General features: G+C 39.8%; 3 protein-coding genes across 11 annotated transcripts; 2 read left to right on the plus strand and 1 right to left on the minus strand.

Moving 5' to 3' along the window:
• Window positions 1–69,500: 69,500 nt before the first annotated feature.
• Window positions 69,501–106,014, plus strand: JAG1 (jagged canonical Notch ligand 1). The gene is made up of 26 exons (XM_032184633.1): window positions 69,501–69,592; window positions 70,424–70,729; window positions 81,453–81,504; window positions 86,937–87,191; window positions 88,181–88,241; window positions 92,052–92,182; window positions 92,499–92,618; window positions 93,069–93,182; window positions 93,750–93,863; window positions 94,686–94,799; window positions 95,200–95,246; window positions 95,792–95,965; window positions 96,484–96,634; window positions 97,082–97,246; window positions 97,773–97,886; window positions 98,504–98,617; window positions 98,728–98,841; window positions 98,966–99,082; window positions 99,594–99,621; window positions 99,735–99,820; window positions 100,603–100,716; window positions 100,960–101,069; window positions 101,152–101,388; window positions 101,804–101,935; window positions 102,419–102,569; window positions 103,306–106,014. Exons 1-26 carry the CDS (start codon window positions 69,527–69,529, stop codon window positions 103,761–103,763), a joined length of 3,645 nt encoding a protein of 1,214 aa, XP_032040524.1. The 5' UTR covers window positions 69,501–69,526; the 3' UTR covers window positions 103,764–106,014.
• A 7,532-nt stretch (window positions 106,015–113,546) lies between these two features.
• On the minus strand, window positions 113,547–191,712 carry SLX4IP (SLX4 interacting protein). Of its 3 annotated transcripts, XM_032184603.1 has the most exons (10): window positions 191,666–191,712; window positions 190,552–190,730; window positions 185,018–185,075; window positions 152,519–152,608; window positions 148,884–149,007; window positions 132,590–132,643; window positions 131,928–132,005; window positions 129,213–129,301; window positions 116,010–116,119; window positions 113,547–114,491 (listed from the first exon to the last, which is right to left on the minus strand). In XM_032184603.1, exons 3-10 carry the CDS (start codon window positions 185,042–185,044, stop codon window positions 113,672–113,674), a joined length of 1,392 nt encoding a protein of 463 aa, XP_032040494.1. In that variant the 5' UTR covers window positions 185,045–185,075; window positions 190,552–190,730; window positions 191,666–191,712; the 3' UTR covers window positions 113,547–113,671. The 3 variants fall into 3 exon arrangements, with proteins under 3 accessions (XP_032040494.1, XP_032040496.1, XP_032040495.1); XM_032184605.1 differs by lacking the exon at window positions 152,519–152,608; XM_032184604.1 differs by lacking the exon at window positions 132,590–132,643.
• Window positions 191,350–199,206, plus strand: MKKS (McKusick-Kaufman syndrome). 7 transcript variants are annotated; one of them, XM_032184597.1, is made up of 6 exons: window positions 191,350–191,685; window positions 192,635–192,864; window positions 193,786–195,216; window positions 195,714–195,889; window positions 196,596–196,706; window positions 197,149–199,206. In XM_032184597.1, the coding sequence occupies exons 3-6, from the start codon at window positions 194,226–194,228 to the stop codon at window positions 197,584–197,586; spliced, it is 1,716 nt and encodes a 571-aa protein (XP_032040488.1). In that variant the 5' UTR covers window positions 191,350–191,685; window positions 192,635–192,864; window positions 193,786–194,225; the 3' UTR covers window positions 197,587–199,206. The 7 variants fall into 7 exon arrangements, with proteins under 7 accessions (XP_032040488.1, XP_032040490.1, XP_032040486.1 ...); XM_032184599.1 differs by having other exon boundaries at window positions 192,639–192,864; XM_032184595.1 differs by lacking the exon at window positions 191,350–191,685 and adding an exon at window positions 192,128–192,187.
• Window positions 199,207–226,552: the final 27,346 nt, after the last annotated feature.

A 226,552-nucleotide genomic window follows, 5' to 3' on the forward strand; every position in this document is an offset into this window, starting at 1 on the left:
CACTTCTCGTAGCTACTCTCAAAGCCAGCCACCTATAACACACTGTGCCAGCTGTAACTGGTGGGTGGTCTGAACTGGAAGACTTACATGGGGCTCACTGCTGTGATCAGACTGCTGGTCACAAAGGCAGAGCCTGTAACCCAAGCAGTACCAGCCCTTGGCAGCAGGAGCAAAGATGCAGATGAACCTCATAACTGCTAAGATCACTAGCCTAATGCAAGCAAAACCCATCAATTGCCAAGACCCATTTAATTTGTCTTAACAGCTATTATGTTTATGATCTATAAAAGATCTGCTCCTTCTTTACATTCAAATGCAAGTCAAGGTGTTGATGTTGCTCTTTGAAAGCCATGGGTGGAATCCTGGTCCCATGGAAGTATGTGGGAACACTGCCATGAAAGACTTCACCCCACATGTGGGTCTGGAGATATACACCTTCCTAAAACAAACTTTCCTAGAGGGCAAAGCGATTTTGAACTTTCTAAAAGGCTTGCAGCAATGTTTCAACTTGTCCCAGGCTCTACTCCTTTTGCATATTTTCTCAGTTTTGAAGAGAGCTTGGGAAAGACTTCCTGGAACCGATGTTTAAAAACAGGCTCTGACTCCTGCATTTCGGCATCTCCAGCAGCTCCCGCTGAGTTATCTGAGCACAGTTCTGGGCTCTGCCTCAAATCCGCTCTGTGACCTGGGGTAAAGTTGCTTACTCTCTCTTCCTCAGTTTTCCAATCTTAAAACACAGCTGATAATGCTTCCTTTCTTCTGTGTCATGTCCTGCCTACGGAGACCATCAGCTCCAGGAGAGGGTCTCTGCTACAAGGCCCTGTTTGTTCCGTGCCTACAACACAGGGCTGAGATCCCACTGAAGGCTCTAGGGGTCCCGGGCTCCAGGCCAAGACTCGGATAATCTTGGCTTTTGGTTCAAACAAAGGTTCTCTCTCCTCACAGGCCATCCCAGCCATTTATTTTGCCCTGTGGTGAAGTTAATGCTACATGTGTGATGTCACAGCTGTCTCCATGGCTACAGGTTTATGACTTCAATGTAAAGTCAAATGGAAGGAGAAGCTCAGGGACGTGAACGAGAGCTCTTATTCAAATCAGAAACATCTGACAGAATAACAGAGATGAGGAATGGCCAAGAAGGTACACTTCTTTTATTGTTATACATGTTTGTGGTTTCTTCTTAAGTTTTCAACAACGTGTACTTCTTCCATCACACGTTTTAATAGCTACTCTTCCACTTACGTTCCTTTAGTTAAAGTTGTTTTCTTTCTTCTTTTAAATAAAAAATACATTTAATACCATTTGTTTAACTAGTTAATGAATGCCTTTGCCTTTTTTCAATTAGGTTTAATTTAATAGGAGTAAATTTGGACTTCAGTATAGTCTTCCTTCTGATGCCAAATATGAATGATACTATTTCTGAACAAACAGGGGAACTGTTAAAACTGTGGCTTTCCATACTTAGCAGAATAGTCTTTCAAAAAAGAAAATAAAAAACCCACATCAAAGTTTTTTGAAACAGATTTAAAAAAAAAAAAAAAAAAAAGATGCAAGAAGGCAAAGCTATTATAGAATAGAAATAAGTATTGGGCAGGGTAATGTAAAGACTCAGAAGCTTTTCATTCCTTTTTTTTTTTTTTTTTCTTGGCTTGTTTGCTGAAAAACAAGTGAAACACAAATGCCTCCTCAAACACAGATGTCTCTCTGTGGATTAAGGTGCCACCAAGGTAAAGTGACAAATCATATGGCTCAGTGTTTGGTGGGAACCTTCATAGGAGCTATCCCTAATGCAGTCTCTACAAGGAACTCCCAGGAGCATATAAAGGTGGAGATGAAGCCTAAGGGAGGTCTGTGAAGTTCACCATCCATCTTCGTTAGCAAGTCTAAACACAAAAATTAGTCAACTCAAAGACCCTGAGAGCCACACTAAAGTTGGGATGGATGGTAATGCTTATGGTCCATGTTGCATTTTGATCCACTGATAGTGGATGCCAATAATAAAGCCATTACTCTCAGCTGGAAAATTCTGAGGTAGCTACTGTGCAACCAAAACTGACTAGGTTTAACGTGTCGTGTCTCCACTACCCTGCCTGTTTCACAGATAGTTGATTGAGTTAGTTAATTAAGATAAATAGTTAATTAAGGCTGCAATTTTCAAAGAAGCCACAGGAATTAGGTAACCAAATTCAATGAGATTTGGGTACTTAACTCACTTGGACTCCTTTGAAAATCCCAGCTATAAATGCTCACCTCTTTAGTTGCAATTATTTGTACTCACAGAATTCGGGGTGCAGCTGTTTATAAATGCAGAACGATGGCTACAAGAGCAGACATGGCATGAGAACAGAGATTTGTTCATGAATAACATAGTACATAAATGCATATAAGCAGTGGTCATACATTTAAAGTATCCTCAGAGGAAAAATACCAGTAGAGTTAGTAATATCTCTGGAGCTGGTAAGAGCTTCTTAAGCCTACCTAATTAAAATCAATTAGATATATGTACTCATACATGTGCACAAACTAATAATATATATATAAACATATATACATATGTGTATGTAAAAGCATATGCATGTATATAAAGAGCCAGATGTGAGCATGGGTACAGATAGTTTGTTTTTGTATGCATTCTTTCTTTGCAAAATAGCAAATTGCAATAGTATTTACTACTGGGAAAAGGGGCAGCAAAACTGCCATGGCAATGTCCGTGATCTTACCAAAGCACATGAGGAAATACCTTTTTTAACAAGTATATAATATAGGCAAGATGGAGGTAACCTTTATTTAAACAATATAGAAGTAAGAACTGTAGCAAAAGTATTATCAAAACCAGTAACCACGTGATGGATTGAGAAGTGGAAATAACAACCTACAAATACTCTCAACAAAACCTGACACCACGTCTTGTACCTGACTGCCAGGCAAAGGGATGAAAGGAACAGGTTTATTTGATAAAGGTTCCAGGTGTTTATGACAAAAATATGGCACAGACATTCAATTAATCCTTGGTGCTGGCTCCCACTAAAGCCATTGGAGTTTTGGAGGGGCACTCTGAGATGAGCAGTTAAACCTTGACCCTGCTGAACTGAGTGACAAAATACAGAACCTGTGACTGCCTTCCCCGAACATAAGGCAGCTGCATAATTGCACCTTCTGATCCAGCAAAACTCGTACACATGCATAACCTTAGGCCTACAAATGTCATTGAGACTATGCATGTGCTCAGAGATACGCATGGGCTTAGGCACTTTGTTGTGTAGGGAATCTCAAGAGGCAGGATATATCCCAAGGCCAAAGAAGTGGGAGTGAAGAGCACCCAGCCAAATTCTGCTCATTAGTGGGCAACATGTTTTGTTTTGTTTTTCTATTGAAAACTGCCAGGACTTTAATTCCATGTGTTCACAGCAAGACTGCTGGCCCATAAACAAATCCAAAATATACAAAAAGATCAATTTCTTCTAATAAGAAGGGTCAGTGACTTTCCATTAGAGTGAGTCACTGAGTTCTCCAAACCCTTAAGGTGTAGTAGAGCAAATGAAAATGAGGTTAGCTGTGGAATGCAAACAGATATATGGCATATATAGAGTTTTAGCTTCACTCCAACATCCATATGTGGCTGTAAAATATAGCTTCTTAAATGTAAAATGTATAGATTTCCCTCTGCAACAAAGGCATAAAATATCTCACTCCCAAACAAGTATTTGAGCATATGAACATGATCTTTCACTTCATCTAGGACTACCCACCCAGTAAACCAAGCTGTATTCTTTCTGGGTGGCTCAGAGAATAGCATATTACAGTGGAAACACCCATTTATTTCATTTACTGCCATTTATAATATTTTCCACTATTTGCAGATAATGAATTCATCCACTTTTTGCCAAGATTATGCAGCCTGTTTTATAGCCAAAATTATCCAGAATCCTTTCTAAAAATGTGTTACCCTTCATTTTCCATGATTTCTTAGTGGTTCTCTTGGAGCAGGACCAAAATCAACCATATTAACAATGCACAGCAATAACTGAACTGTCATGCTCGTACTCTCCTAGCAGCAGGAAGAGTGCCATCAAGCTGGTCCCTAAAGTATGCACAATTCAAGAACATAACTGCTCAGGTTAATTAAAGCCATTAGATGAGAAGTGAGGAATTGCTTTTGGGGATCTTTCCTCTGTGCATTCTACAATGATCTTCTCATAAAGGTAGACACATTTCAGATTCTCTGATGTTTTCTTGGCAGCACTGACTCTTCAGTTCTCCAGGATGAATTGCATTTGTAGAATATAACACAACAGAGACCTGCAATGTGGAACATGCCTGAACAGCTCAGCCCCTGACCCTGTAAGACTGACACACATCTTTAACTGCACACCACGAGTAGCCTTCGAGATTGGACAGAGTCGCAGACAGTGGGTCATGCAGGCACACCACAACCCAGCCCGTGCAGAGACACACTGAAACATGAGCGAGACAAGCGGGGGACAGTGGAGAGGGACAAGTCTCTCTTCCTTCTGGGATGCTGGGATGATGTGCATTGGATTAATGCTCGTTTCTTCATAGACAACTTCTCTCTCCCTTCACTGGCTCGGCTCTGCTGGCGTGCTGGGGAGGGTGGAGCTGCAGCACCATTTCACTCCCTGCTCCATGCGAGAGCAGAGGAGAAACAGGCCAGTCACATCTGCTCTTCCCTTGTGCAGGGTCTGGCAGCCTGCAAATCCCATGCAGGGGAGAAAGAGGGCTCCTTGCCATCGCCAGGCTCACAGCTGGGCCCAGCATGTAAAATGAAGCACATGCAAATCTTTGCAGGAATTCCTTAGTGCTCAGCCTGAGGGTTTGATCTTGGAGTCAAGAAAATCAAGCTCAGGACCCTAAATGCCAGAAGCAATCCCTGCCCAGAGGTTCCAGTGGTCAATGTGAGCAGCGATAGCAGACATAATCACAGCAATAATTACAAACAAAAGCTAAACAAAACAAATTCACTTTTTTTTTTTTTTTTTTCTTTTTTAACAATTTTATCCAAAAAGAAAATGAGTGCAATAAATATACTAACAGCCAAGTCTTTGTTTCTTAACATTATCACTATTTTCTTTGGCACCACTGGGGATCTCTTAGCGGGAGCTAAGAGGAAGGAGAAACTCTGGCCCAGCAAGAGGCCCTGTAGCAGCCAAAATGAGTTCTTCACCCAAATCGCCACTGATGTGCAAGGCTGGGGCTGGGCAGCTGGCACTGAACAAGTTAACCAGCCACCGTGCGGGATCTGAGCTGGGGGGGAGGCAGGGAAGCCACACAGCAGGTTGAGTTATGGCCACTGCAGCAAAGACAGGTTGTCGTGATATAATGAAGGGTTCTTAGTGCTGACAACCGACAGCACCGCAATAAATAGTGATGCTCCAAACTCGTACTTGGATTCCCATAAATGCTCTGGACTTTGCCAAGAGCTCCTTTCCCTTTGGCAACCCCATTATTCAGATTTACCATACGTAGCTGGTTGGGGACTTCATAATTTCTCCCTTCCTCTCCATGCAGCCACCCCCGCCACACTTTACCCCTTCCTATCCAGATGGATCGTCCTTCACCACCCAATCGGGCCCGGCTTTGACTTCCCCAGCTGACCCAAAGCACAGAGATTTTCTCTTTCTTTGGCTCCCTCCCAGTAGTATCTCGAGGCCCCAGTGCACCCAGCTGATCTCAGCGGAGCAGGTTCTCAGTTGATCAGCTTTATTCTGATGGGCTTGTTTAATCTTAATCTCTCTTGCACGAGTTTTCTTTCTTTTTTCCTTTTTTTTTTTTCTTCTTTTTTTTTTTTTTTCTTTTTGCCAGGCCCTTTAATTCCCTTTCTGGTTCTTCTCAGGGTCTCCAAGTTTCAGGCACTTCTCTAAACACCCGCTAATGTTTTGACTTTTGATGGTTAAATTTAAACAAAACTTAAAAGCTTTTCCAACTATTTTTACTCATTCTCAGAGTCATTTATCAATCTCATGGAGAGCCTGGATTGCCCCTGTATAAATGGATCTCCCTGTTCATGCATAGCTAATGTGTAACCTCCTTCATCCCACATACAAAGATGAGAGTGTGGCCCCTTCTGGGTGAAGCAACTAGAAGCCACTGAACCTTTCCTGCGCAAATCCTAACCACTTCTAGGATATCTCCTGCCAGACCCACCACTAAGGTCACAACCAGTCCAACTCCATGTCTTCGAAGCACCTAAGGTGTACCTCGGAGCAGCTGCCGGGATGCTATAACATATTGTGGCTGCAAAAGTCATCATCTCGCCCTGGCCCAAAAGGCACCATGTGGTTGACACTGCAGCCTGGCCAGCTGCATGCCAGCTCTGCCCATGTCAAAGGTGCATTTCCTTTCCCAGCCTTGCTGCAGGCTGCATGAGCTACATGCCTGCTACTCCTCTTGTCTGCCCAGTTCCCCCAGTAAAAATTTTGACTTGCACTTCTTGCACTTACGGGAATCGCAGTGAGGCATATGAGAAAGAAATGTGCGGCCTCTCGAATCCTCTAAACATTGTCCAGCTGCCACTAAAAAGGTGTCCTGACTTGAATTCATTTTTTATTTTATTTTTTAACACACAACTACTCAGTGCTTTTGTACAAAGCCATAGGAATTTTATTCTTGGACCAGCAGATAACCACAGCACATCTCTCCCAAGTTTCCAACCCCACAACCATTTTTCTTAATTTTGAAACTTTAAAGGAAGAATGCTGCTTTGGCTTCACAATTTTACACAACTTGCTAGAACCACGGGAGAACGTTACAATACCAAGCCACATGAAATGGAAACATTCAAAAAGACCTTTGGGCTGGATCCCCTGCTTCCACTCAAGCTACATTCAGCCCATGACTGAAGAGTGTCTGGCTTGGGTAAAAGACAGTTTTTTTGTGACCTCAAGTCCTGATGGCCAGGAAGAGCGGTTTGACCTCCCAGTGCAATTAAGAACTGCATCAAATCTACTGAGGCTTGTGTCCCTGACTCAGGGCCCCCCAGGGACCTCCTGACAGCTAGAGATAACTGAAGCCCTACATACTGGGCTGCACTCAGGGACCTGGAAGCTACCCCAGCTCACTACCCACCAGCATTTCCCTAACACCTTTGGCAGGAGGCTCCCAAAGCTGGCTCTGTGGGTTTTGCTGCCAACATAGCAGTGTGCGGAGACCAGAGCCATTCCAGCAAACTGCTTCCCCTAAGAGGAAATGAAAAGAGAGACTGAAGCCACTGGCAAGCCGTACATTAGACATTTTGGTTAAAGGCAGCTAGACTGCACTTTGGAAGGACTCCTTTTTGCAGAACGCTTTGTTCTCCTGTGTGCATTGTACCCCTGCAATTCACTGCTCCAGTTATAGATAGTTCTTTTAGTTTTAGTCTTCCAAAACTGTAGTTTGCTGTGAGAAAATTCCACATCACAACGGGGCTCACACTGCAGCGGAGATGTCATACCGAAGTGAGGTGCTCCTGCAGGCTAGCTGGCTCAGGCAGCGCACTTCAGGACGCAGAGCAGCCATAAGAGCAGCACAGCAATGTGTATGGAGAAAAGCTTGGTTAGCAGGCGTCAAGAACAGAGATTCAAGAGAGATAGACTTCCATATGACAGGCCTGTATGAGAGTCTACACAGTCAGGTACTCTGACAGCTGAGCTGCTTTGGTGAGCCCAGTGTTTAGCCTCAACCACCTTGGTCTGAGCTCCTCTGCTTCCCGGTCCCCTTGCCTTCAGAGGAGCAGACAGCCACAGCCCCACACTAGTCAGGTCAGGAGTCCACGCCTTCATGCTTGGCACTAGGAAAACACATCACAGTATCTGCCCCAACAACCAGAAAAACACTGCATGTGTAGACTGTATGTGGACAAGTGAAACACGCAGCAATTCCGTGACCTGCGCAGGGTTACAGGACCATCCTGAAGCACAGCACTGCACCCAAGCCTATTAACTCCCAGCCCACTGCCTCCTGCAGAAGGTCATTCTGCCTCCTGTTCAGAACACAGTTCAACACGAGTTGAGCTCATCTTACAACATTCCTTCAAACAAAACAAAGTCCCCCAACCCTGGACTTGAAAATGCTTTACAACACAAATGCTATAAATACAGAGAGAAGCAAGAGCAGGAGCAGAATGAACGTATGAAACAGAGGCAAGATGATTTCAACCGAGACAGAGAACTGATGAAGAGATAAAGGAAAGTCTTTCCAGATGGCTGGAGCTCTAAGAAGCCTCTTATGCTAAAGCTGGCCATACTGAATAAAGACAGAGAAGGTTTGGGATGATAACTGAGCTCCACCAAGGTCCCAGAAAAAATGTTCCTTGCAGTAGGTCAAAGGTTCTTCTTATAGGCAGACTGCTGGCAAGCCCTCAGGTGATGATGAAAGTGAGAAAGACCCTACCTGTAAACTCAGGTCACACAAAGACAGCCAATGCAATCTGGCAGAATCACTGCAACTCTTCTGGGAGTAGCCACATGAAGTGCCCATAGCCACTTAGAGGCAGCAGCAGCACAAACCTTACCACAGGATAAATGCCTGAGCCCTCACTCAGCCACCCCAGGTGGGTTTTGCAGCCATGGCTGAGTCTGCATGGGTCTGAGTGTTGTGACCAATACCACACTCAGACCGGTCTGAAGTGACTTCTGAAGTGCCCATACAGCGGCACTCACGTCTAAGTCAGCACAGATGGATCTAGGGATGTTGCAGAATCCTTTCCCCACAACAGTTACTTTGTCTTCCTCAGGTTTACATACTTGGAAATGGCTGAGAGAAACCTACAGGCTTATATATTTAGAAATGGCTTTTAAGGGCTCTTTTTTGTCAGATTCCTCACCTGCTCTGTCAGGGTGTGCTTTCAATGCCTTTCATATTTCCCATGAAAGACTGTAAGCTCCCAAAGCCCCAGCATATCTGCCATCTCAGCGCCATCAGGAAAGAGCTGATGAGAATATGATTGCCAGTGATGACTGTAAGTACTTTGCAAACACAGGAAAGCATGTTCTGCATTAATTGCTCAGCTATTTCAGCCAATTTGGCACCATGACAAATGCAACTGGTTGCATCTAACAAGCCAGGGGATTGGGAATGATTTTGTTTTAGTACAGTATGTCCAGGGAGAAATATCAACCATTAATCCCAGGTGACTAGTTTCTTTATAAATATATTAGCAACATAATGGAGGGGTTTTTAATGGGATTATAACCACACAAGCAGACCCCAAGCAGCTGCTCTGCTAGTCAAAGGGAACATGGCTGACAATAAGACTTAAGAAAGTGAATGAGGAGAAAATGACAAACCTCTGGCGTGGCACACTTAAATGACCTTGCTGCTTAAAAGGAATTGGATCGTGCTGCATACATGAAAAGCAAAGCAAAGATGCTTAAAGCAATCTCTTTGGGCATGCTCATCACCACTTTCTACCACTGATCCTCTGTCAAAAGCAGAGAAAATGGCCAAATCAAGAACTCATCTTTTCATATACTGAGAATAGGTTTTAAAGCCAAAAAGATTTTGCAGATTCTCTGAGTAACTGAGGAGTCATTGTCAAGGATGGCAGGGGCCATATATTCTCACACAGCCTTTGTGCTCCCCTCTGCAGAACTGAAATAATTCACTCTGGATACAAATGAACAGCTCAGTGCTGTAAATATGAGTGCAAGCACATGCTTGAGTATGCATGTGTATATGTATACATGTAAATATACATACAGAAAAGGAGGGACAACCATGAGCCTGTTACTGGGAAAGACAGCACAACAGCATAAGAAGGAGAAAAAGCAAATCTTATTCAGGAATCTCTCTTGAGACATTTTACAGGAGTGTTAAAATCACATCCCTGATTCTGTCCACAGTAATACCTGCATTCCCTTTCACACCATTACTTTAACTGGGAGGTATAAGGATGGTATTGTAATATACTCATATATATATATATATTTGAAGCTATCAGAAGTAATGATAGACAACTTTCTGTATAAATGGCATGTCCACCTCAAAATATAATGTATATATATTTTTTCAAGTCATCACTTTTTTTGTAGCTTGGTGGCCTGATGCTGAGGGTAAGATGCGGCTCTCTGGCTTTGAAAGGAATACAGTATGGTATAATGCACAGAACTGTTCTGGAATACAAGCACAAGCACAAGGATGTAGTTGGCTTAGCAAGGACTGTTTAGGCAGCTTAATCTTAGCATAATGAAAATCGTTACTGAAGTCCAGATATAATTTGCACAGCTCTGGAATTCTGTTACCAGAGGCCCTTGGTTCAGGGTGACAGAATAACTCACAAGAGTGTTTAAGGACAAATAAAATGCTAAACTTGCACCTCTGCAATACCTGTGTTAGAATATGAATAAAATATGAAGGATGCTGACTCACCTAGCCTGAGTGACCCACACCACCCACCTGCAATCCACTGATAGTGATGCAGTATCCCTAGGGATTTCAGTGGCTTGCAATCAGACCCACATGTTATTCCTGAGCACCTTTTAAACTTCCAGGGCTTGATCTCAGAGGCCCTGGCACCAGTCCTGGTGACACCATGCTTCATTTCAGACAACTGCATGGAGAACTGAGCTTGATCTCCTATGCACCAAACTCTGTTATGCCCATCAGGATGGCACAGGAAGAATTTCAGGTACGTGTTTATACAAACATGAGCAGGGACACCATGGCATGTAAAAGTTTAACTGGCCTCAATTTTCATGGCTGTGAGGGCTAGTTAACAAGATTCAATAAATGCCTTCTTTCACTCTGTGACGGATTCTGAACACATCACTGTATGTTATCAAGGACCTATAGCATCCTCCAAAACAATTTCCAAACACATAACTGCGTTATTCTCCAGCCAAGTAACTTTCTGAGTTTCTTCCTGTCTTGTCTGTATGCTATTAAGCGCTGTTACAAAAGTTCCCCATCTTAAGTCTCGTTGGTGATGATACATTTGCAGTGCATATAATATCAGATGCAATATGATCCCCTGACACATTTACATTTTACCAACAATAAGCACTGGCTGGGGTGTGCTAAAAATACTGTGACTGTGGGGAGAATTAAGTGGATCTCTAGTGCCTGAATCAGGAGAGCAGTTAATGCTGTGATTAAGTCCATGACTAGTCCGGACAAGACATAAGCTTATGTTTAAAGAGAGCTAAGTATGTCCGGAAGTGCCATCCTGAATAACACCAACCTCCAGACCTGGTCCCGTCCCGAGACTGTGGAAGGATATCCCTGAAGAACTAAAAGCCACTGCAACCTATGCTGCTGGGTACTCACAGGATAGGATGTGCTGTGTTGAAGTGGCATTAACACATAAATGTAGCAACCTGTGTAATTTTAATTTTAAAAAATCTAAAACAGAAGACTACACATTTCTCCTCATAAAGAAAGAACAAAAAACTGTTTACAGGACAGCCTTTATGCATATTGAATAACACACCATTGGCAGGGCACTCAGAGTGTAGTTATAGATGCCTATCAGAATCCATAGAAAACCAACTAACAAATGCTGGAATTAAAAATGAAGACTTGCAGGGAGACAGGGGCTTTGAGCAGCACAGTATTTCAGCTCAGCTTACTGAAAGCTTCAAAATATCACCGGCTCTCAGTCTGAAATGCGTCAGCAATCATTTCATTTTTATCAAAACACAATTAGGCTGTGGTGAATGACAGCATAAAACTGAAATAGGAAAGATACAGGATGAAAGACCACCAGGGTGGAACATAACTGTAAACCTCTCTATAAAACTGCATTTGAGTTCTGATCATATACACAGGAACTCCTTTAAATGATCCAGCAAGAATCTTAACTCACTGACTTCCAAAGAAAGTGTTACCAATTAAGTGGGAGAAACTTTAACAGTCAATTTTAATTACGGTAAGAGATTCACCAATCAATTCCCAGCTCAAGCTGAAGTTTTTACTAGAGACAACTGGAACCAATTTACATGCTTTTATGTTGCGTCTAGACTTTAATAAATGGTCTAAGCATGGAGCAATTCTATGCCAGCATCGAACTAGTTTTCATGTACACCGAGAAATTCACCAGCCTCTCTCAAATTCTTCAGTCTTTGTGCCTTGAAACACTCCTCTGAGAAATGACTGCAAAGGTTACAGAGTATATTACATAAGCACCACTGCGGGGACTGCTTACAATATGTACCTGGATAGTGATGCCACAAATTGTCCTCCAGCTCGTTGCTTTAATCTCACAGACACCGAGCATGCAGAGCCAGCTCTTCCCTTCAGTGTGAAACAGAAAAGCTCTTCTGATTGCAAGACATCATTCCTACTGAGCATTATGTCCATCAGACCAAAAAAACAGCCAAACAATATGGAACCACACAGGATAACTAAAAATATTTATCCTGTGTCCGAGAAAGGGAAATCCGGGCGATCTTCCAAACACCTGAGGACTTTATCTTTCTGTCCTGTCACCCCTTCTCTGTACCTCTCATGGCCCTGATTAAGCTGCGGGCTACTGGGTAAAGGACCTGAGCATCCAGTCAATCCAGCAGCATAGATACAGGGGAGAACAAAGCACCTGGTTTCTAGATTGTTTAAACACTGCAGAGCCTGCCATGGCACACTCAGTAGTACTCTGGCTGTATGAGACTCACCACTACGGCATCACTTTGATCATTGCTGTAGGTCATGGAATCACTCCGAAACCAAAACAGTCTTGTTAAAAAATTAAGTTGAATTACCATTTAGGGAGCTCTGTTACATTTTTTTTTCTTCCCTCCCTACCTTCTTTTTAAACATGCCTGTCAGGAGTGTGAAACTGTGTGCATTTATCACTGCCTGCTGAGCAAAGCTTGTTAAATTAAGAAAGACGTATTTAATTAAATGGATTGATAAACATTCACATACTTATATTCAGAGGGCAGTGCATATAATTTTAATTTTTAAAAACTAAGAGGTTGCTTCAGTGATTCAGAGCCTCTTAAGATGTTTCCCACAGCATGATGTCAGACTAATAAACCTACAGGGAGCTCTGCATGCCAGAGGTCTGAAAAAGTTGGCCCTCTTGTCTTCTGCAAGCAAGACAGGGATTTACCTGCTACTATATTTTAGGAAAAGGTGGCAAACAACGTTGGAGGTGCTGCAGCAGGCTGGCTGCCAGCAGACGTAACAGTGTTGAAACCCAGAAAGGGTTGTTTTCCATTATGCCCTAGCATGTAGCCCTTTGGTGAAGCGGCGAGCACAGGGTGCCCCATCTCATCCCTCCCTCCTGCACTGCACTCTGTGCAGAGAGCTCCAGGCCGTGGGGCCTGGCAGGACCAACAGGCACCCATCTATGTACCATGCACAGGCTTACAGCATCCTGCATGCTCTGCAGGGACATGGTTTGGGCAGCACATCACGAGGATTGTCTTTGGAGCTACTCTAAAAGTGCAAGAGAGGAGGACTCTTCTCTTACGTACAGTACAAATATAAAGAAAATAAGTCTGCCCTGGGGACAGGACAGTGTGGGCAAACAGCACAAAGGATAGGAAGGAAAAGGAAGCAACTAACAAATGAGGTTGCGTGTCTAAAATCAGCTGGCAAGTCAGTAACAGAGCTCAGGCCAGCACCTGCCAGCCCAGTTCCCCACTCTGTTCACAGGAGTGGTTTATCCAAGGCGTTACTCCTGACTGCTGCCAGAATGAGCAAAGCAGGCTCGTACTCATGCAGCTGGAGCCCTGACTTGACAGAGTATCCCTTGCTCTCAAGGATTAATTTTGCTGAATGGTAATAATGGCTTGCAAATATCAAATGAAAACCAAATGCAGCACATGCTGCAGGGTGCTGGGATCGCACTGGAAGAGATGCTTTTTGTGAAAAACAGGGAATGTTATTCATCACAGTTTTCTGCAATGGGCAATCTGGTTGCTTTTCAGGGGACTCACTCTAACATAGGATCCCTACCAACATAAAGAAGAATTGATCAAAGCAATCTGCTTTGCAAAGTTTAAGGATCATTTTTCCTTCTTTCTCCGTCAGAAAATGTACGCAACTTTGGGTTACAATGGTTAACTATTATGTTACATAGGTCTCCTTTGCTGAAAAGCAATTACTAGCAATTAAAAATCTTCTGTTTCTCACACACTTTAGAAACAGGGAATAATGTACAATGTGAAAAGTCACAGACATTTGGGGAAGCATTACGATCTTCAGACCTGACCTTCTGAATAACACAGGCCAAAGCACTTCACTGAGTGGTCGCTGCCACAAGCCCAGATCTTGTGGCTGAGCTGTAGCAAGTCATTCAGAAAGACATTTGTCTTGATTTATGGGTACCAGTCCTGATGTGAGAATGTCACACAAAACAGTTCCTGTCTTCAGCCTCACGCCATGAATTGAGAAGTTAAGCTGGTTCATGGCTTTGAAATGCCTGCAATCCAGTAAAATTCTCTCCCCAATTTCAGGCGGAAATAGTGTGTAGGTGGCTTATAAAACTTCCTTTCTACAAGGACCCCAATATAAGCAAAAGGTCAGAATCATTTGTGTTGCTTCAAGGGCTCAATTGTTACTCAGGCCAACAAGTTAGCCATGAAAAAAACTATTCTCAATCCTTCAATCTATGAAATAGCTAAGATAAACATGGTGAAAGATTGTTATTGTTTACTCTTTTTTTTTTTTTTTTTTCTGTACTGAGAGAAACCATAGCACCATTTTTCAGCGCATTAATTGCCTATGGTTCTCATGCTGTGGTTTGTAAATCCTAGGCGCTAATAACTACATTTTGCTCCCAAATATATATATACATATAGTCAATAGCCCTTCTTTATAGAACTTGCAAAAGAGGTGGATGAAATCCTGGTCGCAGTAAAGTTAAAAGGAGTTTTGCCAGTCTGTAAGCAGCAGGACAGTGAAGTCCCTGTGGGAACAGCACCCATTCCAGGACCAATTTAGCTACCAATTCCAGCACCAACTCAGGTGATGAAGTGACTCCTTTTACTTATTTAAGGAAGCTTTCTGTCCTGTAACTGTAACTCCTGGCAAATACAGCCTTTGAGCTGCACCTAGTTTTAGGAAGGGGAGGCTACACAAGCCTGCATCTCAGTACAGCCCAAGGACAAGGCATCCTACATCTGCTGTCACTGTATATGTGCATGTGCCCGTGTCCAATAACACAACTACTCACGCTTCTATGTTTTATTCTTACAACACAATACAAGACATAAAATACATAAGTTACGCTGCATAAAACAGAATAATACTACAATTACATTAATTGCTCACATTTTAATGCCACTGACTGAGATGGAGGCCCCACAATACACATATTTGACTGACGTCCCTAGTGGACAGTGCCTCGTAAGGCTTAAAGACAAAGTAGACAAGGCAGAGAAACAAACAGCAGAAGACTGGAGAAAGAGCCACTAATTTATCAATGGCCACACAGCAGATAGTTACAAAAATCAGGAACTGGACAAGACAGATCAGAGAATTAACGTAACCATCTATTATTTCTCAACAAATATCAACTGTTTAAGTGCCAGAAAGTCATTTATTAAGTTACAGGGCCATTCAACTACAGTCAATAGCCAGTCCATTTCCACGTGGAGTGCACCTACCAAACAAGCACACATAAGCCCCGTGGATGTGTTCTTTAAAATGCAAAGTGTTGGCTGAAGCTTCGTGTTTGCCCTTTTAAGTCATGTAAACCTGAGAATAAATCCACCTCATCTTCAATGAGGTCACTAAAAAAAACCACTTCTATTTGCAAACAGCTTAGTAGCTAGCTACCAAAGAGTAGTTGCCAATACACTGATTCCAAACAAAGATAAATTCCTGATTAATCATTGAGAAGGGTTAAATCAGAATTAAGGAAAATGACGGCCACTGAACAGTGAGATTTTCCTGGAGTAATATATTGCAACTTTCCATGCTGAGACTAGCTAGAATTGCACAGAAGATACAAAAATTATGAAAAGTAAACTGAAGAGCCATAAAAGCTGAGAAAGTAAACAGTACAGAACAACAGGAAAGACAGAGAGAATCAAGGAAGAAAGATAACAATAATGACAGGACAAAAGAAATTATATAATTAGTTAATAATCTGCAAATAGGAGTCTGACCATTACAGTCATTGAGAGGAAAGGTAAACTATTATGTAATCCAGTTTTGTTTGTTTGTTTTTACAGTAAGCTTTCCTAAACGAGACTTGCTAACACTGCATAGACATTTATGGGATGTTGTTTGCCGGAGCAGTTGCAGTGACATGCTTGTATTCTTTGCTATGAATTGACTGCAATGATAAACACATCTGTCTTAGGCAATGAAAGATATTGGAGAATAATGCCCTTTGCTTGAAGCATTTTCTCAAATTATTTGTTCTTCTCTTTTTTCTTTCTATTTTTGATAATGCAAGGCAAGCCCAGACAGGAGAGGAAGAGAGAGAGAAATAAAGAGATGGAAGAGAGGAGCAGACGGAGAAAGGGAGTATAAGAGACAGAAAGGGAGAGAAAGAACATGGGAAAGAGAGAGACAGAATGAATGAAAGGGATAAACAGAGAGAAATAAGAGGAAGGTAATGATGAAGAAGAGAGAGAGAAAGAGAGGAAGAGAAGAAGAGAGAGAGAGAGAGAGAGAGAGAGAGAGAGAGAGAGAGAGAGAAAGAAAGAAAGAAAGAAAGAAAGAAAGAAAGAAAGAAAGAAAGAAAGAAAGAAAGAAAGAAAGAAAGAAAGAAAGAAAGAAAGAAATGAAAGAAGGCAAGCAAAGCAAGCAGCTGTTGCTGGAAGTGAGCAAGATTCTTTCTCATTTTCTTGTCTTTTAATAAATCATTGTAGCAGCTTTGTGACAGGTCTCTGTTATCCATAATGCCCAAGCAAACAGCTTTTCTTTCAGGCTCTATTCAGTTGGCTGCCAGGGAAGCAGGACTGCAGGCAGGAAACTTCAGTGGCTCAGCCTGCTCCCCTGTAATTCAATTAGAAAAGCAAGCATGAAGTCAATATTCATTGAGCCAGGCCAGAACTGCACAGCACAATGAAATGATAATGAGAAAGTTCACAAAGGAGACAGGCTTAATGATAAGTTTTTAAAGAGGTGCTGCAGCGGGTGACCCTCTATACGACTGGCAAACACACACGGGCATATGGGTCTTCGCCCTCAGGGATTTACTCTCATCCCATGCCATCTGTATCCAGGGCAGACGGCTGATTGTGAATCCAAGGGAATCTCATGATATACTGTCTTAGGTCACCCTATTCAGCTATTTTGCATCTCTGAAGGGAAAGAAGACATGTTTCTTAAACACCCAGGCCCCAGGGGAGCACACACAATTTGCTGGATCACAGGCAACGCTGTTTCAAGTGGCATGGAGCTGTGACTCCCAAGCACAGTGGGGAGGTTGGGCCTGCGGGGCATGGACCGGAGAAATCATGAGAGAGAACTTCCAGCACTTTGTGGAAGCTTGGGAGAAGAAGAACTACACCCTCGCACTTTCAGAGGAAAGCAGCACTTGGTCCCTACCAGTGTGAGAACTAGGAGGAAACATTTGTGCTTTAAACTGATCAGTGCTGGGTAAATGCTGGACCCAATTCTGCCGCTCCCTCTCGGAGCGATCTCCCACTGAAGAAGGGCTCTACATGATTTCCTTTATTCTCCTTTTAGCACTTTGCTGGTGACAAGGAAATATGTAGTTATTTATTTTGTAAACATCATTGTGTTTAGTTTTAAAAATAATGAATGATTGAAGTAGTAATTAAAAAAACAGCATTGTGTGTTCAAGCCCAGAGCTGCCTTGTTCTAATTTTGCTTTGGGATTCAACATTCCAGATATACAGAATTTGTTCTTTCTGTAATGACTTCTATGGCAAAGCCCTGGGCCCCTCACAAAGAGACTTGGGCCTCACTCTTTTCGGTGCAGTACAGAAAGAATGAGTGCCCCTGAATCTAAACAGGCAAACATGAGAAACAGAAAGGTTTTTTTTCTGCTTTAACAAAAGGGAAACAGGGCACACAGAGCTTATATAAGTTCCCCGAGGTCACACAGGGTGTCAGTGACAGAGTCACAAATTGAATTCAGATTCTCAGGCTCTCAGCCCCACTGTGTGTCCTATTGCAGTGCAGGGCAGTCCAATGGTATAATACAATTTTCAGGGAAAAAAAAAAAAAAAAAAAGTTATTTCCCTAAATTAATTTCTCAGCCTAACATATATTGACATTCCATTTATTCCCATCACCATTAATGGCTGCTTAATATCCTGGTAAATAATTAATACGAGACAACAGCTGTGTGTTTTCTCAAAATCAGGAGGTATTTTTCAACACTGCTCATGACAACAGCCCATTTTTCACTTCAGAGCCCAACAAAAAGGAAGTCAATTTTGCCATTCTTCCTGATTCAAAAACCCTTCAACTGCTAATAATAGAAGTGGGTGGCGAATTGCTTCATCTGCAGTAGGAAGCTCTTCATGTCCTATTGGGGCTGTTCTTCAGCTGCTAGAAACCCACACGGCTACACTGAAGGCAATTCAGCTTTGTCAAGTCACGCAAGCCAAGGGCAGACGCATTTGTGTTTCGCTGCCCACTGAATCACCTAAGGCTGACCCAATCTCTGCATCTCAAAGGGAGAATGCAGGACTGCCCACAAGTGGAGCTGCGTTCGGTTGGATGTAACAGGTAGAACAGGCTGGCTGGGACCCTCTTACAGCCATCACTCTTCTCCAGAGATCCTCCACAAGGAAAAACAGAGGCAACCACCAAAAACTGTAAGCCTGCCCCAACAAGCCTTGCAGGGTTCTGGATTTGACACAGGATAACAGCGAAGCATCTCAGAATGATTTCCTTGCTTTGGATGCTGACCAAGACTTTATGCGAAAAAAAGGGAGGAGTTTAATCTCTAAAGTTGCACACACTCGTGGCTGTTGCTGTAATTCACAGGTTTTCAATGATTTTTTCTTGCCCTAACTGCAATTTCTTGGCTTTTGCCAGAATTGTGAAGGTTTTGAAGGGCCCTGTGGTGGTCATAAGGCCCCTCTTCTGGCAGCAGGAATCAGATGCTGATGTACATTTGTATCTATATTGAATTATGCCAGCAAAGGGCTAGACATCAACTTTTTCTTTTTGGTTAATTAATCTCCAGCACAGCTCTCTTAGAGACTAGATAAAAAGGGGTAGGGTAGCCCACATCTTCCATGTGTATTTGTATTCATTCTTACTTTATATAAATAGCCAGGAAAGGTAGGAAGTACTAGTCACTTTAGATGTCTATACTGGATGTATTTATACTCTATCTTTCACAAGTATGTAAACCCCAATTTTCACAACCAAATGCATGCTGTGGGTACACTCCAAAGATTCAATATGTAAAACAGACTCCACACTGCTCAAAAAATCCAGAGGTCAAATGTCCCTGTGCAACTCCTGCGTGTAGCTGTCAGAAATGATCACGATAACTTCCCCTTTCTTATTTTAGAGGCAGCACTCTCACTCTTATGTAACGAAGGAAAATCTGTTGAGGTCAGGGATTCAGAGACACTGGTTTCATCCACTAAACAGCCCTTGCCTCTCAGCGACAGGCCTGAGAAGTTCACAAGACACTGCAGGTATCTCTCCCCCTGTAGTTATCACTCACTCACGTCAGACCCTGTTATCCCATTTTGTGCTCTGTGCTTTGATGGGAGATATTCTCTGCGCAGTATCCTCAGCTGAGAATTGGCTTTTGCAGGAGACATTAATGCATGCAAATGGCGCATGCTTTTCTGGAGTATTTCTATCACCTTTCAAAGATAGAGACAATCAAATCTCTCCTCCACTCATCGAGGAAATGCTTAAAGACTAAGTGGGGAATTCCAGGCCAGCTTATGGCTGGTACTTACATTATGTTTTCTCAAGCAGCAAGGTAACATGGGACAAGGATTGTCACAGTGTTTATTTTGAGTTCCCTGGTGAGAAAAACATTTGACACTTATCCTGAATGGTTGAAACCTTCCTCCCCTCCTGGGGAAGTCAGGCTATCTCTGCTGTTCGTACACAGCTGCTGTTACTTGACTTCAGCCATTCCCTCTGAACACATGCTGCGGAGAGGCAGAGGTCAGTTATCCCAGGTCAGGCACTAACCTTCAAAAGAGTAAGGTAGAATAGAGCTCTCTAGCAAGGTCATAGCGTACATTAGAGGTGAGCTCAAACTCAAAAATCATCTAAAAGAGGACCAATGTACAAGGAAAAGAACAAAACAATTCTCAAAGGTCTGCATCTCTCTAGTTCCTGGTGTGTGCTGGTTTCAGTCCACATAAGACTATTTGAAAATGGAAGAGTCAAGAAAAATGCACTCAAAAGGGAAAAACTAGTCCCATAATTAAGCAGTTAGCCCAACCAGAGTTTAATTTCAAACACTGACATAAAATTGCTTTGTATCAACAGGTGGTTGGAGCAATGGGCTCTCTTCACCATGTTATCTTGTGAATAAATAAGAGACAATAACATTTCTCTCCTGTTCTTTGTCTCTTTTCATTGTCAGGGTTTAGAGACAAGGTATTTTGTTGTTGTTGTTGGTTGGTTGGTTGGTTGATTGGTTGTTTTTGTTTGTCTTTTTTGTTTTGTTTTTGTTTTAATTTGATCAGAAAGTAACTTTCACAACAGCCCTCTCATCTTCTCAGAGATTGCTAAACTGTGCTGTGATACATCTTTTAGTGGTGAGCTACAGAACACACCCAGGCAACAAGGAATGTAACGCATATCTATGTTCACTCCACATTCACTGTTTTTTCTTTTTTTTTTTTTTTTTTTTTTTTTTTTTCAGCAAAAAGCAGTGGTTTTGGAGTAGGAGACATGGACAATCTAGGTACAGGTTATAGACAGAAGACCTACAAAACTGCATGCTGAATTCAATCCTGTGGATAAATTACAGAAACAGAGATTGAAGAGTCTATTTATGTTATTAATAATAAAGGTACTGTGACCAGTGAGTCCAGAGCTATGCAATTACAAGGAGACATGCAGTGTACACAATCAGGAATCCTTATCAGATTGTTTGGTCTATCTTTTCCATTTAAAAGTGATGTTTAAACTATGTTTATAGACAAAAGAATTGATCAATGAACCTGTCATTTGGTCCTGAATAACACCCAAAAAATGAATCAAGTGATGAAAATATTGCTATTCATTTGGATAAATTCTGAAAAGATTTTGTCAAAACTTTGGGGTCACATGCATCAGCAAAGTCAAACGTTATGTCTTTGAAAATTGCCTACAAGCAAACATTTCTAAAGGTATTCGGAAATGAGATTTTCCAAAGGTAGAATATTTGGAAAAAACAAAAACAGAGATTTACTATTATTTAAGCATTTCAGCTGCTTCCTGAGAAAATAAACTTGGAGATAAACAAAAACTTCACTGTTTTCCTACAAAATAAATAACAGTAACATTATACCCACTAAACAGGAATCAGCTGTATAAACAGTTTACCTGCCTCTGACAGCATCAACTATAGCGAGAATTTCTGGGTAACTATATTCAAAGAAGGAAAAACCCAAGCTATGGTAACCTTTGTAACCCAGTACATGATCAATATGAGGTAAAAGGTAGGAGGGGAAAATATCTAAAATCTTCATTATCTTGACTAAGAAAAAGGGTGACTACTAGAAAAAGGGTGGCAATCGCCACTCTTGTCCTCTTTGTCACTTTAAGCTTGCCCAGTAGTTGCCATTATAAGCCCTTAATTCAAGATTTGACTGTCTTTAACCAGCTAGTATCAGTTCAGTCACTTCTGAAACTTGAGTGTCTGATTTTCTACATATATTTCTACATTCATTCATACTTTGATTAATTTCATTAATCTAAATCTGAAGAACTCACAGATCTCAGATGAGCCAAGCATGGGAAGGAGAAAAAAAAAATAATCTTTTTCTCTGTATCATTCTCTGCAAACTTGAACTGTAACAACGCAGTGATCAAACGATCTGCAGTTGTGAACACTAAGAAATGGGAGCCTTTGAAATAAGTCAGCATGTCAGAAACCTATCTCCCTCCCCTACTCTCATCCTTCCCACCAGCTCAGCATATGTAAACTTTTTGGTACAGCATGTTCAAGTTGTTCCCACAATATATAACAGAAAAATGAATGCTGTTGTGGAGCACAGGCATGTGTAATAAATATTTTGTGTGTTTGAGAGCCTAGAAATAGATTGTGGGCTGCATGTGTATTACAGACTTGTGTCAACATAGCTAGATCCATCAGGTGCATGAAGAGAAATGATCTTGATGGACACAGCTGGATTTCAAAAACTGCCTCTACAGACTTATTTATAGCAGTAAAACTGTCGTGTTCTAGTTCATCTCTTGACAAAAGGATATAGAACAGAGCTTTGTTGATGGGGTTGCATCCACAGTAGGAGTGCATCAGCTGTAGATCATACACTATTTGCTACTGATACAAATCACGCAGTGCAAATCTGGCATGAGATTTGGGACATCCAACACTTTCTAAGGCAGTGTTTTCTGAAGAATTGCAAAGGGTTTAACTCGACCTTGCCTGAGATTTTGTACAGTCATCCTCAACAAAGAAACCAGGATGAAAACCCTCCCTCCTCTCTTCAACAGTGGGTACCGCTACTTTTCACAGTACTTTCTGAACTACTTCATCTAGTAACCAGGTGTCTTGACATAACAGACCAAAACTGAATACTCTGAATCCATTCATGCAATTTCAATTTTGTCACACCTGTAGTCACTTGACTTTTAGAGGGTTTGCAATAGAACAGAATCTTGAATTCCCCTTTGTGCTTCTTTGGACCAGACCCTCAGCTAGTACAAACTAACTTAACACTCACAATATCACAAAACCTTTCTGTATTTACACCAGCTGAAGATCCAGCCTCTGTTTGCCAATGAGGATGTTGCTCTGCATTAATACTTCATCTTGTCCAAATTATTCCTGACATTATTGCAATTTACAACAATACCAGGCACAATAGGGAAAGAGTAACCACCAGGAATAAATCTTCTCTGCTTCTCTAGAGCACGTGCATGTGGCTAATATATGATCAACAGAAAAAATATAGGGATGTGCCTGTAAGAATAATTTATAGTTAATCCAACCTCCTGCTTTGGGACAGACTTCATTGTTCTCTTCCCTCAGATGCTCTCTAGCCTCCTTCCTCACACCCTAAGCACTGTCAGTTTGCTGTCAGCTTTACAGTATCGAGCATGTGATCTCTCCATTGGTACCCTGTTCAGTGTCATTTAAGCTGCCCGGTCTGCAAGGCCACCAAGGTCAAAGAACTATCAGGAGTAAGGTTTCTTAAGTGCAATGTGTGAGACACCATCTGACACTGTTTATAGATAGAGTTAGCCTCTTATTGACCACAGGATAGAAGTTAAAAGCATTGCTTTGGGAGTTCAAATGTGTTAACCTCTGAAGTGATGTTTGAATTAGGGTTATAAAGGGCCTAAAGTTTTGATCAGAGGCTTGGAGAATAAAAAGGATTTGGAAAAATTTTACAGAAGGATCAGAGTAGCTACACTGAGTGTGCCAACTGCTATATTATTGTTGATTTAATTGAGTCCATCTATCAGGTCTGTACATTATGTGATCCAGTTCCAATGATGTTTCCCTGCTGCAGCTGACAAAATACAGACTATACACTTCAAATGCAGTTGTCGGTCTTTAAAACAGGCAGTTACAAAACATGTTGGCTGCTCTAGCGATCAATAATGGGAAGGGCAGTGTACGTTGGACTAATTCCCAAACAATTAAATACTTGCCAGTGTAAAGTAAAAAACGACGTGAGACTACGCCAAAAGCTTGTTCACTGTTTGGCAACCCGATGGTATTACAAACACCAATGGTTTGATAATCAGGCAAAATTAACAAAGCTGGAATAGCAGAAATATTTTCTGAGACGTTTTCTGATGAATACACTGAAGAGATAACAAATACACCTTCCCTTGAATTGTGCCCACATGCCATCTGGAATTCCCAATGGACTGTTTTCCTGGAAGCTGACTCACAGAGGAGTAGGTTAGATACCTGTGATGAATTGTATACACAAACTATGAAGATGCCTCTTACCCAGACAGAAGGCAAGAAACAGCTTAAACACTTCACAGCAGTGGAACTGCACTTTACAGACTGAAAGTGAAGAATTCAGCCAAGCCCTGAGAATGAGGGAAGGAAAGTGTCATGTCATGGTTCAGCAAGGGCCAGCTACTCCCTAAGGGACAAGAAGACAGGTGTGATGGCACTGCCGGGGGACAGGCCAGTGAGGCAAGCAGGGCAGGCCTGGGGCAGCAGCTGGAGGCAGCCCCAAGCCCAGAGACCCAGCCAAGTTCATGGTGACAGAGCAAGGCTGAGGCCAGGCCAGGACATCAGATTGCAGGCCAGGCCTGGCTCAGCAGGACCTAGGCCCCGTGGCAGAGCTGGAAAGTGACATCCTACAGTGCTGCTGGGGCTGGGAGTGACAGGCCCAGGCTGGGCAGGGCCATGGCAGAGCTGGAGAGTGACATCCTACAGCACTGCTGGGGCTGGGAGTGACAGGCCAGAGCCAGGCTGAAATGGTGTCGCAGGCCATGGGCAAGAATGTGCATAGAGTCCCCAGGGACACAGGCAGGGCCAATGAGGGCCGTTTTTAAGGAAAAAATGCCATTTTTTCCTTAGGAATTCCACTGGTTTTCACTGTTAAATAAGCTCTCTTCCCATGCCTTGGTTTTGCCACGATACATAGTTAAATATGTTGACATTTTAAGCACTGTGTGAAAGAATGGTAAAAAGATTCCTGCTTTATCCCATTCCAATGGCTATGCTAAAAAAGTATGGATTTCCTTTTACTGCTCCACAGTCTTGCAATAGGTATGCTACCTCTCTTCACTCTTGAGAACTATACGGCCTAGGTGCCAGTGCTTTGGTTTATGGGTGGAAGAAGAGAGTCACTCAAGTGCTTCCAGCCAACATCCCCCTTGATATTAATGCCAGATAATGAGGGACATTTCTTTGTTATCATGTAACATGCAGCCACAGGGCTGTTTCACTCAACCTCTCCATTCAGATGAGGTCTACTTTATTCCACCAAGAACAGGGGTCTGCGCCCAAACTGGACAGACAGTGCTTTGGAGATGTCATAGTGTCAGTCAGCGGTTATTGTTCATGTGGCCAAATGCAGCTGAGATCCTAACTAACATTACAGAAAAGTAACAGGCCTGGAGCCTTAGAAAGTCCATACTTCCAGCACCAGGTCGGATGGAAATGGTACTCCAAAAGTCAATAGTGAACTTCAAGGCTACAGACAGCTGAAGACAGTTGAAGCTTGTAAAGAGTGCCAGAGAGACAGCAGCACTTTCCCAAACCAAAAGTGTGACAAGTGTCCAGCAGTGTGAGAAACATCAGCACTGTGGCATAAATACTTGTTAGACCTCTACCTCTCAAGTGCCTGAGCAAATCACAGCTTTTAAGAAAGTGTTTCTAAGGGCAAAGTAAGGAAACATTTTTTGGGCAGGTGAGGAATGGAGAGATTGAAACACTAGGCAGCCTGTGGTGGGATAACAAACTGAAGCCTGATTCTCAAAAAAAGCATCATAACACTAAATGATTCCTTCTATCTTGCAGTTGCCCCATCCCTCATCCCTTGACTTTCCATCAAAGACCTTTAAAGACAGCTACATCCCTCAAGGCCATGAATTCCTAGATGTGATAGAAGACGCTAGTTTCTACTTGCTGCAAGTTGGGTGGGTCTCCTGTGGAAAAGGGAGGCCTAAGAGATTTCCAGCACTAAACATGGCCAGTGGGCCTGAGTGGAGGTGAAAAGTGAGGTTGTACAACCACAGGGGGGGAAGGATTGGGGGAGGAGGATCCCAAGCAAAGATGATGATCTTCTAACGAGGGATGAATTTAAATCTCATTAGCAATTTTCTACCCAGTGTACTGGCTTATCTGAATCTCTTTCCAGAGGCCTGATATGGAGAGTCCATGCTATGGATTCCCAAATCTTGGAATTTCATCAGCCTACTTCCTTCACTGATTTACTCAAGAGTTTCAGAATCAGTGAAACATTTTGTTTGCCATGAAGTGAAACATTTTTTACTTTTAACTATGTTTAAGTATAATTAATGATGCTTTTTAAATGCAGCATCACAGTACCTGAGACTACTGGATGTTTTCATAATTCTCTTCCATTTTTTATTTTAAAAAGCTGTTCAAAATGTAGTAAGATTTTTTGTCAGAAATATGCATTTTAGAAAGATGGTCCAGCTATAAGTAATGTACTTTTGTCTGCTGAAGACAAGGCCTTATAGGGTTCTGCTTTTATTTCTAAGAATAAAATATCTTTATTTCTAAGAATAAAATGTCTTACACTTGCTAAGTGAAAGCCCGTTGCTCTTCCCTCAAATCCACAAATATGGAGACTTTAGATTGGGCATATTTCCCCATCTACGGTGATGTTGCAGGATATAAGACCCATATTCACATCTCCTTCTCCATTTATTCATATCTAGACTCCATCTACATCATTTATCTGGGATAATAGTCTCGCCATACTTTATAACCTTCCCATTGCATAGCTGAGGAAATGACACAGTAGAAGCAGCTATTAACCTTGCTTTTAAAGGTCATTTAGAATGCTCCTGTTACACACACACAAACCTCTGAGTTAGACTGGCCTTCAAAGACATTTCTGTTTCAAAGGATGGTGCGTGTGCCTGGGACAATGAACATTACTATAAACCAAATACTGTGGTGTGTAAATCAATACAAAACAGAGTAGTCTCTCTACTTCATTTCCTCATCCCCCAACCCTTTCTCACTTTCTCTTTTTTCCTTTTCTCTCCTGTCTTCTTTTCTTTCTTTCTTAACTGTAGTACATGAAACTAATGTGGAGTAACTGGATACAGAAATTTTAGCTTTTATGCTTCTGAGCCTTACAGAAGATGGCCCTGTGCAATTTATCGGCATGTACCAAGAAAGACGAACAAAGCAAAATCACCTAGCAAATGTCATTCTTAATTCCCCAAACTAACATTTATTTCAGTGTGCTGCAGAACATAGTTGTCCTTCTCTAACCTTACAATAAAATGTGTGTCAAGTCCCTGTAGACAAGACTCCATAAATTGCAAATCCAAGGCCATGCGATGATCTGCCATGCAGTTATCAGTGAAATAACTGTCCCGGGCAGGATATGTAAATAAATTGTCAATACAGAGTAACTTGGAGAACCAAAGTCCTGATGTAGACTAGTGAAAGAAAATCCTGATGTCAGTTGAATCAAGAAGTCTTAGACCTCTAGATGACACCACATCTATACTACCAAAAAATCCCAGGCAACCATGAAGAAGAAAAGTAGTAACAGGGTGGTAAATAGTATTTCCTTCAAGAGATGCATTCTTAAGCATAGATAGCCCCAGAGCTGTTCAGCTGAGGCATGCTAGGAGCGTGGGATTCCTAAGAAACTTTGACAATCTCACTGGAATATGGACCCAGTGTTGCTTATGCATCTTTCTTCATTCAGCCTTAATTTTTACTCTGAGGAAAAGGAAATGCTGTTAGAAAATGAATTCTGTTAGGACATATTAGTTTGTGGCAGAAGATACAAAATTTTACTCAGTACTTTATAAGGAAATGTACTGATTTGAGATGCAGTTCAATTTAAATAGCTTGCTGGCAAGCAGATGAACAAAAACCCTGGGAAAACCAGACCGGTTCTATGTGCCCTGTAATAGAAAACCAAAGTATAGTTCTAGAGGCTAATTTTGACCCCAAAAGTTTTATGAGCTCTCTCATAATGCTAATACCTTTTTTCTAATTCAGGGTCATTTTAGATGAACGTACAATCTGAACTACAATTTGCAGTTATTCGGAGGGTATCCAAGACCTTACTGACTTTAAAATTGATGCTTTGGCAGATTATTCCATCCTAGCAGGAATCATCAGACATTTAGAAGAGAAACCTCAGGTTCTGATCACTATCCACTTGCAGATTTTATTTAAAAAATCAGAAAGAAAAGTTTGGTCTTGAAAATTCATAAAAATGCAAGCTTGACTTTCCATCTTTTAAGAGCAGACTAAAACATAAGTTGGTTGACTTAAGGTAATATTTTAACCAGAAAGCACAAGAAGAGAAACATCTTAATTGACTGAAAATCCAGCTGTGGACTTAAAATAGAATTTAAAAAAGTCACATTTTTCATGTTACTAAGTTCAGCACTGTCTAGTCTTTGAAGAAATGGATTGGCTCGACAGAGCTAGACGGAGCACTCAGCATTCACACGGGAACTCTCTTCTGCTGTCAACTGGCCCAAAAGCACGGCTGTGAGACTTACCATATCCTGACTGCTAGCTATTAAACATATCTGCTAGGGCCACCTTCATGCTTGAAGACAGATTTAGAGATGGAACTTTTTAGGTTTTTTGTGGATGCTTTGTTCTGTTTAAAAACATCTTGGCGTTTACCGGAGAAATTTTCAAAGCTGAGGAAAGAATCTGTGGGTTGGATCCATTCCATTAGTAGTAATTAAACTCTCTATTCCTAAAGGCCCAATCTAATTCTTAATGAAATAAACAGCACAGCTCCCACTGAGTTCTAGAGAGGAAGGATCCAGTTCCATCTACTCAAGGTTCTTTGTATGAACACTTTCTAACTGTGATCTGGACAGCAGTAGTTAGAAACAAAGTGAAGTGTTTGACATGAGTATCTCTAGCACGATAACTAATATGAGACACATTTTCCACTATCGGTCCCTTAGTGGAAACTCCAAAAAACATATCCACAGTCTGTTATACAAGCATTCTGAACTTAAACCAACCACTTCGTTTGTTGATTTCCATGTAACGCCCACCTCATAACCATATACATTAAAATCCTGCAGTGCCAAGTGTTTCAGGGATCTTAAAATGAATCCCTGTTAGCACTAACTTTTCCATCTTCAAGGCCTTTACCCTACCCACTGAACTCTCCCCCTATTTCCTTGTTGCCTCATGACTCACCACAGAACCATGCTGTCTGTGCAATGCAACCAGGCAATCTCTAGCCGCTGCGCCCCTAAACCGTCCTCACTCAAAAGCAGTACAGTAACAGTGTTCCAAAATTCAGCTGAACTCACGGGCTTCTGGCTTCTCTTAGAACTGATCCTGGTTGGAGAAAATGCTGATTTGGTGAAATCAAGACATTCCACAGAACCATTTTTACTTTTTTTTTTTTTTTTTTTTTTTTAATATATATATATAATGGAGGGAAAAAAAAAAAAAAAAAAAATCAAGAAAGGTTTCAACCTGAAACCTCTTTAGTTTCCTGACAGCTCATCTACCCAGAACACTGACAGCTCATCAGGTGGAGAGGCATCCAGCATCTGCAGTTTATTACCCAGATGGAGCCAGGGGACCTCAGGCTTCCAACTGATTATTGGAAAGCTCAGTAGCAAGACCAAGTATTTATCTCAATTTATAAGCTTCAGGGACAAGGTTCTACAGACAGTGAAAAATCAATGCAGCTGAACAGAAATTAGCAAATGCCAGGGTATCTACAGAAGCTGTAGATCTGGCCCTTCTTTTATAAAACTTGATTAGAAACGACTTCCACATCCCAAATGCTACACCGCCAAAGTTGAACATAAACTGCATGAGCAGGTATGCGGCAGGATGTGGAAAACTACACTGTGTTAATGATTCCATGCTCTGATCAATATTCTACAGTCTCCCCATGAACGGGTTAGTGTTTGACAGAAGATAACAGAGAGGAAGCAGCAAGTGTCAAATCATTAGGGCATTGCTAGATTTCATACTGCTATAATCCCATGCAGCAAACATTTGAAAGGCCGCCTGAAGCAAAACAGTAATAATTGTACAAAACACATGCAATGTAATCACAATGATCTATGAAATGTAACGTTTAATCACATGGGTCCTTGCTGTTGGGGGGATAAGAGAGGTAAAGAACTCCAATGAATACTCTTCAATAGGAAGATAATCAACCTATGGCTGTTTGTATCACATAAGGACTTCATCATATAGCTGACTCTCATTTGGTATTTTTTAAAAGTATTAATGGTGTATAAATCACATGATTAAGGCCATTGCAGGGTGTTTTATAACTGTAGGTTCTCTTTATAAACTATAAACTTACTATGTGACCTAAACCTGGCTCTGTTTTATATATTTTTTATTCAGTTGCCAAGAAAATCAACGGGCAATGCTTTCTTAATTGCCTGCATAGACAACTAGAAAGTTTTCAAGGGTTTTTATTCAAACCTTTCTACCTGCCTTCACTGAAATTCTGTGAAGCTCTGCTCTTTAGCCAGAACAGCCTCCACCTTAAACCATCTGTCACCACAAACCTGTGTTGCTCTCTCTGCTAGGACTTCACAGCAGGAACTCATTCGCAGCATAAAAGTTCCAAACCTGAGTCCATAGTAACCATATTTCTATAGAAACACCCTTCATTTGCCCACCAGTTACACATGATTTTTCCCATTCATGATATTTTTCCAAATCCCAGAAGCCTGTTCTGAGCGTCTAACTGGTCACTCTTTACCCTCTTACTTTAAAGGGTCTGGAGGAGAATGAAGAATGTTGTAGCATGAGATATAGTTTGCTAACATGAGTGTGGAAGAGATCTTTGGCACTGTCAAAACCACCTGTTAAAATGAATATACTTAACAAAATCTTATCTTTCTCAGTGCCATGAAAAGTTAAACACTTTATCCCAAAGGTTTCCTTTACTCTTTTGTATTGTTTTCTGATCAATTTCTAATTCTGGTATTTAAAGATGGCCTCAAACTATTTCTGCCTGTAAAGTGCTACGTAACTTAGTAGCCTAAACACAGGAAAAATCCCAGTCTAGAAATCCCTTCTATTTGTTTTCTGTCAGAGATTGGAAACAGATAAATATCTGAGCTGAGATGGTTCAACATAGGCCTAACTAGTCAGCTCAGTATTTTCTTAAAAAAATAAAATTAAATTAAAAAAAAAAAAAAAAAAAAAAACACCAATACAGGAAGAGACTGATAATTGGAAGAATAACAATGAAGTTACTCTCACAACCTAGGAATAGAGAAGTCTATGAAGGCAACCATGAATAAAAAGTTCAGAGAACAGTTTCTTCATTCTTGAACTAGAAGACCATTGGGAGAGAAGGGACATCTGTCACCAAAAAAGAAAAAGCCAAGAAGGACAGGACAGAGGAATCTCAGCTTGTTGCAACCCACCAGCACTGCTATGTATGTTTGTTTTACCCTGATAAGATTTTTAGCTCTCTTTGGAAGACACATGCATTTGACGCTGTGTTTGTTCTCCTTACTGTCACTACTAAACCCTTTTTATTTCCCTGCAGGGAAAGCTTAGTCACTGAATCTCTGTATCCCTTCTCCCATCTCCACTGCTCCTCTCCTCTCTGACCCTCAAAGTACAGGCATGAAGTTACAGTTCTCTATTTCTTCCATCAGCTATTGTGGTATGAGAGTTCCACTAAGACATGGGCAGGTTCCAAAAATAACATGCGAATAAGGACTTCTGTGTTTTTAAGACCTGACCCAAAATATTTATTTACCCAGAAGTTGAAATTCTCACGAGCAATGGGTGAAATTCTGAGGAGAGGAGATCTGCAGCAGGCCTGGATGTAACACTGAATCTGAGGCAACAAGTGCTATGATACAGGGAACGAAGGATAAGCCATAAACCAAGCGTCAGGTGAAATGTATATATTAACATTTTATAACTCGCATCAGTCACTTTTATATTAGAAAGGAGTGATAATGAAAGCGTAGATACACTTAAATAATAATAGGGATTCCTACAAATTCAGCAGTGATTAATTATGCACAGTGCAGTAATTAATTGCTTATGGCAAACAGGAGATTCACAGTTTCCCAGGAGGCTTATTCCCCCACTGCAGGATACAAATAATTCCCATTGACTTCAGTGCCTCTCCTGCCGTGAAGGACTACAAATTTATTGGCTTCTGTGGGAGTTACAAATAACTTGCATCAGAAAAATGAAAGCCTAAAGAAACAAATTAAGAATGCCTCTGTCTACTTCTTAAATCTATTTCAAATATTCCTCCCTCTGTTAGCTGGGAAAAAAAAAAAAAAAAAAAAAAAAAAAAAAAAAAAAAAAAAAACTCAAAAACTCAGTTCAAACTTACCCATCTACAGAAACTCCAAATTCTATCAACATCTATAAACAAACATACACTGTCACTGTAGAGCAGAAGCAGCAATGAAAACCCCAAGGAGCTGAAAGATTTCCCATGGAAGAAATTCTTTGTAAAGTATTTGTCTCCCGGGCAGATTTCACCAGCTAACAGCCAAGAGGCCTTCACCCTGCAGATGCCTTCAGGACTCCCTCACTAACTTGTGTAGTCATCTTGCTGTAATTGTGCACTTTGTTTCATTTACCAGTGGGGAGCAAGCAAATTAAAAAATCAACCCAAATAACAGGTTCTATTTTCTGCCAGTCATGTGTTTAAACTCCCATCCTGCCTATCTGTGTCATTTGTCTGACAGTTTATCTGGTGCAAAAGAAGAAATGTTCTTTGAGAACCGTATTTGGAGAAAATTCATTGCTTTCAAGAAGACATAAATGCTAATATTTAATCTGTTAGGCCAGCAGACAGATGATCAGAGAGCTGTTGGCTGTTGGCCTACCTAGCCAGTTGTATCACATTTCTACTGCGGGGAAGTGTTTTCACAAAAACAGTGAAATGTGCAGGTTTGGCAGCTAGGTGAGTGAAGAGGACTGTTGCAGATTTCTTACCGCTTCCTTGCAGACATCTAGCTGGGGTGACACCTGATGACAGGAAACACAGCCAGAGGATCTGCTCCGCTGGAGTGACTTGTATGGAAGGAGATCCAACTGTAATCTCCACTGGTGTGGCAGCACTGAAGGAATCACTCCTGGAAAAAAGGAATTAATACATTACTGTCAGACATTCTAGGAAGACTCCCACTGATGTCGGTGAAATATGGGGCATAGGTGAGGGAAGAAGCATGAACGGCAGGGCTTTTCAACAAGAAAATGCATATAGTACTCTCAGTATTTAAATCAGTAATTTTATGTGATACTGGATTTAGGTTCAGCTGAGCTTTTCTAAATTAACGGAGACATGCACATCTGAGTAAAATGTGGAAATATGTCCTTGTAAGTGTCTCATTTATGAAGCAGATCAGGATTATGCAACAAGTTTGTTATTTTCAAATTTTCATATAAAAACAAGAATTCTTTTGCTTTGAAAAGCTATACTGCCTTTGGACATCCCTAAAAGACACCATCATAGGGTGTCTCAGACTGTACCAGAATTGTCAGATAAGTTTCAGTCACGTAGTCCTCAGAAAATTGAGGGTAGGATTATATTACAGTAAAGTGGTTCAATACTACCACAGAAAGCCTACGTCCAGCTGGAAAGGCAATAGCATCTCACAGAGTATTCAGTACTTTATATGCTGGCAGGATAGTTCAGGGACATAGCACTTCTTCCATAGACTTATTTTCCTTTTAAGCAGAAACTAGACCCCAATAGATCTAACAATCAGTGTGTACACGAGATTACAAGCAATGCATTTGCTGCAATTGCTTTGCATTTGTTGTTGAAAAAAGCATGGACAGCTTATATGACAGAGTAATGTGGTTCTGCTGGAAGAGGATGAAGTAAAGACTCAGTTTTGTAAAGAAGAGGGAAGGGAAGAAAGTGAGGCTTCATCCTCCATTTATTATTTTTCAAAGCACCTGACGTTCAGTCAGCTCCTAAAGCTCAAAAAGAAAGTTATCCCTCCAAAGTATTTTCATGGGCCCTGGGGCCAGGCAATTGCTGATGTGGATGAGTCAAGAGCATCCAGTACAGAGGAAACAACTGCAGGAAGCAGGGAAATCGTCTCAGATTTCCCCTGGCTTTACAGGCTGACTGTTAATAGGGAAACCCCACCTACACATTTTATAGGGTCAGAACCATAACCAGAGGCTATGGGGTATACAGATTCTTGATCGTTCCATTTCAGTAAGGATGTATATTTCTAGTTAAGCTCACAAACAATGCTCAATAGTTACTCAGAAGAAGATTAACGGGACCTCCCACTTCATGGAAACAGTGACTGTTTACATAATATGCAATGACAGTAAATCATAACAAATCCTAGGAGAAAACTCCAGCGAGAGATAAAAAAAACATGACCTTCTGATTTTTCTTCTTTTCTCAGTCTTACAATCCATGTCTTTATTTCCTCAATCTGTGAGGATTTCTGCATATGCTTAGCTTTCAGCACAGCCATAATGCCACAAACTTCAATTAACTAATTTTCCCCCTTTTTAAATGAGATTCTTAAACAAGGATCCCTCTTGATAGCTTGAGTTCCTGACCACTAGGATGTAACTAACACAATGCATTACACTTCGCAAGGTTAAACAATCAGCATCCTAAAACCAGGGCTGCTATAAAATAGCACCACTATTGATCTCCATTACCGTGCTGAGCTCGACCAGCTGAGGATCAGACCCTGCCTACAGTGGTGAGTAATCGCAAGTGTGCAGAGGAGCTAAACAAATATACGTCTGTGGGAAAAAGATTTGCAACTGGACAACTAGTTTCTGAAGCTCATCTGTCATTGGAAATTAATTACTGAATAATGTCCTGCATCAGAAATCCCCATTCTATCATTTGCTATATTATAATACAACCTCATTTTCGCAAGACAAACAGACTTCATTGCTTTTCCCCAGGGAACTGCTGCACTCCCTTCTTGTGCGAATCTGCAGGCACGTGAGCAGATCTGTAATTACACAACCAGAACTCACATTTGCTTAAATTAAACAATTCTAGTGCTAATTCTCTCAAAGGACACTCCTGCGAAAAATTATTTATTCCCTGCTAAAACAAAGGAGTCAAGGCAAGATAAGAAGAATTGCTTCTTTTCTTAGCCAGCATTTACTTGAGCTGCAGTTGCACAAGCAGCCAACATGCCTGTTTTGAAACCCAGAGTGTTAGGTGCACTACCAGCATGTGGAAGAGAGTCTATTCCTGAAGCTCTTCAGTAAAAGTATGTCTGCATGACGTGATGATGTGTGACTTCTAAGGGAAGGGATTGCCTGGAGCAGATGTGCAAGGCTTGGTGCAAAAGTTGTGCATGCCTGCCAGGGGCTGCAAGAACGCGAATTCTTCCCATCGGCACTGGAAGGAAGCAATGCATGTCCTGAGAGCACTGCCTGCAGCCTCCTGCCAGCCCTCGTGATATGACCAAGCCGTCCGACGTGCACAGCATGGAGAGTCCTCCCCCAGGATCTCCCTACTTACTCAGGGGTCAGGGAGGGTCCCATCTGCTCTATTAATATTATTAGTGATTTAATCATCAAACAAAGAAACAAAACTCCAAGCAAGGACTCTCACGTGAACTCCCTGCACTTCAGCACTTGCCCAGCTCCCGTTCATCCGGCAGCTAAAAGATCCAGTGGCAAAGACCACGTTAGTGACCACGCGTCCTTGTGCTCTGGAGTGTGGGCTACAGCAACTAATAATAGATGAAGGTTTACATGTTTTTCTTGTGTTTCTGCTGGGGCTGCTGTGTCATTAATTCAGCTTGTGCCTGGCTACTTATGTTAAACATTCCCTTTGTGGCTTTCTCTAAATCTTAAATTTTGCATGTGACCACATGTAAATGTAAATGTGTATTTTTATGGTCCTGTAATCTCAGTGCTTTTAAATCCCCATTGCCTGAAGGCATACAGGGAGCTGAAGCAGAAAAGCTCGGTCAGGTTGTGATCATTTAGAACTAGTTTATTTGCTCTTTCTGAGTGGATTCAGTTCCTGTAGAGGTTTTTGCCTTTTGTGTAATAGAGTAAAGATAAGATCTAGGTACCTAATTAACCCTGCAGGGCCTGTGAACAAGGCTCATTAGAAAACAGTCAAACACATTTATATTTAAATACCTTATTTACAGGAATTCATGTAATATTTCTGAACAGCAGATATACATGCTACACAGTCATACCTTTAACCACTCTAAAGCATTTCCTTAAATAAACCTGGAAAAAAAAAAGCACCGAATTGGAGCTCGAAGTCATCTGGTTATGCATGTAAATACCCTGTAGTTTTAAGGACTATCCAGTAATAAATGAAAGTCTTATCTGCAGGACACTGTAAGCTGTAGTGTCCCTTCAGCTTCAACCCTCAAAAAAAAAGTACGTATTCCACAAAACCAGCATGGCTGCAGCCTGTGTTGTGACCGGTAAACACTAATCTGAAGCAATTCCTCTGGGGACTTTCCCATCTGTCCAGGGCAGTGGCAACAATATACATGTGACCACAGATATCTGTGGGGACTTCTAGAAAGACTTCGTAAGGAGTAAGGCTATTAAAAACCTCCTTCTGAAGTTATTTCATATGTCTCTACATTTTCTGTGTCAGACAGTAGCAAAGCAGGGTTCTGGTATTCAGTGCCCATGAAAATACAGGTTCTTGTCACATAGGCTGTAGTTATTTGTGAATAAAAGCATCCCCAGCAATGCTGAATTCGGCTTTCCCATCCCTTTGTTCCTTCCACTCCCACTCCTCATCCCAAAGAGACCAGAAAAGCTAAGTGAAAAGAGATCTTTAGAAATGCCTGACCCAGTTTTCTCCTCTAAGAAAGGTGTGAGGATAAAAATGGTTATCCATGGGTACAGTTGGTAGTTCAAACCCTCACAGTGCCAGCTGATTTGGACCAAGCACTTGTTATATCTCATTGATTCAGGACTTCAGGAGCCGATAGCAAGATGCTGATGATTAATCCCTCACTCATACATTGATGCATTACCGGGTGAAGCTCTACATATGTGTGCTGTGCATGGAGGCTTAAAAGCCAGGAGAATTACTGCTGCTCCTCATGACATCTTGAAGGGCAGCCCAGATTCAGAATGAGGCCTGGTCAGTACTTAACTTTGTTGTAAGTGACTGCCTGGCCAGTGAGTAGGATAAATGATGCCACTGGGACTGAAATGTATCTTAAAATTAATCATTTCCTTAATGGCTTTCCTGGAGAAGGATGGGTTTAAATACACATTTAAGGGTATTTTCTGATGCAAGGCTTGTGGGAGTGAAGATCCTGTCACAGGGAAATTCTAAGCAAGACAAAGCTACGTCATGTAATGGATATCTTAAAACAAAAGACACTGTACCTTTAATTTATTTTAAATTCTATATCCTGATACAATTGGTAAAAGCAACCAATTATTTACCTATTAGCTATTCAGGAGAGGGAATGAGTTTTTGATGGGATTTACATGACATTTAATAAAGCAGGAAACTTGACTGGGGCAACTGCACTGTACTATTATAAAAATAAATATAATCATGTATTTTTAAAACTCTTTAGCTTAAGATTCTGCTTGAAGGCCTAAAATTAATACTTCACTACCCAAGACTGCTGCTTAAATAGACAAATCCTTGACTGCTTCTATAAGTAGATCCATGATTTATATTGTGAATCACTTTGGCAAGAGCAGGAAAATCCCAAATCAAGTTACTCTTCAACCTGCACTAATAAATCCTGTGTTGACATGAATTCTTTTTTCAGTGCTTCATTTTAAAGGAGTCATGTGGTTTTTAATAACCAGTCTTGTTTCCTCTTCATCCTATTCAACAAAGCAGTGATAACTGCAAAAGCATCTTAGGTAACACACTGCAATTCAAATGCCGCACTGAGAAATATCTCTGTGAAATCAAGTTTAATGAGATATCAAAATATTACATGTGCAAGTCTTGGCTGCTGGACAGTGCTTTGGAACACAAAGCCAGTTTCCCTAGTCCAGATTAGTCAACATCAGGTTCATTGGTCTAACATTTCACAAAATATTTTCCCACATTTGTCCGACTGCAGTTTGAAGGGTGTAGCTGACAACATAAATGTGCCCTAAGGTGAAAATCCCTAAACATTTCCCTCAGCGATCTTTGAGTCTGGACATTACCAATGCAGATGTCTGTAATCAAGAGATCTCTACGGACCCGCTAATTATTCCCTAGACTTTTCCACTGGCAATAAAAATCCCATTTGTCGCAGCTTGTTTGCAGAACTGCTTCCACTTCCACAGTGGTGGCATTAATTAGCAAAAAACTGTGAAAATTGTTGGAGTTTATTGCTTCAGAAAAACTCGCTAAGCATTGCTTCTAAATATTCATATAAATTCAGCCATGGCAACAAGTCCTGAAAGTCCAGCTTTCTCAGTTGGAGCAATTTTTCATGCTTGTAGCAATAAGTGGGAAATAATGGGGGTCTCAGATTCACATTAGGGAAGTTGCTTCTGTGACCTCTTCATGCAGATGGATGGTGAATTTCTCAGATAATAAATCAAAGTTTCCTGATGGTACAGTGGCATCTCTTGCTGAGGCCCGGAGAGCTGCTGGCTGCCCTCTATTCAAAGGCAGCAGGCCTCTACCCTGCAGGATGCTTTCTCTACAAATCCTTCACTCAAGATCAGGAGATACTAGGGCCTCTATAAACTGCCCAGGCATTTGGGGGAACAGCCGGCACCCTGCTGGGAAATGGACACTTTTCAACTTCATTGACATCTGTCACACATGCAAAGAATAGAAAGCGATCAGGAAAAAAGCCACATTATGACTTTCCCATCAGCAGGGCCAGTTAGGTCTTTGTTCTGAACAGATGTTTAAAAGGTTCATCAGAGCTACCTTGCTTACTAGTAGCTTTACTAAGAGAATCTTACCTTCGGGTTTTAGTGATCATAGAACATTTCTCTTTTTTCTCTTGATATTTTTTGCATTCAGTTAACTTTCCTGTAGGAATTTCAAACAAAAAATAAAATAAAATAAAATAAAATAAAAATGATGCTAGTTTTTCCATGCAGTTTTTATTAACTTTCTTCTGAATAAGTCCCTGCAAGGAAAACTACACCAATTTTTATTATCAGAAATATATTTATTAAGTGACAGTCTAACTCCCAGAATAGCTATGCATTCATTTTTTTGGAGTTAAAGCTTTTTCCCCAATGACCCTAAAATAAGCATGGGAAAGCAGCATTGTAAATATAGTAATGAACTTCAAATGAATATACTTTTTTTGCTCAACCTATATTAAAGACCAGTTTAGAGCTAGGGATGTCAATTCTTGTTCTTATATAACATAAGGATAAAACTTAACATGATGATCCCTTGTTAATGAAAAACATTTGTGCTTTAAACACAGATGGCAAATCTTGCATAATAATTTTGCCCTCTCTAAGTGTGATGCATATGCACAACTGCTTTATCAGTTCTTTTTATGCAAGTATTTCCCTTAAAAAAAAAAAAAAAAAAAAAAATCCTGTAAAGAAAGGCATTTGGTACAGAAATAAGAATTTACAGCTGAGGTCTGACAATCTGTGGGACCACAGGCATACTTCTGGGACTCAGTTTCTTCAAAGGCTGATGATGATATTGTAGGTGCTTTTTATGGCATTGTGATACATACTGATAAAAAGGATTTTAATTGCTTTTATGTTTATCACAGAAATGAATATAAACTGTTCATTCTGAGCTTTCTCCACTAGCGTCAGCAGAGTCAGTGTAGATGATATAATGGTAACTGAGAACAGGACTTGGCCAACTGTATTCACTCTTTCTATTAGTTCCAGCCAAGTCAAGTAAATTCAACGGTGAGGTGAATGAGGCAATAGAACTGGGCCAGAGGTACTTTGTATAGAGATTTTGTACAAAGACCATGTTGAACTTGATCTGGCAGAAGTATGGAGATAATGTACTTAGAAAAAAACGGGGGCAGAAATCTCAACATGCCTGAGACTGACAAAGCCCTAGTTCTGCAGAGGCACCTTGGGGAAGGGATTTAGCTGCTGGTGGCTGGACAAAGAAGATCAGTGACAGGCTGGAATCATCAGTCACTGAATGCTGGCAATGTTATAATATCTGCAATTTAAGATTAGGTGCACGATTAGATGAGTAAAGGATAAGGTGGGCTTAGAAATGGGACCTCATGAGGCTTACAGAAGACCACTAAGCTCAAAGCCAGCTGGTGCACTGGGTTCCCAAAGCTGCATAAGAGCCAGAGTCATACAAATGAGTCACACCTGCCTAAAGCCATCACGACGGAGAGTGATGAAGGGCTACCTGGCAATGGAAAGCAGTCTGGAACCTTCCACCGGGTGACAGATTTTTAATAACCTTCCACCCCTCCCCAGCCTCTAGTTAGAAGACTTGTTTCTGAAAGCTGAGCCTGACTGAACAAACTTAGCAGCACTGTCAAATATAGCAGTCTTCAGAGTTTTAATGGAAAACATTATCAAAATCTGTTGGGCAGAAAATGTGCTTTTAATGAAGAGAACCTCTTTGTTAAATATTAACATACTGAAAGCATTAACATAGTGTTTAAAAGAGTAGGCTCATTCCAAACACCTTAAAACAAAAGTAACTACAACTTTCCAGAAATGGGTTTTCATTCACTCAGGAGTTTAACAGTTAAATATCTTCAAAGGTCCAAAGTTTAATGATTCAGACCCTGGAATGACTTTTTGAAACTGCCTAATTCTACTAAAATATGTAATTTATTTTTTTTAATAATAAATGGGCTCTTCTAAAATACAACTGCAACTTCCTTATAACTGTCTCCCAGGCTGCCCACAGAAGGTAGCCTGCTGCACATTCAGTCCTGGGTGTCTGTACCCAGCACAAGGCTGATGGGACTCAGTTCACCACTGCCAGCCCGACTCATGCTCAGGGCTCAGGTCAGGAGCACTCTACAACCTGGTGAAGTATTTAAGAATGCCCTACAGATTGTAGGATATAAACGGTGCAACCTAAGTCAAAGAGTGTTCAAATCCTTAAAGCTACTCACACCTCAAGTGCTCTACCTAGAGCACTCTCTGTCTTGCCGAACCAAACTCCGGTGGAGGGGAAAATTGTGTGCAACTGCAGCACAGTCAAGTCAAGCCAAAGACTCTGCCGAGGTAGGTCAGTGGTTTTCCCAGCTCATGCTAAAAGTAGCCTATACAAAACATTCAAAATGTCAACTCTTTATGTACATATTGACTCTGATTTCAAAAAGGGAAATGATCTGAAATCATTTTTTTGACCACAGCCAGTTTAAACATTGCAAAACTGAGATTTTCAAAGAGTTGTTTTATTTTCTGTTTGTGTTCCAGAAACTGCCAAGCACACTATTGTTCCATTCCCTCTATCAGACTGGACCTTTTCTGAACAGCTGCATCTGTTATAACTATGCAGAGGGCATTTCATCACTGATTTGAAATAGTCTAGATATTCTGGAATATAAATAGTCTAGGTGTGCCCTTAACTACCTGCAAGTACATTTAATACTAAGAACATAAAGTAAAAATATAAATAGTAAGGAAGTACCTTTTATACTAAGGATCAGTGCACAGCAAAGATCTTAAGACAAACAGCACCGATGCTGAAACACAGGCAGTTATGGTTTTTAGCTTTATATCATCAGGTTCTCTTTCTAGCATTACAATACATGTATAACTTCAGAAATAACCTTATGCTATTGCTCCCATGCACCCAATATGTAATCAGAAACTGCCATCATTTCTCACCTATTGTCTTATTTCATGGAAGGTTTTCTGGGTTCTTGTTTTGTTTAGGAAACTCCTAAAGAACGCTGAACACGTCTGACACGTTTTAACGTGTTATTCAAGTACATTTAAAAGCTAAGAGATGTGTCTCCTTTCCCTGGACCAAATAATTTCCTCTGTGTAAACATGCTTAACATTTTAAACTTTTTATACATGAAAAATAAAAATCTGGCAATCTTTTCCCCAGGATTCTCTACAGAAAATGTGAATATTTCATACTCCTTCACTGTAAAGATGAGAATTCATTCATCCTCAGAAATCTCTACCTTACTTGCAGTTGCTGCAGAAGATAAGGTAATGACCCAAAATCTGTGAGGGGACTGCCCCATGCTGCGACTTCCAGCCTTGTAAAGGCCACACGGAAGGCTTCATCTGTCTCATTAACTTTCCCACTGTACCAACCAGAAGTTTATTGTACAGTACTTTTCTCTTTCAACTTTTACAGTTCATGTACCTCAGCAGGAGCCTGCACACAATGACCCAGGACGCCCCTTCCAGTCCCAGGTTCCTATGAGATACATGAAAGCAGATCACAAAGGCTCGAATGCAGTATTTTTAGAAACTTTGGATTAGATGAAGCACAACAATGGAACATATAAGCTCAACAACAACCTTCAATGTAATAGACAGACACAAACCATATTGTGTTGTATATAAACTATACAAACATTTCCACTTGATTTCCTAAGGAAATGAGGCTTATGCAGCCATGCCGTCTGTCTGTTCATCTGTCTCCCCCTAATAACTTTCAAACCCACTGGCACATTTGAATGCAAGTTCTCAGGGGAGAAGCAAAAGACTTGGAGATAATTATGTTCCTACAGGTCTTGTGAAAATCAGTCATTGCACAGAGGTAAGAGACCTAAACCAGTGTCCCAAGCGGAGGAAAATCTCCCTGAAGGCATGGAATCACTGGTTACGTGTCCAATCAGTACAAATCACCGTACTTCTAGCCTTTAATCAGTATTTGTGTAGATCCACAGCAGATGCAGCAGAAGCTGCCTTGTACCTTCCTTGTAATTAAGGGAGTTGGGAAGGATGCAGGGGTCTCATGAAAGTCCCCTCAAATGTGCATGGGAGACACAGGATATGGTTCCCTAGGAAACCGGGCTTCTGATGCTCCTGGAACAGCTCCTTATATTTTTTTCACCAAATGAACCAGATAGTTTCCGATTTTAATCCCTTGGCTGTATTGAGTTCTTCCATTGGCCTCCAAGGGCTAGAAATCCAGTACCCAGTCACTCACGAACGCTTAGTCACCCTAGTGCCTGCATTTTTAATTTGAGATTGAGGAATTTATTACTGAGCTAAGGATTCCTTCAGATCTTTCAGAGATGCTTCTGGAGAGGGCATGTTCCATTCTCCTAACCTTCCAGTAATTCATTAAACCACATGAGTCCCAGCTGACACGCAAGGGTTGTTCTTTCTCACACTAAAATGAAATCTACCTAATTCTATTCTGCCAACCTTTGCTGGAGGGTGTCCTTTGGAACCAGTTCATCTTCCAGCTATCAGTTACCTTCCTTTCCCCACATTCTGCCTTCTCTTTTTATTCCCAGATCACATACACTAATCCTGCCATGTTCAGAGGTGTTCTGAGACAGCCATTAAATTCATGCTAAGTGGGAAGCAAAATGAGAAGACTCTTCTTGAAGCTATGCTGCTGACATGCATCACATGGAAAAGTTTTGTGAAGGTGGCTGACTTCATCATCCCATGGAGCTTTCTAAATCCTGTCACTGGGCTTGAAAAAGTGAAATAAAAAATAAAATAAAATAAAATAAAATAAAATAAAATAAAATAAAATAAAATAAAATAAAATAAAATAAAATAAAATAAAATAAAATAAAATAAAATAAAATAAAATAAAATAAAATAAAATAAAACCTCTGGGTGCAAGAAAAATCACCCCAAACAAACTAACCTGCTGAAAATCATCTGACAAGGTTTCCAAGCCGCTAGGAAAGTCAAATTGAGCAAGTAGTGCAGCAACCTGAGAACAAAGCAGAAGGAAAGGAAAGCATTAATCCAAATGTACCTTAAAGTACAACTCTCACAGATCCAGCAAGGCCTGTCCTCATCATTTAACAGCTATTAAGTACTTGTACACAGGGAAGAAGGACAGATTCATTGCATGTGAGATAAAGAGAATACTGATGCCAAGTTGGGGAGTCTTTTAAAAGTCAGGTCAATACAGTCAATAAATTAAAGACCGCAATGCTTTGCACACTTGGGATGGAAAGCTTCCTCCCCTTCCAAGTTATCTGATCCTTCTTTTGAGGAATTACAGTACATATGAAGGATTTCTAGACTGTGATTTTGAAAAAGGTTGACACTTGCATTTTTTGCTGAAAGTGAGTTACTTACTGGGGATGCAGTTATATTTTTAAAGGATTCACCAGTAGACTATTTTAGTAACTGTTTAACCATTCTGCCAATACAGCATTCCTTTCAAGAATTAATGAATGAATAATGATTATAAAATAGTGGTTTTTAGGAAGAAACAAACAAAAATGAAACTGCTATCACGGCATCTGAACATACAACACGTTATTCTCTAAACCCAGTATTGTAACTCAGGTGGGCACTGTTGCTGAATTCAGTCTGTTATTTACATGAGTGTAAATTGTGAGAACCGGACTTTTTTTTCTTCCTAATGAGTTATTGATTTTAGCAAAATCACTCCAGGCAGAAAATCCATACATTAACAGGCTGGCTTTATTCACCAAGATGTGTTATTTTATAGCACTACTGAGAAAATCCAATGCATAAAGTCCTTTCGGCTACTCTAGCCAAGACAGATTGATGTGCCTCTCAGACAGAGATCAATGCTTTACAGGTACTGATCAATAAGAAAATACCTAAGAGACTCCTCCCTCAGAGAGGTTAAGAAATTCACAAGTCTTCAGTATGACAGAGACCTGAGATTTGGAACTGGGGAGTGAAGGAGAGATTCCATTTATAGTACACAGAACTTCAAGAGATTTCCAGCTGATTTCCTTGTTTAAGAAATTCCAGTTCTTGAAAACCAAAAGCATGTGAGAATGTAAAGAAATATACTTTTAAACTCAACAGGATGTTAAAGCGGATGTGTTTTTGAAGAGAGAAACAAAAAAAAAAAAAAAAAAAAAAAAAAAAGCAGCAAGATGCCAGAAAATAGAAATCCCTTAAAATAGTTCAAGAACAAAAGCTTTCTATCCAGTTCAGGAAAGCATCCTTGTTAAGAAAAGGTGTTTATGCACACAATTACATGTTGCCCAACAGTAGGATGTATTTTAGTATGCATTTGAGTGTTCTCAGGGCCTGGATTGTCAGTCTTCTACAGAATAAAAGTGTTCAAATACATTTAGATCATCTCCCTCAACTGAAGAAACACACTGGTAACAAAGCTCAAAAGGTTTTTTTAGGAAGATTTTTTTTAAATACCCTCCTCCCCCCAAAAAGTATCAAATTCCTACTTCAACCATTTCAGGTGTTAAAGGTACTCACTTCCTTGTGGCTTGCTAACTGACAAATATTTCCGAGTTAAACATTGATTTTCCTTTGCCTCCTTTCATTCCTGTCTCGAGCAATCTCTTGGATTATAGGATTACAAATGGAGCACATACATATAGCACCTATTTCAGGTTTCAAGAACATCAGAATCATTAGGTCTTTATGTGGTAAACCACCTATGGCCAAATCAGACTGTATCTTTAGAGTGTACTATAGCTTTGAAACCGAAGTAGTTAAAGTTAGCAGAGGTATGATCTGGCCCACTATCTGGCAGGAAATAGTTTTGCAGAGATAACTGAGTGGAATTCTATGGCATGCAAAATACATATGGCCATATTAGATAGTCTTGAGTTTCCTCCTGACCTAAAATCCATTAATTTAGTGATGTTTCCTTGGTAAATGAAAGAGTAACTTTTGACGAGATGCAGATATATTTGCATCTTCACTACATTTCTTCTGTACCTCTTGAACTCAACATTGTCCCAACTTTGGACTAACTTCACTGTGATTTTACTGCCTTCTGTTTATGAAAGTACTCACAAAAATGAATAAAATAAGCACAGCATCCTATGAAAAACATTAAAAAAGTAAAATGTCAGCAGATTAGACAAAGCCCAGAACAAAAACCTTCTGAATTTTGGGTCTGCTTTGCAACTTGCTCCCAAGAGACAAGTTATTTGCTTCATTTTTCTGCCTCATTCTTTTTCTTAAAACTAAGAGAAAAGCTGCCTGCTTGCTTTTCTCTCAAGCATATTGTAAAAATTAATTGATTTTTGTTTTTGCTTGGTTTATTCAGTTTACTCAAATTTAACAAGGCCCTCAACCAGCAAAGCTGGATGTCTCCACAGACAATTGTACAGACTTCTGTAGAAGCAGAACATCTTGAAAGTGACTTTCAAAACTGTGATTTTTCCTCTTGCTTTCTGTGCACTCACTGAAGTTTACTCGTACATTTGGGAACTCCTGTTAAAATGGATTTCCCTTTCTACACATGCAGCAAGACGATCTCTAAGAGGAAGCCTGCCACCCAGCTTGGCTTCTCTGCACCCAGTGGAAACTGGACCAATGAAAGCAGGGAAGATGAAAAGGTTGTTGGAGAGAGGTGTAAGGGAGATGAATGGAGCTTTTGTGTTATGAAAAGAGAAATGATATAGAAGGACAAAATAAAAGGTTTAGATTCTACTCCATTTTTTTTTTTTTTCAGGTTTAGGCAGCAGTCACATATCCTGGTTTCTAAGGATCAAAGCAAAAAAGAGCACAGTGGTTCTACACCATCAGGGGCATGTATATCCCAGAGTAAAAGTGCCTAAATGGCAGATTTAAAGCTTAGGGAAACTGTACCTTGAAGAGGCTCTGATACACATCAGTCACACTCTCACTGGCAAACCAGGCTCCAGCATTAAGTGATGTTGCCATTAAGAGTGAAGAACGCTGTTGGTAAGGCAGACTACTGTCAGGCCCATTTATGTGGACCAACTTCTAAGTACCATAAAATACTAGACATAAAGTGAATAAAGGCAATATACTGTGCAGGAGACAGAAGAATTTAAATATTTCTACCAAAATCAAAGCCCTTCCAAATGACAGAGTAGAGATAAAGAAAGTTTAAGCAGTAGATTTTCTTTCTAGCCAACAAGAAAATGGTCTCCTTTCAGGTAACAGCTGACTCTGAAGCCACAGGTGATTTATATAGCTTAGTTAACTCAGGCAGTAGAGGCACGCTATTAAATGTAAAGGAGTACTATAATGTCAAACAGTACAGAAAAATAAAATGATGAAAATATTCTATTACTAATTGATAGCTGAAAATACATGGTGATATGAGAGGGTCAAGAAGATATTAAGATAATATTAAGATATGATAGTGTCACTGGAGAGAAACAGAGAGAGATTGTTAACAGATGAAAGAATAACCCAACTACAACTTGTGAAGAAAAGGAAGCAACTCTACCCAAGCTGAAACTCAGGGAGCTGGGATAGTTCTGGCAGATATGAGAGACTGCGTACAGAAAATGAGACCTGTGGCAACAGTATCAGAGTCCACAAAAACAAGACATAGTTTGTGAATAAGTGAAGCCAAGACATCATCTAGTATTTGGAAAAAGATACCGGAACTGCAATGGCTCACATCATTTTGGCATCTGCAAACTCTTGAACAGAGGTACTGGAGAAAGAACAGTACAAAGTCAATGGCCACTGCATGACAAGGTCAGAAATAGTTGTAGGACATTAGATAAGGCTGCAGAGGATCAACTGACTGCTGAGAACATGGATTGTTTAGCTCATGCTGAACACAAATGGGTAAGACAGTTAGATCCCAGAAACAGCAAAAAAATTAGTGCTACCTTGTCAGTATTAGTGAAAATTACTGAAAACAAACAACAAACAAGAAAAACTCATTTTATTAATATCGAAGTGTAAACTAAACATTGAGGTAGGTAAACTAACGAAATGTATTGTGTAGCAGTACCAAGAGAAAGCATCTGCTATGGTAAAAACATGTTCCTGGGTCATCCTCAGAGTGGACATTGGCAGCAAGTTTATGGGACAGAAACAAATAAAGATGTTGATGTAAATTCTCAGGGGCAAGCAACATCTCAATGTACACAAAACTCAGACAGCCCAAGTATGTGGTAGTGAACACTCCTGGGAAAGTGTCCCTGGAAGCTTCTAGGACATTAGAATAAGATTATTGTTTGAGAATAAGCAGAAGAGCCAAGAGGCAGTTCAATCACTAATTCAGACTAAGGGAAAGTTCAGAAAATTATGCTGAGGAGAAAGAAAATATTTGGTCCAACATTTACAAAATCCTCTTCAGATGGACCCAGTGTCCCCCATCCTGAAGACCATTACAGAAAAGAGCTACCAACATGCTTGAAGAGCAAGGCTGGGCATCAGAAGCAACACAGCCATAACAGCAAAGGTCCCAAATGTAGTTCCCATACTTCTCTGCCAGCACATGTAGGTGTATCACTGGCTACCCTTCATGTCTCTAAGCTGGTGTTTAAAACATGGCTTACCCAAAAAAACACAGGAGATTGGATGGTGTTTTAGGCTGAGCAAAGAGGCAGCTCGGCCATGCAGATATGAGGGGAATATCCTCATACCATTGCTTTTTACATCGCTCTCAGGGAAGACAGTCCTCTGCCAAAACTTGCACAGTTGTACCTGTATCAAGTTTGTGATGAATGAGGTAAGGCTCTGTTCACTCTGATGTAGTCTGAAATAAATGGGATGGACAAGTGATCAGATTAAAGAAGTGGGTCAGATCTGCTGCTGGCGCCGCTCCACTGACGTCAGTAGAACTAAGCTGATTTACACCAGCTGAGTATCTGGCCTGGAGGTCTCAGTGTATTTAGACAAAATAAATGAAAATGCACCAAAAAAGCTCCCCTTGGAAAATTCCAAGCCCAAATGTTTCATTCATAAACAGAGTAAATAAATGACAAGAAAGTAGTTACTGTAGACATCACTTGTCACAAGTCAGCAATGAAAAGAATAAAGGTCGGGCCACCTGAAATCTTTAATTGCCCCTTTCACTCCTGAGTGAGAAAGAAAATGATACTTCAGCACAAAATCACCTTAACTCTGACCTAAAATAAATATCTTAGCAGTAGCTGTTGGCAAAATGAGCAGTTACTATCCTTTGCTTCATGAAACATTAACTGCGATCCACATCAAGCAATTAAGGCTACAAATAAAGTTTAGCTTCTGCCCAGAACCATGGCAAACCCTCACTGCTGAAGCAAAGCAGTATTGGTGGCCTATAAACGGAAACACGAATTCTTTCAGAAACAAACCTACATGCATAGATCAACTTTCAGGTATGCCTCAGACTTATGTTCACACACCCACATCCTTATCCTAATTCTAATACAATTTCCTTTGGAAAATGTCTTCATAATTGCTATTCTTCTAAACAATACTTTGAAAATATTACGGCCAGTCAGAATGTATGCATTGTAATACCTGGTAACTGTGTGCTTGATGAGGAAATATTTAGCTGTTGATAGTGTAAAACAACCATAAGAAATGGAAAATCAGGCTTATCATAATAAGAACATAAATCACACACATTTTTTTTGCATCTAGGAAAAATATGCCATATCCTTAAATTGTTGGAAATCAACATTGTCCTGCAGCAATTACAGAGCTTTTGCCACACACACCAAATAAGGATTTGCCTTGGGGCATTTATCAAACCAATACGTGTATGTATGTATATATATATATATATTCTCAAATATTTAAGGGTAGCAAGGTGGAATTTCAGGCAAGTTTAGATAGGTTTATTTTCATTTCAAAAGTCCATCAGAAATTGCACGTTCAAGAAAAAGCCAAATTGTCTTGCCAGACATGGAGACTTAGCGTGGGATCTCCCAAATCTCTACTGCTTGTATTTGCCACAATAAACACTGGTGTGAGTGTTTTATACATACACAAAAACTGTGAAGTAATTACGTTTGTTTATATTTACATTATTGACTTTTTTTCCCCACAGAAAAATAACTATTTTCCACCTCCTTGTTTCAGCCACAGGTTTGAGGTCTTACAGATTCCAGATTTCTGCTGTCTTTGGGACCCAGTCTACACCTGTTTTTCCTAAAGAGAGAGTTACCAAGGCTGCAACCATGTGAAGGCTGACTTGCTCATCTAAGCTTTCGCCTTTGTGTGCAATTATCAGAGGCTTCTTTTCTGGTGTGTGTTTGTGTGCTAGAAACATGCCTCTCCGAGTATCTACCCTGGGTAGCTGTATACACAGTAAGTATTCAACTTTTGCTGCCAGCATTCCTAAAAATACTACAGCTAAGCACAAAATTTGACCTATAGCACAGCGGAGGAAAAGTTCAAACACAAAATGAGATATCCATCCCGCAATCTGAATTCCAATAAGCAATTTCCTTTTCCCCGTGTACCACAGATTCTCATCAGATAGGCAATAACAGTGAGAAACCTTGCCAGTTTTTATTTTATTTTTTTTTTTTTTTATAACCCATAAAAGTTCTTCAAGCAGTTGTACAGATTTCAGGCTTTCCTTTGATCGGTCTTTGCAACAATGACTCCGGCCCTTTGCCTAGGTATGATTCCTCAATCCCAATACATACAATGGAAATGCGCTCGCCCACAGAAAGCCTTCTCATTAAAGCTCTAATCTGTTCCACTACATTCTTGCAAGACAGAATTATCCAGCTTTAAAGCATGCCTCAATAGTGAGCCGTAATAAGACTGATAGAAACAGCTTAAGTAATTGGATTGCTATATGGTATTGAATGTCTGACAACAAAAGATATCAATCTCTATTCTACTACTGAATCTTTGTTCCAGCAATGAATTCATTTAGTAATGCACTTGGAGGCTTGCAGTCCCTTCAAGAGAAATAACAGACTGCGGACACAAAAGCAGGGCCATCTGATGAGCACAGAGAAAGCAACTGTGCCATTCCAAGAAGTTAATTACAGTGAACAAAGGCACAAGACTATGACTTGTTGACCATTACCATAATCACATTACTATAGTCTTCTTTTATTCCCAGCAGCAGAGGGTCTATTCTTTCTTTCCATTTGGCATCATATTTGTGTTTTGTCACCTGAAATGTGTTGTAGAACAGACCTCCCTCTACAGAGAGCTGGAAATGTCACACTTCTGCTTCCGTGCTCTTCCTCTTACAATTCATTCTCTCAGGGCTGATTTACAAACACTCTAAGTAGACTTTTTTTAACTTTGAACAAAGACAACAGTTCCCAACATTTTCTGCAAAGATTTGTAAGAATGGTTGCCTGTGAAGCTTGTGCTTATGACATATGATACTTCTGTGATTTATGTACATTATTGTAACTCAGACACGATAGAAGGGCTTGTGACACACTGTTTATACCCACAACCACTTTTGGAGCTAAACAGGTCTCATACTTGCATATATTTAACTGTGTTTTAAATCCTTATGGTTACTTCTGATTTATTACACAGTAAAGTGGCTTCTGGCCCCTTCCAATAACATGCGACAAATATTTTGCTTCAGACAAAAGCAAGTTCTAAGATCTCTAAAATGGATGAGTCACTGGAAATAGCACTGGGACCCTGTGTTTTTGTATCTATTAGACATGGTAATGTACCAGGGAGCAGGATACCAAGAATTGAGGGAGCTGGGTGGCATCTGTGTCTGAGAAAACCCTCGGTTTTGATTCCATATGCCAGGCGACACATTTATAACTGGTGCACACCAGCCTAGTGCAAAGTCAATATATCTGGTTCCAATAACCCCACACATTTCATACAAAATATAACCAAAATAAAATGTAGCTAGATCTCTTCTTCAAAGCAACTTGGCACAGTGAATTAATTCCCAGCCACTTAGAATTATTCAAATGGTGCTGAGCCAAAAGCTGTATGAATTTATTTTTTTTAACACTACAATCAGTTCGAGTAGGGTAGCGAGTGCTTCCCAGTTTGGAGATAAATGGGGTTGGTTGCAGGGGAAAAGGCAAAAGCAGTGTCTGTTCCTCCAGGAAAGCTCCAGAAACAAGTACTCCATGTGCTCTCCAAGAAAAGGGAGAAATGATCAAAAACATGGGAGAATATCGAGATCACCAGGTCTCTCCGGGGGTTCAACCAGGGGCCAGGAAGAATACAGGTAAGCAGCAGCGACAATCCTATCTCCTGCCTACAATCCATCCAGGATTCATCATTTTTATATAAATGGCCCAATATCTTTGCCATTTAATTTAACAAAAAGATTACAAATTAGCTGAACAAGGATCTGCCTTTTAACCAGCCAGTATCCAGAGAACTGCCATAGAAGCAACCAAATTGCCCAGTCCTAACTCAGCCATGAAGCCTCAAAAAGTTCTAGTCTGTTAAGTCCTACCTTGCCCATGGATGGTGACAGATTGCCTCAGTGGCTATCACAGCCCACATCCTGCCTCCATAGGGAGCCTTCTCTGTCACAGTGCAGCTCCCACATCAAGGCTGGGGAGTTTTGGAGAAGCGTGACTCTCCAGCCACAGCTGACCAGTGTAATTTCTACTTTGCTAGAACCCATCTCACCCAAACTGATCCTTTTCACACCCCAAAAAATCCCTTGTTGACCGGCCAAGCCCTAAAAAACCCCTAGCAAAGCGGGGCATGCTATTGAATGAGAAAATCACTGGAGCCAACCAACGGAGCCCTGGGGAGCTGACTGGATGACCACAGGGCAGCCCAATAAAAATCACCGGCCATTGCCTGGAATCGCTCTCTGCGGGACAGCCTGACACACCACAGCACATTTCCTGTCATACCCAGCCCATCTTCCAGCAACAGCCCATCAATGCCAAGAAGTAAAAATATCCATCTGCCATGGAGTGGTTCTCCTCTCCAGAAGGGCAACACACACGGGAATGCTGGTCACAATATCCCAGTGTTCAGATGTGGAAACTGAAGCAGCAAAGAGAAGTGTGGGGTGCTAGTCAGCTACACCTGGTGTGGACTGTGGGGTCGGGGCTCGCCAGGCCTCTCCTCTTTCAGCTGTGAATTCAGTAATCCCCCCAACCCTTTAATTTGAATTGTGACAGCTTCTCAATCCACTCTTGATTTTTTAATAGTATCGCTGCTGGTTTGGAAACGCTAAGCAGTATAGGCACTTCCCCACGTAGAGTAATGATTAAAATCAGCAGTGCTTTAGGCTCTCTTGATACTTGCTGCAGATTTATTCCTTAAACAAGAGACTGATTTATTTCAACAATTATCTTCAGACGGACTAAATTATGTGCTTTCAGGGCTCTTATTCACCACAAAATTAAGAACACTGGGTGCCAGCCATGGAAGCCCCATGATCCTTTGAGACTCGGCACTGACAGAGACTCATCCTGACCCAGGAGAAAGAACTGTCTCTTTCCCATGGCCACAAAATGCCATCCCTGACCTTCTGCTTGGCTCCACCATTTGCACAAATCCTTTGGCTTCCCCCTGCTTGACCTCCGGCAAGTTGCAGTGGACATATAAGGCACATGGCTCCCCGGGACATCACTGGGCATGCTCTGGGCTGATGTCAGGACGGAAGAGTTAGGCTCTGAAAGGACTGACTGATTGCAAGCCAGATGCCCCACAGCAATCACATTTCCTAAGAGGATCTGTATTAAAATGTTCTATAAGACCAAAGATTTTTCAAGGAAAATTCTCTCTTTCAGTGAGAGCAGGAAGACTTGATCAGGAACACTGAAAGCTTTTTTTTTTTATTTATTTATTTTAAGTATAAAATCTAAAAAAGTGATTCCCGCATCTTAGGAGGGAGGACCTTAGCTTCAGCTGGCAATCCAGGAGCACATTTACTATCATGTAAGGCTACTTTTAGGCTTTGATGAATCAGGCTTTAAGTACAGAGGTTGGCAAGCTGTCGGTGAATTCTTGCTGATAAAAAATCTCTTCACCTCCAGGAGCCTCAAATCCAAACTAAAATAAAGAGGCTGTTGCATCAAGCAAAGTTTAGGAAGAGTGACTCATGCCTTTCCCCCATCACCAAAAACCAGATCTCTGTTTCATACAGAAGAACCCTCAAATGTTGATTCTCCTTTTCCCTTCCCACTCCATTATTTCTATTTCCCTTGATTTCAGCTTTTGCTGCCTTTATGGTTTTACAGCTTTGACGCAGTAAACAAAAGCCGGTTGTTCTGTGTGTACTGGACTTGTTCCTGTTCTTTTCACCACAGACCAAGATCACTTGAAATGAACCATTCACACTGCCTAATGCTCAGTGTCAGCAGCAAGATACTCTGAAACCTGGAGTGTGCAAGCCTTCCTAAAACACACACTCCAGAATTAAAGATGCCCCGATGTACAAGAAGTATTCAAATTGTAATGTGATCATCCTGTAGAAGACCACAGGCCCTGAACCAACAGATTTTCGGTACCGCCATACTATGAGTCACTATCAATATACCTCCAGCAGCAATAGGAATGCTTATGCGCAGGCTGAAAAGTCGAGTTCAGTGCTGCAGCTCTGCTGTAATTTAAATACCTTTATTTTCACTCAGCTCTAATTATTAAGTAGTAGCAGTATCGTATGCCATCTGGCTCTGCCAAGCCATGCCTTTCTTAGCAAGAGAATTCATTGTACTTCTACATTGATAGTACAAAATCTAAAAAATGAGAGCCTTGGGATGAGATAAGTGTTGTAAAATCTCATCTAGACATTTGTTTATAATATATGGGCATTTAGTATAATTTTTATTACTGTCCTATTACAATAGTGTCACTATAGAGAGCAGAAACAAGAGGGGTCCAGGGATGGCTAAGTGAAATGCTTAGAAGCTTAAAGAAGTATCTGGAAAAAATAGGTTGAAAACACCAGGATTATCTATGGTAAATGTAAATGAGTTGAGAGTTACATAACAGATCAAACATACAGAAAGTGAGTCATGTCCTTTTCAGCCTCTCTCATAACAAAAGACAAAAGTCCTGCCAATGAAGTAGACAGATAACAGTTGAAACTGATTTACGAAAAGCCTCAATATGAACAACTGATCTGTGGAACTCTCTGCCAGAAGAATAACAGGGAAACAAAAACTGCTGCATTTAAAAATGAAGCAGTGTTTTTGATTGAGAATATTGTAAGTTATTTTTGACAAGATGTAACTAAATGGCCCCGTGACTTTGATCCAAACTACTAAACAAAGACTCAGGATATTTTGTTTCCTTTAGGCAAACAATAATTGCTTTCTAATTTCTTTGCTCCTTGTAGTGACCAGTACTGACAAATGGTATCACACTGGCTATCTTATCGAGTCTGACAGTGTTTGTGCTTCTCTATTGCTTTCCTTCTTATGTAACTGACTTCTCTATAATACAGTGATATTAATAGCATTTTCCTTTTTTAAAAACAGACCCTTTCCAGCTCAGAGTTGTTAGAAATCTCTTACATGCAAGACCTTCATTGTGAAAGAGCTACTTATATGAAAATTATTCTGATTATAGCTTTTTGTTGACAAAAAGCCAATGACTATTTTGAGTGAGAATACGATTCCTTTGCTAACATACGTAACAGCTATTGTGAAGAAACTACACTGTACTAGAAGGAATGGACGTATTAATAGTTATGCAAAAGCATCTGTTTCTAATGTTTAAGAACCTTTTTTGCAGGCTTTTGATCTTCTGGAAGTTTGGGGGCATTTTTGTTATTTATTTAAAAAAAAAAAAAATTACAGACTAATCAGTTTTAACAGTGGTCAAAGTTATCAAGTATTTAATCATGTTTTAGAAAGCTGTGCCTTAATGAAAAATGTGTAAAATAAAAATCCCACAGGTCCTTTTAGGTCCGTTTTCAAACTATGTTTATCGACACTGGTGGAGTCATCAGAATGAAAGACTGGCCTTGTAGTCAGTCCATGGGGGACATGGCAAGGTATTTCAGCAAAAGAACCACAAACAATTGATGTCTTCAGTTTCATGTTAAAGGATATATTTCATTTCCTGACTGGGTTGTTTTTTTGAAAGATTTGAGCTAAGTGCTTCTTCCTAAGCTGGCTTTCTTATGCATTTTAAGTCACTGTATTCATCTATGCCCTTGTTCCATCCCAACTACTTAAACTCAGTAATATGGACTAGAGATTATCTCTTGGTTAATATAGTTAATCTCTGATACCAATTACCAACCCCCACACTGGAAATTGTCTGACAGGAGTTAGTTTTTCACTCTTCATCTCTGCACAAGGCCTTCACCAAGCAATTTGTTGTCCTTAAAAAAAAATCCACCTGTGTGACTTGCCATATATCTCAGGTTAGCAAAATATGTGGGACAGTATAAGAACTGCTGGACTCAATGAGGGATGTTCTAGTGGCTTTGAAATGCTCTGTATCAAATTGCTCAGACAACCAGTTTGATTTAGGGCTGGTCTACTCTGTGTCTTCCATCAAGGTCTCTTCAGCCTGGAGTGGCTGAAGTAACCTATCCATGTGGTGAAGTTACAGAAGAGTCACCTCCCCTTCCAAAGTGCAGGAGTCCAATATAAACAGAAAGAGATGCATTTTCCACACAAATTTTGAGACAGACACAGCCCTTCCTTCCCCAGGGTAAGCTGTGTGCAGCATATCACTTCACTGGAGTATTGCCCCCTGTCAGGTTCAGCTGCCCCAAAAGCTCATGCAAGGTTTTCAGCTGAGCCAGGTAGTCAAAAATTGCCTTCTTTCTGTCCAGGACCTGCCTCCGCTAAGTGACGATGTCTCTTATTTCTGTGTCCCTCCTAGTATTGTTCCCCTAAGCCCTGGCGGTATCTTTCTTGGCCCTAGCCAACTGCTCTTTCTGCACACTCACCTTATTATTATTTCGCTTACTGCTCTGCAATGTGAAGGCTCAGGCATGCCTTGTCTCTAGGAAGCTTTCATTTCCTGCAGCCCTAATCCACTCTGCATCTTCCCACATCATCCTTCCACGATTCCCATCTCTCCTGATTGCCCTAATACGTAACATGAGTCCAAGTACAGTGCTCTTGGAAGCTCTACCCCACACTAGGCTGCTCTTAACTCTCCCTTTCAGTACAATGCAATAAAAATACACACTAATAATATTACACTAATATGGATAGCGGGGTTTCTTTGCAAACTAGGGCAATCACTACTAGCAAATAGCAATTTGTTGGGGGTATTTTTGAGCACTTTCACACTAACAGTCTCTTCCCATTCTGTTTCTTCTATCAATAAATTTTTCATCTTCCCTTCTGGTGACTAGGATCACGCTAGTGAATCTGAGTTAGCCACTGGCTGCAGAGTGATGACTGAAAATCTAATGGTGCCTCACAGAAATTAATATGAAAGAGTATTTTGAGAAGGCTGGGATATTCAGTCCCGTTTTAAAGAATTATGTTGCCCAGTGCTAAAGTAGGAGTCATTTTAAAGCTCTGCTTTTGAAAAGATTCTTCCTCCTTAGAGCTGAAGATATTCTGCTGCTCACGTATCTACCAAGAAGAAAGGAGATCACAAACGTAATTTTCTTCTTTACTTCCAGTACTTCTGTACTACCTAGTTTGGGTCGCACCGCTTTGCATTTTGTCTGCACAAGTCATTGCTCCCCTTGTAGATAGGCTGAAAAAAAAATAAAGCTAAGCCATGCACAAACTTCCGTACAGCACCAAATCTTCCCAATCGCTTGCCAGCAGTGACTGCAGTGCACTCACCCTGCCTCCACAACCCCATAAGCACTCTTTCTAAAGAGGCAACATCATGCTTAGAATCACAGTATAGTGAACTGTCAAGTCTTATTTCCCTTCTTAATGGGTTAGCAAACGGGCTGACATTTTTTTACAAGCATCTAACTTGTTAATTGATAGTGTTTACTCTTGGCTATTATTTTTAAGAGAGCCTGCTCTGGCCACAGTACAAACATCCCTTTTGCTGCAGGCTGCCCCTTTGTCTAATGATCTGATACACAGAGCCTATTGACTGGTCCACTGCTCATAAAGAGATGAGCTTCCCCGGACACAGGGCTCAAACTTTCACTAGTCTCCAGTCAGGCTAAAAATGGTCATGTTAAAAATGTTTAAAGAACTGACAAACAATTCCAGTGTCCCGCAGCAATCAAACATTGCAGGAGGAAATCTTCTGGCACAAAAAAGCCTGTATTGGTACAGTGGGAAAACATTTCTTTCAGCCTACCCCTTAGCTTTCCCAGTGAGAGTCTTCAGAAGAGTAGCATTGACTTAAATTAACTAAGAACATGGTTGCAAGTTTCCCTCTTCCCTTTAAAACTTTAACAAAATTGTACAGCGATGCCATCAATGCCATTCGTCTTCTTTTTTTTTTTTTTTTTATTTTCAGTGGGCTAGTTAGCTTCCTATTAACACTCTGGATGCAAAAAAAAAAAAAAAAAAAAGAAAAAAAAAAAAGAGTTTTTCTACATAAGGGAAATCTGAAAAGGTTTTGCTCGCTGCTCGGAGGTGCCAGCCAAAGAAGTACTGTTGGCCCTCAGTTTCTGCCTGCTGTTAACAGCGTATAGCTTCCTGCAGGAAAAGAAACGAAAGAGCAGTTTGTGGAACTGAGCACTTCGTTCCTCTGCAAATTAAGCCAAATCCCCAAGTGGTATAAAGGGATAAGGCACCGTTGAAATAAATGTGTTGAACAGGTCACACTTCCTTGATGACAGTGAACCATGCTGCTTTCTACTCACCCAAGGGTCAGGTAACATTACTGTTCAATTGTATGGCATTTCTACAATAAACTGCCCTTTGCTCAATGAGCAGGCATCTCTTTGTGCACAGCCAAGGGGAAGATGGGAAGGTGCTCAAGTGAGCCCAATGTATATCCTATGACCTGTACAGGATGGGTGCAGTGGGGCCTGCCCTTCCTGATGGGAGGCTGCTGTGGAAAGCAGAGAGAGAAGGGGCTGCTCTGCAGTTCGGAAAAAAAAAAAAAAAAAAAAAAAAAAACTTTCCAACTCCTTTCCAAGTATGCAAGATAGAGTCAATCTCGTTTGTGTCCTGTCCTCACCTACACAGTGCCTCAGGGAACCTGCTGCTCTTCCCCATCATTAGGCAATGTGAACCTGGGTGTTTTCAAGAGGTGTGTGGCTGCAGAAGTGAGAGAAAGAGGTGAGAGGTAAGAGGCATGTTCAATTTTCTATAAAGAAATGTAGTTCATACAGAAGGGTTCCCTTCTCACTCTTTGGCCTAGCTGAAATAAATCACCTACTGCACAAGAGTAGTTTCTTACCAAATGTGAGGTGGGTGGCACACATACAGCTTCTTCAGCTGAAGAGGCACGTGCAATGAGCCAGCAGGACATAAGAGATGGGGATAGGTCTGCAGGACCCACAGAAAAGAACATGGCTATCCCAGGAATCCCAACTTTGTCATGGCTGTTGGACAAAGGACCCTTCCCCTTTTGCAAGGTACTTCCTTTTGTATCAAGAATTCTGTGAATCAAAACCCTGAGAAGTTCAGGATTTATATGTCCATCACTTCATAAAGCTGCATCCAAGAAAAGGACAAGTCATCAAGCTAAAGAGCAACTTCACTGCAACAATTACCAAGTCTCTATCAGTTCAGTTTTTTACAAGCATAAATTATTGCAGCAATGTGTTTATTTAAACATAAGTGAAATGAGTTTAAAGTATTTAGCAATAAGTTTATGTTTTCTATTTAAAAGAGTTCTCTGGTAGATTTTTACTCCCATATATAACACATTAAACAAATACATTCCAATTTAACCAGCTAATACTTATGTAAATTGGGTATCATTTGTTTAAGTATGAGAGTTAAACTACCTAAATATTGAAAGTTTAGTTATGGAAGATGACTTGATGATGTGTTTTAACAGCATCAAGGACAAGCGGTAACACAAACAGATGTTTTTCCACAGACTTATGGAGGTGCGGGCTCAGGGAAGGTAGCAGAAGAAAGAAAGTAAGAGATAAGATAGAGTGGCGAAAGGCAAACGCTGGTATCAGTGAGATCTCAGTGCTGAGAATGCCCCTTATATGTCACTTTGCAAATACAATAGGCATGCAAAAACAGGCTGAAAAAAATCCTCTGAGGAAAAAACCTATAGCCTTATATGCTCCTCTCAAGTATCTTCTTTAGCAATCTTGGATTTGGTTTCAGTGTAATATGAATAGACCTATCTGCTTACAAAAGCTCCCCTCTTCCCACCAGCCTTGTTTGTTATTTTATGTGTTTCTGCATCATTTGCAGGGTTTGCTTTGATCTACATTCCTCCTGGATGTGCGGTTTCCTTTTCGGCTACCGAAAGGAAAACTGTTTGGTTTGAGAATTTGCTTATTTTGAAGCTCCGCTGGCCCAAAATACCTATTTTTAATGCAAACGAGCACAGCTCAGTGCTTTCAGTTCTTCAGCACTGGTTGCCTTCCTTTCAGGAAAAAACTCTTTGAAACAATAAGTGACCTCTTCATACTCTAATAAAGTGCCAAATTGTAACCCTAGCTGGCATAAATGTGAGCGTGCTGTTTGCTACAGCTAAGTTTGAGTGTTTACACTCAGGCATAACTCGATCCATGATTTGCTTTTATTTTAGCACCATCCTGAAACAGTCACTCTTTTGTTCCACACCTGACACCCAACAGCATACACCATACTGCTCCAAAACGGCCACAGAACAGGTCACCGTGAATTCTCTCAGTATTTCTCTATTGCAGACCTAAACTGTTTTCTGCTGGCGGCACAACTCCTGCTGCCTCTATGGGTTGGCTGGGCTTTGGTGCATTTTTAGGGTGACTGTAAATCCTCCTGCACATAATATGTGAAGTTGAATGTAAAGCCTGAGCCATTTTAATCCTTCCTCCTTCCCTAATAAGCATCACAATGCCTACACACTAGGAGTAGTCCATAGACAAAACACAGTTCATAAATAACAGGTAAACAATCTTCAAATGAGAAGAGAAGACAGGACACAGCCTTGGAAAGACTCTTTGACTGGGAAACAGGATATATTCTTCAAGGACCTTGCAGGAATACAGTCCCAGAGGACAATCAAAGATTAGATCTTCTCTTCTATGGGGTTAGGCCACAGGAGTCAACCTGGGAAGTGATTCAGATAAACAAAGTGCTAGCAAGAGGAAGGACACTGGTAGATTTTGCCTCTGTACTTAGGCCTTCATGTTGAGCTCCACATTTAGGCTAAGTTTCAAAGGGTAACAGAGCATTAAGTGGCATCACCAGTACTGGAGAGTGGGAACAACCCCTGTGATTCTGGAGACCAATTAACTATTGTGAGAGTATTCTTCATGAATTGTCCTGGAATTAGAGTGTCCTGATCTGTTAGGTGTCAGTAGTCACAAACGTGGTAGGGTCCCTCAGCAAGCACACGACTCCTCCTAGCAGACCAAGTGCAGAAGCTGGCAGATCTGTTTTCATCACCTGCAGCCCAGGGTATCATATGCAGGCAAAGGCAGAAATGCATTCCATGAATAATTTTTGTTGTAAGAAAAAAAAAAAAAAGACAATAAAGGAAATTTGTATTCAAGGGCATGCAAGCACACAGATACTGCCACATGTATTGCTTCCTAAGTAGTGGCAGAAACAGGGTTCTCGCTTTGCAAGAAAATCTGTCCTCACAAAAACACAGCTACGTCCACCTCACAAGAGTAACTGCAAAGAGAAGAATTATCAAGGAGAAGCAACTGGAATGTCTAAGAATAGCTCCCCTTTTTTCATACAGATATATCTGAGGGGGAGAAAAAAGAAAGAAAAAGTATGGAGCAATGTATAAGCCTACCCTGGTAAGGTTACATGTATTATGAAAAAGCTTTGCTGGAATGGGAGGCAAATAATGTAGAAGACCTGCTCAGTACCTGGTATCTAAAATTAAAGCAATGCTTTATGCTAAAGGTACGTGGACAAGGCTACTGCCGATTCTAACGTCAAACTGCTTTTCTGGGCTCATTCTTTTGAAGCACATTTCTCTGTATGTTAAAACATAAGACTTTAATACTGAGGACACATTAGAGAACACAGTGATGACAGTCTATCGTTCTGTGAAGCCGTATTCATCATCTCACAAAGTAAGAATCTTAAATCTTAAACTGTCACAGAGGAGAATTGGTACGTGAGGCACCCAAATAATGATGCCAGTGGGTGATCAAAAGAAACACCTGGTTCCTTTTTGCCAGATTTAACTTTTCTAGAACCACACCTAAATTGTAAATCTCTAATAAATAAGCTAAAAGGGGGCAATACCACACATCCCAGCTGGCAATGCATTACAAAAGCAGCACAATGGCCACCCCAAAGCAGACCCCCAAGAGCAGTGTCTGCCCCGCTGCCTGCACACAGAGCCTCAGCTGCAGCGCCTGCCATCTTCTGCATTGTCAGTCCCAAAGCTTGCATCATTAAGACCTGAAACTGATCCACTTCAGCGATTAGGCTGATCCAAGGACACGGACAGAAGAGCAGGGATTTAATGGGCAGGCGGGCAGGAAAAGTCTTTTAACACTTTAGAAAACGTTGACTTGGTGGAAGGAATTGGCTAGCTCAAGGGATTAGTAATGAGATACTGAGCCCCTTAGCTCTAGGTCACCACACTGAATCTGGTCCAGGTCAGTAGAAATCAAAAGCTGTTACTGTTCGGTGGCCTTCAGGAAGTCAGTTGGTGGTCCTGCACCAGCTACGACTGGCAAAATATCTGCTATCATTACAGATGACAGTTGGCAGCAGTTACAGGAGAGGTTTAGGACTGGCACAATACAGTAAAAGAGTAAGCAGAGAAAAGATGTCCCAGCGAACACACTGGCTGGATTTTGGAAAACTGAGAAAACCACCTCCCCGAGCATCCACAGCTTCACAGTTTGACTTGGGGCACAAAATTAAGGATCTTGTTCAAGAAAAGTTTGTTTCCTTGCTGCTATGCTTTTCACAAGGCATTTGTGGCCTAAATATCTCCGAAGGGCATTACAACCACTGAATTTCAGATCCAATCTTTTAAATGGGAATAACGAGCTCACTGGGTTGCTGTGGGACATCCACACAAAAGGGGTGATCAGACACAAGAGCTAACCAAGAAACCAAGCTGGGTGAACAAGCAGTTCTAAGCTAAAATCAGCTCCTCTAGCTCAAGGGCAAGGCACTTGCTGAGCACACATATGGCTGCCATTCACAAAAGTCTATATTTTATGTTCTTAAAATGTACAAATTCCCCTAATAGAAAAAGGTATCCCTCCAAATAAAACCCACACATTTCCACTGTTGCCCAGCAGAGCAGCATCAAAGGAGCCAGCAGCCCCCAGCTTTTATCCCACCTAGGATGAAATTGTAATGTCTGTGTTGCGCAGGAGGTCAAATAGATTATCATAATAGTCCTTCTGGCCTTAAAAGCTATGAAATTGGAGTGAATCGCAAGATATCGGTCACTATTGAAGGCAGGAGAGAGGCGGCAGAGCTCAGTGATGGGGTGTGATATGGCAGAGTAAATCCGATGTTCTTAGGCTGTGTGAAGCTGGGAAACTGACATTCTGCCTTCTTTGTTGCCCCTTTGGGACATGGAGAGAGATGCAGGTTGTTATAATAATAAGCCCAGTCCCCTCACTCTCAATGCGGCCTGAGAATATTGCCCCTTCCAGGAGCAAGTGCATGAAGGATTGAGGAACACTAGTTATTTTCAAACTGGATTAAGTCTTTCAAAAGCTAATAGGTTTCCAATGAGCTGTGGTGCTGCTGCTGCAGCTGCTCTAATTTGAGAATAAAAGAATGCAGGCTTTGTGCCTAGGGACCTGTTATTGATCTGAGCAAGGAGGATGGGAAGGGAGGGGGCAGAGGAGGGTTATCCTCCTTTCAGCTAGGGTGGGGGCATTCTTTTCAAAGTCACATTATCTGCTAGTAACAACAAAGCCTAACCCCATGACATGCTGCTCTATACAGGATTGCACTTGTTGAGAACTAAAAGCATTAGAGAAAAAAAACCCTCCTTTGGCTACCTTGCGCAGCTAACTTCATTGAGAGCCCACGAGACTCAACAGATGGGTCTCGGGACACCCTCATTAGGAATCACGCCCATCCCTTTGCATCTGGTGCCCTGCTCTGCTCTCATTAGCATCGCAGGCTCACAGATTCCTTAGCACGTGCTTCCAATAAATATCGGAAAGAAAGGAGGTGAGGAAAGCCACCACTTCGAGCAGCAAGGAGAGGGGTTGCCCGCCAGGCTGGGAAATCCTTCTACGTGCACACACGGGCACACTCGCACCCCCCTGCAGCCCCCAGGAGGGGGGACAATAAAAGGCAGCCAACCACAAATGTGCACTTAAAGGGACAGGTGGGGAGTTGCTTCTATACAAATTGTGGCAGAGCCCCATTCGTTCCCCTCTGCCACAGTAAATAAAAATCATCATTATATATATTTAAAACTAAATAAAATCAGGCCAACACACAAATTGTGGATCTGCAAGAGTCCAAGGCCCTTTTGAGACATGAAGTGGATGCACACCGTGTTATGCCATTACCTTCCAAGAAATTAATTGGCTTTAAGGGTCCGATTCAACAGCCAGGCTCTTTTCCTTTCAGGCCTTCGCCAAGCCCATCTTCCTGTCACGGTGCTGCAAACCAGCAATGTCCTTCATCCTGCTTGGAGTGGTCCTTGATTTGGGGACAAGATGAAGGTGAAAGGAAGTCATCTCCCATGTGTGGTGTGTGTTATGCAAGTCCTGTGTAAAGGATGGAGACAAGGAAAGCTTGCCCTTCGTGGCCTCTTTGCCCAGGGCCTCGTCTTTGTACACCCAAGCATGCTATCCACCCTCTGGGGCCTGTGCTGTGTGTAAAAATATTTAGCTGATAGAAAAAGGTTCCTTCTGCCAGGCGGCAGGCAGAGCCAAGGGACTAGCTAAATGCATGCCACAGTGCCACCCTAGCTCTATGTACCCCTAACTCCCTGCAGGGATGTTTCCCCTATAGATTAGCAGGGTCACTCCTGCCCACCTGACTTCAAGATTTAACTCACTGACCATTCCAGCACACCCATAACTTCAGGTTTGCTGTTCCTTGACAGAGGCACATTTAGAATTTGGGCTGAATCCAGATTTTAGCAATCCTGACTCCCTTAAAAGCTTCTTCATGCCAAATGAAGCAATTCCATTTACGTCCCCCATGCGGGACTAAGTAAACCCGAGGCCCAGAATATCAGATCAGCCATGGAATGATGGAGGGCTAGGGCAAGAAATCCTATCCTGTTCACCCAATTTAAATTTGCTAATTGTGTCCCCTTATTCTCAGTTGTTTCCTGAGCTGAAATGACACCCCTGCCTTCTTCAGTCTCGCACCCTTTAGGATCATTTGTGATTGAGAACATGTTGAAGACATGCTATGCATTTAACATAGGAAACAATGTATACGAAAAGGAAACTTCCAACATCTTGATGCTTTCATAACAAGAAAATGAAACTCGATCTGAGTGCTTACGCAATGCAATTGGCTAAAAGAGCACCCTTGCAGAAAGCTGTGAGGAAAACCCTACCAGAAACTTGGAGCTCTCTTCAAAGCATCGGCTGTTTCTTGGAGACGGGGCTCGGCCTCGGTTTCAGCACAGTCATTTCTACAACTGACGGGAATAGCTGAGGTTCCAGCTTATCAAATGGAAGTGTCATCTCGTCTGTGACAGACACGCCAGCACTGCTCAGTGTCACAGTCTTTGCACCTACTGTAAGCTACTCTAGGTTGATAAGCTGTACCCCTACCCAGACCTAAAACTGTAGCCACAGCTCTCCCCCGTTTTTAGAAAGTGGGGCTTCCAGACTGAATGACTGGTGTGGAGGAATCCCACCACTGGGGCGGATAAGAGAATGACAAAGAAATTGGGATCACAGGCTAACATGGAGGCATCTGATCCTAAAGAGTTAACAAGTAAACAAGGAGAAAGCAGGTTTTATATGTGTATAAATAAAGGAAACTGAAGGAGGAACGGTACTCTTCTCTGGAACAGAGTAAGATCTCAATTTTAAGCTGTGACAGAAAGCAATAATGTTATGGATTCACTTAATTACAGCTGGATAAAACTTTAAAGCTCTACAAGAGACGTATTTTTTGGCTCTGCAACTTTTAACTCTTTTAACGCCTTTACTGGTTCTCGCTACAGTCATTTCTGAGCTCCTCACAGTCTTTATTTTTTCTTATTCTCTGAGTGTCCTCCAAATTGGATTCAGAGCCTCGTTTTAGTTTCAGGGAGCTAAGGTACTGAAGAACTAAGGAGGAAATTTCGAAGTCCCAAAAGTCTCATGCACAATGTACAAAACAGGGCTTTGAAAATGCAATTCTCTTAAGCCAACATACCCCGGGGAACCAAGAAAGTGAGCGCCTGCAGCAGCAAGCTGGATTTGGGTCTCTGGTCACTAGAGCATCTTCTTCTCCAAGATCTTTGGTCTCATTTGAAAAGCTTGCCTAGAGATGTGGCTTCAAGAATTTGCCTGACCCTGAAGATGTGAAGCTTTGCGGCAGTAGGCATGCGCTGCTCAGTGTTGGCAAACTGTAGCTGTTCTCCCAACCTTTGCCACTTGCTCAACTTTCCCAACACAGGTAGTTTTCTCTCCCGATCCATTTGTGAAACAGTCTTAACACGGGGTGTGGCCTCCCCACTAAACGCTTTCTAATTAGTTTCTAAACATTAAATGATTATGGAAGTGCAATTCCCATTCCACTCAGGTGATGAAAACCTTTACAGGAGTTCAGTCTCACTTTGTAATTAGAGAAATTAGCTTTCTAAGTTTAGATCACTCAACTGTGCAAATGGGTTCATCTGGTGGAATGTGTTGCTCTGAAATGTGTGTCAGCCAAGCAGCAGAGCACAGCCCCTATCTCTGCCTCCACGACACTCGCCCAAGTGAGGAGGTCAGTTCCCGTACAGCAAGAGGAAAATCAAGTGTTATGGGTGTATTATAGGAAAGGCCTTATCTAAAAGCTCACTCATCCGTGATTAACTCCAGAGATATGGCTTTCTCCTTGCAAAAGGGATGCTTAACTCCTAGATAAAGGATTAGCCAAGAGTATGGCATTGTCCCTCTTGCACTCGGTCTTCCCAGAATTATATCTCAAACTGTGAGGAACGATTTTTGACAGAGGCTAACATAGAGAAGCAAAAAGTAGTTTAAGAAAGTACTGTGCATAAAAAAACTCTGAGGAGAAACAGAGGGCTCCTCCAGTCTCATCTACTGTGAAATGAGGTCGTCAAGCTTTATGAATTCTTTATGACTACAGATTCCACGTTTCAATGGATCCTTTTGTGGTAACCATTTCTCCTGGCTTATTGGTGCAGGAGCAGACCCTCACGATTATGCAACCGTCTTGATCTGCATTACGGTAGTAAACAGTTTAGTCGCTGAATTGAAAATGAGATGGATTCAGGTCCCTGAACGGAGCATTTCCAGGGGCGTCATTCCAAGCTTACCTTCGGGTATCACAAATCTAAGGAAATCCTGTGGGATTGTTCACAGCCATGATTCAATGACTCACAGAGCTTTAAAAGGAAATTACAACTTTCCTAACACAAAGCACTGACTTCAGGACACCTGACCCTCGTAGGCCAGGCGCTCCCTCTAAAGGCTGTGATCCTCATCCCGTTGAAGTCCAGGGCATTCTCCCAGTGGCTTCAGTGAAGCAGGATCTAACCCCACGTTAGGAAACTGATCCAGGCCTGAGGCAAAGCACTGTCTGTAACGCTGGACCTTGGCACACGGGATGTTTATAACAGCTTCTAATGTGGATGTAATGTAATTATGTCAGAATCGGAAGATTAGCAGGAAGTAACTTTACGCAATGCAAAACGCTGAGTGCCAGACGTTGAAAAGTTCTTCACCGGCCTCAAAGGAAAGCATGTCGGCTCCGCACCCCGTGCGACATGGGCACGTGTAAGCAGAGTTACAAAAGGAATTTTAAATGCATCACTCTTGGGCTACTCAAAGCACCCACAATTCAGGGCCCTCCTGCACTCACAGCAATTTGTAAATCACTGTGCACACAGTGAGATGGGCATCTTAAAAAAGATCCTCATGTAGCATAGCGCTGCATGCTTGATTGGTTATCAGCGCAGCTTTTCAGTCGCTGAAGATCTGGCTGGGAGAGCTCAGTGGAAAAAAAAAAAAAAAAAGCAGGAGATAGGACTTCAAGGGTGAAATTCTGCCCTTAATAAGTTAAGGGGATTTTGCTGCTGACTTCCACGAGGTCACAGTTGCTTCTGGGGCTGCAAGGGAGAGCATTTGCAATACACTTCTACCCATGACTCACTCTCTGCCTCGGTTTACCTATCAGTAATACTTTGCATCTCAAGACACTGGGAGGCTTAATTCATTAGTGCTTGCAAAGCATTTTAGGTTGTCGGACAAGTAATTCTGTTTAAGGACAGCTACAGTGCTGAGTCACAGGCACTGTGGGAACCAGCACTTTAGATTTCCTAAGTGCGGGAGTCAAACAGGTGGAGTAACCTTTTGCAGAAAGGCCAACTCCAGACCTGCCCTAGAGGTATGCAGCCTCCTGGCAGGCAGCAGGGTATTTAAGGGCCCAGAGGAGCACATGTGTGGCACTCGTGAATGAGCAACATTTAAATCGGCTGTGGAAGGCAACCAGCACCAGAGGAGAGATGCTGGTTCTCGTCTCGCCCAAGAGCAGCCACTTTGTGGGGAAAAAAACAACGAAGGTTTACCAAGCCTGAGAAAAGGGAGTGACCCTGAGGAGGGAGCGGATGACACCCTTAGAGCTTCTGGGCTGAGGGGCGTTCAGCCGCGTGTCTCCCAGGCGTGACAGAGCCGCTGGCACCTCAGCTCGAAGTCGTGGATGGGCAGGGACCTGCAGGAGCGTGGCCGAGGCACCAGCGTGGTCCTGCTCTCGGGGTGCCGGCGGCCCGCAGGGACGGAGCTCACCTCCGCCAGGAGCGGGCATGCCCCGCGCCTTATGCCATAGGAAACGAAAACAAAGGAGATAAAACCCGGTCAGAAATCTCGTTTTCCTCTATGCCACCGACTCCGGCGTATTAAAAAAAAAACAGCCGCTCACACGTCCACCGCCTTAGCTCGGGGTGGGATCAGAGCCGGGGAGGTGAGAACAGCCGCCGGGGCCAGCCCAGGCGTCCCGCGGCCAGGTTCCCCCCTCAGGGGGCCCCCAACGGTCCCCCAACGGTCCCCTAACGGTCCCCTAACGACCCCCAACGGCCGCGCCGCCTCAGGTAGCGCAGCGGGCTGGGGCGAGCACCGCTCCTCCGAGGGCATTTTTTTTTTTAATTTAATTCGTATTTACTTAATTTTAATATTATTATTATTATTATTATTATTATTATTATTATTATTATTATTATTTTATTATTTATTATCCCCCTACCTGCGGGGGGATATTTTATTATTTATTACCCCCCCCATCCCATCCCATCCCATCCCATCCCCACACACACACCCCCTCCCCGTCCCCTCGCATCCCCGTCCAGCTTCTCCGCCTCCCGGTGCCGGTACCTGCCTCTGCCTCTCCCCCCTCCTCCTCCTCCTCCTCCTCCTCCTCATGCATATGGATGGGAGCATGCGCGGCCGGGCGGGCTCCCCGCCTGCCGCCGTGGGCTAGATGAAGGCGAGCGGCGGCGGGGCTGCCAGACGGGCGGCCGGCTCGGGAGGTGTTGTGTGTGCTGCGAGTGAGGGGGGGGCTGAGAGGAGCGGAGCGGAGCTGAGCTGAGAAAAGTGGGGGGGGGGGAAGCGAGCGTGGCCGCGGGGCCAGGAGGGGGGGGCGGCGGGGGGCTCGCTGCCACCACCACCGCCACCGCCACCACCGCCACCACCTGAAGGCGAGGAGAGGGGCGACAATAAAAAGAGGGACAGCAGAAGGAAAAAAAAAAAAAAAGAGGGAGAGGCGAGGGAATAAGGAGAATAAAAGGAGGCCGGGCTGCCCCGCATTGAAGAGCGGGGCGCTATTGAAAGCGCGTGAAAAGCGGCGTTGTTCGGCGCGGGTGCGCGCCGCGGCCGGCGCGGTATATTAGAGCGGGGCGGCGGCGGCGGCGGGCAGCAGCGGCGGCGCCTCCTCCTCCTCCTCCTCTTCTACCACCACCACCACCTCCTGCTTCTTCTTCTTCACCACCACCACCACCTCCTCCTTCCTCCCGGAGCGAGAGCGGCGGCCTGCAGGCGGGCAGCGCGGCGGCGGCATGCGGGCGGCGGGCTGCCTCGGCTCCCTGGGCGTGCTGCTGGCCCTGCTGGCGCTGCGGGCACAGGTAGGTGCTGCGGCGGGGGGCTCGCCGCTTGCCTCGGGTTTTTGTGGGTTTTTTTAAGGGGGAAAGCCTCCCGGCCCCGAGCCTCCGGGAGCGGAGGTGCTTGCTGCGAAGTTTGCTGCGGGGGCTGCCAGGCTCGGGTCCCCGGGAGGGGAAGCTGCACTTGGTGCATCGCTTCGGCTGCGAGTTCTCCTCCTGCCTTTGCTTTTTCTGCAATTTTTTTGTTTTTTTTTTTTTTTTTGTCTTTTCAAATCAGTGCTCATGGCAATGCTCTGGGTGACTAATGGGCAAGGGCTGAATTTCAGCTGGGCAGCCCTGGGGGTGGAAATTAGCTTTTTTTTTTTTTTTTTTTTTTTTTTTTTAACTTGTCCCAGCTGCACCCCAGAGAAAGCAGGGGGTTGTGTTTGCAGGGTGCCTTCACTGCCTCGCCTTGTGCCCTCCTCTGCATGCACTGGTTTGCTGTAGTTTTATTTCCAAAGGATTTAAAGGCTTTCCATAGCACACTTTTTTCTAGAGTTGTTACTTCATTATTTTTTTTTTTTTTCCAGTTTTAACAGTGTTATTTAGTTAGAATGATTTATGAGCCTTTCCCATGGATGTCTGCTAGGGAGAAGCTTGAGGCAATTGCATTTTTTTCCTTTTTTCTGATGTTATGTGTGTGCTGCTCAAAAGTAAGCTGATTTTAGAATGACTTTTTCCTGTCTGCAGAGTTGTTGTAGTTTGCGTTTGGGGTGAAAGTGAGGTAACCATGTTCTTGTTTCTCGTTTTTTCTTTTTGTTTGTTTGTTTTTTTTCTTTTTTGTTTTCTCCTCCGCTTCTTTCTTGGGATTAACAGGTGACTTTAGCATCGGGACAGTTTGAGTTGGAGATCTTATCCATGCAAAATGTGAACGGTGAACTGCAGAATGGAAACTGCTGCGATGGCACCCGAAACCCAGGAGACAGAAAATGCACCAGAGACGAGTGTGACACCTATTTTAAAGTTTGCCTGAAGGAGTATCAATCGCGGGTCACGGCTGGCGGCCCTTGCAGCTTCGGATCCAAATCCACTCCTGTCATCGGAGGAAATACCTTCAATTTAAAGTACAGCCGGAATAATGAGAAGAACCGGATTGTTATCCCTTTCAGCTTCGCCTGGCCGGTGAGTATGTGGCCTGCTCGGGCTCTGCCTCTGTTGGATGGTGCTGTTGGAGATGGTCATAGCAAGCTGAGCCCTGATTTCGTGTACAGGGGAGAGGGACCAGCATCGGGGAGGGAGCAGGCATCTTGGCAAGGGAGTCGGGAATCCACAGCACAGAAATGAGTAAAATGTGGTGGTGTTTTTGTTTTTGTTCCCTGGGGCTCACAATGCACAGCCTGTTAAATTTGAAAGTCAGATGTGCAGCGAGGGGGATCTAAATGGGTCAGGGAAGCAAACCCAGTATCCCTGCACTTTACAGCATGAATAAGTCTCTTGAGAATTAGAAGGTCAGAAGTTCATTTTTTTTTTCAAACCAGTGAAGTCTTGGGCTTAAGCCAAAAGAGCAGTGGGTTAGGGGCTGTGGAGGGATCCCGTGTGAAAAGTGTGTGTCATAGCTGGCCTCCTTCCCTGGAGCGTGTTTGGGAAGGCTTCCTGCTTCCCCCAGGGGGAAATCTCACTGCACTGCTTGGTGTTGATGGGAGCTGCTGTTGCTGCTCTTGGTGAGCTGGTTGCCAGCTTCCCTGGGAAGCTTGCTGTGTTTTAAGGTACGTACAGATGCTAGCAGCTAAAGACAGAAAACCCTAGCCTTTGCTTTTGGTCCATTTCATCCTCTCTGACCCACAGCACACCTTTTCTGGCTACTTGGCTCTGTGGCCTGTGGATTCTGGCTTCCCTCTAGCTGTTTGCAAAACTTAGTGGCTCGAGGAGGTGGGACCTCTTGCCAGGCACTTTCCCCAGTGGTGTTAGTTTCAGCAAATGCTGGTCAGCCTTGTGGGGAGATAGAGGACAGGTGACCCCTTCATTAGCTGAAGCTGCCTCGTTGTTGGTCACATAAGGAGCACTGGCTTGGACTTCAGTGCATGTTGTTTCTTCTGGAGAGCTCAAAGGGGGTGTGTGAAACTTTGATGTGGTCAGCCTGGCAGAGGAGTCCTGTGCTTGCTGCACAGATCCCAAGGATCGTTTTTCCAAAACAGCTGTTGTTTGGGATGGTGATCCACTCATGCAGGCTTCAGGGCCGTAGGGTTTGGGGGCTTGTGAGGCTGCCCCAGCCTTGGATGCCAGGAGGTGTGTCGCCTTGTGCCCAGCAGCGTGGCCTCCAGGCAAGCAAAAAGGGAGGATGACTGACATGGGGGGCTCTTCTGCAGCCGTGACAGTCTGTCTTTTGGGCTGGCTCTCTGGGATGCTATGGTGTAAGAGCTAGCTCTCTGGGATGCTGTGGTATAAAAACCTTCCAGATTTATGCTTTTGAAACTTTTATTTCAAGATCACCTAGGAAACAAAACTGTTTCCCACCACCTCCCCTTCTCCAGAGGTGCTGAGCACACACTTTCCCAGTGACTGCCTTGGGGTATGTTGATGCTCAGCAGTTTTGAAAATCCAGTCATCCTAACCTGGATGCCTAAGGTCATTTGTGCGAGGGGAGGAGGGCTCTTGCACGCATACAGGGGAGGGGTGAACCTCGTTTCCTATCCTCCCTCGCTGCTGGTGAGGTAGACTTTCGGCACCCTCTAAAACTTGGCCCTTCCTAGTCTGATAAGGACTGGTTGCTCTGAGGGCGTGGGCTCTTTTTTTTCTTTTTTGGGGGGGGGGGGAAGCCCGCCCCAAAAGCATTCCTCCTCCAGTTGCAGCGTAGACACCCACTTTGTTAGTCCTACGGCCAAGTGCTGTAGGCAGCCATGTGTTCTTGAGGCGTCCTGTGCTGCCTCCTACCTGCCTCCTCTGTCAGTGGTGACTTCTGGAGTAGTGACGGCCGGAGAGGCAGAAGGGTGAAATGAAGTCTGCGTTTTTAAGGAGATAATATTACGCGGTACAATAGCGGAATTAACAGAAGTATTCTCTGTTGGAAGTACAAGTCCTTTCTTTCTTCTTCTTTTCTTCCCCTAAAATGAATGAGATAAAACTTGTTATCAAATATGCCATCAAAAGGATAAAGGGTTTTGTAAAAATCTGAGGTATTTGAAGCTCTGCCAATGGCTGTAATGCTTGTGCTGCAGGTTTTGACTTTTTTTTTTTTTTTTTTTTTTTTTTCAGAAAAGTCAGGCTTATCAAGGACTTTTTTTTTTTTTTTTTTTTTTTAAAGTAGCCCCCTCCCCTGCTCCCAGTCATTCAAATGCCTGGAAACTGAAGCTATGTGTATATAAAAATTACATGAAAACTGAACACACCCCTACGAACACCCCCTTTCAGGGGTAGGATCACAGGGAAGGGAAATCTCCTGGGTAAAAGGAGGGCCTGGGGGTGCAGGGACCTTGGCAGAAGTTTCTTAAGCTTGTCTGCATTTTAGTGAAAGAAATGCTTCTATTGTCCTGCTGAATCTAATTGAGCACTGGAATCCTAGAGCAGCAGCAGAACTCCAGTGCAGCCCCTGAAATGTGTAAAACTTGACAACTGCTGACACTCTGGTTCCTGCAACTGGAGTTTTTTGGAATAAACTCTTGCATTCCCATGCAGAAGGGACTTTTTGAGACTGCGATAATTGTTCTCAATTATCAAGCCTGCCTTCCAGCTTTAACTTCGTAGGACACGGCTTTCGGCTGGCCATTGTGACTTTCAAAAAGCAGCGGAACAAAAGAATATCTAATGTGGCAAAGCTCTTATTTGTACTAAAACTGTGTCCACAAATCATTTTAGGAGTTTTGAAAGCTCTAAAGATAACCTAGTAAACTTAATTAGTTAAATCTGATACTGAAATTTCAGCACTTAAAACAATTTCTTTAGATGGGTTAATGCTGTTGACTTTAGTAAAAGCTCGAGACCAGCTTTGCATTTACAAATGTGTCTAATCATTAAGGTTTTCTTTGAATACACCCAAATGAAAATTAATAGTAATAGGAGCTAGACCAAAATGTTAATCATATTGCACTTGAAAACGTGTACTCGTCTCTGAATGTGCACGATTTGTGTTCCTCCATCCGAGGGAGGCTTTTCTTGGATGTTCCAGCTTGAGTCAGCAACATTAAGGAGCCTTGTTGCTTTAAAAATCAAACAAAACCAAGGCAAAAACAACAACAACAAAACCACCCCCAAAACGCCACCTCTTCCCATGTCAAGCTGCCCCTCGTACTTTTCATCAGAAATAGTTATATCGCATTAGAGGTCTTTATTTGTCGCACAAGAAAGGAATAAAAGAAAATGGTGTGGTTTAAATGGGTTGTTAGGTTTGGCTTGTAATGCTGACTTGAAGCAGCAAAGCCTTATTAATAACTCATGCAGTTTGCTGTTGTCAGTTTTGATATGTGCCCCTGTGAGTAATGGGTGTGGAGATGGTGGGCCGTAAATTCATTTAAGTGATTGGAGGCTTGACGAAGTTGCTAGGAAACAGGGCAGCAGACCAGCATAAAAGAACTGAAGTGCATCCAGGAAGCTACCCCTGCACTAGCTGGCAATTCTAGAGTAAATTGCAATAATAATAAGATTTTGAAAAAGTACACCTAATGCATTCATACTTTCATTTTGAGACTTTAGTGACTTTCGTGACAGGCAAGCTTGGCTTATGAAGCCATACAGAAGAGTATGGAACAAAAGAATTTCCATGTTCCACTTGTCAAAGTCAGTCTCAACAAGTTTTGTTTCGTGGTAGACACATGCTACTCCCTGACATAAATCAAATCTCTTGGCTTTCTAAAAGAATCAAACGACATTCAAAGTGTGGTGTGCCCTGTACCTTGAGGGAGCACTGCATAAATTAACTAAGCAAAGCTTAGCAATAAACTTTGCTTTTATGTAAAGAGAGATCTTTTGCAGATTTGATGAGGCTGTGAGTAAGAAGCAGGTCGAAGTTGGCAATTCCTTTGGTATGCATGGCTCCAGTTTCAAACGTCTTGTTTATCCTGAAATTATGATCCTTGTAATTATTTAATATTGGGGCCAATTGCACCAACCCACCAGCAAACTACTGAGGTGGAAAAAAACCCTCCAGCATCTAAATAGCTTCAGTGTAAAATATGATGAAAAAGTGTTTTGAACATCTTATTTCCATCTTTAAAACAGTAAAATATTCAGCCTTTCTCTCCTTTAATGATAAATCTTGCTGCTGGTTCCTGAAGGTGTAAAAGACGTCCTCTGAGTAGGCGTTGCTTTTTGTGGCTGGAATGGAAGAGTTTTAATGTTGTCTGTTTCAAGACTCGTGAACTTTTTCCCCCTGTCTTGACACAATAGACTTCCAAAATACTGATCTGTAGCTGATTAAACTAGCAGCATTTTGAATGTGATAGAAAAAATATCACTTAATTGAACTGTGTATTTTCTTTTTTTTAAACCAGTAGGTCACAATCATAAAACTAAAGCTTTATTATTATTTGTTCCCCCCCCCCAGTTAACTTCTGAAAATTTGTAGTAACACATGCTAGGTATTGTTCCAGTCCTTCTTAAAGAATGCCTGATAAAATCATCTTGGAGCATGGGCAGATGAGAACAAATTTTTATAATAAAATGCATATTAATCGAGTAATACCCACACCCTGTCATTTATTGTTGACTAATAATTTAAGAATAAATCTTCAGTGCTTAAAGTGCCATGTTTTGCCTAGGATTACTATCCAAAATGGAGCTGAGAGTATTAAATGACATCTGGAGCATAATTACTATCCATGAGGCTGTTTTTTCCCAGGACTGAAGAGAAGCGATGCGTCCATTCAGAGGTTTTGGACTTCTTACATGTTCTTAAGAGTTATTTATGTTCCAGTCAGTTCAGAACTTCATCTTCCTGGTAAATCCATTTGACTATATTACCATAATATGTCTAAAAATAAATCCTCATCCTGCCTGCTTCCAGAATTTTTGTTCTTGTTATAATAAAGGCCTGCTCCAATTTAGCTTCAGTGGCAGCTGGATTGGGCCTCGTGTTGAAGCTTATTCCTAAACTTTCTCAGCCTACATACATCCAGCACTGTCAGCTTGTTTATGCAGCTGGAAGTCTGCATGTCTAAAACGAATTGCATAAAATTGATGCTTTATGCTTAAAATTCTAGTTAGGGAAACTTACTGCTTCGCTGTGGAATGAAGGCTGGAACAGAAGTAAGCTAGTTCTGAAGCTGCTCGAGTTGGGCCTTAGCTAACTCTGTGAGATGATGTGCAGCTTGTGAGGCTTGTGCTCTCGTACATGACATTTATTCCAGTGTCAGGTCCTAAGTCTGATGCTCTGCAATGCGAAAGCACACGCTACAGTTCTTAAAAGCATTAAAACTAAAGACAGGAGTGACTTTGAGAAATCAGGCTAAACTTAGCATTTCTGAAGATGGATAGAAATTTTATATGTTAATGGTCACAGTGCTACTAATAATTTTAACTGGTAAACCATGTCTGTCCTATATAGGGAAAGATGTGAAAATTAGAAGTTGCTGCATTTGTTTCTTGTTTCTCTGGAGCTCTTGGTTCTGTGGTTGCCCTTCTACAGCATAAATTACACTCGTTATTGCTGTATTCAGAAGAAACTGTAAAATGTGGATAGAAGTGGTTAAAGTGGTTTGTAAATAGTCAAACATCCAGAGTCCTTTACCAGCTCAACCCAGTTCTTCTGCACTTAGGTAAATAAGTAGAAAGACTTCTTGTTCAGGCTTGCTCTATGTGAACCTGACTGTTTTGCTTGGCTGGCTACTAGGTATTCTCTCTATTAACCTTGCCACCCTTTTGTAACTGGTGCATTTAATTATCAGTGGGATGCTTTAAACAGGTAGGGGGACTGATAAGAGCAAGTAATCTGCTTGTTTGGGAAGGTTGAAAGCTACCATTGACATCTTGGCCTACCTGCTTGTCTTTGACAAGTGGGGCTCCGTGAGAAAATAACTCTGTAACTAGATAAGGTGCTGATAAAAGGCTGTTGTCCTGTGATGTGCCCCTGTAGCTGCGATCACTTAAAATCGTTTTTAAATTAATGATTTTTTTAAAGAAAGGGAGTGGGGGGACCCCAAGTCACCCCCCTCTCTCCGAGTACATTGTTTCATTAATGCATGCTAGTTTTATGATCGGAATACATTGTAGCCTGGCCACCCAGACAGGGGCATTGACTGCTAATATTAACCAAGAACAATAGTGTGGCCATACTGACTGCAGCGAGGATTACAGAACATAATGGGCCCTATCCAAAAATAATGCTAATACAGGACAAGCAACAGGAAGCAGCAGTAGACTCAGCATTGCTCGGCTCCCAGACAAACCATGGACTTACTTCACACAATGGCAACTTCAGCACATTATGTATTCACAGGACACTCATTATTCCAGCAGGTTGGCCAGATCAGAGATCAGGCTGGTTTATTGGATGCTTAAGCGTATGCATAGTTTGGATAGCGGTACTTTTGCGTCTGTCATTCGGCAGGAGGGCGGCGGTTGTGTGTTGCAGAGAAGCTCTTGTCTTCACTTACTGAATGCCAGGGAAAGTCATTCCTGAAGGTGCTCCTGTGTTCCTTTCTATGGCCGTGAAGCATTTACCAGCACTGACAGCGATGCAGGAGCTGCCCAAAGGGACGGCACAGTGTGCTGCGTGTTCATGTGGGCATGTCCCAATGGGACTCCTGGCTGGGCTGCCTGTCGGAGGTTCGGTCTAGCTCTTGGCCAGGGACTCTGAGGCATGAATTGCTGCGACTCCAGCTTTGTTTATGTGCACAGGGCTAGGACAGTAACAGCTGTATGGGGTGTTGCCTTAGTCTTATGTAGGCTGGCCCACAGAAGAGCGTCCTGATTATGCTGTGTTCAAGAAAGGGTCAAGAGGGTTCGGTTGTTTCCCATTTCCCAAACATGTCATCTCTGCATGAGGAGCCACTTGTGCTCAGCTCCTCCGAGGGACCGTTACGTTGTCAGGGTTTACTGGCTGACCACGGCACAGTGCCATGGCACATCTGCACAGGGGTGTTAGGACTTGCTGTGTGGAAGGAGGGGCGCCCAAGTGCCAGCCCTGCTGACTTGTTGGAAGTGGCTTTGTGACGAGTTGTACATCTGCTCAGAGATGCCTTCCTCCCTGGCCCTTGTGCACTTTGAGATACTCCTTAGTTTCTCCCTTCCCTTCTTGTCCTCTTACAGCTGAAGGGCGCAGGGCTTGCAGCAGCTCCTGGTGGTTTGCTGTGCCCCCTGTGACAGCCTCCTGGCCTTCTTCCCACAGGCGCAGGCAGCGCACGAGGACTGCTCTGAGCTGGGTCTGCACGGCTGCGTGGCTGGCAGAGCGTGAGGAGAGCACTGCTGAGCTTAACCTGCTCGCCTTGTTTGGCGGAGGAGGAGCAGGCGCAGCATCCAGAATGCAGACTTCCCACCGTATTTGTCTAGTCATGGTTTCACATGCTCAGCAAAGCTCTTGCATGGTTTAACCACAAGGATAGGAGGGAAAGAAGTTCGACTAGTTGCAGCCTCTTTCAGAAAGGAGGCTGTCCTTTCGCTAATAAGCCTGATGTTTCATTCTTGCTCTGTCCCACTGAATCGCAGAGTGCCTTTAGAAGCCAAAGTACAAAAACATCTCTTTTGGGTGGATGTCTGGATGAAGGGAGGGAAGAAGGTAATAAAGCAGGGAGCTTTAAACACCTGCTTACATGGAGCTGCTAATATTCCAGTTAAATAACCAGAAAAGAGATTGTGTTGCCCTTTCAGACCCCTAAAAGGGAATTTCTCTGACGGATTTTAGTCCTCAAAGCTTTCTTTGAGTTGTGTTATCAATGGACCAAGACTAAATCACGGTGGTTTGACACTGAGGAAAACAACTCTAGCACATGGGTGCCTTCTTTATTTTTTATTTTTATCCTTTTGGATTGTGAATGCAAACGTTTCCATCCTCTCGTAGCTCAACTCCTAGGAGTTTTGCTTACATTTGACCACGCTGTCTTCCAGTCCTCTGGACAGATCAGGCTGTGGATGTTCTGCAGACTGTGCCAGTTTGCCATTCCTTTCAAGCTGCCTTTCCTCTCAAGCCAGAATCCCTGCCTTCTGGTCAAGCTCAGGTTTACAGTGGCTAATTGGGTGTGACTCCGGAAAGTTCACTGCTGCCTTTTTGCCTAGGACATTGCTTTGATGGAGTAAGGTGCATGATGTGGAATTCTTGTGTCTGGATATATATTTATTCAAAGATGGGCAGAGGTCATCTGTGGGCATGGGAAAACTTAAACCTCCTCGCTGTAAGTAGTCATTCCTGAGATATCTTAATTGTTGATCTATAGAGTGGGGATGATATGCACTTTTTAAAAATCTCGACGATGCAGTCTTTGCACAGAAGTGCCTTTTATTTCGCGGGGGGGGGGGGGCAGGGATTGGCTAGAGGTATGTGGTGGCTGCACTGCTTGCTGCTCTCGTGGGGCCATGGGTTTCCGTGCCTTTTGTTTAGGAGTGTCCCACATTGAACACAAAGTCTTGTCCTTTCTCTGCCCCGTGCTGAGAGGGATAGAGCCAAGAGATTAAACTGCCATTCTTTGTATCTTCCCTTTTCAGGATGGGGATTCCTCATTTAAAATATTCAGATGAGGTGAGAGGGGGCACACAGAAACGAGAGAATTGCTCGGGTGGGTCTCTCCCCCTGGTGTTTTCTTTCCATCCAGCTAAGTAGAAGCATCTTCTCCCTTTACACAAACTGCTGTTGGAAAGTGGTCACACAAGTATCTAGCAACAGTAGCACTTAAAGCCAGGATTCAGCCTTTCCTTTCCTTAAGGGCTAGGTGTGTTGGTAAACAGTCCTGAGAACCAACCGGGAACTGTTGCTATGAGTTTAGACAAAATATCTTCCAAAACAATTATGCAAGGCCGAAAGGAAAACATCCTTAACTTTATTGGAAGTAGTGCAAGTTGCCATAATTCATTCTCTATATCATAATATTTTTTTCAAGCTTGCAGTAACATGTTGCGCTTCTCGGTGTTTGTAATTAAACCACTGAGGAAGCACCCAAGATAGGGTAATGGATGTCTTAATATGGCTCAGGAGTTAGAGTTGGGTTTTGTTTGTTTGCTTTTTGCCTCTGACTTGTGTAAGGACTACTTAAATCGGCTTTAAACAGCATTAAATGATCACATAGTGCTTTTTCTGTTTTAGGAGTCTCTTCTGAGTTGAGATACTTGTTATAGACGAGTCACAAGTAATGTCACTTCTATGAAATATTAACCAAAAACGGTGTGGCCATGGAGCCTTCCTGTAAAGGTTTGGGTGCATGTTGCAGCTTGCCCAGCTTTGCTTACTTTTTGAAGCATTTTCCCACAGTTATCAGTGAACGAAATGGAATCCTAGTCTGCTTTGAATATGAAACATATTTAGGCTATATTCCAAGCTGGTGTCCATCACAAACTAGGTTTTCATTCAGAGGCTGCATGCTGTGTCCAGTCGTGAGAAAGCAGTCTGCCTCAGCGCTTTTTTTTTTCTTCCCTCCCCTTTCTCCCCCCCAAGGAATTTGAGCTCTGCTTTACGCTTGCACCTTGTAGCAGCAGCTTACTCTCACGACTGTATTTTGGTTTCTGCTACAGAAAGGTGTTAAGCACTGCAGACTGCTACTGAGCACAGATACAATTAAGAAATAAACCTTACCGTGCACAGCTTCTATGGCAAAGGATCAAAGTCCTTCGTGGAGAGAGTTTATAGATGGTCTATTTTTGTTCTCACCAGAAAGATGTTACTTTTATTACCTCATTTGTAGTTCTTATTATATTTATCAAGTCATGGTGGGGGGGGGGTCTTATTTTTCTTTCATATTTTTCCTCAGTTTTTTTTTCTCTTGAGGGCTTTTTGGAGATTCTTTGTTTTGTGTCTTGAATCACTCTAAGTTTGGATATGGCTGGCTAAATAGCAATTTTTGGAAGATACAGCCTCGATACTATTATCTCGGGGCAGAGAGGGGGAGGGGGATACGTTTAATGCCTCTTGTTCTCAAGTTGGGATTGAAGATAAAGGTGGCTTAGATGTAATAGCTGGCATCCTTCCAACCCGTGGAGTCACTCTGGTTAGTTTATGCTGATGATTATTATTACTGGAGTGCTGGAGAGCTCATTGGCAGGTTAGGCTGTCTGTAAATGTGACACGGGGTGGATAGCCTGGCTTCCCTTTCCCTGCTCTTCCAAATAGTCTGATTTTAGCCTTTGTTTTACAATGCTGCTCTCTTCCCCCACCCCCTTTCCACATCCATCAGTTCTTCCCTCAGTTACCTGATACTTGTGGGAGCTGCGATGGCCCTCATGCAGACAAAGCTTTCAAAGGGGGTGCTGAAAAGCAAAGTCCCTAGAGATTGCGCTGTCAAGGCAGAGCACAGTAATCTTAGCAACACTTCTTGCTTTCAGGGTGGCTGGGGGCAGGGAAATCAAGACTACTTTTCTCTAACTAAAATTCTTTTGAAGCAGCTCTTGAGAGCAGGGTTTTTGTTTGGGGTTTTTGGATGCTGCTATGCCAGTTCAGTGTTTTCTCTCTTCCACGTGCAGTTCTTCAACACATGCTCAATTGTGGCTACAGCATGGTGTCAAAGGCTGGGCTTCCTGGCTAAGTACATAAGACGCATTAATGATGACAAAGATGAGCTATCCAAGGTGAAAGGTCTTCTAAGTCAGACTGGATAAGGTAGCTTATGGGGTTTCAAGAAGATCACGTTTGTCTCAAGTATAACCTATTACCTATTTATGTTTTCAAGTATTCTGTTTTAGGGCACAGACCAGAATTTTTTTGGAATTAAAGTTGGATTACTTTTTCTTTGTGTTGTATGTGGCTTTGAAACTGACTCTTATTCTTCTTTTGCAGAGATCCTACACGTTGCTTGTTGAGGCTTGGGATTACAATGATAACTCAACTAGTAAGTACCTGTTCCTCTGCTTTACTTTGCTCAGAGTCCTTGGTTTCCTGACTATTGAAAGGCCTTTAGTAGGCTACCCAGCCTACTGTGAATAGGGCACAAGGGGAGTGAAAAGCTCTCCTGCAGTCTGAATTATTCAGAACAACTACTCAGGGTTCTGCAGTAGCCTGTCCCCTTCTCATTGCCTCTAGAGGTTGAGTAACTTGCTCACTTAAGCACCAACAGTTTGATGCCTGAAAATAGATGCTGTTAATTCTCCCTTCCTCCTGAGGGAGAATAAAAGCCCAGGAGTTTTTTTGTGGGGTTTTGTCGTTTTACTTTTTTAAGGAGTGATATTTAGAAGCATAAATGTTGTTGACTAGGGACCTCTTTATAAACTGTGTACTTGTCAAAACTGAATGTTCTACGTTTAAAAAAAATAATCTTTGTAGAACTTGATACAGATATTGATCTAATGAGTGTAGAAGAGGAAGGGAAACAGAAACGATAATCATTTCTTCCTTGGGGGTTGCATGTCTAGGGATTTATATTCAGGGACTGAAAAAATATTTACCAGACACCACCTGGTAGAGCTGGCTGGAAATCAAGGGTGGGAATCTTTTGCCTGGAATGTCTTTAGTTGGTTTCGGAAACTTTGTGCTGAGCTTTTACTGTTGGCTAAGGGAAGCTGTGTTGAGTCTCTTGGCATAATGAACTGTTCTGTATATTGCCTACTGCTGCTGAAGTAGGTGGGCAAAGTAGCTCTGTTCTCAATGTAAGGCTTTAATAGCGTGTGGTAAAAGCCACAGGAGAAAGTATGAATAAGAACTCGTAAACTTGTGACGTTACAAGCCTTTTCCTTCAAGAAGGAATCAACAGCACTGTGGCCCATCTAACCCAAACAGCTTGTAGACCGCTTTGGACTGAAACAGACTTCACAGAAGAAGGCCCTTGTAGAAATGTGCATGGTGCTGTGGCTTTCTGTTTACATTTTAAGTGGCGGAGAGCAGACTGTTCAGGAATGGCTTCTCTTGTCCAGGAACCTTTCTGCAGATCTGCTTTGAAGATTTTAATAATATATGTGTGTGCATATATACATGGGATGTCCTATTTAGTCATTCGTTCAAGAAGAGAAGTCCTTTGCAGATGATTAATATGATCTGGCAGTGGCATCTGTGGTTTGCCTTACAACCTGCCATGTTCAACGCTTTTGCAGCACCTGTGCTTTCAAGCCCAACCCCAGCACAGTAATGGAGATGTCCGGGAAACTTCTTGGTCTTGATTAAATGCATTTTATGGAGGAGCAGAAAAGATTGCTTCAGCAGCAGAATTGTATTAAAAATGGAAGATGCCTGAATTCAAAATGAAGGTTTTGTTTACAGTAGGATCTGAGGATTTTTTTTCAGACTGGGTCTCTGCCACTACTTTTACTATTATTAGAGCTCATCTTTTTTCATGAAACAACAGCATTTCCAAAGCTACACAATGAACCCTTTCTTTGCTTTCATGTTCTGGAAGTACAATTGTCTTCAGACAAAATTGCCTCATTTCTCAGCAGTGCATTTGACCAAGTGCAGACATGTTCTTATGTACGTTCCTGATTTGCATTCCTGCACTAGCTTTGTTGTCGCACATCCATCTGTAGGTCAGGCACTTCAGTCACTGTAATGCACAAAGCCTTTTCTTTGTAGTGCATCACTCCTGCTATGGGAAAGCTGACTGTAAGTAAAGAATGTCTTGAAGAACTAGTTAAGGAAATAGAACTACACGATTGTCATCATATAAAGTGATGAGTATTTTTTTGATGCCCAGGATTTTCTTTCAACCTAATTACTGTTGAATTGTAAGAATTCCATGTGGTAGCTCTTTAAAAAGCGAGTTTAGTAGGCTTTGTGTATTTTGCAATAGTTCTAGCATCCTCCAGATTGTTAGGAGATCCTAGAGTGGCTGCTTCCTTCCCCCCCTACATTCCACTCCTCCTACGTTCCCTTTACCACATACTCTCTTGTCTCACTTCCAAGAGTGGCTTGCAGTTAAATTCTGGCCCTGTTGAAGTTGATGAGAATCATGCTTTGTTGGAGCCAATACTCAACGTAAATGGTTTTCTTACTCTGGTTCTTGTCTAGATTCCATCTTGCTACTGTTGTTTCATACATAAAGCTAATGGGGCTGACACTGCATCTCAAACGATGTCAAAGAGCTATTGTAAATTACTGGTATCAGTTGCATGTGAATTCCAGTCGGGCATAAGAGACTTCAGCACAATGTAAACCAAGCCATAGCTGGAAGTTGTCTGAAACAAAGACTTTCAAAAATAACTGTAGTGTTCTTGGCCACCCAAACTGCTCTTCTGAGTCTGGATTTTTTTTTGTGGTGTTTTTTGTTCTGTTTTGGGTTGGCGTGTTTTGTTGCTGATTGGTGTCTTGGTTTTTTTTTGCTTCCTGACACTGAGTAGTTACAATTTCCAGAAACTAGACCGCTGAAAGGGAAAGGTGGGCAGTTGAAATAGCTGTTCATTGTATAAAAAGACAGATTAATAGCTTTGAAGTTTAGCCACAGTTAAGGCAAACAACCCTCTGACAGCGAAGTGCAGAGTGGAAGCTAAAGATGTACAGAAGGCCTCTCTCTTCCACTTCATCAATTTCTAATTGGTTAATGTTTCCGCTAACCTTTCTATCAAAGCCTGGGATTCTGAGTCGGGTGATGTCAAGGGAATTATGAAGATCACTTTCTCTCAAGCCTGGCTGAGTTCTTGTTTTATTTACTTAACCAGCCTGCTGCTTTGGGATTGCTCATATAAAACTTAAAACGCTGTTGGTGCAGGCTAAGAATGGAAGAGTTGTTGCAATGCCTTCCCTGAAGTCTGGGTCAGCACACTTGTGTAAGTGCGCACTGACAGGTGGGAATAAGGAAGGGTGGAGAAATTGTTATGCAAGAAGGAACATGCCAATACTTCATTGTGAAAACTGTGGGTGATGGCTAATGGAAAGGGATCTGAAGTCTGTCAGACCTTGACTTGAAATGTATGGTAGTAGCTTTATAGCATGTATCAAACGCAAGACATTTTAGCTGTGATTCAAAGTGAAACTACAGCTGGCTTTCCTCTGGGCCCTCAGCAACAAGAAGTTCAGTGGACTAATAAGGATGTTTCCATTTGTGTTCAGCCAGTGATTAAGGGCTCAACAGAACTGGTGGCTGGAGTGAGATGTAATAGACATACAACAAGGACATGCTTCCTAATGAGCTGACAGATAGGGGAAGAATGATAGAGCAGAGGCAAGATCTCTTTTCCAAGGTGATTGTTTTTCTGGTGCCAAGGACTGAAATAGTTGTCAATGTTACATTCCCCCCAGAGAACAGGAAAAGACTGGAAAAACAAGCATGTGTGTGGTGGTGGGGGGGTGTTGCAAAACTAAGTGGAGTGTCATTCCCCTTCTGCCACTTAAAGGAGAAAATGAGAGAGCTGATTTACTCACAAGAAACAGAGGATGTCTTTATGCACAGACCTGGTATTTGGGGAAATGCATTCACTTTCCAACTATGCTGTAGATCGGGGTGTAATCTTGGCAAGTGCAGCAAAGCCATCTCCAGCACGCATGAGTGGAACTCTAATCGCTTGACTAGCCCCATTCAAGGCGGATAGATATGCATCTGCTTAAGTACCTCTTAGAATTAGTTAGTAATCTTGTTGATGAGATCTAAGAGCCTTACACCTGCACAGTGCAGGGCATGATATTGCTCTGGATATACCAGTATGGAAAAGTCCTTAGGCACCTACATTACCTGTGAATGGGATTTAAATTAATAAAAGCCTGCGTGCGTTTGAAAGTCTTAGACGTAGATGTGGGGTTGGGGGCTTAGTGCCAATGAATAATAAAGACTGATTTAAATGGAAAATATTATAAAACCAGAAATACCTGAAAGTGCATAAGAAGTTGATGCCCTTAATTTCACACTGTAAACACTTGATGAACGCTGCAGGCTTGAGCCAAGAATACTCATAAAAAATCAGTAAATGCTTACTGTGTGTATACACGTATTGATGCTCTTCTGTGGTTGTGCAGCTAATGCTTTGACTTAACTACCCTCGAAACTGTAGGCAAGCAGGCAGGATTGATAATAGGTATCTGAGGCTTGCAAAGCGTGTTTGGATGTTCTCTTTGAAAGCAACAAATCAAAGGTCCTTAGCAATACGTTTAGAAGTATTCTACATGAAACACTGCCTGTGTGTTGTGTTCAGCTTTATGTAGCAACTTCATTAGTCTTCAACTCTGCCTTCCATAAAATCTCCAATCTTTCTTTTGTAATTGTCAGAAGAACAGCTGAACGTCAGTATGCTTTAATTCTTCACACTTGAATGTGCTTGTACTTCATACGCTGCTTTGTAACACGTCGTTGGCAAAGTGCCCTTCTACCTAAATTTTTTCTGTCGCTGGATTGTGCTCCTGTATACAGAACAGTGTAGCCTGGTACTTATTTTTGTTTTTGTACGATGTCTGCAAGGATATTTTGGCTGTTTTATGATAAACTTTCACTTGGCAGTCAAGTGCTTGCTAGCAGCAGGTCGTAAGGCAGTGTCAGATCATTTAAGTCACAAGACCTGGACTATGAAGTGAAATACCACAGATATATACAATGTTCCGAGCTAATGTGAAATATTATTATTTCAAGCCATAATTTAGACAGTTGTATGGCTCTGAAAGCCAAAAACCTTTTGCTGGAACTAAATGTCAAGTACAAAGTCTAAACTTTGAAATGCTCTATAGAAAGAAGGGGAATGTATAGCAAATATATGCACTAATTTGAGTTCCCTGCCTGGAGCTCCAGCGATCTTGACTTTTTAGTGTCAGCTAACATCTGAAAGAAGAACTTTCAAGGTATTTCTCAGCTGAAGCCCAGTGAGATCGCTGATGTCAACAATGCCAAAGTTGCTCGTTTTCAAACTAGTGTTTACATCGGAGTCCCAGAAGGCTGCAAACTTTTTGTAGTGCTTGTGTTCAGCTTGTAGACATTGCTTTATTAGGCTATTGTAATATGATTTTCTTGTAAATATTCCAGTTAAGAACAAAAGCAGTACCAGCAATGGAGAAGTAGAGGAAAGCAAGTTATGTGCTAGCCTACTGGAGCTAGAAGTAAAAGCAGCTGAATCTTCTCTAATCACTAACTGTAGGATTCTTAATGGGTGCCCTCACACTGAGAAGGGGTTAAGTGATTGGCAGGGACCTAACAGTCCCTTTGGACTTCAAGCTTTGTTTGCTTTGATAGGTATGTGTATTTCAGTTAATGGTCTGCAGCTCCAGGGCAGTCTTATTGCGCTTTCTAAAAGAGAAAATTAATAAAATCAACTGGCCGCCTCAAAGAGTCTTGTATGTGAAGGTAGAGACAGACCTGTGATGTGGGAGGTGACAATACCTAAACGTAGGTGTAACTCTGCTGTCTCTTCCAACATCTAGATCCTGATCGCATAATCGAGAAGGCATCTCACTCTGGCATGATCAATCCAAGCCGCCAGTGGCAGACACTGAAGCATAACGCAGGAGTTGCCCACTTTGAGTATCAAATCCGTGTGACTTGCACAGAACATTACTATGGTTTTGGCTGCAACAAGTTTTGTCGACCAAGAGATGACTTCTTCACTCACCATACCTGTGACCAGAACGGCAACAAAACCTGCTTGGAAGGCTGGATGGGACCAGAATGCAACAAAGGTTTGTGATGGGTGCCCTAACCCTAGATTATCAGCAGTTGTGGATAGGACTTGAATGCTTCATATTCAGGCTGAGATTCGGTGATCAGTTTGCCCTGATAACAGGGCTGAGCACTGATGGGACAGTGAGTAACTTACTGCACACAGAACTAGGGGCAGGAGAAGACTAGTTTCTGCCTTGTTTTAAAATCTTGGAGAGATCTGACTAGTACTGGGTACTTAACAGATGTGTTTCTCTGAGTATCCACATCTTTGCCCTTGGGAAGAAAACCCAGCCCATTAACTTCAATCGGAGTTCTGCTGCTGACTTCAATGGCAGGATTTCCCCTTTGGTGCAGAACTTCAAGACAAGCAGGAAGGAGAGACTTGTTTTAGAGCTGACCTGGCAAGTGCAAAGCTTTGGTGTTTGAAAAGTCCCAGGGTGTTTGTTCTACCTGAGCTGATGTTTAACATGTTTATTAGGGAATGGCAACTTCCGAAGTAATTTCAGAATGAGAAAGCATAACTCTGAATAGGAACAGACTATCAGCATGTCTTGCTGACTGAGTTTACCTGCAATTTGAATAGACGCTCGTCTTAACATCCTGTCTGTTCAGAGAGAGGTCTCAAAAGTAAACCCAGAGTTGTTAAAAGTTGCTCTGAATTAGATGGAAAGATGGGGAGAGTGGGCCAGTTGACCTGCAGAGAAAGGAAACTTGTAAACTGAGAGTGATTTGCAGCTCTCTAAGGTGAAATGCTTTCTTTTACATAGCACTGCTCAGAGTTGTTTCTATGTATGGTTCCTCTGTAAAGCTAGCTGAGAGATTTTGTATCACAGGGAGTCACCTACCTTAGCTTTCTTTTCTAGTAGACTTGTTATGAGGGACTTGTTAAAACCTTGGATTTAGTAGGATTACAATGCTGGTTAGAGATTAAAACCTTCCCACGAGTGTGAAGATGCAAGAAGCAGGCAGCATGCTGATACTTTTTTTGTGTGTCTTTTTTTAACAGCTATTTGTCGTCAGGGATGTAGCCCCAAGCATGGTTCTTGCACAATTCCAGGAGAGTGCAGGTAAATGCTCCCCTCTCCCTCCTTGTCCCCTCAAGTAATTAAATGAGCGATGCTAAACACAATAGGATTGTGGAGGGAGGGTATTTTTGGAGTCATGTTTTTTACCAAGGCAAATTATTTATGCTGACTAGCTCAGAATAAGGGAGGGGGGGGAGTAGGCTTTTAATGCACTGATAATTTTAAGAAGCTTTTGGTTTGTGAACTGGTGGCATTTTGGGGGGAGCGGGGAGGGATAAATCATGTGAATGCTGCCTAATGAGCACTAACTAATTGCTTCTGCATAAATAGCACAAATGTTTTGTGGGTTGTTTTTTCTCTTTTTTTCCCAATATCCCGACTAATAAGCTCTTTTCAACAACAAGCTTGAAGTACAGTGTGGCTTTTCTCTCTTCTCCCTTTCACTCCTGTTTCCCCCCTTCCTCCCTCCCACCCCTGGTTTCTTCCATCAGTAGGCAAAAGTCAAGTATTCTTTAGAATAGGATTAGTTAAATCTCTCGGTTCCTTTACCATTGTGAGCCAGGCTCCGAGTGCTGAGAGGTTAATAGCTGGGATGAAATCTTGTCAGTAGGCTCTGATGAATGCAGAATTTTGCTGCTGTGCTTTGAAGTCCATTCTGTCCTGGCAAGGAGACAATGAATAAGCAGAGTTTATCCATAACCCAGCAAGTAAATATTTGGAACACTTCAAAATACACAGTATATATTTATGGCTCAGGGAGGTTTTCTCCCTTACTAATACAGGGTTAATGAATATTAAATATGGATATTCTTGATCAACAAATGGGTTGCAAGTTGTTTCATGTAACCCATTATCATGTCTGTTCGTATGTGATAGGGAACTGAGCACTTTCGAAGGATATCCATCCTGTGTAGGAAGGGTTAAAAGTGAAGCTTGGGTATTCATGGGTAAAAAAAAAAAAAATAGTCTGAAGGAACAGAAAGTCGCTTTTCTTCCTAACAAACATACTGGTGCATTCCCCATTGCTGGAGACCTCTGCATGAAGTGAGCTGCTTTTCTTTCTAGTTAAGCTGTAGTTCAAACATGAATTAAATCTGAATTGTTTGACAGACGATGTTATATAAAAGGTCAGCCTTAATAATCACAGTGTTTCGTTCTTTGTCTCTGTAATCTGTTTTAAAACAAGACAAAATTTTGTCCAAGAACACGCTTGAAAGAAGGTAGGAAGTAACTTCTCATCTTCCCCAAGTAATGTGACAAAATGAAAATTAAGCCACAGGATGGGCTGTTGTGGGTTAAGTGCCTTAAATGTTTAGCAGTACTGATATATGGTGGTTAACCCCCAAAACACTGTATCTATACCTTTTTAAATTTAAAAAAAAAAAAAAAAAAGCCTTCCAAGTAGTAAGTATTGGGGGGCCAGATGGTAAGAGGAGTATATCAGTCAAGGCTACCAGTGATTTGTGCTTCTGTCATCAGAATAAACATGCCTTGTAGGGGTTGCTGTCTCCTAGTCAGAACAACAGGCTTTGTTTCCAAATTTCTTTCTTTCCTTTCTCTTTCTAAGTCTCTTACCTCCCACTCACTGCCCAGACATGCACTAGTGCTCTTATTTACTTAAGGTGCAACTTTCCCACACTTGATTTGCATAGTCTTGAAACAATGCTGTCCTTCTGGTGCTTTCAGATAACTTCTGCTTGCCAAGTTAGACCAATATCTTTAAAGTGAACACAGAAACAAGATTTTATTCTCTTTTAAGTTTTGATGAGTCATATAGCCTGCATGTTATAAATGCAACAGAGTTTAAAAATAACATCCCAGCAGAAACTGCTCTGGGTTCTGGTACAATAGACAACTAGCAAACATTCTTAAAATATCCTTTTCCCTTTTGGTGCAAGTCACTTTCTTTAATACAGGCCTGCCAACAAAACCAAATTTGCTCATGAATCATGATACAAAGAAAGTTAAATTTAAATTTCTCATGAGAAACTACTGCATACATATTATTAAACAAGAATTATTACCATGGATCTTGTTCTGGAATTGATACCTAGCTTCATAATAAGTGCCCGTAGACTTTATCCAATTTTTTCTTATACTTAGATGCTGATCTGGGAGAAGAAAGTCGTATTTCTGGCTCTGAAGCTTATGGTGTTTTTTTTCCCTGTATCTGTTTTTTTTTTTTTTTTTTTTTTAACTGTTTTTCTTTACACTTTCTTTAAAGAAAGCAATAAAAAAAAAAAACTTTGTCAGAAAGGAGTAAAAATCTAGATTTTGATGCTTGTTTTTGCAGGTGAGGTCAATTAGTTTTGCTTGTGTGCAAGCTCACAGGCAAATTGCTTTCAGTGCAATACAAATTAAAAGGGCATGTTCTTAATTTTTTATCCTTGTACAGGAAATACAGTAAGAATGCACAGAAGGATTTTCCAGGAGCTACTTGAAAGAAAGTCAGATCAGGCAAAACAACCTCTTTCATGTTCTTTGCACACAAAGAAACATAAGCTAGGACTAGCTTTTTCTATACATAAGCTATTAAGAGTTTCCCATTGACCTTGAATAGGTTGCAGTTGAAATAGCTATTTAAAAAAAAAAAAGATTCATTAGGATGTAGTTTATCACCTGAGATTTTTAGAAAGGAAGTCAAACTTGCCACTAGCTGTCTGTGATCACCCATTGGATAGATTCCTCTTGCTTTTTCCCATGAGAAGAAATTGCCTGTAAAAGAATGATGGGGGGTATTATAAATAGAAAGCTTAGCTGACTTCTGTACAGTAGAGGTTTATTTTCATAATTTAGTGACAGCTTATTGCATAATTGCTGCTGATCAATTACTCCCAGGCCTGCTAATGCAATACAGTACCTCCGCAGACCTTTGCTTTTAATTCCCAGTTTGTTTTCCTTCTGTTATAGATCAACTTTAATTTGAAGGCTCCTTTGTCTACTTTGCTAGCGAGAGCTAAGTAAAAGCCCAAATGAAGTTTCTTTTAGGGGAGCTTTACTATAAAAGAGCATATTCCTTTTAAGTGTAGAATTCAGGTAGCACGTTGATAGTGGCAATAAATGCTTGATAGTAAATTCTTCTCCAGGTATGAAATTAAAGTCTCTTAGAATTTGATGTGTTTCAGTTATTACCTGAAAAGAGGTTACTATAAATCAAGTTCTGAAATGCACTGACATATGATCTTCTTTGAACGCATGCAGAGTGCTGGTGTGTGCGTTTTCTTTAATCTCTCTCTGAGTGTTCCAGGCTGTTTTCTGGGTATGACTTCTGGTTCAGAGTGAGGTTAGGCTCTAATAGAGCAGAGAACTCCTAATGCTCTGCTGCTGCCTTGCCAAGGGCTCAGAGTTGGTGGTTATGGCTTAGCCGATCATCCCGCAAACCCAGCGTGGCTGAAATGCCTGGAACCTTGTATTTATGAGGATCTCTGGAAAACTATTGTTTCCATGGACTGCTCCCCCCTCTCTCCTCCCCCCAAATTTATAATGCACCCTGTCAAAGCCCAGAGATTGATTTGTAGTGCACACCCACCCTCTCTGCCACATTTGTATGAGGCTCCAAAAGAGTATTATTGTGCTGAATGGCCTCATGCTGATTCTCTCAGAACAGTTATTCTTTTGTCAGGAGGCCAGCTACAGAGACCTTGGCAAAACTACTAAAATGTTTGTTTACAAGAAACCATCAAACAAACCTTGAATAGCTTCTCCCCAACCTCCCCAGCCTTTCTCCAAGCTTTGGAGTTCGACAGTCCTATCTATGCAGAGCAATTCTAAGGGGTTTGTTGTATGATTTTTTTTTCCCAGTTGTTTTCCTCTTCTGAATTTATTTATTTTTTTTTCCTATGTTAAACGAAGGTGTCAGTATGGATGGCAAGGCCAGTACTGTGATAAGTGCATTCCACACCCAGGATGTGTCCATGGCACTTGCATTGAACCATGGCAATGCCTCTGTGAAACCAACTGGGGTGGTCAACTCTGTGACAAAGGTATGCTAATCTCATGGATAGCCAAGTGTAACACTTCAGTTTCAACACTGGCAGACTTAATGTGGAGAGAGCACATGCAGGAGCAAGGGAGGAAGCCTCCTGAAACGTGGTGGGAGGTTTTTGTCCTTTGGCTACTTAGCTGTGTGTCCTCTGCTGTTCTGGTGGTGTTAGCATATGTGCTTTGCTCTGTCATGTCCTGCTTGTGTGTGCAGACATGTTCTGTAAGGCTGCGGAGCAATAGAGCAAAGCACACAATTGCTAATGTTTCTGTTGGTTTTCAGCCATGGCTTTTTTAATGCTCCTCACCTTTTTGCAGATCTGAACTACTGTGGAACCCACCCACCCTGTTTGAACGGTGGTACCTGCAGCAACACTGGCCCCGATAAATACCAATGTTCCTGCCCTGAGGGTTACTCGGGACAGAACTGTGAAATTGGTAAGTGTTTGATGCAGCCCTTGAACTGCCACTGATAGTTTGGTCTTCCCAGCTTTTAATGGCTATGCTTGGATGTATTTTAGGAGTTTAGGGGTAAAGTCTACTTCTAATGTTAACTATGATGTCTGGGCTTGCTAAAAAGATCCAGACTTGCTTGTTCATGCTTCCTCATGAACAGTCTGTATCTCTGCACATCAGCCTTCTGCTCACCAGGGAGATCATTACAAGTTCCCTAGTTTGGCTCTGATTCAGACAGGTGCAAGTCAGGGGGTTGGTGAGTTAGCACAGAGGATGACTTCCTGCTAATTGTAGTTTTTTGATTCACTGCTCACTCAGGAGGGCAGTACATCAAGGGTGGTGATGGTATATCCAGAGCAGAGGCATGTAGTGGGAGCAAGGTTGGCTTCAGGTGCTATAGTCTCTCCCATGACATACTTTATCCCGCCACAGCGGAGCATGCCTGCCTCTCTGATCCTTGCCACAACGGGGGAAGCTGCTTGGAAACGTCTACAGGATTTGAGTGTGTGTGTGCGCCTGGCTGGGCTGGACCTACTTGCACTGATAGTAAGACCTTTGAAAATTAATTTAAAAATGTGCTAGCTTGTCTGTTGAGATCTGTCTCTCTAATTCCCAGTAAACATACAGGGCAGCCTACTGAACCGTTCCTAGCTTTAGCATCAGTTCTTAGCAGCCATTTCATATTATGGTAGACCCTCTTCTGCATGTACTGAGGTTTTTGTTAAATGTGGGGGGAAAGAATGGTCAATGGCTTCAGGAGAGAAGCAGAACATAAAATTTGGGTAGTGTTCTGGCAAGTTGTTAAAATACTATTTTGGAAAGACTGCTTTGTATCAAAATCTGACTTCCACTTCCAAAAGGCCAGGGGTGTTAAGTTTCTTCCATTGTACTTTGAACTCCCCTGTCATACTATTACTTTTATTTCTTTTTCTTTTTTTTTTTTTTTTTTAAGGAGTTTTTTGCCAAAATTGGAGTAGACCTAGAAATTCTGTGCAGAAGTCCTGTTGTCTGTCTTGTCCTCAGGACAAATCCTAGTAGCAGCAACCATTTATCATTTACTGACATTTGCCTGTTTGGTAACAGAGCTAAGCTTCTCCTTGTTCTGCATTACAGATATTGATGATTGTTCTCCAAACCCCTGTGGTCATGGAGGAACTTGTCAAGATCTAGTCGATGGATTTAAGTGTATTTGCCCACCTCAGTGGACTGGCAAAACATGCCAGCTAGGTAAGAACTCCTTTTTTCTTCATCCTGTGTTGCTCCAGGTGCTGGCGGGAGTGGTGGGGAAATGCAGGAAGGTTCATTGTCCAGCAGGCAAGGGTACTCATGCACTTTATTTCAGGCGTGTTTATAGTTCCGAAGCCTAAGAAATGTAGAAAAACTAAACTTCAATGTTTGCAGGACCAGGGCCTAGAACAGTCTCAAAGCACAGAGTGGCTTCTTCCTGTTAAAGTTCTTTTTGATGCATGCTGAAAGAAATAGTTAACTAAGCCTAACAGAAATACTTGAAATCATAAATGTATTGAAGTGGGGAGGGTGTATGCGTGTGCCTTCCAGTCCCACCCCCACATGTATTTGTTTCTTCAGCCTGTGAGAAAGTTGCTGTATCTCTTCAGCCATGTCAACTCCTCCAGGCCAAGGAGTTCACAGCTGGGTTCCAAAATGTGGATGATCTCACGAAGAATGAGCTGTCCGCATTCTTTACACAACACGCTAATCCCAATGACCAGGCTGCAGCACTCCTCCTTCAAAATGCTGGACTGAGATGTGTGTGTGTGGGGGGAAGTTGCTCTTAATGAGTGGCTGGGTAATTATCAAATAATTAGCGTAGCCTGTATGTTCTAATTGCAGAGAAATTGAAAGAGACTTCAGAGGCTGATGTATGATTGACTTTTGTTCGTTCAAGTCACGCTAATCCGAGCTGTATATTGCAAGTTCTTTTTAGATCTGAATGAACTGCTGATTATTGCTGTGAAAACAGACTGTAGACTTTTTTCTTCTCCTCCTACGCTACAAGCCCTGCATTTGGCCATTCACATTGTTTTTCAGATGCGAATGAATGTGAGGGCAAACCCTGTGTCAATGCCAACTCCTGCAGGAACCTGATTGGCAGCTACTATTGTGACTGCATTACTGGCTGGTCTGGCCACAACTGTGATATAAGTAAGTGTCTATATCCTCGGGTTTCTTACAGGTTAATTGTGTGTATACGTATATACCCCACTGAATTCTAAGCTCACATTTAAACATCAGGCAGAGTCCCAGCAGTTGATGTTTTTAGAAAGGGAGTAGTTGGTGTGGAATGAAAATACACAATTTTATCAAACTCATTAGTCCATAACATAGCTATATTCCGATAAAGCAAGTAAAACAATGATGTGAAGTTTCACTACTTCTAGTAAAAGAATTGGGAAAGGTTCCCACCCATTATAATAACCTTATCTCAAGGAAGGCATGCAGGAAACTTGACAAAAGGTTTATCTAGCTGCAGTTTTAAAGAAACTTGAACTCTATCTACTGTAAATAATTTTTTTGCTTTCTAACTACGCTAATTTTATTGCAGATATTAATGATTGTCGTGGACAATGTCAGAATGGAGGATCCTGTCGGGTAAGCCATTCTTGTTTTATTTTGGCTTGCTGGAGACTTGCAGCAGTAACTAAAATATTTGAGTCTCAACACAAGCAGTGTGGAAAATAGCAATTAGCTGGTATAAATTGTAATTTCTTTGCTTTAAGGGGAGAGGTTATGGCACGTTGGGGCATGTAGGGCTATGTGTAGAATAGCAAAGGCAGAAAATATAACTGCAATAAAGTACTCATTTTCACTCCCAGTGTCACCAGTGAATGGGCTTCTTGTACAAACTATCTGTTGTAAATATAGATATTCTGCTTTAAGAAGTAGATTAACATGTCCTACTCAGAATTCTGACAGTAAGCCATTACTGGCTGGTGTACGTGTATAGATGTATATTTTTTTCTGCAACACACTCCCCCTAAATATTCCTTCTTTGTTTTAATTTGAGCTAGTTTCTTATGTTGGCATCAGACATTGTAGGAGCATGTTTTTGGACATTTTTTTTTCTCCTCTCTAATGAGAATATGTAAGGAAAGAGGAAAAAAAAATTAACTTTAAACTTTCTTGTTTCTTCCCAGGACTTGGTTAATGGTTATCGGTGCATCTGTTCACCTGGGTATGCAGGAGATCACTGTGAGAAAGACATCAATGAATGTGCGAGTAACCCTTGCATGAATGGGGGTCACTGCCAGGATGAAATCAATGGATTCCAGTGTCTGTGTCCTGCTGGTTTCTCAGGAAACCTCTGTCAGGTAAGAAGCATGGGTGAAAAGCAGGCCCTCAGCCAGTGGTGTTTCTACCAGCACTTTGGATCTGTAGACTGAATACCTTGCATCCAGTGAACCATAATATAAGTTGTGCTTGATATCATTGTCAGTCTGCCAAGAAAGTGACTGATTAGTATATATTGGGGGGTGGGGGAGAAACCAACAGAAAATTCTCATGGGCTGCTGAAGATTCTTTTTCTGTTGAACAGACTGCAAGTGTTTGCATGTCGGGTTTTGTTGCATGCTAACTATTAACTTTCAGGGGCTGTTTAATATCAAGACTGCTGTCTGTTGAAATAGTTGCAAGTCTAACTAAACTCTGTGCGTTATGAACAAGTCATTGAGGCAGTAGATAAAAAGGTCAGATTCCACAATGTCTGCTTGTCGTAGTGAGGGAAAGCTATGATAAAACTTCTGTCTCACTCAGCCTTTCCCCTTTCTTACCCCCCTCTTTTTTTTTTTTCCATTTTTATTTCCCTTTCCTATTTCTGCACTGCTTACAGCTGGACATAGATTATTGTGAGCCAAATCCTTGCCAGAACGGCGCCCAGTGCTTCAATCTTGCTATGGACTATTTCTGTAACTGCCCTGAAGACTATGAAGGCAAAAACTGCTCCCACCTGAAAGATCACTGCCGCACAACTCCTTGTGAAGGTTTGTGTTACCTTGCAGGTGAATGGGAATGACAGACAACAGTTTCTGCCTGTCCCCTGGCCAAAGCTGTAGCGCAGCTGCAGTAGGGGAATGAGTGGAGCAGATTTTGTATAGAGAGTCTGAATTTTGCCCTGTGTTTTATGCCTCTATTTGTGTGAAAAGATGAGTACTATTTGTAAATAGCAGCTCTTTAAAATATATGTAAAGCGTAGGCTTTAAATAGGCCACTTTACTGTATATATTCTTGGCTGTGGAAGTGGTCCAGCTAACTTTGGATAAGACGCTGATTATTTTATGAACAAATACTTGGTGTTGTGTTTTTACCGTAAAGCTGTAGGCATATGCCTGTCTTTTAAACTTCCATCACTGGAAATAAAGATGTTGCTATTAATTTAAGCAATCGGATAGAATGGGCAATCCTCGCTCAGGTCTCTGTTTTTTCTACAGTAATTGACAGCTGTACAGTGGCAGTAGCTTCTAACAGCACACCGGAAGGAGTTCGTTATATTTCTTCAAATGTCTGTGGTCCTCATGGAAAATGCAAGAGCCAAGCAGGTGGAAAATTTACATGTGAATGCAACAAAGGATTCACTGGCACCTACTGTCATGAGAGTAAGAGCTAAAAAGACGTTTTATTTTCCCGTACTGTTCTTGGAAAACTATTCCATCCTTTCCTCCCAGATTGCTTAAAGGTTTTCTTCTTCTAACACACTGAACCTTGGAACTGTGTTAAGTTTTCATATCCTGGTTGGGCGAGGCAGATCGGAATTTGCTAGGCCTTGGGGAAAGTTCACGCTAATGAACCTTCTGGCCTTGAATTGTATATTTTTAAAAACCTTATGTATACAAGGTCTGAGGTATCTAATAGTGGGGTTTAACAAGGATCTTAAGGACTCCTGCTTTCTTACTTTTACTTTTTAATAGCAAATTGCTGAGTGGTGGGCTCACTGTTTCATCCCTGAATTGTTTTTGAGGTTTTTTTCTTATTAACTTTTATCTTGCTTACCCCTCCTCTCAAAAGGAGAAGTGGGAGTAGCAGCAAATAGTCTTCAATGAGAAGATAATTTCCAGTAGCTATACTCCCAGTTTGATGTGTGTTGTTTTTTTCTCTTTTCTCGTTTCCTCCAAACTGTTGCAGATATTAATGACTGTGAGAGCAACCCCTGTAAAAATGGTGGCACTTGTATTGATGGCATCAACTCCTACAAATGTATTTGTAGTGATGGATGGGAAGGAACGTATTGTGAAACAAGTAAGTTAACCATTCTTTGCAATAAGAACTCTTAGAGATGTATCAGCAAAGAATGGCCCATACTGTCTTTTAGACAATAGCAAACAATGAACTTTCCTACAAAGGCTGCAGAGGACAGTGTCATCTTTTTTCCACTGAGTCACATGTTTTTGAATGAGAACTAAACCCAAACTACCACAACACCCTCAGAGCAGAACCTGGCTCTCCTACCATTCAATTTTTTTGCTGTACCCTTAACTTCCTGTAAGAAACCCTTAGTGTAGAATATACTGTTCTAGGAAGGGCATATCTATATGTCACGTTTGTGTTTCCTAGTCTTGAGGATGGAAGGGGAGTAAGCACTCAACTCCTATCCTCTGACTGATAGGATAGTTTACATAATAGACCTTTTCACTTCTTGTTTACTAAAACAAAATGAAAAAAAAATGGAGGAACAAGGTGAAATGTTCCTCACGTCTATGACAGTGCTTAAAGCTTTAATGTACTGACCTAAGTGTTTAATCCACGACTGAAACTCAAGCCAAAGTTAGGGATAGAACAGGCACCTTTCAGGCATTAAGAGTTTGTCAATTCTGTAAACACTGCTTAGCTTGTTTTTCTCTCCTTAATATATCTAGATATTAATGACTGCAGTAAAAACCCTTGCCACAATGGAGGAACTTGCCGAGACTTGGTCAATGATTTCTTCTGTGAATGTAAAAATGGGTGGAAAGGAAAAACGTGCCACTCCCGTAAGTTCAGCACTTCCACAACATAACAGGCGTGCTCAGTTACAATGCAGCAAGTTTAAGCATTGTATTAAGAAAGCACAGGTATTAAGGATAGTTTGGGTTTTTCATAGGTGACAGCCAGTGCGATGAAGCAACGTGCAATAATGGAGGAACATGTTATGATGAGGGGGACACTTTCAAGTGCATGTGTCCTGCAGGATGGGAAGGAGCCACTTGTAATATAGGTAAATAGCCTGCATAATCACCAGGAAGCAGATGCAGCACTGAATCTGTGACCTCAGTTTTTCCTCTTGGCTCAGATTTGAGGGCTTTCTAACAACTTAATGGCAAATCTCACTTCTGTTACAGCGAGGAACAGCAGCTGCCTGCCAAACCCCTGCCATAATGGAGGTACCTGTGTAGTCAGTGGAGATTCTTTCACTTGTGTCTGCAAGGAGGGCTGGGAAGGACCCACGTGTACTCAGAGTAAGTCATCTCTGCTTGAACTTTTCCAGAGTGTTGCATGATGAGAACATTAGCTCATCCTGTCGCTCTTGGAGCCGAGATTGAAAACAGAAGGGCAAGCTTGTTTGATGTAGGCTTTAGCATCACCTGAATCTTTGTTTTTAATGACTTTATGTGATAGAGCCTTGACCTGGGCATGAGAAAGTTGCAAATGAGTTAAGTGGAGACAGATGTTGTCTTGTTTTCTCCCTGCATTCTTTTTCTACCAGCAGCTCAGTCTGCTTCCACTTTTTTTTCCACTGTTAGATTCTTTTACAACGATCTCTTCCTGTGTACATGTGTTCCACAATGTAGTTAACAAATTTTGTGGTGGAAGTCTGGAATCAATTTAGTGGAGAATTTCAGCATATTTTTGTTAAAGTTGAGCTACATGTAACTTGGGCATTAGGGGAAGTTCAGTCATTCTTTACCGACAGTAGAGCTGTATTAGCCAAAGTCTGCATGTTTAACGTTGTTTATCTTCACTTTGCAGACACAAATGACTGCAGTCCTCATCCTTGGTAAGTTTAATATGTTTGTCTTTCATCTTTTGCTTTTTTTTGTTGTCTGAAAGTTCTAGATTCTATTTGCTTGTAGTGTTTTTTTTAATGCACATAATTACTTTTCTTTATAGTTACAATAGTGGCACTTGTGTGGATGGAGACAACTGGTACCGCTGTGAGTGCGCCCCAGGCTTTGCAGGTCCCGACTGCAGGATCAGTAAGTCTTTCAGTGACTCTCTACTTTGATTTTTCTGTTGCTTAAATCTTGTTGCAAGACAATCAACTTAATTGAGTTAAGTGGTAGATCAGATTTATGATAGATGTCCTTTGTCTTCTCTACTTATATCCAGATCAGTAGAGGACGTAGGGAAGGGCAGGAATTACACTGAAAATGAAAGAAATGTTGAATTCCATTCAGCTGAAGCCTTCTGGTGGGCAAAATGCCCTTCAAGATGGTTGTCCCAGTTAGAATATGTTTGTGTTTGACATGAAAGTGTGCTAGCCAAAAACCTTGTCAATTAATAATCTACCTACAAGCCCTGAGGTGATGTATGTACTTCCCTGTAATTTAATAATAATTACAGGTAGGAGGACACTAATACTATTCTTTTTTTAAGTAACAGCCATGGAAATAGAAGTTCAGTAGTAGCAATACAACTGGTAGGGGTTTACCACTGCTGTCAGTTGAAGAATTGCGTAGGTGGACAAAACTGAATTCTGCCAAAGGAGAGAATCCATCTTTGTGTGAGAAGGAATGTGTCCTTGCCCTTAAAGCTTAAGTAGCTGTAGGGGTCAGGTTTTGATTTTCGTTAGTGCCATGCAGCAGAAACTTCAAAGAATTTGCTGCAAGATGTTGCTGCTAAGAATCTGTCCCTGGGTAGACACTAGAAAGTAAACATAAGAGGGATTTGCCTACTGGAGCTTTAAGTTTTTTTTCTGTTGAAATAAAAGTATATTATAGAGTAACTCCTTTTTTTCCCCTTTTCCTTCCCACTATAGATATCAATGAATGCCAGTCTTCACCCTGTGCCTTTGGGGCTACTTGCATAGATGAAATTAACGGTTACCGTTGCATTTGCCCACCAGGTCGCAGTGGTCCAGGATGCCAAGAAGGTATTTCAGATGTCATAGCTGGTTATATTGCTTGTAGCAAGACATGTATAATTAATTGCATGTGAACGGTTTTGTGGTTGTATGGGGGGTGGGAGGAGTGCTAGGTTATTGTTGGTTAAAAGCAAATATCATGTTCATTGATGAAGCAAGCTTATCACTGGGCTTAAAGGAACTTATATAGAGGGTTTTTTCCACTTTTTTTTTTTTCCTCAAGCTTTTTAATTCTATTAAATATGTCTTCAGTTACAGGAAGGCCTTGCATTACCACTGTCCGAGTAATGCCAGATGGGGCTAAGTGGGATGATGACTGTAATACCTGTCAGTGCTTGAATGGAAAAGTCACCTGTTCTAAGGTACAACTATGCTGTGTTTTGGGTTATACGGTCTTAATTCTGTAACCAATGGTTACTTATATCAGTATGTATTCCCTTCTAGGTTTGGTGTGGTCCTCGACCTTGTGTAATACATGCCAAAGGTCATAACGAATGCCCATCTGGACACGCTTGTGTTCCTGTTAAAGAAGACCACTGTTTCACTCATCCTTGTGCTGCGGTGGGTGAATGCTGGCCTTCTAATCAACAACCTGTGAAGACTAAATGCAATCCTGATTCTTACTACCAGGACAACTGTGCCAACATCACCTTTACCTTTAATAAGGAAATGATGGCACCAGTAAGTAGCCAAACATAACTCTGTATGCTGTGGCCCACAAATGCTTGTTTCCCTAGTGTGGAACAACTTACTTGACTGCTAAAAATACAGTAAAAGCTGATGCTCCTTCATTAAAAAAGAAAACATAAGTTATAGAAGGCTTAATAAAAATTTCTACCCTAAACGTTTTTGTGTCCAGAGAAGAATAAAAGCTGGTTTGGAGGGAATTTTACACCCTCACCCCCTTCCCTTGAACTGTTACTTTAGGGCAAACTCTCTTCAGCTTTGATGTAAGCCAGTATATCTTATTTTTTTTGTGTATAATAAAATGCATACATCATTGTATATATTTAGGTATAGATATAAATGATTTTTGTAGGCGTTCATGTGCATGTATACTTTAAAAAAAAAAAACACAACATTTTGTCTCCTCCAGGGCCTTACCACAGAACACATTTGCAGTGAATTAAGGAATCTGAATATTCTGAAGAATGTTTCTGTTGAATATTCTATCTATATTACCTGTGAGCCTTCACACTTGGCAAACAACGAAATACATGTTGCTATTGTAAGTATTCCTGGAATATGTTTAAATGTCTTAGTAGTTAATTGCTTGGATATAAGTATAACATGTGGATTTCATAAAAGTTGTAATTCCTGGCTTTGTCAGTACTTCTGAATTCCTGGCTTTGTCAGTACTTCTGTTCAGTTTCTATCCCAGTTCTCTTTTAAGAACAGGGAAGAAATCCTGATTACATGTGCATACCCGAAAGCTACCCTCTGTTAGCAACTGTAATAGGGGACTAAAACACTTCCCAATATGCTCTCTTGAGCACTGCTTTTTGTTTTGTTTGTTTTAAGGATGAGGACAGAAATTTTGCAATATGAGTTTCTGCCTGTGGCTGAGATTTTTGTTTTGTTTCTGTTTTTGGTAGTTGTTTTAAGTCTGAAAAGTACTGAGAGGCTTAACTGATTGTGAAAGTTTATAAATAGCAGATTACCCACACATCTGATTTGGCATTTGGTGTTAATTGTATGACTTCTTATTTAGGCTGCTGAAGATATAGGTGAAGATGAAAACCCAATCAAAGAAATCACAGATAAGATTATTGACCTTGTCAGTAAGCGCGATGGAAACAACACGCTAATTGCTGCAGTCGCAGAAGTCAGGGTACAACGGCGACCAGTTAAAAACAAAACAGGTAAGCTTCCCCCATCTCCAAGAACTCATGCTCTTCATGACTAGAATAGCCTTTCAAAGCACGTGAAGCTTTTCTTACTTTTGAGATCTGTAGCAACTCTGAGTTTCTCTGCCTGCTGGCCCTGTTAAGTGGGAACAACAAGGAGTATTTGCACCAGGATCTTACTATAAATAACATTTAAAAAAAAGTGTTCTGTGAATGCTCTAGAACAGTGGCTTAACTCCTTAATAAAAGGCCTACAGCCCTCTCCATGGAGAAACAAGAAGAAAGGAACTGAAGTCTAGCTGGTTCTGAAAGTTCCCACGTATTGACCCGGTGATGACACTGTCCAGATGGATGCTTTTGACCTTGACATTTAATTCATCACAACTAGTTCCCCTGTAGCACCAGGCAGGCAAAGGTATCTTATGGCCAGCCACAAATGGAGAAATGACTTCAGTGGGAGCATAGCCCCCAGGCCAGGAGAGCCAGGGTAGGACAGTGCAGCAGTGCCTGCAATGACTGGTTCTGCGGCGAGGGGAGGACTTTTTCCATTGAGGGCTGTCAGTCACTACTCAGAATCCTAAACTCCCTTTAAACACCCTGTATTCTAAAAAAGCTGAGATTATCCTTACATTACTGTCTGGACCCCAATGTATAAATAAGGCTTAAGAACTGAGATTTCTCTTCTTTGTGAAAAGCCTTGACCGGAACACGTTGTTTGCAGCAGGGTTAACTGGTCTCATATCTCTTCCAGATTTCTTGGTGCCATTACTGAGCTCAGTCTTAACAGTAGCCTGGATCTGTTGCCTGGTAACTGTTTTTTATTGGTGTATTCGAAAACGCAGAAAGCAGAGCAGCCATACTCACACAGCATCTGATGACAACACTACCAACAACGTAAGGGAGCAGCTGAACCAGATAAAAAACCCCATCGAGAAACACGGAGCAAATACTGTCCCAATTAAAGACTATGAAAACAAAAACTCTAAAATCGCCAAAATAAGGACGCACAATTCAGAAGTGGAGGAAGATGACATGGACAAACACCAGCAGAAGGCCCGATTTGCCAAGCAGCCAGCATACACTTTGGTAGACAGAGATGAAAAGCCACCCAACAGCACACCTACAAAACACCCAAACTGGACAAATAAACAAGACAACAGAGACTTGGAAAGTGCACAAAGTTTAAATAGAATGGAGTACATTGTATAGCAGACAGTTGGGTGCTGCCATGCAGGGCCTTTAAATATCATTATAAAGGCACTCAAGAGCTTGTAGTTCTTAAACTGTTGTGTAATATTTGAGTCTAAGGCTATTATTTACTTAGAATCCCTGTGTTAATTTAAGTTTTGACAAGCTGGCTTACACTGGCAATGATAGTTGCTGTGGTTGGCTGGAATACCAAGTGCTGCATTTCACATCTATGCAAAACTAGTCAAAAGTGCCCTAATGTAAATTCAGCTGTAGCTGATACATCATGGAAATGTTTCATAAGGTATTACATAGCCTTATTACTCTTCTTTAGTGTTAATTTTTTTTTTCTGCCAGATGTCCCAATTTATACAGTTTCTTTAGAATAATACATTTTATTTATATTTATTGAATCTGAGTTTTTTGTATATTGGTTTTATGGTGACGTACAACTAGTTCTGTATTTGAAAGTGCCTTTGCAGCTCGGAACCACAGCAACTATCAAAAATAAGTTTATTATTTATTTTTTTATTGTATTTTTGTTGGGGGTGGGGTGGGGGGAACTTGTCAGCAGTTGCTGGTAAATGAAGAATTTAAAGAGGAAAATGTGTCAAAAATAGAAGTTTGTATAGATATGTAAATAATTCTTTTTTTATTAATCACTGTGTATATTTGATTTATTAACTTAATAATCAAGAGCCTTAAAATATCATTCCTTTTTATTTATATGTATGTGTTTAGAGTTGAAGGTTTTTGATAGCATTGTAAGCTCGTGGCTTCTTTATTTTGAATTTATTTTCTTGTTACATGTTGCCTATATGCCAAAACTAAGGTGTTCTAAAATAGTTTATTTTTAATAGGATGGGCTTTCATGCCTTGATGCTGGTTTTTGTACAATGTCAAACGTTTGAAACACCTTCCATAGTATCACTTTAAGACTATTTGTAATTACTGACTGAGGCAGTTTAGATAATTAGACTAGAGAAAAAATTTTTTGCTGCTTTAGACTTGAAAACGAGTGACAGGCAGATAATCTGCTAAGAAGCAGTTTAAGGGAACAAAACTGAGCTATTACTTTATGTAGATGAAATGTGAGTGGTTGCATGTAATTAAAATATCAAATTAGCGTGTGAAGTTGGAAACACAGCAATCTTATTTTGTAAATTCTGATTATTTTTTTCACCATGAATATGTAATACTGAACCACTTGTAGATTTGACTTTTTTTGTAATCTACTGCATTTAGGGAGTATTCTAATAAGCTAGTTGTTGAATACTTGAACAGTAGAATGTCCAGTAAGATCACTGTGTAGGTTTGCCATAGATTACACTGCCCGCCTTAACAAGTGAGGAAATCAAAGTGCTATTACATGTTTAAGATCAAAAAGGCTTATAAACATAGTAATCTCAGTGGTTAACCACTGAGATCATGAAGATACCTTGTATTGTGATATTAGTGTTATATGAAAATGCATCTTTGATGTGTTGTTCCTGGCAATAAATCTTGAAAAGTAATATTTATTAAATTTTTTGTATGAAAACATAAATCAGCGTGGAGATTATTGAGCTCTGGAGGCACTCCCAACTAGTCAGTTGGGCAAAAACAGTGGCAAGTGTTGGTCCGCGCTTCTAAGACTTGCCACTGGTTTTGGTGAAGTCAGGTTTCTTGCTAGATGACTGTGTTTCTGGCTGGCTTAAAATCAAATTGAAGGAGTTTGAAAGCAACCTGTCCCTTGTTCTCAATGTCTTTTGCCTAATGTACATCCATGTACTTTTGAGACAGTGATGATGCGACTGGAATTGTGCAACTATTTATTTGGCATGGGCCAATGAGCTACCACCAGATAGTAACCAAATCTAAGTAGCTAGGCAAGGTACAAACTGCTGACCTGGACGGGAAAGGATCCATAGATTATGATGATTCCTAGTGGGCAAAAAGTGCTTTGTGAAGCATAAACTAAACTCTTAAAATATTCTGAAATGGCTTAATGTTTAACTAATGCGGTCCCTCCCAGTTTAGAGGGACTGGGTGTGGAAGTATGGGCCAGCTGTATGATAGCCTGCTCTTTATTTTAGCATGCTTTCCTGATGAAGCTGCAACTTTGCTTTGTTAAAGCTGAAGGAAAAAATTAACAGTATGTAACAAGCTTAGCTGGAAAATAATATAAAACAGAGTTGGGTTCCTCCTTGTATTTAAACCACTCTACTGCAAGCCGCAGGCCTTTTCTTCCGCATTTGTTTGTAGTAAATAGATACTATAAGATTGCTGTAATATGAACACTTGAAAATAATCTGAGTGCAAGACATATTGTTCTGTACTGTTCTTACAGCCATCTTAAAGAAAATGGTTAAAAATCTCTTTAGTGTTACTTTTTATTTCAAGCCCACTTTAAAATGAGATTTCTAACTTGTTGCCACACTACCTTGAAAGGGGTACTGCTCTTATTCTTCACAATTGCATGCCACATAACTTTAGTGGAGAATCATTAGTTTACTGCTTGCTGAACAGGAAGTCAACAAGATTAGCTTCATCTGACCACTTCAATAATACCTAATCAAACAAATCCCACAAGTATTTTTTCTCTTTGTTCCCAGACTTCTACAATCTGCAATAAAACAAACAAGTTGTGTCTAAAAAAGCCACTTACAGATAAAGGAGTCTTCCAGCCAGCTTTGAAGCATGAAGTGAGGCTATTAACTGAACAGATTTCTGTACTAGAGTGCTGAATTAGCCATCTTCCTGTACAAGCCCACTGTTCACAAAGATGGTGCTTTCAATGATGCAGAAACCAACTACTGCTTCTGAATAACTGAAACATTTAAACCTGAAGTTGTAGTAATAAACCCTTCTCTTAGGCAAAAGAAGAAAACAACAACTAGGAATTCTGCTAGTCTCAGGGAATATGTTTGTGCCAAGTTACTTGAAAACATGCAGAGTCAAATCCTAATTAGACTTAATCAGCTAATACAGTGAAAAAGCTGTTCAGATCTCCAAAGACTCTGTATAGAGCAAAAGCCGGGTTCATCAAATTCCAAAATCTTTTTAAAATTGTGAACACAGTATTAATTAATTTATTTCCAGCCCTTCCAGGGCAATGAGCCACCATGCTGACCATGCAAAAGTTTTGTTACTGCCCTGTTTATCCATACACAACCTATTTTTCCTATATCACTAATGTCATCGCTATACCATAGCTATAAAACTAGAGCAGTACAAGTTGTACAGGGAGAGGGAAGAGTGAGGGAATTCTATTAGACTTGTATAAAGAAAAATATTTTAAAATTATATCCTCGCATCTCAGTGCTAGCTTCAAAATTTATACTGGTGAATTTACAACAAAATGAGTCTTCCAAAACCCAGAACCACCACCAAATTGGGGGTTGGGATATGGAGTGTTTTCCATTGTGATGAAAATAAATAGAAACATGGAAGTTTAAGGCTTTCCCATTAGAATATCAAGGCAGGGGTATTTTTGTACAAACCGTACTTAGCCAGTTCACAGTTTACTACTCCGGGAAGATACATTCTGTTTAGTCAGGAGAAGTTTCATGCTGTTTATTTGTGTTTATTCTTTGGATCCTTATTCATCTAAGAACAAAAAATGTGTGCTTCCTGAGCTGCCATTTAAATATAAGAACTTTAAAAATAAATTATTCCTCCTTGCACCCTCAGCTTTGCTACAGCTAGAGCTAATTGAACCTGTCAAATCTGGGTTTGGTTCAACATGAGCTGAATGCAGCCACATCAAAGTCGCTGCACCTCCGCACGGAAAGGGCCCATCTTACACAGAGGTGACTAGCGAAAAGGTGCTGACCACGCATGCTACGTCAGCCTCAACTCCAACATATTCATGTCACTGGGGGAAAGATAGCCTTGGGAACAGCTATTTCTGCATTGTTAATACAAGCAAATGACAGTGCGACAGCTCTTATACATTTAAAGCCTAGCAAGTGAAGCCTGGCTCAGGGCCTAGATATGAGACTAGCAATCCTCAAACTGTTTCACAAGGAAACTATTTCTCTCTCCACAGTAACACCACTTGTTCTTGCACTGAGACACCTGCACGACAAGAGTTAATATTGTTAACCAGCTCTCTGCGAAGCTAGAAAATGTACACGGTTGTGCTCTCCGTTGCTCCTTGAAGACTGCATGATTCAGCGTCTCATCGGCTATCCCCCATGTGGCTGCTCCAGCCATCCTGCTTAAGGCAGCCTTGCCTCCCCCTCTGTTCAGAGGCCGTGGAACGCTACCCCTGCCGTTTGCAGAGTCCCTCCGGAACAAGTCACAAGGCAGAGACAATTCTTCTATTAGTGTTTGCAAAGAAGATGAGAAGTTGTGACAAGGGAAGTACCAAATCCAGCCTTTTCCTCCCCAGAAGTTGGAAGTGATTGCGTAAGCTCCCCCTCCCCTTCTAAAAGCAGCAAGATACTAACGGTTGGTTGCTTGATATTTAAGAATTTTTCAACTTCCTCTTTAACAGTATTGGCACTAGTGGTCATCACAATTACTGTTTACCAGTGCTGACAGAGTTTGTTTTTATAGATCAGCTCTTGTTCCCAAAGCAGGGGAGGAAAAACAAACAAAAAACCAGTGCAATAGCTGTGCAAGGATTAACTCCAACTTTTGGGGGTGGAGGAGGAAAGAGGTGAAGGTTCTGAGAGGTCTGTTGGCCACCAAGGTTCAGCAGATGGCTTACCTAGCAGTGGGGCGGCAGTGGAGTGCTGTGGTATCAGACAGGGTGTCAGACCGGAGTTCCAGCCCAGATCTCCCAGTGAGCGCCTTCTCTGTGATGTGCAAATTGTCTCAACCAGTTTCTCTACAGGGTGGAGAAATAAACCTCTATTCTTTTCATTCTAGCACTATGAGATCATATTAATATTAAAAAGGGGCATGCCCATCTCTAGAATTATAGCTCTAGATACTTTTCTTTAAAGATCTGATGCATAATGAAAAAGACAATTATTCTGGCGGCAAGTAAAGCAGTTATGGAGCTAGATTACCAATTCCTACTACTGAGGTAGCAACTAAAGTGGCTGTCTCAGCTATACTGCAGGACCTAACTGACAAAACGGGAACAAATCAGTGAAATTCTCATTCACAAACAGTGCACTGTCAGCTCCCACAGGAGCCAATTCACAACTCTAGAATAATTGTAATGTACAGTAAAGGAGGCAGGATGGTGGAGGTTAATTCCCTGGACAATTTCTGGATTATAGCTGGAATGCCCTGGGACACTACATCATTTTAACAACTGTTTTACAGTTTCTTAGCATAAGCCACTACCAAACAAACAAACAAAAAGTCCCAGTCTAAAAACGTCACCTTATTGCCACTGTGGAAGGGTTAAGGACATGTGCTACCAGGATCCATTATAAGTATCTGGAATAAAAGAGTCAACAAGGAGGGAGAACAGTTCAAAGACAGTTGAACAAGTTGATGAAAGAATTTGCAGCACGAGTTCCTTACCCTATGTGCTTTACCTTGAAGAAATTGCTTACTCTCAGTGCTGCCCCAACTGTCAAAATAAGCATATTCATATCCCTCCCAGGTTCAGCTGCAGAAAGCTTTGATAGCGCTTTGATAAAAGGCTCAGTGTGCTCCTCTTCCCTATCCCCATCTTCTCATTCACAGAGATTTTTGGATGCTAGTTAATGTTTATTAGAGAAGAAAAAAGCAGAAAGCAAAGTGAGGAGTGCCTTTTATTAAAGCTAATTTCTGAGGCCAACCCACACTTCCCACTGCTGGCTCAAAGACTCTTGATACTATTAACTCTATTTGCTCAAGCTTGCTTTGGAGTGTTTTAATACAATAGGAAATGTTTTATGAGGTACTGATATAAGCAAGGAGATAACTATTTATAACATGAACAATCTGGGATATTCTAATTACATTTTACATCATTCTTATTTCAACTAGTTTTCAATGCAAACAAACAAACAATATCCTCTTTTTCCTTAAAAAAAAAATAAAAAAAAAATTCCATTCAAAAACCAATGAAATAATGATACAAAAAAAAAAATAATGATACAAAAAGTCAATTAAAACTCAAAGAATGTGACACGCATGCAGAATTGTGAGAGGGAAGGAAGTTCACGCTGACAAAATAAAAGCCTCAGGGAGAATAACTAACACTCACTTGGACAGAAGTTTCTGTAGCAATGAAAAGTTTGGGTTCTTAAAATTTTCCTTTTTTTTGTTAGAAACAGGTGTTGTTGGCCTTATCCAAGTCAAGTGTAACATCAAAATGTAGCTATGCAGTGGTAACAACACGCTAGCATATGCTGTAGACCTTAGCATGCAGAACTACTATTTTACAGTATCAGACCTAGCACAAAGTTTATTATTACTCAGAATAACTCTAGTGATAGTTACCATTTTCCTACAGATCAGCACTGGTCAAGGGAGATTTTACAACAACTGCTTCCTTTTAATAAATAAATAAAAGGCTGGTGTAGCTTTTGATGTGTGTTTAAACACAGAAGTTCACTAAGCAAATAATTTAACTACCTCAATGTAACAAATGATACAAATGATAGTCTGCACACATTAGAAAGTGTTTGGCTAGGAAAGGACTGTTTCACTGTCAGCAACTAGCACAGACCAAACTAACCAGACAAGTCAAAAAAAAAAAAAAAGAAAAAAAAAAAAAAAGCTGTCTGTTTTGGAAAATACAGTTATCTCTTTTCAAAGACAAATAGATAAATTTGTATCTTTCAGTGTGAACCTTGCATTGTGAGCTTTAGCCAGTCAATTCCTCAGATCTACACATACTGCAGAGGAGTTCAAAGAAGTTCCAAAAATGAGAAAGCATACAACACACAACAACCTCCCCCCCCAAAAAAAATACTAAAAAAAATGTTTCTGCACTTCGATGAAGTTTCAGAACAGAATAGAGCCTTACATATTTAAAACTTTTAATAGAAGGGTATGCTAATGCAGCTCTGAAGCAAATTTGTAATAGCAAGCCTGGGCCAAGACTTGCAAACTGCTAATTTTACATTGCTCGGGCTCACTTTCCAGCTTTTTTTTTTTTTCTTTTTCCTTTTTGTTCCTAAGCCTGACTTGGAAATCAGGTCTGCAGTTCCAGAGGATGCCAGACCACACACCTGTCAGTGATCTGGATGCAGGTGGATTGTAGATAAAGGAAAAATAAATAAATAAATAAAAAACAAGACTGAGGAGAAGAACCTTGGGGTTAAAACAGAAAGATAACAGAGGCATATGGTGAACACAGGTCAGTTATCAGAGTCACATAAAATATCCATAAGACTTACAAACGGGAAACTTTTATAGCAGTGCTGCCATATGGAGAAAAAGAAAGAACAATTTTGACCAGCAACACCATCCATAGTCTATAGAAACAATGATTTTTCCCTAAATAACTGCATTTCTGAAAGGATTCAAGAGACAACTTTTCAAAGTAATTAAGCTCAAAATACACATATAGAAAGCAGTGGGTCTTTCAAAAGAGCCTAAGATCCTAACAAGCTAGTAATTACAATTGATACAACCATGTACTTTTGAAAAGTCCATTTGTATAATCCGTAGGCTCTAACCCTCTAAACATTCCAGCCCTACATTTCTTATTGTTACAATATCATTGTTTGAAAAGGAAAATGGTTTCGTGCTATCAGTAAGGCTATGTAAAACAGCATTGTAAATACCATAACAAAATATCCTAAATGCAAAATCAAATGCTCTCAGCTATATAAAAGATAATGATTTTGTCTACCCAAGCTCCCCATAAACATATGATGACATCCATTTGTAAGGCTGCATATGTTGCTCAGTTACAATTGAAACTAATTTGTAATTATAAGGCTGACCTAATAATAATAGCAATGGTATCCCATAATACAAGCTATATGTGGTAGAGCTCTCTTTTCTAATACTGGAATTAAATTCTTTTGGAGAGCAGAAGGGCAAGAGGAATAGAAGCTTCAAAATCCAAAATTGTTAGGAGTACTAATCTGGGGCATACTTGCTCGAGTCTGTCAGCAATTGTCACAGGAACAATCAGTGTGTTTGCCAGTTTGGAAAAGCAAGCATAGAGTCTTTGCTAAGCAGAATAAAATGAAAAGAAGTAACAAGTAATTTCGTGAGCTCAACATGCGTCTGTTCTCACATAATCATCTAAACCTCTCCTGTAGGTTTCTGTTACAACCAAGAACGTCATGGAAAAGTCAAAAGGATCCAGGTGAAAAGCAAGGTAAAAATAATGGAAATACATATGAATAACTAGAATATACGCTTGCATTATTTTTTTATTAGGTTATGCACTGTAAGGACTTCAAGAAACTGTCCAGAAAACATACACTTTAATATAAAGTATCAAATGACTGTTTTACTTATTTTTATTTTTCTGAAAATTTATTAAATTTCCTTACACCTCTTTTAAGTCCTTTAAAAATGTGCTTTTTACTCCCTTACTAGCAAAGTATCTTGAGCCCATAGAAAAGACAAGAGTAAACATACCTCAAGCTATTCTTCTTCCAAACCCAGATTTGTTTGGAGCCTTCACTGCGCTTGTCACTAGGAAGACCTTTTTGCAGAGCCTGAAGATGGGTAAGCATTAGCAACCTTACTGCAAAGTACTATGAGAAACATCATGCAAACAGGCTGAAAGACAAAAGAGAAAATGTCTTCTAGCAGGCATGCAGAATCTTTTTCATTTACAGCAAAAGCAGATCTTTTTTTTTTTTTTTTTACAGCAGAAAAGATGCTGTTCAATTGACAGTGTTTTGCTGTCAACTGCTGAGTTGCTAACTCTCTAACGTGTACTACGCACCAACTCCAACGCTAATGGATGTGAATCTTCCTATTAATCTAAATAAAGCTACTCACACCATTAAGTGTATGTTTGTAAGATTTCTGCAAAATTTGCTTCACATAAAACATCTGTGCTCAAATTGATTTTGAGAGAATGATCAAAAGGAAATTGCTTGTAATTTTATTTTAGCCATTTAAAAATATAAACATGAAAGAAGAAGTTACAGTTCCTTAGCACATTAGCATACAACTTACAAAAACATTATTAAAAATCACTGTACAATTAAAAATTACCTGTATCTTAAAATAAAAAAATAACTCAGATCGCTAACACCTGAAAAGCACAGACTGTTGTCCTTGCACACACGCAAGGCTTGATTGTGAAACCTGAGTGCATAAAGAAGTGCATGCATGTTTATGTATGAACTTTCCCCAACAGCAATGTTTGCAAATCCAGGTGACTACACACATAAGAATAAATAATTTTTCCAAATAGTGAATGCACGATCACTCGTATCCACAGCTCACTTTAGAAACACGCATTCCTGTCAAAACTGCCCAAACACAAACTATAGTTATTTGGAAAGCCCACTGAAAAGTGGCCCTTAAATTATCAGCAGTATTAAAATCTGGTTAAAGATTTATTTGAAATAACCTCAATTTGCCTTACTGTTGTAAAGATCACATGAATAAACCACAAACTTCCTAATGCAGAAAAAGGATTGATTTTTACTAAAATAAACCATGTGTTTAGAAACATCAAAAAAAAAAATGGATAACTGCAGCTGTTAACAGATTACAAAATTGATTGTAACTTTTTCTGTCATCAGCTATCAGGACTTTTTAATAGTACCAAAACACGCAGAGATCTGAAATTCTGCTTAGTAAATATTTTATAGGAGATTCTTCCTTTTGTAAATATTACATCTGATTTGTACAGTATTTATGGGTCTAATGTCAAAAGACATAACAGAATTATCTCAATTACAGTACCAAACAGCTATGATGTTTAGTTAACTATTTTTTCTTTAAAAGTTTATCTAATTTGGACTTTTTAGAGATTATTTTTCATTATTTTGAATTGCTTCCTACTTTTTATATACGCTTTCCAAACACAAATCTGGCTGTCCATCCATACCATCGAGGTAATATCTCAGGTTTTATGACTTCTTAAGCCTTCGTAGTTTTAACTTCCTGAGACCATCTTCACCCTCTTTTTTCCTTTTTTGGGTAGGCTTCTCCACAGGCACAGGCTGCAGTTCTAAACAAGATGACGAAGGCATGGCAGGTAATTCTTTGGTGGTTGTGCCTGGCTCATTTTGGTTTGTCTGCACTATGTTGTGCCCCACAGGAGGAGGCTGGGAGAGGTTTTTTCCCAAAGTAAGTGACTCTTCATCAGACACAGTCTTTGTTAAGTCTTGTTTAGAAAACACCCTGGAATTAAGTGGGGTCTTCTCCTCCAAGAACAGACCTGAACAACCATCATTGCACTTAGTCATTTCGGTATTGCTAGGAATTAAAGTAGCCTCTTCAGAGGATGCTTTTTTGAAATGGTCTAACTTTTCTTCTGAACCACAACTCCCTTGTTGAGCCTGTGTTTTGGTCACTTCTTGATTTTGTTTTGGATCTAGCAGTGCTGACTCATAGCTACAAGGAGGGTTCTTGCTTAGAAGTCTTGACTTCAACCGCTCCACAGAGTGAGGTTTTCGCTGGCTGCTAGTATCCTCTGGCTGTCTCTGATTAACATTATTTTCCATCTCTAAAATAGGAAGCTCCAAGTTGCTCTCAGCTGTATTTATGCAATCCTTCAGTTGTCCTGTACTCCTACATTTCACTTCAGATTGAGGACTGGTGGAAGTTTGACAGTCATTCTTTCTGTTCTCTGTCCGTGAGTCCACTGAGCCAAGATCCACCTTCTTGGAGTCTTTGCTGGTTTGGGGTTTGCTCATGCTACTTTTCCTTTTCTTCGTCCTTTTCACACTGCAATATAAAGGGATTTTGTTTTTAATAAAAAAGAATCTCTACTGCCTCAATTTGCCCTTCTTACAAACTCTGAAAGACCACTAGGGCAACCCTCTTTCTGAACATGGAAAAAATCCCTCTATATCATCTTGACAAGCAGCAATGTTTGTCTAGTGTGGATAATATCAAGTGTTATCCATCTGATTTTCCACTGCACTAGGGGAACCCTACTTATTAATGACTAAGCCATGAAGGAGTTCACATTCTATTCCAAGAGGCAGAACTGGATTCATTACAAATGTTAAAGGTCAACTCTGCAGAAGTATATTGAATTCCTTCCCAAGCTGGCTAGATAAAATAGTATTTCATAAGTGCCCAAATGATTTCAAACCATTCCCATATATTCATATGCGTAATGTATATCTAAAGAATAGAGGGGGACAAGGGGGAGAGGCAGTGTGTGCGTCTGTGTATTTCTAATCTCTAGTTTAGAAACGTTCCTCTGGATTTTTTCCCAGGACATTTCAAAGCATTACTTTAAAGTTAACCACTACTCATCTAATATCAAGCCTGCTCATCTGGGAAGGACTTAGGTAATGCACACAGATGATATTCTGAAAGGAATTATACACGAAAAGTGAATCACAAGGGACACGATGGAGTGTCAATATATAAACACTCCTCAGCAGTGTTACCTCCAAATCTACACTTCACATAGGCTGTGCGATGAACTTTATGCACAAGTACTGAAGCTGCCTATGTAAGATTTCAAGTCTAAAGATATTGCTATAGATCCTCCGATGCTGGGGCTGCTTTCTGCTGGTCCACTGACACCAAGCAGTTCCCCACTCTACATATTTAACTTTATGGAAAAGGAACTCTTACAAAATAGGTAGAGCTGGCATAACTCCGAATCCAATCTCCCTTCTAAAGACATCACAGATGAAACAACACAGGTTAAAATAAAAGCTGACAGGGGTCACAGCAATTCCTTGATTCCACAGTTGATGTACTGAACATTTGGAACTACTGGCAGTTTGTGCAAGTACCAATGGCATCCTGGTACAGCAGAGGACCAGCAAAACGTTCAGCTGACCCACACACCCTCCCCATCCACTACACCACATGGACATGGCACTCTTCAGCTGTGTCCAAAGATCCAGACTAATACTGTGGTATGCTGCAGACTCTCAAAACGATCAAAAAATATATTTGCAAGTGTTTTTCACCAGATTCAAACATCACTTATTTATTTTGGCTCAGAGCTGCTTTCAAGAAAAAAACACCCTGTTTTGGTTCTGCCGCATGCTATGTGAGATATCTATGTGGGTTGTAATAGCTTTTTTCATGCTGTACAAAATAACAAAGATCATTTTATGTGCTTATTCAGACTAGAGGAGTAGTCTCTTAACAATCTCAAATAATATTTTACAGAGGAGTTCATACTATTTGACATTTTATTCCATAGGCTAGATTCTATTCACCCAAATTTTATCAGATTATAAACGTAACAGCTTAGAAACAATAGCGACATACATTTCTTTCAAGATGTCTTGCTTTATCTGCTCGTTCAGACTAATCTTAAGCTTTCCGTTCTCAGCAGATGCAGTAAAATATTCAGATGTCCCACTGGAAACTTCTTCTTTCTGCTCCAAAAGAAAACACAGGTTTAAAACATGACACATCAAGCTATGATTATTCAACATTAAGCTCCATTTCTAATACTAAGACGTACAGATGTTCTTTATTATTTTGATCCAAGCAGTCTAAAAGAAATGGCTAAGTACAGAATTATTTTTAATCTTTTAATATTTGGGAGTCTAGTCAGTTCACTCCCTTTTCAGACTCCCAGCGAACATACTTCATATGCTAAAATATACCGCAAACAAACAAGACTGCAATGTAAAGGATGTAGCTTTCCAAACCATCTGAGGAAACCGTTGGCAAATATTTGACATCTTTGTGGCTCAAACTGTGACAAATGCCAGGAATCTCTGTTGCAGACAGGAGCATGTTTGTCAGTTTTTTTTCTGAAGAGACTGACTGGCGCAGTGGTCTATACACTTATTCTCAGAAGAATTCCCATAATTTTCCATACTTACAGAAAATATACAGAGTATTACTTACTCATTTAAGAAGGCAAGGGTTAAAACTTTTAATACTAACATTCAAACGCTCACAGCTTGTAGTGGTTGGCTACTACAGGACAACAGGGGAATTCTTTCTGGTCTCAGCTAACAGCAGTACCATAGTTTTATATAATATGAGATTGAGGCGAGAGGGAGGGAAGGAAAATGCTCTCTCTTCAAGCTGTGAGCATTTCCTTTCACAATGAAACAATCTCAGTGAGGGAAGGGCCATTTGCTGACTTCACTATTAACAACCACATGCTTCAAAAAAGTATCATCTCTGAGGCTAGGGAGAGGAGGAAAAAAAAGTGGCAAAGTCAAGAAGAGAAGAGGCTTTGTGTATCTCCTTTTCTTTGATAACATTTCTTCATCAGGCTGAATAATGCAACTTCTGACTGGGGCTCATCAAACGTAGGGACTGCTTATTTATGCCGTCCCAATCCGCACTGTGAACCTAGTGCAGTGGAGCCAGGCAGTATGAAAGAACCGAAGCACAGAGGGACAGCAGAGGCACGAGGCCAAAGCATGTACATGACTGCTGCCTGGAACACCGCTCAGAAACCTGTCACTTACACGGGATTAAGCCCTGCCCATTTTATTTTAAGTTTTACAGACAAGGAGGGTAAATCCCACCTCTACTCCAGAAGAATAAGTCAGTGCAATCAGCTGCCTGTTTTGTAAGCAGAAAGAGGGTAATCAGGCAAAGAAAAAGGGCCATTTTGACTGTTTAAAAAACTACAGCTGTTTTGAGCCTTCATTTCAGAGGCAAATTGTGCAAATCTTCTTGTGTGTAGTAACAGACACATGAAGTTCTGTGCTCTGATGCTGCAACACGTGTGCTTACAGTAGGCACAAAGCACATGGGACATACATGCAATGTGATTTCAACCTCAAAAATCAAGCCTAACTAGTTTAATCTGAAGGATAAATTGCTGCTTCTATTCTTGCTAGAGACGTGGATGCCCCTTGACTTAAAACATCTTTGTATTTTGTAAGCTATTAAAAAAGGGAATATCAAGATACTAATGAGCTTTGTTAATTTTGGAAGGCATAGACTCTAAAGCCTGTAGCAACTATTCTGATTTCCAGTAACATTTGCTGCTCAGACTGAAGGTTCTTGCACAATAATTCTGTACCGCAGCAGTCGGAGAGCACTCTTACTTAGCCAGAGAAGTACACGCAGAAACATTTGAACTTCCCTCGTTGTGATTTATGGTAACTGGGGAAGCTGATTACATTACATCTGCTTCAGCCCTCGGCTGAAGACCTCAGCGAGGCAGGCTGCGATAGGATCACCAGTCCACAGAGATGATTCTTCTAGATGTGGTAAACAATGGGTGGAAAGCAGCACTTTGTACAAAATCCCCTGTGCCGACGCAGAAAGGAGGGTTGTGGACAGTTCCTATCCACACATCCTTACTACTGCAGGTAGGCAGTAACTCAGTTCTAACTTGGATCACCCTGTGAGCAGGGAATGGTCATTGTCTGGAATGTGCAGTCATTGCAGTGTGTGATGAGCAGACCCCGGAGAGGAGCAAAGACAACAAAGCCATTTCGCTTCTGAGCTGAGTCAGAGTGGAAGTTAGCGGGCCAGAGGTGAAGGGCGAACACATTCCCTTACTACACTATCGTCAAGCTTTTGTTTTGTTTTCCAATAATTTATCGCAGAATGTAGTGACAGAAAAGGGTTAAGGCATTAAAAAATAAAAAATCAAAATGATTTATATGTGAAACACTTCTGAACATGCCCTCTAAGTACAGTAGATTTTCCCCTTGGAACCACACCCTGTAAGAGCTGTATTTTGAGAGCTGAACAATTAACATAAGGCATATGAGTCAGTCTTTGAAAGACTCTGTGGGAACCAGAGAGCCTTTTGCTATTAGGAGTGATGTAAACTCCCTAAGGCTGGAGTAAGTCCACAATAGAAGGCAAAGAGAGTCATAAATAACAACAATGGGCACTCCATATACTACTAAGACACTCAGCCATTACTGGTGATACTTCCTTTATTTTCTTTATTAGACTTAATAATTTTAGTTAATTAAAAAAAATAAAAAACCATGCCTGTTTTGGGAATACGATTTATTTCCTATGGGAACTCCAGAACTTGTTAAAGAAAGAAAAAAAAAGCTAATCTGCTCTCATCCTGTCTAGTAATCCCAAATTCCTTTTAGGCAGTGAAATAATTAAAGAAAAATATTCCAGGCATAAAAAGGAGGACAGCAGAAGCAGACATCATATAAACAATGACACCATGACAGAGAAAAACGTCAAAGCACCGCCAGACTTGTGACTTGACTCTGAAAGAGCTGCAGGGAGTGGGATTGCTGCGAACAAATTAAAACCACATTTCTTGGCAAATTGTTAAAGACAGACATATTTACATTTGTATAGAGACTGGGTGGGCACAAAAGATTAAAATGCTTCTTTAGCCCTTGAACTGCCAAGTTCTATTAGAAATCTGTGCTCTTAAAATCCTAGGGTAAGCTCGCTCCTTTTTGTCACTAAAACTCAGCAAAGAAGGGCCTGCAGAAATGAAGCTTACAAAGACTTCCTACCCTACCTGTTCATAATATTGACCTCACAGAACCTCCTCGGAAGACCCTTATCCAAAGGGATGCCTGGAAAAAAAGAATTCTCTGCTAAGACCTGCACAGAAACATGACTGCTAGGCACAGGATATACTTACTTTAAAGCTTGTCAAATTGAAAATCCGTTCTTTTACTACCTATGCTCTAACTCAAAATCAAAAAGAAACTCTCAGAAACATCAAAAAGTGGGGTGACTACCAACTGCAGCTCTCACCAGGACAACCTAGTCTCGCAATACAGCAGTAAACACCTGCAAAGTAACTATCTATGGATGCGCACTTGTCAAGAATCCTCATAACTCACTATCCTGAAGAATAAAAGCTTTGGCCTTTTCACAAGTCAGCCTGGCAATACTGCTCATACAAACATTTTTTCAGTCGAGGGTTTAGGATGTTGGGCTGAAAGAAAAATTTTCAGATTGAACAATGCCGACCCCTTCCCTCCTCTGGTTGGGGTTCATATTTTCCAGTTATTTCCTATTACACTAACGGTGGCACATGCTTGTGTACCAATCAAGTAACACTATGGGCTAATTACATTTCATGTCTGGTTAAAAGAAACAAACCACATTGTTCCCGAGCTGCACTTATCAATGTGGCTCAACTTGCTCATCAAACAAACTTAATAGAAAACATCAATGGGTCCAATAAATCATATTTAGTATCAAAGCGCCATATAGCCGTCCCCACTGAGGCCCCGTACAGCACACGCAGTGAGACAGCACCTAATGTCAGGCTGAATATAACAATGCTAATGAAGCAAGGATATAAAGTATTATCCCAGTCACACATAATTGAATAAAATTAGAATCAGTAAAAGAAATGAAACAAAATGCTTATTCTTGGGAGCTTTATGTGAGCTTGCATTTGCATGATATTTCTTAATGTCACTTGAGCAGCATCATGAGCTCAATCATATAGGCTAATCTTTAGGTTGCTAAATGGTTATAACAGATGACCATCAGATCAGAGAGGTCATACAGGACTCCCTGCACACTGGTAAATAGAAAAGGGCGACTTAAGCAGGTGGGGAGGCTTGTCAGTGAAGAATGAACAGGTACTATAATCTGATAGAAAACAGACGAGGGCAGGACTTTGGGTCTAGTCTTGTGCCCTATCCTGTCTGAAGAAAAATCTTCCAATTACATCTCATTTCATGACTCCATGACAAATTTTTCAGTGTTTCCAACATAGCAGCTGATCTGTCCTACAGATGCTACTTATGAACGCCTACCCCACTGTAAAACATTCCCAGTCATTTCCCAAGTACAGACAGGAATAGCATTCTCAACCTGAAATACTGTTCCTTGACTGGACTTGCAGAATATTGCTCTACATTTTAAAACTGGCTGTCCTGTTCTGTGTGTCAGAAAGGTGCACGAAAAAACAGCAAGGACGACTTTCCACGCTGTACAAGGGTGTACCTATTCACCATCTGAAGCAGGTACTTTTAAGGAATGCTGAAGGTTTTGAAATACATTCTTCTAAAAAAGTTGAAACTAGAGAAAATGGCATCTCTCCAGTGTGTAACCTGCTAATAGCATAGCACAGAAAGCAAAATCTAATACCCTGATCAGCCATCTGCATTACCTACTACCAACATACATTTTGATTCCAGTCTGCAGGTTCTCAACTACAAAGCTTTTGCTCATCAAGTCCCTATGGTCTGCACTGTTTAGTCCAAGATTTGGCCCAGTGTCCAAAGGACAAGGTCTGAACCCGAGTTTCTCACTTGATACATCACTCCTAGCAATTCCCCACACTCCAAAGGCATGGTTTAGAGCAAGTGTCTCCTATGAGGAAAATTCCTTCTTGCTGTTCAACTAGTCTTTTTTTTTTTTGTCTTTTTTTTTTTTTTTTTTGGGGGGGTGGGGAGGGGAGGGGATGGGTAATTATATTTTGGGTATAGCAGAAATCCCAAACTGTTCTGAATTTGGGAAATTCCAAGTTATCTAGGTTTACATTTGAACATTTGCTGAATAATGGAAAATAATAGAAAAATTCCTGCAATAAAAATAAATAAAAATAAGCTGCAAATGGCATAAAAAACCTGTGATACTATATTAAAAAAAAAATCAAAGTTACAGGGGCAGCTGTTTAAAACTTGACGTGTGTAGTACAGGTAGAAAGAACATTCATAAAGCTTTTTCTAAAGGCACGGAAGGTGCTCCCGAAACAAATGATTTATTTACATACTCAGAAGCACGTGATACACTCTGTGTGTATTTGCTTGAAGGCAAAAAGTGTTAAAATTAATGTTAAGTAATTGAGCTATTAATCATTCTGATTTTATACACTGATGGTAGAAGACTCAGATTCTATCTTCTGAGAGAATGTCCACTGATAAGAAGGAGGAAAAGACAATAGCTTTTCAAAGAAAATAACCTCTTGTAAGGACACTAAAAAAAAAAAAAAGCTTTTTTTTTTTTTTTTTTTTTTTAAGAAAAACAATGTTTTAAAAACATGCATCTTAAGCCAACCTTTGTAATCAATTTTAAGGTTTCTGCCTCTATTCATTATGATAATGAACACATACAAAACATGTGTATGTTATATATAACACATACTTTAAAGACCTTTTTAATAAAATAAGACAACAACAATTTTATATGGAGCTCAAACCCATCCCTCAACATACGAAACTATGAGAGAAGGAATCTACTGGTAATCATCACATGAGTATTTGGAAAAGTAAGGCTCTTTACAAAAAAATCTACACAGAATACACCTTTTTTTTTTTTTTTTTTTTTTCCCCAAACAACTGTTCTCTTTATACAATTAAAATAGCATTTAAGAACTGTAGGATACCTTGGAAAGAATCACATATTCTTGATCTTGTTGGCTATATACAAGCAAAATATGTAACATAGGCAGAACCACACAGCCTAGGGAAGAATTACTGTTCAACAATGTAGCTGATGTTTTAGCTTGGTTTCCAGAACAAAACACTCAGTCCCCCCCAAGCCCCCAAGATTTCTGAGCTCACACTGTGGTCTGGTCCTTCCAGATAATTTCTAAACCTACAGGTCGATCTCATGTAAATACGACAGACTCACCAAGGCCTCAAAGCCAGTCAGCTGTTACATGTTTAAAGCAAAGTGAAAATGAGGAAACAACTTTCCAATTTTTAATGTTTTAAACCCTTATAAATGTCTCCACAGAGGGAAGTTCAGTTGTTGCAGGAGACCAGAGAAGGGACTGGGGTCATTCAGGCGGATGGGGCATAGGAAATATGCCAGGAAATCAGTGGTATGATAGTGAAAGCTGATGACTGGCAGAAGACAAAAGATGACTGAGAATAAATACCAAAGAAAGCTGCTTTGTTAAGTTCCTGCAATGACAGAACAACCTGTTAAAATTTCTGTTAGGGATTAATGATGCAATATGAGGAAATAAAAACAAAATGCATTCTGTACCATGACATTCATTTCCAAACTCAGTCAAGTTATTGCCACTATTACAACAAAATAGAAACTTGTACACAACGAGATATGTGCAAAAATGCACATCAGAAAGTGAGGCTTGGGTGTGAACGACCCAACTGATCTGTACAATTCCACACAGCTTACCATCATATGCTTCAGCTTACATTTCAGCCAAGCTATAAAATTCCTATTAGCTCTAACAGCTTTATGTCAGAAGTTGAGGAACAAATTGCTCTTTAAAACAACAAAAACAATTAGACATATACTTTGCACAGTATGAATATACAGAATTATTATCTAAAGCTGAAGTCAGTTAGATTTTATTCAGTATTAGTTATTAAATTCTCATAGATGCACAGTGACTAAATAAAACCTTTAGCTCGCTGCAGTTTTAAACATTATCAATGCCAGCTTTCCACACTGCACCTTTGTTGGAGGTGCCCATCCTCTCAAAGTTTGCCAGGAGCAAAGAACATAATTCAATGAAAAGTCTAGAATCAGAGCTCAAATCCGCATTAACCACCAGGATAAATTGGGACAGCAAGAGCACGAGGGGAGAGCAAAATGAGGGAGGTGAAAGGATGATGACAGATGATAATATCTTAAATAACCACAAGGCTTTGACAAATGAGCTCTTGTGAGCACTGTTAAGTAGTTACATTTAAATCAACTGGATTACTCTTATAAGAAGCAACTAGTAAAATCAGTAAAAGATTACTCAATTTGTCCCTCCTTTTTGAAGACTGCTTCATATGGAAATCATTTTATGTGCTTAATCGTTTATGCTCAAGCTATAGGACCCTCTGTCCTACTACTACCCTTCATCTGTATTTTGCACTGAGGTACATGATGTTCTAATGAAGAGGTATTCAACTTGCTTACTGGCATTAAGACAATTCAAGTGTTATTTTTTATTTAATTTCTTATATACATTCAAATTCTGCCTCCATTTCAGATAAATAATGCTATTGAACAAAGATTTTTAAGTCAGTTCCATGTAGCAGTATCTTGGCCTTTTTCCAGAGATCTTAGTTTATTCAACTCAGCAGCATGCATGAACACTGTAATTGCTCTTTTCAGTAAAGTACTTTGCATTTATCGACAGATGATTTTCATTTACAGTCCCAATGCCCTTTACTCATCTCTGTGAGCGTTTTCTGAAATTCTCCAAAGTCTTCTTGACTAATTGAAATAACCGTGTCGAATTTCATTTCATCATTTGTCCGCTTCTCTGGAATATTAAACAGCTGACAGCTATTACATTTTCGCCATGCAAAAAAATAAATCAGTCAGTTTGTAAGCTATACGAAGAAACCAAGACAAGCTCAGACAAATCTCACTGAGGCAACCTCCAGCACTGCCACCCTCAGGTATCCTCCCTCCCCTTTCGCAGGAGTTTCCTGCCCCCACAGCAGGGCTGGCAGAAGGGAGCGCACACACGCACGCCCAGCTGCTCCTGCTCCCAGTTCACAGCGTTAGCTTAAAACCCAGCAAAGTTTGGTTTGCATGAATCCCTAGGACTAATACGTGGCAAGATGAGGTGCAAGCACACGGACCTTTTGGCAAACTCTGTTATAGGAGTGTTAATCTCCAAGGAGAAAAGGCAGACAGCTGGGAAAAAGGGAATATTTTCAAACTGCCGTAGCTTTCTTCTTTATGATTGAGTAAAAAATGTTAGTATCATTACTTTGTGACGTAAATTCTCTGAAAGAGCAGTCTTACGATACAAGATAATTTAAAGCTACACTGACATTGAAAGGGAAGTTTCATCCCTGCCCAACACATGGTCCAACAGCAGCGTTTATGCAGCCACACGGTGAGAGCCTGGCCACCAAAGCTATCCAGCTGAAAGCTAACCATGCAAAAAACAAACAACCACCAAAAAAAAAAAAAAAAAAAAAAAGAAACAAAACTTGTTTTCAGAGGAATCAGTGAACTACTCCAGCTCTCCACACATGCCAATACTGACAGATGCTAAGGACAAGAATGCAGGGCTCAGAGAAAGGAAGAGAAAGCAGGAGGGACTGCATGTTTCAGCATCAGCTCAAGCTGAATATGAAGGATGAGAATAAAAAGAAGACAAAATCTGGAAGTGTCAAAAGCGGAAAATCAGAGAAAAGCAAATCTTTAGCTGTTCCACTATGTGGTATGCGGATATTGTTTGTTAGTTTGCATTTTCCCTTCTCTGTCATTTAAAAGAAGCAAATGCCCTTCATACAGCTACCAAACTACAGCATAATGATATTTTCCTCTATATACATTTCCTCTAATAACTAAATAAAAGTTATGTTATATGAAAACAAATGAAAACTTGATTTTATGAAATTTAAAACAGGCTAATGAAACTGAAGAACACAGCAAATATTACAACAAAGGTTAATATTACATGTGTTTTGGATGTTACTTGCAAACAAAGGTAGCTATCAGCTGCTACCTAAAGGGGTGATCTTGCTCTCTTCTTTGTCTCACTTTTTGTGTTGCCATCAACAACTTTGTGATTATAGGACAAATTGGTTCAGTAAACTGGTGTGATGGAAAACTAATCCTCCAATTAAAAGAAAAAAAAAAAAAACAAACAACAAACTAAACAGAGACTTCGCAAATATGTCATATTCTGCTAGATCAACTCAAAGAACTAATTCATCCTCTACAAAGGATCATTTGGTTGGTCCACTGTAACCAGAAAGGAAAGGGATACGTAGCTGGAACTGGAGAGAATATGGACTGACTTGTTGGTCATAACCCATTGCTACAGCAGTTTAACTCTGGTATTATAGATACACATGCAGTTTCACGCCAAGATTAGCACTTTATACACTGCAATTTGCACGACTGTATTTCACAGCATTTCCTTCTTCCCCTACTCAATCTGATATCACTTTAAAGTATTAAGATAGATTCCACATAAAATCATCTTATTAATTTGCAAATTGCTCCTGCCTGAAAAAATGGGTTTCCTGTTCATTCCATGTTCCAACAGTCACACTGTTGCAGCAGTGCATGCTCTAATACTAAGTTTCATGTTAATTACAGCTAAGAGTACACGTTTTCATGAAAGGACCAAAAGCCTCTTCCCAGCATAATCAAAATTCATGCGAATTATGTCGCCTGCACTCTCGTAATACTAGTTTCAATAAAAGAAAATTCTGTAACGTGCATAAAGTATGTCACAATGACAGTTCATAAAACCAGACATGCATGAAGATGATGAAATGGGTTGTTTTATTTAAAAAGCACAGGGCATACCTCTAGCATTTTTCTTCTTCTACTGTACCTATTTTTTGTTTTATTTTGTTTTGTTTTTAAGAGGAACATTCTGTTTGGAAAACAGTTTTAATTTTTCTATAATTTTCTTTGCAACTTAACAAGGCTCAGTGGAAACTTTAAGATCTTTTTAGTCAAACCAGGATCCCCTACTACCCACTTTCTCTGATTTCATATGAATAATAATTTCAAATTTCCGTCATTAGCTTAACCTCCTTCATGCTTTCCCTATAACTGCTTCCTCTCATAGATTCCAGTATAAAGCTGATGTGGTTATCAATGAATACACCATTGTTAGCACATTTTTAAATGCTCACAAGCCTCCATAAGCCTTCCACCCATTTCCACTGTTTCTTCAGATAACCTATTTCCAATTTTCCATTTTAGCTCTCTACATAATAATCATGAAAATGTCGTCATTTTTACAGAAATGACTAATCTCTCTAGAGCTCTTTTACTTCCTTGGGTTTCCTCTTTTGCCATGTTCCCAAAGCTGTCTTCTTTTTCAAGATAAAACTATTCAAGATTACAAACATAGTTTTGCAAAACAGGAAACAATGGCTTTACGTTTATACTTAGCATTAATCAGCCCAGCTATTCTTCCATCTTTTCCTTAAGACTTCCAATTTGCTTATGTATTTTCAATAACTTGCTCTGTTTCTTTAAACAAGATTTCCCTTCTTCCAAAATGATAACTACTGCCTGCAGCCTGTTTCTTAGATATGGCCACAGGAACACCCATTTCTAAACAGATTTTAGAAAATAGAAAATTAAATATCAATAGATTTTCTTTATTTTATTTCAACTGTATTCCTTAGAAGTGCTCTCAAATCTTCAATTAACTTAAACTGCTTTAGCTAATTTGACAGAGACTGCCTAAGCCACCATTTTCTTGGTCTTACAGGATGCATCGCAGAAGGCTTCAAATTGCTTTTCTCAGCAATTGATGCTAAGGTTTGTGCTTGCGAATATCTCAAAACCAATCTAATTATGAACTTTCCCAAGATGTAGGATATAAGATTTTTTTTTTTTTTTTTTTTTTTTTTTTTAATCTGGCTGCAACTCCTGGCACTCTTGATTTAATCACTCTCTATTCCAGGAGAAACAAAATAGCTTAAAAGACAGTGAAAAGATGAAGGACAAAGTGCTGAAGATAGATGAAAAAAGAGTTGCAATAAGTGAAAGAAATGCATATCAGGCTGACATAAAATTGGTTCAAAGTAATTGGAAAGGAAGGCATCGAGCCTGACTTGTCTTGACAGAGCTCAGGAAAGAATGTTTGACCCAAACCATAAAACTTCATAAAAGTAGTTGTAAAACAAAAATGAAAATTGTTAAGCCTTGACTAAGTCAATCGCAATGACAATAAGCAACACTGAAATGTGACAAAGTCTCCATTAACACAGAGTCAACTGCTTTTATAAAACACAGATAGACCCTCAAACCAAGGGTGTAAGCTGATTAAACATTTAAAAGAACTAGAATACAATATTATGAAATGATTCAAACCCAAACAACAGACAGAGGAAAACAAAACATATGCCTCATTTTTAGCCCATGACAGAATACACTGGAGTCTATCAACAGAAAGGTCTTCTGGGTGGTCTTTTGCAGTCTACTTTGGAGTTCAAGCACACTCAGGGCTAAATTGCATAGGGAAAAGCACACACAGTGCAGATCCTTAGTCTTTGCTTCTGGAGTGACAAAAACCTAAAATTATCCCCCAGTGGCAACCAAACACCCTCCCAGTTTGGCAAAGCACTGAACTGCAGTCTAGGACAAACCTGGTATTAACATGCTGTAGAAGTATTGGGTCAACAAAACAGTCTGCAGTGGGTCCTTTAAGTTAGTATGACAAGAGTCAGGATGGTTCTCAGAAACATTTGCTGGGAGTGTGTTCCCTTTTAGTTCTTCAAATCAGCGATAATGGCTTAGGGATAGCTTTATCTTACTCTCTCCTACCAATACGCCGCACTGACCGTGCCAGCCAGTTCTGTGTGCACCTCTTGCATCTGTAAATACAGCAAACTCCCAAGGCTTTATTATTGTTTAGGGTATGATCCCACAGAGATTTTTGTTTGTTCTTTACTGGTTGTTGTTTTTAAACACAAAAATGCTTGAAATCCCTTTTTAAACAACTAGGAGTTTCCATAGATCAGATGGATTTTTCAAATAGTCAAGCTGAAGTCCATATTGTTTTATTTTTCATTTACCTTCTTACTACACAGAGTCATGTGAAATAAACTAAAAAAAAAAAAAAAAAAAAAAAAAAAGCTTTGGAAAGAAAAACAAAACAAAATACACATACTAAAGGAGAGAACTTGATATCTCATAAGAGCTACTTAAACAAGAAAGAAATAATTATTTCTTACTCAAAACACTAAGACAGGATTTTCTACTTAAAGCATCTAAATAGTTTTTCAAGATGATCCTGAAAAGTAATAACTTTCCAAAACAGCAAAATCCTTCTAAAGTTATATTTTTTTCCGTGAAAGAGAAAAACATTTCCTTGTTCCTTCATCTTTTAATGATATTTACCAGTTTAAGAATCAAGATAATATGCATTTAGTATAACAAATACAAATCTGCTTGATATGAAAAAAATACTAAGTACAAGGTTTAGATTTTTATTTAATTATTTATTTTTTTAAGATGTCAAGTATATTTTAACATATCTAACAGCAACTAATAAAACATACATAGAACTCAGCATATAATGCTGACTTATTGTGAGCACAGAAGAGACTGCCTGCCATATAGCAGGCCACCTGGGTCAATGTGAACACTCCTGAGACAATCAGCAGTTAACTGCAGCATAAAATTCATAAGCTTTTGACCCTGATAAAGCCTTCAAGATGAAATATTTAAGCAGAATAGTTTATGGTATTTAACTATACACCAGTACCTTTTTCTCCATAAATGCTTGGGGATTTTTTTTTTCCCAGCAGGGCTAGCACTGATCCATATGAGTTGTTTTGCAGAACAAGTGCTAGGAAAACATACAAGAAAGCCACTGACACTAGAAACTGACCCATTATAATCTTGGAAAGTAAAGTATTACAAGGACAAAATACAAAGGAAAAAAGAGATCCGTGAAACAAGGTGCCTTATGCAACTCAGAAAATGCTGAGCTTCCAGAAATCCCCATTCTCATCTGCTTCAGACAGTTACTTCAGAATGTCTTTTTGAATACTCTGGACCAATTGTTAATAGGAGATTTTGGTTCCAAGATAACATTCACAAATACGCAAATAATTACAACTACATATAAACATTCATCTTACCACTGTAAAACAAACCAGAAAAATTATAGAACAGTTTTGTACATACCAATGCACCCTCTTCACATGTCCAAGCATTTGGATTAAATTCAAGTTTACTGACACAAACTACAAATTTGTCTGGAAACACACGTAGCTCTATGCAAAAAAGAATTAAAAAGAAGATTGTAAAAATTAAACTCGTATTCTGACATGCATGCATTTTATTTTTGTAAAGAAAAGATAGTGTAAATGGCGCACTAACTCACTTCAGCCCTCCACTGCTTGCTTATTTCTTTTCAAGATCACATCACTGATTTTTTTTTTTTTTGCTTTTTTAATCCTTAAAAATAAAATTAAATCAATAAGTCAGTTTAATTCCCAAGAGAACAGTCACTGCTGCAAATTAGTCCAACCACACCTCTGAACAACTATACTAGACAGAACCAAGAGAAAAAAACACTTCACAATGATTTATTTTGTGCTATTTTGGTGATTAGTCTTTTCATAGCAAAAGCTACAAATTGTGTTTGTAGTACAGCACAACATATTCAATCAGCACTTGATACAAAAACTCAGCGTAAGACCAAGTGCTTCCAACACTGACTACAGTGATTTTGAAGTCACTAGATAAATTATTTAACTGTTACTGAATTACGTATTTTACTCAAGATCACATGGTTTGTTGTGAACACACCCAAGTTGCTAGTTACAGAGGATTGAAAATGGAAGGGTTCTCAGATTAAAACAGACCAAGCATAGCTTTATTCAACCCCGGGAAATGATATGCAAAGAGGAAAGCTGGATACTTTATTTGACATATCTGGTAATTTCCAGATTAACACCTTCATATTTTCACCTGAACTTTTTCTCCCTTTCTTTCTTAAGACAATTACTAGATTTTAAAGTTTGCCGTACTTCCAAAACAAATCACAACACCCTATTTTCTGGGACAGGAAGACACAGCATGCAGAAAGATACCCAGGAGGCTGACCTCAGAGATTTTTGTAAAGTATCTCCACATAATAAACGGAGTATACTCAGGATGTACATAATTCACCAGTGTGGGTCATTCATGTGGTCAACTGCCTCTCTAGAAGGCAGTGCTCCTTCACCACCAGCACGTGTCCAATAGTATCCAACTAACCATTCCAAGTGCTTGCCAGCATTGGCTTTGCTAGAGTAATTACTATGAAAGATGGGGGTGTTAAAACTGATTATCTTGTACTTGCCTTTGGTTGAAGAAGTGTACACAGAGACCTCAGATGCATGTTTGTTGGCAAAACTACTTGTTAAGCTACTGTAACTGGATAAAGAGTATGGTGAGCCTTTCAGAAATACCGGCTCTATAGGCAAAACTGTTTCCAAGGAAATATTCATCCTGTGCCCTATCATCAGACTGCTGTTTCTCTGCTTGTATCCTCAAGACGCGAGAAGCCACCCCCAAAGTTCTTGTACGATGGCTTTCAAACTGACACAGACCACTTCCAAATGAAATGCAAAAGAAAAGCTGGACAACTATTACAAGGACTGAATTTGCTGTGCATGGTTCCAATAATCATCACTTTGTAAAGCTGACTTTGGATACTGAGACACCATTTACAGTATGCAAGATTCTTTTTCTGTTAGGCCAAATGTCCATTTTTTGTCTGTGAAACTACAGATGTATCTTACCAAAATGAGACATTGGTATCAAATTATTTTGTGAGGCTATTCTTCTGGTAGTTATTGGCAGTGAAACCCAGTAAAATGAAGCTCCTCTCTTGCTAGAAACTTTGTGTAGAAAAAAATTTTGACTCTGGAATCAAAGCCTTTCTTTTTAGCAGCACTAGTACAGCAAGTTCATTCCAGTTAGCAACTTTTATTGTCATACTTTATGACAATCTCACTTGCTGGTTAACAGAATGAAAGTATCTTTAGGTACAATGATATTTGATTGACACTTTAAAAAGGCCCGAATTTAATATACAGAAAACAATGCCGTGCTGAGACACTAGCGCACAATCTATTGTTCCAGGAGACAGGGGGAACAAGTCTGATGAAACATTTAAAATAACACTGCAATGGATTAAAAACAGTTGGTATTTGAAGAGATTTAAACACTGACGAATCCAATGAATTCCTATAAAAATAGGAAATACCTTAAAATACCATTCAAGTAGTCAATATTTTTAAAGGAACCTGAAGAATTTTTTTTATTTATTTATTTATTTTAATATGAAAAGCTCAACACAAAGGGCAGTGATCATTACAGCTCCTCTTTATTGCTGTTGGCAGGACAGGATTGATATCATTTCCTTACAGAGCATCTTGGCTTGAGAAGACTTGAAAAAAGATCTGGTCCAATGACATCACCTAAGTTAAGGTTTTATAGCACTGAGCCGAATGAAAGCTTTTTCTTGCATACACTTGTACTACACAGTTGATGTCACAAGACACTCAAGCAATAATGAAGTGATTCATACTGCAACCTCTGGTTGATTCACCCTGCAGAGACTCAGTAAAATGCTGAGTCTCATCAACTTACAGAATTTGGTGTGGCTTAGCTGATTACCCTGGGGGCAAGGTATACAAAAATTTAAAATTAAGTTAAAAGAAAATCCATCATATGGTAGGAAACTCTTCTCGTTTTTCAGCAAACATCCCCTTGAGAAAAAAAAGTCAAGCTCCCAAACAGATCTTGATTAAGCAGACCAAAATTTAACAACTATTAGTTTGCATCCTTTTTTTTGCCCTCCATTTTGAACAGAATTTTAAGTAATATTATTAGAAAATGATTTCTTACCACGATAATGTTTCCCTACAGCACAACGGAGATTAACCCATCTCTTCATAAAATAGGCAGTAATGTGAAAACTGTTGGCTGCAACATAAAACAAAGAGATAATAATAATAAGTGTAAAGGTATATCAGATATTTTGGTCTCAAAGTGTTGCACATCTAAAAAGATAAGATTGGTTGAGAGAAAGAAACTGCAGCTCAGGAAAACATATCTTTAAAGAAATATTTTAAAAAGAAACTACTCATATTGAAATCTCAAGAAATTCATACCTGGAACAGGAGGAAGAAAAATCTAAACAACCTACTAAACTTCAAGTTCTGGTACACAACCACAGAAACATAGTTAAGTCAATTAACTGATCACAGTTGCTATCCACTTAATAAGCTACTGCCTCAGTCATTAGTCCACAAGGCTAGACTCCTAGTTACTGCTAGGTTTTCATTCATATTCTACACAAAAACTACGGGCAACCTTTTATTTAACTGCATTTAACTACTTTCTGGAGAAAGAAGACATGCTCAAAGCTGATACAAAAAATGCCGGCTATAAAAATCCACAAGAGGCCTAATTATCTCCACTTGCATTGAATTAAGTGAGAAATGCATACATTTAGCCTCCTCAATATCCACAAGCACACAAAGCTAGCCTGGCTGCCCCAGCGATACCTGTAATGGACACAGAGGTTTCTTCAGTTTCCATTCCTGAGAATGACAGAAATCCTTGTGCACCAGGAGCATAAGAAAAGGACAGAAAGGATTATATTACAGCAAAGAGACTCCAAGACTAGAGCTAAGGAAATCAGCTTTTACTTTTGTTCTACTTTAATTCCCAAATGACCCTGGGTAAATCAGGACTTGATTCATAAAGGTATTTAGCAACTTAACTCCCACTGAAATTGAAAGAAGTGAGAACCTGTGACTCCTCCTCCTCTGTCTCCTCTGTAGTCTCTCCTTACACCTCAGTAAAATGAATTTGCAAAAGGCAATTAATGACATTTCCCCTGACTCTGGTGGTTCTGCAATACTTATAATAGTGCTCTTTCCAAGACAGTCAGCTACCCTAGATGCAATTACCACATGAGTTCAAAAATCAAGTGCTACTGCTGTTCTCTCCAAACATTTAACAGGATGTAAGAGAAGCCCATGCGCTCCTTTCCCAATCCCAGGAGCAAGTGCTAAAGCACATCGTATTCCTAAATACAAAATAAAATATGCATGTCCTCTCCTGCACGGTCTGTAGCTCTCCTACTTGTACTCCAGATCTCCCGAGGCTCACCATGCAGTGCTGCTCAGCATCAGTCCTCGTTGAGAACTATAGGTATTGATCATAATCCCTTTGAAATTTATCAGCCATCTTTTTTTCCTTCCCCTCAGGAAGACACTGAAGGTATCTGAAAATTTGACTTCCCTTTAAAGATCAAGTCAAGATTCGACAAGTTAAACTATCCTTTGAAAACGATGAGTGCTAAAGAAAAAATTGGATGTAATCCACCACCTTTATTAACTGTATATTTATGAACACAATTAAAGAAAATTACTTTTAGCAATTTCCAGTTTGGCATCCATAATTCTTTAACACTGGTAGGATTAGCCAAATCAAAGAATTTGCTCTTCACATAAATAAGTTATCAGTGTGGTGATAGCATTTCCACTGTGATCTCTATCATGCCAAAAAAAGTAACATTCCCAGAAGTACAACTCTCCAAACAAATTTCCAAAACCAGGAATGGAAGTCTTTCCACCTCTGTGTACCTGAACAAAATCCTTTTCTTGAGAAAGAATAGAAATGAAAAAAGCATGATTTTTTTGCTTTTACTCAGAGAAGAGCACAATACTTCATTTATGAAATTCTTTTGAGAATCAGGTGACACATACATCTGTGTATTTGTCTTGTTATCCTGGTATTCTGAGAAGTTATGCACTTAATCATATTTGATTGACTAATGGCCTAACAAAGTTTAAAATTCTTCTTCAAGGCCCTTGATTGAGCCAGTTACTGTTCCCTGGAGCAGAACACCTACCTCCAATCTATCAAAATATATGCATAAGAGATGCAGAGAGCTTCACACTGTTTTTGCAGTGTCAGCTCAGGTCTGACAGTATTGTAGAGCCCTCATGGGGAGCTGGCACCCAAGCTAATATGCTCTGCCTGGAGGGACTAACACTAAAGAAGAATTTTTGTTTCCGTGACTATCTGCTGCTTGACTTTGCTGAAAAAGCCAAAAGAGGTGATTTGCTGGTACTTATTGCTAATAGTAGAAAAAAAAGTTTAAGATGCATTGCATTCAAAATACCTATATTTTGAAACTATCCTTCAGCTACGCTTATCAAATGTTTGGAAACCTCTTGTATGCGACATCTAATCCAACCCATAAAGTCAGCTCGAGTTCATAAACTTCCCAGTATTAAAATTGTCAGGATTATTGCAGAACTATAAAAACCGTGATACCGTCTTTCTGCTTCCTGCAAGAGAAATCTATTATCCAATTAAGCACTCTGCTTCAAGGAAGAAGCAGCTAAAACATAAGCCCCACAAGGGCACCTTATCTCACAACCTCATGCACCTTGCAGGTGTGTATTTTTTTTTATTTTTTTTTTAAATAAACTTTCTACAGTTACTCAGCATGAGTCTCAATCTGCTCTCAGCTTCAGACTTGTTCACCATCAACTCTGTTTATATACTAGCATATGCTGATGTTGATTTAGGGCAAGCCGTGAATTATGCTCCAGGAAAGAAAGCCAGCATATACTGTGCGAGCACCAAAAGCTGCTCGTCACGCTGTCTGTAAGGAGGGACCAAGTGAGATGTACCAAATAATCCAGCATTAACTCATTTTAAGTGCACTGTAGAAGGTTTACCCTCAAGCTACAAAAGACTTTTGCAGCCAGTAAGAGAGAAATTTCACAGATCTTGGGATCAGCAAATGTACTCAGCCTAGCCTTCAGGTTCCTCTTCATCATACAATGCAGACATAAATCCATTTCATAGATTGCCAACAGAGAAGTAGAAATATAAATTTTGTTACTGGTCTGTAGTTTTTTTTTCTTCAAAACTGTGCACCTAAAACACCAGATCCCAGTTCCAAAAAACAAACAAACAAACATGCTAAACCAAACTACAACTCCAGAGCCCCCAGATGTGACTGAATAAAAGTAATTGTAGAACAGCCACAGCTCACTCTCAGCTGTAACATGCACCAGTGAGTGCTGCCTTTTAGGGGAATGGTAATTTGCCCTGCCTGTTATTATTCAGAGTCCCAAGACACTGAGAGGAAGTATCAGACACCGACTCTCTGCTGTAAAACTATCCAGCACCGCTTGTTTGCCGAAGGAGTTAGAGCCAAGCTGCCTTGAGCTTCCAGCGGGCTGCCAAGAGGCGGCTGTGGTACAGCGTCCAGCAGCGGGAAGCCCTCTCCCACGGCTATTCGAGCCTGCTCATCTGGAGCCTGGGAAAATGCCTCTGAGCTGCTGAGTTATCTGGAGCAGCCTGGCAGGTGTTCACCTCCCAGCGGAATCGGGCACCTGCACGGCTCCGCAACCAACTTGGGGCAAGCCTTTGCCAAAGCCACAGCTCAGGCCTGAGGAGCGTGATTGCCCCCCAAAAGCTTCCATATCCGAGAGGCACCAATTTCTCATTGCACAGGGGTTTTACACCAGCTTTAAACACAAATAACAATAAATAAACAAAATAATTTTTTCTCCTAGTCTAGGCATTTCATGTTTCTAACAGGTTATCCTTGTCTAGGACTGCCTCTGTTCATAAAGTAAGATCACAAATCCTTGCAACAAATGTTAAAAAAAGATGAATTTCTTTGGTTACAACTTGAAAATAAATAGGTGCATTAGGCTTTCTGAAATACTGTATTGTACATTAAAAAAAAAATCTACATTTTGCCTATGCTAATTATTCCATGCAAATTAAGCTATTCGAGTAATAATGTTTACAGTATATAGAGCTTTTCATCTTCAAAGTGATCTACAGACATATTATTACACCGCTTTTTAGCGGTCATATTTCTCCTTTTAAAATTATTCACCACCAAATCCAAATTCCTGATCGTTGGTAAACTTCGAAAAAAACACTTTTATTCTAAACCTAGTGTTGATTCTGCATGTTTTCTCTCCCAGAAGAAATTCAGTTCGTCACACCATCTGCTCCAGGTCACTATTTCTAATTTAGATGAGATTCATAACCAAATGCTGCATGTAAATTTAAGCCTAAGTCTGGGGTAAGCTAGGGGCAGCAGAATGGCAGGGAACACAACAAGAAGACACCAAGACTTCCTGAGTCTTTTCTGGTGTTCTGAATGGGTATGGGATTTCCAGGGCACTACCTCAGATCACACACACAAAAAGTATCAGCTTCATATGTAACAGCAAGCATAACTGATCTTCATCTGATGCAAATTTTTATACAGCAGATAACCAATGGGTCCAGACCAACTTACACAGCTGAGGATGTCAGCCAGTCTTTCCATACATTCTCCCTTCAGTTTAAAAATTTTTCAATTATTTTTTAAATTTCCATTATTTCAAGTGATAATTACAAGAAGTACGCAGGAAAACATGTAATAATAATAATAATATTAAAAAAACATCAAAAAGCCCTTTTTCCCATTTTTAATAATTAAGAAAAAATACATTTTGGCCTTTAGATTTATATACAATAAATGTGGCCTAAAAGAAAAGCCTGGGTACAGTACTGACTATATACACACGTATGTGTGTGCACACGTGCATGTCAGGAAGAGCGAGGGTAAGCTAAGAGACATTAATGCAGCACTGCAGGCACTATTGTCCATGCACAAAAACAAAGCACTCCTCTCTTATGGTTCTACCAATTGCTCCCTTGTGTTGCAAATATGCAGGGTCTGACCTTGATAACTCATATATCTGCAAATAAATTCAATGACTTAGTTTTCTTCTGTATTTTCCAGGGTGCCTTACAGCCAGTTTTAACCAAGTACAGGCAAAAACTGTTTTGTTTTGTTTTGTTTTTTTCCTCCTTATTTTCCCTTTCATGATTTTGTCAGTATTAGCACTATTCTTCTAGTCACTAAATCTTCTGAAAACAGGCTATTTGTTGACACATACAGGTAGAAGATCTATCGCATTGAGGATTCGGGAGCAAGATTTGGTGCCTACCAGGAAACAGGGCCCCTGCTAGATGAAGTAAAGAAAGCTTCAAATTAATCCCATCATGACAGGCAGAGATATGCCTAGCAGAATCCTTTTTGCTACTGGACCACAGATATTTGGACATGGCACAGTATCTAAAAGCTTCAGCCCACGAGCCATTAGCAGCCAAACTGGACTGATGAAACCCAAGAGCAGGGTTGTAAGGCTCTCCTCTAGCGGGGAAAGGGAGGAATTCACTCTAACTTCGGAGCTCTCCTGAGCAAACTGGATCCAGTATAAGGTGTTTTTTGGCCTGCTTGTCATGGGTATTTTGGAGAGAAGAACTGAAAAGAAAACAAGTGTCAGACCATCCGGCTGCAAGGTGAGAAATGCATCTGATGGAGACCCTCAGAACATGCCAGCTCTGAAGGAAAAACATGCCTTCCCCTCACTAAAACTTGAGGTGGAAAGGCAGACTGATCCAATCCTGGAGAGCAGCTTTCTCACAAGCCATTCATAATGTAACAGCAATAATACCAAGCACCACCTGCTAATGCATTCGAGCAGATAAAGTAGAGCCATGTATTTGAAGGTCAGCGTACCATTACCACAGACAATTGTTTTCTAATAGGAGACAAGATGTGATTTCACCCTTTAGTTGATCTCAAACTTAATGACCATATTATTTATTGCACGTGACAGACTTCAACACATGAACCGAAAGCTGCTTATGAATCCTCAGTGTTCTGAGCATATAAACAGTATTCTGGGGGAATCCACGTGCCTGGAGCTCTTTAACCACTGGAACAAGCCTGACAACTGAGGAGGAGTAAGATATCTGTCAGTGCCAGCCAAAAGGCAAGGAGAATTGAAAAGCAAGCCCCCCGGTAAATGCTGTGACAAGTCAGCAGAGGAGAATCTCAAGTCTTTTCAAAGCAGCTGTATTGTCATGAAGGAGAAGCTTAGTCAAAAACTGTCTGATGTCACATTTGCACATACCGCACATGCAGCACCATGCTGAGCATCTCCCCTAGACTAGCCAGACACAGCTGTGTCCGAATCAAGCAGTGCCACGTACTTATATCACTGAATTCCTAGCAGTGATAAAAGTAAGCCTGCCTGTAGAAGGTAGCTTCTAGCTAAAATGAAACAGCCTCAGTGATGGTGACAAGACTGACTTACGGGGTGCAAGGGAATGCACAGGACGGCCTTTGAAAGCATGAATCACTTCTCAAAAATATGTCCTTTCAGCCTGACTCTGTCCTTGAAGATATCCATAAGCTTCAAGAAAATTTTTGATGCTATGAAATACCTGAAAGGAGGATTTTGTTTTCTGAATGCCAGGAATCTCTACAAAACAAAATCATGTCTAGCAAAAAAAGAAGAAAACAAAAACAACTGTATGAGCCTTTCAGAATTTAACAAACACGACTGGTTCCCCTTATTGTTCATTAGAACAACATTATTGTAGGTGCCAATGCTATGATGTTAAAAGACTCAAAGGCAAGCAAACCTTTCACAAGTCTCCAGGCTTTCCCCTTTCCTCCCCCGGTAATAGGAAATAACTTCTGCAAAACCTTCTTCCCCAAGAGGAAAAGGTTTTAACCCTATAGCTCCCACAGCTGACAAAGACTTTCATCTTCTACCAATAACAAGGTCTTTAGGCAAGGGTCACTAAAAATGTCAGGAACAAGTTTGGAACATGTGGAGAAATGTACGTTGTATCACACTGCTACAAAACCTATGGGTCTGGTGAAAAAAAAAGCCAGTCTGCCTCTGGAGGCATGGTGGGAGGGCATGAGGGAAAGAAAAGCCAGTAGCAGGTATCTTCTGCAGAACTTTAAAAAGATGGCACAAATCGTGGAAAGGTGGTTTCTGCAAAGCTGATCCTGATACACAGCAGGAAACAACATTATCTTTTTTTTATTATTATTTCTCTAAAAACTCCTATTAGGACATCCCAGTGGATCTAAGAGGTAGATGTTGGTGGTCATGACCCCTCTCTTCTTCTGCCCTATCATCTCCAGGACACTCCAAAAGCAAGTAAGTTGGAAGAAATGCCTGTGAACTTGAACCAGCATACATTTCACAGAGTTGTCTGAACAAAGCATGTTGTGCCAGGGGTTCACAGGTTTTTCTCTGTTCACACAGCTGATTCTTTAGGTTTTTAACATCTCAGAAAAGAAGGAAATTCTGGAGCATGGCAAATAGGTGGAAAGCCACCTTCTGTAATTTTTTTTTTTTTTTTTTAATGCTAACAAGTGGACCATAATTAAGCCAGCTGCTGAAAGGCTCTACTTCAAAATAATCCTCAAAATTCACTCCAATGCAAAGAGGATACCACCAAAAGGACCAAGCCTGACCAAAGATTGTGATCATCTGATCAGTGCCACTCAGCTCTGCCAGTGAAGCAGGTGCCAGTTGTGGTGCAAGAAGCTGGCACCTGACCTCAAAAGGCTTTGTAGCCAGCTGCTCAATTAAGCTTACTCAAGAGGACAGCATTATTAGTGACCACCTGAATTGTGCAGCTCAATCTCTTCTAGTCACTGGCAGCAGCTCACCAGATACTAAGTGTCCAAAGGTGCATAGGGCATCCTCTTTCTCAGTATTCAACAGCAAATGCAAAATGACCAAAGAACATGAGCCTATCAGGTGCCATGGAAATACAACAAAAAAGATCAGACAAACATTGCCCATACCCTATGACACATACACACACACAAGAAAACCAAATATTTTAATTAAAGAGTATCAGAAAGACGCTTATAAACAAATACAGGACTGTTGCCTTCTGTTTTGTCTCTAAAGCAAGCTTTGTCACTTAAACAACTTTGTTTTCCACAGATACATATACAGAATATTGCAATGTAGAATGGTTATCCAGGGAGAAACATTCTTTACTGCGCATTAGAATATCTCAAACCCTCTTACCACATCCAAAATGCATATTCAAGATTGCACTCTTTTTTTTTTTTTCCCCTTCTCAATTAAGAATCGTTACTAATTGCTGCACTACTGAATTTTAATTTACTTCCATATGTGTTTTTAATAAATTAAGGCCCAGGTCCTGCAAAGCTGGGTCAGTGTAGTTTTGTTTACGTTATGTCACTTGTGCCTTTGTAGTCCATGGAAATAATTCAGTGTGTACAATAAACAATTTATCTAGCACCTTGACTGATGAGGGCTAAAAACCTATAGAATCAAATACACACCACTGCTCTTACCGAATTATTTACATAAGAAGAGTATGCATGACTTTTTTTCCAGGAATTGGGCTTCTGTCTCTACCTGGATGGGTTTCTGAGAAGCCTTCTAAAAATTTTCCCAATACAAATAAACCCACAAGAATGTTTGCAATTTAAGAAGCTGTATTTTCTCTTTGTCATATGATAACGAACTTTAAGAACAAAAAGACATAAAGGAGAGTATTGTTGTGTAATATGGTAATAAGGAAAGTTGAAGAGAAGCTCATGTTCATATTTAACCATCAAATTACACCCACAATTACTTCCAGCTATAACAAAACTACAAAGGACAAAGTTCAACACGTATCTATAATGATTTTCTTTTCTTAAGATGCAGTGTCCATTTCTGTTTTTGTTGGACTGCTGGTTATTGTTTGGGGACTCAGACTTGCAGGGAGTGCAAGGGTTAAAGATGTGTAAAACAGATTTTCTCACAGTTTAAAGAGAGCAAAACAACACATTTAGGAAACCAGACAGCGAAAAGGTCAAAACGTTACACTTCCAGGTCAAACTTCTGGTTGCAATTAAGTAAATTCCTCCAAACATTTCTAAGGAAATCATATTTCTTTTAGGTTTTAATTCAAATTCTACTCTTTCTTGCTTACATAGCAAGCAAAATAGTATTGCTCTCTTTAGAAAGAATCAATAGAAAGTACCTACTTTTTCTTTTTTTTTTTTCCCCTTCCCTTTTTTTTTTTTTTTAATTAAAGGAACCTGATGTCATCTCAATATAAAAATTAAGTAGTTATTTTTTCCATCTCATTTCACATACAGTTGAACTAATTTTAAAAAGGCAGAAGAAACTATCACACCTAGGTCATTTTTAAAAAAGAGTCTTTCTTCTGCCCTTAGAAATATTTCCCTTTTCATCCACTTTCATTATTTACAATTTCATAATTGTATTTTATTGTTTTTAAAATAAAGAATCAAGCTATTCTTCCTTCCCATGCAGTTAGTTATGAGAGAGAAACCTTCAAACCTAAGATGCTGTAAACGGTCCTGATGTTGCAAACACATGCTTGCTAAAACAGCTCTGCAAATCTCAGCAATTCCACTTATGTCTACAAAATTGAATCTATGCCCCAATAGCACAGATTTTCACTATTTAACAGACATCCAAAACGTGGTCACCGCCATCTATGCACAGAAAACTAGCACAACAGGAAGGTAAAGACACGCAGCATATACATTTTTGAAAATGCATAATAGGTAGGCCTGGTATACATCTAAACAACAGAACCCAGTGCACAGGTGCACTCTTACGTATCCAAATGTGTGTATGTGGGGGGGGTGGGGGATGGAAATCCTACAAACGTACTCATACTACAATAAAACTTAGCCAAACAAAAATCTGACCAGGTTCAGATATTTGCAACCACTTTACTTCAGGAGAATGAACTTATTATTGCCACACTGCCCTCGCTAGAAGATGATGACATTTGAACTTCATCTGTGCAATGTTCCAGGCAGCACAGGCTCCTAGCAATCCTACAGATAGATTTTAAAGATCAGACAGCAAATGAAAATCAGATTTCTTGTACTGACCAAATAATGTATTCTCCAATATTTTTAAACATTCTGAAACATGGCATCTGAGCATCAATTAAATGCAGACCACAGGATCTATGAAATGCTGCTAGGAGAAATCCAATTTGCCATGTTCATAAAGGATAGAAAATAAAGTCAAATTTATTCCTCAGATAATTCTACATTGAGCATTTTACAATCTATTCCTACCATGCCTAGTGTTTAAACACGTCTAAAGAAGCTGAACGCTGACATCCTATCCTCTGAATTCCTGCTTCCAGGTGACGATAGAAGTTTTAAAACCTATACAAAGCAAAGAATAAAATATTTTGAAAAGGAACAGATGTTGCAAAGAAGAATCAAGCAGCGAAGAAATGGCAAGTGCTTAGGGACCAATTTTCAAAATCCCCCCATGTGGATTCCAAAAACGCTGGATGCTAAGTTATCTTTGAAAGGTTACTATGTAATTCCCTGGCTTAGTTGAGAATCACTTTGATACTCTCAAGTGAGTAACAACCAAGTAAAGCAGAAATTTTAAGTAAGATTCACCTTGCCTAACTTGCAACATCTACAGACTAGCATTTTGCACTCCATTTTTAACTGATAGAAACAAGCTCTTCTGGAACATGATTCACATCACCTGACAATCTACTTTAAATATATGTATCAGATGAATTGTGCTCAACAAGAGCCCACCTACTTCCATTAGTTGTGAAGAGAGTTTAAACCACTAGACCAGACGTAGGTGTTTACAGTATAGATGTGCAAAGTTAGATACAATTAATTCTATGCTGCATGTTTTGGATAGGCAAATTGACTACTAGCTTCTAGCTAGTGCTGATAAACTAAAGGGGAGACATAATTCCACTTCGCAAATACACAATTAATGGGTACTGACTCTATGTCTAGCTATACAACTAAAACTCCAAAAAATGAAATTTGGGTGTGTATAAATATATACATGTGTTTGCATAAACGGAGGTTGTAACAGCAAAATTACAATGCAGATCTAGCTGGATGCTACCGAAAGACCTGTATGTTTGATATGGATAGAAAGATAGTAGCTGTCATGTTTGTGCATGCAACCACAGACGTTGTGCACATGCACAGAGAGCAGTCATTTTTGTAATATGAATAAAAAAGTATGGAAACACAAGAAAAAGAATCAAGATGCAAGTAAGAGAAAAACAATGAATTAAGCAGGTATAAATTAAAGGTCTGAGGTAAAAGCTGTTTTCAAAACTAAAGCCAAATTTTCACAAAAATACACTAACTTAAACAACTCTCCTATTGTTTTAAGAAAATGATATATTTGTTTTCAATATTAAGCATGTAAAACACTTTATTATAGGATATCTTTAAAATAAATAAAATGCTATTTTATTTCCTATCTGTGACCATAACTTCACAAGGGAGATGCTCCCAGGGAATAAGTAAAATAAGCAGAAAGAATTCAACCTGTCTAGTGCTGCACTTGCACGTGTCCCATGTAAGACAGTGATAGCAATTGCAAAAGCAATTGCTAAAGTCTGCAAATATCAGTTCAGTATCAGGAAAAAGACAAATGTAGATCCTTCAGTCTAGAAAGCCAGAACTTCCTCTGACAGTCTTTGAAGCACACCAACCCCCTCCAATGTACTAATAAGTTTTCTGTTTACAGTGCAGGCTTTTTCCAGAGATGTTTGATAAGAAAGGCCACACTGGATAAGATCACAAGTCCATACAGCTTAACGCCTTGCATTTAAACATCATGAGAAGTGCATGCAATGGGAAACCAAACACAAGAGCAAACTGCACGTAATATTTCCCCCAATACTCTCCTGGCCTCCAAGTACTCTCAGCTCAAAACTTTACTGAGCCATAGGAAATTTCTGTGAACTCCGTACCCTTCCTGGATTCCTCTCTCATGTTCTTGCCAAAGCCCATGGGCTCAACACAAGCTTTTATCATCCCCATTATCCTTCGGTGAAGAGTTTCACAGTTCTGCTAGCTACTTTGACTTCAACTAACTTCATTTTATGCCCATTTTTTCCCATACTTGAAGAGGAGGAGCGTACAAGTGATTCTGTAGGCCTGTTGTGTCCTCCCTAGTTATTATCTTTCTGGGCTGGATGGAGTCCTAGCACACCAACCTGTTCTTTCCATGTTTCCTGTACTGCATTTCTTATCTGGAATCATCTCCATTGCCTTTCTCAGAGCTCTTCTCAAATCTTTTGCATTGAAAACTAAGATAAGAGAAAAATCACTAAAGAGAAAACACCTAAACAGGACATCAGTATATTTTTGTGTTCTCGCTACATATCCTCTCTTCCCTGCAACAACAGAAAATTCAGATATATAATTTTGTCTTCTAGAAGAAGACATATTCCAGTGAAAAAACAGATGCCTTTACTCCCCCATTAGCTGGCTGAAAAAAAAAAAAAAAAAAAAACACACTAAAGCAAACACAGGAAATATTAAGTACAAAATACTAATCAAAACATTTTGCATAAGTTATTGCATAAGTTGCTGCATACTTCAGAGAGCTATGAGCCTCTGTTGTCGCAGAGGGATGAATGGAAGTTTAAAGTTCACAAAGATCTGCAGGACTGGGCCACAAATCATAAATTACTCCATTGTAAAGAAGCTGCAGTATAATTCTTTTGAGAGAGAGAAATCAAAATGTGCAACTGCAAACATCAAAGTTCATTCAAAAGATTTCTGTCCTCCACAGTCCCTGTGGTAGCTTTTCTGACAAAGCTTATTCTCCCTGCAGTTACGCCCATCAAGTTTTTGTGGAGTTGCTCTTTAAGGAAGACAGACGAAAAAAAGTCTTGTTAAAAACAAATGAAAGATTATTTCACAACAGAAGAATAAGAGTTAACAGCTAGGAGGGTGGGAATACTTTAAATCACTTGTGATGCTAGAAGACTGTAACAGGGAACATACCCTATGAACATCTACATTTCATACTGTATAGTGACAGTGAACACTCGTAAGGAAAATGCGAGGTCAGAACAGTTTGGAAACGTCATCATTTATTGTATATTTTTGTTAGTTTACAGGAGCCAAAGAAACAGTTTCATGAGCAATAGGACAAATGAAATCCATTTTCTTATGAAATGGAGCCTTATCCATTTTTTAAATATTTAATAAGCTGTGAACTTTGACTCTGGATCTTTGTAAGGCTGAACTATTCATAATAGCACTTTCACTTCTTCCAGTTTGTCATTTCAGTAAGCTTATCGGACGTTAACGGCTGATAAATGTAACGTCTAAGATTCTTACCAGTTTGTAAAGTTCAATCACATTTAGGAGAAGTAATTGGAGGAAAAAGATGGACAGGCGAACAGACAGACAGAAAACACTATCACAATTAGCCCAATTTTCTTATAAAAACACAATAATACAAAAAAATGCAGATAAAATCAATCTGTGATCTCTCTGTGCCATGTGACAGCATGCTGCCTAATTATTTTCACTGCAGAATAGACTACAATAAAAAGATCTGAAATCAGAGCAAAAATGTTCCACAATCAAGCCAAGAAAAACAAGAAGGATGCTAGAGAAGGAATGAGAAAAGATCTGAAAATGACTTGTAGGGTAAACATAGTGAGCCTTCTCCCTGAATAGGGGGAAGGAGGAGGTCTGTACAAGGTATCTCCTTCCTTCCTCCCATTTCTAAGGTAGAGATTTCTACCAGCCATATTTGCTTTACACATCTTCCTCTATATTTACTCTGTGCACATGTAAACTTTGCCTTCTTCCTTAATTTTCACAGTCCTGCCTTTGTCATGCTCCTATATTTACCATCTCTACTTGGATCTCTTTTTGAGCAGCAATTATTTAATTCTTATTGCTCTTACTCAGAAAGAACTACTTTCTGTGGAACATGAAAAACCAGGCTTTGCATTTAGGCTGCTTAGGACTACAGCCTTTCTGTATCTAAGTAAGCATCATGACACACTAAGATGCTTGGCACCATCACTAGAAACAACCATGCATTACTGAGCAGCGCAATTGCTGTGAACTGAAAATGTACAGCATACATACACACACATAAACAACAGTTCTAATTTTAAAGCTTATACAATTGTAAAGTGAAGTAGATGCTTTTTTCAAAATTCACTAATACAGGGTGTATTGATATTATTATTATTGGTTGACTTATGTTCATCGAAAATAGTGCAAGCAAACCACGTGGTCAATGCACGATTTTGTCCATGCAGATTGGATGCAGGCAAAGTTAAATCTTCATAAACCTACCTCATCTAAAGTTTCTCTTAAAAAATAAAACAAATCAAAATCAAACACGTTTGGACATCAATTAAACACAGGAAACTGAGAGTTTATACCAAAGCCTATGTCCAAAGACTAAATTAAAGCTTACTTTGGCAAATTGTTCATACTGGCCATTTGGGAGGGGTGGGGAAATTGTTCAGACAGAAGAAAGAATAGGAAGAACTTGCTTGTCTTGGCTACTTTCTCTCATTTTTCCATTCTTTCTTTCTTTCTTCTCCTATGTGTAACACCCACAGATTTCCTAATGGGATGGTATGCGACCCACCACATACTGCTGTGTGGGTGTAACTTAAATGAAAAAGAAATGTAAATTAACAAGTAACACGCACGGATATTTACATTCTGTGCCACCAAACTGAAAGGTGGTATTAAATAATTTTAACATTAAACATAATAAAATATTAATATTTAAAAGAAATTGTGGTAGCTGAAAAAAATCTCTTCAAAATATTAACGGTAGCCAATTTAACAGTCTGCTCTACAGATCTAGAAAGCAGAACCAGATCTGCTAATCCAAGTAAGGTTGCTTGGCTTCTATTTCTGAGGAAAATCATAATATAACATGCTTTGATAGTAAGCTTTCAGGCTTAATATTGGTCTAATAATTCTGGTTCTAATAACTTTTGAATACATCCTGCAACGTGGAGAACAAACTACTTAAAATTGATGTGAAACAATGCAAGTTCAAACAAGAGTGGGGTGCTCAACTGTGATACTTGAAGCAGTAAATAACCAACTAATACACATCTTAGTGCTTGCCACACATCCCCTCTTCCTTGCCACAGCAGTGAATCTCTACACCCAGGCTTGCATGACTTGGAACAAAAGAAAACCATTCAGTTTGAAGAACTCAAACACTTTTTAAAACCTCCAAATACAACAGTAACTGCAAGCTTCAACATTTATTTCACCACCAGCAGCTACAGAACGCGTATGTAGTTAGCCACATATCGAGCTTGAACATTTCTTTGTATACTACAAAACACTGTCAAGATGAACACTGGCCAGCTATCTTGCACTTCCTCTGTTTGGGAAAAAAGCAAAAATATATCTTTGTACCCCACCAACAGAAACTGTGAACCTAGAGAGGAAGGTAACAGACCAGAGTTTCTGAAGCCACGTTTCAGTGATGATAACTGACAGAGTTAAACATGGCTCACCTAAAAGGGTCAGACCCTCAGAGGTAGGTCCCTGTTGCTCTGGTGAACACCCACCTACTATTCTGTTATTTCCTTCTCAGGTAAGAATAGACTTGAATGTAACGTGAATAAACTTGATTCTTGGACGTGAACAAAGCACACCTTTCTTACAAATTACAGCCCTGAGCAAAGCAGGCTGAGGGAAGAGGAAAGAGATTTGGAAATTAAGTTCAACATGAATGTTCGTTATCACAGACAGTTTTCTTTCTTTATTTTTCCTTTTTTTTTTTTAGCGTTAATTAATGATGGCAAGATTAACTGCAGAAAACTCAGGGAACAGTAATTCTGCCTCATCCAAAGTAAATATTCTTTAATCTAAAACTGTCACAGATATTACTGATGACCTTAAGCTCTTCATTTTCAGGAAATAAGGGAAAGAATCAGGCAGAAGATCAGTTCACAACTGTGGGACAGCATACAAGTATTTTGACTGAAAAGTTCGTGCTATACAAGAAAATACAGAACCTTAAAATCTCAAGAACTCCCTCAAATTAGTGCATATGTCCGCATATACAAAAACAATCAGCCTGTCTGGCAGTTTTATCTTACAAAATCATTGGTTTTGAAAACATACTTTTTACTGAGACAGGAAACTTAAAAAATAAACAATGAAAAATCACTCAGTAAAAGAAAATACAGAAAAACCTCAAAAAATCTTCTCAGAACTTCCGATCTCACCCTTTGTAATGGCCTGCTTTCACTAAAAGAAAATTCTATTTGTTCATTCGGAACTAGAAACACACAGGGACTCTTTACTGTCACAAGTTTATAATATGCTCCAGACTGGTAATAAACAAAAGTCATTATTTCCTAAGAAGTGTTTAAAAAAAGATTGATTTTGAGGTGTAACACTAGCTAAGCCTATCATCTGTAAAACCCACCACAATGACAAAAACAGCTAGCAAAATAACATTAAACAAACACTGGCAAGGCATTAGGTCCTCACATAAGAACACAAGTTAGAGTAATTGCTATTTTTAGATGTGAAATGTATGTACTGAAATTACATATTTTAGTCTCACCACCCTTACACACACACAAATCCAACAACATTCTTGCAGTTGGGTGAATGTTCTTACAACTGTTTTTTTTTTGTTGTTTGTTTGTTTTTTTCCTGCACAGTAATCATTCCCTCCAAAGCATTCCAAGGTCACAGAAATCTGCAGGAACACAGATGAATTGACAAATGCCATTTATCACATCATAGCAACTTTTTATGAACTAATATGTTGCAAGAGGAAAGAGAAGGAAAAATATTATTTCTAAAATAAGAAGTGTTCAAGTAAATGCCCAACTTCACAAAACAGATTTCCATTAGTTTTACAAGACCCAGGATTATACCGTTTATTCTGCTTAATGACAGCCCTTCATACTAATAGTACAAGTGGTATGTTTTTTTAAATGATGTATAGAAAAATTAAAACCTACTGAGTTTTAACATGGTCGAACTTACTTTACACCCCCCAAAAAAAGATATTTTGGCTTTACTATATTTCCTGATTGCAAATTTTTCATTAAAAAAAAAAAAACGAACAACAGTTTCCACCATATTTTACCTTATTTTACTATAAAATATATCACTGATTTTACCTGTAATAAACAAAGGAGCAGATGATGCATGTTCCATTGATTTCCACTGACCACGTTGTTTAGGCGCTTCCAAGTAGTGCTTGACCCTCGAAGCAACAACCTCTTCCAGGAGCATGCAGACCTCCTGAAAGAGTAACCATTTGCCTAGTCACATCTAAGCTTCCACAAATGCCCACAGACACATAACAGAAATCAGTATGAAATCACTCAAACACAAAACCTAAAAACATTATCTGCAGTCAGATACTGAGGTATTAAATAGAGTTGAGAAGCAGATGATTAAGGAAATGCATCGGAATGAAAGAAAAAAAAAATCAAACAATCTTGCTATATATTCTGAATAATAAGAGAGGAAATACATTTTTATTCAGATAAGAGCACATGATACAATGTCAATTATTTATAGAAAGCTGTTAATGTTCTTACTAGGCAGATTAAATACATTATGACAGTAAAATATTCATATTTGAACAGCAAATTAAATTCACTTGCATGTGAAGTAGGAAAAAATACGTAAGTGTATGATAACATTAGAAATTAAGAAAAATATTAGTAAAAATACTGCCACCAATTGTTAGCATAGACTGTAAGAATCCTTATAAACCACAACAGATATTTCAGTTCAATTCAGTGCAAATTTGGAAGGAAAGACGTGGAGCTAACTTGGTCACAGTAATGTAATTTCTCCAATACATTTTGATTTTTCTCTTCCTAACCACAATCATTCATATCTTTCATGCTTCCTTCAGCAAAGGAAAACATAAAAACATATACAACTCAGAAAGAAGAAATCTTTCACCCAAGTTATTCTTCACCCAGAAAAAACATAGAAAAAAAAAAAACACACCTTGAAATAAAAGCAAAAAATTACTCTCTCAAATACTAGGAAAAAAACAAACAAACAAACAAAAAAAACAGATTTAGACATCCACACAGTTGAGCCTTTTTCTTCAGTGTTCTCATTTTTATTTGTGTGCAACTACGTGCTCAAAGAAATTGTACTTTGTGGCATACAAAGATATTTTACCTTTATATAGTGTTTGGAAAACAGACAAAATTATATTAGTACCATCTAAAATAAAATATGTTGGCTTGAAATTTATTTTTGATTAATCTAGAAAGTATGCAGAGCAACAGCATTTTTAACATACTGCTCTAAATGAAAGCAACATTCATATATTGGTCAACCACAAACAGTATTTTCTCCTTACAGTTTGAAATACTTTTTCCTTTCTGCTTGAAAAATACAATTATAAAATACAGTATCTACTTATTCTTCTGTTTAACTCATTAAAGCGATCTCATTACACATTCCTTAAGCAGGACTATGCATTCAGGTCAGAATGAAAAAGTCTAGAAAGCAGCGGAAACAGTTTGCATTTGGTTCCTTCTGCAACAAAAAGATGAGCATGCGCTTCCTTAATTTACATGAAAAACATTTATTTTAGTTATGCCTCTGGAAATATTACTTAAATGGCTCTCCACAAGGAACTACATTGACTTATATTTTAAAAAGTATAAACAGGAGCAGTTTTCAAGACAACCCTCTCTTGGTTATTTTCCACCACTAAAAAGAACTCGTGACTTAGACCTTCTGCATGCATATGATATGATCATATATATGATCATAGCAATGATGTGAAAGGAAATCTGTCTAAAAAAAAGAAACATTTCTTGAAGCACAAATCTAAAACTTTGACTGATATTCTACAGGAAAAGAAGGAGGACATAAAGGGCAGGGAAATTAGAAAGGGCAGGAGAACAGAAAGACAGAAAAGCTCTGCAAAGACCTCAGATTATCGATTTGCACCCAGCAGTGTTTGCACTTGGCAGTCCCAGAGTGACTCCACAAACACCACGCGTGACAGCAGCGTGCAGGCTGTGGTCTGTGGAACGCCCAGCCAGACAGCGTGCACCGCGTCTTCTTACACCACCCTCGCGCATACAGGCCCTCCCGCAGTTCCCAGGCTGCTCTACTCAAGTCCTGCTCCAGCAGGAGCTGGCATGAGAGGCCAGCACCGCTCCCTCACTCCAGCCCGAATCACAGGGCTGGCAGAGGCATGCCCAGCCCTTTTCTGCAGCACCCACGTTACATCCTTCCACCCAGCCCCGTATCCCGTAAAGAGCAGCCATCAAGTCGTGTTTGTGTTACAGGGGGCCTAAGAGGCACAGTTTGCCTCATTTTCCCCACAGTTCATCAGACAGGCGGACAAACCAGGCTGTACTACCATTAGTGGGCTTTGTTGTTTCCAAAGTCTGGAAATTAAAAAATAAAAATAAATGTTGACATGAAAATTTGAAAGCTCTCAAAAAAAAAAAAAAAAAAAAAAGCCTATATAGACGTAATCTGACCTTTTCCTTCCCAGTCTAACAAACACTCAGTATAAGACTTTCAGTGAGCAAACTGTGAAGCTATTGGAATCACACGTCTTGGTTGCTGAAAATATGCAACCTTCATACTTTGCTCAAAATATGCAGTCGCAGAAATGTAATGAATGCTGCCCTGTCATGCCTCTTTATTAAATCAATCATGACCTAATTTCCTGAAATTCATATCTTTTGTTTTGGCAATCATACAGAATACGTTTTGAAAACACATAAAAGTCATAACCAAGATAGTAAAACTGGTTATAAATAGAAGCAGTAATGAGTATTAATGTAGTCAAAAGAAAGAAATATAAAAGATTTCCCCTATTTTCTTCTTTTTCTGGTTATTAAAGCACAAATCAGACAGACCACATACCATTAAGTATTCTGCTTTCACTCCCTCGGGATACTAATTTATTGTTTCTTTTATTTTTATTTGAACACATTACTTTAAGACATACAGGGATGTTCTGTAGTGACAAGTTAATTATGCCATTATTAGGAAAGCTATCTGCTGAAAATTACCGTAACAGAGACTTGCGGGAAAGTCCACAGGCATTTGAAACATGTCTTGCATTCATTTTCAATAGGGAACTTCTCAAGTTCCCACACAGCCTGAAATAGGGGAAAACTCCAGCCAGGAACTCATCACAAGATTCTAACAGAAATCACAGAGTCTGATGAAAGCTACACTCCTAATTTTGCTGGTCACTGATGCTCTGATTTTCCAAGATTTCAGCCACTTTCGGGATTTTTAAATGACACATTTAAAAATAAAGATTGGCAATCTCTTTTAAGAAGACACAGTGGTTCTACAGCACTTTATCATGCATATTCATTGTGTTTTCTTGCACTTGCTCTCTAAATAAAAAAAAAACTTCTCAAAATGAGGCAAAGCAATTAACAGATATTTCACTAACAAGCCCTGCAGAAACGATACCTGTCAAAATCCATTTTTCATCACTCAGGATAGTTTACAAAAGAGAAATATACCATGAGAGGTATGTTTTTAAAAATGAAGTTATTTAAGACAGAAAAATCAAAACCATATGCGCACACACACACAGAGTTTAAAAATTAAAAGGTAAATAGAAAGTGGTCATTAGTGACCCAAAAAGCACACTTAGGGGTCCCACAGCAACCGTTCACAGTTAGGTATAACTAGCAATATTCTCAACATAACACTGAAAAAGTCTGAACAGTTCTATGTGATCCAAGTTTTTCCCTGCAACCACATGCCTTTGAAGTAGAATTGATATTTATTGTACCTCTTTCTCGTGATCTGAAAACCAGCTGGTGTCTTTACTGGAGCCTTGAGGCAAAATATGAACATCCACCAAAACAGCAAAGTTCCCACACTGGAGTATAAAAAAAAAAAAAAAAAAAAAAAAAAAGAGAGAGAAAAAAAAGGTTCAACTGTAGCTGCTAGGAAGCAAATATCAAGCAGAGAAGGAAGTAAACAATCAGGTAAGCATATGCTGATTCAGCAATACAGTAGGCATCATATAAAAGCTCGTGGAAGGTTATAAAGTACAGAATTAAAGATTTACCATCATTGTCTGTGGATTTAATGAGAAATAAGGGTGCCAGACACATCATGGGTAGTTAACTAAAACATTTAAACAATAAGAGCAAGCACAAGCACACTGAACTTTCTTCAACCTATAGGCCACTTCAAAATCTGAGTTCAGGCAAAATTTACCACATGAAAAATAAACAATTTCCTCACCACATCCCCATCATTATATTTTCTGATAATTTAGTACTATATTAGCTATCCTAAAATTAGTAATTCTTTAAAACCTCACCCTCTTTAGAAGTCTTTTCCTCTTTCCAAATTACCTAATAAAAGGAACAGCATGTTTGAAGAATATTCATTGGCATCTGTCATTTAGCCAATACTTTGAATGGTTAAATGATAACAAGACTAACTTGTTAATTACTGTGATATGAAATTGCTAGGATGATGCAGGCTATATCCCAAGTCATGTTAATTATTTCTAAAATTCCTTAATAGGCCTTAATTGAGGACAGCAACATACAAGACTTAATTATTTCCGGTTGTCAGTGTATCGGGTGCAAACACATCTCCTTAGACCTACTGCACCCTCCCAAAAGAATAATGCCTCATTTCACATGCAGAAGTACAGTACGTTGTAAGCCAAAGCATTCCCTTTCTTCTACTGTACTACAGCACCAAATCTCATTCGTCCTTGAAGTAAACCACTTGCAAGGTAAGAGCCAACATCACCATTCTCTTTTGGCTGCTTGTGCCACTGTCGTGCTGCAACAAACTGTCTTTGAGAAGACCGGACATATGTGGTCATGGCAATTGCACATCTGGAATGTCTCATGGAATAGAAACAGCATCCAGATACCAGACAAGTCTCAAATGTGTATGTACAATCCAGAGTGAGACTGGTCTCATTTCAAAGGGAGGTCGCGGCATTCATTCCTGTCCTAAGTCTCTGTATTTGCTCTACACTGCCAAACATCTGCATAGCCCGTGCTAGAACTCCAAGTGCTAACACAACTATTTCTAGAAATAATGTGGTACTTATTCTTACAGGACAGTTGAACATGACCTACAATCCGAAAGGCACATGTACATCTTGGGCTTGTGGTATAGCAAAAGAACAGCCTTTGGGAGTCTCCTTACCTGTGTGGTTAGCACAGACAAAAAGCAACAGGATTGAAGCATGATCCTTACTAATCATAACAGCACAGCCAGTAAATTAGGTATTTCTGAGATTACAAAACACTTAGGTAACTAAATTCACTTAATTATCTATGAACAGAATAATGTAAATAATTATTCAAATATTTTTAAAAATATAATGCTTGATCAATATTGTGTCTAACTAGAATGCGAGAGTTTAGCAAATGAGGCTGGCATTTTGAAATCAGTTCTAAGTTACTTATAGGTATCAGGCACTGAAAGACCAGAATGCTTTGATCTGTTTTATCAAAAGGCTTCTCTTTTCTCCAGAGACCCAAGAATTACCAGATGGCTGCAATAGCAGACCTCTCCCAGATTTAAATTGATGGCAAAATCTCTCTCAAAAATCTCTGGTGAATCATTAGTCAGCTCCAGCAAACTTTTGAGTTGACTACTGAACATCAAAGTTAACAGCTACTGCATATTATAGGAAGAGAAGGGCAGTACGTTATTCACGGTTTGGCACTTCCTACAACAAACAAGTACTTGATACATCAAGAAAAAATCAGTTATCTAATGCTAGATGTTAACTTACATGATTTGGTATTGACTGCAGAACTGTTATTTACCCAATAGATACAGATGCTGATGCATGTAGATGTATACGCATACACATGCCAGCAAAGACATGTTTTCAGTGAGAATGTTTGTCATTTTTCCTTTGAATCGCAACATTTGTTTCATTTGCCAATCTTGAAACTACTTGAAAACAGAAAATAATCATATTTCAAACAATATGCTGAAAGAGTTCCAAGTTATCTTAAAACATTAGAAACTGACCAAACATTTGTAATACTTCAAAGAAAACCAAATATGCAAGAGTAGTGTGTGAATTTTGGAATAGATGAGTTTTCTTAATGGAAGACTTCTATCCCTTGGAGTTTTGGAGTACTCTTCTTGTGGACACCATATCTGGAACTATGTCAACATCAAAAACCTAACTGTTTCCCCACTCAGGTAGAGGAGCTTTAGACACAAGGAATCATAAGTGCCCCAGCCAAAAAGGAGTAAGGGGAGTAAGAGTATAAGCACAGATCTTGCCGGGTCTTGTTAACTGCTATTTCTCCTAAGCCCTGAACATGATACAAAGCTCCTACACAGACGCCTTTGCACGCTGACTTTATACAAAGCACTTTGTACCCTACACCTTTGTTTATACTCAACACTTCTCCACATGATACAGCTTTACAGATGATATTTACACTAAGCAGCTCAATACAGTTTTGGCTGCTCCAGCACAAAGGAAGAGTGCCCTGTACAGACTAAATTTCAATACAAAATAACTGGAGAATGGAGGAAATGGGAAGAAAGATGTACAGTGTTTACGTTAATCGATCTGGTGTTCTTATAAAGCTTTCTAAATAATTTTTAGTTTTATTCTGAAGACATAATTCCCTGAAAATACTAGCTTTTATTTTGGAGAAAATGCAGCATTTCCAGTCATTGTTGCTGCAAGAAGTAACTCGCTACCCTTATGTCATGTAAACTCAAAGGCAAACTAATAATTAAAAAAAAAAAAGTTTTTATTTCATTTTATTTTCAACGTATCTCAAAATTTGTACTGGAAATGATTTTGAGATGCAGTTCTCAAAACTGAGGCCTGAACACCTGATTTTTTTGAGAAATACTTATGTCAAGAATCACTAGAATAACATTTTACTGTAAAATTAAAGACAGAAACAGATGTGTCAATTTGATATCCTCTATAATTCTGGAATTCAAGACTCTTCATTTTCACAAGCTGATTTTGCTGATGTTAATGTACTCACCATAACAGTCTAATATCATTCATTGTTATTAAACATAGGGTTTTAAATTGTCTCAGAACGTTGTCAGTGTACCGTTGTACAGCAATGGCATTTAATTTAGAACATATTTTCTGGAATCAAACTGTTTATACAAATACATCAAACACTTCATAGATTCTGCAAATGGAAAAGATAACCAGGCACGTAATGTAAACTGAATGAATACCCATGCAAAGTGGTAACTCTGTCAAGGAAAGCCATCTTCTCATAACCTGTTAAAACCATGGCCTGGGATAATCAGATATTAGATGGATTACAAGTAGATAAACCCAAGCAGATACTCATTGCCACGCTCATCTTCACAGTAAAACTGCTCCATACATCAGGGCTCTTATTTCTTGAAATTGGATTGCTTTTAATAACCTAAAAACAGTCATTATAAACAAAATATTTGGGATGCATGCTGATTTTATGCTCAGCTACATCATTCCAAATGTACTCTACCGTATTAGTCCAGACAGGAACGGAGAGCCTGCCTCCCAAGACACATTAGCATTTCCCATTTCTGTAATTATTTTACAGATGCGGGCCAGAGGTCAGGATTAATTGATGCCTGGTTAAAAAGCAAACATACAGTCTTTGGCTAGCCTTTGGGAGCGAGAGGGAGGGAGCCTGGCTGCAACTGTCACACATGCTTCCCCTTTCCAGGACAGCTGCAAACATAGGTGACACCATCAGCCTAAGGCTAGCAGTTAGCCTGTGCTTTGTGCCTCTGCTTCACATCAGAGTGGTTTTTGTAGTCCCAGAAGCTCAAGGAATTTGTTACATTAATTGGTCTAGAGCAAGACAGTATCATTCCCTATAAGCCTTGCTTTGTTTATAATCAATTTTAATTAAAAGCGATTTTAAAGCGCATTTCTCAGTTCCACTTGTAGAGAAGCATGCCCTACGCAGTAAAACTTCCAATTCTCCAGGCTAAGCATACAGGGAGTCTTCCTCATCTTTTTTAACTTCCCAGAAAGTTGAGGTATCTGGATACAGAGATAATTTTATTTCATATTCAGATTATGTCAATAGTTTAAAAAATAATTAGACTAGACCCTGGTGACCACCAAAACACATCACAAGGCTGGAAATGGCTACCAAGGACATCACAGACAGAGCATATCAACAGTCTCTAGGTGGCAAAAGCATGGCTAAGAGATACTGTGAAAATAAATGGTAAGAAGCTTGAGATTATAATCTTCTCTTATAATAACCAGAAAAATATTCTTAATGTATTCCATTCTTTCCAAATTCTTTCTAGAATCAAATGTTCCAAGTTCAATTACATCAGTTCTAAAATCTACTGTGTTAAGTATAATTAAGTATTGCACTGGTCTCTGCCAAATATATCACGGCAATATATGGATGCTATTTTCACCTTTTCCATTTTTTCTTAGAAGAAAAAGTTGTTCTCCTCCTTTACTTTTCTGACTCCAAAGGAAGTGACAAGTTTTACTTTTGTTTACACATCACCAAAAATGATTTTCAGTATTTTGACACTTTTTCTCTTCTGGAACAAGAGCAGCAGACAAAAATCATTTAAGTAAGTGAGAGTACAGCACAGGCGTGTTTTTGTATTTGTCATTATACAAAATTAATTCATCTTTCATTTATAAGTGTATCAATGGGGTACTATGATTCAAACCAATATAAAGAGTTTCCCAAAGCATAGGATATACTTTCCAAGCAAATGCCTCAACCTGCACAAACACATGGCTTAGGACAGCTGTGTATGCCATCACTGCTGCTTACACCTGTATGGGAACAGAGGAGATCTGGGGACACCTGACATCAGAAATTGCAAGGCCACTCTTTGGAATGATTGAGATTTAATAAATGAAACCATTAAGTAAATATTCATCTGCTTTTGATCTTTTCTCTTTTCTAAATAATGATCTATTGGTTCTGGAAATTTTGCAAAGCTTGTGAGGTTGTTTTTTGGTTGTTTTTAGGAAATACTTCATGCTTCTGAGAAGAGTTCTAACCCAAAATGTGCTCAAAGCCGCTCTATTCGCTATATTCTAGGGGGATCCACAGCTGCTTGTACTACTTGCAGAACTGGATTACAGGATCCTGAATCACAAAAAGGGGAAGAGATGGAAGATCTGCACAACTAAAAGAGCAACTAGAAACCTGTGCCCACAGTGTGCTTTGCTGTGAATCAGACTTTATGGCACTTGGGCTGTGTGCTAACTGCAGTCTCCTGACTGTCCAGCAAACAACCAGACTGCTCTTTGGAAATCTCAAATGGGACCCTATCTACGAGAGTTCTAAAAAGTTTTGACAAAGATTGATTAAAGATGGATTCTGGTGACCAGCTAACATATACATCTCCTTCATCCCTTGCTTTCAAAATCTGTGGGATCACTCTGCACCAAAAAGCGAAAAAACAAATCAACAGCATTGACTGTGCATTTCAGTGCATTCTTCTAACTTGAAGATCTATCCTCAAAGATTCAATCTGCTGGTGTTTTAGTGAAGGAAAAATAAGCACCTAAAAATTCAATCAATGAGCTATAATAGGAGTACTGAGACCACGTGTAGGGGTTCCCATGCCACCATGGAGGTGTAAGCAGAGAACAAGCCTTTAAATCACGCTTTTGGGAGCAGTGGCCTGCTAGAAAAGCATAAAGAAATCTAAGTAGTTTCAAATCCAATGGAGCTGTGTATTATAATAGAGTTGTATATTATAATGGTGATTCTCAAATTAAGGACTAACATGCTGTTGTTAAAGCACATAATTATGAGAGATCAACCCAAATCAGAAGATTAAATCAGCACAACTCCTTCAAGAACACCCTAAGTATTTGCCATGGTAAAACAACAGCATTAAAGCAATGCAAAAACATTTCAGTGCAAACAGAGCCCTTCAGTTCATTATCCGAAGTCAGGCTAAGCAGTCATTATTTAATCTAAACATCTGAACTGGTCTTGGAGAACTGCTCTATCAGGTACAATGTTGAAAAAGAGGCCTAAATTGCATGAGAGAATTAAGGTTAATTTAGGTTGTCAATCTATGCTGGTCTGGTCCCAATTCCGTAGGAGGTTTTGTAGCCCACATATTGAAAGGAGTCATGTAGCTGGAGCTCAAACAATTGCAAAAAGTGAGTTTTTCCTCAGGGCAAAGTCTCCAAGTAACAGCGCAATCTCAACATTGTTTTGAAAGAATATATACCATGTCCCTGCCTGTGGCAGAACTGATCCAGAAAAACAGAAATAGCAGCATAGTACTTGTTCAAGATAATAGAAAGATAATTTGAGATTCCAACAAGCTGCTTTCACCCTTTTGTCGTGAAATAGCATTATAAATACTCCGGCATCTTTAGAATCATAGCTAGCAGGCCACGACGAAGTACTCGTCTCTGCAGCAACCTGCATTTCTGACACTGCTTTACTGGGAGGGGGGCATGGGACCCCTTGGTAACTGGATAGCTGAACAAGTTCACAGTTAATCTACGTGAAATTATTTATTATCTGTAAATATTAAGGACGTTGTTTAGGGCTTGGACAAATCAATAGGGTGACACAGGATAGCACATTACTGTGTATCAGTTGATCTTTGGTAAGCGGGTGCAGATAAGGTGAGAGCTACCTTACCAGCTCTCACCCTAAGGTATTATTGACGATACAACTTTGGTGTTATGAAAGCAACTAACGATGAGAATGGCTGTGTCACTGCAGTACTGAACTAGAATTTGGCACATCCTTTGTGGTTCTACAAAGTCAATGCCGGGATTTAGGTTCTTACTCAGGAAAAGGTAAAGAATCTAGCAAGTACCCTATACGAAGAGCTCTGCATAGCTGAATTCATTCATTTTGTATTGATGATCAGATAAAAGAGTAGAAGGTATCATCATATTAAGCATTGACGTAACGCAACGACCATTGTTTCCTCTGATTTCAGCACTGTAGATCATAGATACATGTAGTTCATTACCAACTTCTACCACACTTCAACATAGTAACTAAATTGAATTTCAAATTAGCTATTTCTAACCAACACAGGTCTAGTGATTGGTTAAAATAACTAGAATGATTGGAGTTTCACAACATATTAAAGGGTTTGCTTATTAGAGGCCTGCTAAGAAACAGGAGGGTGACTAACCTAGAAATTGTGAACGGTAAAGTGACTGTATAATTTTCTAGAGAAATTACAGCCAGCAATTAAAAATACCTAAGTGCCTGTTTCAGACATTTAACTTGTTAAATATTTTTCACAGCTTTTCTAAATATACACTTTACGTGCTGTATTTTAATAATAACAAGCCAAGCTTTGAAGTATAACAAAAGATTTTCACATATGTATTGGCAAGCTACTGATGCATTTGTTAAGTATATGCCATGCAGGATGGCTAAGGAGCTTAGTAATTTGCCAGCTGATTTCATGTTTCTGCATATTCTAGTCATGACAAGAAAATTAAGTACAATAAAAATTAAAGTAAAAAGACACCATCTCAAATATCTTTTGATGTAAACTGTGCGAGATCAATCCAGACACTGGGTACCATGTAAAACACTACTTACATAATTCTTGTAAAGTGAACAGGAGATAAAAGAGCAAAAGTCCAGTGTTTGTTTGGGAAGGTAGCACACACGTTACTAAGATGAAGGGAGCAGCAGCTCCCAAGCACATGATGCATCCCGTAAGATATTTCTCGAGCACATTGTACAACAGCTGCAGGGATGGGCTGACTTCCTTCTCATAAAAACAGAACAGGGAAGCGAGGGCAGGACCCAAGCAGGAAATCATTCCACGTTCCCTAACTTTGCAACTATTTCACAAAGCCTCTGATTCCTTTTTATACTAAGAGACAAGGTCTCACCTGCACTAAAATTTACTTCCTTCCCTCCCTCTTATGAAGATGTTACCTACCGCAGCAGGCAACTACTTGAGGGGGAAGCAGGAGGCAACAGAAAACCAAACATCTGCAGTCCATGTTTCAATATAAAATATTTGCAGATGTTAAATCCTGATGCCAAAATAACTTACCAGATTAAAGATACATTGATTACACATGCTCAGGCTTTAAGACAAATACATAAAGCCAAAGTATTTTTTATTTGCAAAAAGGACTAGCAAGCCAAATTAAAAGGATTTCTTCATGTTGTTAAATTTGCTTAAGTAGTTGAAATGTTACATTTTCCAAGTGCATAAAAAACTTTTTTTTTTTTTTTTTTTTTTTTTTTTAACTGCATTTTAAAATAATTTGTCTTTCAAATAAAACTAAGCCAGGAAAGTTTCAGAACTGCATGAAAGCTTTTCCAGAAATAACATAACAAATAAGAAGTGATTCACTTCTGAAAATGGCACATTACAAAAGACACCTCCTTTGGACAAAACCCTTAAATCAAGTGGTAACATATTTAGTCACCATGAAGTATAGGAAAGGTCAACAAAATAATCAACACTATCTGCAAACAGACAGTAAACAAGGGACACTACCTCTTACCCTGAAAAAGCAGAATCAAATGGATGGAGGATACACAGTATCTCCAAATGGAAACAGATCAGCAAAAACTGCAAGAAATTACCAGCTATGAAGCAAAGGAATATGTATTTTTCTTTCCTGAGTGTTCCAGTAAAAAAGGCTTTCATCTGCCACTGAATAGACCATATAATAAATAGACTTTATGCATAAATAAAAACAAAAATGACGAAAAAAGATAAGTAGCAATGCCTGGTTTATAAAAACATCTAAAATGTTACCATAATTGAACACTGAGGAGTTACTGATGAGTAAGAATGAGTGGTAGAAGGTCCCCAGACTCCTGGCAGACATGCTGTCACCAGACAGGCTGCTCATTTCCCAATTTGTCCCCTCCTTGCCCATGCTTCTTGCACCTTGCTTCTGCCCTAAGTTACTATTTCGGGACAGAATGGGCACAGCTAACACCCCTAACTAAACTGCTTCTGATACAACATCTGTTTTAAAGGGTTAAGTTAAATCAGAACCTTTTGATAGAAACAAATAGGGAATGTCTATTCACACATGGATCCTAGCACACCCAAGTGTCAACCTCGGATAGGAGAGCAGAGCAATGAAAAGCAGGTGGCAGGTGACTATGTCTTAGCTTAAATCAGATGCAGCTGACAAAGTACGTCTGTGCTCTGCCATTAGGCCTTCAGGAGGGGCTCAGTAACATCACCTGAAGGCAGGTGTGCACTGCATTAGTGATACACATATATTCATGGGTATTTACATGCACCTAACAGGCACATCAAGAATTTGAAACAACAACAACAAAAACTCCTGAAAATTATCTTTCTACAACTCAGTTTCTTCGGCTGGGGCTGGGAGGAGTGCCTACCACTTTCTGAAAAGTCTGTAAAAACTCGTTAATCTACTTGAGTCTCCTCCACTAGGGGAAAGATTATCTAAACTCTGTGTGAATGTTTTTAATAAGAAAACAAACATTGAATAAACACAGAAATACAGAAACTCAGTACTTTCCAGGAGTATAGCATAATCTATAACTGTTTTTGTCAGTTTCTATAATTCTTTTTTACACTAAACGCATTGATAGGTATTTCATTCACATGTGGTCAATTAGGTAATGAACACACAAGAGAAAACACTGATTTTAATACAATGTACAGAGAATCTGGGTAACACATTGCTCATTTTCACCTATTATGAAGTATAATAGAAACAACATGCTCACAGGATTTTAGACAAGTCTTTTTTTTTTTTTTTTGGGGGGGGGGGGGGGGGGAAGACTGATTTAGTTTCAAAACTTCTCTATTTTGTTGAGCTTAAAAAATATGTAGCTTCAAAAAAGAAAAAGGACATAACTTAGTAATATTAAAAATGCTATCAGTACCTAGGATATCAACCAGTATCTGGAAATGCATTTTTTTAAAAGGATATTTAGAAATGCATTTTTAAAAAGTTGAAGTTTTAAATTTCAAAGCATTTTTTTTTCCAAATGTCCCATGGATTATGTTACTAATTGGAAATATGTGGGAAATATTTCCCACAATTCTGTTTATAAAAGTCAAGTTCCAGTGTTAATTAGCAGCAATCGTAACACAGAAGGAAAACATTAAAATCACTTAAAATGATAAATAGTGTTGATTTTATGTAACAAAACGTAGATTTTAAATATATAAAAAGTTATACTGGGTCAATCCAGAGGTCCACAGTGAACCATATCCTGTGTTTGACAGTGGCTAGCATATGTCTACAGATATAAAAGAAATAAGCAAATAATAACACTTTCCTCAGTAGATGTATTAGATGCTCAGTAACATGAGGTTGCAGGGTTCTTCAGCCTGTATTTGTATTTAGAAGTCCTCAGTGATTGTTTTCTCCCAGAATTTATCAAACTAGTTTGTAAAACTCAATTTTTTTTGCATCCACAACATTCTTGGGCACATAGTCCCACAAACCAATCTCACATGCATGAGGAACCATATCTCCTAGCTCATTTCAAAATTACCATGGTTTCATTTAACGCCCTCAGTTGTTAAATTAGAACACAACGCCATGCATGGTGCCATCATAACTTAACAGACCACTATTATTCTCACCTCCAGCTGTCTCTCTTCCAGGCTGAAGTGTAATAAATTGTTCCTTATATTGAAGAAGTTCCACACCTCTTAGGAATTCTTAGTTTCACTAAGGAGAGCTATAAACATACACAGTGTATAAGTAGACATACCCTCAGTTTGCACCACAGCTCGGTGATGGTATAACTTACATTTCCTTCATTCTGTTCCTAATAATTCCAAAAACATACTTTGTGTTTTAAAACACTGCAGTGAATTAAGCTGATGATTTCAGAAATTATAAGCTTGAAGAAGTCACTCCCGTGTGGTGATAAGTTGTTCAGGACCCAGCATCCACGTGCAAAATTGTTCTCCCTCACCCCAAGACATCACCTTTACTTATTCATCTGTCATTTTATAGTACAGCCACTAAATACTGAGATTTTTTTTTCAAACACTTCATTGCAAGTCTTTGCTATTCAGCTCCCTTTTCAGATGATCTACAAACAGCATCTACCCCAGAGTTCCCTGTTCGGCTCCTTCTCCCTTTATCTGCTAGCCAGGTAATCTGTTTAAGGACCTTCTTTTTTAGCTCACTTATAGCAACTTCAGTGAAGCACCTTGCCAACCATATTCAGGGAAAATAAGTGGGTTACAGCAACCAGATTTCCCTGTTCATTACATTCACTGGATCCTGTAAAGAAGCCAGTAGGCTGTGATGCATGACTTTGCTCTACAAACTGTGTTTCGATTTTTTTTTCCCCAATGTACTACACAAAAATACATATTCATTAATTCTACCTTAATGGGGCTTATGCTAATCTGTGTACTATATGGGTTAGTCATTGATCTAAGAGATTTACTAGTCCTATCATATGAGGCATTGCTTAAAACATGGAACTGAGGAAGTTCAGAAAGAATGAGATCTGCTAAACTACATTAAAAGCCATGGATTCTTTTACAGCTGAATTTTCAAAGTAAATGTCTCTGCTTCAAAAATTTCAGCTTTTAATGACATCTTAGTAAATAGCAAAACTCTACAAATGTCTTAGTACTCTCTCCTGCTGTGCACATAGCACTGGCTGAGCACGATTCCCTCTCTCCTTCTCCTCTCTCATACTGATTCTGCTTCACTCAGCTCCCAGATTCCCCCTACAGTTAAACCAAACAACTGGAAAAAAAAAGTCTCCTGTCTCTAAGACAATATTCTCACATAAAATGGTCCCTTTTTTTTTTTTTTTTATTTTAATCATGTTCTAGCTAAAGATACGTATTTCTACATATAACAGATTATTTTGCGCTTTGCTCTATTATTAAGCACATTATAAAGAAGTGCCATAGGTCTTCTAACACTTCACAGTATTTCCCATTACTTTAAATTCTTCATTTAAGACTTTCTTCATGCCTACCAAGGTCACAACACCTCCCTCCTTAATGCATCTTCTAAATGGGTGGAGGCTATAGAAAAACTTACAGAAGAAGGCAGCTCAGTAAATTAAGATATGCTAATAAAGAGCACCTAAGATGTCAACTGAGCTAAATCTTGGTTAACTGCCATGGCTATGTCAATCCAGCAACTTATTAAAACTATAAAATAAAACTGACTGACTTATATCCTCAGTGCAACTAATTGTCCATAACGTGCACCTATCTGCTTAGCTCTGTAAGGGTAAAAGAAACATGATTTATAAGCAACAAGCATTGCTACCTGCTGCATTGCAATTTAATGCCCACAAACAGTAAAAACAAGATAGCTACCACTGCCAGCTGCTTCATATCCTGCAAGAGGCATTGTTTTCATCAGTTCCAATTTTGCCCCTCTGAAAAACGTTCTCAAAACTTAAAGATCTTAAAAATCAAGAGCAACACAGCATTCTGCTTTAATAAGAACAGTGCATGTTTCTTTAAACAATGATCAGTTGCCAGAGAAGTGAAAACCAGGGCCAGCCTACATTACATGCCAAGAAAGACAACTGTTTCTTAACTTGCAAGTCCTTTTAATTTATTACCATATCAAGGATGTATAACTCAGATTTGTAATCAACAACAACAAAAAATATTTTTGTGCCATCAGTGTAAGAAAAGACTTTTTTTTCCCCTGCTCACTGAAGCACAGTTCTGGTCTATATCATTCTCAGTTCCCAAGCTTCTTTCCGCCTCTCCTTATCTCTGTCTTCATTTTCCCACTGTCAAAGCCTGTTTTTCCAGGAAGGAAAGTTATGGTAAAGATGAGGAATATTGTTCAGCACCTCTTTGCCCTTTGGCACTGCTATCAAACGCTGGGATTTTATCTACCACATTAGCAGAGATCTTACAAAAAACACATTCCTTTTTGTATAATGTACACGGTGGTCACTCAAACAATAACCAATAACAGATGTCTGAAGTGAGGAGAATGGACTATTTAGCTAGAACTTTATAAATTCTAATGATACTTTCCCAGATTTGAAACCTTGACACTTAATTTATAACTATCAGCATGGCCATATACTTTTCTTTGTCGGTTTACTTCTAGTTCCAACCTTGGTAAGTATACTTTGTACATCAAGTTTTAAGTTTCACTATGACCTTGCAGATAAACTCACCCTCAACTTACATTCATTTAATAGCGTAAAGATAGTGGCCAGAAATGAAAATACCTTTGCAAAGAATCTGATACCCAAACAAGGAATTCTGATGGGGGCTATGAACTTAAATGCTTACGTGAAATTACTGGTCACATTCAGTACGCTGCTTTGACCATTTGGGAAAGTTTTTCTTTCAGAGGAAGCACAAAAGTATATAAGAAATGTAACCTGTCAGATTTTTTTTCCACTTAAGCTTTAACATTGCAAGACTTTTTTTTTTTTTTTTTTTTTTTTTTTTTTATTATTATTTTGCAGGGATTTTTAAAAAGCACTTGCACTCAGTATGCATGGGAAATGAAGGATATTTCAAGCAGCTATTCTTTACAGCTTAGTATTACAAGAAAGCTTTGGAGGTTTTAGAATAAAATCTGCCAAGAATCTACATACATTAACCATATCTGCCAATAGTGCTTTTACTCCTACATAAAGAGCAGGACCACAGATCAATATGGCATAAACAGAAGCTGTGATTTTTGTTTAGTTGTTTTTTTTAAAGACTACAGTTTTTACAGCAGTGTGTTATATTTAATCAACTTGTTTTCACAATTACTTTTAACAGAGTTTCCTATATGTAATTTTTTTTAATGACTGTCATGCAAAATTGATCTCAGCTACAGAAGCAAATCATACCAACAATAGTACCAGCAATGAAAATGAATAGGCTTTAAAAACAAAACAAGACAGCATCAAATTCTGCCATCATAACATTTATTCATAGGTGTAAAAAAGGCTTCCAGAAACTTAGAGATGACTTGCTGTACTCGAGAACAAAATCCATCCTTTAGGATCTTAAACTTGTTGATCTGTAAAAACAAGTAGATCCTTTACAGGTTTCACATTTCTGAATAAGATGAACAAAAGTCTCAAAAAAAAAAAAAAAAAAAAGCAGCTCCAACATTTGAAAGGTTTGCAATCAGCTTCAATGGAATAAATCCATTCGTGTTTTCCTCAAGACATTCAGCCATGAATTTCAGGGTCATTTTGGGGGGAACACACTTCCCCTTTGGAAGAAAAGCAGTGCAACAGTAGCTTCCTTTGTAAAGGTTTTGCCCTCTGTGGGCAGAGATAAAGAGATCCATGAAACATTCTTCCAACAGATAGATCATGTTACAGGTCTGAAAGTTTCTTTTCTTCCTTAACAATATTCACCTGCACCCATCTTATTAGAAACCCATAAAGTTCAAAAAGACAGGTTGGCAAGATGTAAAGTCCTTTTAATATACTGCAAAATATTTCTGATAGAGCTTAGGTGATGCCTCAGCAGTCAGAAATATACTGAAATACATGAAGATTGATGCAATTAATATAATAACACCTTCAGTGTTAAAAGAGCTATAGCCATTGCACAATTCCAAGAGTGAAAAATCACAGGACGAAAAGGCAAAGATGAACCTTTGCACTCGGTCCGGATATCACCTATGGAAAATAACAGTGGGTAATACCATGACAACTAAGGGTCTTCGACAATATCTGCAAAGCTAGACTGTTACAGCTGAGTTTTCAGTTCCTATACGTCTGCATCTATTTAAGAAGCCAACAAAGGAAAGAGGACACTTTTGCAAAGTAAAAAAAACACACTATATATATATATATATATATGTATATATATATATACACACACGCGCGCGTTTGTGTGTTTTTCCTTATATTTCAACAGAAAAAAAAAAAAACAAACACATTTAAAGGAAGTTACTATTTAGAAAGCAATAGCTTTTTTTTTTTTTTTTTTTTTTTTTTTTAATTAAAAAGGGGATAGCGTGCTAGCCTGTCTTTGTTAAAAGGAATGAAAAAACAGATGACAGCTCAGGATAGATTACAGTTCCTGGATGTCAGGATCATGGAGAACAACAGAGACAGGAACAAATGAACATACTGTCCATTTTATCTGTGTCACATTAGTAAGAAGAAGAAAAAAATACCACTTTAACGTGTCTGAAATATACCCATGTATGTATATATATTTTTGCTTGAATTTATTAACAAATTCAGAGTTTTAAGAAAAACACAGAAGGACAAATATTTGTAGAAGACACAGCAAAAAAAAAAATGTGTGTTACTAATCAACTAATAAGGCCTACTATGTTGCTAAGGGACATAGTTAATTTAAGAGGACATATTCCCTTACTTGTCAGACACAAAGACTGGATTTATGTGATCTACTGCAAAGTAATTAACATCAAAGAGAACACTAGAGACCAGGGTGTGGAAACATTTACATTCATTAATATTAACGATTACCACATGATAAAAGTGCTATACGCTCCAAATCTTGCAGGCTTTAAAGTTTTTCAATACAGCCTTCAACCTTCCTTCATTATGCTGAAGACGTTTGGAAGTAATAGATCTAAAAAATTAATAGGTAACAGTCATCCTGAGCTTAGCAAAAGTTACATCTTCTTGAACCCATACACTAATGATGAATGGCTGAATATGTATGACTAGCAAAAAAAAAAATAGTCATTGGTAGTATTTGGTAAATAGCTTCTCATAAAACAATTTCATAAAAAATGCTTCAGAAAAATTAAATGAAAAACGATAACCTTCAAATATCCCTGCAATTTCATCAGCTGAGCATCTTTTGAAACATTTGGACAAACACACAAGTATTTAAAAGACATCAAGAGAGGTGTACACACTTTTAGATAAAAATATTAGGCCTGATATAAATGTAGATGAGATTTTTTTTTTTAATCTATTCTTACAGACTTCCTGTGTTATAAGAGGCTTTGACTTTTTTTTTTTTTTTTGCAGGGCTGAGGGGTGGGGATTTATTTCATCCTCCATTAACTGATTAAGAATAGCAATAGCTAGGAGATGACATTCGAGAACAGGCCTGACCTTTCTAATAAAGTCTTGGAAAATGGACTCCTAGGACAATTTACCTATATTCTAGTTAAGTACACTTTTAAAGACTTACTCCTCTAAGAACACCACCGTGAAGTGAACTTTACCTTTTGCAGCTCAAACTGCCTTCCACAGATATTACTCATCTCTTTGTAAGAAAAATGCTTACAGAGAGTCAGTGATATATTTAAAACACAATCACAATATGCTACAGAGAAACAACCAAAAAGACCAATAACTGCAGGTAAATGAGTTACATTTAACAGTTTCTCTCTACAACCTTGGTAAGGACAGGCAGAAAACTGATTAAGTAAAACCTACCATATGGTGACATGTTGACTCCCACAGGGAAATTAGCAGAATGGAAGCACCACAGAAGTCTCTGCCAACTGAACCAATACAATTAACCTACCTTAAAACATTATCCTTACTTTAGATTAGTACTAGAGAAGGATAAAACATATTTTGACTGACTCCAGGGACCTCAAGTTTTCCTTCTATAGTGCAAAGTAGAGTACATACTACATGTATAAAGCAGATGACTTCCACCATCATCTCCCAAAAGTGACGCTTTCTAACATCTAGACTTTCCTAATCTCATCCCTATTCCCAGTTGGCAAATGCAATCTTGTGCCCCCCTTCACCCCCCATCCCCAAAAAATCCCGTCACTCAAGACTTTCCATCAGTTTGGATCTCCCTTATTACTCCTAATCCTTAGCTCATGATCAAACTACTATACTAATTCCTGTTTTACTCCCCCTCCTCCATACTTTGGAAAAAGAAAGGGCGATCAGGAGATCTGTTACTCTGCCATTAAACCTTTTATTATCCAGCTTTCAGTTTGACTCTACCTACACATCTCTGCTCCACTGATCACGTACATAATTCTCCTGCTTGTTCCTGCTCCCTTAAATAAGCCACCCCGCCACGTAGAATCACAGAACCATGTAGGTTGGAAAAGACCTTCAAGACTGTCAAGTCCAACCATCAACATGACCTAGCAAGTCTCACCACTAAGCCACATCCCTTAGTGCCCTAGAGTTTCTCCTCTTTGCTTTCAAATCAGATTCCATCTTTATTCAGGATTGTCTGCAGTCATACAGGGGGCAAAACTGAGATTCAGGGTCCTCTACTGAGATTTTTTTCTCAGAGGGATTTCTGAACTAGGTATTGAAGGCTTTTCTACCAACAAATGTAAACTGATTTTTTTCCAGATGTGTATAACTTGGAGAGCATGTTTTTCAAAGTAGTGGCGAAGGGTTCATCACAAAACTCAACCTGCAATTTGTCACTTCCTAAAGCTTGTGATTTGCTATCATAAAAAATACAATAATACATAGCTGGTAGGTTTTTTTTTTTCTTCCCCAAACCATTTTCAGGGAGCAATAAGTAAAAAATTAACTTTTAGAAAAATACATAGGTATTAGTATACATAACATATATAAACTAAATGCATTATGTGCATCTGTTGATGAGGCCAAGCATGTTATCAGTTCAACTTGGGTGGAAAAAAACAGTTAAGAGCAGTTTTTCAAAGCCCTTTACTATGCCATAACATACAGCTAGAAGATCTACTGAGTCTGGAGAAAAAGTTTGTGTTCCCATTGCTGTACTAAACAGATACTTTGCACAACATTTGCAAATCTAGTTGGATGCTTAAACACAAGAAAATATGCTATGTCTAGAAATTATATTTATACGTATATATAACATCTTTTACAGATATCCTTATCAGGTTCATACTATAAAGAAATGAAGAACAGTCTATTAGTTCTTGTAGTCTTCATGATTTTTTTGTGATTAAGATGATATGGGCATTGATATTAAATGTGTGACCACTACACTTGCAGCTCATAATGGTAAGAATGCTGAAAACTTACATCAAATACAAAAATAAATAAAAGAAAAAATCCTAGCTGGGGTAAAGTCATGCTGGGTCTTCAGATAACTGTGACATGAAAGAGATCTACATTCCTGTCTCCTCTCTCTGACAATTTCATATAAAATGGTAGTTACAGAATCTTGTTCAATACATTGTGCCTTTGCCTACCAACATACATAAGAAAAATATTTATGAAATTTATGGCTCAAACATCTCTCTAAAGAGCCCACAGCCAGCTGAAAAATAAAACCAAGAAAATCTTTGTTTTTCTAAAACCAGAACGATGATGCAAAATAATTCTTTGATCTATTATCTATTTGAAAGTACTAAGCTAAATGCAGACAGTAATTGCTGACAAGTCCCAGTAGTAAACAAACCAGTTTCACATTTTACATATTATCAAGAGGCTACAGAATTAATGGTTACAGCCAAAGAAATGTTGACACAGTTGCAGTTTGAGCCTTAACATGCTGATCATGTTAAAATGGTGCACAAGAAATATTTTTCCACTTTGTAAAAAGCCAGACTGTTTACATGCGTAAGTGGCTAGAGACTTTGCTGTCTGTGTGTGGTCTTAACATTTCAGTATCATAACCATGAATATAAAGAGAAGCAGCATGAAATAACCTATTATAGTTACAATGAATGCCAGACTGCCAATATTAGAAGTGTTGAGATTAAAGTGTCTCAAAATGAGCATTAAAACATACACATATCCACATGTTTACCCCCCCTTTAAAAAAAAAATATTAAATTTAAACAAAGGTTTTTCAAAAGTAAACAGAATACTTATATATCACAAAAGGAAGCTAATTTTTCTTCCCTTTACATTGTTTAGAAAGGGAAAGAATTGTGGAAAAGAAATCAGGAAATTAAAAATAACAAATACAGTCATTAAAAAACAACACATTCTGAAACTATGGTAACTTTGCTTGTATCCTCTTACCATATAGGATATATTTTTTCATTACAGGTTTAAATATTATATCACAGCTACATTACAAGAAAGTCTTAAGTATCTAATTTGCTGTTGCCTTACTTGGAAACCACTAAAAAGTCTTCTGCAACAACTGGTATTTTTATTATTATTATTATTATTCTCTTTAAATAAAACAGAGATTTTCTGCTCTCAGTTTACTAAGGAGAGCACTGTGAGTCCAGCCGGGTATAGAAGATGCAAGCTATGTGCAACACATAGGGACCAACTAATAGGTTTACCAGTCACACACTTATATAAACATTTAAAAAATGGCATAGGTCATGTGTATGAAACTGTCCCATCTTCCAATCCTAAACGTTGCAATGAAGCATAAGATACCCACAATTTTGAAAAGCAGGTACACAACATGAATAATATATTTTCTTCAATCATTCAATACAGGGATTATCAATAGTTTCCACACTAGTTGAAGTTTTCTCCTGCCACGATCAACAATAAAGAGCAGAGATCATAATCTTTCCAGCATGTATTTATGAACCCCACTGCACAGCTGAAATTTCTAAAAACTCATTGGAGAAAAAACATAAAAAAGACAGAGTGAACATACAAGGTTGCATCAAGAATGTGGGTATAAAAAGGTTAGAAGGATAAGTAACCAGAAACCTGTTTCAATCTGCCTTTATTTTTATTAAATGTTCATTTGTGTATATAGAAAAGTAAAGAGGGAAGGAAAATTTGTCTATTAAGGTTTCCATTTGTTTATACCCCATTGATATTTTTAATGTGTACTAAAAAAGATATTTTCTTCAAAATAGTTTATTCTCTAAAACTATTGGGTTAAAAATTGATGAGAAAAAATCATAAACATAACGATGAACAGAATTAACACCGTGGGAACATTCTAATTCGATAAAATTTAGTTTTGGACACTCATGTCTCAAAGAGGTTGTGCTTGTGCTCCGGAAGCATTTATGAAACACCTCACCCTAGGACTTTAACAGCATGGCTCCTAAACGCGAGAAATTAAGTTAGCAGGAAAAAAAATAAAAATAAAAAATTAAAAACAAATAAATAAAAAACCACCACACCTACGAAGACTAATTCACTCGGCAAGGAGCGAATGATCCTTGAAAGGGTTCTCTCCGAGGTGCCCGCAGGAGGCCTCCCCTCCCCAGGTGCCCTCTTCCCAGCCTCTGCCGCGGTGCCTCCGCCCGCCCGAGCCCGCCGCAGGCGCTGTCCGCGGCCGCGTGGTGCTGAAGCGCTGCGCCCCCGGCGGCGGCTGCTCGCCTGCCTCTGGACCCCGTCGCTGCATGGCCCCGGCTTGCCACGGGTGTTTTCTTCCCGCCGGCAATGAGGCATCAAAAGCCTGCAAATTTTCTCTCCCCTGTTTCATCGTGCTGTTACCCGTCGTTGTTTGAATACAGAAGTATTTCTTACACACTCAGAATGACCAAAGGAAAGAGGGAAAACATAAAAAAATAAAGCAATGCCTTAAAGGCACTGGAAAAGCATGAATGAAAACAGTTTACACACTTTTTCCCTCACTATAAACTTTGTCTTGCATCAAAGAAGGAATGCAAGAATTGTATCTCACCATGACTGGGCTCTTCAACAATTCCATGAGCTAAATAAAGCTTTATGATATGCATTTCTTCATCATGGAATAATTTGTAAATATTCAGCTTCTGCTCTAGTCCAGAAACATTAATGGATTGGCTCAAGACAGCTGCAAGCAACAAAGACAGACCTAACTGGGAATTTATTCTGTATAAAATCAGACTGCAGATGCTTCCTGTGGAAATCACAGAGGGAAACTCCAGCATACCCAAGTACTCGGTGACAGATTCTCTTTCCATTTAGCTAGCAGCATAACTGTCACAATCCCATTACTTGTTTATATGCAATCTGTTCCTTTTAATACTAATGATACCTTATTGCATTTTCATGCTTATAACCTGCAGATTATCTACAATTCAAGAAGTTAAACGTACCCCCTGCTCTTCAAGAACAGCTAAGCAAGTGAAAGCTTATCTCAAAGTTGCTCCCCCCACTAGGTACTGACCTTCTGCATGCTGTTCCGCAGCCCTGATCCTTTTCATTTTACTTTCTAGCAGAACCAGGGGAAGACTTAAAATAGTCTCTCTACAGCAATGTTGCGAACATGAAAGTAAAACCACAGCAGATCTTCACTGCTGAGAATGATCTCTCAGAAAAGAATTTTCAGAGGGTCTTTTCACATCATGGAAAAAGTCCTCATCTCAAGTAAATGGGAGCCTTCATTGTACAGTCCACAATGGAATTGCCATAAAACAAATAATCCCAACAAAAACAGGGAAAAAAAACTTGCTGGTTTTCACCACATTAGTGGGATAATGAAGAGCATTATGTTTAAATGACACTATATTTTAAACAAAACTGGCCTAATATTTGAGCAGTTTAACATTTAAACTTGCAGCATATTGACCTTTTTGTCCAAACTATTACTGAAAAGGAAACAAATAGAAACACCTTGAGGATCACTGAACTACTTTACCGGTTGTCAGATTAGAGAAACAAGCATGCCACTGCTGTTCAAGATCTTACCCCTAGAATGGTGTTGGAATCTAAAGAAAAATTAAGTATTTCAAAAATAAAGTACCTGTATGACAACAGTCAGCAGCAGTAAAGATTTTGATTTGGGCATTGCTATAAAATGGATGTTCATACAGCTTACCCCCTTACATAGCATTACATTGCCAATTCTAAAACTATCTTTAGCATTGATTTCAAAACACTAGTATCTACATAGCAGAAGGCTGGTGTGAAGGGACAGACAGTTCTTACAGAGAACAGAAAGACTAAGAAGGAGGACAAAAGTTTAAATTATCCCAGGAGCCTCTATACTGTCTGAGCAGTAGGCACAACTCTTTACTACTGTTCAGGCACAGTTCCAGGAAGCTCCATAGAACAGAGCCCACAGCTAGTGATGATGCTGAAGTTCTCAGTTTCTCAGCTCTTAATAATAAAAAGCTAAAGTTCATGTTGCAATTTTATATGTTATCTCTCCTTGCACAGTAAAACCAACAGAATACAGCCCCAATCCATCCCATGAGCAAACTGTCTGAATCCATATTCTCAACTGAGAAAGTTTTCTGCAGTTTTGTAGTTGAGACTTATCCCTGGCTACAAATGGAGACACAATTTTCTGTTGCTATGACAACCTGACGAATACATAGACTTACAATGCTATTTGGGTATAGCCAAAATGTCTCTGTTGTTATGTTCTAGACTCCTTCCATATGTACCTCATTTACAGTATCACAGCTCTAAAACAAGATCTATTGCCTGAGGAAATTTAGTGACAAGGGAAACAAAGGAAAACATTTGGGGGTGGGGGGTGGTTTCCAACCTATTGCCAAATGATGCACTCTTGTGAGCTGCCTCCACTACAATAATGAGAAATTGTTACTTCTTTTTCTTTTAGAAATTTTATTTATCCAAATACTAAAAAACCCACACACATTATTCCAATGTGAAGATAAATATATTTACAGTAATGCATCGACCTTCCCAGTTTATTCTGTTTTGTCCTGGCCTGAAAACGGTCAGGACACCCAATCTGGAAGTCACACTTCACAAATGCCTTGCTGCCTTCCTGAGCTTCCTAACAATGCCCACAGTCCAAGAGCTTGCCAGAGGATAGTCCAGCTGCTAAGCTACAAAACCATTTTGGAGACTAGCCCAAAAACAAGTTTTGTGTTTGTTGTTGTTGTTTTTTTTTTTTTTTTTTTTTTTTTTTTAAATGATAACTGTCAAATTATAATTTTCATTTAATATCCAAAACAACTTGGATAAACTTGTAACAGCTAGAACTGGGCTCAGCACAAACTGTGCTGAATAAGGCAGAACCAGACTACCAGAACTACTTAGTTCCTGCTAACGTTCAAAAGCTTTTGGAGTAAAAGAAAAATTGAACTTTACATTAGCAACAGTCCATTAGAGAAAAATTCCTTCTCATCCTCAGCACTACCATCTCTCTGGATATCTATTAATGTATTTATTGATTATAAGTATGAAGAAATATTTTAACCATCAATCACAGCTGTTGAGTCTATTTCATATTACAGTACGATTGTTACTAGACACTTACTGGAGGCAAGAACTTTTTAATTGTGGGCTTCATATTCAACTTTAGAGTTATCAGACTTACTCCTACCATCTAAATTGTTTGTAAAATCTGAGATACAAATTGCAACTACATGACAATTTAATACCCAGCAAAGTAAGAGCCGGAGACTTATGGCCAGTACTGAATCTCTTTATAAGCTTCCTTTCCATTACTGGAGATTACCATATTATTGCAAGGCAATGCACTATGGTAGTGCTACTTATATTACTCACCTTCTTATTTTATTTCTACTATAGGAATGTAAAAATAAAGAAGGGAAAGTTATACACTGCATGACCCTACTAACTGTCAAATCCTCAGATCTTGGCATTGAACAGAACATCCTTAATGGCCCAAGACTTAGCCCTTTCCCAACTCTTTAGCTCAGCAAATATTTTATGTTCAGAGCTATATGCTTCTATCAATCTTAATCTGTATGATACAAAGCAGGATAAACCACAATCACGTATATTTGGTTAATTATGAGTGCTATTAAATCACTGTTATATTCAATGAACAAAGATGATTCTCTGAGTTTAAACTAGGAGAATATTGGCTTGAACTTGAAAGGCGGGACTTAACTGCATCTTATATAAACTATTGTTTCATCAGCTGAGTGATGTCAGATATGCCAGACACCTCACTACTTCCTGGAAACGAAGCAGGACCTTCCAAAGAGGACCTTGCACTTGGGTTTGAGTTTAGCTTAGTTTTGTTACTGCACAGGTTTTCAGAGCGAAGTGATGATAGAGTTCTGAACACACTTCCACAGACACCCTCAAACTCCAGTCAGAGGCAACATTAAAATGCCAAGAAAATGTTCTGTGGTCACATCAAAATGTTCTGTCTGTTTCTTGTGTGGAAATCAGTGATGTTATGTCAATCTTCCCCTCCTCTGATCTCTTCCTCGCTCCCCCTCATACTAACAACTACCTATACTTCAAAGAATATTTGATACAGCATTTGAACAGTGATTCCCCACCTGAATGCTCTTTCAGACATACATGGCAAGTTACATAGTAAAAGGAAAAAAAATCTAGGTAAAAGCTGAAGGTTGTAGACTCAGGATTTCAAGCAAGAGGATCTGTCTGTAAAAAGTACAGATAGCTGAAATAGCAGAGGCCTCAAAGAAAGATGAGGCAAAGACAAGAAAGTACAAAACAAGACAGACAGCATTTGGTCTTAAGGTTTCATAAAAGAACCATACTTCCCTAGCAAAGTGTACACAGCAACAGGAAAAGATGATCTTAAAGTACTCAAGTCACTGCAGTTAAGTTTTTGGTTTCAAATTATCTGCACGTGACCTGAACTACAAACTGTTCTCTTCCCACTTCCGCAAGGGAAAATTTCTCAACTACAGACACTTTCGTAGTAAGCAGAGTTTGTGTTCACGTAGGCCCTGTTAAAAATATTGTGTTCTAGGAAGCGAGGAAACAAAACAGATTAGTTTGATATGCAAAGGTACAGCAGACGGAGTAAGCTTCCAAAAGCTACCTTCATAAACATTTATTTCCATGACTAAATGCACCTATACAGCTATTGGGATTTTTATTTATTATATTTTTATAATATATATTTACTCTTTCTCTTTTATAATATATATTTACTCTTTCTCTTGTTTTGCCCAAGTAAAATCACACAAATGCAAAAGTTGGCAGATTCTATCCTATTAAAAAAATAGGGATAAAAATATACAAGGGCTCTAATACAGACAAATTGCAGAACTTCTGCAGTAAGAGTTCTTGTCTGTTGATTAAGATACCACTTCATACCATATTATACAGTTTTTCAAATGTATTTCTGTCATTATTATTAACTGTCATTATTAAATCTGCAAATGTTTGCTCCTCATTACCATTTTATCTGTGGTAATAAAAATGGAGGAGAGAGTTTTCAGGGACTAAAAAGAAAAAGCCATGATTCCCCCCTATGTGACTTCTTAACAGCATTTGTATGACTGATATTACAACATATTAGAAAGTTATATTGTTTCTAGTATTTTCCTTAATATCTGAACTGAATATTCAGTTCTGATCTGATAATTATTTTCAAATTAGATGGGTACCAGATTTTAGCACCAAACAAATAGATCATGTCCATCACCTAAGTTTGAAATGAGACAACAGAAGAAAAAAAAAAAAGAACAGAAATGGAGATGTAACTACAATACCATAGGATCCTACATGTCAACTTTTAAATCATGAATTTTACTTAGTATCTGTTTAAAAACAAACATTTTTGTATTGGTCCCATACACAAACTGACCATTATCCATTTTAGCACAAGTTTTAATCACATAAATTTGAAATCACTTGATACTTTGATTTCCTTAAGTATGGTAGCTCATAGCGCTTCAAATTAAAAATGTTTCCAGTCAAAAGAAGAAAACTAGTTTAAGATAAAAGTCACTAGTGGAACTCCTGATCATTTACAAATGAATTAACCATGCCATGCTACCCCACATTCAATTACTTGTCAAGCACTATTAAATTCCATCAATCAAGTCTTACCTTTGTCTACTTTGTAACAGAATCATAAACTTTCATTTCATGTTTTTCACTTTTTTTTTTTTTTTGCTTTATCTTTTCACAATGCTTGAGTAATCACAAACTGTCAAGACAGTTTGTTAGGTTGGCTTTTTACTCTTTTCCTAATGAAAATAATACTGATTTAGATTTTATTTTTTGTCTGTATCACTTTTCACTATTTTTCCAGCCTGCTTCTTTTGACATTAACATTACAGACAAACAGACTGAGCTTAAAAAAAGATGGATAAATTAAACTGAAGATCGTTGATAAGTTAAAGTAGTTATGTCCTTAGTTAAGATACAGTGTGCTGCCAGTATTCTCCTAAAGGCTCTGATCTAAAGCCCACAGACTTTGAGGCTTGGGTCAGATCCACCATAATACGAACTTGATTTAGCAGTGGTAAATGAAATCTAAGACGTATAATTTGATTAGAAAACACTCCAAGTAACACTGCTGATAATGTTGGTGATTTCTTCACAGCTCATACGGATTTTAGTTCCTTAAATTATTTAAAAAAAATGTCTGGAATTTATAGTTTTTGCCAACCACATTGTCACAGCTTAAATGAGCAGCTGTCAACTGTTAGAAAATAACCGCATCATCATCCCTTTTAGAAGAACTAGTGTGGGAAGTGAAACACTTATATGGGATCTAAAGTTTCTGGAGTCATGGTAATGAATCTGTTTTCATCAGGTGACCGTGAGTCATCATTTTATCAGCAGTTTAAAGGGTTTTCACAATAGTCAAGCATCATCAGTGCTCATGCTTAGCAATGACTGCAGCAGAATACTGAAATAGGGTGCCACATCCTGTGGTACCATTATTTAAGGAAAAGTTTGGCTACTGAGTCAAGAAAAATACTGCAAAGTCATAGTTCAATGGTAACTGTTGCAGTATATAAAATGTTCAGAAACTAAGCTTTTAGCTGGGAATTGAAACCAAGCAATAATTTTGCTTTTAAAAATAAGTTCCTTTTAAGGAAGTACCGAACTACACAGATGAAACATAAGGAAATAATTCAAATGTGTTGTCAGCCTCTCTTCTTCATTTTATTTCATAGTCCAGTCAGAACACTCAAAACCCAAATACCCACATAACATCCACACATCAGAATCTATTGACATTACCCAGGAGGGAGGCCATGTGAAACCATGCAGAAACTTTCAATTTCAATTTTATGACTCTAACACCAACAGCAAAAACTGCATCACTACAATCAAACTGTTTGGACATGACATTACTCACTACTGCATAAAGGTATTGTGTGAAACAGAGATCCCCTTACCTTCCAGCCTAACCCCATCTGAACTCACTGGAAGAAATTGAAGAATTTCACCTGCAGCACAAGCAGAAACCTCTCCCAGGACCTAAAGACAATCACCAGCCCCATGCAGTAACTCCTGCTAAGTCCTGAAGTTTTGCTGGACTGAGAGACATTAAGTTTGGTTCTAAGTTCCCCATTCCTTCTTCCTTCATTGCTGGACTAAGGGGTCATGCTGGCAGTACCACCAAGCAGACAAGCAGAACAGTTGAAGTGAAAAATATGTTGGTGGTGGTCAGAAATAAGGCCTAAGTCAATTGTCATGGAGATAACATCTTCAAATTTACTATGCCTAAAAGAAAAAAAAAATTCAGATCACCTGGTATGATGTATGTTTAGAATGATACTACCATCACAGTAGCATAGTGTTCACAATTAGCCAAATCCTCATTTTCTGGCACAACTAGTACTTTTATACTAATCAGATTAATTTATTTCCAATGCCAAAAGAGTAATAGAAGCTGAACCATCCTTTTACTCCTCATTCAAAATGATCCCTGTGAAAGCAGCGTTTCCCCTACTGATGTTTATTCCTCTGGCTTCCCATTCCTTTCCCTTTCTGCTAACACTTCAATGTCTCAGTTCTCCGTCCACTCATCACTTCCTTAAGCTTGAAAATTAATCCTCCGAGGTCAGTCAGGAAACTTCCATTGACTCCAGGAGGCTTAGAATTAGAATATGCACTCAATTTTCCTCCCCCTTCTACCTCCCAACTTTCTCTTTTCTTTCTTCTGGAACTTATTTACTCATCACCGTGGTCATTCCATATCTAGCCCCATAAAACTGGGACTGAAATGCACAGTAAGAAAGAAAACAAAATAGATGTTTCTCCATCCTTTATTGTTGCTTAATAATTCCCAATTTAATTTGCATTTACCCACAGGTTCCTTGGTATCTTCTTTAAGACAAGTGTCATATTTTATGCATGCATGTAAAATTAACACAAACATCACAGAAGTGTACTTAATTCCACCTACTTGTATTTGTAATTGTTCTAAGCAATATCACTTTAGGAGAACTACAACCCTAGAAAACCACCACTAAATGGTTAACTTAGCTATTCCTGAAATTGTAAAGATCCATAAAGGAAGCATAAGAACGCACAATACACATCAAATGCAAAATTCAACAACGTTTAATCGGTTGTGAGACCTCTGCTACCATACTTCTAAGATTCAAAATACTTTTGCAAATTCTATTTATTCTTAGAAAATTGAATCTTAGCATATTTTTACTAAAACATTTGCAAGTATTCCAACTACAACAATTTCACACACATTTCTAAGCTTTGCAACATGGAAAAGGACAGAGATACCGCATGTGTTACTTATTTCAATTGAGTGCTCTCAAAAAAGCACAACTTGAACTAGAAAACATTGTTACACTTTTCAAAACTATTTATGTAAAAAAATCCCTAGTACCAGTCTAGTAACTTTGAACAGTCACAACAGATGAAAAAAGTATTTAAACACAAGCAGTATTCTTGATTCTTATTCTCCACTCGAAAGCACTGCTTTCATGTATCTATGAACTTAATATAGCAGTAAAACACTTTTACTATTCTCCATTATTCATTAGAGGGAAACAGACTATAGAATTAGAGAATTAGATAAAAAAAATCATCTGCTTTTTTCCCCCCCTCCCAATAATTTTCAAGAGGAAGCAAATATGCCCCTCCTTCTCACAGGGGGCATTTTTAACTTACAGATATTTGATTTGATCAATATTTACAGAAATATCAATCAGCTAATTCAATGGACACACTACACAGAAATATGAGCCTTATTCTGCTTGACCACTTCAATGTCACCTAAGAATCAGAATGAAAGACATGTGATACAGAAATCTTTGTCAACACACCGTCATTGTATAATATTTCAGCTGGTAGCAAAAAAATTAAAGCATACTGGAAAGAGCAGAGATACAGTAAGAAGCTTTAGCATTAGACATCTATTAACAGATTTAAACATGCATGGAAAAAACAAAAAATGAAGTCATAATGGCCCCTCTCAATTAAATAATTCATTTTCTTATTCCAGACCAAACAAAACAGTACCATGAGCAGTTCTGTGCTAAAGACCCTAAAAACAGAATGTATCTTTCCATTTCTCTTTGCCTACCCCTTACGGTCTACAATCAACATAATTTGTACACGCGCTTTCTTTCATGGGGCACTTTAAGATATTCCACAGACAAATGTTATGATGTGTTTCCTTATAAAGCAACATAGAAATGATTTCATTATATTATGGATAATTAAGTAACAGATACATAAAGAAGCAAAACAAAGGGGAAGATCGACTACATTCCAGTCACGCTTTCATTTTCCTATCCAGTCCCATTCGATACCTCTAGCTTTACTCTCAAGAAAGAAAGAAAAATGCTTGCTGCTTCAAAGGAGCTCACAATACAAAGAAAAAAAAAAAATAAATATTTAAGTAGGAAGGACCAAGTGGGGTTTCATATACACTCCCAGCATACAATAATTTCAACTGATAACAAGGAACACTACGGAAAAATCAATTGCAGAATGTGCTGGATGACCAGAGGGAACACAAACTATAATTATATTAAATCTAAGATATATGCTAGCAAAGGCCTGCAACTCTGAGATAGAACAGAGGCTCTTAATTTCTGAAAATAGGAAATGCCAAAGTAAAATAAGCTTCCTTTTGCATTGAGCTATTGAAGTGTAGTAACAACTTGAAAAGTCTTCAGTGTTTGGCAAATGAACAAACTGCAGAAAACAGTAAATGAAATTTTTCTATTACAGCTATAAAATTTTCTGTATTTAGATTTGCAGTTTCACATGGATAAACTCAATTTACATAATTTCAGAAGAGTAATTCTTTCTAGTTTGTCCAAAGTTTTAAACAAGGCCCTAGTGATATTATTTTTCAAGTCTGTATAGAGTTCATGATTTTGCTTTAAGCCTCACCAATTAAAGTTAAGATTTATTTCTCAGAACAGCAGTAAAATACTTTAGCAACATAAAAAGCTTAATTTAATTCATATGTCTGATTTTACATAGTTAGGAGTATTTTACCATATAGTGCTTTATGAAGTATCAATATTACTTAAAATTGAAAATGGCTGATGAAATTAACCTGTATAAAATATTATCTATTGCACATCACAGCACTATGGCATCCAGCCATTTGGCAAGAAAAGAATGTGTGTTTAGGACTGTTTTTGTATTAAGGTTTAAAGCAATTTTACAGCATCAATTATTTTATTCCATTCGCTTTTAATTGCCCATAAAAGCAGGCTTAGGAACACCTTTCAAAAATAAGCCAAACCCTCCCTCTACTGGAAACATCTGACCATTACACTGAAGGTACTGAGATCCTGATTTAACTTGTACTTTAAGAAGCAAAGCCATTAAAAACATGACAGGTGTTTTCCTCCTAAATTATGTTCGAGTTAGCCAAGACTCGAAAGACAAATTAGCTGCACATTTCAGTCTCTTACCAAAAAGATTAATGTATGCATACTTATAAAACGTAAAAATCTAAAATAGAGAACAGAGAAGACACGGCATACATGAAACAGACTTTCAGATTCCATAAAATATCCCCATTGATTTCAAACACGAGGAACCTAAAAATAAAAACATAACTACATTCCATAGTCTCCCTGTGGAGAGGAGTGGTAACATGTTCTGCCCTTCATTGGAAGTACCTTCTGCACAGGGACCTTTCTTGAAAAAATAAAATCATGTGAAAATTGGGCTATCTTTAAAAATGGATTTATTCTTTTAAAAAGGATATATTGTACAACCAATGAATATAAAGAAGCAAAAATTCACACACAAGATCCCTGGTCTAAAATACAATGATATGCATCTCTCTGCCCAAAATGAATTCCCATTAGCTTTTTACATATTTGCCTTGAATAAAATGTATCAAATATGCAATGTAAAGTCAATATGAGTTAATTTTCAACATTCTGTGCATGCAAAAATTAATCTTCATTTCTTAAAGGTTAGTGGGAAGAAAATTAAGTTGCATCTCAAAAGCTGTACCTATCATACTGCTTACCTACAAATTCAAGCTCAATGTGAAATGAATCCATCTGCTCAGGTGGTGATATTAAAGTACTTAGTGATTACCAGGGTACATACTGAGTAACAGTGAAGTGCCTATGCTGAATCAGCAAACTGTAATAACGCAGGTCAGTAACCAATCATCTTAGGCCTTTTTATCTAGCAAAGATACTTCAACTCATACCACTTGCATTACTATTAATGATATCAAGAGATAGCAGCTGAGAAAAACAATAGCTTTACCCCCAGCTCCTTTTGTTCTCCTGTCAATACACCAGCAGCATATGAAGTCAGCATATCAAATAAAATGAGCTCAAAATCAAAGATACTCTTCCTAACTCCTACCCTAATTGAGAAGAACTGAACAGTATGTTAATAAAGGAGAACACAGAAAAAAAAAAAAGACATGATAATATCAATTTAAGGTTTACAAACACATTAAAACATTAAAAAGATTTAAGTAAGTGTCCCACTAAATAAGGTAACTTCTCCACAGAAAAGAACACAGACTGTACTCCATAGCAAATATATATATAATTTTAAAATTGGTCTGCTTGTTAAACAGGTTAGTTACCCACAAAAAAAAAAAAAAAAACAAACAAACAATGATTCAACAGCTCCACAGCCAGATCAGCCAGGAAGATTTTTGTAGCTGTACCCAAAAAAATAAAAAAATAAAAGTCTCTTCTGTTAAGAAAACTGCTCTAACCATTCAGAAATGCACTACCCCAGATGTACATGTGCAAACAGAAGTAAGAAAGATGGTCCAAAAGAGAAGGCTTCACAATTTTTACTAAGCAATTAGTTTAGCTATTAATAAACTGATACAGTTATAGCACTTTGTAATTCTTTTTGCATAGTTATTACAGAATGTTTTGAGAAGTGTCCTACTTCAGATGTATAACTAAATTTGATTGTTTGCAAATAAAACCATAACAGCATTTTGCCAGATATAAAATAACTAATCCCTGAGAATGGGAAGAGAGGCAAGAAAAGATGAAAACGAAGAGTCAAATGTGATAAAAAAACATTTAAGAAAAATACAGCCCTTAAACCACAAATTTCTAGATTATCTGGGAATTATACAAATAATATTGCAAGCCTACAGTACAAGGAGAATCAATGCTAAATTTTACGTCTGGTAGCAAATACTGTTTTATCAAGAATTCACGCAGTTTCCAGCTACACTACTAAACACTTTTAGTTACATGACTAATATTCAGCTGACCTCAGACACACTGTGCCAGCAATCCAAGAAGTTTGCTTCCAAAGGTAGAAACATTGATACAAAATATGCTACCACGACCATAGGCCTGAAGGAGGCACCTCTTCATCATCAGCTTTTTAAAACACCATACAAACATTCTAAGCAGTATCACAAAGTATCTTTTCCTTTTCTTGTTAAGTGAAAGCTATAACATCCCACTTACCTTAATGACAAATTTGTTGGATGCCATGACTGTTATGACTGTTCAATGTAAACTGGTCCTATAAAAATAGCAATTAAAAATGATCAGCACTAGGAAAAACTCATATCTCTATACCAGAAAAGAGGGGATATTATTCAACAGGGAATGTTTTTAAATCTATTACTCTTTTTCCCCATTATTGCTGCTCTTCGTACTATATTCTCTGCTTTAAGAAACCCAAGGAAAACTCTTCTTTACAGGAGAATTACTTCGCTGCTTGTCTCAGTTTCTTTAAAGAACTTTATTACCATTTGGACACTAAGCAACAAACATCTGAAATACAAAATTAGAACTATTTTTCAGACCAGTACCAAGGTAGAGACAAAATGACGTTAATTATCCTAAACAACCTTTCAGACAGCAGCACAGTAAACTCGCAATGTTCCTTTACTACTGTCTCAACCTCTGGCCCCCTGGTCTAACTTCTCTTCCAGAAAAATGCCTTCACATAAAATCCATTTGCATAGCTCAAAGAAAGAATAAGAGAGAGAAGAAACACACACACACAGTTGAAAAAAGGACTTGTTTTCAAGGGGGAAAAATAGCAAATCCCAAACCTTAATACATGAAATAATATCAGCACTTGTCAGAGTCTAAGAGAAGTTCACCCCCTCCTATCTTGTGGATACTCCACTCCAGTGTAGCTAGGGAGCCCATGACAGGCTGCATACGTCAATGCTCCTATAGGAACAACATCTCTCTCAAAAGCACGATGACATATTATATTTAACAGGAGTTCAGCAAGGGCAAACTGCAGAAAGCAAATTTCAGAATTGAGACACCTATTTGCTATGTGAAGTTCTGGTACTCAGGGGTTTCAGAATTTAAACCAGTGGAAGAACAGAGCACATTTTTATTTTATTTTGTTTGTTTGTTTGTTTGGGGTTTTGTTTTTGGATTAAAGAAGTTATGGCTTGTGGTTTACTATGCGTGTCTGTACATTCATTTAAAATTTTAAACTTTTCATTATATGCATAAAGCAATGTGACCTGAGCATTATTCTGGCTGCACAAATGTAAAGTGAATTTCAGGCATCCTCTTGCTTATCCCAAACAGGATTTTTTGAAAGTATTTAGCTGCACAGATCTTGACCCTGACTAGGGCCATTGCAAATAACTTAGGAAGTGTTAATTCATGTTGGAAGTTAAACCCACTCTCCTCCCTTGGGTACAAAAGGAAAGCTCTAGTTAATCACTAAGACTTTTTTTTCCTTAGAAGAACACTGTAACTCACTGAAATGACTACAGCCTTCAAGTAGACTTGCAAGTCACAGCTCTTGTCACCTGTCAAATTCATTTCAGTTTTTTAACTGCCTTTTTCCTACCTGACAACATTATGGTCACTACACTGAAAATACTGCAGAAGTTCACCACTCCCACATAAACGGGAGCTAAACATTCACTTGTCAGAAGGCAGCAAATTATGTGAAATCGGTGAAAGCCTTTCCAGCTAGCCCCACAATGCTGGGATTCAGAACAGACATGGGATAAGCCCAATGGTACCAAATTAATAGCTACAAACACCAGAGAATAAAAAATTAAGATATATTCTTTTTCACACAGGATAGGACCAAAGGTATCAGACAAGGGAAAGATGGGGATTGGACAGAAAACCAAGTGAACGAGAGTATATCTGTATTGGCAGAACGTAAGAACCAGTAAGACAGCTCAAGCTTCAAAATCAAGAAAAAAAAAAGCAAGTGTCTGTATCTGGCACCTGCAATAAACAAACTGCAACAGAAATTACACTGAGAACGGAGCTGACTTTTACATTCTAAAGTTTCCTAAAGGAGTAGTCTCTTAACATGCTAGAGGAATCTGATCTTTTTTTAAGAGATAGTACAGAAAAAGAGCAAGAATGCAGGAATATGTACCCACTTCCCACTGTCTAGTTCCAGTTACTGTAAAACACTGCGACAGAGCTGTCAAAACTTCAGGACGCAAGTCAGGTTGGTGATATCTTTCTCCGTCAGGCACTACACTTACATATTTAAAAATGCAGACACTATCCTTATTCAGCTTTAAAAAAGGCAAAACAATATGAAGACCAACTTAAGAACAACATAGCATAGCACAGATAATTTTGATCTTAAGATCCAACCACAGTAATTTTGAAATAGATAATCACTTCTCTGCAGTGCTTTCATTCCAAATATCCAAATGCTGAGACCTGACATCTCAGAACAATTACATTAAAAAGCTAAAGCTGCAAGGTTCAATTCCACATACTGGCTCAATGAAAACTTCCAGTTACTTCAATAATTTGTTTATACATCATGTCAATATCCAAGCAGTAAGAAACAGAAATAGTAAATGCATCATAAACAGTGAGAAATAACCCAGTTACAGTAACAACCGGTTTAAGAATGAGTTTGAACTGAGAGCCATTCCACAAGTAACTACTGAAAATAAACTTCAATATAGCTAATAAGACATTTTTACTATGTTCTGAAAAAGCTCAAAGTTAGAGGAATTGTATCTACTGCAACTCATCAGCTCCACAGTAATACTAAATAGCAAGTAATAAAGAGCACGGTGGATTTTCAAATGATGCTCACACAGACAGAACCTGGAATACCACGCCATGAAACGCAAGACTATCATCCTCCATTGCACAAAACAGCCCTAAAATCTTTACTATCTTATCAAGTAAATTCTGTCAATATTACCGAGAGCAAGTTTCAGAAACAGCATAGAGAACAGTGCTCTTGATCACTTACAATATCATATTTTTCAATTCAGTCAGGTAGTAAGATGTTACTTCACTTTGGAAGTAAATGTAGCAGAACTATTGTAAGAATCTTAGTAGGAGATAAAATCTAATAATTCTTGAAACAGCAGCTGCTAGAACTAGGACAGATCGGAGCTACAAGGAAATGGCATCCTCCAGAGCAAAAAACATAGGTTTTCTAATGAAACATTTCTCAATGTCTTCTAATGGTATACAACATTATACTCTTGGTGTTCAAGAACTCCAAGGAAGTTCTAGGAAGTTCCAAGGAAGGACTACCCCCCACACAGAAAAATGAAAAGCAGGTAATAAGATACATCACAGCCCTTTCCAAACAGCACAAAACCTGGACATTTATGGCTTATCAGCTTCTCTGTGAAAAAATAAAATAATAATAATAAAAAAAAATCTGGTGTCCAAGTTTGAAGCAGCATCTCTGATTTTTTTTTTTTTAATTTTAGTGGCAGGTGTGTATCTATAGCGTTGTTAACAATCCCTCCACCTTGTTCCCCCAACCAAAAAGAAAAGAAATAGAAAAACAGTAGGCAAAAAATACCAAAAACAGAAAAGTGATAATTGATATAGATAGTTTCTTATCCAAACCTCAAGAATCACAATCTTAAATTAGGAAATTTAGAACTACAATTTGCTGTGGAGCACGCCATCAACAAAGAGCTCCTACAACAGCAAAGATAATATTAGCAAACCTAACATTGACATGGAATTAACTATGCCTTGGGTTATGGCAACCCAAAGGTTAATAATGATAGAACACAAGGTACATTCCCTAATCTACCTAGGTGGTACATCATTTCTGAGCTGCATGTGGCACACATTTCACAATGGTGCTGTAGGTTTGTGAACTCAAGAACTATATCTTGACTGGTGTTTTATCATTAATCTTTACAGTAGCAATGATATGAAGAAGAGTTGAAACAAAATATGCCAGAGTATCATCTCCTCCCCAAATGTTCATGTCTTGCTTGAAAACAAATTAGAGATAAGTGCTTATCACCTAAATTATTCTGGCATCAGCCCCCTCTTTTACGTAAGAATTTGCCACCCATCAACAACGCTACTGTGACAAGGACCATGACAAGAAAGAAACCATTTCCAAAACTAATTTACAAAGCAATAGAAGAAACAAAACCAAAATACTAATATTCAGAAATCAGAGGAAAAAAAAAGAGTCAGCTCTACAAGAAAAGATGCCAATGCTCCTCAAAATACATTATTATTTTCCATGTTGCAAAACACGAGATCGAGATCTACTGCTATTTGGCAACAAAATCTGTTTAGTGGAATATCAGATTTTTCACAAACTAGTCCAAGCCTGAAAATGAAACTATCCATAAGGAAACTGTCGTGGTTCCGCTCGAGTGGGCAGCCGAGCTCCACCACAGCCGCTCTCTCACTCCCCCTCCTCAAAGAGGAATGGGGAGAAAATATGTGAAAAGGGCTCAAGGATTGAGATAAGGACGAGAAAATCACACAATAATTATTGTAACAGGCAAAACAGACTCGGCATAAGGAGATAGTAAGATTTATTGCCTACAACTAACAAGCGAGAGAAGTGAGAAAACAAAGGAAAAAAAAAAAAACAAAAGCACCTTCCCCCCCCATCCACCCTCTTCCACCTCCTCCCCCCGAGCGGCGCAGGGGAACGGGGAATGGGGGTTATGGTCAGTCTACAGCACTTCTTCTCTGCCGCTCCTTCTCGGTCACTCTCGTCCCCTGTGCTGTGGGGTCCCACCCACGGGATGCAGTCCTTGATGAACTGATCCGGCGTGGGCTTCCCACAGGCAGCAGCTCTTCCAGAACTGCTCCAGATATGGGTCCGTACCACGGGGTCCATCCCTCAGGAGAAAACTGCTCCAACCTGGCTCCCCTACGGGCAGCAGCTCCTGCCAGATCACCTGCTCCTGCGTGGGCTCCTCTCCACGGGCTACAGGTCCGGCCCGGAATCTGCTCCGGCAGGGGTCTTCCACAGGCGGCAGCCTCCGTCGGTGCAGGGCCACCTGCTCCACCGTGGTCTCCTCCACGGGCTGCAGCGTGGAACCCTGCTCCACCGTGGTACTCCATGGGCTGCAGGGGGACATCCTGCTTCACCATGGTCCTCACCACAGGCCGCAGGGGACTTCTGCTCCGGCGCCTGGAGCACCTCTCCCCCTCCTTCTACACTGACCTTGGTGCAAGGCTGTTCTCCCACTCCCTTGACTCTCCCGGCTGCTGTGGCGCAGCGTTTTTTCCCTGTCTTAAATATGCTCTCACAGAGGCGCAAAACAACATCGCTTATTGGCTCGGATCTGGAAAACAATGGGGCCCTTCCCAAACATGGGGCAGCTTCTAGATCTTTCTCACAGAAACCACCCCTATGGCTCCCTGCTACCAAAACCTTGCCACGTAAACCCACTACAGAAACACGAAGACAACCATAAGACAAAAAAGCTACTCTCAGAAATTATAGTCTTAAAAACAAAGCCAACAAGTTTTCATATACTGTTGGTAGTATTTTAATACCTAAATTTTTAATGGATGGCCTGAAAAGTTAAAAAAAAAAAAAAAAAAAAAAAAAGCCCTAGAATTAAACATATAGGTTCCTGGTAGCAAGAGTCAGGCATATTTCAAAAATGATGTAGCAGAATATCTTTCTTTCTGAAATTTGAGGTTAAGTGGAATGGTAGACACCCAGGAAAACTGAGGAAACAGGGCTTCCCAGAAAGCAAGCTAAAGTATTTTCAGTCAGCTGATGAACAGCATCTTACCTTAGCAAAGAAGGGACTGCCAATGCTGAAGCAATCTGGAATTCAGTAGAGATAAGGAACTGAAAATTCCTGCCACACATGCCCATTTGAAAATACAGCAGCTTCTAACACAACAGCTGCAAACTGTTCACACTGACCATCTTTGGGTGCCTTTACCACGTGTGGGGAGAAGCAGGTACCTGAAAAAGACAAAAACACTAATTGAGGACCTCTCTAAGAGTAGTCAATAATAACTGCTTTTTATGAAAGAATCAAAATTAACCTTCATGATATATATATATATATATATATATATTCATTCTGAACTCTCCAGAGCTTGGATATCAGACAGTGAGCGCTGTCCAGTGCATACTCAATGCTCTTTTAGTCAGTTTCTGAGCTCCGGGAGCTGAGCAGTGAACTCCTCAAGTCACTGAGTGGTGACACTAAGCAATACACATATTTAGTAAAGCATTTCTACACGTGGAGGAACACAGCAGCATCTTTAGGTTTTGTTGTCTCAGGAATTTCAGGCCCACCACAGCCTTTTTTCCACTTAAGTATTGGAAAATGCTCTTCAAAAAGTTTATTTTAGCTCATTGTTACCTAAACATTTTCCTTCACAAATAGCCAGTGCACTTTCAAAGCACAACAATACATTGCAATAATGTTACACTTTCACTAAACAAGTGTTGTGATTTAAGGGAAATGAAAGAAACGTGAGTGTCCAATTACAGGCAGGTGTTGGTTGTTACCCTTTTGCATAGCTGAGTGAAGTACCAGCTACTCGATTTTATTTATTTATTTTTGATGAAGCGTTACACTCCTTTCTGTGTAGAGATTAAAACTTAAATTTGTCTCGATTTAAAAACGATTTTCAAAAACCTGCCTTTTGGCTGCAATTATAAGCTCCACAGTTCTGCACAAGCAAAATAATCGTAATAAAAAGACAAGCGTGATAGAAGACAGCGACATGACAGAGCGAAAGCCACAGCAGGCGTGCAGGGCAAGCAGAGCAGCGTGAGCACAGGAGAGCGCAGAAGAAGACACCAGGCGCGGTGTTTGGAGAAGCAGCCAGGAAACTGAGGCAAGGAAGATGTCGTGGACGTGTTTTGGTGAGGACACCAGCGTCTACCTGCACGAGGGCTCAGCCAGGTGAGCGCAGCAGTGATGCAGAGCGGCTGCAGCCGGAGCGGGGCAAAGCTGAGGTGTTTTTTTTTAAAAGCCGGGGCGATGCTTCACGGGGCGGCGCCTGAGGGACGCGCGGGGGCAGCCGGCCGCCGCTCCTCCTCAAACCACCGCCCGGCACCTTGATTTTTGGAGAAAAACTAAGAAAAAGGGGTAACCGGCAGAACAACGGTGCCGAGCCGTGCGGGCGCCCCGCCGCCAGCCCCTAACGGTTTTAACGGCTCCTCTGCCCCCAAGCAAGATGGCCGCCGCCCGCGAGCTTCTTCTCCCCTATCCAAAATGGCCGCCGGGTGTAGCCACCGCCCGCCCAGCGTTGCCCGAACGTAAAATGGCGCCCGGGGGGGGCAGCGGCCGGATGGGGCTCGGGGGAAGGCTAGTCACGTGGTGAGGGGCTGGCCAATGGCAGGCGAGGAGGAGGACGCCGTTGCCGGCCGGTGGGGGCACGGACGCGCGGCCCCGGGAGACTGAGGTGCTGGGAGGGGGCTGAGGGGAGTGGGGGCGGGCTGCGCTCCGCTCCGCTCTTATTTTTATTAATTTGGGGGGATAGCGCGTTTTAAAACTGCTTTGAGGTTGGCTTCCTCTTCAAATGTTCGCTGTTTGGAGCGGTAGCGTGTGTAATTAGGTCAATGTGACAAATTGACAAAGCTTTATTAAGCTTTAGCGTGCTGAAACTGGAAGCAGAAATACCAGTTAACGTTTCAAGATGTCTGAGTGAGGTGGTTTTTAAAGCTTTTTTCTTTCTTTTTTTTTTTTTTTTTTTCCCTGAAGGTCACAAAATAAGGCTTTCTTGTGTCGTTTTGTTTTAGTCGTGTGCTGCGCTGTAATTAAAGTTATGAGCATTTAGGCTTATCTGTTCTGTGCTGTTAGAAGAGACAGGGTTTGTGGAATATCTTTAAAATAAACTGTCTTTACCCAGGTAGATGCCACTTTACAATGGGCCTTAAAACCTTCTGGAAGAGCTACAAAGTCCTGATTGTTATGGGAACTGGCCTTGGGCTGGTGCACTGGGGGTGGTTTCACATCAAGTCCAGCCCCATCTTCCAAGTGAAGACAGAGGACTTTGTGCCAGAACCTGCGATTGTGGCATATGTGATGCAGAAAGATAACAAAAATAAAGAAAAATAGCTGTAGTGCTATCTGTTGTAGGTAAGTTTCCTAGTTAGTTATCTGTGTTGAGGCAGGAGATGAGTCAAATGAGTTTTCTAACAGATCCGGTCGTCCAGAGTTTTTTTTATTCTTTTGCAGCTGAGTTAACCTGGTAGTTACATGCACCCCAAAATTGCATCCTGTGTCTTCGCAAACTGCTGTTAAATCCTGTGTAATAAGATGAATTGAGTTATGCTAGTACGGGACTTAAATTTATTTGAGAAACCAGCCCCATCACGTTTCAAGGCAATAGTCAAATTCCTGTGACTGACGTGATCTATAACAGCATCTTTTCAGGTTCAAAGCTGCTCAGAAATAATTGTGACTTTACATAGAGTAATATATCATGTTGTTAATAGCAATGCTGATTATAATACAAAAGAATGGTTAAGTATGAGAGAAGTCTAAATACTTTAGAGATTATGTATAGATGTAAACAAATACATATTTAATTTCTGAAGTGTTTAAGAGCTAAAAAAAAAAGTACGCAAGATGTCTTTCAGAGGCTTCTTAAAACTTGGCTCAACATTAAGAGCTTTTGTTTCTGAAGTAGTTGCTTGGGAAGCAATGCTGAGTATTTCAGTTCTTTTGTTCTTGTGTAAAAACAGTTTAACATCGCTACGATGCTAATACAGTACAATGTGATACGCTGTGATACTTTCATACACTCCAGTACAGTTTATAGTAGCCTGCTATTTATTGACCTATAAGTAAAACAGTATCAATCTGGAGGTCAGAATTGAAGATAATAACAAAAATGTAGTTTGTGTACTGCATGCTCATGTGTAATAATGTGTATTCTCAAATAGCATTATAGATTGGTATTTGTCCTTACATGATGTTGCGTGGAAAAAAGTAGAAGTTCAAGCTATGTGATATTGTCAGAAGATTATGCTAATGCCTTTCTGTTTTTTGTTGTAGATATAAATAGCTTTGAAGATTTTTTCACCTGTGAGTGTTGCCAGAAGAAGAGATGAGGAAAGCTAGCTGGAGTAGAAAGAATCTTCTACTTGTGGCAGGACTGGCATTTATAGGTGTCCATTTTGGAACCATGCTTGTAAACTTTGTTGCAAAAAAATCTGTTCGATCACATTCGGAAACTAAAAAAGATGATCGTTTAGAATGAAATAGCTTATTGTTGTCATTATATATAAATTTCACAACTTGAGCCTCGTTTTAAGAGATGGATCCTGAACAGATAATCAAATGTATTTATCATACTGTTTCACATTGGAAATAGTAATCCTTGGCTACAAAGAATAAAATGTAGTAATTTGAATTTAATGTACTGTGAATTAAATTTTGAGTTTAAAGTGCTGTGAATTCTAGATCCAAGTAAAAACAAAAATGTTAATTTGAAAATGTCTCGTCTTGAAGCTAAAAAGCCTTCATTATTTATTAGTGACCCTTTAACTAAAGATGCAGTTAGCCAGTCACTGTCTCTGTTAAATAGGATATTAAAATCTTGCTATGGTCCTGCTGGTAGACTTAAGCAACTCCACAACGGTGTGGGAGGCTATGTATGTATAACTTCACAATCTTCAGCCATACTTGGCCGTCTTTCTGTCAGTCATCCTGTGTTAAAGGTTTTAACAGCCTCTGTACAGAACCACGTAGCCCGCTTCAGTGACTGTGGCTTATTTACTGCTATTCTTTGCTGTAGCTTGATTGAAAACTTTAAAAGCCTACCTGTTCCATCTTGCACTGTAATTAAAATAAGCAAAGATCTTTTGAGTTTGTGTACTGACTACCTCAAATCTGAGGCCTGTGGTTGCCGAGTATCTGTGGATTTTAGCAATCTCAAGACTCTTCTTTGTTTGGTACGCAGCGTATTAACAAGCAAACCCGCTTGCATGCTTAATGCAACAGAAGTTGATCATCTCACCATGCTAATAGTAAAGGCTTTCATGTTTACTATTCCGTGTCATGTTGAAACTAAGGCTGTTTTAGGAAAGTGTGTAACAGTACCTGTGAAAGGTAGAAGAGTTCTGGATTCTACAGTTCTTCCTGGACTACTGATAGAAACACCAGAAATTCAATTTGCAAAACTACTTTCTGTCAAAAGAATTTCTTCTGACGCTATCAAGATAGCGCTTTTCTGTGTGTCCATGTCAGGAGACCTCTTCAACCCTGAAGAAGGAATGATAACAGTCCATCATGGAATTTCTCTAGAAATGTCAGAGCTGAATCAGTTGCTTAATGTAGGAAAGCAGCTGGTTAATGATGAGGTGGGCCTTGTAGTGTGCCAGAAAGTTATCCACCCATCGTTGAAACAGTATCTGAAAGAGAACCAGGTCATGGTTGTGGACAGAGCTGGGCTATCTGTGATGGAACCCCTGAGTCAAATGACAGGTAACGAGCAAGTTTTCTGCCCTAAGTTGCTACCTTCAATGTTAGTCTTGTAATGAAAACCTACCTAGGTGGAAACCTACTGTCGTTGCGTAGCAGCAGAGCAAGTGTTTCAAACCAGAAGGTGCTCCTTCCTTGTCTGAAAGCAATTTTAAGTGACTGGCTAGCTGTAATGATGACATCCTACCCAGATGATCACTGGTTGCTCCTTGAGGAGTATCCAATTCTAGCAACCATTTGCAAATGTAGATTATTTTCAAACTCCTTTCTAATGAGAGTAATAAGGTTACCTATTACCTTAAAGTAAAAGTAAATCTTGCACTGTGAAAATGTGCTGGTTTCTGCTTGCAATTTCCTCTGTGGTCACAAATGTTAGATATTGAAGAATGTAATTTAAAAAGCCAAGAGGGGCAAAAAATGTTCATGCTTTATGAAACGCAACAGGCATCTGTTCTGAGGACGTTAATACGTGCTGTTCTCTACTTTTCTTAATTGGGCAGGTTCCAAGCCTATAGCTTCCATACATTCGTTTTCTCCCAGTTGTTATGGAAGTCTGAAGGATGTGTGCACTAAGAGTTTTGGCTCAAAACATTTTGTCCATCTAATTCCTAATGACACAGTTGTCTGCAGCTTGGTACTCTGTAACAGAAATGAAACGACGTGGGATGAACTGAAGGTGGGCACGTTTTCTTGAAATATTTCTTGAAAAAATCATGCTTTTAGTGGAAAACAGAAAGAGTAAAGGAAAACCTAAATACAGTGAGTTTAAAAAATATTTGGTTCCCAAATGAAACTTAGTTAGATTTAAGGAAATAGCTCCAAAAAAGTGATTTAGAAATTGTACTGTTTCCAGACTTTCAAAATCTTTGGAGTGCTTGTGTTCCTTTAACACCTCTATTTTAATGCTGGAAGTTCTTCAGAGAGAAATTTTTCACCTGTTCTTAAAGCCAGTACTAGGTAAATGTTTTCATTCTCATCCTTGGTTAATAGGAGCACAAAGTAAAAGTTGCCCATCAAAAGGTCACCAGCAATGCCTGCAAGGCTAGTCAGGCGTAGTTCTTCATTGAGTAGTTGGTGTTGATATTGGTTGACTTTGTAAATCAGCTTTGCAAAAAGGAATAAAATACAGCATTTTTTCTGTTCTTCCATATGGAGCGTAGACAAATAAAGACTATTCTTCAGTTATTAAACATGGTTTTGGAAGTGACGTGGCAAGTTTATATTCACACCATTCAAATTTATGAAGTCTCTCCCAGGAATTACTAAAAACCTTTATTCCAGTAGGTGGTTTTTTTTTTTTTTTTTCTTTTGTTTGTTTTAAGTGTGTGTGGGAAATCTTATTTATTATGGTATGTGTAACAAAAAATTCATATGGTTTTCAGCGTGCATGTGAAACTGCAGAGCATGTGTTACAGTTAACAATTAAGGAACCCTTGGCTTTGTTAGGAGGTGGCTGTACAGAAAGTCATTTGGCTTCATATATAAGATACAAGGTATGTTTGAGGTTTTTTTTTTTTTTAAAGCTGGTTAATATACGTAGGAAGCAAAACTTTTAGTAGAATTATCGTTACAGTTTGCATTTGTCATTTGTAGGTTAATGTTGCACTTCTGTATAACCTCAAAACAAAGGTGTTTTTGAAGCACTCTGCTAGGGGCATCTTTTTCAGAATTTAATACTGTATTTGTATCTGCTAGTGTTTCTTTAGGTATCTATAATAGTGTTTAAGTGTTAAAATAAAAATTGAGGGTTTTTTATTGAATGATAATCTGCAGAACTCAGCTTTGACATGTCTAGAATTTTTTTCTATCAGAAAAATCTAACAATTTTTCTGTTAAGGCTGAACCATCTTTAAAAATAACAGCACTTCAAATGTTTGACTAAAGCTATTTCTGTAAAACTGTTCTAATTTTTTCTTGCTTTTGTTTTTTTTTTAGACTTGTAGTCTGTCCACTAGCAGCTTTAAAGATGCAGATTATTCTCAGACACAATACCAGTTGATTGCTGATGCTTTTTGCTCCTCCCTGGAGTCTGTAGCTTGCTCTCTGAGTCATGATGATGAAATTCTCACAGACACGGTTTATGGACACTGTTGGCTTGTCCCGTCAGGTTTTCCCTCTGTCTCTAATTGGTCAGATTTACTCTCAAAATGTGGCTGCGGAATTAACAGTAATACTCAGAATCTCAACTGGAGGCTTTTGCGACCCCATTTTGGCTCTCCAACTCCACAGAGCTGCCCAGAAGAGCCTTCAGTAAAGGCGGCTGACTTGCTGACACTGGACTGTTTTGCTGCAAAGTACAGTGGCCTACAAGTAGCTGTGGAGACAGCCAATCTGATTTTGGATCTCAAATGCATAATTGAAGATCAAAATTAGCTCTGTGACATGAATTGTGTTGCACAGTGAGATACTTAATCACAGAATCACAGAATGGTTTGGGTTGGAAGGGAACTTTAAAGTCCATCTAATTCCAGCCCACTGCCATGGGCGGGGACACCTCCCCCTAGAGCAGGTTGCCCAAAGCCCCATCCAACCTGGCCTTGAACACCTCCAGGGATGGGGCACCCACAACTTTCTCAGCTACCTGTTGCAGTGCCTCTCCACCTTCATAGTAAAGGCCGCCTTAATGTCTAATCTAAATCTACCTTTTTTTAGTTTAAAGCCATTCGCCCTTGTCCTATCACTACACTCCCTGACAAAGAGTCCCTCTCCCGCTTTCCTGGAGGCCCCTCTTGGGTATTGGGAAGTCACTATAAGGGTCTACAAAGTAATTATAATTGAAAGCAGAGTAATATACAACATGTTAAGGTACTTAGAAGTGGTTAGAGTATGGACAATGGACAGAAATTAAGTCTGTCAGCTATTAAGTACTCTCCTGATTGTTAAGCTACTGACATACAGCATTTTCAAATGTTTAACACGGTAGAAATTGTGAAACGATAAGCCAAATATTCAGCGAGTCACAGCAACATGACTTGCAAGTATTCAAATTGGTATATTCAAAAGAGCGAAATACACTTCAAAAATTGTGTTTCTCGTGTCCTTCTAGGAGATTTGAATGTTCTGCTTCAGTAAATAAAATGCTGAATTGAAGGAGGCTGGCTGATGTTCCCCCTGTATTATGCAACGTGTTGGATGTTTCTGTAAACTCTATGGCCTCTTCAAAGGAATGGGGAAAATGGATTTACTTGCTGAGGAAAACATGTTATGGATTAGAATTTATGTAGTCTCAGCAAAAGCTTTATATAGATTTTTGTACTGCAGCAAGACATTATCACTAGAATTTTTAATATTCTAAATAAAAAGAGAAGGTTTTCCTTAGCAAATACCTTGAGCAACTTACTGTCAAATTCTGCTCTGAAGTTCTGTTACCTTTTCCTGTACTTTGTTTCTAAATTGCTGGAAGATTTTCAATTCATATATAATTTATTTAGCGAGTTAAAAATCAACCTGAAGACCTTAAGGTAGCAGGTAATGGAAAATTTAAAAAGAAATGGCAGACTAACTGACTTGGGGGTGGGGGAAGCTTTTTTTTTGTACAGTGGACCATGATTGCCTTCTCTGGAATACAGGAAAGCTTATAAATGTTTCTATTATATAAGTAAAGATGCAAGAATGTCCCAGTTACCATTTACTTAACTCTTTGCATATAGTTTTTTTTTTTTAATGAACTAAGGCTTTAAGCTGCACAGACGTGTTTTGATCTTTAAATAAGGCTTAGACTGTATGATTGAAACTTTCCCATTTTCAGCATGCATGCAAGATCAAAAGAGGTGTTATAGTTTCTTAAATTCATTTTTTTTGTCCCTTTCTCCTCCCTCATTTTCCATCGCAAGGGGCAAATTATACATGACATGCTTTTCCTGAAAACAGTTACATAGTCTACTTATGTTTCCTCATCTTCTAAGTTTTTAATGTATATACTGAGTATAAACAGTGAAATTGTCTTGTGTAAGTCAGTTTTGAAAGGTGTAATTAAATACAGATCTTTCCAGACCTCTTGTACAAAGTCCTTTTTATTTCTAGAAACATGAATCACTTTATCACTGGGAAAAAAATATTATTTAAATTTATGTATCTTTTTATGTCCTGAAAGGATTGTTTCAGTGCTATAAGACATTTATAAGGCACCTGGAAATGTGTGGAAGAATGTTACAAGGGATATCCATATCTCAATTCTCTAATATGCTATGAAAAATACAGAAAAATCACAAATAATGAAAGTAAATGATGATCTATGCCTGAAAGCACAGAAGAATCTTGTTGCTTTATCCAGTTGAGTGTCTATCTCAGTATTGAATTAGAGTATTTTACTTTAATAGCAGCTTGTTATGCTCTGCAAAATGCTGACTGCAGCTGAGAAGTGAAAATTAAAACATTTAAGTAGAAGTAGTTCCTGGTATCCTTTTGTCTTGGTATCTGAAGATAAGTTCAGAGCCTCTATCAGACAGTTGTTAGCTATGATTCTATGCTGCATCAATTTAAAAAGCACACTAGAAAATTGTGAAAGCACTAGGAAAACTTAAAATGTGGTACGTCATTGGCTAAAATACTTTAATAAAAGCATAAGAAAGTGTAAACTTCATAGTGAAAATCTTAAGTTAAATTTGATTTTTGATGACTAGATAAAAATTCATTTATACCTGAACCAAAGATTGTTTTATATATTAATATAGTCTTAATAAAAATTATTTTTTCTCCCAATGTGACAAACAAATAAGTACCTGGCGCTGTTTTTTATGGGCATTGCATGCTCAATTCTCAGTTGTGCTAGATTTTTCCTGTACCTTCAGAAGGTTGGTTAGCCTACTTTTAACAGGTAATATACAAGGAATACAACTTCAGATATTGTTTAAAATTTAAGTAAATTGAACTTTGATTCTCAAACCAAGAGCAGCATAAAATTAACTTTGCTGAACTCCAATGTTTCTTGATGAAACATAGATGCAAAAATGGCATTTCCTAACTCTCCCACCATGTTTTGGGGTTGACAAAATGAAATATCACCAGTTTAATGTCTTTTGAGAAGACACTACAGTTTTATTCCTGCTCTCCTTGGAATTTACAGTTTGTTCAGTGGGAGAAATTAGCATTTACACAGGTATTATTAAAAGGCTAGTGTTTTCTGATGGTGACCTCATTTATTTTTTCTGTTGACTTCTGCAGAGTGCTCTGAGGTTTTTAATTTTAATAATTCTGCTGATAATGCGCAAGGAGGTACATTCATCTTCAGCCTTCTCAGCTGTGCTACTGCTCATGGCCTAGCACGAGCTAAAAGTGCTGATGATATAACCACTCAGGTCAGCATGTTTAAGATACCAATTTAATGTAGTTGCTTCTCAATTCGGTATTTCAGTTTGTTTGGTATTGAAAACTTCAAAGTGAATAAGATCTGAAATGCTGAGTAATTTAAGGATCTTTAGTATTTCTATTACTGCATCCTATTTCAAGTAGATACCATTAAACGTTGACATTTTGACTTTGGTTAAGAATATGGAAAGCCTGTACTTCACTGATTCTGCTACTATTTGCAAATTTTTAGACTAGTTACTGGTCCTTATCTCAATTTTTTTCCTGTTGATTTTCCTATCTGTAAAATGGAATCAGAGATGATGCTTTTTAAGGCATGGAGACTTGTGGGTGAAGAGTTTTAAGTAAAAATGTAAGGAACTATTTGGTTTTTTGTTCCCCTTAATCAGGTTTTTTAAAGCAAACTTAGATCCTTACTAAAAGAATATAGGCTCTACATTTGTTTTAGACTAGATCTTCATGTGATGCTAAGTCGTGTAGATCCTTGAAGATGGGATAAAAACAAATTTATGAGTTCAGAAAACTTAACCTTACTCTACCAATAGCACAACATGGATATTTCAGAAGTGTTTAGGCATTTCTAGGCTAATTAACCATTACTGCTTTTTATCTTTACCTATAAAGGAAGAGTATCTATTGTTGCCCAACTTTGTAAGAAAAATACTGCTTGGGCTGTCACAAGCACAGCAGAGTATGTGCAAACAGTTTTTCTTGCTCCAAAACTGAACTTTTTAAATTTTACTAGTGTTCTTAGTTTGCTGTGCAGAATAGCAAAATGTAGTATTTGTTACATTTTCAGCAGTGCCATGTGAAGTGAGTCATGTAAGTACTACACTGTTCAATCTCAGAAAAGTCAATATCCACAAGTCAATGTCATAGCAAGAACATTTTTTTTTTAACTGGATTTGCATTTACTACCATTCTGAAGATGCAGAAATGGTCCTTTTATTGCAAAGAGACTGCATCCAACACGCTTATAATCTGTGTAGACAGGCTTTTTGAGAATGCAGTTGCTAGTCATTTTATAATGATTTTTTCAAGGTGTTTAGTACTTTTTATTTGCAAATGTTAATATGATTTTTTTCCAGCAAAGGCAAGTTGCACAGTACTGATAAATAAGTTTCTGTCCAGTATGACTGTATTCTTAAATTCTCAGTTAAGAAATATCTTTGCTTTTTGTCTATTTACTTTGTCCTGTATAAATTAGTATAAGCTCAAAAGATCTGTATATACAGATTTATTCTTTATGCTGGAAGCAGAAATGTGGTCACGGTATATGTAAGTAGATCCACGTATCTTTAGTCAAGAAACTAATAAAATTATGGCAGAATAGGTTCCAGCATTGCGCTGTGCATTATGTCATTAACTGTGCTGACTTCCATTAGTTTTGACCTAGTTTTCTATTAAATATATATATGTTTATATATATAATTTATATATATATAGAAATGTCTTGTAGGCATTCCTCCTGCAGACTTTTATTTTTGCCTTACCATGAGCATCTTTACAAAGTTGAACTTTCAAATTTACTCACTCATGAGAAGCTTTTATTCAAGCTTTCATCATGCGTCCTGAAGGCCACAGCTGTGTACAGTCTGGCTTCTGCCGATTGCTGGTGCTTTGTTTTCTGATCTGACAACATCAGTTCTCTCCAGGTACCCAGCAAATGGCTTCCCACTATGATGACTAATAAGTGTTCACCAAGCATTTGTTTGGCAGCATCCCGTGATATCAACAGCTATTCCTTATCGGTAGCTTTCTTAGTTTATATTAACTGTTAATTCTTTTACAAGTAGAGAAGCTAGACCACCTTTTTCTTCATCTTTAAAAGCCATCCGTGGTATCTTTTCCCTTCAGGCTTATGATACTGTTAGTCTCATCTAGTAGTGGGTAAAGAAAATAGATGGTTGGGGAGAAATTAGTTTCACAGTCCGTAGCTGTGACTCAGCTTGGCTCTGAGTCATCACTTCTGTGTGAGGCTAAGTAGGATCCTCTGCTGATAAATAGCGTACTCGAGGGCTCTGACGGAGGGATTTTCAGGGAATTGTAGGGACTATCGTAGTTCCAGCTCTTGAAAGACTCGATGACTTTGAGAGGCAGGAGCAAAATTAGCATTATATTCTAATTTATTACTCTTTATTAGTGTGCAAGTGGATCTGCGGAGGTGGGATAGGGCCGGAGGTGGAGGCAGGACACGTGCAGCACAGGTGCGGGTTTCCAGGACCAGCACTGAGGAGGAGCAGGTCTCGTGCAGGTGGTTCAGCTGGGCCTGGGGGCTCCTATAAACTGCATACTACCACCTATTATGTATGAAATGTGAGGGTTTGGTCACATTAAATGCCCTGTAAGGTAAAAAGAGGGACTCTAAAGACTGCATTTGATGGGATTTTTGTGCGCTTTTGAAGGCAAACCTCTGTGGGGAGGCCCTGGTCTGCTGCCCGGCCAGCTGCCCTCTTACCCATCTCCTGACAGGATAGAGTGGGAAAATAAGGTGGAACAGCTCCTGGGGCAAGACAAGCCTCCTCCTCCTCTCCCCTCATGGCTGTTCCTCACCCTTTTCCCCTCACCCTATGCTGCCCAGCACCACGCTGCCCTTTCTCCCCCCTGCCTCCCCAGTGGCCCTGCTGAGGGACTGGGCCCTGCCCTGGGCCCGCTGGAACCTTCTGGAAGCGGCGTCGGGCAGCCCTGGCTCCCTCACAGAGACCCCGCAGCTCCCCCACTGCAGCCCTTCTGAAATACCTCATAAGCTGCCGTTCTGTGAGCCTTTCCTTGCACGTTATTGGAGAATGTGGACAAATTGTCGACTTTATAGAAATTTGTGTGGAGAAGAGAAAAGCGATGTTAGCAAATTGTGCAGCGAGCGTGTCATGAGGCACGCGGGCTGGTCCTGGAGATGGACTAGATGACAGGGCTGACCCCTAAAAAGACAGCAAGGAGCAAAAAAAACCATCAATTTTCACGGGGTTTGGAGAACACAGAGACATGTTTCCTGATGGCTGCTGACTAGGGCAGATGTGACAGGGCACTGGGAGCTGCCTGTGTTGAAAGGAGGACTGGAAGCGTGTTGAGGAGCTCCCTGAACAAGGAGCCTGCTGGAAGCAGGGAACATCCCCGAGGAGGGGAATCCCACCGGCTCCTGTGAGCTGGGAATGGACCAAGATCCACTTCATGTGGAGATCCCTGGACGTTGTTTTGATGGGAAAGCCACCCACGAGAGCCTGTTTAAGTGTGGTCCATAGATCCAAGAGCATACAAGATAAAACGGGAGGATCCACAGCTCTGCTGTTACTGCAGTGAAGGGATAACTCACGGCAGAGCAGTGAGCGTTGCAATCCAGGAGGTGACTCAGAAAAGTGAGTTTTTTATATTTTTTTTGCACTGGCACAGTGCCTACCAACTAGTGCTATGTGTCGTGTGGGCGTCTGTCTACGCCAACCTTATTTCTCTTTCTGCTTTCTGTCTCATTACTTCCATTTTAAGCAAACAATGATTGCCTTTGTAACAAACAAAGGTGAGATAAATTCTTCACGTGTTTTTTGTGCCATAACCATGGCCTCCCGTTGTTCATCCTTGTTGGGGTTCAGCTGGGATGAGAAAATTATATTTAAATTATAACTAAATTCTTTTCAGGTGTTTAAAATCCTGCTCCTAGACAGTGTCCCGGAACTGCCCCTCCTTGTGTTACTTCAACATCATGCATTTCTGTGAGCAATGCTGCAGTTATTTCCAGTCTTTATATTTGGCCTAGATGTGTTTGTTAAATCAGGTATTGATCTGTCCCATCATGATGCTTTACATGTAGGCATGAATTTGACCATAAACCATGCTTTTTTCAGTTTTGTATACAAGCACTGAAGAAACGTTTGGTCTGGCCAGTCACATGTGCTTGTGTTCCCCAGCTGGGAACATTTCTAATTGAAAGTTGCTTTCAGCTGAAACATGATTAATCAGGCAATAACTAAGACAGAGAAAGATGTCCCTGCTGTCTCTTTTCTTTGAAAATAAACTATTTTGTGTGTGTCAGTAATTAGAAATACATAATACAAAATGCTGTGAAAGTGGAATAGCCAAACCCCATGTTGAATAATCCCATGCACTTTAGTGGTACAGCGAGGGTCTCCAAATAACATACTCACATCTAAAGTAAAACAGTGGAGAAATTAGTTTAGATTTTTAATAATGAAAATTGCTATGTAAAATCTTCCTTTGAGTGTTGAAATACTGTAGGGTCAAATAAGAAAAGCTGTACTCATTTGATGTCATTCTGAATGTAAAATCTCTTAAAGGACTTCATTATATCAGCATTCAATGGACTAGCAGCTTTTTGAGAGGAACCAAAATGAGTGCATTTGCATCCTGTTTTTAGGAGTTATGAAGATCCATTGCATCTGCCTAATCAAAATGGCTGCTAAATGAAAAACCTCATTCCTAAACTGCACGCAAAACAGCAGATGTCACTCCAGTCTTTCTGTATGTGGGCCAGAGAAGAATTTCCTCCTGCACAAGAATACTTACACACAACATTACTGTTTACATTTAATAAAGTGTACGTTAAGAAATAGGTACCATGCATTACAGAGTTTCTGAGGTTAACCATGGATTGCTGTTTTACGTACTAGAGAGACACTCAGTGTCTGGATTGTCTCCATTTGGATCTGTGTATATTGGCATGGTGTGGAACCAATTTATAAAGAGATCTGGGCACTGAGTAGTAACACATACCTTTCTCTAATGTATGGCTTATGTTTTAAGACAATGGTGTTAACTGAGGGAAAACATACAGTTGTATGGCTGAATTGTTCTAAATAGTTTTTTAGGACTGTCATTAGGTTTCTTATGTTCATGATGAAGTTAACATTTTAAGCAAACTATGGCAAATAGTTTGAGCTATTTACGCACCTGTTCTTGTTTGGTTTTAGTTAGCTAACTTTATCATAAATTCCTTTGTATGGAAGCCCAGAATCAGTCTTATGTTTCTTGGAATGGTGCTGATTTTAGTGTACACATCTTGTATGACCTTATATGAAGCTTGTGCTACAAAATATAGGCCAAAATTGTCATAGCAAGGTGGCCAAAACTAAATTCCTGCCTCACAGAGAATCATAAGCATCCACAAACTCCAGAGCAGTTACTGCAAGTTCTGAATGTAATCTTGGGAGTATGGTTTCCAGTGCGTGACTTCTTTGTTTTGATTTGGTTATGCACACTGGTAGGGATCTAAAACCTACTTTGCTATGGGTTATAAAGACACTGGAGTAGAAAGCAAGATATTTGTTTTATAGGTGAATTTTCATTGCTTAAAACTCTTACTTTTGGGGAAAAAGTCATCCAGGATTACACCTATTAAATCTAGTTCCCGAGTTGTTCTTAACCAATAAATAAATAAATAAATAAATAAAGTTTTTAAAAAAAGTTTTACAGTATTAATATGTACTTTTTAGGAAAATAACTGTGATTTTTAAAAATAAAAATAACAATATAGCTCCATGTCATTCTATTTTAATAAAATTGCACTTAATGTTCGTGTGTTGTTAGAGGCAAAAGCTTAAGAATTGTAGATATCTTTGGCATCACAAAAAAATTACATTTTACAATTTTTACATTTTTTCACATTTTATATTTTTACTCTTCTTTGCATTTACAAAATATTACACTTTTTTTTGTAAAAAAAATGTTCAGTCCTCAATTGTTATTTTTTTAGATATTAGTTAAAGTTCTGCTGTTTTAAAAGCTTTGCAAGTATACATGTCCTCAGCTCCAGTAAATGCAGAATCTGAATTCTGCTACTAGGTTTTGATATTTTACGTAATTGATTTTTCCTACCCACCCATAAACCCACATTTTTTTGAATCTCGTTATTATTTTGGGAGGGAGGAGGAGGAAAGAGCTTATTCTTTTCCCTTTTCTGTTTTATTTTTTAAATCCCCAGCAACATTAAGTGATTCAAGAGACATACTTCCCAATTAAAAAAAAAAAAATGTGATTGCAAAGAAATGACTTTGGGGCAATTTGATACTTTTGGGAGGAAAATTCATTGAATGGATCTTTACTGTTCCTTAAAGTGCTGTGAGCAGAACCTGAAAATTTCGGGGACATAATCAACTCTGAATGGCATATTTTGAGCAAAGCGCCCCTGTGAACTGAACAAAAACCAAGGCTTAACATTTCATCAGGCTTTGCTAGGAGTAGTTCCACCTCTGAGATGAAGCAGAGATGAGTTTACATTTTGCTGACAGACATTTTGTCTGAAGCTTTGCATGGGGAAGGCTGTTGCAGATAGCTAACTCTTAAAGCAGGTTCAGACTAACCTCTCTTGAATGTGCCTTCCAACTTTAGGCGGAATACTTGTATTATTAGGAAATAGCAGTATTTGCCTCTTTATTTGCTGTGATGATTTGGTCGAATGTAGCAGTTGTTGCACGATGCCAGGCAGATGGTATTAAAGGATTCAAAATGAATGTGCAAACCTGCTCTGGAAGTCAGATACTTCTTTGTTCTGCTGTGAGACCTTGTGGCAAGGCTGCCTGGCTTGTGGAGTTTTGCCTTCATTTCATCACTGGCTTACTGTCGCTTTGCTAACTGCAAGTCTTCCTTTCTTCCCTGTATTTATGTTTCTGTCTCCAGATGGAGAATATTTGCCTGTCTAAATGATGGCTAGGCATGGTGAGTGGCAAACCCAGAAGTAATTGTAAGGCACAAAATCAATTCCATAGCTGTAATAAATACAATTTTAGAAACAGCCAAGAAATGCAGAGGACTGCGTGGATTTGGAGCCACAGGCCAAAAGATTATTTCTGTACATGGAGGAGAAAAAAGCACTCAATTTTATCATAATTGTGTAGAAGGGCTCCCTGAATAGGGAATTGGATTGATATTTCCAGGTAATAAAAACATAAAATAGCTTGTATAGCAAGTACACGATGGGCTTTCCCTGTGCATTTAGTGGAGAGAAAACCTTAACAGAAAATCACTACATTGCTTATCTAATACAGTAAGCTTCAACTTTATTTGGTAGAGATCGCCAAACTGCATACGCTGCGCTTGTCACTGGCATTCAGCAACGTTTCATCAAGAATTAGTCTAAATTCCTATCAAAGACATATTTTTTTATAGCTATAATAGGAAAAAAGGAATTTGTACTACCCAGGAATCTGTCAGTAGAAGCTGAGCTGAAAATGATATTTATCTTTGTTGCAGATAAGTCACTTAGATAAGAACTTTTAGCGATAAGGGGTCATTCAGAAGGCAAAACTCTCTGCTTCAGCCTCTTCCCGGCAGACTCCTCAGGAGCAGGCTGATAATAAACCGAGTTTTAGAAATTATCTTAACAGAATGTTTTTCATGTGATGAATTTGAAGACAGTCATATTTCTGCGTGGTTCTGGCTATTGTCAGTAGGGCAGCCTGTGTGCTGTGTGTGGACCTTGATGGGGGAACTCGGAGATTTTATGCGAAGAGGGGGTTTTCTTCCAAGGGGACTGTCAGCTTCAGCCTGCAGGTAGGTGCAGGAACTGTTCCGAGGGCTCTTATGTGCTCTTACTGGTTTCTTCTAGCCTTAAACATCATGCTGGGGAGGATGTTGTCGTGCTGTGGAGCCAGGCTAGCTTACAGTAGCTTGAGTTGCTAAGATCCAGGAGGCCTTCTGAACTCAAAAACACTGGCATGTCTACTTTTGATTGTCAGACGTTCTGATAGTCAAAAAGGGGGGTTGCTTTTATTTCATGGGGGTAATTACAGTGACTTGTATGGTAAGAAGATCTGTAAAACTGATTTTATTCCTTTTTCTTTTTAAAGGTAAACATTCAAAATTTGGGTCATTTCATGATTGTAAAGGAGGCTTTTGTCTGTTGGTTGTCCTGGCAGTGTGGAAAAGTCTGTCACTTCCCCACCAGTACATTGAGATTTTGATCAGTTCCTTGATGCTATCTGAGTAAAGAAGGCAGAAAGCAAGGACCAGACAAAGGAAAGATGGTCCTTGTCCTCAAAAGGGACTGAAGATGAGACAGAGCAAGCACAGTCTGAGATGAGATACAAGTCCATGTTGACAATTACCTTTATTCTTTATGGTGGCCTACAGGTACTTGGGGTAGCAAGAAGTCACCTGGACTGTTCTCTTAGCTTTCAGCAATCAGCAGTTTAAGGACTTCAGGGCTGGGCTGCATTGATTGCACTTTTAATAGGCACTGTTAGAGCTACTTCTCAGTTATGCCTAAATGTGCATTTCTTTAGGTATGTCCTTATTCAGAGTCACTTTTTAAAGACCTGTCAAAAAAAAAAAAAAAGTGAGATGCAGTTTCCTACAGATGCAAAGAGGAAGCCCAGGTTAAGATGCTGTAGGTCACTCCCTAGGTGGGAAGAGATGGGATTTGATCTTTTGTCCCATGAGTCCTAAACTCATGTCTTATCTATAGAGGGCCTGAGGTTTTCTGTTTTACATTCTAATAAATTAAAAAGTAGGGGATTGCTTGATGTGGACATTTGGGATTTTGCTGCTTGATACAACAGTTCTCCTACACCTGCATATCAAATTAATACTGAAGTTCACGTTGCATTAAAGGCTAAAACCTTTGAGATGCCCTTAATACCATGAACTAGAGACTCTGCTCTTCTAGTAGGTTTTTGGTAAATTGTTAGACTAGGGAAACAACCTCAGATAAAATCTGTGCCTTTTGCTGAATTTGTTTGGCATAACTATGCAAATCAAAGATAAGACTCTGCTTCTCTGCTTCTGCATCTTTTCTTCCGTCTGCTCTTTGTATACTTTAACACTTTTGTCAGCTGCAGATGGCAGTGAGTGAAGGACAGAAAATGGCACATGTCCAATCCTTCCAAGACCATTTTAGCAAAATAATAATATAAATGGGTTGCTATGAAAAGGCAAAGTCATCGGTTACTCTGGCTTGCTGCAGCACTGTCATGGGACTGCTCTCAGGCTGCTGCGGTGAGGCAGACAAACCTTACTGCTAATCCTTTGGTTTAGTTTACGCTAAATGCATGTGAAATATGGGATGCTGATCGAGTTGGGCTGCAAGTGTACAGTTTACACTTGTCTTGGTGTTGGACGCAGCATTGTCAGAGCAGCTCAGGCCTTAGCAGTATTCTTCTTCTACCCCCTGTACACCAGTGAAACACTGCAGCGTTGCTTAAGGTGGTTCACAAAACTGGGAGGTGAAATAGCTGGCACCCATGGCAAAACAAGAACTTGTATTCCCTAAATGTTTTGGTTCTGGTTCTGGCTGGTGAGTGGGAGCAGTAGGAGCACAGAGGTCAAAACCCGCAGAGGTCTGGCCTGCCTGTCTGCTTGTGTTGCTGCACTGCAGCATTTAGCCCTCTGCTTCTTAATGCAGATCGGTGGTGACTGGCACTCAAGCAGTGCTGTGCTATAAAAGGAGGATTTCAGCAGCTAACCTGAATGAAGCATCTTCCAAAACATCAGTTTTCCCTCTGTCTGGCTGTGTCTCAGGATTTCTATTTTTAAGATGAAGTTTTAACTTTCCTTTCTTTATCCAAGCAAAGACATAGTGGATTGTGTCTGAAAATGTCCTGACCCGGTTACTTCATTATCTGATATATTTTCTGGATTCACCTGTTGGTCTGTCCTAATTTTGGCTGATGGGAATAATTTCCAGCAGCAAAGGGTGCAGCCTGTGCACTTGGAAAAAAATGAGAAACTACTTTTTTTTTGCATGCTTGCCTGTTGGTACTTATTTGAATTGCACAGCCAGGAATGTCGTGACATTCAGCAGACCGAGCCAGATGGGTGTTCAATGCTTCCATCACGCGAAGGATAAACGTAGTTTTGGGGTGTTGCCATATAGCATGCATTGAGGAGCATCTTACTACATGGCATTGTCATGGCTCAGGGAAATCCTCCTCATGTAACCCATGACTTGTTCTCTATTCTTAAATGGCTCATTTCCTATTTGAAAATGTCCGGGGTGACTTCAGCGGGTGCTTGTTGCTGTGGCTTGACACATAAGTTTGCGTACTTAGTACAAGACACACTTCAGGGACTGCAGCCCCAAAGGGTGCCAGGCGTTTTCTTCGCAAAGAAAAGACAGCATTCAGGTCTTTGCACTAATCGTCTGCAGACTGTTCATGGGGAAAATCGCCAGGCATCACTGAAAATTGTCATCCTGTGGTAGGTCTGCGGTTCTCAAACTCCTTCACACCTACTCCATGCTGCCGTGACTCAACAGCAGGAGTGCTTCTGCACTCCTGTGGCTGGCCTGGGGCTACGCTGGTCATTGTATTTTCGTCAATTCACAGCCAGGCAGTCCTCTTGGCCTTCATATATTTTGGCGGCTCGGTGTGAGCTCAGAGTCGGGTGAGCTGGGGAAGCGCTGCACAGGCTTGGCCTGAGCTGACCACATGCTGGGAGGTGGAGGCTGCTAAGTGGGTCGCTTAGCGCAGCCTTCAAGCGAGATGGGGCTACGTTGGTGCTGACTTGGGAGCTTACATTTGGCTCTGCTTTCTGCACCGCTTGGTCTCCTGCAGAAGAATCCCTCTGCATTCCCAGCCTCTGTGCTTGCTGACAGACTCTCCCCTGCCTGCTTTTTCTCAGTTCTCTTACAGCTGGCTGGCTCAGACAGCAGATAATCTCCCCTGAAAAAATATAAGCACCCTTACTCTCCACTTTCCTGCATGTTTTCTGTGTGGACTTCTAGTTTTCCAGTGGTTCCAACGTGTCTCATCTTTGTAGGTGATTCAGCACTTAAGTGTCATCAGTATCAGGGTATTGCATCAGCAGGATTTTTTTACCACAAAAAAAAAAGTCTTCACCTTTTACCTAAATATCTCATTCCACCTGCTTGGTTAATTGAATATGGGAATCTTACAGGCAAAATTGATAGAGGTGAACTATTCAGCCAGCTTTCAGAATTTGATGCTATGGTTTATAATCTGCTTGGTAAAGGAAAGAATCCTCAGCAATGAAATGCAGTTTTGTTACTGAAGAGGACTTGTCATGAAAATATCGGTTTTGCACATGGAGAAGACAAAGTAAAATAAAATACCAGAAACCCTTTTTTCTGTTGTAGTAATGCAAATTGATGTTTAATGTGAGGGGCAATAGAGATAGGAGTAAAGTAATCATTAACTAAACTTGTTTCACTGCAGGAACTTGATTGAATCCATTTGAGACTAGTGCTTTGTGATATCTTCCCTTTTCAGTTGGTGTTTTAGGCTGAAATGCAATGAAACATGTCTTGATCACCCAAGGATATGATGAAAATAGCATTACTACAGTTTTTTTGGAGGCAAAGAGCTGCTGCTCTGTAATTTGAGTATTTAGACACGTTTGAAAGGGCCTCATTAAATTAAAGGTTACTCAGTAAGGGTGAATATTAAGTGTCTGCCTTATGTTAACATACAAAAATTAGAAGGGTTTTTTGAGGGGAAAAAAAAGTTTTCATAGGTACATTCAAAATTAATGAAAAATTCTGGTATATTCTGTTTAAAAGTCAATGAAGAAATTTGTGGGAAACAGAATTAAAAGGAATAAAAGGAATAGCCAGAGATTTCAGGACATAGAATTGCCTTTGTTTTGTGACTTCTTGATGTGCTTGGTCCAGGGATTCTGTGTTCTGGCTGCTGTGTTCTGTGCACAGAGACCCTAAAATTTCTTGGCTTGCATCCCCAGGAATACAAACTCGCAGACAATCATGGAATAAATTTCTACTATTTTTGACCGATGAATGACTGGGGAAATGGCTGTTGAGTATTCTTGAATCTTTGTTTCTTAAAACTGGTTATCTATGCTGCTTCTGCTTTCTATCTAGATTAAACTTTTCAAATAATAAGATTTTTTTCCCCGGTGTATCTAAGAAAATATTTTTGTGCAGTGGATGTGAGTGTTTAAGATAGCACTTCAAAAACCATAAAAATTTTGAACAGTAGATTACATATAGCTTCATGGTTTATTATCAGATAATATGCAGAACTGATGACTGCTATCTTTACTGAAAAGCAAAAAGCCTTCACACAAAGGTTGTATGAGATTTGTTGGTAGCTACAACAGAGTCTGGAGAACAATCCCAAAATTTTCTTAACTGTGTCTGGGTTGCAGTCCTCTGGTGGCATCATGCCTGCTCCACCAGTACAATAAAGACAAGCATGATTAAAATTTCCAAAGTGCTCCTCTTTGTCAGTGACCTTGTGAATTTAGGCACATATTTTGAAATCCTACGGTTCCTTCTCTAAAGCAACAAAGCTGCTTTTTCTATATTTTGTGACTTTGGTAGTTGCTATGTCAAATCCGAAGACTGTGTCCTCTTTTTCCTCCATAAGTTGTTCTGACTTTATGAAAGATGCTCAGCAGTAGACAAAGATTAAAAAAAAAAAATAAAATAGAGCTCTGTGAAGATCTGATTCACTTCATCCCAGTAGTGGATTGGCTATTATTAGTCCCAGCCTTGGTGCACTGATCTTTATGTCCCTTGATCTTTTCAGGGAATTGCTTCAAGTGATGTTCAGTCTCTGCGGATTCTCAGATGCCCATTGTACGTGTATATTGTTGCTCCCAGGAAGGTCTCTGATGAACTGTCGCAGTAGCAAACACGGTAGAAGGTCTGATAGAAAGGGAAATAGCATGCAGATGGCTTTCATTTTATACACAGCGACATCTGGGGCTGTAAACAACTTCTCACACTGGTGACTCTAGAAAGTGAGAGCTGGGATAGAGGGTGGGCACTGCATCACTGAGATCTGTATCAGGAAATTTGAGAGATTTGGGAGTTTGGTTGAGGTACTATACTTGTGCTGGGAAATGAAGTGAAATTCTTTAAGAAAATTCCTTTTTGGAGTCAAAAGAAAAAAAAAAAACAGTAGTTGCCTTACTCTGAGGTCAAAGAAAGCTGGTAGCTTAGATGATAGGAACTAATGGTAAAGAGCCAAATTAATGTCAAAGGAATAACAAGAACTGATTCAGATTCTCTCAGTAATAAAAAGGGTTCCCTTCATTTCAGGTCACTGCTTCCCTTCAGCCTTATTTCCTTTTTACAGTAGTTCTGTCAGTTGTTCAGTGTCAGCAAGATGCATTCCTGGGAAGTCATCCACTGCAATGGATGACTAATTTTTGCTTTAATGTTTTGTGTATATGCATGTATGTAAATTAGTGGGGTTTTTGCTCAGAGCTTTAGAGAGAGGCCATCATGAAGTGTTAATCTCAAATGAGTCTAAATCAGCTTTGCAGAAGTACGGGGGAAAATCAAATAAATACTCCTTTCATTTACTCAAAACTGTGATATTTTTGACAATTTGGACTGTAAATAAGACCCAGCTCTTCCTTCACATGTTTCTGCAGCTAATAAAAATCTAGTGAGGTTCTTGTGTGTGCAACAAGACAAAGGCAGATGGGATACAGCAAGAAATCTGTCCCAGATTGCTAGTTTGGGGTAATCTGTAACCTTAATTTCTGCCATGGTACTCTTGCATTCATGACTGTTTACTGATCTCGAGTGTCCCCTGGGGTTTTAGAGCATGCATAAACAGCCACAACAGTTCCACCCTTAGGCAGTAGGAGCCTTACTGTCTGGTTAATTCCTTGTAAATCACGGTGCAAGCGTCCACTCTGTCTAGGAACACCAGAATGCTTCTCTACTGCAGTGTTAAATAATCAGTTACAGTGATTTATGTTGGCAGACACAAAACTTAACTCTTGAGGCTTCTGTATTGAGGCAGTAGATGTAGGCATGCCTGCAGTTTACACAGAAACTCTTGTGAGCTTGGCTTCTTCTTGCACATACAAGCACTTGGAGTCCCCCTTCTTTTTTTTTTTTTCTTTTTTTCTTTTTAATAAAATGAAAACTATACTATCTGCAGAAAAGCTTGAAAATCTGAATCAGAGAGTTTCCAAGCAGGTAGAGACCACAACTACAAAGACAATCTTTTGATCTATCTTACAAAGGGTGGGTGGGGGTGGAGGGGGCTGCAAGGTTTGACGTGGCTGATACTGGCAGTACAAATGTGGGTTGGATTAGTGTACGTGCTGGAGGACTCCAGCGGGGAGTCACGATGAGTCAGCCTGCCCCATACAGGTATTTTGTCCCAGAGATGTGTAAGGAGCACATTTCCTTTCCCACTGACGTGCACAGTGAGACATACTTGCCCATGGCACAGCTGGTCGTTTGTTAGCTCCATAGCTGCCGTCTGTGTGCTTTCCCTTCTTGCCACCCCTCTCGCTTTCCCCAGGTCTCGTTTTCCGACTTTGCAACATCCAACCCGGCTTGAGGAACTGGGCAAGCAACCTTTATTCTTTCCAGTGGGCAGGGAGTGCAGCTTTTCCTGGAAGAGTGAGCCACAGGAAACCTAAGGAACAGTCTGTTCCCTTCCACTGTAGTGTTACATAAATAAAGGACTCCGGAGACCGCGGCCATCTCGGCAGTGAGAGGACCGGCTGACTGCTGTGCAGCCAAAGCGTCAGCTGAGAGGTACGGGGTGGCAGAGGACACTGCCATTTTGGAGAGGATGATAAATTCTCGTTTTGCTGATGCTGTCAGACAAGATCTTCATTTTTGTCAGGGCCTCATCAAGTGATAGCCACGTGCTAATTTATTTGGCAATTTAAGAAGTGGGTTGACTCAGTCTTTCACTTTTTTTTTTTTTTTTTCTGGACATAAGGAGATTAAAAATTGAAAAATGAAGCAGGAAAACAGGCAGATCTCTGTAGCTGTCTCCTGTCAATCCTTGCTGCTTTTCCACATCATCTGTGTGGCAATGGTAGAAATCAAAACACAGGGCAGGTACTGAAACCTGCACTGCTTTTTCTCTTTTTTCTGTTGAGGGAGAAGTTTCTTGTTATTGAAGGCATAAATGGGTCATGTAGCTGCTGCATCTTAAAAATAAAATCATTGGCAGGCTTCCCTTCCTGCAATGTACTGTGCTGAATTTCAATGAAAATCCCCCAAATGTACAGATCTCCCAGGCAGCTCAGAGTGCTGCAATATAAAATGCTGCAGCACACACTTCTGGGCAACTTCCGTGCCATTACATTTGCTTGTTCATAAATCTTTTCTCAATCAAAGTACCATTATTTTTTTCAGACTAATATCTAGACTCTGAATTGAGCAGCATTTATAACACTCCCTATTTCCTCTTCCATGCACATGCAGAGGACGATAGTTACTTTGAAAAGATAAAATACATTCTTGTGAAAACGGTCAATTTAAAAGGCAAAAATAAGCATCCAAAACTTGTGGTTTTGAAGGAGGGGAAAGAACTCTTAGTGAAGCTTATTGTAAGAGTTTGTTCGAAGAGACAGGTAAAAAGGCTTTGTCAAACTGCTGAGCATTCTCTTTTCTGTTTCATTTCTGTTTTTCATAGTGCTTCACACATGCCCAAACCATCACAGATATGACATAGCGATACAGGATTGCTGCCGTTCAACCAGCCTCTTGACCACATAAAATACTGCCACAGTGATGCCAGCTACCCATTGGCTCCTTTCTGCCACGTTATGCTGCAGTTGGAGGGCTGTGCTAGATAATGTGTACAAACATATTGCAAGGTACGCGTGATCAAGTCGAAGTCAGCCAGGCTGGGATGAAATCTCTAAAGCTTCTCTTGGATTCTCCACTGCTATCTCACCGGCGTGCAGAGCAGACTGACAAAGCAAGCACCAAAGTCTTTTTATTCCTGTATTCCTCCCACCAGCCTCAGCTATTTTGGCAAAGTGATCTTGTCTAAATGGCTAGCATTAGTAGCAAATTGTATATGAGCGAGCAGAAGAGCAATGAGTGTGTATGGCTGGCAGTGAAGTCTTAGTCTGAATATCTCACCCAGTCGCTGAGTGTAAGTGCTGGAAGCAGGAAGAGAAATAAATGATTCTTGTGTGATCAGGAGATTAATTTCCCAGTGGAGGGCGTGCATCCCTTTTCACAGGGACATCTGTCTCCTGAAGGGCCAGAACCATTTAGTGCATTCCCCTAAAACCCTGCTGCTCACGTCTGGGAAATGCAGAGCAGGATCGCCATCCCCGGATGCCCCATCCCTGGGGGTGTCCAAGGCCAGGCTGGATGGGGCTTTGGGCAGCCTGGGCTGGTGGGAGGGGTCTCTGCCCATGGCAGGGGGCTGGAAATGGGTGGGCTTTAAGGCCCCTTTCAACCCAGCCCCTTCTGTGACTTCACTTTTCCTGCTGCTGGATGGCGCAGAAGAAGGCAGGTGTCTGTCTCCTCTCCTTTGACATTTATCCCTTAAAGGCAACGAAGCTGGTGAGGGGCCTGGAGAACAAGTCCTACGAGGAGCGGCTGAGGGAGCTGGGCTTGTTCAGCCTGGGGAAAAGGAGGCTCAGGGGCGACCTTATTGCTCTCTATAAATACCTGAAAGGAGGCTGTAGCAAGGTGGGGGTTGGTCTGTTCTCCTACGTGCCTGGTGACAGGACGAGGGGGAATGGGCTAAAGTTGTGCCAGGGGAGGTTTAGGTCGGATCTTAGGAAGAATTTCCTTACTGAGAGGGTTGTGAGGCATTGGGATGGGCTGCCCAGGGAAGTGGTGGAGTCACCATCCCTGGAGGTCTTTAAAAGATGTTTAGATGTAGAGCTTAGGGATATGGTTTAGTGGAGGACAGGTTAGTGCTAGGTCAGAGGTTGGACTCGGTGATCTTGGAGGGCTCTTCCAACCTAGGTGATTCTGTGATTCTTGACATCATACTGTGCGTCAGTGATGCTAAGGTTTTTTCAGTTCTGCATCTCAACTTAAGCCCACCCAGTGGCAGACCCACAGCATAAGCTTTAGAGAAACTGATGGCTGTGGGTTGGAGAAACCCTTGTGAGGCTGTGCAGAAAAGGAAACTCTGACAGTGGTCAGTAACTGGGGAGCTCTGACTCATCAGCCTAGCAAAACAGAGGGGAAGGGCTGTTCTCTCAAGCAATACTTCAATCACATGATTTTACCTCCACTGACAGTTCTTTCTAGCTGCCTTTGCTATTTTATTTAGTCACTGTGGAGAAATTATTCCTCGTGTATTTTTACATCGGTTAGCACTTGCTTGTGTGAAGATTGCCCGTGGTAAGAAATGTCTGGTATCATTGGACTCGAGGAGCTGCATTTGCTATGTTTTCCATGTGTAAAGTGGGGTTATTGACCACATTTCAATCTAAATTAATCTCATACATATGCATGTTTGTTTTGAAAACATTAACCGTCCTGTCTTTCCTTCTTCCCAATAGTTCACTCTCCCATATTTATTCTTGCTGGCCAATGAATGTCTCTGTGCTGGTTGTTTAATTGGCAGTTGTGTTCCTTTAAGTTAATAGAAGACATAACTTTGAAGGCAAGCATGTTGTCGAAATGTATAGACTAATCTTATTAGGTGAAAGCATTTTTGTTTAAACGAGAAATGATGAGACTGCATCCTCAGTACCTTTTCAAGAGTGGCTACAGGTGATTGCTGTTCCTGGAGGCTTGTATGCTGCTTCCTGAGTCACGTAATTCCAAACAGAGAGGCAAAGGAAAACGATTTCCCCTAAATGTAAGTGATGAACTCTCTTGCATCCCATGCTGAAATCGCTGTACTGTAGCTTTCAGACGTCACTGCAATAAGCAATATGAAACAGTGCATGCTGGGAGGTATACAAAATCCCTTTTTCCCCTCCCCCTAGCTGAATCCACTCTATTTTATTCCTGACTGCCTGCAGCTGAAGTCATGTGGTCGTACATCTGCTTTACATGAACAGGCCCATTTTACATAATTCATTATGTGCAACTGCGATGTCAGCTGCTAATCCAGGCTAATCCAGCACTTCCCTGAAGAGCTGCATTAACAAATCTTGCTTCAGCCTTTGCAGCTCAGCCCTTGATGGCTAGCGGTCCTTCCTATGGCATGTGGTGCTCAGAGGAGGTCAGCCGGGGTGTGCAAGGCCACCAGTCTCCAATCATCCCCGATGAGCGGAGCCCTCCGTGTCAGGGCTGCAGCACAAAGCCGTGGGCTGTGCTGCTGTTCTTGCTCCTCAGCCCTCTGTCATCAGAAGCTACAGCAACAGAAGGAGATGCAGTGTCTGGGAGAGCCAGCACTGAAAACAAAGAGCTAATGTGCCAGGACAGGCATGGCCTCCGGTCTGCATCGGTGACTTTTAAAAGCAATACTGACAAGCACACCTCTGGGAGAGAGCAGATTGTGGTCTGCGGTGTGTCCTTGCATCCTGCATGGCCAAATCCATCGCCTATCCAGAGACCTGGTTTGTTTCCATGAGTGAGCTGAGGATCATCGAAAATAACAGCAGACTCAAAGATGGTTTTTCTTTTCATTTAACCTTAACTCATTTCTCAGTGAATTTTTTTCCTACCTACCTATTAATACAGCCCTACTTTACTGATAAAGGCTCTGTATATCTTGGCCCTATCTGGAAAAAAAAAAAAAAAAAAAAAAAAAAAAAAAGGCTTTTGACTTTCTCATTTTGGCTAATATAGATGTTTAGACCTTGTTTTATTCTGTGACTGCTCTAATGGAGATGATGGCACAACTTTGTCTCCAGAGGCCAGAGAGCACAGCCTGGTATAAAGCAGTGCCACAGCTCTGGGTGTGCACCTTGGGAGGGATGGCAAGGTGGTGATCCACCCATCGTACAGACTGCATTTCCACAGCGTGCCTACTGGCAAGAAAACACATCCACTGCCCAACTTGCCCAGGTAAATCTGTTGCTGGAACAAAGACAATCATCACCGTACACTGTCTGCAGTCGGGAGTAACTCCGGGTTAAATTTGGTGCATTTTTAACTAGGATTTGGCACAGAGCACCAGCGATCTCCTGGAGGTGTCCCCTATCTAGGCATCCAAGTCCCTCAAAGCAAAGCTAGATGGAATATTAGCGTTTTCTCAATTTTTCTCCTTGCATTTACGTGGTTGTGACGTGCTGTAGCATGTGGATGTCAACATCAGAGCTCCTCTGACAGCCACAGCGTGTGTGCTGTGTTTCAAGCTCTGTCACTTGTACAGCCGTGCTGATTTAGGGGAAATGCTTTGTCCTTTTCTCGAGTATTTGCTCAAATAACAGCAACAACAGACAACCAAACCCCAAGCAGAGGAAGCATGACTTCATCTTCTCAGTTTTCTCCATGCTGTGCTGGGCAGAAGAGCAGCTAAGGCATTCACAGATGTAAAAATACACTTCTGGGAGTTCTCCCTGTGGGAAGCCATTGCTTCACAGAGGAATGATTTAAACAGCTGTAGTTTGTCTTGACAGCATTATTTTCTTTACCCTTGGAGCTGCAAAATAACCTCTCTGCCAAAGTTACTTTCAGCTGTGAAAATCAGATGCCGTGGTATATACCTTTGCAGGTGTCAGGCATTTCTTGAAAGAGGCAGAGGTGGTTGAAAAATGCAGGGGCACTTTGACAAAAGAGACTTTTTAATGCCAAAAAATCCAAATATTTTAATTTAAAAGGGGAAAATAACCAGATTTTTCACACATAACCTAGAAACAAAGATAAAATTAGATAAAAATTTTTTCATCACTACTGAAATCCAGCTCAGACAGGACAAGAACCAGAGGTAGTACGGTCAAGTTTTGAAACCACTAGACTTTCTTTTAGCTTGCCTAAACATCATGGTGGTTTCTAATCAAAAAATTGAAATTTTTGTTTGGAAAACACTGTTTAGGAGGAAAAAAATACTCAAGAAACTTAATTTCTTTAGTGTAAAAATAGGTTTAATGTGGCAGGTCACTCAAGTAAATAGCATGAGATGTTAGAAAGTACCATGGATGAGGGGCAAAAAATATCTGTAGAGACATTCTGTAAGAGATGGGCAGAACCCGAGAACTGTACCAGACCCAAGGCATTTGGGGCTGTTGTGTTCTCTGAAGTTCTGCCAGCCACTGCTTTGTGAAAGGATGGCCAGGGCTGCTGAGAGCCTTCCCTTCCTCAGCTTGCTTTCTGCTTTTTTTGTTTTGTTTTGTTTTAATTTATTGCCTCAGTTGTTAACTTTTTTTGTTCCTGTGACTCACTGGCAGTAAGTCAGTGTCCACGCGTATCATGCAGCCGTTGACTTGTATATTTCCATCAGATTTAATTCCTCCAACTTCTATGATTCGTTGATTTGGGTGGTTTGTGAATCACTAACTTCATAAAAAGCTGACTGTATCACAGCGTTGTGTAATACTTACAATTAATTTTTAATCCTGCAGAGTATTCATGGAATAGTGACAATAGTTCAGAGTACCTTTGTTTGAGGAGATGATGCATGTGTTACAGAGCTGTTACGGGCCTGCACCGTTTTATTTTCCAGGTTAATTTTAGTCGCCAATGTCACTTCATTGACTGAAGTCACATGTCCTAATTAGTTCCCATTTAAATAAAATAGGATTGAGGAATCCAATTTCAGACTCAACACTGAAACTGGCCAGTTTGCTGCACTGGCTCAGGACTGAGTACGTAGCTAGCAGTTGCTGTCAGGAGACGGGAAATAAAGCAGAACAAGTGTTCTGCTTAGTTAGCTGTCAGGTTTTCACAGAAACTGTAAAATCTCTAGCCCTGTCGCCCTCATCTTACAATTTGTCTCCATTCAAAAGATTTTTCTGCATTTCAAAGGCTTTCCAGAAATTGTTTTGAAATTGTTCAAGTATTTTCTACCTCTCATGGTATTCAGAGCTTCAGAAGCTTGTATTAAGCAAGAATTATTGACCTGAGCATTTCCAGGGAGGACTGACCAGGGTCCACCAAGGCGTAAAATACAAAGGCTAAAGATAAAGCTTAAAGACATCAGTGGTGGCTGCAACTCCACTCATCATTTCACAAGTTCTCCTTAGTATTTTGTCAGACTGGAAATCAAAATGACTACTAATATGCTTAGTTGTTTTGTACTGTCAAATAAGGGATGAAAATCAAAGTCAGTGCATGGCAATGGTTAAAGGAGTAATAGTAAAAATAAAAATTAAAAAAAAAAAAAGTTAAATCTCAGCAGCCATTTTCACTTTTAAAGCTCTGCAGAAACACGCTGGATGTTTTGGACTGACTAGTAGGTGGGTTTTGATTAGTGTAAAATGACTTAGACCACTGCAGACTCTCTAGATAGCCATGGAAAAATGAACTGTGCTCACTCAGACTTGGGCACTGTCAACAAATTTGCCGGCCAAACTCAACCAAGATACAGTTCCCTTTCTGTAACCACGTTGGCCTTCCTTGTCTGCTTAGGCTGTTGGCTTGTTGGGGCAGCGTTGGGCTGCGTGCACCAAAGGGACTTTGCGTCCCTCGAGGTGCTGCTGTGACACCAGTGCTGTTGGTGCAGAGGGGAACATCTGGCTGGCATCTAGTGAATAACAAGCCAGACCCTTTCCTGCAGCGCATTGCTCCTGTCTTCACCTGAATTAGGGCTGTTTGCGCCCCTTCTTCTGATTGCCTCTAAATAGAAGCATTTTAAATTCTGATTGTTACCCTAATGCTCTGGTAACTTTTCTCTCTCCCCCAGATTGCTTCTTCTGATTTAACTTTTGCTACTAAGCATAACAAGAACTATTCTAGATTAATTTCATAATACAGTAATATATCTAGTCTATAGGTTTCCACAGGTTTCCAACTTGGTTTCAACCGAGCCCCTCATCTCTTAGTCCAGTTTTCACTCATTCAGGTGACTGTGTGTGTGCAGTGGTCTGTCCTTCCAAGTCCTTTCTGACTGCTTGCTGTCTGTGTCTTTCAGTCGGGTCACCTCGGAGAAGGGCAGCACTGCAAGGCTGCTGCTCCAGCTCTTGCTGCATCTTCCCACCCACCGCAGCAGCTCTGCTTCTCAGCATGTTTTAGTGTGTCCGCTTTCAGCTTTGATTCTCATCCTCTGCAACTTCCTAAGGCTTCCAGCGCTTTCCTGTCCTCCTGCTGTCTGACCAGTGCTTCTCTTGCATGTTTGGGGGGGGGGGGGGGGGGGGGGGGGGGGGGGGGGGGGGGAGGGTTAAAAAGAAATTGTAATTTAGTTTGAGGGCAAATAGGTCTTTCTCTTTTTCACCTCCAGACCCAGCATGTCAGTGAATATGGGCTGGCCTCTGAGGGTAAGGCTGTAAGGATAGCCTGGGAGGAGCAGCAGTTCATTAAATCTTCTGTTTCTGCTTAGTTTCTCCTCATGCTCTAATTTAATCTAAGAAACCGAAATGTGCAGTGGGCACTGAAAATATGTTTTAAGGTAAGGGCTTAAGGCTGAATATCAGAATTATAGATGCTGTTTTCTCCGAACAAACTTTTAAGCATATGATTTCATGGGGTTTATATTGTCACCCAGCTGTTTGAAGGGCCACCTAGGCTTTCAGGGGTCCTACACATAGCAAAACACAGTTTGTAAAATGCTGTCATCAGCTGGACTTATTGTTAATATCGTCAAGCCTGGGAGTACTATATGGTAAAGTCAAAATAGGTATGTTTTCTTAAAGGTATTTTGCTCACGATTGTATACTGTTGGTTTTGTTACCCAAGAAAACCTTTAGTACAATGGGATTTATGCATATTTATGCTTTGGAGCTCCAATCAACCCCCCACTAATGTGGATAAGAACTATTTTATTCCTTTTAATGAACTTTTGATCAGTATTTAGATGGAAAACCTACTGTGCTGTAAGTGGAACTTCCAGCTGCCTATATTTAAGCTAACACTTAGCAAATTAGCTTAGGACTTCCTATAGTGAAGTTAGCTAAATCACTTCTGCTATACTGTTTCATTTTAACCTTCTTACACCAGCTTGAGCTGTTATGGATTTTGGATGAAATACCCCAGCACTGGGGATCTGTCCCAGGTGGGCTGAGGAAAACCTACTTCCTCTGCCTGCCTTTTAAAAACACAGTTTTGAAAGCTTCAGCTTAAAATAAAATTATTTTTTGATTTATGAAATTTGGGCAAGTGGCGGAGTTGTTCTGCCTGTGTTAAAAAAGCTCACCCAGCTGTCTCACAGAGGAGCACGGGTATCCACTAGGACTGTGGGCCAGAGACACAATATTTAGCAGCCTCAGCTGTTGCCTTCCCGTGTACTATCTGCCTGCACTTGTGTGTCTGTGCTTTGCCTTCTGTCCACAGCTGTCCCAGCATCTTCGCTTGCATCGACCTGCAGACACTTTCTGCATCCTTTTGGATAGACTATCCAAAAAAATCTCCTGGCAACTTGCATGCTGCCTGCTGGGACTGACAGGGCTGAGCAAGACTTTCTTACAGGTGTCCCTCCGAGCGGTGGTGGAGTGGTGTGGTGCTCAGCTGTGGAGTGGAAAGCAGGAGGCTGCTTGTTCCTTTGGTGCTCCTCCTGCTGAGATCATGGAAGAGACAGCCTGACTTGAAAGCCCGGGGTGACAAACATGCAAGCGGATGGACATGAAGCAAGGGAAATGAGGGAGAAGGCTGAAGGAAGGCTAATTGAGCACAGCTGAAAAAAGAAGGAAAAAGCAATAGGATAGGTGCTGGGTGGTATAGGAGGGAGGGAGCAGAGCTGACAGAAGCCGGGGAGAAAGGGACAGGAGAAACAAGCGGTGGGACAAAGGTGCAGGATGCGCTGGAGGCCAGAGCAGAAGCAACGTGGAGAGAGCTGGAGGCTGGTCCAGGGGAAGGAAAAGGCAGTTTGAAGCTGGGACTCTCCCGTGAAAGATTCCCACAGCATTTATTTCATTGTTTGTACCAAGGCAGCAGCAACCCTTATGCCCTCATTGCTACTTTTCATTTTCAGCAAGCAGCTGTGGAGCCTACCAAGCAAAAATGTGCACACCCTCCATGTGCTACTGACTCCTTGGCCCCTAGAAGGGCAAACCATTCACCCCATTATATGCAGTTTTGGCACAGGCAGCAGTGATCTCAGCACACAGCCCCGGTGGCTGCAAATCAGAGTGGTCCCACTTAATTTCCTTTTATTTCCCTCATCTTGCCATCTTGACTTTTTTAATTATGAAGTTCCGCTCAAAACTAAACAAATAAAAATGCTTAGTATTTTACAACACAAACATAATCTCTCTGAATCCTCTTACACAGAGGATCCACCATTGTTTGGTAAGTGCTTTGAAAAATAAATAGCTAAAGTAAATATAACCTCCCGCCCCATCAAACCATCAGAGCGCCCTAACTTCTCAGCAGGGTTCATCTCCTATGTCTGCATTTCTTGTAGCTATCTGCAGGTTTAAAAATACTGTCTTCTACTAACTTCCAAACTAACTGTCCCCATCTCTTTCTAGAAAGGCAACAAAATGGTTCAGAAGACAGCAGTCACATCCCGCACACCTACGCCCACAGGCACACACAGCAGCAGTGCATATACTTAAGCTGTCTCTGACACATAATTTTCCTTTTTACTAAGTGCTCAGCTCTTCCCTTTTCAGCGCCTTTAAAATAAAAGATTTATATGTGCTTATGTACATGTAGGAGAAGCAAGGGAGGGAAGAAGTGTGGGAATTGATTTGTCTGCCTCCAGATCCCCCAAATGCATCTTGAGCAATCTCACCAGATTTGGGTCCAAATCCAAAGCCTGTGGAGGTTGTCGGTTACTGGTGTGGTGCACAGAATATTTTGGAGAGTAATAGCTGCCTGGATTTCTAGAGGGTTTAATGTACATCCCTAACAAGTGTGTCATGTGGCACAGGCATCTCCGTGAGGAGGTGCTTTGCAGTTTGTCATGCAAACTCTGACATAGTTTTCTTCAGAAGGATGCGTCCTATTTAACACATAAGCTAATAAAATTTACATTTCTCTGAAAAAATGTATGCTCTTCTTTAGAGTTGTTATTTCTTTTTGCATGCAGTAATACCACCAAATCTTCAAGGAATATGAATCAATTCTTTTTCACGTAGTACCTTATGTCAAGTCCACGTGCTTTTCCCAACATGTGCTCTATCAAACCACCAGGTACTGAGTACGACCCGTGGTTTCTTTTTGTGTGTTTGTGTCAGCCTGGAAAACTGTAACCAGCTCTTTCGAGTATACAGTTGGTGAGTTTATGCTAATGTTGGGAAGCATCAACATCCTAAAGGCTTTACGGTTATTTCAGATAATCCTCCCTGATGTTATTTAGGTCTTTCTTTTTTTTTTTTCGTTTCTCACTGCTGACATCAGGCCAGGTATTTAATGAAGACAGTTTTTATGTACTCTTTATTACATTACTTATGTATTTTGTTCTGTTGAGGAATAATATTCAGGTATACTTTTGGGAGATTATTTTGATATTTCTATTTCTAGGAAAGGAGGGGAAAGCATGATACGAAAGAAGTTGTTAATTGTGCGCTTACTGAGCTCAACAGAGTCTGTATTACAGTTGGGCTTCAGTTTCAATTTAAGCAAGATTTTAAGTAATCCAGTTGGGTACTTCATTCAGCTATGGCATTTGAGAATATGAAAAAACAAACAAACAACATGAACATGAAAATTTGGCCGTGTTGTGCACAAACGTTTCATGAAATTGCATTGCAAGCTTACAATTAAATGATGGTTAATGAAGCTTTGTTTTTTCAAGCACCTTCATTCTTTCTTGTATCAAACCCGGCCTTCCAGATGGCACTCATACTACAGCAAAAGAAATTGCTGATCCGAAAATATATCCTGGTCAAAGGGACATTTCTTGCTGGTAAAAGATGGCTTTACCTCTGAGAAAAAAATTGATATGTTTTGTTTCTGCAGTCAGAGTGACCTCTTTATCTTGCGGGAGCAAGATAAAGACCGTCCCCTCCCTCACAGGGAGCCCTGCCCCTCCAGCAGGCAGACGTGGGGGAAGCCTGCATTGTACCATGGGGCAGCCGATCCCCCAGGGATGTGGCGTGTCAGAAACTTAATGAATGGAAATGGATTGCTCTAGGAGCAAACTGCGAAAGATCGAAGCTTTCTTTGAATTGTTTCAAGAACAATTAATCCTACAAAAGTCAATTCCAAAAACATCAGAGAAATGCAATGTATTACATTTACTTATTTAAGCCATTTCCAGCCATCTCCTCAGAGACCCTGCATACAGTGGGAGAGGATATGAAGATGAATGCAATTTAACATTTCAATATTTCTGTGCTTTAAACTTTGTTTGGCAAAAAACTCCAATAGCTTGGTTTTTCATCTTTGTTTGAGACTAAAACAGATGTCGAACTGTAGCGATTTCCTTCACTGCAACAG

Source organism: Aythya fuligula, chromosome 3, assembly GCF_009819795.1.
Source record: "Aythya fuligula isolate bAytFul2 chromosome 3, bAytFul2.pri, whole genome shotgun sequence".
NCBI lineage: Eukaryota > Metazoa > Chordata > Aves > Anseriformes > Anatidae > Aythya > Aythya fuligula.

Bases quoted from the DNA above. Each gene is read 5' to 3' on its own strand.
- JAG1 (XM_032184633.1), top strand. From the start codon at position 69,527: ATGCGGGCGGCGGGCTGCCTCGGCTCCCTGGGCGTGCTGCTGGCCCTG. The intron at 94,800-95,199 runs GTAAGTGTCTAT...ATTTTATTGCAG, and splicing joins TGGCCACAACTGTGATATAA to ATATTAATGATTGTCGTGGA. The intron at 100,717-100,959 runs GTATTTCAGATG...ATATGTCTTCAG, and splicing joins TGGTCCAGGATGCCAAGAAG to TTACAGGAAGGCCTTGCATT.
- SLX4IP (XM_032184603.1), bottom strand. From the start codon at position 185,044: ATGGCATCCAACAAATTTGTCATTAAG. The intron at 149,008-152,518 runs GTACAATAAATA...TTACTCTTTCAG, and splicing joins TTTCAGATCACGAGAAAGAG to GAGGTCTGCATGCTCCTGGA. The intron at 132,644-148,883 runs GTAAAATCAGTG...CTGGTGCACAAG, and splicing joins TGCTCCTTTGTTTATTACAG to GATTTCTGTCATTCTCAGGA.
- MKKS (XM_032184597.1), top strand. From the start codon at position 194,226: ATGTCTCGTCTTGAAGCTAAAAAGCCTTCATTATTTATTAGTGACCCT. The intron at 195,217-195,713 runs GTAACGAGCAAG...TTAATTGGGCAG, and splicing joins ACCCCTGAGTCAAATGACAG to GTTCCAAGCCTATAGCTTCC. The intron at 196,707-197,148 runs GTATGTTTGAGG...TTTTTTTTTTAG, and splicing joins CTTCATATATAAGATACAAG to ACTTGTAGTCTGTCCACTAG.